Below are 255,229 nucleotides of genomic sequence, written 5' to 3' on the forward strand. Positions count from 1 at the left end.
GTTCCATCCATGACGTTGCAAATGGTAAGAGTTCCTTCCTTTTTAGAGCAGCATAGTATTCCATCGTGTAGATGTACCACAGTTTTCTAATCCATTCATCTGCTGATGGGCACTTAGGCTGTTTCCAGATCTTAGCTATGGTGAATTGTGCTGCTATGAACATAGGGGTGCATATATCCTTTCTGATTGGTGTTTCTGGTTTCTTGGGATATATTCCTAGAAGTGGGATCACAGGGTCAAATGGGAGTTCCATTTTCAGTTTTTTTGTTTTTTTTTTAAATATATTTTATTGATTTTTTACAGAGAGGAAGGGAGAGAGATAGAGAGCCAGAAACATCGATGAGAGAGAAACATCGACCAGCTGCCTCCCGCACATCTCCCACTGGGGATATGCCTGCAACCCAGGTACATGCCCCTGACCGGAATCGAACCCGGGACCCTTCAGTCCGCAGGCCAACGCTCCATCCACTGAGCCAAACCAGTTTCGGCCCATTTTCAGTTTTTTAAGGAAACTCCATACTGTCTTCCATAGTGGCTGCACCAGTCTGCATTCCCACCAGCAGTGCACAAGTGTTCCTTTTTCTCCACATCCTCTCCAGCACTTGTCGTTTGTTGATTTGTTGATGATAGCCAGTCTGACAGGTGTGAGATGGTACCTCATTGTTGTTTTGATTTGCATCTCTCAGATGATTAGTGACTTTGAGCATGTTTTCATATGTCTTTTGGCTTTCTGAATGTCCTCTTTTGAAAGGTGTCTATTTAGGTCCTTTGCCCATTTTTTTATTGGATTGTTTATCTTCCTTTTGTTAAGTTGTATGAGTTCCCTATAAATTTTGGAGATTAGGCCCTTATCAGATATGACATTGGCAAATATGTTTTCCCACACAGTGGGTTTTCTCGTTGTTTTGTTGATGGTTTCTTTTGCTGTGCAGAAGCTTTTTATTTTGATGTAGTCCCATTTGTTCATTTTCTCTTTAGTTTCAAGTGCCCTAGGAGCTGTATCAGTGAAGAAATTGCTTCGGCATATGTCTGAGATTTTGTTGCCTTTGGATTCTTCTAAAATTTTTATGGTTTCCTGTCGTACATTTAAGTCCTTTATCCATTTTGAGTTTATTTTTGTGTATGGTGTAAGTTGGTGGTCTAGTTTCATTTTCTTGCATATATCTGTCCAATTTTCCCAACACCATTTATTGAATAGACTATCTTGGCTCCATTGTATGTTCTTGCCTCCTTTGTCAAATATTAATTGAGCATATTGGTTCGGGCCGATTTCTGGGCTCTCTAGTCTATTCCATTGATCTATATGCCTATTCTTGTGCCAGTACCAGGCAGTAAAATGTCTTACACATTTTAAATGGTCTACTTTCTATACCCATGTTTTTATTAAATATATATTTAAATATATTTTTATTGATTTCAGAGAGGAAGGGAGATAGAAACATCAATCCTGAGAGAGAATTATTGATTGGCTGCCTCCTGCATGCCCCCCACTGAAGATCAAGCCCACAACCCCGGAATGTGCCCTGACTGGGAATGGAACCGCGACATCCTGGTTCATAGGTCGATGCTCAGAATTCCAGAAATCTGAGCCCAGAGTCTTAAGGACTAAAATCAAGATGTCAGCATGGCCAGTTCTTGCTGGTGGCTCTAGAGAAGACTCCTGCTTGTTTTTTCCAGCTCCTGGTCGTCACCCACACCAATCACACCAATATCTGCTTCCACGGTCACATTCCTTCTCCTCGTTTGTTGTCATATCTCACTGACTTCTTATTCATTTACTTATTTTTGGTTAATCCTCGCCATAGGATATTTTTCCTTTGATTTTTAGGGAGAGTGGAAAAGAGGGAAAGTCAGAAACATCGATGTGAGAGAAACACATCGACTGGTTGCCTCTTGCATGAGCCCCGACCAGGGCCCGGGTGGGGAGGAGCCATCAATCAAGGCACGTGCCCTTGAGGGGAATTAAACCCCAGGACCCTTTGGTCCGCAGGCTGATGCTGTAACCACTGAGCCAAACCAGCTAGGGCTCATTGCCTTCTTCTAATCAGATCTTTGTGATTGCATTTAGGATCTGCCCAGGTAACCCAGGTAACTGCCCATCTGAAGGGCCATAACCTTAGTCACACCTGCAAAACCCCTTTTGCCATGAAAGGTAACATTCATAGGTTCCAGATATTAGGACCCATGTATCTTTGGAGGCTTTGTCCAGCCCACCACACTGTCCCATATAAATGTAATATAACGTGAGCCACATACACAAGCTACGTATGTAATTTAAAATTTTTTTAGTAGCTGCATTTTTTAAAAAATATATTTTATTGATTTTTTACGGAGAGGGATAGAGAGTTAGAAACACCGATCAGCTGCCTCCTGCACACCTCCCACTGGGGATGTGCCCGCAACCAAGGTACATGCCCTTGATCGGAATCGAACCTGGGACCCTTCAGTCCGCAGGCCGACGCTCTATCCACTGAACCAAACCGGTTAGGGCTGGTAGCTACATTTTTAAAACAGTAAAGTAAGACTGGCAAAATTAATTTTAATCATATATGACATTTAACTCAATGTACACAAAATATGACATCAACATATAATCAACACAAAATTATTAATGATGTCTCTTGCTTTTGTTCAATGCTGTTTTCAAAATCTGTTATTTTTTTACATGTAAAGCGCACTGCAGTTCAGAACAGTCACATGTCAAGAGCTAAGATATTCACATGTGACTGGCGACAACAGGCCAACTACTAAACTGGGAAGTCACTGGGACAGTTATTCAGAAAAGGATGACGGCAACAATGGCTTTTCTATTTTTAAAGCCTGCGTAAAAGATTTGTACAAACTGTTCCTAACGTTTTTGTCTAATCATTAAACATTATCAGACACTCCCGAAAAAGAATAAAGTGTGAGGACTTGCCCTACAACATCAAACCTTGTTATAAAGCTACAGACTGTATAGTGTTGTGCAAGGATGAACAGATAATAGGACAGAGGAACCAGAAATAAACCCCTGCAAATATGGATACTTGATTTATGCTAAATGTACCTCTGCAGAGCAGTGGAGAAATGATAGTCCTTTTTATTATTAATTTGGCATAATAATCTCCAAATGGAATAAAATATGAATCATGACCCCCTACCCCCCAGTATCAATAAAAATCAACTCCAGGTGGATACTAATCTTAGTGAGAGAGGCAAAACAATAACACTTTTCAGAAGATAAAATATATAGAAGATCTTTGAGACTTGGTATAGGAGACTTTTTTAAAACAGAAAAAGCACTAAACATAATAACAACTACATTAAATTTAAGAACATCTTTTCATCAAAGACACAAGTGAGTGAACAGGCAAGCAATAAAGAGGGTAAGGTAATTCCCATATATTATGTGCTAACGAGTTCATATCCAGAGTAAATGAACTACAAGTCATCAATAAGGAAAAGTCTAATATAAAAATATGCAAAAGACTTGAGTAGGCATCTCACAGAGGATGTCTAAATCGTCAATGAGCCCTAACCAGCTTGGCTCAGTGGATAGAGCGTAGGCCTGTGGACTGAAGGGTTGTGGGTTTGATTCCGGTCAAGGGCATATGCCTGGGTTGCAGGCTCGATCCCCAGTAGGGGGTGTGCAGGAGGCAGCCAATCAATGATTCTCTCTCATCATTGATGTTTCTATCTCTCCCTTCCTCTCTGAAATCAATAAAAATATTAAAAAATAAATAGTCAATGAACATATAAAAAGGTGCTCACCCTCATTTATAGTCATTGGAAATGCATATTTAACCCACACTGAGATATCAACACAAATTCACCAGCGTGGCTAAGTAGATAGATAATGAGAGTTGGTGAGGATGTGGAACAAGGGGACTCAGACCCTGCTGGTGGGAGTAAAAATCAATACAACCACCTTGGCATTATCAGGTTGAAGAGATTCTATGACCAGCGATCATTTCCTAGCTGTATACCCAACAGAAAGGCATGCAACATGTGCCATTTAAAAATATATATATATTTTATTGATTTTTTACAGAGGAAGGGAGAGGGATAGAGAGTGAGAAACATCGATGAGAGAGAAACATCCATCAGCCGCCTCCTGCACACTCCTCACTGGGGATGTGCCCGCAACCAAGGTACATACATACATGCCCTTGACCAGAACTGAACCCGGGACCCTTGAGTCCGCTGGCTGACGCTCTATCCACTGAGCCAAACCGGTCAGGGCATTTTTTATATTACCATATTGAAACAGCTGAACACTGGAAAAAAACAGTATCCATAAACAGCAGGATGGATAAATTGTGGTATATTTCTGAAATGGAATTCTATATAAAAGTGAATGACCTACAGGTATACAGAATAACAGAAATACATACTTTAAAAGCCAGATACCTATGACCTGCCGGTGTGGCTCAGCTGGTTGGAGCATCGTCCTGTACGCCAACAGGTGGAGTGTTGGTTCCCAGTCGGGGCACATCCTGGGTTACAAGCTTGATCCCCTTGTCAATGGTTCTCTTTCTCCCTCTCTCTAAAATCAAATTTTTAAAAATTAAAATAAAAAAATAAAAAATGGTTGACATGGCAGATTTTGTTATATGTTTTACTACAATCTTAAAAAATCAATAATGTAATATACCAAAACCCCAATGAATTGTACTTTAAATTGGTGAATGGTATGACTATGTGAATTAAATCTCAATAAAGCTTTTTCTGGACAAAACCTAAATGTTGTTTTTAGGATTCATTGTTTTTTTTTTAAAAAAATATATATATCTTATTGATTTTTTACAGAGAGGAAGGGTGGGAGATATATAGAGTTAGAAACATCGATGAGAGAGAAACATCAATCAGCTGCCTCCTGCACACCCCCTACTGGGGATGTGCCCGCAACCCAGGTACATGCCCTTGATCGGAATCGAACCTGGGACCCTTCAGTCCGCAGGCCAACGCTCTGTCCAAACCAGCTAGGGCAGGATTCATTTTTAGGAGGTAAAACTGTAAAGAAAAAGCAAGTAAGTAATCACTATAAACATCAGGAGACCCGGATACCCGTTACTTTACAGGGTGGGAGGAGTCTGCGACCAGAATCCAGCATTTCGGGGTGCTAACAATTTCCCTTTCTTCACCTGGAGGGTTGTTGCAGGGAGTTTCATTTTATTTAATTAATTAATTTATTTATTTGCTGCAAAAAGCGTTATTGTTTCATTTGGTCCAATGCCGGGGGGAGGCTTCAGGTGGTTAACAGAATGGCGGGTCCGGGGGAGGCGCAGGGAAGCCAGGCCCGGGGGAGGCAGCGGGCCCCTCACCGGCCTCCGGGCTCCAGAGGCGCCTGGTGGTGCCGGAGGGGGGCCTTTGGGAGAGACACTCGCCCGGCCCGGCCCGGGGCGCAGGTGGCGGGGCGCAGGTGGCGGGAGGCAGGTGGCGGGGAGGCAGGTGGCGGGGAGGCAGGTGGCGGGAGGCAGGTGGCGGGAGGCAGGTGGCGGGGGGGGGGGCAGGTGGCGGGGCGCAGGTGGCGGGAGGCAGGTGGCGGGGAGGCAGGTGGCGGGGGGGGGGCAGGTGGCGGGGAGGCAGGTGGCGGGGGGGGGGCAGGTGGCGGGGCGCAGGTGGCGGGAGGCAGGTGGCGGGGAGGCAGGTGGCGGGAGGCAGGTGGCGGGGAGGCAGGTGGCGGGAGGCAGGTGGCGGGGAGGCAGGTGGCGGGAGGCAGGTGGCGGGGAGGCAGGTGGCGGGGCGCAGGTGGGGCCCGGCGTCTTGATGAGCGTCGCCTCCGCCCCCGGAAGCGGTTCTGCAGGAGCCGGAGCGGAGGGTCTGCGGGGAGCGCGGGGCCTGCGAGCCCAGAAGGGCCGGGCTCAGCTCCTCTCCGAGGCCGGGGCGGCTCGCATGGCGCCCTGAGCTGTGCCCTCTCCTCTCGGGGCGGCGTCAGCTCGTCCTGGAGGAGAAGGCGCCCCGCGCCGGCTTCACAGCTTAAGACGCCGGGCGCCCTCGTGCTTCTCCACCAACTCGAGGAGGACGCGGCCGCCTCCGGAGCCACCTCGTCCGGACAGAGGTGGGTGCGGGGCGCAGGTGCAGGCCGGCCGGGCGGTCGACGGCAGCCTCCAGCCGGTGGAACAATTCTGATGAATTTGGGGGCTCACGGTTGTTCGGTTGCAAGGGGTGAAGGTGTATGGTTCGGCAATAAGGGCTTAAGGCAGTGGTTCTCAAACTTCTGGCCCTTTAAATACAGTTCCTCGTGTGGTGACCCAACCATACAATTATTTTCGTTGCTACTTCATAACTGTCATGTTGCTACTGTGATGAATCGTCATGTAAATATCTGATATGCAGGATGGTCTTAGGCGACCCCTGTGAAAGGGTCGTTCGACCGCCAAAGGGGTCACGACCCACAGGTTGAGAACCGCTGGCTTAAGGTGTGTTGTTTGGCAATAAGGAGCAACAGGTGTGTTTTTCGGCGGTAGGAGTGAGGCTGTGTTGTTCGGCGGTAGGAGTGAGGCTGTGTTGTTCGGCGGTAGGAGTGAGGCTGTGTTGTTCGGCGGTAGGAGTGAGGGTGTGTGGTTCGGCGGTAGGCGTGAAGGTGTGCTGGCTGATGCCGAAGGTGGTGACTGGACAAGACGATGGTTGGAGGTTGGGAGAAGGGGTGTCTTTGGGTCTGTTCCGTCCAAACACTGTTGAAGCAAGAGACAGATCCAGGATCACCGCGGGCACTTGGGAGTTTCTTTTTATAATAATCCATTGAACTATTTATTCGTGTTTAGCACAATTTTTTAAAAAATTGATTTAGCGAGAGAGAAGGGAGAGGGAGAAAGAAACATCCGTGTGAGAGAGAAACATCTTTCCGCTGCCTCCCCCATGTGTCCCGACCATGGATCAAACCTGCAGCCCAGGTACAGGCCTTGACCCGAATGGAATTTACCCCTACCCCTCCGTGCACAGTGCCGACACCCCAACGGGACCACACCAGCCTGGCCATGTTTAGCACACTTTTAACATGTGTATTATTTTTCACAATGCTTTTTTATTATTTAAATATATTTTTATTGATTTCAGAGAGGAAGGGAGAGGGAGAGAGGGATAGAAACATCAATGATGCGAGAGAATCACTGATCTGCTGCCTTCTGCACACCCCCTACTGGGGAGCCTGCAACCCAGGCATGTGCCCTTGACAGGAATCCAACCTGGGACCCTTCAGTCTGCAGGCCTGCGGTCTATCCACTGAGCCAAACAGGCTAGGGTGCACAATACTTTATTTTTAATTTAAATTTCAGCAAGAACAAAGTATTGGGGAGTTGAAGGAGGATGGCTTGTTGAGTAGACAAGAAGTGTCCGCTACAAGGGAACAGAGCTTACCCATTTGAGCAGAGGGGGAAGAGAATTCCACTCGCAGACAGCAGCATGTCACAGCTGCAGATGTACAAAGAATGTGGTGAGTCTGAGTGCCCGACGGCTGAACAGGTTACTCCGACACAGTTTCACTGTGAAAGAGAGGGCTAAGGGGTTGCCTGGCTCAAGGGACCAAGCAGCCTCGTAGGCCTTTTATTGTAACAGCAGTTTGAGATAAAGTTTAGCTTTTAGATACAATCAGTAAGGTCAGTAATCTTGGGAGGACACATGTGTTTGTAGTGTCTTTTAAGCAAAGGCACCCAAAGATTAGGCATAAGGATTCCGGTAGGCAGCCGGGGTCTGCACCTACACAGACTTGTTTGGAAAGATCAAGGGATAATTAGGGGTGCTGCCTTGGACACTCCCCTAAGTCTCCCCTAAGTCAGAATTCCAATAAACAGGGCAGGCGGACCTTCCACACACTCCCCTTTCCTCAGAATGCCCTCCTTACAAACTTTCCAACCAAGGTTCATGCTTCCCAGCACCTGAGGATTGAAAGGTGACCAGCCCAGTTCTGCCAGGGCTTAGAGAACAGGTGGGAAGAGGTGTGTGTGACCAAGTCTGGGGGCTGGGCAGAGGCCAGATGGTGGACAGACAGGGAGCTATATGGGGTGTTCTAGACTTTGTCCTCAGGGAACAGTGTGACATCATGGGTGGTTTTAAAGCAGGGAAGTGACCTGATGAATTCAGTTAGCTCATTCTGCCTGGAACATGGGAATAAATTGAACACGGTCAGGAACAGAAGCCAAGAAACCAGTGAAGAAGCCGTCTTAATAATTCTGAAGGTTGGTGGGAGCTTGGACCAGGGTGGAGGCAGTGGAGAGGAATGCAGCGTCCTGTGCCATTAATGTGCTTAACAATTCTGTTCAACTCTATACGCCACTGTTTCTTTGGTATGTAGTTAAAAATACTGTAATGTTATATTGTGTGCCCTATTACATACTGTACCTTGCTATATACGGTACATGCTTATAACCTACACACTTGCACATACATTTTGTGTACAGAGTTATACACACAAAATCAGGCCTACGGTGTTTTATGAGTGGTTTAAGGGATTTCCAAAGTGATGTTGCGTACGTAACTTTTGCCTTACACACTAACTTTAGAACCTAGCTTTAGTGTAAGGAGCAACCCCATCGCTGATGGACTTGAGGTTTTTAGGAGGTTTGGTGGGTGATTGGAATAGGAGGGAAAGAAAGAGGAATTAATTAAAGAATGATATTCTCAGGTCTCCTGCCTGAACAACTGAGCAGACAGTGGTTCTATTTATTGAGATGGGACCCACCAGGGGATGGACAGTTGGAGGGTAGAGATGGTGAGCTCCTTTTTCTTGATATTGTATGAAAATTCTCAAAAATGTAGAAAAGTTGACAGATTGTACAGCTCATACACTTACCACCTAGATTCTACAACTCACTTATTGCTGTATTTTCTTCTTCACATCTTCTCATGAACCCAGAGGAGTTTGTTTCTGAGCAAGCTGAATTTGTGGTATCTAAGTGTCCTGTCTAAAAGGGTGCTGATTTAGGGCACAGAAACACGTTTAAAGAGCTAAAATCGATCAAAATAATTTTTAAAAAATTACAGTTTCAACCTCTGAACTGATCTCTTGTCTCTACCCTCTCCAGCTCATCTATTCCTATCCACCTGTTTGTCCATTTAATTCAACTTTTTTAAAAATATATTTTATTGATTTTGTACAGAGAGGAAGGGAGAGAGATAGTTAGAAACATCGATGAGAGAGAAACATTGATCAGCTGCCTTCTGCACATCTCCCACTGGGGATGTGCCCGCAACCCACATACATGCCCTTGACCGGAATCGAACCTGGGACCTTTCAGTCCGCAGGCCGACGCTCTATCCACTGAACCAAACCGGTTTCAGCTAATTCAACTTTTAAAAAAATCCGTTCACATCACTTTTCTTTAAAAATTTCTTGATGACAGGGAGAGAGGGAGGGAGGGAGAGATTGTGATTTGTCGTTCCACTTATTTCTGCACTCATCGGTTGATGCTTGTATGTGCCCTGACTGGGGATCGAACCTGCAACCTTGGTGTACGCAGATGATGCTCTACCCACTGGACTACCCCTTGAGGGTGTTTGTTCACATGACTTTTCTTTCGCAGTCCTTCGCACGTGCTCTCTGCCAGGCTGGCATGGCTTCTAGTCCTTCAAGATCTCCCAGCAAGCATGACTCAGTCTAAATTGCTGACCTCATGCCTGGCTGCTCCCCCACACCATTTAGACTGCTCAGTGGCTCCTCAAATATACCCACCACACTTCCTGCTCTATGGCCTCCTCCAAGAGGTCCCGGAAAGCCAGGCTGGGACATTGGAGTCTCCACAGAGCTGAAAATCCCTGAGCAGGGTGTTTAGTCTCTCATAGCCAGAATACTTAGCACTTTGCCTAATACAAAGCGGACATTCTGTTTTACTCCAGCTGAACTTGGTATACGTACAAGGCTTTGCAAACCTCCCTTTTCCTTCCAGCAACATCCTACTCAAGCCTGAACTCCCGCCCCCCCCAAGTCGTGTGGGACTCTGACTCGGCTATGCAGCGCCCCTGGACTTAATGAATCATGTTTTAATAGCTTATCTACACAACTGCAGTAAAGGGTAACACGCCCGCCTTGCCTGGCAACTAACGGCAATCCTATCCATGCTTCCAGGCTCTACCCAAAGCACCTCTCCATTTACTAGTCCGCAGACGCCCAGCGAGAATGACTTCCTTTAACTCAGCTCATGATGCTTACAACTGCTGAGCCCTGAGATTCTTGTTGTCGTTAATCCTCACCCAAGGATATTTTCCCCATTGCTTTTCAGAGAGTGGAAAAGAGGGAGGGAGGGGAAGAGAGAGAACATGGGGGGGGGGGGGAGGCATATCAATCGGTTGCCTCCCACAGGCGCTCCCAAGGGGCCGGGACTCGCCCTGCAACCCAGCTACATGCTCTTGACCAGGAATTGAACCCGCGACTCCGCGGTGCTCGAGCCATCGCTCCAACCACTGCGCCACACGGGCCAGGGCAGCCCTGCTATTCTTTCCTAGCTCATAGTTGCTGACCGGGTCCCCTCCTCTCCTCCCTGGGAGACTGCAAACTCCTAGAGGTTGGGGCAGTGGTCCTGCTCCTTACGGACCCGGACCCGGGCCAGCACCTGCCGCTGCGCCTAAAGCCTCATTCACTGATCACCCACCTGTCCCTTCACCCGTTGAGTTTCAGCCCCCACCCCCACCCCCACCCCCAAACCCCCTACGAGCGCCTCAGAACTCCGGCTGCGACTAAGGAGTTGGGGGGGTGGGGGGGGGGGTAGAGCTGGCCCCGCCTCCCCGTGCCCAGTCCCTGGGTCCTAGCGCCGGGCCGAGCGACGCCGGATATCCGCTCAGGCGCAGTGACGTTTTGAGAGAGCGTGATGCGTGTGTTGCCCAGGTCGCACCTAAGCGGGAAGTAGGGCGTCTGGTGAAGGGGTGGGTCCCAACGCGGATCTCGCTCGCTCATTGGCTCCCGTGCTGACGGACTGGTGAAGGAGCCACTAAGATGCTGCTTGCATCCCGTCAAAATATAAATAAGTAAATAAACAAAAGGCTGTGAGAAGGGGCGCAGCGATGTCGGCCTGAGAGCTGCCGGGGCTCAGCTTGTCCACCCACGTTTGTCTTAACCTGGCCGGGAAGTCCCATTTTCTGGGCTGTTGTCCTGACAGCGGAGTCTCCCCAGACTCGAGTCTTCATTCCGGTGTTTTCAGCTCTGGCCTCCGAGGGCTGTCCCGCCGCCCTGTGGTCCATTTTAGGTCTGGCGGCTGCAGGGGTGGGCAAACTTTCTGACTCGAGGGCCACAATGGGTTCTTAAACTGGACCGGAGGGCCGGAACAAAAGCATGGATGGAGTGTTTGTGTGAACTAATATAAATTCAAAGTAAACATCATTACATAAAAGGGTACGGTCTTTTTTTTTTTTTTTTTAGTTTTATTCATTTCAAACGGGCCGGATCCGGCCCGAGGGCCGTAGTTTGCCCAAAACTGGGCCGCTAGAGCCTCCTCCCGTAGCCTTTGGCCAGATATGCTCCCAACTGGCCACCCAGGTAGTTGCCTGGCTGGCTGCCACTTAGACTTTGCAAAAGGCAAATCTGAACACATTCTCTGCCTGAAACCGCCGTCGCCCTCCAGGGCACAGGCACCGAGATCCACTCTAAAGCATGTGGATGAGGCATTCATGACGAGCTCCTGCTTATCCGGTCACCTCTCAGAGGATCAGCACCGGAGTCAGGCCCTTTCAGCTTTGCGCTTCTGCTTGAGGTGACCCTTCTGCCTGGACGGCCCCGGCCCCTTGCACCCTCTGTTTCGCCCCTGGAGAAGCTCGACCTCACTCTGAGGCCTTCAACAGTGCACTGTCCTGCCTGCAGCCCTTCTGCCCCCTCTGGGCCCTGAGCAGACGGGCACCCTGGCTGTGCTGTGCCACACTGCTTACCGCACCTGCTAGGTACCTGGAATGTGAGTGACCTGACGGAAGGGACTGGCACAGTGGACACTGGTAGTTCAATAGGTGGATATTGAATGAATCAATATATGGACTCCACGGATCAAAAGTGAAGATTAAAAAGTGCCAGGCAGCCCAGCTGGTGTGGCCAGTGGTTGAGTGTCAACCTATGAACCAAGAGGTCATGGTTCAATTCCCAGTCAAGGCACATGCCTGGGTTGCGGATCTGATCTCCAGTGTGACATGTGCAGGAGGCAGCGGATCAGTGATTCTCTCTCATCATTGCTGTTTCTATCTCATTCTCCCTTCCCCTCCCCCTTTGAAATCAATTGTCAGGCAGGGATGTGGTATTTTGGGGGTGCACCAAGGACATGGACCACATCTTTTTCACTTCTGAATCTTGATAGCTATTTAAAAAGGTGACCATCCTTTTAAAATATGTGAATAAATTCAAGATGACAAATAGTGAAGTTAAGCCATTTATTTATGGTTCCATCACAGCCCGTGGGATGACTTCTGCTGAGGGCAGGGCAGTGGTCCTCAGGGTTCAGTCACTGAAGAAAATGCCAGCAGCCAGGCTTAGGAGGGTGTGTTTGTATGTGAGACAATGAGGACACCAAATCCCGAGGTGTTTACTGCAATGCGTAGTCAAGGAGGGCGGGGTGGGGTGGGGTTCACCCAATTTGATCCTTCAAGGCTCTGGGGTGACTCACTTTTCCTGGGGCTCAGAGGGGGGGCTGGTATTTGTTTCCTGAGTTGGGTCGTGTTTCCCCTGGCCCTTGGCATCCCCCGAGTCCCCAGCCACTAGAGCCACATTCTTCAGGTAATTAATGTTGAAGCAGTTGGTCTGTTCATCCCCAGGATTCATTCTACAGCAGAAGGCAGGGTCTCGCCAGAAGTTACGTTGGGGACCACACAGGTCACTGATGAAAGATGTTTTCTGATGTATGGGAAGAAGAAAGCAGAGATGGTGAGGGAGGGGGTTGTGAAAGGTCAGGCTTGGATACTTGGGTGCCCAAAGTCGCCCTTCCTTCAGCTTCTGCTGCTCTCTTCCTGGGTCCCAGAGAGAATGCAAGGCTGCCTTGCACAGCTAGACTTCCTGTGATGGACAGATGTGCATATCTGCAAAGGCTGGAGCTTCACAGGAATGTAGCAGTGGGGAGCAGGTCTGGTCAGGAAAGAGGACTTCTGGAACCAAGAAAAATCTCTCCCCCCTAGTCCTCATTATTTCTGTGGGCTGTTTTGAGGTCCTAAAAGTAGGGGTAGCCTCCAGGTCTGGCCATCTCCCTCCCCTCCCCTGCATTCCCTTGGAGACTGTGACTCCCTGCACCCACACTCACCTCCTCCTCGGCACAGCAGGCTTGCTCTGGAAGGGGCAGGCCACAGCAGCGGTCAGTCAGGTTTCGGATGAGCCCAGGAATCTGTTTACTATGGTGGGAAAGGGGCAGGGGTCAGGGTCTTCAGGAAACCCCAGGCAATAAAAATGGTGCTTGGAGACCATGATTTTGATCTTGCCAAGAGTGCCCCAGAGGATGTCCCAAAAGGAGATTTTGGGGAAGGGAAGAGAGTTGGGAGGAATTGTACAAGACTTACTACTTGGCGATAACTCTTTGGTTTCCACAGAGATAGTCCATGAGGTTGGGGGTGACTCGGCTGAGGTCAATGGTCAAGAGATCCCGGTCATAGTTGGGGTAGGGAGCCTTTTGGGCAAAGCATTCATCGCGCTGAGGACTAGGAGGGTACCGGCAACAGGAGTGGTGGTGGGTCTTTATAGCCAGTTCTCGCTCACAGTATCCATCAAGGGAATCCTCCCACTGTTAGCCAGAAAGAGGGAAGTCAAAAGACTGGACACTTGGCCCCTTCTCTCCTCACCCGCCACTTCCCTTGTTGCCCACGCTATAAGGAGAGGGACTCCCAACCCCAGGTGCCAAAAGAGAAGGACAAAGAACCAGAGGGCAAGGAGGCAGCTGTGGATGTGTGAGGTTGGGGAGGTGGAAGGTGGAAGCACAGGTGAGGTTCGGAGCTGGCCACGGGAGATGAGCTGGACCGGTAGATGGAGGGGGTTGGGTGAGGCCAGAGCTGGATGGATGGACGGATGGCAGACAGGTACACGTGTGGGACCACGGGTGGACGAGGCCGGGAGTGCAGGATGAAGGCTCAAGACGAACAGACTCAGGTGACGAACACAACGGATGGGCGGACATTCACAAGCAGACGGACGGGCAAACGTGTTCACAGTGGGGAGGCACGTGGAGGAACGGACCAGCAGGGTCAGAGGTCAGAGGTGGGCAGGCAGGCAGACGGGCTCTCCGGGCGGCTGGGACGCCCACTTACAGCCTTCCATGCACAGGTGTGGTTATTCCCCCGCCGGCAGCAGCGCTGGAGCTCCCCCTCCAGCCGGGTCAGAGCCTGCAGCTGCCTTTGGAGGCGGTCAGTAGGTGGGAGGTTGCGTGGCACCGAGCGGAAGCGTCTTGCGTGGCAGATGTTCTTGATATTGTCCAGTGTAGGCACCCCCGGGGGGAAAGGCAGCTCAAGGCCCATGGATATGACAGGCTGGGGGCTGGGCCCGGCCTGGAGCTGGTAGTGGGGCCGGGGAGCTTCCTCCTCGAAGCAGGAGAACCGAGTCTCCCCCTGCTGTTTGCAGCACCAGTGGGCTCGGGTCTTGACCGAAAACTCGGCCTCACAGTACTGGTTCATGGCGTTCTCCCACTAGAGAAGAAGGGCGGGTCAGCCTAGCAGCCCTCGTCCACATTCCTGTCTTCCTCCCAGGCTCCAGGAAAGGACTCTGGGCAGCGAGGTCGGAAAGCAGCAGAGACTGCCTCCGCTCTCCGACACAGGACCAAGGAGGTTTCTGCACGCCCAGGCCTCGTCCTCCAGTCCTTAAAACACACACATACTGTCTGGGGCTTCAAGGACACCCTAGGACTACCCGCCCGATCCTTACCACAAGTTTTGCACAATCCATGCGCTTTGCATAGTAGTGGCAGCGGCAGCAGCGGGAATATCCAGTCTCCAGCATATTGAGGGTCTCACCCTGGCGACTCAGGTGGGAGTAGCCAGACTGTGGCAGGTCCCAAGGGCCATACACCACGTGTTGACGAGTAGGAAGGCAGATCTGGTCTAGGTTGTCTGGAGAAGGCCGCCCAGGAGGGAAGCCATCCAGCTGTTGGCCCCAGCACCTTTGGGGTCGGCCCGGTTGGCAGTGCTGGCCTGGACCGTGCTGCGAGGTGGGAGCTGGCTTTTCTAAAGTCGGGAAAACCAAGTGGGCAGGCGGATCGCGTGGAGGGGCAGAGAAAGGCTGAATGAGTGGGGAGGATTGGAAGAACTTGGGGTTGAGGAGAAAGGATTGAGAGGATATGGGGGAGGAGAAAGAAAGGAATTTGTGGCTCTTACCTTCAGGCTGAGTAGCTGAAAGGAAAAGAGAACCGAGGCATGAAAGGTGTCACCATTACTGTCCCCCTAAGTCAGGCCTGCTCCCTGCACTGCGTCTCAAGCTCAGGCTCCCTGCACCCCTCTGCAGGGTCCTGACACTAAAGCAGGGGGACAGACTAGAGCTGTCACTCACCCTCTCCCTGCTTAGGTGGGTTGGTCCTCTCCTCCTGTGCTGGGAACGGTGGTGCGTCCACTGAGGTGGGAGAAGACGCGTAAGCAAAACTCACATTGGGAAGGCGCTCTCTAAAAGAGGGGTACCTGGCCAGTTCCTATTCATAGAGAGGGACTCAGTAGAGAAGCAAGTGAAAATAGTTTCTATTCTTATGCCAGTTGATCTCCTAACTTTATAAAATAGGTGTTATTTCCCCAATGTGACAGATGAAGAAAGTAAGGCTTGGAGAGGCGACTTACCCACGTTTACACAGCTAGTCAGTGTCAGAGCCCCCAAAGCCAGGGGCAGGCCGAAGGGTAAAGAGAAGAGGGAGTCACTTACTTTCCTTCTGTTCAATAGGGCCCTGGGGAGGGGGCAGTTCTTCCTGGACAGGGACGGCTCTCCCGGGGCCAGTGGGATCCTCTGCCTGGCTTCCCAAGAGAGAGAGGGGTCCTGAGGGGCAGGACACAAAGGACAGGGATCAGACTGATGCCAGCCAGAGGAGAGTGGGCTGGAGGCGCGGGAACGGGCCAGCACTCACCACTCCTCACAAGGAGCTGGGGAGAGAACAGCTGCTCCTCTTGGTCAAAGGAGGAAAAGGGCCGCACTGCAAAAGGGAAGTGTGTGAGGAGCCCACTCCTTCCAGCCAGGTGAGGAGACAGGGCAAGGCCTGCTCTCCCCTCCCTCCCTGAAGACGGGGGTGGGGGGGTGGGGGGGCAGGAAGCCAGACTCGATACCCAGAGGGGGAAGGGGTGGACTTACCTTCACTCTGTCCCTCAAAGTCAGGGTCATGCAGAGAGATGTCAGGGTGATCCCTGGGGCGGGCTCGTGTCAGGGGTGGGGAAGGGGGTGCTGCATAGCCAACTAGAGGCGAGAAGGGAGACAGTCAGTGCCTACAGCTCCTACTTGACCCCTAATCCCATGCCCCTCCCCCAAACTCGTACCTTCTTGAAGGTACTCTGGCCCCAACTCCCTCTGACTTGAAGGGTTGAAGCCTGGAGTGAGGAAGGGTGAGTCAGGGTGGTTTTGAGAGGCCCTTCCTGGCTCCGAGCACAGGAAAGAGGACGAAGACACCAGCAGCCCCTCCTTACTGCTCCTGCCCCATGTCCCCTAACCCAGCCCCCAAACACTCCTGGGGTGCGTCACTGGGCTCTGAGCAAGCCCGGGCTACTCTGACAGCCTCACCCCCATCAGACGCACAGCCTAGGGTCTCCCCAGCCCGGGCCTGAGAGAAGGGGACGGATGGGGCCGGGGCGGGAGGCCCTCCTCTCCTGTCAGGGTCACTCCCTCGGGACTTCGGGGCGGCCCTCCTGCAGCCGCTCTGCGGTGGTGCTCCCCTGGTCTTCAGAGGGAAAGGACCCTCCTGTTCCAGAGCCTTCTGACCAGAAGTCTAAGCTTCCTTCACCCTTAGCTACGCCCAGGTCCTCCTTAGCTTAGGTGTCGATTGAGGAGGGGGCACTGCGATGACTCGGGACTGAGGCTGAGCGCCCTCAGCCACAGGGAAAGGAACCGCCTGGCTGACCTGCACTCGCGAAGCCTAGGACCCAGGAGGGGCAGCGAGAGGGGCCTTTGCAGACAGACGAGAGCTGTGCTGCTCCCCACATCCACGCGGGGCAGGTGTGTGTGCTCGAGGGCAGCTGTGTCCAGTCCCCTGGGCACGGGCACCCTTTCAACTCTTCTCCCAACCAGGCAGGGAGGTAGTCCAGACTCTAGTCAGCAAATTGGTTTCGAGCCGCCTGGGGGCCCTCCTTCCACTGCCTAATTGGTCCCGCATACACCTCCCTCAGGCAGAGGCCTCCCTCAGCGAGTCCACCTCCCCACCCTCGCCCCAGGTGGCCTTTGACTCCAAGTTTGGGTTCCTTGGCAGCAATCACTAGGCACAGTCTCGAGCAGCAGCAGCCTCTAGCAGCCCCTCCTGTGCTCTGAGCCCTCCCTGGTTCAGGGCTTCGGTCCCAGGCCCACCTTGGGCCTGCTTGACAGCAGGAGCAATCGGAGAATCAACCTGCTGGCGATGAGCCACCTGGGATGGCTGGACTCAGGCCCAGGCCCACGCTGGCCAGGACCCCTTCCCAAGGGCTCACTCCAACCCCAACTCACCTCCTTCAGAGGCCATAGAAGTAACAGCCAAACAGGCCAAGACCAAGGCTGCTCCGAACATGGTGCCCATCCTGGGGCAAGGACTGGCCAGTGGCCACTCAGGAGGTGTCTCCTCAGGTAGATCTGGAGCAGAGGCCGGGCTGCTGGGAACCCGCTCCTCTGGTTGCTGCTCCCGCGGTCAGGCCGGCCCCTTCCTTTTATATGGTGATGTGGGCACAGCTCCCGCCCTCCTCAGCTTCCTGCGTGACTCAGGCCCAGCTGCTCCCCCTCCGGCAGCCACTCCTCCCAAACTCACCCTGAGGCATCCTGAGAGGATTGAGAAGAATGGGGGTAATGAGAGGGGAACATTTTTATGACCCCAAGATGTTTGAACATTTATTTGGTGCCTCAGTTTCTCTGTTTGCAGGTGAAGGGAACTGACAACCTGCTGAATTGGGGTTGGGGACACGGGCACTAAGGAGTTTAGAGTGGGAACAGGACACCTACCCTAGGGGCTCCCTAACCAGTGAGAGGCCTGGGCTGCCCTTTTTATTAATTTTTTTCTTTTATTGATTTGAGAGAGGGAGGGAGGTATTGTTTTGTTCCACTTGTCTATGCATTCATTGGTTGATTTTTGTTGCTGTTAATCCTCACCGGAGGACATTTTTCCATTGCTTTTTTTAGAGTGGAAGGGAGAGGGACAGAGAGAAACATCGATGTGAGAGAGAACATGGATTGGTTGCCTCCTGCATGAGCCCCGACCAGGGCCGGGGAACCTGCGACCAAGGTACGTGCCCTTGACTGGAATTGAACCCGGGAACCCTTCAGTCTCAGGGTCGACGCTCTATCCACTGAACCACACCAGCTAGGACTCATCCATTGATTCTTGTTATGTGTCCTGACCAGGGATTGAACCTGCAACCTTGGCGCATCGGGATAACACTCTAACCAACTGAGCTAACTGGCCAGAGCCTGGTTGTCCCTTAATTTGGGAAACATCCATATGGGAAACATCAATTAGTTGCCTCCTGCGTGCACCCCAACCAGGTATCGAACCTGCAACCTGGGTATGTGCCCTGACATCCAACCCACCGCCTTTCGGTGCCCAGGATGATGCTCCAACCAGCAGAGCACCTGGCCAGGTGGGGCGGTCCCTCTTCGCTCTCCCCATCGCCCTGGGACAAGAGAGGGAGGTGAAGTCAAAATCCTTTTATCCCCCATCAGGAGTCAGAGATGACCACACAACCTCAGAGCTTTAGGTTTATTATGCTGTTTCGCTCTCCTCACATGCAAGCAGCTGTGGCTTCCTCCACATCAAATCTCTTTCCAAAGAGTAGATTCAGGCCTCCACACAAGTTCTAAAGGGTCTGGGACTCCAGACTCTGTCCGTTAGGTTGGCTAATTGGTCCCTGTGTTCGGAGAGGCTGGTGGCTCCCGCAGGTCTGTCACATGACTATGCAAACGCTCAGAAAATTTCCTCGGCATTTGGGACCCGGGTGTTCTGCAGCTCCAGCAGCCGCCCCACAGCCTCTGTCAAGTCCCGTTCTCCGAGCCGACGATTGTCTCGCGTCCGAATGTTCACTGTCCTGTTGCTCTGCTCTTTCTGGCCAACCACTGCAAGCAGAGGGGGTGGGGATCTCAGGGCGGATGTAACCCACCGGGGTGCCTCCCTTTGCTATGCAGAAACAAGAGATCCAGCCCAAATCTTTAGAAAGGGCGAGGACAAAGCCCAGATGTGGAGCGGGCGGTACTTTACCGGTTCTTGCCCTCCCGCTCCCTGCGTGTGCTGAGGAGATGAGAAGCTCTTTCAGCTCAGGGGCCCAGGGGTCAGAGAGTGGGGTCAGCCAGAGCAAAACGAAGACCAGCTGACCCAGAGGAAGTGTGTGCACCTGGGTGTGTGAATACTAGAGAAAGGGGAAGTGGCAGTGGTGGAAGGCTCGGCGAGTCCACGGGGCGGTGGGCAGCTTGCTCCAAGCGCTGGCCGCACGAGTGGGTGTGCAGACCTAGAGAATCAGGTTATCTGGCTGAGGACTGTCTGCTCCGGGCTTTTATTGGAAAATGAAAAAAGGAACAGGCAGAGCTATATTCGTCTCCATAGGGCTTTCTCCTCATCCAGGAGAGCTGACTCCATCTAGGTCTAGAATAAACAAAGCTAACCAATTAAGGCCTTATTAACCCTTCCTGTCCCTTTCTCTCTGGCCCGCCCTTGGTGAATTAGCCTAACAGACAGCGATGAAGGGTCAGAGAACACTGTTCTGTGGGTAAGAGGTAGCTGTCGGGGTGAAGAAAACTGGTCCAAATGGCTCAGGCATCCTGATTCCTGGCTCCTGTCCAGCTCAGGAACTGAGCCCCAATTAAGCCAAATATGCAGATGACCGAACTTAATAAAAATGAGGACAGTGTACAGGGCGGGTGCTTGAGCTGTCACTCACCAAACTGAAAATTGTAGTTGGCGAGCTGGGCCCCGCGGACTCTCCGGCTGAGGGTCTGCCTGGAGTCAGCGTCCAGGTCTCCGACCAGCCCCGCCGCCTGCAGGCTCTGCTGTACCTGGGCAGAGGATTGGTGATAGGAACTTAATTTAATGGAAGGTTGAGGAGTAGAACAGTCTGATACCAAAGCCCCATCTGTTCCCCCTTCCTCTGCCTCAAGGCTCTCGGGGTCTCACAGACACCCCTCCTCACTGTCTCCACACGGAGGCCCTGCCCTCGCCTGCGGCTTCTGTCTGCCTCCTGCTGGAGCCCAGCCTGCAGAGTCCCTGGCCTGCCTGCTTCTGGCTACACTCTACCCAACCAGCTGCTTGACGCGGGGACAGCCCAGAGCCTTACTTCTCTCTAGAAAGCAGAGGAAAAGCGACATTTATCCCACCCCTTTTTGTGCTCTGTCGTCAGCCTTTCATGTAAGCTGATTTAACTGTCACACATCTCCACCAGGAGGGACCAGTTTGCTTCTCAGGTGTGGAATTCCCAGCACACAGGCCAGCAGCCATCTGAGCCCAGCCTTGTGGTTCCAAGTGCTTGCGCCTCTCCCACCCCAGGTGGTCTCTTCCTAGGCGTTTGCTCAGGTTCCTATTAGTCTTGCTTCAGCCCTGTCCTGGCCCCCAACTCCTCACCTCCCTGGCATAGTCCTCCTGCTCGGTCCCCACGGGGATGACCATCACCTGGAATGGGGACAGCCACAGTGGCCTGGTTGGGCGAGAAGAAGAGAACAAATGACTCATTCTGGCTCTGACCGTGAGGGTGGCTGCAGCGAGCCGACTGGAGCAGGAAACAGAAGCTGGAGCCTGGAGGGGCAGGGTCTGGGGCATGCACTGTCACGCCTGACTCAGAACAGAAGTCTGGAGTCGGGGGTCTCACCATCTCCCCCCACAGCTCTCCGCCAGCACTCCCAGCATCCTTTCCACAGAACCCAGAACTGCTCGGTGAATGAGGACTGGACGCTCCAGGGCCCCGGCTCGCCTAGAGGGAAAAAGGAAAGTGGATGGAATGGAGGAAGTAGCACAAATTGTGCAATCAAGATCACCTGCCAGTTCTTATAGACATATTCAGGCTCAGCAGGGGAGGGTGTGGAGGACTGGTTACTTTCAGGGCCAAAGGGAGAAGGGGAAGCTGTTCTCCAGTGATCCCATGGGCAGCCGCGGGAAAAGGGAACTTGTCCGGACGAGGCTCTGTACCCTTTGTACTGGAGGTCAAATCTCAGGGGCAGCTGGAAGTCAAGCTGGATTGTCCCGCACTGATGGGGGCGACCCAGGGCATCGTGGAGGTGCACGTCAATCTGAAGGAGAGAGGGGAGGCCTGCGAGAAACCAGAGCCAGTGCCACCCCCTTTCCACCTACCCATGCCCCAGGCTGCTCTGAGAGACTGTCGCCCAGCTGTGCCAGACTCTGCTTGACTCAGCGGGGACTCCGGCAGGGACTCAGTGGTGTTATATTAGGGGACACCCGCATCCACAGGACTGACCCATCCACTCCCTGGCCTCTCAATTCCTCGAGCGCCTCATCTCAGAGACCTTCACCCACACTGTGGCTACAGCCTTGTCCTGTCCTTGCCCAGAATGGCTGCACTTCTGGAACGGTCCACCCTGCTCTGATACGTCTCTTGGTTTTCTAGCTTTGACAATTACTCCTGCTAATAGCTCTTCAATGTCTAGGTTCCTTAATGCTTCTTTTTCTTCCAGTTCACAGGCCCCTCCCGCCTTTGATTCTTCCCTAGGCAGCTGTACCCACTCTCCCAGGTTCCCGACGTCATTGTTCCTCTATCACATCCACATGGCAAACTCCCCTGGTGGCACCCTCCCCTCCCACCTCCTTGGCTCTTAACAGAACGGCTCAGCGCTACCCAACATGGCGCACACCACACAGATGCAAAACGACTGACGCCATCCACGTCCCTATTTCAACCTCAGCTGGACCCTTGCTGCCGCCCCCAAGTCTGTGGCTGCTTTGACCAGCTGTGTCCTGTTCTCCTCAAGGATTGTCAAGCTTTCCCTTCTCTCTTCAGTGTTCACCTCCCTCACTGAAAACTCCTCTCCCCCATTCCCATCTCACCAAATGACTCTTTCCCCTATTTCATGGAAAATTCAGACAATATCTTGAGATGGGAAATGTTTCAAATCCTATAACCACACCTATGAACTTCCTGCACCTACCCCAGCCTTTCTGTAGGCCCCAAAGAATGGCAAAGGTTGTTCCTTTGGGGGAGGACTCTCAAAGCCACATTCAGTAGAACTTCCCTCACTGAAACCCCTTCCACAACTTCAACTCCTCCCTGACCCCAACAGGCACCCTCTCATTACAGCATTTAAACATTCTCAAGTCTCGCCCTTCATAAACATTCTGACTACTCAGGCCCTTCGTATTTCTCTTTTGCCTGTGTAACAGCCAAAGTTCTTGAAAGAGTTAGGTTCATTCATTCCCTCCCTTCCTCCACCCTCACTCTCCACTTTACCAAAAATGGGCCTGCAAAACCTAACAGCCTTGAGCTACGCCTTCGCTCTGGTCTTTCTAGAAACCCAGCTCTGCTCTTTTCTGTGCCAGACAGCGTCCTCAAGGGGCAGGCGCAGTGCAATTCAGATGACCAATCCACTGGGCCCAGCAATGTGGCTTCTCGCCTGTTCACAGCTCACTGCTCTGCTGTTTGCTCTGCCTCTTCTTGGGCTGCATGAAGCAGCAAGCTTTTACCAATGTGCTTTGCTGGCAAGTGCTTTTACCAGAGCTGCACCAAAGGTTACCGCACTTGCAGCTGAGCAGAACATTCCTGGCCCGAGCTTGTTAGAGAAGCTGCCACTACCTGTTGTATCCACTCATCTCTGTCAATCCTGGCCTGTTATGATGAGAATTTTCTTGTCTGTGACTCTCCCTGCTTCATGCTGCCACATACACAAAAAGGTTCTTCATGCAAAGGGTCACATGGCTTGCCTCTGTGGGGGTCAAGCCTCGGTAAACTAAGCACCAACCAACAGGACGTTCTGAAATTCACTGCTCGTTACAAAATACAGGGTGGGGCACAAGCGGCTCACAGTTGTTTGTAAGGAACATAAAACCCACTTTTGCCCACATGGTATACTATAGATTTCTTATTCTTCGATATTCCTCTTGAAGAAACCATATTGTTGGACCTTGTTTAATGAATTCAGGATTATTGTTGAATTCATTAATAATGAACCTGTTTGCCCACTGTTTGTGAGAAGACACATCCAGAGCACTGCCTTTATAAGCAGACTTGCACCAACAGTTGTGTATTTTAACATGTAGCTAAGTTATATATAAGTTAACATTATTAGCAGCTGGTACTTTTGCTAGGGGTTGTTAATTTCAGGTGTGAAACTGACCTCACGTCAATTTTCATAACGTATCTTAATGGAAAAATAACATTTTCCTGGCATGTTAAATCAAGCCTTTAAAAAAGTTTCCAAGAAAATTTTACTGTCCTGGGTTGTTAATGGTTAAGGGAGTTTGAATTTTGTGATAAATGTATCATTTTTTTAGATCCTGCTGTGCCTTTATCATGAAGTACATTTATTTGTCTTATAAAAATAGCTCTAGCCCTAACCGGTTTGGCTCAGTGGATACAGCGTCGGCCTGCAGACTGAAAGGTCCCAGGTTCGATTCCGGTCAAGGGCATGTACCTTGGTTTCGGGTACATCCCCAGTAGGGGGTGTGCAGGAGGCAGCTGATCTATGTTTCTCTCTCATCGATGTTTCTAACTCTATCCCTCTCCCTTCCTCTCTGTAAAAAATCAACAAAATATATTTTAAAAAAATAGCTCTAAAATTTGCTTCAACCTAATTGGTAACCTGAGTTTATATCTAGCATGAATTCATTATGGTATTATTAACATATATGAATTCAGTATGTTTTGAGGCAGTATTCTTTGCCATTCATGAATTTTTTATTTTATTTTATTTTTTATTTTATTGCTTAAAGTATTACAAAGGGTATTACATATGTGTCCATTTTTTCCCCCCCGCCCAAATGAATTTTTTATTTTAAGTTATTTTTTATTGATTTCAGAGAGGGAGAGGGAGAGATAGAAACATCAATAATGAGAATCATTGATCAGCTGCCTTCTGCACACCCCACACTGGGGATCCAGCCTGCAACCTGATATGTGCCCTGACCTAGAATCGAACCATTACCTCCTAGTTCATAGGTCTACACTCAACCACTGAGCACAATGGCCTGGCTATACAGTTTTTAAAATCTTTATTACTTGCATGATTGGAAATGTTTAAAACATTGCAAAAAATTTTATAATGTAGTGGTTTTAATAACCAATTTTTTTCTGTCTGCATGTAATTCTGATTTCTCAAATACATTCACTGGTAACAACCAACCAACCAACAAAAACTAACAGCCTTTTCACTAAACACAGCAGATAAACTTTTCAGTTCTCTCCCCTCCTCCCTGATTCTTTCACTTCTTCCAACTGGCCACGTGAGTCAGTTCCCACCCTCCCCCGGCCTTGCCTCCACTCTCCCTCCTGAAACACCTCTTTACTTGGCCAACAATCACCTTTCGCATTAGAAAGAGCCTGCAGGAAGCCCTTCCAACCCTCCTGAATAGCAAGCTCCCTTAGCACCTGCCACCCACAATCCCCACAGACAGTAAGTCCCACGGGGGTAGGGACTGCATCACTCCTCTTTATACACAAGTTAAAAAAATTCCCTTTTATCTATTAAATACTTAATAAAACAAAAAATGAAACTCTATCCAAAGTCCCCAGCTTACCTTAGGCCCATAGAAGGCACCATCTCCAGGGTGGAGGTCCCAGGGTTCTCCAAACCCTTCCAGGGCCTGTTGAAGGACCTTTAGAGGGAGTGAAACAAGAGGACCGTGAGCAACACATCCCTCCAACCCCGCAAGGAGCGCCTGCACACACGCCTCTCCTGAGGACCCTGACTCCCAACTGTCCCCCTTCCATCGGAGAGGGGTTCCCCGAGTCCCACCACCTGCTCACCTGCTCAGCCTGGTCCCAGAGGCAGGGCTCTCCCAGGAAGCCAGCCGGCCGGGTGGACAGTGCCAGGCGGAAGGAGAAGCCCAGGACAGCATAGACAGAGCGGAGGAAACCCAGGCAGCCCCGGATCTCTGCTTCCAGCTGGGGAGGAAGTCAGGGAGGGAGGGTGTGAGCTAGACAGAGCTCTGGGGTGAGGGTGGTTTGGGGCAGATAGAGGGCAAAACAGAGAGGAAAGTTGGGGATAGCACGCAGCCGACTGTAACATCTAAAGAGGGCAACTGAGGTCAGGAGTGTTGGTGGCTCATGGGGGAGGGCGGCGGTTAGAAATGCCTGATGGAGCGGGGGAGCCACCTGGTCCGGTGCACAGAAGATGTGAGCATCATCCTGCTGGAAGCACCGCAGCCGGGTCAGTCCTCCCAGGCTGCCCGAGGCCTCGGCCCTGTGAAGGGCACCAAAGTCTGCCAGTCGCAGGGGCAGCTCTCGCCAGGATCGGGGCCGGTGGGCGAACATCAGGCTGAAATTGGGGTGGGAAGGGGTCAGTGCCACAGGGAGAACTAGCTCCCGAAGACTCTCTGCCCAGTGGGCGTGCTTCCTCTCCCCGCACCATCGGCTAAGGACCCCTCCGGCCTGCCGTGGCCTGAGTCCTGCCAATCCCCATCATCACAGTCGGAGCCCTGTGTGACTCAAAGGGATTTTATTTTCTCAGTAACAACAGACATCATTTACTGTGCGCCTGTGCTGTGACAGGCGCCGAGTTGGGAAAAAAACCTCGGGCAGCAACTCCAAACCCTTGATGTTACCATAAGGACACTGAGGCTTAGAATGGTACAATGATCTTCCCAGATTCACATGGTCAGCTAGAGGCAGATTCAAGACTCCAATCAGGTGCCCAGTACTCTTCCCAGATGCTTCCTGTCACTTAATATTTAGCAGCCTGGGTGCCTGGCCTCAGCCCTGGAGGACCCAGGCCTCTGGCTCCAGCTCACCAGTGTGCAGGGCAGTTCATGGGCTTGAGGGCGAGCGTGTCTGTGGGATGGCTGGTAGAGTGGTCACTCTGGGAGCTGGTGGGCCTGTCAGAGCCTGGGGACTGCAGGGCAAACATGTCTTCCTGATAATGCTCCCAGTGTCCTGACAGTTCCCAGAGTTTCGTAGAAAACAGTATGGGTGTTTTTACTTCTGAGAAACCACGGCGGGTGTACTCGGCCTAGAAAGGAGGGGACAGACATGGAAGGTCAAAGTGACTGGGGGAGGGAAAGGGAGGGGGCAGCTGTGTGATTCTCCTGGGCCCTCAGTCATGCTGATCACAACCTACTAAACACCATATTAACTCTCTATGTTCCCCAATGTAGACCACACATTTCTAGTATCTCAATAAAAATCACCAGCACTTTACAATATTTATGTTTATGCTTCTAATCCCCCTTTTAACACTTGACTTCTTCTAGGCCCCCAGCCCCGCCCTGGTCTTCCTCCCTGGCTGGGTCCCCCTTACCCTGATGAAAGACACCAGGGCATTGTGCACCCTCGTCCCCCGGGGCAGGAAGAAGCAGCTCCCGGGACTCAGCTCATGGAAGAAGAAGAGCTCCTGTTCCTGGTCGGGAATGGCAGTGTCACCTCACGGGGAAGCAGGGGCTTTGGCACCAGAGGAAACAGGGATGGAGCCGCTCAGGCTGCTGGATCCTGAGTCTGCTCCCAGCGTCACAATCACGTTCCTTCACCTTGTCCCAACCCTTCCCATCAGGCCCCCTCTCCCCTCCCCGATCCCTGCACCTTCCCGATGCGCCGGTGGTCCCGTGACTCTGCCTCCTTCCTCCATTCTTCCCAGGCCCTCAGCTCCTCTGCTGTGGGGAAGGAAACCCCGGACACCCTCTGCAGCGTCTCGGGGGCCCCTGAGGCCTTCCATAAGGACGACGAGTTCTGCGGGGGGCACAGGGAGTCCATGGGAGGATGAGGCTGAAGCCACCCGATCTCTCTGGCAAACCTCAGTGTGAGCTTCACAGTTATGCACCACTTTCCCACCAACACCACAGGCTGGTCCTTCAGACAGCGCATGTGATGCTCATAGCCTTCAAAGTGCCCGGTTCTTGATTTCTACATACGTCCCACTCGGGCCTAACATTATCCTGAGCAATCTCACTGCTGCCTGCCAGCACCCCCGGCCTTCGTTCCTCCCCTTCTAATCAATGACTGCTCAGGAGGTTAACCTGAGGATCTGGTCAAGTGTCATCCACCCACCCCCTTACCAACCTCCCACACTCTTCCCTGTCTCTGGCCCGTGAGATCACCTGCCTCTGCTTGCCCTTTCCTTGAACAGTACTAATAAGAAACAGCCTGCACTTCATAGCACTTTTAACTTTCCCTCAAACACTTCCTCCTGCATTCGTTGGTTCTGGCTCTGGGTGTGGGTTTACTGGCAGGAATTAACCGTCTCTTTCAATAGATGGGGAAATAGGTAAGGAGATGTACCCAGGCCACACACGTCCTTAATGGCAGAGCCAGGGTTTCAGTCCGGCGCTTTTTGTTCTACCTAGCTGCCCTTCCCCTCGCCCTCTGCTCCCATTCTAATAACTCACCTTGCCCAGAAACAGTGTTTTCATAAAAGACACGCCCTTGACTTAGAGTATTCTCCCCGTGCCTGTCGAACAGTATTCCCCACCTTCTCTACCCACAGGAGCCGGCCGTGTAAGACCTTGTCCAGCCTGTCCGCGCCCTCCCACCCCGTCTCCCTCAGCGTTGATGTCCAATTATGGAAACTGAGTTGGTTCCTGTGTCCAGTATCTGCCATCAGACTCCGTTTCTAGAAGGCAGGGACTAAGTGTCTTTCTCCCTCTGGACTCCCTGCTCACTGTCAGAGCGTGGATGGGGCTGAGAGAACTATCTTCCCATCCCCCCGCTACTCCAGTGAAAACGGGAATTTCCGCCTAACCCTGTCCCCACAACTGACCGTGAGCAGCTTCAGTCCTCCAATCTGTCCAGTATGCCGAAGGTGGGGGCCCCGGCAAAGATCCACCAACATGCCACACCTGGGAGGAAGAGGGGCCATTAGTGATCTCCAAATTCCCGAGTTTTTAGTTTTCTCCCTCTCCTGGCCTTTAGCTGACGGAAAGAGGAAGTAAAGAAACGTGTTCCACAGAGAGAGCAACGGGGGATAAAAATCAAATCCCAGTCCCCTTTTTCTGGAGCAACAGATTAGCTTCTGTCTCCTTTCCCTTAGCCCCCTCTGGCCTTGTCAGTGCCGCCCCACCTCCCCATTTCTCCGTCTTGACCACTCTCACCCATAAACTGTTGCCGTCGGACCCGTCACTTTCTCCTCAATCAGGCGGAGCTTAAAAGGGTTATCCTGGAAGAAGGGATGAGTGAAGACAAGTCTTTATCCCATCACCTCTGGGACTGACGAGGGAGAGCCACCTCGTCCCGCAGGCCTCTGGTCTTCCTCCTAAAACTGTGTGTTTCCAACCCACCTTGAAGAGCTGGCGAAGCTGATCCCGGGAAGCCTCTAGCCTCCGGAAGGGCTGAGCAGCAGCTGCAAGTTTTTGGCAAATTCGCTCCAAAACAGGCAGCTCTGAGCCCCGGATAGTCCTGGGAAGATGAGAACTGGTTGGTTTGCACCCTCTAAGAAGCATCACCTGGGTAGCATACCTGTTGGCTAGGGGGTGAAATCCTGCCCTCCAGAAACATCTAGAATTATTTGCTCTAACAGGAAATCAGGTACAAATTTTATAGCTGGAGCAAATGCTCTGTGTATGAAATTAAAAGTTGAGTGCAGCCCAAACTGGCTTGGCTCAGTCAGCCTGTAGACTGAAGGGTCCCGGGTTCGATTCCCAGGCACATGCCCGAATTGCAGGTTCCATCCCCAGTAGGGGGGGCATGCAGGAGGCAGCCAATCAATGATTTTCTCTCATCATTAACATTTCTCTCCCTCTTCCTTCCTCTCTAAAATCAATAAAAATATATACTTTTTAAAAAGTTGAGTGCAGCCGAAACCGGTTTGGCTCAGTGGATAGAGCGTCGGCCTGCGGACTGAAAGGTCCCAGGTTCGATTCCAGTCAAGGGCATGTACCTGGGTTGCGGGCACATCCCCAGTAGGAGATGTGCAGAAGGCAGCTGATCGGTGTTTCTCTCTCATCGATGTTTCTGACTCTCTGTCTCTCTCCCTTCCTCTCTGTAAAAAATCAATACAATATATTAAAAAAAAAAAAAGTTGAGTGCAGGCAATCTGGATGGACAAAATTAAAGCAATAGTAATGGAGAATGAAATAAAAGTTGAAGAACTCCTAAAGGCTAGAGAAGATGTTTCAAGCATCTTAGAAGAGATGAGAAAGGACATGGACTAATGGAGAAGGTGGTACCAAAATAACATATCAGGCCCGGAGGCCCTTCCCCCAGCTTGCTCCTCCAAATTGAACATGCCCTAGACCCAGAAAAGGGCCTCAGAAACCACTCCAATAACAGGGTACAACCTTTCAGTTATAAGATGAATAAGGTCTGAGGAGCTAATGCATAGCATGGTGACTATAGTTGATAATTTTGATAATTCTGTATTGTATAGTTGAAATTTGCTATTTGCTAACAGACCTTAAGTGTTCTCACAATAAAAAAGGTGAGGTTGTGCCCTAGCTGGTTTAGCTCAGTGGAAAGAGCGTCGGCCTATGGATTGAAGAGTCCCAGGTTCGATTCTGATCAAGGGCACATGCCTGGGTTGCAGGCTTGATCTCCAGTAGGGGACGTGCAGAAGGCAGCCAATCAATGCTGTTTCCCTCATCATTGATGTTTCTATCTCTCTTTCCCTCTCCCTTCCTCTCTGAAATCAATAAAGATATATATTTAAAAAAAAAAAAAAAAGGTGAGGTTGTCCCAGCTGGTTGCTCAATGGTTAGAGCGTCAAAGGGGCTCAGGTTCGATTCCTGGTCCCAGGCATGTACCTGGATTACAGGGTTGCTCCTCATCTCCAGTGAGAATGTGTGCAGGAGGCAACCAGTCCATGTCTCTCTCACATTTATGTTTCTCTCTCTCTCCCACTCCTCATGAAAAGCGATGGAAAAAATATCCTCAGGTGAGGATTAACAAAAAACAACACAAAAAATGTGAGGTGATGGGTTAGTTAACTAGATTGTGGGAATCCTTTCACAATGTATACGAATATCAAATTATCACACTACACACTTTAAAAATACTACAATTTTGTCAATTATACCTCAAAAACACCTGGGGAAAAAGGTGAAGTCTCATAAAAGAAACCATCATTCTCCCCCTTCCTTGCACTGCTCACCGTTCCTTTCCCAGGAAGAAATCATGGTAGAAGCCACACTCTGTGCTGGGTCCTCGGCAGAGGACAGCCCCTAGGAGTTGTTCGGCCGCTGCCCCCAGGACATGGGCGCTGGAATGCCAGAACACCTGGGTTCACAGGAAAGAAGTTCATGAGTCCTAACCTCCTCCCTTACCCCCTCGCTCGGGATCCTCTCCTCCAAGAAGCTGGTGTGAAACCAGTATGGCTCTTCTAGGAATAACTGTCAATAACCCAGAGGTGGTGACCATTACATAGTGACAAGGAAAAAAAATAGAAAAGAAAGCAGAGGTCAGTAGAATCGGTGCACAGAAGAGCGTACCCCCCTACCCCACTCCTCAGGGCTGCTGGTCAGAGGAAGCCGGGCAGCTTCCTTTGCTCTCCTGTAACATCTGTAACATCTCTCAGGGCTTCAGAGTAAACTACTCTGGTAAGACTGCCTCTTAAAAGCTCCGCTCAGTCTTTGGGTCCTTTTTCTAGCCCAGGAGTCCCGTGTGATGCAACCACTGCTTTCGGATTTGGTCATTTGTAAATAAATGACATGAGAACTCAATTTTTCTGCCTCCTAATACATGAGGTCCACATTACCTAAGCTGACAGGAAGAGGACAAAATGGGGACGAGGCGTGGTTGTTATGCTCAGTTGTGGAAGCCACGTTAAAATTAAATATTTGCTACAGATCACTTATACTGGGTCTCTCACTATCCTCCTGTTTTCAACTTCTTCTCCCTTTCACTAACAGAAATGATGTCTGCTTGTGAGAGACCTAGGCTGAGTAAAAACTTTCATTGTAAGTTTCCAGCTTAGCTAGGAACAGTTAAGATAAGCCATCTGCGGTCAGTCTCCCTCCCAAGTGAAAACGGAAAAACTCAGGCAAAAGAAATGTTAGAAACACCCACTTAAATATCTCAGTGTAGCGGCCACTGTATTTGTGACGAAGAAGACACTTACTGCTTTCCCCTCTGCAGAACCAAACGTCAGAAATCTGAGGTCAGAATCTGTCTCCAAGGGCCGCTCCAGATCATAAGGCTCCCCATTCACTTGGGCGGCCACTGCGGTATTTGCCAGGGTTGAACTTCAACAAGGGGGACGGGGTGGAGATAAAGAAAATGAGGGTTACAATCCACATGGAAAAAGAGGGACTCAACTTGCCAAGGGGGACTGTGTTACCAGAGCAATAGAACCTACTGTTTCTCCTCCCTCCTCCCCAAGGACAACAGAGCAAGGACAGAGGCTCTGAAACACACACAGATAAAAAACCGAACCGGAGGTTAAAGCATCTTGATGGCGTGGAACAGCGAAAGCAGAGTTTCCTCTCTCTGCTCGGGTGCAGCGGACGCAGAGGGGAGGGCGATACTGGCAGGTAGAGACGGGGCCTGGTACCTGATCTGCTGGGCCAGCTGGTAAGGGGTTGTGTGCCATGCCACCGCCTCCACGCTCCGTCCTCCGGGGAGCGCGACCCTAATAGTCCGGGGTTCCTTCTGTGCCATGCCCGCGAACCTCTTCACCTGCGCGGCCCATAGCTCCTCAAAAAGGCCAAGCCGCTCTACCAAACAGGGCGGAGGCGCCGGCACAGCCGCCTGGAGGGAAAGACGTTAGGAGGCAACACCGTCCCATCGGTTATTCCTGGGCCTGGGGATGGTGGGAGATGCGGGCATTGAAGTGGCCGGGGTCCTAATCTCTAGTCTTTAAAGCAGTGGTTCTCAGCCTTGGCTGCACATTAGAATCACCTGGGAATCTTTGTAAAATCCTGGTTTCTGGGCCTCATCCTCCGGAAATTCTGTTTCGTTGTTACTCATGTGGTGGCCCCACCCCATAACAAAGAAACAGAATTTCCGGAGGATGAGGCCCAGAAATCAGGATTTCAAAAAGATTCCCAGGTGATTCTAATGTGCAGCCAAGGTTGAGGACCACTGATTTATAAGGATTGGATGCTCCAGGGCCCCACGTTAGGAGTCCTGGCTCCGCCGGGGGGTGACCCTGGGAAAAAGCGCTTCAAACGGCGGCCGCAGTGGCTCAGCGGTTGGGCACCGACCTAGGAACCGGGAGGTCATGGTTCAACTCCCGGTCAGGGCACATGCCCGATTGTGGGCTCCATCCCCATTGTGGGGCGTCCAGGAGGCAGCCAATCAATGATGCTCTCTCATCATTGATGTTTCTATCCCTCTTTTCTCTCCCTTCCTCTCTGAAATCAATAAAAACATATTAATTTTAAAAAAAGGCCAGAGTAGCCGGTTGGGGACTCAGGGCGGGAGTAGGGCGGGAGCAGGGCGGGTCAGGCTGGGTTGAGAACCTACAGCTTGGGCTTTGGGGAGTTCGGAACTTTGGGGTACCTCAAGCGCCGTGTGTAGCCCGCAGGCTTGTAACCCTGGGAGCCGGAGCCGCCGCCACCTCTGGTACAGCCCCATGTTCCTCCGGTGCTTACATCCTCAACCAAATGATCCCTTTCTCCTCCAGGGGATTCCTCATTGGCCCCTGGCCCGACAATACCCATGCCTATTGGTTACGACAGCTGCCACTCTAGCCTGGGACCACCCCCAGGAAACGAGAAGAGGTACGTCCACCCCACACAGCAACAGCAGCGATGTGGGTGGTTCCGGCCAATCGGAAGACTTACAAGGTTACACCGGCAATCCGACACCTGCAGTTTCAGCCCAAAGTAGCAATAAGAGGTCCTGAGGGTTTGAGGACAGGAGCAAGAAAACTCTGGAGTGAGAGTGGGAGAAAAACGGACCAGAAAGGGTAGTCAGTAACTTCCAATTAACCACGTGTGTATTTTTACATAGTCTTTACTAGCAAACAGGAAACGCTTAGGAGCATAGATTTGAAACCAAACGGACCTAGTGTAAATCCTGAATCTGCCTGCCATTCACTATGTAATTCTGGATAAATTATTTATTTTTTTAAAAAAAAATATATTTTATTGATTTTTTACAGAGAGGAAGGGAGAGAGATAGAAACATCGATGAGAGAGAAACATCGATCAGCTGCCTCCTGCACATCTCCTATTGGGGATGTGCCTGCAACCCAGGTACATGCCCTTGACCAGAATCGAACCTGGGACCTTTCAGTCCACAGACTGACGCTCTATCCACTGAGCCAAACCGGTTTCAGCATGGATAAATTATTTATTTTTCTATGCTTCAGTTTGCTCATCTATGAGATGGGAATAATAGTATTGCTCCCAATTGTTGACGTTTATTTTATGTAAATCATCTAATATAATGCATGGTATAAGGCAGGGGTCCTCAAACTACGGCCTGCGGGCCACATGCAAATACAAATATTGTATTTGTTCCCGTTTTGTATTTTTATTTCAAAATAAGATATGTGCAGTGTGCATAGGAATTTGTTCATAGTTTTTTTTTAAACTATAGTCCGGTCCTCCTCTGAGGGACAGTGAACTGGCCCCGTTTAAAAAGTTTGAGGACCCCTGGTATAAGGTAATGGGCAACAGTATGGACAAACCACTAGAATAAATTAATATAACAGCTTTAAGAGCTGGAGCAGCCCTGGCCAGTTTGGCTCACTGGATAGAGCGTCGGCCTGGGGACTGAAGGGTCCCGGGGTTCAATTCCGGTCGAGGACATGTGCCTTGGTTGCGGGCACATCCCCAGTGAGGGGGGGTGGGTGCAGGAGGCAGCTGGTCGATGCTTCTCTCTCGTCAATGTTTCTGACTCTCTGTATCTCTCCCTTCCTCTCTGTAAAAAATCAAATATATATATATATATATATATATATATATATATATGTATATATATATATATATATATATAGAATTAAAAAAAAAAAGAGCTGGAGCAGAGCATCTGCAGAGAGCACTTCTTGGAGTCCCTTCAGACTCATGGTGCTTAAGAGGGACCTAGGAGACCTCTAAATCTTATAGATGAGAAATTTACTAGTAAAGTCAGAGAAGGTAAGTGATTTAAAGTCAAACAGTTTAAGTGCTAATTCTGGATTTAATCCAAGTCCTGTGCTTTTCACCACTGGTAATAGTGTTTACCTCAGAAAGAGGTGCCTGACCCAGAGTCTTGGCTCTCTGCTTCCTACGCAAGACCTTTGCCTCTCATCCCCATTCTGGCTTTCAACTTCCTTTATCCTTTTCTCTTTCCATACTATATCTAGGATACAGGACTAGGCATATTTATTTTCTTGCACAGTAAAAACAAAATCTCAGTCAGATTTTAGTCAAGTGAGAGGGAAAGTGGACTTGGAGCCAGCTATGAGGCTCTCAGTGATTCCCTTAGTGCCCTCACCTGGGGGTGGGGGTGGTTAGAGTTGGTGCTCAAGTTTCCAGTGGTGATGGAATCAAGGACTCAGGAGGAAGAGCTGTCAGAAAAGAGCTGTTTAATCTAGGTTTCCGGAGGCCAGAGGTTCTGTCTGGGAAAGACAGCAGTTGATCTGAGTCACAGGCACCATTCTAGATCTTGGCTCCATCTTCTTACATGTTAGACACCCTGAAATACAAAAAGAAATAAGACTGTGGAAAAGGGATATCACGTGTGTGTGTGTGTGTGTGTGTGTGTGTGTCTGGGAAAAGGTAAGTGAGGATTTATAAGTGGCATTCACAAAGTGTGAAAAAGAGGCAGAATTCTTCCCATAGCTCTGCACCAAAAAGGACAGGAGTGTTACATTGCAGGTCTCAATAAATTATTGAATTAAGAATGTACCAATCATTGTATTGAGTTGAAGCTCCAAAGGGTACATATACTGACACACATTTTTTAATCATTCTACCTTGTCCTTTCTGTGTGTGGAGAATAGAGAGATGATGGAATAAGTAAGTTCCATTATTATGGCAGCTTCCTATACTCATCCCTCAAACATTTACTGGCTACTCACTACGTGCAATGCACTGAGCTGTGTGTGGGATGCTGATCAATCAACAACTACATCATCGCCTATGTAACCAGTGCTGCAATGAAGGAAGGAATTTCAAGTTATTCAATTTCTCCTTCTGTCGCAAGCAAGCCAGCAAAAGCAAGCCAGCTAAGGCCAATTCGTTCATCGCCGGTTCTGCTACCATTTCTGAACTATGCCTACTCTGTCTCAGCCTCAGGGAATTTTAACCAGTTAGCCTGCCTGGGAAGCATCCCTAAAAGTGCTCTTATTTCCATACAGAGTATCACTGAACACCTCCTATGTGCCGAGTGCTTGTCTTCACTATCTTAATTCCTAGAAAAAAACCCTGACAAGTAGTAGCTCTTCTTATGCTCCCTTTATAACATGGAAAATTACCCTCAGAGAAGTCCCAATCTCTGAATCCAAAGCCTATATACTATGCCATGCTCTGCTGCCTCTTAGACACCAGAAGAGTCGAGTCAGAATGCATCATGTTTGGTAGCACGGCTCCGCTTGCTCTCCAGGTACACTACTTGGAGCGTTTGGGGCCCAAAAGGCTTTCATATATAGGTTGGAGAGAGGAGTCCAATAAAAAGCCAAGAAAATTTTTTCTAGCAGACTAAAGATAAGGAAAAAGAAGTGTTCAAGAAATAATGCCAGATTTCACAGAAGTCTAGGGAAAAGGGAATCCTCAGTTAAGGGTATCCTAGACCCTTAATCAAGTTTTGGGAGATTCTCAGTTTTACTTCACTTTTAAAATAGACATCTTAAAGTGAGCTAAAGCGTTGAGGTGGTATTGTTGTTATAATCTTATATCTAAGAATGCTCTCCACTGAAGGTAAAGAACATTTCCCACTTATCATCAGATGAACACAAACTTCCAAATCTATCTTAGCTCTTAGAAGCAAAAATTCCCTGCATCAAAGAGACAGAAAAGATATTGGAGGTAAAAAAGATAAATTTAAGAAGATAAAATATATAAAGGTTTATATCATTGCCACCAAATGCTTTTGAGGCTCACCCAATTAGCCAAGTGTCTAAAGGTACAGCAGGTGGTATGGGGAGTTTTGGTTTATTAAAAAGCTTTTTCCCTTAGTGATAAAGATCTAGGATGGGGCCAAGCTTTTTACTGTAACATTGCTTTAAGATGCCATGAAGGGAGAAAAAGTTCAACCAATTTTGCTGAGTAAATAAAGGGGGGAAAGCTTCCTGTTAGGAGCATGGAAATAAGTTGAACTTGGCTTTGAAAACAAAGCCTTGGGTGCACCTAAATTCTCTAGTTCCCTTCCCCAAGACATCTCCTGAGTCTATAGAAGAGAAACAAGGAAACAGCCACTTCTACCCGCCGCCTCTTAAACGACCCTTCAAAGGAAAAACAGAGAAGTCTCCCAAACACAGGAACCAGTGCAGGGATGTCAACTGAGGTTCGATGCTGACGTAAAAAACAAAGATCAAAGTACTCCAAAAGAAGGTCCTAGACACATCTACAGAAGGCAATTAAGGTCCACTCCCCAGTAACCAAGATTTCAAATCCATCCTTTACTAGTCTCTGTTGCCTTTGGCAATGCCTGGCTGCCTAGGAGATATGGGGCCTGAACTGTCTTGTGTAGGTGCAAAGAATTCCTAGCCAGGGGAGGGCAAAACTCAGGCACAGGGTGCCACCCATCTCCTGTCTCTCCATGCATTTCAACTGCGTTACCCCAAGAAAAATGTAAGAGGTCTCAAGTCCTCATCTCTTTTCCACAAATTACGCAGCAAAGTAATTCTCAAAAGTAAGGGGAGCCCTTGCCCTAACTGGTTTGGCTCAGTGGGTAGAGCATCGGCCTGTGGACTGAAGGGTCCCAGGTTCGAATCGGTCAAGGGCACGTATTTCAGTTGTGGGTTTGATCCCCCAGTGGGGGCCGTGCAGGAGGCAGCCAATCAATGATGTTCCTCTCTCATTGATGTTTCTATCTATTCCTCTCTAAAAAGTCAATAAAAACATATTAAAATAAAAGGGGGGAGGGAGCCCTTGCCAGGTGCACCAAAAGATTTGGGGTTTGATTTCTGGTCAGGGCACATACCTAGGTTGTGGGTTCGATCCCTGGTCAGGGCGGGTATGGGAGGCAACCAATCTGTTTGTCTCTCACATCAATGTTTCTCTCTCTCTTTCCCTCAAATCAATAAACATCCGTTGGTGAGGCTTAAAAAACACATAAGGAAGTAATAAGAAAAATAAGGACGTTCTGGAACATTGAATTTGCTACAAACCCCAACAGATCCAGGGTGGACTGGTTTAGCCAACACCCCTTTGAGTCAAACACAAAAAGCCGGGGCCTGGATTTGTCCTCTCTGTTGGCACTGCTCACCAGCCCTTCCACCCACATCTGTATTCGCCACTTTTGACTCTGGCCACAGTGAGCACAAAGGGCAAGGAAAAAATAAAGGAACCACAGGTAACGGCAGCGTCAATTTCTACATAGATCTCAGCCTTATCCCCTTCCTCTCAAACGCATAAACATAGGAGGTTCCTCCTGTTCTCCCCCAGCAGTCAGAATTTGATGGTTTACACTGCACTTGACTTGCTCCTTTAACCTGACGCATGCAGTTTTTTCTTCTACGTGGGGGGAGAACAGGATGTTTACTGAGGAGCCCATGTCTCACTCACGCCCCTTTAGCAGCTTTGTCTAGGCAGCCGCAGTGAGTTATTACTCAGCAATTGTGAGCAGCAGCTGACCGGACTTGTCTATACAGTTACTCATAAACAAGTATGAGAAACACCCCAGTACCCTAAATCCACTCAGATGGTGTTTGTGTTACTGTATCTACATACATGGGGGAGTAACTCATCCCTCCTATACCAGACTGGCCTAAAAACAATTTTGGGGGAAGGATCCATATTCAGCATGCCCAGAAAAGCCAATGAGAAAGTCTAAAAGCTGTTGCTTCCATGAGGGTGGAGACAAGAATCAGGTGGGCAGTCAAGGTCCCAAGGGGACAAGGAAGAAAAGGGTGAGCCAGGTTCCAGCGGCAGTCAGTTCAGCGGTACACCCTACCTCTGGGTGTGCTCCCAGGCTGCTGCTATTTCTGAATTTCTGGTGACGTGTCTAGCTTCACATAAGCAAGGCTGCTATTTGGAGCCTCTATCCTGCCAGTGACCCAGGCCTGATCTAGATGCCTGCCCGTGACTCTCTCTACCCGAGAGCCCACATTCCATTCTTTAAGCCTCTGTGGGTTACGGAAAAGGGATGGGGCAAGAAAGAAGGGTTGTGTGGTTTCTGTAGGACAGATTGCTAATTAATATGCAGCAAAAAAGGGTAGATGTGGGTAGAGATGGCCTGAGGACCCGTCATCTCTCCAGATCCTAAGCTTGCTTTACAAATGCTTCTTTGCTCACAATTGTACTTGTTGGAGACAAACACAAATAATTATCCACACAGTATAGCCCAGCCACTCCCTGAACATCTTTGATCTCATCCCACCCATAATCCCTTTCCAAAACCGAATTACACAAAGGATCAAACAAAACCCACACGGCCATGAGTTTGAGATTCAGATTGCCTTCAGAGACACCAAGTGCAGAAGTCAAAGGGGACAGGTGGACAAGATCAATGTGAGAGGGGAAGAGCCAACCACACCACAAAGGAAACCATATTTTATTAAACTGGAAAACAAAAACGTAATATTGGAGACAAACAGACTTAAAAAAAGAAAGGAATGGCTGGAAGAGGAAGGTGCACATGGTCACAGGAAGGGACGAGATGGGTGGTCTGCGGTATCTGTGTGAGCCTCCGAAGTGCGCAGGCACACCAACCATCCTTTCCCCACACACTTAGACCAAAGCCAATCCAATCATATCTTCAGAGATGTATCCAGGCTTTTCTTTTTGCATTCTGTAGTTGGTTTCACCTTCAGCCCTGGACAGTCATGCAGGGTCTGTGCTGGAGAAAATGTCGATATTCCAAGGACAGGCCTTCGCCACAAAGCAGCAGTTTCAGCTCCTGGAGAAGTTTCCTACTCTTTGCACTCACCAGAGAAGCCAGAGGCCCTTGGCTGAAGCCCCAAATCTCAAAGAAAAATGTCAAACCTTGAGAACTAGTTATTTTATTAAGTGATAATACACATTTCAAAAGGATTTCAATGTTGTTGCCTCTAAAGCATGTACTTGTTTTGTTTTCCACACTGAACACGTGAGAATATCATAGAACATCTCTAATATTAACAGGCACCCCCGCCCATTCAAAAAAGGGGAGGGGAGGAAAAAGGGGGGAAAGCAGTAATTTACAGCGGCTTCAAAACAGTAACAGCTGAAGCTTAATTCTGCATGAACCAGTAATTTCAGGAAATAGTGAATATTCTGCAATTAGGAAGTCTAGCATATTCACATTATCTAGATAGGTTTGCTGTACCATATATATCACAAACATTGTATCTCTGGGATTGGAAAGGATCAAAGTCCTACTCTCTGATCATTTTACCCTCCCTGGAATCAAACCTAATTCTACTTACTCTCAACATTTGGGAGGGCAGAAGCAGGGAGAGCCTCCCTCTAAGCTCACTGAAGAGTAAACTTACAAACTACTTAAGACCTCTCATTTCTGACGCTGTATCAGAGTTTTAGGTGGTACCAGTGTATTCACAATCCCCACTGATTCTCTGTCTGTGATTTTACAGTGAGCACCAAAGACCTTAGTAACAACTTCGCATATTCTGCTTTCCTGTGAATCATGTCCTTTCCAAGACACACTATGTTATGCTTTCTTTAAAAAATATCTTGTTTATTTTTTTAAACTCAGGTTGAAATACAAAAGTCAGAGCATGGGCACGGAGTTTTAAATCACAGACACAGAAAGAATAAAACCCCTGTTTCATGTTATGAATACCAGAATTGTCTTTTGTTTCACTATATCACATATGTACATTGTCGTCTTCATTTACTGCTGTAGACAAGAGTTCCTTAAAGTGAACACCTCAAAGTCACACAAATCCTCACTTCCATCCTAAACAAGCGCTTGGAGGATTTTGTGGCTTAAAAACAAAACAGCCCACAAAAGAAAGCCAGCCCTTAAAAGTCCATCTTTAAAACTGTACATGGTCTTCCTTTCATGTATTAGCCATCATACTTTTGAGGACAATTTTTCTGTCCCAACATTCAGGAGGCCACTTTCCTGACATCCCCATATTTTCTTATAAAACCAAATGGTCAGAGAGCCTTTTCAAGTAAACACTACTTTTAGCTTAAACAAGAGCAGCAGAAAGAATTCACATTCTTTTATTCTAGAATGAAAAACATCCCCCTTAATTTCTGCAAAAAAATAAAAAAATTCTATTTCAGTTGAGTCAAATAGAACTCCCCCTCCCCACCCTCACTGCCCTACTTACACGTTTTCCTAAACAAATGTCTGAGGACTCAATGTAACTATACTGTTTCTTTGCTTTGCTACACTATATACCCCATCCCACACACAAGGTCATGGTATCATGCATTTTTGGTGTGGGAGAGCCACAGGGCAGAGAGGCTTGAGAGGGTCAAAGGAAGAAAGAACAGTTAGTTGGCCTAGGACCAGAAATGCATTAGGGAGATGAATGACTTGCAGCACCCTAACCACAGGACACATAGCGAGCCCAAATAAATAACATGGAATAACTTACAGAGAACCCCCAAACTATGACACACCTGGCTTAAGCTGCTCTTTATCTGAAAAGCAAGTTTGAGACAAAGCATCACCTTCTGTCACTACATTGTCTTATCCCCCACCTTTGAGGTTTCACTGCAGGAATCCAAAGCAATCCCACTTCCTGTAGTTCTATACTAACCTGGAAGAAAATAGGAAACTTACTAGGATTCTCTAAAACACTCATATTGTTTTACTCATCTAGCTGGAGTTTACCCGTGTGTGTACCTTAGGATAAGACACTAAATAACAAATAGTAATGCAACATTTGCTTTTCAATGTCCCTAAAATATAAAGATAGAAACACTCAAGTGCTGTGATTGTCTATCCCCCAGTACTCTCTGTAGAAACACAAATAAGAAGCCTTTCAGTTCAGGCAGAACTTTCTATGGAAATGACTAAGAGCAGAAACATCCTTTATTTCCTACTGGAGTGGGAAGTGAGGATAAGGCTTGAGCCTTGATATGTGATGGGCAGCTACTGTGGAGTGGGGTAAATTTGGATTTCTCATGTCCTCCAGTTTCCTCTGTAAAAATATGTCTAGTAATACTCACTTGTTACCAGGACCCATCTGAAGAGGTGTAATATAAGGAATGATGCTGTTGAACCTTCTTTGAAATAAATACCAAGAATGGGGTGAATACAGGAGCACGGCAAGGGGAAAGGAAAGATAAAGACAATCCCCTCTCCCTGGTAGTTAACCTTTGCTGAAATATGCCAACAAGTATCACTTACGTTAGGGAGGCACCAGGGTAAAAAATGTCTACTTCTTACATGGAAAAAAAACAGGGACAATAGTACAGTTCCACCTCTGTGACAACTGTCAACTGGAGCGACTTTCTGGCCACAGCAGGAGCGAAGCTGAGAAAGCCAAGAAAGAAAAGCAGAAAGAGCTGGGTGTCAGAGGAGCGGAACTATCTCAAAAACGGTTTCCACTCTCGTTTATGAAGGATGGGCAGGTCACATCACACTGTTAATAGTCCCCTTCTCTAACTCTCTATTGTAATTACTACGTATTTTAACCTCAAAATATATTCAGCCTGCTCTCTTCCATTCCAAAAACAAAGAGGAAAAACGTTTACTAGGACAGAAGAGCACTCCTCAGTTGCGGCCTGACAGTGCTGTGGAAAGGCTGCCTGTTGTGTGGTTGTTAAATTAAGATTTGAGGAGAAAGGTAAAGAGCTCAGCTTCCACACGCCTTTCGAAACAAACAAAGCAGAACAGCATGACAGCGCTGAGCTCTCCCGCATTTCCTCCCTTGCAACATCTCCTGGCTGTCAGCAGGGCACAGAGCCACAGGAAGGGAGCCAAGCTGGTTACAGCAGGGTAGCTGCAGAGAGAAGGGGGCAGGAACCCTTCCATTGACTACTGATAAGCCAAACCCAAAATAACATCCCAACATTGCACATTATTATCTGTTCTGGTGGAAGTTTTATTTCAAACGCAGTAATGCTCTTCAATAGATGGGGTAATAGCAGATTTGTTTTTCTTCCCGTCCCTCAAACTCCCAGCCAAAGGAAGTGGCTTTGGTTGTGTTCCTTTGCCTGCTCCCCTCCACCCCCTAAAATACAAACAACTCAGGGAAGGTAGGTAAGTGCCGTGGGAGGGAGGACTGGATGGAATAGTGAAATGTAAGCATATATGTACGACTTTTTACTTTGGAAGGGAGGCCCTTGGTCATAGAAAAATAAATCAAAGGAGGAAAAACAAACAACAATAAACCAAACTCCTACTTCCAATGCTCTCTCGGCTGTTCAAAATGCCTTTCCCTTGGTCTCCATCAGTACCTGGGAGGGAAGAATGGGCGTTTTGGTGCAAAGAACGGAGGGCCCCTAACAAAAGGTGGCCTGGGTCTCTTTAAACTGTGGAAAGGGTCTCTGCCGAGAAAAGGTTCCCTAGGCCGAAAGTCTGGCCGGGGATTCCGCAAAATCATACCACTCCGGTTGATGATGTCTCTGTGTGAGGGACCCAAGGGGAGGCCACCGCTGCTGTTGCTGCCTCCCCCACCTCCTCCATGGGCCGGGCCCAGGTGCTCCAGAGAATGGGAGGGTAGGCTCAGGCTCTCACGTACACGGCTAAGGCCAGGGCCGTTGAGGTCCCGTTGGCTGGGGCCCCCGTGGTCCCTGGGTCCTGGGAGCACCCCAAAATGATCAGCCAAGGTCCCTTGAAGGAGAGAACTATGGTCCTTGGGAAATACTGCCACTGCTCCTGCCACTCCGTGCTCTGCCAGTGGTGGGGCTGGGAAGGGTACAACCCCAGAGTGGTCAACAGGGGGAGGTGGGGGTGGAGTAGAAAAGGGGACACCACTCCCACCACTGCTGCTATGCTCCCCAGGGGCCGGAGGGGTTGGGGTGGGGAAAGGAACTCCGCCGTGCTCTCCAGGAGTGGGGGGCGGGGCAGCATGGGCCAGGGCGGCCTCCTTCGTGAAGGGGTTCGAAAGATCCACAGAGGGTAGATGAGCGGGTGCTTCTCGAGAGAAGACACCACCACGATCCTTAGGAGGGGCGGGCGGGGCAGATGACGGCCCCACTGCCTCTCTTTGGAAGGGTGTCCCATGTTCCAAGGGGGATGGGGGAAGATGATGCTCAAATGTTGAGTTGAAACTGTTGGAACGAAAGCTGCCGACACTTTCCTGAAATGGGGGTGCCCGTTCCTTGTATGGTGCTGCTTTAAAGCCAGTGAGGCCTCCGCTGCCCCCACCCCCAAGGGATGCCAACTCAGAGGCACTTGAGGGGCCATTGTCAAAAGAGCTGCCTGAGGTGCTCAGATCAAACCAACCCACCCTTGAAGCCTCACGCCCATGTCCTCTATTTCCCTTCCCAGGAACTCGAACGGACTCTACGGTCTGTATGGGCTCCCCGGACATCCTCCTGTTGGATGCATTGTGGTAACCCAAGGTTTCTATAGGGGCCCCCTTTTCTTCAGTGCTGTCAGGCAAGTCTAAGCAGGAGGAGGAGACCCGGGTTTCTATGCGGTGGTAGTGCTCTTCTTGCTGCTGCTGCTCAGTGGTGGTCAAGCTGGGCTGGGTGAGGTTTGAGAGACTGACACCTTCATTTGAAGCGCCCTTGCTGGGGGTCTGGACAAAATGCTTATCATCTGAGGGCTTTCGTGAGGCGTTTTTAAGCATATTCTTAAACTCAATCGTCGACGTGGTGGAAATGGTGGAGGCCAGGACTTTCTCCACGCCTGATGTGGGTGGATGGCCCGTGGGAGCAGCAAGGGTATTCTGCGGAGAGAAAAGGGAACGATGTGGGACTGGGTGAGGAGAGTCTGGGTACTGCTTCTGTGGCAAAGTGAGATGCCCAGTGGTAGATTGAGACAAGCTATTGTGGTTGGAGTCAGGGGTGAAAAATGAATCATTCTTACTCGGTGACGGTGACCGGTTAGACCCAGATTCATTCCCTCTTATGCTGAAGGCACCAAACAGCCCAGGGGAAGGTGAGAGAAGGTCACAGTTCTCACTAGAGTCCAGGAGGGCCCTTACAGATGGAGGGAAGGCAGACTTTACCCCAAATTCTTGGGCCCTATGGCTGTAACTGGACAGGATTGGCTGGTAGTCGGTGGTCTCAGAGAGTTTGCTGGATTTCAGGATAGACTTGGCTGGTTTCTTCTCTAGGTTCATCATGGCAGAGGGTGGAGGCCCTGAATACTCAAAATCTCGGTAATCCTCGTCTTCCTGGAAAGAAGTATCTGGATAGAACTTCTCCTGTGAAGAGTCCATCAGGGAAGATGGTCTCTCCATTCCATCAGAAGGCTGCTTATAGGATGATTCACTGACCAGGCCAAAGGGTCGAAATGTAGGTACAGAATTGGAGAGCTCCCTGGGGTAGCTTTCCTCTCGCCCGGGGGGTGGTGATCTTGTACTGCTGGGTGTTGAAGAACCAGGGCTAATGATCTTAGAAAGCAAGGACATGGTATCTACACTGCTGGATGTGGGCTTGTCCATCATCTCATCCTGGGTGGGCGTCCCACTGCGTTCATCCCGCACAGGAGTTCCATCAATGTTGTCAACTGAAGTGCTAGTAGGGCCACGCTGGAAGTCTGAGGGATGGCTTTCTGCTGGGGCACTGGACCCCAAACTGCTCAGGATTGGGATGTTTAAGTTTAAGCCACTGAAACCAGGATTACCTTTTAAGAAGTTATGGATTTTCATTTCCAGGCTTGGGGAGGTGGACTCGGACTCCAGCTTTGGCTTGGAGCTCTCTGAAGATTGGCACATGGCAACTTCAGGAGGTGGGGCAGCAGGGCTAGTATTGTGGGTGCCTGTAAACCCCAGAGAGGTGGATGGCAGCTTGAACGTAGTGCTTGGAAGCCCTGGGCTTTGCCCAATTGAGGCCTTGCTGACTGAAGTTGAAGAGACTTCAGATGTCGATGAATTAGGAGAATAGTTGAAGCTTTTGGGAATAAAGGATTGGGTACTGGAGGGTAGATTTCTTCCTTTTATGTTAGAGACTGTAGTGGTGTTGGCAGGGGAAGCTGAAGTGCTCTGGGATGCAGTTTCACTGGCTGGAGCTGGGTTCCCAGTAACGCTCTGAAGTAAAGACGACAGGCCTGTAGAAGCAGAGATTAGAGGAGTTAAAAAGAACAACTCCCTGCCTTACAATAAACAATTTAGGCCAGTTGGATATTCTCATTCATTCCAGTGGGAACCAGATGGACATTAAAATGTGAGGCCAAAGGAAATCCTGACTAAACAAGCATTTCTGCTAAATGTCACAGAAAACACTGGACTTACTTGCCAATATAAAGAGAGCAAATCACTGAGATGTTTCTAGTGCAGTCATGAAACAAGCCCAACACAGCACAATGAAAGGCCACAGGAAGGGGTAGATTTTAGTGTCAGAATCATTCACAGTTTAAACAAGACAAAGCAGGAAAAGAAAGAAAGCAAAATCATTCTTAAAATAACACTTTAAGCCAGTATTTCTTTCTTTTTCTTTTTTTGTTAATCCTCACCCGAGGATATTTTTCCAATTGATTTTTAGAGAGAGTGATTGGGAAGGGAAGAAGGAAGGGAGGGAGGGAGGGAGGGAGAGAAACAACAATGTGAGAGAGACAAATGGATTGACTGCCTCCTGCACACATTCAGACTGGGGCCTGGGGATTGAACCTGCAACCCAGGTATGTGCACTTGATCAGAATCAAACCCATGACTCTTCCGTGCTTGGGCCGGCACTCTAACCACTGAGAAACACTGACTAGGGCAAGTCAGTATTTCTTAATGTTTGATCTGTGAAACTGTTTCTCTAAATAGATATTCTTTTTTTTATATAATTTATTTTTATTGTTGACACTATTACCGATGACCCCATTTCGCCCTCCTTTGCCCACCTCCACCCAGCCCGTGCCCCTTCCCTCTGGCCATCACTATCTAAATAGATATTCTATCCTTCGTTTCCAACTTCCATAATTATCTCTAGTAAGTTAATATACTTTGTTATTCTCAAGAGAGAGATAAGATATGCAAACTGCAGAAATATATTTGAACCAGGGCACTTTAAAAAGAAGCATCTTTTGCTATCTTTTGGGGGAAACAATGCTCTAAGCCAGCAGTCGCCAACCTTTCGGACCTCATGGACCACCAGTGGTCCTCGGACCACCGGTTGGCGACCACTGCTCTAAGCTATCATTTTTGGTTGTAAAATGTAGCAATAATAAACATATAAACATACACCATAAACACTTACAAAGCTAGATCATCAAAGGCTCTGATCTTTCACAAGAAAACACACAATCACCACCTTATAGCAGGGAAAAAAAACTCAAGGAATAATTATTGTTGACAGTGGTAAGATTCAACCCTACTTAATGATACACAAAACCTTCTCAGAAGCCATGAAATAGAATTTTTTTGGGCAAAGGCTGAAGTCCATCAAAGCAAATTGCTCCTGTAGAAATTTTTTTAGAAAAACACAACAAAAAGATAACAAGTCTTATACATTAAAATCATATTTTGAAAAATGTACCCACTTTCTAGTCATAAATGAAAACTTGTATATACTCCAACCCAAGCTCATAGCTTTGTTATACACTAAAAGAGCTCCTTCATAATGATATGGTGAAAGAAAACAGTTCATGAAATACTTCAATTAATGTTTCTTCAAAAGTTTAATTTTAATCCATATTTGCTAAGAGATTTAAGGTCTGAAGAATTTTTAAATTAATCCTCACCTGAGGACATTTTCTTCATTGATTTTTTAAATTCTTTAAAAATTCTTTATTGTTGGAAGTATTACATATGTCCCCTTATTTCTCCCATTGATGCCCCTAGCCCTCCCCCCCCATTGATTTTTTAGAGAGAGTGGGAGGGAAAGGAGGGGGGGAGAGAGAGAGAGAGAGAGAGAGGGAGGGAGGGGGGGAGAGAGAGAGAGAGAGAAAGAGAGAGAGAGAGAGAAAGAGAGAGAGAGAGAGAAAGAGAGAGAGAGAGAGAGAGAGAGAGAGAGACATCAATGAGAGAGAGACACACTGATTGGTTGTTTCCCGCACATACCCTGACTGAGGCTAGGATTAGAACCTGAAAAATACCCTTGGGTGAGGATTAACAAAATACAAAACAAAGCAACCACACAAAAAACAAGAAAAAAAAAGAAAAGATACTATTCAGATTTCTGGCAATACGTGAAACAGTTTTGTGCCCCTAAATATTACTTTTCTTCAATCTTTTTTTCTTAATACTCACCTGAGGATATTTTTTCCATTGCTTTTCAGAGAGTGGAAGGAGGGAGTGGGGGAGAGAGAGAGAAATATTGATGTAAGAGAGACACATCGATTGGTTGCCTCCTGAATGTGCCCTGATCTGGGGCAGGGAACGAATGGACGACCCAATTACGTGCCCTTGACCAAAATCGAACCTGACACCCTTGGGTGTGCAATCTGATGCTCTAACCACTGAGCCCACTGGCCAGGGCACTTTTCCACTGAGCCACACCGGTTTCGGCAAAATATATCTTATTGATTTTTTTACAGAGAGGAAGGGAGAGGGATAGAGAGTTAGAAACATCAATGATAGAGAAACACTGATCAGCTACCTCCTGCACACCCCCTACTGGGTATGTGCCTGCAACCAAGGTACATGCCCTTGACCGGAATCGAACCTGGGACCCTTCAGTCCGCAGGCTGACGCTCTATCCACTGAGCCACGCCGGCCGGGCTGGCCAGGGCACTTTTCTTCCATCTTAACAAGCCATACTCTACAGCAGTGGTTCTCAACCTTCCTAATGCCACGACCCTTTAATACAGTTCCTCATGTTGTGGTGACCCCCAATTTCATTGTTACAAATTGAACATAATTAAAGAATAGTGATTAATCACAAAAACAATATGTAATTATATATGTGTTTTCTGATGGTCTTAGGCGACGCCTGTGAAAGGGTCGTTCGACCCCCAAAGGGGTCGCGACCCACAGACTGAGAACCACTGCTCTACAGCAAGCATGTCAAACTCGCAGGAGTTTGACATGCTTGCTCTACAGTCCTTTGCCCACTGAAGTCCTTCTTTTGTGTTGAAAATCTGCCAATACGGGCTATGAGTGACATAATCAGAGCAAAGTTCTAAGAGATTTTCTTTATAGTCTTTGAAGAAACACATCTATTTAAGTTGCTGGGCACAGTTGTCTTAAGGAGAATTCCACTTTCTCTAAAGAAATGAAAGGTGATGAACTGCCCTGTTATTCCACAAGTGTTTTCTGGGATTACCACTTCTCATTTTGTCAGAACACACCTAGTTCTGCTCAAATTTTGCCTGATGAGAAAGCCCACATGATCTTGTTGCAACAATTTCCGGGGCGGGGGGTGGGGGGAGACAAAAGCTATTCTTGTTCCTCTTGGTTCTCTTGCATTTGCCCATACAGCCATGCAGACTCCACATGCAATGGACTGATGGACTGCAGAAAGAAACACAGCTAAGCTGGCCTGATGCTGGACTGGGCTCAGCTCTAACATGGAAAGGAAACTTTGGACACGGGCTCTGATTTTAGCTCTGCTGAACCCCCAGCTACATTTCTATGACTGGACTGAGGAAAATGGGACCTTGAAATTCAAGGAATTAATTCCATGCAAATAAAAAAATCACTCATTCCCCCATGCGAGTCTCATAAAATTTTTTTTTTCAGGATATCATGAGAATTCCACTCCCACAATCAACAGTTGGAGATGAGGACTTCACCCCTCTGGTAAAAGAGAGCAAACCACAATGGGACAGAGACCGGGAGATTGAAGACCAGGAAAGCACAGCATCCCTCCCTGCCATTGCCATTTCCGTTTCTCAGAAAGTTGGTTTGCAGCCTCTGGACCTCAGAGGGTGAAACAGCAGGAGAAGAACCTGGCCTAGATCATGGCTGCAGAGCTAAATTACATTCCCCCATCTCCTTTGCAGTGAGACCTGGCTGTAAAACTGAATGTGAGCCACAGGATGAGGGTGCAGCTCCCCACCTGCAGGCCTGGCTCATACACCTCTCTCCCTGCACAGCTCCCCCTCCTCGGTCCTGGCTGTCTGGCTGGAATGGAGCCCATTCCCAGGGCAGCCACATACTGAAGATGGAAAAGTCACAAGGTGCAAAGAGCCTGGGTCTCTGAATCATTGCCTGGAGGGGTGGCATCAATGAGCGCGCCCAGATGGAGAACAGCTGCATCAGATGTATGTAATGTTAGCAAGATATAAACTTGTATTGTGTTAAGCCACTGAGACTGGAGAACCATCTGCTACTCTGACCAACTAACAAGAACTGTTACTGAATTTGGTATACTGCTGTAATACAAACTTGAAGTATTAAAGAAAAGAAAAGCTTTTTCTTTAAGATATATCTATCCAAGAAGCTAAAAAAAAAGCTAAAACAAGTGAGTTCAAGATTTTTACTATTAATTATAGGCTAGAAGGGAGAATCATAAACATGATGCTAATCTCTAAAACTAATTATCTCTGAAATTAGTAGTGTCAGATGTGCTATAGTATTATCATTAACTCTTTATTGCTGGTCTATGAATGGGGATACGAATTATCATTTAGTACTATTTAGTTCAGCCCTGGCTGGTATGGCTCAGTTGATTAGAACACTGTCCCTTAGACCAAAAGCTGGCGGGTTTGGTTCCCCATCAACCTGGCACATACCCAGGATGCGGGTTTGATCCTCACTCAGGGCACATGTGGAAGGCATTGATTGACATTTTTCTCTCACGTCGATGTTTCTGTCTCTTTCTCTCTCCCTTCCTCCCTCCCTCTCAACCTAGCTCTCTCTAAAAATCAATTTTAAAAATCGTATTTAGTTCAATGTAATAAAATTGTCCTATATCTTAAGACGAAGTTCACTATAATATAGTGCTTGGCTGATCCACTTACAGAACAGTTAGGAAATAAAATTAGTAGATACCTGTAATGTTCTCTATTCATATAAAGCAGAGTTCCTCAACCTCAGTACTACTGGCACTTGGGGCTGGAGAATTTTTTACTGCGGGGCTGTCCTGTGCACTGTAGAATGTTCAGCTGCTACCTGGCCTTCATGCATTAGATGCAGCAGCATCCTCACCCACCCCAGTTATGACAAACAACGCCTTTAGGCCACTGGCAAATATCCCCTGGAGCTTCCTGGTTAAGATCTAGTGATATAGAGTAAATCACTAGGAAGATACTGTTCTGGTATCTGTAATTAATGCATAATTATACTGAGATACTTGTGTTGGTAGCTGGAGGGTCTGGAAACAGAGAGCAGGTTAAGTTTATGAAAAAAATACTAGAAGCGAACAGTTTTAAGCCCAACCCAGATAATTAGCAAAGCTGAAGAGAGGTTCAAATAAGGTAGAGATTATATGTAACCAAAAACAAAAAGACTCACTACATATCTATAAATAGAGGCCTCTATAAAACAGGACATAAATGAGACAAACATATCTCATAAGATATTTGATAGCAGAATGACCTTTCTGACTGTCTTTAGCTTCAGTTAACATTAAAATATGTAAACCTCAACATATACTAACCTGTACTAAGAGCTGGGATAAATGCAGCCCCTAGGGGTGCCATGGTGTAGGTGAAAGAATACCGGACTCCAGTAAAGAAATATGGCTTTTAGTCTTGGCTCATCACTGAATAGGTAGATGTGTGACCTTAAGCAGGTCACATTACCTCACTGAGCCTTAATTTCCTTACCTGAAAAGGAGGGGATTAGACTAGATGATATTTAAAGTCTCTTTCATCTTTGATACTTTATAATACTACAAATGCCAGCTCATGGATAATAAATATAAAGAGAATAATTAATCAACTATATTATATATTTCACTAGAGGCCCAAAGCACGAAATTCGTGCAAGAGTAGGCCTTCCTTCCCCCTGCTGCTGGCACCGGCTTCCCTCCGGCACTCAGCTTCGTACAGAAGGTCATCTGGAAGGATGTCTGGCATAATTAGCATATTATGCTTTTATTATTATAGATGGCTTTGGATTCTTTTCTTTTTTCTCAGAAATGGAGTCCAGGCTTAAGCCTGAGACAAGCACTCGCAGTGCGAGTCCCTCTGGCCATCAGCTTACCTTGCAGGGTAGGAGCTGACTGGGTCTGGGTTTTGGAAAGAGCAGACAGAATGCTCTCTGGGGTGATGTCCACTTTCGAGAGGATATTGGCCAGAGGGTTGTGAGATGCTGTCGGGGCAGGTGCAGGTGTTTTCAGGCCACTGGAGAGGTTGCCAGGGCTTGTAGGCGTTCCTGGAGACGGTCTTGATGCAGGACTGACCCCTGGTGGCAGAAAGATTGACTCAAGCAAATGCAACTCAAAATGACTTTAAATCCATGATACTTTCCACTCAAAATTTTTCTGTGGCTGATTCACAAAAGGTCCATATCATGGCTTGTACCAAAAAAATAAATAAATAAATCTGAAAATTACATGAAGATTTGCTTCCATCTACTTGGAACTCCCCTAAAATAAACGAATAAGTTTTTCTCATATGTAATTCCCTTAGTTTAGAGAGCTCCAACAGAAAAAGACTAAGGAACCTATTCCTTTTTTCTCTACGAATGAAACCTACACCTCAGAGTACTGTAGGTGCCCCCAAAATATTGCTGACTGATTATAATCAGAGTTCCTGCAATTGTATAACTCAGCCACAGCATAATTTTAAGTGATTAATAAGTTTTTGCTTTTGAAATGGCCTATAAAATGAGATTATATAAGCAGCCTCCTTTATACTTTTACATTTTAAAACAATGGATTGATTTTTAACATAGGGAAAAAGTATACAAAGATAATTTTTTTTATTTTTTTTAATGATCAAAAATATGAACAGGTATTTCACACAAAAAATCATAAGCAAAGGAAAAATATTTAAACCACATCTTTAATCAAAAGGATGCAAATTAAAACAAACAACTTTTAAAGATTGAATTTAATAAAGATTAAAACAAAACGAAATAGTTTTGGAGAAGCTGAGGCACAACGGGGACTTTATATAGTACTTGGAACAAACAGTCCATTTCTGGAGATCATTGTAATTATAACATGAAAGGACTTAATCTAAGTGCTGATTTTTTGGAGAATCTATCTTTTAGAAATAATATATTTAAGTACTTATGAAGAAATGAAATAATTGGGATTTTCTTCAAAATAATCAGGATTGGGTAGGCCATGTGTTTATGTAGTTGAAGATGAGTGATGAGTATGTGGAGGTGCTCTACATACTCATTAAAATTTCAATTTAAAAAAAAAAGCCCTATATTCACATCAACCCTTATAGGAAGGGTTGTGCATAAAATTTTAGCATCATGGTTGTTCATGAAAAACAGTGAAAAACTGGAAACATACTGGATGTCTAATAATTAAAAGGCTTAAATAATAAAAAACTATATAGCTGAAATTTTAAATAGCTGGTTTCAAAACAGTATACGCAATATGCTTCAATTATTAAAAAAAAATTATTACAAATATTTAATCTCCCAAAACATTCAGATACACACACACTTGTAAGGTTATATACAAGTGATTTCCTTTGGGGTAGAGTTATATTTATTTTATTCTCTTCACTTATTTCTAATTTTTCTATAATGACCAAGTGCTGGTTTTATTTTCATATTTAAATATTATTAGGTAAATTTAAAAAATTACTTTTAATTTTAAAAATTCAACAAAAAACAGACTGATGGTTCAATTAGAACGATGACAGTCAGCCTTTTATCCTCTTTACGGGGCTTGCTTACCTGTATTTTTCATGACTGATGTTAGGCTACTGAGGATGGAACTGATCTTTGCCAGATCCACATTAGCCAGGTTTGGCAAAGCCAATGCTGGAGACGGGGACAGAAGGGAAGTATTCACAGGTTTTGGAAGAGGTGAGGTTGCTGTCATGGTCACAGGCACTGGGGCACATGAAGAGGCCTTTGAGATACTTTCTGTTGGCTTTGCAGGTACAGAAGTAGATACAGCTGACTTCTCCACAGGTTTTTCCTTCCTGTCCTCTACTGTTTAAACAAAGAGAACAAATATTATTGTATCTTATTACTATCCAGACTGTTTCCAGTATGAAACAACATGTCCTACCAGTTCCTGATTTGGGAGTGAAAAGCACTGTGCTTTATAGAAAACCACTCACTTCGTGATTTTTTTAAAAGCCCCACTCTTTATAATTTATGATCCTTCCTGACTTCAACACTCACTTAAAAGAAATTTCCCAAATTCATACTTTATCTTATTTTTAATGATTTGCATCTTCTTAGCATCTGTATATTAAATTTGTACATTTCTAGAAGCATGTTATTATTGGGTACACTTTTGTGTTCTGTCTTTCAGTAATGATATTTATGTCATAAACTGTCCTGTCTTTTTTGTTAACCTGAGAGCTTTCTAAAGAGTAGGAACTCTGTAATATACTTTACCGTATTTTTTGTGTGGCTTCCTGACATTGGCCTATTAGGGGATGCAATTAGGCACTAATTTGAAACTGCAATTTTAACTCTTGATGCTTTTAATAACAAAGACTATGCGCTGTATGGATAGCACATTAAATTCAACACAAATCAAAAACTCTCCAATTATTATAAAAGCTGGGGATGTCAGAGAAACAATTCACCAATGCAGGCTAGCTTTTTTTAAAAAGTATTTTTTGTATTGATTTTAGAGAGACAGGAAGGAAGGGGGGAGGGAGAGACGGAGAGAGGGGGAGAGAAGGAAAGAAGGAGAGAAATGTCACTATGAACATCCTCCTGGGGACTGAGCCTGCATCCCTGGCATGTGCCCTGACGGGGAATCAAACTGGCAACCTCTGGTACACGGAATGACGCTCAACCAACTGAGCCACACCGGCCAGAGCTATCCAGATTAATTTTGAAAGTGTGGTAAACAAGCTGTTGCTTTGGAATCTTGAAGGTTAAGAATGACAGAATGTAGGGAATTTCAGTGTAAGTGCTCCTCCCTCTAGAGCAGTACTGTTCAATAAAAATATAATTCAAGCTACATATATAAGTTTAAATTTTCTAGTAGCCACAATAAGAAAGGTAAAATTAATTTTAATGTCTTATTTATTTCAATATATTAATGTGTACCTTTTATACATAGAACACATCTCAAGCTTGATAAGCCACATTTCAAATGCTCAACAGTCACATGTAGCTAGTGGCTACCATATTGAATAACATAGATCCTGGGCAATGATTCTTCACCCATGTGGCTTACCAAATCCTGAACTATTGCTCGGGAGACAAGGCTTGCTACCTCGGTATTCTACCTTATAAGGATTGAACTATCTTTAATAAAACAATTTATTCATTTTTAGAGCGAGAGGAAGAGAGAGAGAGAGAGAGAGAGAGAGAGAGAGAGAGAGAGAGAGAGACCAATTTGTTGTTCCACTTATGTATGCATTCATTGATTGATTCTTGTATGTGCCTTAACTGGGGATAAAACCTGCAACCTTGGTGTACTGGGACAATGCTCTAACCAACTGAGCTTCCGAGCCAGAGGTAAACTATCTTTTAACATCTGTCTATGATAGATTTATTGGTGGGGAAATAAAACAGATAAAGAACAAGTTGTCTACTAATCACATAAGGACATACCAATAATTTTTGACCCATCATCCTCTACATCTGAGAGTTCCATGTCTTCCACATCACGATTATCTGTTGCAGGCTCAGGTGTGGCAGATTTCTCACTCTCCACAGTTGGTGACTGGGATTCCTCACCTCCCATTCCTTGAAAAGGAGACTCAGAGCCAGTCGGGGAGGGGGCATCCATACTTGGGGAAGGAACTGGTGATTCTTCTGGATCAGGAAGGGTTGATTTCAATTGATCCAGTTTTTTCTTTAAATTGTTCACTCGATTAGCAAAGGTTTTGTATGCCTAAAAGAGAAAGAATAAGTTTCAAGTGTACAATTCCATAATACATCATCTTTGTATTGCATTGTGTGCCTACCACACAAAGTCCAGTCTCCTTCAGTCACCATATATTTGACCCCCTTTGTCCTTCTTCAACCCTCCTCTCCCCCACCTCCCTTTCCCTATGGTAACTACCATACTACTGTTGTCTGATGTAACACTATTGATGTTAACCTTGATCACCTGGCTTAAATCTTATTGATCTGATTATCTTAATTTCCAATGCCTTAAAGCTGTGTGTCTTTTTCCTGTTTTTTTGTCTTGGACCATTCACTGAAAAATCATTTTGGTTGCTCATTCAAAAAACATTATTTTAAAAATGAAACGGAACAGAAAAGATTATAATAGCTTCTGCTTCTGGATATAACTGAGTAGCTTTTGTAGAGCCAGACATATACACATGCATCTTTTTATATGCATTCACATGTGTGCACATATATTTAAATGTATTGAAGAGTGCTGAGACAACCAAAACCTAAGTGACAAACCCTATGTACCAGGGGGAAACCATGAGGAGAGCTACGGTGACATTCTGCAGTTACCTTCTCTCTCGGGGTTCTGATACTAGGGAAGGAAGCAAGAATTTAAAAATGCAAGGCAAAAGGAAAAGGCAAAGGGTCACTATTAAACATAAATGGTCTGTATAGAAAAATACTGCAGATTGGAAAAGCCAACTTTTGATGAAAGAGGAAGGAAAGAACTGGCTCATCAATATGCTACTGTTTTTTCCTTCAAGATATTTGTAAAAGTCTGAAGCTGCTTAAGAGACAATTAAGAAGCCAAGAAGAAAACCTCTGAGAAGCAAAGTGGAGTTTAATGTAGTTTATTGGTGGCGAGGAGACAAGGTTTAGAATTCAGTGACCATCCCAGGCTCTCAGTGGGAAAAACCAATATCCTAGAAGCTGGAATGAACCACCAGAGAAAGACAAAGCCTTGCCCAAACTGCAATTCAGCCTTAAATCAGTTTACTTTCAGATTTGATTAATTTGATCAGCTCTCACAATATCTTCCTAGCAAAGGAAAGGGTGAATCCTCCCTAGAGGAAGAAAAATCATCTAGAGACTAAAAACACTTTCACATACAATGTCCAACATTCAATAAAAAATCAGTAGGCATGCCAAGAGAGAGTACTAAATGACCTAAAAGAAAAACAGTCACTAGAGACAAAATCACAACAGTTAAAGCCAACACTTAATTATCCAACAAAACCAACAGCTACTGTTTTATATGTTCAAGAAAATAGAGAAAATCCCCTCTCTTTCCCTTTCTGAACAATTCAGCCCAAAACCCATTAGCTGGAACTTGATGTAATAAGTGTAAGAAAGTGCAGCCAAAATGGGGTGAGAAAAATGTCTTCATGGGAGAAAGGCACTGCACGGGATGTTTGAAGCTCAAGCAAGAAAAAGAGAGAGCCCAGACAGGAGATTGGGAAAGAGACAGACATGTTGGAAGACTGGTTACACACAAGGGGATTGCTCAAATAAGTGATTATATAGAAGATAAAGGGAGCAAGGCTTTACACTGTTAAAAAAAAGCAATACAAATGTGGGAAGGAAGAAAACTAGAACAAACTTTGCATGTTGGATTGGGATTAGAAAACTCATGGTTTTCAATACATATAGACAAATCCTATATAATAAAAGGCTAATATGCAAATCGACCAAATGGTGGAATGACTGGTTGCTATGATGCGCACTGACCACCAGGAGGCAGACACTCGACATAGGAGCTGTCCCCTGGTGGTCAGTGTGCTCCTACAGGGGGAGCACTGCTCAGCCAGAAGACGGGCTCACAGCTGGCAAGCGCAGCAGTGGTGGGGGGAGCCTCTCCCGCCTCTGTGGCAGTGCTAAGGATGTCCGACTGCTTAAGCCATCATTCGGACATCCCCTGAGGGCTCCCAGAGAGGAAGGGAGCAGTAGAGAGAAATAGAAACATTAGTGATGAGACAGAATCATTCACTAGCTGCCTCCTGCATGCCTCCCACTGGGAATCAAGCCCGCAACCGGGGCATGTGCCCTTGACAGGAATCGAACCTGGACCCTCCAGTCTGCTGACTCTATCCCAGTGATGGCGAACCTATGACACGTGTGTCAGAGGTGACACGCGAACTCATTTTTTTGGTTGATTTTTCTTTGTTAAATGGCATTTAAATATATAAAATAAATATCAAAAATATAAGTCTTTGTTTTACTATGGTTGGAAATATCAAAAAATTTCAATATGTGACATGGCACCAGAGTTAAGTTAGGGTTTTTCAAAATGCTGACATGCCGAGCTCAAAAGGTTCGCCATCACTGCTCTATCCACTGAGCAAAACCAGCTAGGGCCTTCCTTATCTTTTCCTAGCTTCTGGTGGTGGCCATTAACCCTTGGCATTCCTTTGCTTGCAGCTGCATCACTACAATATCTGCTTCAGTTGTCACATAATGTTCTCCCTATGTGTCGGTATCCAAATTTCCCTCTTTTTATTAGAACGCCAGTTATACTGGAATAAGGCCCACCCTAATTACCTTATCTCAACTTGATTACATCTGCAAAGACCCTATTTCCATGTAAGGTCACATTCACATGTACTAGGGGTTAGAGCAGGGGTGGGCAAACTTTTTGACTCGAGGGCCACAATGGGTTCTTAAACTGGACCAGAGGGCCGGAACAAAAGCATGGATGGAGTGTTTGTGTGAACTAATATAAATTCAAAGTAAACATCATTACATAAAAGGGTACGGTCTTTTTTTTTTTTTTTAGTTTTATTCATTTCAAATGGGCCGGATCCGGCCCGCAGGCCGTAGTTTGCCCACGGCTGGGTTAGAGTGTCAACATATCTTTTTGGGGTACAATTCAACCCATAGCAATTAGAAAGGTAGAACTTTTCAATGGGCAAGCCTAGAAGATGTCACATTAATAAAAGATATCAAGTGGAATATTATAGGTAGTAAAATCAAACTTGTGTGCTATTTGAAATAATAAAAAGAGAAGCAAACAAATCAATTCTGTGATATTGCTTCTAAAGATGCATAATCTCAATCTGATCACAAAGAAACATCACATAAATCCAAATTGGGACATTATACAAAATATCTGACTTATAATCTTCAAACATATTTAGATTATGAAAGTAGAGGAAAAGACTGGGGAACCATTCCAGATCAAAGGAAAATAAAGAGAAATGCAATAAATACAAATTGTGATTCTAGACAAGATCATTTGCTTTAAAAACTGGTAAATTTGTATAGGGCCTTGGGGATTACATAATAATAGTGTCAATGTATCAATTAATTTCCTGATTAAATAGCTATATGTTATGCTTATGAAGAAAAATATAACTGGGAGGAAATACACATGAAAATATAGGGTATCCCCCAAAAATGTATACACACACTTTTTTATTAAAATACATTTTGGTTTCATTTAACAGCTATCAGCTGTTAAAAGTGTGTATACATTTTTGGGGGCACCCTGTATGTGAGGGATGGGGTATTAGCAATTTATTTTCAAACTAGAGGCCTGGTGCATGAATTTGTGCACAGGTGGGGTCACTTGGCCTGGCTGGCTATTGGGGCCGTCTTGCCCAGTCCTGATTGGGGCTGGCCAGCGGGAGGGGACCGCGGGCGGTTGGCCAGCCATGGGAGGTTGGCTGTGGGAGCGCACTGACCACCAGGGGGTAGCTCCTGCGTTGAGCGTCCCCTGATGGTCAGTGTGTGTCATAGTGACTGGTCGACCAGTCATATGGTTGCTTAGGCTTTTATATATATATATATATATATATATATATATATATAGAGAGAGAGAGAGAGAGAGAGAGAGAGAGAGAGAGAGAGAGAGAGAGAAGGAGGCCTGATGCACGAAATTCATGCAAGGGCCTTAGCCCTGGCCCCCACCTGCTGCGGCTTTGTCCGGAAGGAAGGCTGTCCGGAAGGATGTTAAGTCTAATTAGCATATTATGCTTTTATTACTGTATAACAGTGGTTCTCAACCTTCTGGCCCTTTAAATACAGTTCCTCATGTAGTGACCCAACCATAAAATTATTTTCGTTGCTACTTCATAACTGTAATGCTGCTACTGTTAGGAATCGTAATGTAAATATCTGATATGCAGGATGGTCTTAGGCGACCCCTGTGAAAGGGTCGTTCGACCACCAAAGGGGTCGCGACCCACAGGTTGAGAACCGCTGCTATAGAAGATGATTCAGGAAAACAAAATCTTCATGTATTTAAGGTATTTAAGTTTCAGATTGTTTCCAAAAAAAAGTAAGACCAAAAATATGAACAGCAAAAATGAAGAAAATATATAAACAAAATTTTACCAGAAAATTGAATTCTTTCTAAAAAGGAACCAAATGGCAATTCTTGAACTGAAAACTAAACCAACCAAAATTAATAGATAGGCGTAACAATAGATAAGAGTTAGCAGAAGAGATAATGAATTAGAAGACCAGTTCATAGAAAATATCCAGAAGGAAGTCCTGAGATAAAAAAAAAGGATAGAAAGTACAGAAAGGAAATAAAGAAATTTGGAACACAGCAATGAGATCTAATATATATTCATAGAGTTCCAGGAGGAAAGAAAAATGAAATGAGGAACAATTCATAAAGAGGTAACAGCCGCCGAAACCGGTTTGGCTCAGTGGATAGAGCGACGGCCTGCGGACTGGGGGGTCCCGGGTTCGATTCCGGTCAGGGGCATGTACCTTGGTTGTGGGCGCATCCCCAGTGGGGAGTGTGCAGGAGGTAGCTGGTCGATGTTTCTCTCTCATCGATGTTTCTAACTCTCTACCTCTCTCCTTTCCTCTCTGTAAAAACTCAATGAAAATATATTTAAAAAAAAAAAAAAAAAGAGGTAACAGCCAAGAGTTTCCTAAAATTTATGAAAATCATTAAGCCATTTATTAAGGGTTGAATTGTGTTCCCCCAAAATCTTCTATGTTAAAGTCCTAACTCTGTACCTCAGTATGTGGCCTTATTTGGAGAACAAAGTTTTTACAGAGGCAATCAAGTTGAAATGCAGTCATTAAGATGGGCCCTAATCCAGTGACTGATATCCTTACACAAAGGGAAAATTTGGACCCAGAGACACACATAGAGGAAAGACAACGCGAAGAAATACAGGGAGAAAATAGCCATCTGCAAGGCAAAGAGAAGCCAGAAACAGAACCTTCCCTTACAGCTCCAGAATCAACCCTGCTGACACCTTGATTTTAGATTTCTAGTGTCCAGAAGTATGGGGCAATAAGCTATTGGGTAAGCCACCCCGTCTGAAGTACTTTGTTATAGCAGTCCTAATAAACTAATATACCATTGATTTAAATAGTTCTGCAGCCCTAGCTGGTTTGGCTCAGTGGGTAGAGCATTGGCCTGTGGACTGAAAGGTCCCGGGTTCGATTCCGGCCAAGGGCACATGCCCGGGTTGTGGGCTTGATTCCCAGTAGGCAGCCAATCAATGATTCTCTCTCATCATTGATGTTTCTATCTCTTCCTCCATCTCCCTACCTCTCTTAAGTCAATAAAGAAATATATTTAAAAAATAAATAAATAAAAATAAATAGTTCTGCAAACCCAAAACCATACAAACTTGAAGACCACATCTATCATACCTAGACACAACATTATGTAACTACTAAAAAGCAGAGACAGAGAAAATAACATCTCTCTCCCTCTAACATTCTTTTATTCTCCATTCTGCTATATTGATTCTGAAATGCAAACGTGACCACATTAATAGCAAATGAAAGTCCTTTTCGGTACTTAAGTTTTTACTGCCTTAACTAAATAAATCAGGGCTTTTAACACAATTTCTGCCTCTGCCTCTATTGTTCTCTTTAATGTTGCCAAAGTCACAGAATGACATTGGTATTGTGATACCCTGTCTTCCAAAAGGAATGAACAACACTCCCCATTAAAAAGAGCTTTAGATGAAGCAGTTTAACTCTAGTGATAACTGCAAGAACAAATACCGATCCTCTCAGCCACAAACCAAATCAATCTACTTCCCAAGTCAGCTCCCTCCCCAAGATAGTCATTAAAAAAATATACTCCTTATGGAGATAGATTGCTGTAGAATATTTTATTACATGATTCTCACAGTAAATTCTGGGAAACAGAAATGTTAACCCATTTATTTTATGAATGAGGAAATGGTGGATAGGGAGGTTAAATTTCAGTTAACTAATAATTAGTTGATGTTAGAGTTTTTTGAAAAGTTCTTATGTCTAAAGCCTGGTGGGGTGATTTTTGTTCATTGGGAGGGAATTTTTTTCCCTATAGGAAATACTGAACACTGATAAAAAGTATAAAATTGTGTGTGGGGGGGGGGGGGAGGGGGAGGGAGAAGACCCATTTTATGAGTTCCCAAAAGTGATAGGTTTGGTAAAATTTTATTACAATCTATTTCCCATGATCTTTTCCTCCTTTAAAAAAAGTTCTGGCCGAAACCGGTTTGGCTCAGTGGATGGAGCGTCGGCCTGCGGACTGAAGGGTCCCAGGTTCGGTTCTGGTCAGGGGCATGTACCTGGGTTGCGGGCACATCCCCAGTGGGAGGTGTGCAGGAGGCAGCTTATGGATGTTTCTCTCTCATCGATGTTTCTAACTCTCTCCCTTCCTCTCTGTAAAAAATCTATAAAATATATTTAAAAAAAAAAAGTTCTGATAAACTACAATATAGTGAAATAAAAAAATTGATATACTTACTACCTAAAATGTTTTGAAAAGTTAATATTTTCTAATATTTATTTTAGATCTTCTTTTAAAGTTATAGAAATGTTATAAAAGTCATGTGCTTTTTCTTTATATCGTGAATTTGACTTATTTCATACTCTGCTCTTTACATCAGTGTTTCACCATAAAATTAACCCTATCATTAAAATACTAGAGGCCCGGTGCTCAGGATTCATGCACTGGTGGGGGGCATGGCCTATGGGGATTGGCCCGCTGTGGGAGCACTGCTCATCCCGGTCTGCCAAGTGGCTATGGACCTGCCCTCTGAGTGGCTGCTCCCTGGTCCGGCACCTTCCGTGGAGCCAGAGCACTCGCCTCTCCAGGGGACCCGGTTGGGGGACAATAGCACTGAGAGGTGGCGGAGTGGGCCTCAGTCCCACAGCGGCCACAAACCTGCCTCCTAGCCTTCGGAGTCAGCTCTGCGAGCCCAGCAGCAGGCGCTGTGTGGCCTGCAGGCATCTGGAGGCAGCAGCAGGGAGTGAGGAGGAGTCTGGGGCGAGGAGGCAACATTCGCAGCCCGGGTTCTTGCCTATTGGCCCAGGGTTCACAGTTCTCCTGCGTTGAGCGTCTGCCCCCTGGTGGTCAGTGTGCATCATAGCAACTGGTGGACAGGTTGCTGGGCTTTTATTATATAGGATATTATAAACTTAAAAAAAGTAAAATCTCCACCCAGTGTGGCACAGTGGTTGAGCACTGACCCATGAACCAAGAGGACCCTGGTTCAATTCCTGGTTAGGGCACATGCTCAGGTTGCAGTCGATTAATGATTCTCTCTCATCATTGATGTTTCTATCTCTCTCTCTCCCTTCCTCTCTAAAATAAATAAAAACAGTAAAAAAAAAAAAAAAATCTCACAACTGCCTCCTACTGCTTTCAGAACTTTGTTCGTAACTACCTCTCCAGTTTTTCTTATCACTTCCTCATACAAACCCAGCTACCAGAAACTGTTCTCAGGTCTACCAGTTTTGCCATGCTGTTATAGTCCCATGCTTTTGAAAATGCTCATCAGAGATTGTGAGCTTTCATTTATCTAATGACTGTAATTTCAGAGTTCAGCTCCTTTGGAAAAAATTTTCTCCATATCGTCTACCTCCAGTCCCAAATTAGATAAAAGTACCAATTCAATCTATTCTCACAGTATCCTCCTACTGTAACTTTTATCACACAAAATTGCAATGATGTGTTTTATTGTATTTTCTCCATCAGAGCAAAAGAATTCTGTGAGAACAATGTCTCTTTTCTCTGTATTACACAATACGTGGCACAGAGTAAGTGCTCAACAAATGCTTGCTTAATAGACCTCACCAAGCCATTTTTTGAATAGCCTCCAAAGCAGACTAAATGATTTTATATGATTCTATAAATAAAGGGCTAGGGATATAGGTCACTATTCAAAAATTATAAAGTATTTTTGGGTCAAATGATGAACTGACCATTCCCACTCATGTTTCTCCCTCCTGAGACTCCTATAAAACAAAAAGTAAAGGAATACAAAGGTATAAACCAACAACAAGAAATATACCTGAGAAAAAGATTTCTACAGATTTTCAGACAACAGAATGTGAATGGAAGAGTGAGAAGTGATGAGGCAGGGTGGAGAAAAATGAGTTTAGGAGTATACAGAAAGGGAGCTATACCTAGGAAAGGAGCAAATCTGTCTTGCAGAATCCCTGAGAAACTTTGATCCAGAAAATGATGAGTATAAAAGGATGGAGGAGTTAAGTAGTGGGGTTGAAAATAGGACAATTCATTAAAAGTGTGAATGCCAAACACTCATACCACCTCCTCTGCAGCCTTCACACCTGGTAGCCAAGGCACTATGTCCCAGGCAAAAAATGTGAGTTCTTCTCTACAGAGTTAAAATATCCTGGCAGAAAGACCCCAGCCTTCTCACATTTCGAGCTCCTCCTGCCCAGACTAACAGCCAGCTCCTCACCTACACAGACTTTAATGGTTAAACCCAAGAAGTAGAGAATCCCGACCTATGGATAGAAAGCCCCTTAATCAATAACTCATTCTTAACTAGGAATGGACAATGCGATACATGAATTTCGAGGAAAGCCAACATCATAAAAGAGAAAGACTAAGACAACTAGGAGGGAAAATAGAATAAAAGGCTCCACCAGGAAACAAGGCAATTCAGGGAAGAGAAAGAAGTTTTACTATCTTCATGGGCACTAGATACTGTGTCCATAAAATCAGAAAGGATTGCCATAAAAAAGGGAACACAGAACAAAAAAGAATTCTTAGAAATTTAAAATATGACTGTCAAACATAAAAATATGAAGAGGAAGCTGGAAGTTGAAATCTTCCAGAAAGCAAAACAAAAAGATCAAGGTTGAGAAAACATAGGACACATTAAATATCAACCTAGGAGATCCAACATGTGATTAATCAGTGTTCCAGAAAGAGAAAATAAAGGAAAAGGAAAGAGAGAAATTGTCCTGGAGTTGAAGAATACCAATCTTTAGACTGAAAGAGCACACCAAGTAACCCATAAAGAATGAAAACCATGTAGATACATCATTGTAAAAATTTCAGAACATCATGGACAATGTCCCTAAAAAGCTTACAGAGAAACAAGAGTCATCCCCAAAGGATCTTGCAAAGACTTCATATCAACAACACTAAAGACAATGGAGAAATGTCTTCTAAACTATGAGGGAAAATGCTCTTCAACCAGTCAAACTATCAAAGCATATGTGAAAACAGAATAAAGACATTTTTAGATATAAAGATTCAGAAATTTCTTTCTTGCAATACCCTCTTTTTAAAAAAATTTATTGAGCCCTAACCAGTTTGGCCCAGTGGGTAGAGCGTTGGCCTGCAGACTGGAGGGTTCCAGGTTTGATTCTGGTCAAGGGCATGTACCTTGGTTGCGGGCACATCCCCAGTAGGGAGTGTGCAGGAGGCAGCTGAATGATGTTTCTCTCTCATCGATGTTTCTAACTCTCTATCCCTCTCCCTTCCTCTCTGTAAAATCAATTAAAATATATTTAAATAAATAAAATAATTTTTTAAAAATAAAATAAAATAAAAATTTATTGAGGATGTGCTCCAGCAAGATGAGAAAATACCAAGAAAAGAAGACACAAATCTTCAAAATAGAGGGCTTATCTAAGAATAACAGTAAATACTAATCCTAGGATGAGATCTAGAGACCTAAAACTGGATCAGGAGAATGGAAGTTCAGGCAGAAAGGCCTCTGGGGAAAATGTAGATTCAGAATATCTGAAGCAACAGAGAAAAGGGAGGGGTGGTGGGGAGGGGAATATGAAAAGGCAAACAATGCAGGTAAAAAAGAAATTCTATAAGAAAGCCAAATATTTCTAATATATCCATAGTTAACACAGACCTTGCAGTGAACAAATGTTTACATGGATATAATGTAAGCTTTATTTATTAATTTCCATCCTTTAAAACAAGGAAGACAATTATGATTACAGAATGGAATGTAAGTATTATCTACCTTACAAAAGTATGTAAGTATAGTTCATTGAAGCTGGGAAACTGAAGAGATAGGTGAAAACTAATGGGAAAGGATAGGATGTTAATATTCTCATTTTACAAAGCAGGGAGTCTAGAGTTAGTGGTCAAAAAATAGTATAGTATAGCTGACCCTTGAACAATAGCGATCTGAACTGCACAGATCCATTTATAAGAGTCCATTGGCCCTCTGTATCCCCCAGGTTTCCCATCCACAAATTCAACCACCCGTGGATTGAGAACAGAATTTTCAATCTGCAGATGTGTTGTTCTGTCATTTTATATAAGGTACTCGAGCATCTGCAGATTTTGGTATCCGCAGCGGGTCATGGAACTATGCCCAGTGGATACTGAGAAATGACTGCCTAGTAGTAAGTTTTGGGGGAGTCAAATGTTATATGCAGTTTTTCATCCGCACAGGGAATGAGGGTCAACACCCCTAAACCCCATGTATTCAAGAGTCAACTGTACTTCCCTTTACAAAGGTAATACAAAGATTTAAAACAGTTGTATAATAATACTGGGAGAAAGCGGAAGGCTGGTAAATATAAGCTAAATCCTCATTTGTCACATCAAGTAGTTAAAAGATCTTTCTTAAATAGGATAAACCAAGAAAGAACCATATGGACATATAATTTAGAAATATGGAGGCAAATGCTAGAAAAATAGTTAAATGAGGTAAAAGGAATGGCTTTTAGGAAGTGGGACTGGTGGGTTCTATAATACTGTATGCTTTTACATATGGTGATTAAAACTTTAAAAAAATTATGTACAAAATGAACATTATCAACTCCTTTTCAGTGGATTCTTTTTTTTTTTTTTTTAATATATTTTATTGATTTTTTACAGAGAGGAAGGGAGAGAGATAGAGAGTTAGAAACATCGATGAGAGAGAAACATCGATCAGCTGCCTCCTGCACATCTCCTACTGGGGATGTGCCCGCAACCAACGTACATGCCCCTGACCGGAATCGAACCCGGGACTCCTCAGTCCGCAGGCCGACGCTCTATCCACTGAGCCAAACCGGTTTCGGCTTCAGTGGATTCTTAACGCAGTCAATTTACATGAAATTTAGTAACAGAATGTTTCCATCTAGTCTTCTACATATATTTCAGCCTAATTTTATATCCTGTAACAATAACTTGACATACTCTCTTTGAAATTCTAAGACATAAGGCATAATAATAACCAGGGTATGCATGAGCTTTAGCATCAAAAAGACCCAGGTCTAATTTAGACTCCACCACTTGCTAGCTATAATAGTATTACCTATCCAAGGTTCTAAACCTCTTCAAAAGTAACTTCTTCATCTGTGAACTGGAGATAATGTTTATCCACATTGAGTTAGGTAACACATGTAAAACAGTCACTGACATAGAGTAACCAATCAATATGATAGCTCTAATTACTACTTACATTGGCCACCACTTTTACTTCTTTGTATTGTGCTTCATAGAAAATTCCAGCATTTTCCAGTGCTTCTGTTAGTGAGGGCCCATTTTTCACCTGCTTATCTAATCCATTTACAAATTCCTCCAGCTTGGCGCTTGCCTCCTCAAATTCTTTGGAGAACTTCTTCCCACCGGTCTTATCTAAAATAACAGAGGAAGTATTCATTTCAGGATAAAAAAGAAAAAGTAAATAATTTAATTTTCTGAAGAAAACCTCCCTCCAGATTATCAGTGAACCTGTTCTTACTGCCTTAACATGTAATAGTCTCAGTCTCATAGTTTCAACTTTAAAAAGCTTCTCCAAATCACAAAACAGATTATTAAAATGATTCATGTGAATCTGCTAGAGTTAAAAGCAATAGTGCATCATGAAAGTACCAATAATCACAGTAAACAAAAGGAAGTCCAACTAAAAGAAAGTTCATTGATTTTCTTTACAAATTTGATGCCATTCTACTACTTTGGAATAATGGAATGAGGCTTGATTCTGTTCACTTAGACCAGGGGTGGAGAACCTTTTTTCTGCCAAGGGCCATATGGATATTTATAATATCATTCATGGGCCATACACAATTACCAACTAAAAAATTAGCTTGCTGTATTTGGTCAAACATTTAATGAACTCACCACTAATGCCTTAGCAGGGCCAGACCAAATGATTTCTTGGGCTGGATGTTCCTCACCCCTGACTTAGACCATTAACTTTTAATCCTCTAGAACAGTGGTTCTCAACCTTCCTAATGCCACGACCCTTTAATACAGTTCCTCATGTTGTGGTGACCCCCAACCATAAAATTATTTTCGTTGCTACTTCATAACTGTAATGTTGCTACTGTTATGAATCATAATGTAAATATCTGATATGCAGGATGTATTTTCATTGTTCACGACCCACAGGTTGAGAACCGCTGCACTAGAATGTGTAAGATACATGAAAAAACTAAGGTTCAGAAAAGTAAAGATAAAGTGACCGCTCTGTGAATCACACTAAAAACTCTTCTTTCCTATCTGAAGATGTCTAATAATTTCATATATGAAGAGTACAAACCCTCAATTATTTTTGCATCAATAATGATATTATGGCGCTAACCGGTTTGGCTCAGTGGATAGAGCGTTGGCCTGCGGACTTAAAGGTCCCAGGTTCGATTCCGGTCAAGGGCATGTACCTTGGTTGCAGGCACATCCCCAGTAGGAGGTGTGCAGGAGGCAGCTGATCGATGTTTCTCTCTCATCGATGTTTCTAACTCTCTATCCCTCGCCCTTCCTCTCTGTAAAAAATCAATAAAATATATTTTTTTTAAAAAGGAAAAAAAAATAATGATATTATGGCCCTGGCTGTTGTGCCCCATGGTTAGAGCACTGACTTGAGCACCAGAGAGTCTCGGGTTTGATTCCCAGTCTTGGACACGTAACTGGGTTGTAGATGATCCCTGGTCTGGCTGGAGTATGTGCAGGAGGCAACCAACCGATGTGTCTCTCTCACATCGATGTTTCTTTCTCTCTCTCTGCCTCCCTCTTTCCCTCCCTCCCTTTCATTCTCTCTAAAAAGCAATCAATGGGCCGAAACCGGTTTGGCTCAGTGGATAGAGCGTCGGCCTGCGGACTGAAGGGTCCCGGGTTCGATTCCGGTCGGGGGCATGTACCTGGGTTGCGGGCACATCCCCAGTGGGAGATGTGCAGGAGGCAGTTGGTCGATTTTCTCTCTCATTGATGTTTCTAACTCTCTATCTCTCTCCCTTCCTCTCTGTAAAAAATCAATAAAATATAGTAAAAAAAAAAAAAAAGCAATCAATGGAAAAAATATTCTCAGGTGAGGATTAAACACACACACACACACAAAAAACCCAATAGTGACATTACGAACTGTTACTTACACTTCTAAGTACTTCATTCCCCATGACTGTAGGAATATGGCTTTAGAAAAGGGCACAGATTTTGGCTGTCTCTCATCAGCTGTGTAACTTAGGCAAGCTATTCATCTCCTTATGAAGTCTTGAATTTCTCATATATAAAATGGAAATTTTTAATATACTTCTGGGTTGTTGTGGGAATTAAATTCAATAACATGTTAAATTTATTTATTTATTTATTCAATTAGCAATAATCGTGCCTCAGATAAACCCCATTGACTATGATACTGCCACTGTGCTAAGCTAACATGTTAAATTTAAAGGATGTTACAATAACAAAATAAAGGCCAAAATGAATATCTAGTAGCCATTTACTCATTACTTCAAAAATATTTATTAAATGCCTATTATGTCCCAAGCAAGCACTGGTCTAGGCTGGATACAGCAGTGAACAAATAAGGATAATTTTACCAGTCAGTGTGATTCAGTGGTTGAATGTTGACCTAGGAACCAGGAGGTCACGGTTTGATTCCTGGTCAGAGCACATGCCCGGGCTGCAGGCTCCATCCCCCGTAGGAGGCATGCAGAAGGCAGACCATAGATTATTCTCTCTCATCACTGATGTTTCTATCTCTCTCTCTCCCTCTCCCTTCCTCTCTCTGAAGTCAACAACAAAAAATATATATTTAAAGCACAAAGGATAGTTTCTACCATCATGAGATTTATACTATGATAAACTATTAATATTATTTATGCCCTGGCTGGTTTCTCAGTGGTTAGAGCGTCAACCCAAGCACCTAAGGGTCACGGATTCAATTCCCAGTCAAGGGCATATACCTGGGTTGGGGGTTTGCTCCCCACCCGCTATGGGGCCCATGTGGGAGGCAACCAGTCTATGTGTCTCTCTCTCACATCAATGTTTCTCTCTCTCTCTCCCCCACCCCATCCTTTCCACTCTCTGAAAAGCAATGAAAAAAAATATCCTCAGGTGAGGATTAACACACAAAAACAAAACAAAAACTATTATTTATAATTTACAATGTAAGGACAAGAGAGCAACTAACTAGAGTTTATGAGGCATTACAATGACCGTATTAAAGAGCATACTCAAACCAGTTAATCACATATTTGAAATAGACCTGCCTATATATAACCTAATATATCAAGAAAGCACCAGAAATGAAGAACATGACAGAATTTATTTCTTTCGGTTTTTAAACTTATTTTTTTCCAGCTTTCTTGAGATATAATTGACATATAAAACTGTGAGAGTTTAATGTGCACAGGTGAAGGACAGAAATTTACTTACGAAATGTATATGCATATAATCAGTACCTGGGAAACCAGAGCTGGCACAATTGCTCTCTACAATCAACTGAGGGTTCTCTTTATGGAAGAAGCCAGTCTTACTTGAAAATGACAGATCTGGGAAGAAAATCTGAGTTGTTCTTGTTAAAAAGATGCAAGTATTACCTTTTAAGCATTTGAGAGTTTCTGTGCTACACACATCCACCCGCATAGTTGACAGCTGTTTTTCCTTCAATTCTATCTGATCTTCTGAGCGCTTGTACAGCAACAGCTCTTCAATGAGGGCCTGAGACTGAACACAGAGCAGAGTCAAATTTCATTCACAAGATCACTGATTTATTTATCTTTCCCCATTAAAACCTAATAAAACCCTTCACATTGCATCATAATCAGGGATATCAATAGCAATTCTCATGTCAAAATATTCTTTTAGTCTTATACTTTAAAAGATCCTTTTCCTGCCCTGGCTGGGTGGGTGAGTTGGGTGGAGCCTTGTCCCATACACCAAAAGGTTTGTAGGTTTGATTCCCAGTCAGGGTACATACATAAGTTGCGGGTTCCATCCTGGGCCAGGACATGTACGGGAAGCAACCAATTGATGTTTCTCTCTCTTTTTCCCTTCTTCTCTCTCTAAAATCAATCTTCTCTCTCTAAAATCAATCAACACATATCCTTAGGTAAGGATTAAAAAAAAAAAAAAAAGGCCATTTTCCTTAGTTATTCAAAGCTACTTTATAGATGTAAGGTTAAGAATGAAACAAAGGTTCACTTTAAATCTTTAAATTTTAATTAGATAAACATAGCCTTATTATTCTAACTGTATACAAATTTTAATTTAGTAGAGCTTCAAAGAAAGATGAACCCCTTGTTGGGGGATTCAGTATAGAACTAAGCCTGTAACAGATTTTCTGTAAGGTTATTTTTTCCATTAGGGCAGTGGTTCCCAACCTTCCTAGTGCCGCGACCCTTTAATACAGTTCCTCATGTAGTGGTGACCCCCAACCATAAAATTATTTTCGTTGCTACTTCATAACTGTAATTTTGCTACTGTTATGAATCATAATGTAAATATCTGATATGCAGGATGTATTTTCATTGTTACAAATTGAACATAAAGCATAGTGATTGATCACATAAACAATATGTAATTATATATGTGTTTTCCGATGGTCTTAGGCGACCCTGTGAAAGGGTCATTAGATCCACAAAGGGGTCGCGACCCACAGGTTGAGAACCGCTGCATTCGGGGAAACAGATAAAACTTCAAGTAATCTGATCCCAATCTGGATTCCCTTAGAACTTAAAATATAATTGATGTACAAATTGAATAAAAATAAATCTTACTGGACTACACAGGAAGCTGTAACACAAAAAGGATAAATAATGCTTTGGCCATGTTCAACATATTCTGTAACTTACTCGAAATTCAGCAACTATCTTAGATTTGAGAGCAGCTTTTGGATTCGTGGATGCTGTTGGAATGAAACAAAACATCATTAAGAATACAGACAGAAAATATCGACTAATATTCAGAAAAATTTTAGCTCTTATAGTTAAGGGTGTACTTTTTAACATATGTCAAACATGCACATTTAAATCATAGTATCTAGAATAGTGGAATATGAAATTTAAACATTCCCAAGCATGGTCAATATAAAAACATATGACTGACCGACTTACCTCCAATAGGCCCTTTAAGTCATAAAGTCCTAGAATTATTGATTTGGAGATCCTGAGATACATGAAGTACCTTTTTTCCTAGTCTGACTGAGTGTAAGAGGATCTCAATACTTCAAAATAAGAGTGTTAAGGAGCAGGACATCCAATTAATCCTGAGCACCGGCTGAAGAAAATTATTTACAAACATCAACTCTATTCCTATGTATTTTAGCTTTGGATTTCTTTTTCTGGTGACTCAGTTCATAGTAAAAACAGGCAAAGTAAGTTCTAAGTACATTACCACTGTGGTGGAACTTTGGCTGAAATGATGACTCCTGTTGTTCCTAAGCATGCAACTTATGCCCAAAAGGAAGATAGAGGACTCCCTTAATCATGACGAATATCAAATACTTGCTGGAGCAAAACCATCCCAAGTGTCTTGATTCACCTCCCAATTCTCACTGTCTTTTACCTTGTTCCCTCCACACCTTCAGGTCTTTCTCAATATTCCTGTTTGGCCCACAGCAGCCTATTACATGCAGTATTCCACTCCCTTGATCTCATGCTGGGTAAACATGATAAACATAGCAGGAGCTCCTGTTAGAGAATGAGCTTCTGGCCTGATCTGAGGCCCATGTCTAATCTGGCAGAGTGTATCCCCAAATCTGAAGGATTTCATGGCTCCCACAGAAATGCTTCTTAATGCCTAGTCTCCTCTTCAGCTCTGTTGTTTAATGCCAGCTGCCTCTAACTTCATATGTCTTTGAACCTGAGCGTTAGCCTGGGCACTATCAAGTATTTATTTTCTTCTTTCAATCCCCCAACTACTCTTGAATCTTCACTCATTTAAACCCTCTTCCTGCATTTTCTTTGTTTAAAAGTAGTTTTTGTTTTGTTTTGTTTTTAAGAAGGAACTCCATGATGGCTTGTTTAGTGTAAGTCACTGGGAGCCTCCCAGGCCTGGAAAACACAGGTTTGCCCATAGTTTACGCGAGGTATGATGTCAAATGGTCTACATTTTCTTCTGCTCCAAAAAGAGGAGTTAATTTTATATTAGTTGAGATTTTATTCCTTACTTTGTGATTTCTTCCACTGCTTATTCGGTTGTTTGTTCAGATTTTCTTTCAGCTGCTTCTGAGTTTTGAAAGTGGTACCTGGAAAACATTTCAGTTTTTGCAATCTGGCATTATGGGAAGCTGTTCTGTCTGTCCACTTGAGTGTCAAAGTTGTAGCACGAAAAAAGGCAATCCGAGACTGTGTGTTGTTTCTTTCTTTCCTTTTCTTTCATTTTTATTTAAAAAAAATAAAATAAAACACCTACCAGATCTCTAAGAAGCTGTCAAATAAACATGATTTCTACTGTCAATGAAATGACTGATTTTCAGAATAGGACAGGAAGCTTAAAAATACCAGTTAACACATTCCAATGAAGAATTTAACAGCTTCTTAGAAGTTGCTATTTGTAAAGCAAATTTCTAGTCAATAATGGTCATGATTTAAGATATCACCAGCTTCTATTCCATGACTTAATTGCATGTATCTAATACATAGGAACTAAATAATTTTTAAAAAAATATGCATGCCACTTACTGTAAATCTAAACCAAAATAGAGACTAAAGAATGCCAATATATGCTTAATATCAAATACCTAGTAAAAACTGAAATCCGGTCCAAAAATTCTCCAAAGTAAGAGAACAGGGCAGTAATTATTAAGCACAAAAAGTGAACTTTAGTTTAAACACTTGATGTAAAGCAAATGGAATAATTAGATGACCATCATCACTTAATATGCTTGACTTTCTTTAGTCAATAAAAACAAAATCCAACCCTCCCCAAACCAATTCTACTTAAATTTTAATTCGGATTTTTATAAGTATTTAATTTTAAACAAACAAGATCAGCTCCAAAACTTTCTATTTCATTATTAAGCAACAGAACCAAATCTACAAAATATATACAATTTTAAAGTCTGAACAAGGACTCAAATTTCCTTCTAGGAGAGAAAATACACTTACTCAAAGCTTCTCTTAATGCCATAATCATTTCTTCTGGGTAAACATTTCTGTCCTCCCAGATTTTAAAGATTCGTTCTACAGATTTAGAGACAGATGGATCCCTGAGGAGAAAGAAAAAGTGAGATAGATAAAAATGTTAATATATCTCAAACTATAGACCTAAAAATAAAGTTATCAACAAAATTATTTTCCAAATGTCTTTTGATGTTTATTTTAAAACTTTTTTCTACATGTCGAGGACTAAAACCTGAAGCACTCTTATTCAGTTCTATGAATGACACAGATGAGGCTATGGACAACACACTGAACTTATCGATGGATATGAAGTTGAGAGGGCCACTCAGGGAATGCATTGACACAACTAGCCTCCCAAAAGATAGACTGACTCTAATAAGATATAATCTAATAATAAAGAATCTGGTCTAAAAAATCAATTGTATGAGTACAGAGTAAGACAAGGCTTAGCAATACTTTAAAAAACTCAGAAATTAGGCCTGGCCAGTGTGTACTGTGGTTAGAGCTTGGCCCGTAGACCAGAGAGAGGATCGCAGGTTCAATTCCCAGTCAAGGGCACGTATCTGGGTTGCAGGTTCATCCTCGGCCATGGTTGAGACTCTTGCCAAACAATCAATGTGTCTCTTCCATGTCAATCTATCTTTCTCTCACCACCCTACCCACTCTCTCTAAAAATCAATGGGAAAAATATCAAGTGAAGCTTAAAAAATAATAATAATTAAAAATTCAGAAATTAGAGTGGAGATAAACTTTATCTCTAAAAACTTGCTACTCCGTATCTCCTAAAATAATGACCATTTTATAACTTATTTTTTTATTTGTTTATAACAAATATCTTCCCTAGTGTGTCACTTGTCTTTAATTTTATGGCTTATTCTATAACACAGGAGTTTAATTTTGATGTAAATAAATTCATAAATACATTTATTTATTGTTCTTTGTGTTTTAAGAGCTTTTTAACTCCCTTTGTCATAAAATTTTTCATATTTTCTTCTAACATTTTAAAGTTTTAATACCCCAAGGTTTAAGTTTGCAGTATATAATATCTGGGTTGTTTTCCAAATTTTATTTAATACCAAGATTTAAATAAGTTTGCAGTATATATCTGGGCTGTTTCCAAATTGTCATTACCACAAATACTGTTGCTATAAAAATTCTCTTCCATCAATTTGCTGTACATATACAAAAGTTTCTCAGGGCTTTTAAAAGACTAGGGGTGGAATCCCAAGATCACAGGGTGTACATAACAAACTTTTTATTTTTTTATCTTTATTTTTTTTAAAGGTATGGGCATTTTAAATATACATATATATATTTTTAATATATTTTATTGATTTTTTTTTTTACAGAGAGGAAGGGAGAGGGATAGAGAGTTTGAAACATCGATGAGAGAGAAACATCATTCAGCTGCCTCCTGAACACCCCCTACTGGGGATGTGCCCGCAACCAAGGTACATGCCCTTGACCAGAATCAAACCTGGGACCCTTCAGTCCGCAGGCCAATGCTCTATTCACTGAGCCAAAGCGGCCAGGGCTATAACAAACTTTTCAAAAGGAGGTTGTTTTATACCCACCAACCCTCAACCCAACAGTATATGAGAGTTCCCATTGTGCCACAATCTTGCTAATTTTGGTATTGGTGAACTTTAAAATGTATATGTACCAGATATTAATTTATTGCCTCTCTGCTTCTAAGCCACCCTTCTTGTTGCTACTGGAGCCAGAATGAACCCTTGGCTCTTTGTTAGACTCTGCCAATAGAGGGCCCTAGAGTGACACTGAGAGGCTGGAATTGGCTGTAGGGATTCTTTCGGTGTTCTATTCTGCGCTTAAGTGGATCAGCAAGCATACAGGCGTCCTGGTGGGGGGTTGCTCTGCAGTTCAGTGATGAGTGCTCTCCACCTGTTTCTTAGCCAGTACAGTGGCAAGTAGCATGTGCAGGTAGCAATTCCCTCTTTCCTCAGGTTTGAGTCTCAGCTGGGAGAAGAGGGGGCTCCTCATTTACTTTTCCCTCAGGTCCAGAAGTAGTCCCACCGTACCTTAGAGCTCTTTTATTCTTTTCTAGTAGTTAGTAGCTACCTTTTACCTACTTAACAATTCTTTTTTAATCCTCACCCGAGGATGTTTTTATTGGGTTTTTTAAAAAAATTTATCTTTATTGTTTAAAGTATTATAGATGTCCCCTTTTCCCCGGGTTGTGGGCTCAATCCCCAGAAGGGGGCATGCAGGAGGCAGCCAATCAATGATTCTCTCTCATCATTGATGTTTCAATTTCTCTTTCCCGCTCCCTTCCTCTCTGAGATCAATAAAAAATATATACATTTTATTATTTTATATATACATTTTTTATTGATTTTTTACAGCGAGAAAGGGAGAAGGATGGAGAATTAAAAACATCGATGAAAGAGAAACATCAATCAGCTGCCTCCTGCACACTCCCTACTGGGTATGTGCCCGCAACCAAGGTACATGCCCTTGACTGGAATCGAACCTGGGACCCTTGAGTCCGAAGGCTGACGCTCTATCCATTGAGCCAAACCGGTTAGGGCAAAAAATATATACATTTTAAAGTAATTAATAGGTAAACAATTTCTGTTTTAATTTCTAGTATAATAAGTGCCAGGTAAACTCTTTTATTTTTTTGGCCTTTTTCTTCCTATTTTGTAATTCTTTATGATCCCATTGTTGATTGCACTGCAATATTTTCTCCCACTCTGTGGCTTGTTTTTCACTCCCTGACCTCCAAGGCAAGCTTTTAAATCCATTTTTCTTTTCTTTTTTCTTCTTCACATATAGAACTTCTCCACACACCACATTTATTTTTTCAGCTATCAAGTCACTGCATGTCGATGAGGTACCATTTTATCCCTAAAACTTTGCTGGCATAAAAATATGACAGTTAACCCATGTTCAATCTATAAAATGTTTATAGAGCATAGCACATTAAGCTTATGTGGTAATTAAACCACATAAAAATAGGACAAGACCTCCATTCTACATGTTCAGAATCAGGTGTTCACAGGCCCTATTCGGTGGCTGTACAACAGCTCCAAAAGGCAGCAGAGGCAAGTCAGTTACTTCAGAGGACACTGAACACTATGATCAGGAAGCACATCATGATGTTATCCCAATGTATGTACCACCCCACCCTTTCTCTAAGGTGGTCTCATGATTCTAGCATGCCAGTTCCGGCTAATACAAAATGAAGACAACACAACAGTTACTCTGTGGCGATAGCCTAACTCCTACTATGTATATAGTGTGATTTTGAATACAACTTGTCCTAAAAACCTGTCACAATCATCATAGTTTTTCAGGTTAGGTGTCCAATAATTGCATTTGACTATTACTTCTTTTGGCGTACAACTAGCACCAAAGCCAAGCTGGACATGCAATAACATGGATAAATACTTTGTCTATAATAAAATTGGGAGGATAAGCTGATAAGAGTTGTCACTCTTAGGAATACTGAAGCATTCTATCCTTAGTTCTCCTTGAGGTGTCCCCTGGAGAGTCAGTCAGGATCATCCATACCACTGCATGCCTGAAGTACGGTAACGGGAAACTGACATGCAACATAAACTGGACCTTCAAAAAGTACTCCATCAGGACAGACTGTGAAATTCTTCTGTTCTTCTAAATCTCTAGAAACTTCATCAAGTTTTCTTTTTTATTTATTTAATTTTTTAATCCTCACCAAGGGTATTTTTTCCATTGATTTTTTTTTTTTTAGAGAGCGTGGGAGAGGGTAAGACAAAAAGAAATATCAATGTGAGAAAAGCACATCGATTGGTTGTCTCCTGCACAAGCCCTGACCAGGGCCCAGACAGAAGAGGAGCCTGCAACTAAGGTATGTGCCCTTGACCAGAATCGAACCCGGGAGCCTTTGGTCCACAGGCCGACGCTCTGTCCACTGAGCCAAACTGGCTAGGGCTATAATGTTTTCAATGTACCTTTCATAGGACTCTGGATCAAACATACTGAATGAATATTCCAACATAGACACTAGTTTTGGAAAAACCCTAAGTCCTGGACTAGAAGTCTGGTCGCACTATTTTGGAACCTCATCGCTCTGAGTCGGAAGCATTGTGAATGTGAAGAGTGCAGCCAGGAACCCATAAAAGACTCAGTAGAAGAAGAGCAAGATCAAACCCCAGCTCTTGGCAGTGCGCCCCAGCAACACTCTATTGGTCAGGTTATCAATGAAGAGCTTCTACTCAGCCGGACTCATCATCATAGCAGCAACTAACATTTATTAGGTGTTTATTATATGCCAGTCACTGTTCTAAGCTCTTTATATGTACTATTAACTCAGTTCCCTCTTTCTGTGGGGTAGGTACTATTTATTACTGACTCCATTATACAGATAAGAAAACGGAGGCTAATTTAAATTGCCTAAAGTTATAGAGCTGGAAGGTGGCAAAACCAGGATTCAAACCCATGTACCTTGGTTCCAAGGCCTATGGCCTTAAACCATTATGTCTGGACATCAATGTGTATGTAGCCTAAAGTGAATGAAAAGTATATCAGAAACTGAGAAACTAGTTAGAAGGATGATATAATAATACAATATATTAAATAGAGATAATGGGAAATTAAAAGGCAGAGAGAAGAGGAGGAAGAAACAACAGAAGAATCAGCCCCTAGTAAGTGACTAAGAAATAAAGAGATAAGAATCTAAAATTACTAAGGGTCCATTATAAGATTAAAAAAAAAACCCACACCTATCAATTAAGTTTAGAAAGACTGTGTACTAGAGTAAAAATAATAGAGGACTAAGAGTCAGAAAAATCTCAGTTTCAGTCTTGGCTCTGTCACTAAATTGTCATTTTACTTTGGGCAATTTCTTAACTGTCCTGAGTTTCAGTGTTCTCATTTTGTAAAAAGGAAAAACAAAATCTAATCTGCTTACCTGCAAAGTTGGTTACTGTGAGTTTCAAATAACACTGTATAACTATTTCAATATATAATATACTTTCACACAAATTATAGGAGTAGGGCTTTATACAAATATAAGGTATATTATTGTTTTAGACATTTTGAGCTGAATATCATCAGGTAGCAATGAAGCAGTAATTCCCAGAAAGTAATCAAATACATAGTAAAAAATCTAGGGATACAGATATAGTAGTTATTAGTACATGGGTAACAGTTAAATCCATGAGTAGGTAAGTCTCTGAGAGAAAGTGTGTAAATACAGCAGAAAGGCAAGTCTGACAGTTTAGCAAGAAGGTGAGAAAACTGCCAAAATTCAAACTCCAAAAGGTTTCAAGACTTTCTTCACTAACTAACAACTAGCCATGAGGTCATCAGAATCTCTTAAGTTGGGTTTATTTCAGAGTACCAACCTCATCATTTCCCAAAAATCTGTCATGGTATATTTTCCCAATAAAGGTCATATATCCATCTTTATACCATCAAAGTAAAAACAAACAAACAAACAAAACACATTAAGCTCTGATGATAATAATCAGCATAAATGCACTTTTCAGTTCAACTGAAGAGAATTTAAAAGCAAAAATGACTGCCTTTTCTGAAAACCTTGGCTAGAAACAGGCATTAGGAAAGTTCTGATATAATACAAACAGACCTTCAGTTATAGGGATTCTTCTACAACCTATATAACATGTGTATAAAACTTATTGGTAAAAAAATAAAATAAAAAACTTATTGAAGTGGAAGAATAATCCCTAGTTTTCCAAGTGGTAACTCAACTCTGACATTCATAAAGACACTTTCCCTGTGCTTCAAATTGATATTTCAACTATTCTGTTCTCACAATGATGTATACATGCAGATGAATTGGCATTTTTGCCCCTTAGCTAGGATCTCTAGGATAGAAATAGCAAATAGAAATAGCATCAGGTTACCTTCATTTATGCCACCCCCCCCCCCACACACACACACACACATTCTTAGAAAGAGAGGGAGAGAGAGGAGAGAAACATCAACTGGTTGCCTCCTATAGTACCGCTAACCTGGGATCAAACCTGCACCTGGGTATGTGCCCAACTGGAACTGAACCCGCAACCTTTCAATGTATGGGACAACACTCCAACCAACTGAGTCACACCAGCTAGGGCTCACATAAATATTTTCATTACAATAATAACTAGCACATTCAGGTTCTCAACCTATGAAATTTCAAACCAGTGAGGGAAGGATAAACTGAACTATAATAAAAAGGAACTGGAATAATTAGATTATTATTTGGAAAGAAAAAGTCCCCTAACCCATCCAAAAGAACTAATTTTCCCTCTGGCCATCTTCCTTAACATACGACAGTGAGTTCACCCCATAACAACTTTTAATCAAGTGAAATCAAGTAACTCCTTAAAGGTTCTAAAAGAATAAAATAATGCCTACTACAGAGGTCTCTAATAGGTTGCCTATGGCTCAAATTTAGTCATCAGATGTGTTTTATTTGGCAAACAATATTTTTTTTAACGTGATTTAGTTTTACACATTTAAAAAATGGAAGACTTCATATAAAAATCCACATTTTGACTTAGTTTAAAGAGTAAAAAAAAGTCTTTGCAAGGTCTGGCAGTGTTTTTAACACTGGGCTCATATTTCTTTATTGCCATGGGCTAAGGCAGAATAGCTGCTGTCCCTTTTTGATGGATATTCCTCACACTCAACTCACTTCACTCATCTATGTTACCTGCCTGGAACTTAAATTTTTTAAATTGGTTACTGCTAACATATACAGTATAGGAAAGGTACTGCTTTTCTATGTTGAACTTGAATCTGGCTATTTAACTGAACTCTCTTATTAGCTGATTCTATGTAGGCCACAGGTTGGTAAACTACCAAACTTGAGCCAAATCTGGCCTGCTGCCTATTTCTGTAAATAAAGTTTTATTGGAACAAAGCCATCCCATTTATGTATTGTCTATGGCTGCTTTCATGCAAGAATGGCAAAGTTGAATACTTGGGACAGAGATCCTATGGCCTGCAAATCCTAAAAGGCTTACTACCTGACCCTTTACAGAAAAAGGTTGCCTACCCCTGATGTGGGTAATCATATGATATGCAAATAAAGACAATTCTGTCTCTTCTAAATGCATTCTTCTTATTTATTTAGAAATGAATGGGATATCCAATAAAATAGGGAATAGTATAATACAAGGCACCCATCTTGGAATGCTTTTATTATTTTATCATTAAGTCTGATATTTACTAGATATTTCTAAAGATACCCTTCACTGAGTTAAGAACATTTTCAGAGCTTAAAATTTTAATTTAAAGGACTGTACTGTATTTTGAGATTATGTCTTTCCCATCTTTTACTGTGAAATAGTAATAGAAATACGAAGTAGTTGTTTTAAAAAAATATCTTCACATTGTAAAATAAAAGCTGACAACCATGAATTAGGTCATGAAATCTTAAGTCTAGGGAAGACTAGGTTAAATTTTAAAAAGACTACAGTGACATTTACAGCAGAAACTCTAAGTGGGGATCACCTGGCACACTGCTTTTCTTACTTAAAATTACTGGGTTTATATATGTAAAGAGGCAGCACATACTAGTGGGTAAGTGGCAAAGAACATGGGCTTTGGAGTCTAGACAGGCTTGGGTGGGAATTCTACAGGACACCACCCCTCTACCCAGGGAGCTGTAAGAACTTAGGCCAGTTATTTAATCTCTCTAAGCCAGTTTCCTCCTCCTTAAAATGGAATAGTAGTAGTAGCTACTTTATAAAGTTGTTCTCAGGATTAAATGACTTAAAGCACACATAGCACTTTATAAAATATCTGGTCAATTTCAAGTGTTCAATAAATGTTAGGTGCAATTGTTATTTTATGTATTCCTGACATGTGTATAAATCTTTATCACTTAGTACAGTGGTTGGCAAACTGCGGCTCGCAAGCCACATGCGGCTCTTTGGCCCCTTGAGTGTGGCTCTTCCACAAAATACCAAGTGTGGGCGCGCATGTACAGTGCGATTGAAACTTCGTGGCCCATGCGCAGAAGTCGGTATTTTGTGGAAGAGCCACGCTCAAAGGGCCAAAGAGCCGCATGTGGCTTGCGAGCCACAGTTTGCCGACCACTGACTTAGTACATTCAGGCAGGGCCATATTTTGACCTTTTGTAATACCAAAGTAGGTATCTCAAGTTAATAATCCAAAGGAAGGAACAAGGATCATTTAGCTATGATGGGGTTAATACTAACAAATGGATCAGTAGTATATTATATTAACATATTTATACAAATATATTAAGCTAATAAATATCTAATTTGAGGAAATATTTAGCTATTTTGATTGTTCCATATGATTATTTTCCTTCCAATTGTGTGTGTGTGTGTGTCTCTTGTACCAAGCAACTTACAAATATGGATAAAACACAAGAAAAACAATTAGTACAGGGCAAAAATAAGATCAGATATGTGTTCCAGCATTTTCCAAAATATAATTTTGCTAAGAATGAAATAAATCAATATGGAGTTGGGAATAAATATCTCCATTCCCCTTTAATTACACAGATTTCGTGAAGGGAACAAAATTTCAGAAAAACTCTAAAAAAAGTAGGCAAATGTGCAAAACCCCCCACAAAAACAGAAGAAGCGGTTGGAAAGAAGTAGCCAGAGAGTATGAGCAGGAGATACATATGGCAAGGTAGGCCAGAAGAGGCAGACTGTAAATTACAAACTTTCAAAAAGGGAACAAAGAGTTTTTGAAAGAAAAAAATGCGACATTAGCAGGAAAGTTACAATGAATAACTTGGACAAAATATTCTTGGATCCTTAAGCATGTACAACAATTACAGTTCTTAGTAATGGGTAAAAATGGAATCTAAAATTCTACATTTTCTAAGCTTAGATCCCAAAGACCAGTAAGAATTTACTTACTTCACTAGAGCAGCTGCTTCAGGAAGTACATCAGCAAATGATTCACGGAATATGATTGCGTTTTTCCTTTTACAATTCTGGATGACATCATTGGCAAGGTAAAAGAGATTCAAACGGTGGGGATAGGCAGCTAGAGATGATAAAAGATATAAATAAAACAAAATCAGTCAATTTATACTTAGTTCAATTTATTCCAAATACAGTGTTCTCAAACTGCTATTGGATGGATGGATGAACAGACAAATGAACTAATATGATCAACTGACTGAACCTACTCTCTAAAAACCTTGACTGCTTCAGGTTAAGTTTTTGTTTAAGTTACTCCTTGAATAGATTTCTACTTCACTTTATAGATGCTTGCCACTAAAAAACTCATTAACTCCGGAGAAACTAAAATTAAAAAACAAAAACAAAAAAACTGCTCTCCCAAACATTTGAAAAGATAAAAAAAATTGAGTAGAAACGGCTCAACTTGTTGCAAAAATACCAGGTTTACTGGAAAGAGCGTGGGCTTTTCTAGAATCCAATCAGAATGTGACCTCAGGCAAATTCCTTATAATTGTAGATAGACTCCTTTCATCAACCAGTCTAGATCCACTCAGATACATGTAAGTCCTTCCATCTACTGGAAAAGAGGTTCTGCTGCTACTTGCATCACCAAGCAAAGGTCCGGGGAAATGAATAATTTGATCCCATAAAACACACCTGAGTCAACCTTTTTCAAAGGCCCATGATTAGGCCCAATCAACTTACTATCTGGAACCATGAGCAATGTCACCCCAAATTTCATTGTTATCCTGGACAATTTTAATATCCACATGGATGATCCATTGTATTTTCTAGTCCCCCAATTTCTTGATCTCAAATTCAGTATCCTCCCGGAACCACTCTTTTGTTCTTCACTTTCATCAGAATCTCAGTTCTTTATTTTCTCTACAGCCTCTTCCAGTATTCAAATTCTTTCTCCATCAATTCCAGAGTTTCTGATCCATTATTAAAATAACTCTTTTATCAAAACCTTCATCATCGTTCCCCCACCTGCCTCAAATTTAGCCTTTCTAGCACATGCACTCAACAAAATCTTAAATCTGGATCAATCTAATTGAATGCCTTCACTACAACTTTATTTCCGCTCTGTGTTCTGTTGAAGAAAAATCCTATCACCAGGAAGATTGAAACCATATAAATTCAATCTCCTTCAGCTGGGCCCTCAATGCTACTGTCCTTCCACATGTCTTTAATCAGCATTTTCTCTCATTTACTGTAAAAGCTATTTCAAATTTCTACTACTCTTGTCAAGTCCTCTATGTTACCACATTCCTTTCTCACTCTCAGGAAATAAGCTTACATGCTATTTCACAGAGAGAGCATAAATCATTAGATGGAAATTATGTTCTCTCGAAAAAATGTATCCACATTTAAACCAATCCAGATCAACTTATCTGAGTCAGGTAAGGTCTTCCAGAATCAGGAATCTGAAAGAGCTTTATGTACTCGCTGTCTTCACTTTAACTTCTATTAACTCCATAATTACAGAATGACAACTTCACAGGTTGTTATAAGAATTAAATAAATCAATGTATATGGACAGGCGGCTTGGTTGGTTGGAGCTTCGTTCCATACACCAAAAGGCTGAGGATCTGATCCCCAGTCAGGTGCATTCGGGAGGCAACCAATCGATATTTCTCTCTCAAATTGATGTTTCTCTCTCTCTCTCCCCTTCCTTGTTCTCTAAAATCAAAACATTTTAAAACAAATAAAACAATGTATATAAAGCATTAAGGAGTGCTTAGCACACAGAAAATGGCTACCAGCATAATCATTCACTTCCACGCCTTTAACTACTACCACCTATGTATCCATGACTCCCATATCCATACTTTTCAAGCCTGGATTTCCCTTTATCAATCAATGCTAAGTCTCAGAGGCACCCTGAACTTGATTTTTCAATATTTTACTAATATTAATCTTCCTCCTCTTCCATCTGTTACTGCTCCTGTATTTAGCCAGAATTTTAGCAATTTTTTTGACTCCTCCTCCTCCCTACCCTTCAGCCCCCATTTGTTAAATCTCCAAGTCTAGTCAATTTTGTCTCCAATAATATCAAATTTATCCCTCTTCTCCTTCTCTATCTACTATAGCTCTTTGTTGGGTTCATCACCTTTGACCTGGACTACTACTTCAATAGACTCCCAACTGGTGATCTTGCTTCTAGATTTGGGCACCCCAAATTTATTCTCTACATTGTTGCTAAATTCATCTTCTAATATGCAAAACTGTCCAGTTATTTCTGATATCAAATCTGCCAATGATTTCCAATTGCTTACTGGAAAATGCCCAAATACCTTAGACTCCATTTATGATCTGGATCTTACATTCTGTTCTAGTCTCATCTCTTCCCCTTCAAAATCAAATTTTATCTTTAATGAATTACAATTCCCAGAAATCTCTCTCTCTCTGTCTCTCAGAACTTTCCTTTTCTATGATAATCCACTCTGAATAATCTTTAGTGTTTCCACTCATCCACCGGAAAACATCCAAAATTTTAAATTTAATCCATGTCAGATTCTGACCCTCCATCTCATTTTTACTTCTGCCCAAAACAAATCATCCCCAACAACATTACTGCCACTTTCCCCCAATGTAAACCCTCCACTTTAGTCAGAGCACTAAGAAATTCAGAAGGAATGAGAAAAGTTGGTTGAGGTAATCTGGGAAGATGCCTATGGATTTTCGAGATGGCCCATCCTGAATGTTTTTCAAACCCTCTTATACCATAGTTCTTGCTTACCTGTTTAGCCTCAACTTTAGCCTCTCTCTCCCTTAAAGCTCCAGTTTGGTGAACAAAACTTTGTTCTCATCTCCAAGCCTCACCCCTTCCCTCGTCTTGACACCCATTCCAATAGGCTAATTCCTTCACTTTCTTCAAGTCTTAGCTGACATCTCACATCTTTGATGAAGCTTCCCCTAACTCCACAAGATGATGCCTTTAGTGAACTCTGAACTTACCCAGTCAAAACTTACCACACTATGCAGAGGTCCTCAAACTTTTTAAACAGGGGGCCAGTTCACTGTCCCTCAGACATTCCATACATGCGCACTGCGGGCCCGGGACAAGTCGGCTGCTAAGCAGGACAGGCAGCGGCGGCAAAAACACCCGGCGGGCCTGAGGGCCATAGTTTGAGGACCCCTGCTAGTGTATTGGTTTGCAGTCTCCATTAGAGTATAAACTCCCTGAAGGCTAGGATTCTGTCTTGTTTACTGCCATGTCCTCAACGACTAATTCAGTGTCTGATAGGTGCTCAATTAATATTAAATGTTTAATGAAGAAGTTAAATTTTCATAGGAAAGAAGGGGAAGAGCACTCCAGTGAGAACAAGTCTTGAGCAAAGGTGCTGAATAGGCCTGTGCAATGATTGTCTTTTGTTTTGGAGGAGGGAGAAATTTAGGGTAGAATTTTAAATTTATTTAACAAAAACTTATGTATCCCTTTCTGTGTGCTAGGCACTATTCTAAAGATGATACAAATTTTAGCTGATGTCCCTACAACAACCCTAGTACTATTATTAGCTCCATTTAAGAGATAGAATTAAATGAATTGTCCCTATTCACAGCTAGTAAGTGGTAAAGCAGGGATTTAAATACAGACAGTTTAGCTCCAGAATCTATATTCTTCACCATTACCTATTTCTATATTTGTCTGACCAGGAAGGTTTGGGGGGAAGAACAGTGGGAGAATCTTTGCCAGATGACAAATTCTGGTGGGACTTAAATAATGAGCTAAAAAGTTTCAGCCTTTATTCTGTGGCTAACAAGAAGCCATAAAAAGCTTTTATACAAAATTTTAAAAATACAGACTCCAACTACTACTTACCATTGCCTCCTGGTCTGAGTCATAATCATCTTTTGCTTGAATTACTGTAGTAGCCTTCTAACTGGTTTCCCTGTTTCTACCTTTGTTTGCCTCACTTCAGTCTAATCTCAACTCAGAAGAGTGATCTTGATCCTTTTAAAATAGAAATATGATCATATTACTCCACTGCTTAAATCCCTCCAATAATGGCTCCCCTCCTTACTCAGAGCAAAGATCAAAGTCCTTACAATGCCCTGTAAGTCCTAAATAATCTGACCCCACATTATGTCTCCAATCCCCTGTCCTGGGCACCATTCCAGCCATTTTGGCCACCTTGCTGCTACAAGACCTACAATACACCTGGCCTACTCCCTGCCTCCAGGTCCTTTAAGCTCCCTGCTCCCTCTGCTTGAAACATTCCTTTCCCATATAGTCTTATAGTTTACCTCTCTCATCACCTTTAAATATTTGCCCACATGTCATTTTCTCAGTGACTTCCTGTACTCCCTAACCAGGAAAACTACAACATCAAGCCAACAACACTGCTATCATCCTTCCTTGTTTTATTTTCCCACATAATACATAATTTCCCAATATACTGTAGAATTTATTTTTTTTCCTATCTCCTCCCATCCTATATAATAAAAGAGAAACATGTAAATTGACCATCCCTCCGCAATGCCCACCAGCCAATCAGCTGTGAGTATGCAAATTAATCCAACAAAGATGGTGGGTTAATTTGCATACATGGGTGCCAGGCAGAGAGCAGAACAGGAGAGCCAGTGGCTTGGGGAGACCTGGCTCCCTCAGTTGCTCCCCCAAGCTGCCAGGCAGAGAGCAGAGCAGGAGACCCAAAGGCTTGGGGGGACGTGGCTCCCTCAGTCACTCCCAGCGACCGAGGGAGCCATGCTCCCCAAGCCACCGGGCAGAGAGCAGAGCGGGAGAGCCAGCAGAGAGTGGAGTGGCTTGGGGAACTTGGCTCCCCAAGCCACCAGATGGAGAGCAGAGAGGGAGAGCTGGCGGCTTGGAGGACTTGGCAGAGTGGGAGGCCATGGGACGGAGACAGAGCAGGAAGGGAAAACCAAGAGCGCGGGGAGCACCAGGAATGCTGGGAATCGTAGTTCTGGTGGCAGATAGATCTCCTAGACCACTGGTTGGCAAACTCATTAGTCAACAGAGCCAAATATCAACAGTACAACGATTGAAATTTCTTTTGAGAGCCAAATTTTTTAAACTTAAACTATATAGGTAGGTACACTGTTATTAACTTAATTAGGGTACTCCTAAGGCTTAGGAAGAGCCACACTCACTTTTTAAATGAATAAATTAGAAGAGAAAGAAGATACAATGAAAAGAGGAAAAGGAATGAAGAATAATAAGCAGTTTTCTATTCAGTTTGGTTAATAATCCCATAGGCAGCTGAGAGAACTATCAGCAGGGCCAGGGATCGAGCCTACAACTAAGGTACGTGCCCTTGACCAGGAATCAAACCCAAGACCTTTCTGTCCAGGGGCCAAAACTCTGTCCACTGAGCAAACCCTGTCCAAAGAGCCGCATGTGGCTCGCGAGCCACAGTTTGCCAACCACAGTCCTAGACACTAGAGCAAAGTGAGCCTGGAGCAAGTTACTGTTGTGGTGGGGGGTGGAGGGAAAGCAAAGGTGAGAGACATAAGTAAAATCAGAGTGTCTAAGAAAAATTAAAGGGAAGATATCCTAAAACTTCCAGGAAATCTCCACCAATGAAGCAAAGAAAAAAAAATGCCTCTATTTTTCTGTGAGCAACAAACCAAACTGGGTTGAGAGTCTTAGACAATTCGCTCATATGATTGCAAAGACAGACAGAAACCTCTGGATTGGAGAGGGCTCCCCTGAGGACTCCCAGATTGGAGAGGTGCAGGTCGGGCTAAGGGACCCACCCCCTGTGCACGAATCTTCGTGCACCAGGCCCCTAGTGAGAATATAAGCCTCATGCAAGGGAAGGATGTTTTTGTCAGTTTTGTTTATGGTTGAATTCTCAGCATCTACACACAGCAGGCTTTCGTAACGACTTTTTAAATGAATAAATTAGAAGAGAAAGAAGATACAATGAAAAGAGGAAAAGGAATGAAGAATAATAAGTAGTTTTCTATTCAGTTTGGTTAATAATCCCAAAAGGCAGCTGAGAGAACCATCAGCGGGGCCAGGGATCGAGCCTACAACTAAGGTACGGGCCCTTGACCAGGAATCAAACCCAAGACCTTTCTGTCCAGGGGCCAAAACTCTGTCCACTGAGCAAAACTGGCCATGTTTTTTTTAAAAAGGAATTTTTAGCCCTAACTGGTTTGGCTCAGTGGATAGAGCGTCAGCCTGCAGACAAAAGGTCCCAGGTTCGATTCCGGTGAAGGGCATGTACCTTGGTTGTGGGCACATCCCCAGTAGGGGGTGTGCAGGAGGCAGCTGATCAATGTTTCTCTCTCATCGATGTTTCTAACTCTCTATCCCTCTCCCTTCCTCTCTGTAAAAAACCAATAAAATATATTTTTTTAAAAAAAGGAATTTTTAAAACTGAATTATTGGGGTGACAGTGGTTAATAAAATTACGTAGGTTTCAAGTGCACAATTCTATCATACATCATCTATATTGTTTTACTATTTTTAAAAAAAACCAATAGCTTAATATTTTGCTTGAGGGCTCAGATTTACAATTAGTTTTATCTGGGAACAGATTCATCAACATACTTGAAATGTACCTGGAACTCCCTCATGATGAGGTATTCTTGTTGAGACTTGGAAACAATGTACTAACTCAGTGGTGTGATGCCATGGTTTTGAGAACCGTCCTCAATAGCCAAGTCTTATATATTAATATGCTCCATAAAATAAAGTTCAAAGAATATCCCAATACGGAAATTAGAGATCTCAAGAGCTATAGGTTAATGGAAGTCAAATCATATTTACATTTAACTTACAAGAATTCATCCGTAAGTACTGAGCCAGAGTTTAAGAACAAAAACAATTAACAACAAAGTTAAACAAGGGTTCTGGGACAAAGGCAATTAAATTTCAAGATAAAATTGGAGGCCATAGAGAAATACTGACTAACAAAGAACTGGAAGAAATAATAAGATTATCTTAATAAAGATGAAAAGAAACAGAAGAACCAGCAAGTTTGAATATTCCTAAATCTGTGGGTGTTTCAAGCATCAAAACTTTCAACTGATTTAATTTCTGAATGATTCACTCTATGGAATTATATACTACCAGTTACAGTATATATCATACATACATTCATATACGTATATACACGAGGTTGGGAATCACGAATAAAATAACTTCAATGTATACCAAAAGAAAACCATCTAAACTAAAAATTTCAAAGTTGTCTCTTAACATTCATAAGATATCAACTCAGAAGTTCTTTAAATAATTTGCCACTCATTTGTTAAATATTGTTATATACAATTATCTAGAAATCTACTAAATACAAACATTCCCTAATTCTAAACAGAAAACTGTTCAGTGTTACCAATGATCAATAAAGAGTCAAAGAAACATAGAATCTAAATATCCACCAATAGCCCTGGCCAGTTTGGCTCAGTGGATAGAGCATCGGCCTGTGGACTCAAGGGTCCCGGGTTTGATTCTGGCTAAGGGCACATGCCTGGATTGCAGTCTCAGTCCCTAGTAGGGGGCATGCAGGAGGCAGCTGATCAATGATTCCCTCTCATCATCGATGTTTCTATCTCTCCTTTCCCTTCCTCTCTGAAATCAATAAAAATATATTTAATAAAAATAAATTTTAAAAAACCATCCACCAATAGTGGAGTTGGTTAATTAACAAAATTAATTAACCACTAATCAAATATAAAGACCATACAGAAAATAGGAAAATGGTTTACATACTGAAAGTAGAGAAAAAGTATGTCATCTTTGACCTTTGCTTCCCCTTAGTTACCACATGTAAGTCTTGTGAATCCTACCTCCATTATTACTGTATTTTTTTGAATTTAAGAAACCACTCTTTATAACATGTACCGTTTAATATATCACCAAGAATAAGTACTTCCAATTAGTTGTATGAAACCATCAACTGTAAAATGCACAGATTTCAAACATGTTAAAATGTGAAAAACAACGTACATCTCAGAATTGATGGACTACATATATATAATTCATAATTCATTCTCTCCCTTCCCACTCCTTTTGCTACCACCTTACTTCATTTTCTCATTATCACTACAACCTAATTAACTGATCTCTGCCTCTAGTTTCACCACTCTGCAATGCAGTCTCCAAACTGCTGAGAATTTATCCCACAGGTATGCTTGCCCCTATGTACAAAGACTATAAAGATATTTTTTGCAACACTATTTCCAACAAAAGTCTGGAAATATCATAAGTCCATTAATAGGGGCTTGGCTAAATAAAGTATGTTACCTCTACCCAATGAATAGTACATAAAAAAATACAAGGATATTTTATACCTCATTTAGATCTATCTCTAAGATATAAAGTGAAAAAAACAAGATACAATGGGTCTAGTATGCTATATCTGTACAAAAAATACAAATGAGCATGTACTTTATATTCATAGAGAATAACTCTGGGAAGGATTACAAGAAACTGCTACAAAAGGAAACCAAAGGATAATGAGAGACAGGGACAGTCATGATTGAAGAGTTTATTTTTTTAAAATATACTTTAATTGATTTCAGAGAGGCAGGGAGAGGGAGAGAGAGATAGAAACATCAATGATGAGAGAGAATTATCGACTGGCTGCCTCCTGCACAATCCCTACTGGGGATCGAGTCCGCAACCGGGGCATGTGCCTTTGACCGGAATCATACCCAGGACCCTTCAGTCCACAGGCTGGAACTCTATCCACTGGGCCAAACCAGCTAGGGCAGAAGAGTTTATTTTTATACTTGTACACTTTTCAGAATTTGGCTTGGGTACTTACTTATTCAAATTAATACATTAAAAATTAAAAAGAAAATACCCCTATATATGCCTCATTTTATACTGCCCTTCCTCAATATTACTAACACCTTGCACATATTTACTATACTAAATAATACCAAGTAATGATCTAAGATGTGAAGGCAAAGGAATCTTTTATTTCCATCCCATGTTAACCAACTCTATCTTCAATAAGTCTATATTTTACAGTCTTAAACAATCACGGCTCTTTTGTAACATTTACTCTTTCAAATTTCATCATATTTCACTAATAACAATGCTGGTGAAAAGAGGAATATAAAATCTATCTACACTAATAAAAGGGAAACATGCAAATTGACCATCCCTCCGCTACACCCACCAGCCAATCAGGGTGAGTATGCAAAATAACCCAACAAAGATGGCAGAGGCCACGGAACTGGAGCAAGCAGGAGGCTTGGGTTGCCCCCAGCGATGGAGGAGTGACTGGGGGCCTAGGTCGCTGGGGGCCACCCAGGCTTCCAGCCTGCCCTGGCCTCCGCTCAAGGAGGGACTGGGGGCCTTGGTCACCGGGGGGCATGGCCAGCCTGAAAACAGCCCCCAGCCCCTCAACCAGACTGGCCATGCCCCCCCGCAGCGGGGACCCTCACCCCATGGGGGTGTGGCTGGCCTGCAAACCACCACAGGCCCCTCGCCCAGACCGCCCCTTGCCCCAAGGGAACCCCCCCCACCCTGATCCAGGACACCCTTCAGGGCAAACCAGCCATGCACCAGGCCTCTATACTAATAAAAGGGTAATATGCTAATTAGACTGGGAGACCTTCCAGGAGACCTTCCGAACATTCTTCTGGACAAAGCCATGGTTGCGGGGCCGAGGTAGAGGCGGTTAGAGGCCAAGAGGGGAGGGCACCTGTGGGTGATCAGGCTGGTGTGTGTGTGGGGGGGGGCCGTTGGGGGTGATCAGGCCGGCAGGAGGGGATGGGGAGGGGGACACGGACAGTTAGGGGTGAGCAGACCAGCAGGGGAGCCAGTTGGGGGCAAGCAGGCCATCAGTAGGGGTCAGTTGGGGGTGATCAGGACTGCGGGGGGGGGGCAGTTTGGAGTGAGCAGGCCAGCAGGGGGGCAACTGGGGGTGAGCAGGCCGGTGGGGAGGGAAGGTGGAGGCAAGCAGGCCAGCAGGGGGGAGCAGTTGGGGGTGCTCAGGCTGGCAGGGGGGGCATTTGGGGGTGAGGCCGGCAGTGGGGGGCAGTTGGGGATGAGCAGGCTGGCATGCAGAGTGGTTAGGGGCAATCAGGTTAGGCAGGCAGATGAGCGGTTAGGAGCCAGCAGTCCTGGACTGCAAGAGGGATGTCTGACTGCCAGTTTAGGCCCGATCCCTGTAAACCGGCAGTAGGACATCCTTCGCGGGGTCCCAGACTGGAGAGGGTGCAGGCCGGGCTGAGGGACACCCTCCCCCCTCCCACCCCTGTGCATGGATTTCATGCACCGGGCCACTAGTACCTGATAACTATGCAGAATAACTATGCACATATCTTTAATTAACAAAATATTTTTAAAAGTTGATTATAACCACCCTAACCAGTTTGGCTCAGTGGAGAGAGCATCGGCCTGAGGATTGAAGAGTCGCAGGTTCGATTCCAGTCAAGGGCATGTACCTTGGTTGCGGACACATCCCAATAGGGAGTGTGCAGGAGGCAGCTGATTGATGTTTCTCTCTCATCAATGTTTCTAACTCTCTATCCCTCTCCCTTCCTCTCTATAAAAAAAATAAAATAAATCAATAAAATATATTTTTTAAAAAAGTTGATTATAAACAAAACTATTCATGTATAATACAAAGTCCTCTCCCTTCCTCTCTGAAATCAATTTAAAAAATAAACAAACCCAAGTCAAATCCCTAGTCCTTAATGAAAACTCTTGGAACCACTTCCATTTTTCTTTACTCTGAACTCATACTGCTCTTATATTTAATACTAGAGGCCCGGTGCACAGATTTGTGCACCAGCGGGGTCCCTCAGCCTGACCTGCAGAGATCAGACCAAAACCGGCTCTCCAACACCCCCCAGAGGGGTCCCAGATTGTGAAAGGGCACAGACCAGGCCAAGGGACCCCACCGGTGCATGATCAGGGCTGGGGAGGGACAGCGGGAGGGCTCCAGGGCATGTCCGGCCCGTCTTGTCCAGTCCCAATTGGCTAGACCCCAGCAGCAAGCTAACCTACCAGTTGGAGTGTCTACCCCATGGTGGTCAGTGCATGTCATAGTGACTGGTCAAACAGTTGAACAAATGGTTGGACACTTAGCATATTGGGCTTTTATTGTATAGAATCATGCAGTGTTTCACACATTAGCTTCTTCTTGGGTGGATTGTAAAATGTTTTACTTCTTTTCTATCTTCAACAATGCTGACTATCTATGAACTAGCTTGCTAATATGTATTTTGTTGACTGCCTGTCTGCCCTGGTCTAACTTGAGGCCAAAAAAAACAGCAGATTTTTCCTTTTCATCTTCAATAAGTATTGGCACAAGACAACTATTTATTATGTACATCAATAAAGAGAAATACCAGTGTGGTTGAGTCAAACAAATTAATTCCCAAAACATCCCATTGAGTATTAAGAACACATCATACTGATTCTTTGAATAAATTTACCTTGGTAATTATATGCTTAAATGTGTATCATAATAATCTACCTCTCCACACCTTATATTTCTCTAATAGATAGGAAGAGAGATGCTGCAAAGAGCAGAAAGGATAACTTGTAAGAAAACAATATATTGCCTGGCCAGCGTGGCTCAGTGGTTGAGCATCAACCTATGAGCCAGGAGGTCATGGTTTGATTCCTGGTGAGGGCACATGCCGGGGTTGCGGGCTCCATCCCCAGTAGGGGGGCGTGCAGGCGGCAGCTGATCAATGATTCTCTCTCATCATTAATATTTCTATCTCTCTCCCTTCCTCTCTGAAATCAATAAAAATGTATCTTTTTAAAAAACCACAATATATTAACCAAAGTATCAGTTGACATTTCAAAATCAATGCCACCACCAATAACAAAGCATATCTGAGATCAGGAGTTGTAAAATTATACATTTACAAAAGATTTAGAAGAATTGGTTTCTATAAAACTTATTTAACGTCACAATTAGTTGTCACAGTTGGATACCATGCCTTGACTTTTTTCTCAATCTATCTAGTAAGTAAAGAAAAATTTCGCCCTGGCCGGGTAGCTCAGTTGATAAGAGTGTCATCTAAATATGCCAAGGTTGCAGGTTCCATATACGGTCAGGGTACATACAAGAAAGAATCAACCAATTAATGCATAAATAAACAGAACAACAAATCAATGTTTCTCTCTGCCTTCCTCTCTCTAATATCAATCAACCAATCAATCAATAATTGAAAAAAAAGAAAAAATTCCAAGAAGCAGTATGGCCTTTGGCAGTTGTTCCCAAATTCTGGTTTTGGCCTTTAATGAAATTTCTACTGGTTTGTAGAAAAATGAAAAAAATAAGGACATAGCAGCTTATTTTTCCTAAAGTAAAATGTATCCATACTAAGGGATTTTTCCTTATCATCTTCTTTCTACTTTTCTATTAAAATACCTTTATGAAATGGTAATAACAAATTTAATGTCCTTAGCTGGCAATATAAACAATCCTATTTCAGCACCCTTAGTTTCTTATTTTCTTAAACTGATTAGCTCATACCTAGAAACTACAGTCTAATAGATCTTCTCTGACCACGACTCACTGTGAGCTACCAAAGTAAATGCATAAATACTTCATCTGCTTAGTCTTTTTTTAAAAAAATATTTTTATTAATTTTATAGAGAAAGGAAGAGGGATAGAGAAATAGAAACATCGATGATAGAGAGAGATTGATTGGCTGTCTCCTACACGCTCCCTACCTGGGATCAAGCCCACAACCAGGGCATGTGCACTGACCAGAATCGAACCCAGGACCTCTTGGTTCACGGGATGACACTTAATCCACTGAGCCACACCAGCCAGGCATAAGCATATTTTTAATGCATTACTAGTGTATGCTAAAAAAGTAAAGGAGCGCCCTGACCAGTTTGGCTCAGTGGCTAGAGCAGGGGTGGGCAAACTTTTTGACTCGAGGGCCACAATGGGTTCTTAAACTGGACCGGAGGGCCGGAACAAAAGCATGGATGGAGTGTTTGTGTGAACTAATATAAGTTCAAAGTAAACATCATTACATAAAATGGTACGGTCTTTTATTTCAATAGTTTTGTTCATTTCAAACAGGCCGGATCCGGCCCACGGGCCGTAGTTTGCCCACGGCTGGGCTAGAGCATCGGCCTGTGGACTGAAGAGTCCCAGGTTTGATTCCAGTCAAGGGCATGTACCTTGGTTGCGGGCACATCCCCAGTGGGGGGTGCGCAGGAGGCAGCTGATCGATGTTTCTAACTCTCTATCCTTTTCCCTTCCTCTCTGTAAAAAATCAATAAAATATATTAAAAAAAAAAAAGTAAAGGAGCTCTTTGAAGATGTATTCTCCTCTCCCTTTCTATCTAAAAATGAATAAAAACATTTAAAAATATGCTTATAACCTTCCATACAGAAGAATTTAAATAATTTACATTGATACTACCCCCTCAAGGAGGAGGAACATAACTTCCCACTTCTAAAGTGTGTACTATGCACAGTGACCTCTTTCCAAAGCGTCCAGTATGATGGGGGAGAGGGAGAAGTAACTTTACAGAAGAAACCTGACAAACACTGCCTTAACCAGTGATCAACATTAGCATCATGGGTGATAAGTCATGCTGGTAATTACCCTTGATATGATGCAATAAAAATGGCACTTTACTTCTTCCCAGGAACTATAACCCAATCATGAAGAAAAAAGAATCAGACAAACCCATATTAAGGGACATTCTACAAAATACCTGACCAGTACTCCTCAAAACTGTTAGTCAAAAAAGAGACATGATGACTAGGCAAAAAACTAAGGAAATCCACAAATAAAGTATGAATTCTAGTTAATAAGTACACATTAATATTAGTTCATTTGTTGTAACAAATGCACCACACTAATTAATTTAAGATGTTAATAACAAGAAAAACTAGACACAGGATATATGACAACTCTCTAATCTATGTCTGGTTCATAGTTCGATGCTCAACACTGAGCCATGCCAGCAGGGCAAGAACATTTCTTAAGTCAGTCAGACCTAGTTTCAAAGCCCAGCCCCTATTTCCAACTGCATGACCTTTTCAAAACACTTCTTTCCTTATCTACTCAATGGGATAATAATAATACCTACCTATTCCAAGGTTATTATCAAGATTACATGACATAACATGTGTAAAGTTCCTAGTATAGCGTCAGGTACATAACTGTCCATAAATATTAGCCAATATGAGGATTATATACACTATCTAAAGGGCTAATTATCTACTAAACAACTCTTCTCAGATGCCCTCTAAACACTCCAACTCCATATGTTCAAATCTGCTTTCATTATCTATCGCTTCCTCCCCAATTCTCTGTCACCCAAGACAGAACCCATAGAATCCATCTTTCAAATTTTCCTCTAACTTCATTCCCAACATACAACTGGCTGAAAAGTTCTATCAAATTCTACTTACTTCCAGTTATAAGATGAATTAGTTCTGGGGATCTAATGTACAATATAGCGACTATAGTTAAAATACGGTATTATATGCTTGAAAGTTCCTAGATCTTTAAACGTTCACTAACACAAATAAATTTATGAGGTGATAACCTTATTGTGGTTATCATTTTGCAACATATATGCATATCAAATAATCATGTTGTATCATGATTATTGAGATGTCAATCCCATCTCAATAAAGCTGGAAAAAAATAGGCATAAGGCTGTTTGGGAACCATTATACTATATACACCACACTCACTACGTATGGAATAATACAAAATACCAATAAACTCTGAAAGAAATGGGAAGCAGTCTAGCACAGTGGTAGAGAGTAGACTCTGGAGTAAAGAGTGCTTAGATTTGAAATTACTGTTCACTTGCTCTGTACCTTGAACAACTTACGTCACTAGGCCTTTAGTACTTCCCTTATTACCATTTATAATATTTCTTCATTATTTTCCCTGTCACCGGTGTAATTTTACATACATATCACTAATAGACTTATTAAGTAATAAAAATTTACCTCATGAATTGTATATTAAATGAGATCACATAAGAACTCAGTAAATGTTAACTATTTATTATTAAATCTATTAGTGATATGTTTGTGAAGTTAAATACATTAATGACTAGAAATTTAATAAAGAATATTGTTAAATAACAAAGTATTTGCAAGCAACAGAGGCTTTGAATCTATTATTTCCTTTCTTTCTCCCACTCTCACCTTCTGCCTACATTTTTTAAAAAATTAAACTTATGCTTAGCCACTCTGAAACCAGGTAGTTTCCTTTTCCTATACTATACATTTTCTGACAATTTCCTCAAAACAATCAATTAACTTCCTTGAGCCCCAGCTTATAAAACTTTTAAGTGGGGATAACTCATATCTTACAGAGCTAATGTCAGGTTTAGAGGTAATATATGTATGATATCTAGTAAATAAACTCAGTGAATACTTTCACTCCAATCAAAAAGTGATACCGCTTTTAAAGTATTACAGCATATAAAAACGCATACTATCACACTTCCCAGAACCAATTATTTTTGTTCAATTCTTTTTTTTTTTTTTTTTTTTAAATATATTTTATTGATTTTTTACAGAGAGGAAGGGAGAGAGATAGAGAGTTAGAAACATCGATGAGAGAGAAACATCGATCAGCTGCCTCCTGCACATCTCCCACTGGGGATATGCCCGCAACCCAGGCACATGCCCTTGACCGGAATCGAACCCGGGACCTTTCAGTCCGCAGGCTGACGCTCTATCCACTGAGCCAAACCGGTTTCGGCAATTCTTATCTTAGTTACTAAATGTTCAGTTTCTTATAATTTTCAGCATCCAATACAGAGTTTTACATAAGCAAGCATTCAATATTCCTAAATTCATTTTCTGAATGCTGTCTTTGGACACAGGAAGACACTATACATTTCAATAACTCAAGTAATGCTGACTGTCTCCTGGACACAAGGGATCATCATTTTAAAATATTGCTTTATGCTATAGTTTTTAAACTATCAAACAGCTCGGTATCCGTTCTGGTCTTTTAGAAATAAAATGTGGAATGTTATACCTCCTAACATTAAAAGATCTTTCCTCCTCGAACACTGCAGCTTTTACTAAAGGGTAAAAAAGAAACTCGCTCACTCACTCTCCCTCTTCTAGTGGTTACCAAAGAACCATACAGTGAAAGCAAGTGAAACTATTCACTAAAGAGTGGAGAGAGTAAGAGAGATGAGGGGAAAAATAAAGGCCACAACCAAAAAATTTAAACCCAGCAACTAAACATTTAATTTCTTTCATCAAAGAGCCTCTATTTCAATGTTTCTCTCTAAGAAACGAATAAAAAGAATGAGGTATTTTTTAAACTGTCTTTATCTTAGCCAGAAAACTTTATGTTCCAAAGCCCAGATGAAATTTTTGCCTTTTTCCAAAAGGAGGAACTAGGTTCTACTACTTTCTCTACAAGATGTGCATTTCTCCAGGTGCTCTATAATTATACAAAACAACTACTTTTTGTTTCTTTGACAAATGAGAAACTCAGTCAAGCTGGTTTGTACAATAGTGTTAAATTATTGAGCAATTTTATAGGGTCTCTGAGCTCCTTCTACACATTAAAAGGCCTCACATAATCAGATAGTTGAAATTTTAAAACAACTAACTCACATACCCTCTTTGGACTTGAATAAAATTAGTAAGCCTCACTTCCTAAGAAATTACACACATACATACCCCTTCTCTGCAGATAAAACTTTAATTTTGGGGTGACCTGTTTGAGCAAATTTTAATGTTAATATTATTCTACTGCCAATGAAATTTTCCTTTCAAGATTTCCATATCACAGGACCATGTGAAGCTTGTCAATATTGTTTCACACTTTGAGTTATGAGAATAGAATGTTTTTCTGTTACATAATTTATTTAGCCTACTATGAGCTATATAGCAAAATTATGTTCTATATGTTATTTCAGATCCACCTAGAGCAGCGGTTCTCAACCTGTGGGTCACGACCCCTTTGGGGGTTGAACGACCCTTTCACAGGGGTCGCCTAAGACCATCGGAAAACACATATATAATTACATATTGTTTCAGTGATTAATCATTATGCTTTAAGAATGTTCAATTTGTAACAATGAAATTGGGGGTCACCACAACATGAGGAACTGTATTAAAGGGTCGCGGCTTAGGAAGGTTGAGAGCCACTGACTTAGAGCCATGTATATAATACCACCCTTCTGCATTTGACAGACAAAGCAGCTCTATGAAGAACATAACAATGGCTTGTAAAATGTCACAATACAGGTAAAAAGGCTCATTTAGTATATACCATTGCAATAATTATACGGTATAACTAAGGTACTTCCATGTTTTTAAACATTGTCAGGAAACATGGAAAATATTATTTGCATCTCTATGAACCTAGGACAATGGAATGAAGAAAATGTGACCTAGGTATCCAAAGGGGAGGAAGAAGACCAATTATGCTATAATTTGCCAAGAAGCCTACACCAAGAGTAGAAATATGCAAGAGATCAAAATAGATGTATTACTTCTTTGGGGACCTGAGACAAAGTTTACCTTGAACCTCAAAAAGAACCTAAGCCCAGAACACATCAGATCAAATAAATAGAAAGAGGTATCTAAAATACTAGAATGCCCCAGAGCCTTCTCTCAACCTTTTGTCTATCTACTCTTATTATTCTATCTTATTACACTTACTTCTCTATCCACACTTAATCCCTAGTACAGTCATGGGCCACATAACAACATTTCGGTCAACAGCAGCCTGCACATACAGGTGGCCCCACAAGATTATAATAGAGCTGAAAATTTCCCATCGCCTAGTGATGTATCCATCACAACATATTCCTCATTCCTGTTTTGTGGTGATGCTGGTATAAACAAACCTCTTGCATTGCCAGTTGTATAAAAGTATAGCACATATAATTATGTATCGTACATAATACTTAAAAATGGTAAGAAACAACCTTGTTACTGTGTATGTATTTACTACTATACTATACTACACTTTTTGTCATTAGAGTGCACTCTTTCTACTTATTAAAAAAAAGTTTGCCCTGACTGGTTTGGCTCAGTGGATAGAGTGTCGGCCTGCGGACTGAAGGGTTCCAGGTTCGATTCCAGTCGAGGGCATGTACCTTGGTTGCGGGCACATCCCCAGTAGGGGGCGTGCAGGAGGCAGCTGATTGATGTTTCTCTCTCATCAATGTTTCTGACTTTCTATCTCTTTCCTTTCCTCTCTGTAAAAAATTAAAAAAAAAAAAAAGTTTGCTGTAAAACATTAGGCCTTGTTATGCCAGCAGTAGATTCACAGATCTGGTGTTTGCCACTCTCCTGATCGCATCATTCTCTTGTGCTTGATTTAATCTTGTGTTGTTTATAAATTTAGTGTAGCCTAAGAGTGCAGTGTTCAGTGTAGCGTTACTGTACAGTAGTGTACACATTCACTCAACAGTCACTCAGAGCAACTTCCAATCCTACAAGCTCCATTCATGCTAATAGGTGAACCATTTTATACCACATTTTAGTACCTTTTCTATGTTTAGATACACAAATACTTACCACTGTGTTACAGTTGCCTACAGTATTCAGTATAGTACCATGCTGTACAGGTTTGTAAGCTAGGAGCAATGGGCTCTATCATGTAGTCTAGGTGTGTATTAGGCTATATATACAATCTAGGTGTAGTGCACTCTGATGTTCGAACAATGACAACATCACCCAACAATGCATTTCTCAGAATGCATCCCTATTAAGTGGCACATGACTGGAGATCTCTTCCAGCCTGGTGGCTCTAAAGACACACTAAACTAACACCCTGTCCTGTGGTGACTGTTGCACAACTCAGGCAAAAAAAGTCATTTTTTATTACTCTCCTCTCTTACCCCATATTTAATCCATCTAGAACTCCAGTACGATCTACTATCAAAAGAGATCTAGAATTAGCCTGGCTGGCATGGCTCAGTGATGGATGGTGGACCATTCAACCTATGAACCAGGAGGTCACTGTTCGATTCCCAGATATATGCCCTGGGTTGCAGGCTCCTGGACTTGATGCTCAGTGTGGGGTGTGCAGAAGGCAGCCGATCAACGATTCTCTCTCATCATTGATGTGTCTATCTCTCTCCCCTTCTCCCTTCCTCTCTGAAATCAATAAAAAAAATTTTTTAAAAAAAGAAGAGGTCTAGAATTAAATTACTTCATAGCAATTCGACTGGCCACAACTTGGTCTAAACCATCTGACCCCAGGATTACTATTATAGCCACCTAATTGATATACGTGTTTCTGCAGCAACCAATGACCTTTTTAAAAACACAAATCAATTCACATCACTCCTCTGCTCAAATGGCTTCCCATTTCATTCAGAATAAAAGCCAAACCTCCTTAAAATACAGTGGGGCCTTGACTTACGAGTGTCCCGACTAACGAGTTTTTCGAGATAAGAGCCGTCTCGGCCGATTTTTTGCTTTGAGTTGCGAGCTAAAATTCGGGTTACGAGCCAGCTTCAGATACCCCACCGCTAGTTGGCACAGCGAACGTCACAGTGAATGCCACAACATCAGCCCAGCATCACGTGTCTCACTCATTCACTTGATTTGACATACGAGTAATTTGAGTTATGAGCTCCGTCACGGAACGAATTAAACTCGTAAGTCAAGGCCCCACTGTATCTACAAAGTTCTTTGTGATCTGCCTCTCCGTTTGCCATCACTCACCATAATTTCTGAGTTCATCTGTTAATCCTCATTTTAACTACTCCTTTCCAGCCACAAAAGCTTTCTTGCTGCTCCTTAAGCTTAGCAGGCACACTCTAACCCAGCCGTGGGCAAACTACGGCCAGCTGGGTGGATCCGGCCCGTTTGAAATGAATAAAACCATTGAAAAAAAAGACCGTACCCTTTTATGTAATGATGTTTACTTTGAATTTATATTAGTTCACACAAACACTCCATCCATGCTTTTGTTCCGGCCCTCCGGTCCAGTTTAAGAACCCATTGTGGCCCTCGAGTCAAAAAGTTTGCCCACCCCTGCACCTCAAGATCTTTGTATTTTTCTGTCCTCTTTGTCTAGGAACACTCTTTATCTCACATCCTCATATCTATATTGTTTAATACCTTACCTCCTTGCTCAAATATCTCTTCTCAGTGAGGCCTTCCCTTACCATCCAATTTAAAACGGCAAACTCCCATAACACTCTGTATCGCCCTTCCTTGCTTTATATTTTATATTCTCTACAACACTGCTAATATTCTCACCTCCTAATATATTTAATATTTTACTTATTTACTGTCTCTTCTTACAAGAGTTTAAGGGGAGACAGAAGAGTGGTGAAGGGCACAATGAAAGTAGCTTATGCATTGAGCCTCATTTTTCATGTAAGAATACAGTATGTAATACATATAACACAAAATACGTGTAATCGACTCTTTATGTAATCAGTAAGGCTTCCAGTCAACAGTAGACTCTTAGTAATTAAGTTTTGGAAGAGTCAAAAGTTATACACAGATTTCTGACTGCTCAGGGGTTGGCATCCCTAACCCGTGAGTTGTTCAAAGGTCAACTGTAAATACAAAACTACTACAAATTACCCTTAACTATTTTAGAAAGTTACTTACATTCCACTAGGCCAAGAGAACAAAAATCAGGTTTTTACAAAGCCAAAAGCATTTAATTAAACTACATATTATGCACTTCAAATGTAGTCTTCCTAGAGCAGGGGTAGGGAACCTTTTTCCCCACCAAGGGTCATTTGGATATTTATAACATCATTTGCGGGCCATACAAAATTATCAACTTAAAAATTAGCCTGCTATATTTGGTAAAACATTTATTTAACTCACCCCCAATGCCTTGGCAGGGCCAGACCAAATGATTTCCAGGGCCTTATAGGGCCCATGGGCCAGACATTCCCCACCCGTCCTAGAGCAATCATTTTTTTCCCTTCTTAAGATATTAACAATATTGATATTGACACAATATCAACAGCAGAGGCAGAAAAATTCTGGCTCTAGTATGGCTGCCTAGAAAAAATACGGTAATTGTCATTTGTAATCCCACAAGGCAGGGATGAAAACCAATTTATTCTTGCAAATGATGTAACCATACAGTTAAAGCACCAGAGCCCAAAGACAGAAAATGCTAAATACTTTCATAATTTAGTAAAAATGTTTTAAAACACAAAGAATATATTTAAGAAAAGAAGTCCTCCACTCACATGAGCACTGCTTGCTACCATTGGTATACCAAGTACATTAAAAAATAATCTTGAAAACATTTTACAAAGTTAAATGCGGTCATTGCCAACTGATATGGTAGAGTCAAATCCCAACTCCACCATTTTATTGTGTAAACTTAAGCAACTTAATTAACACTTCTGAAGAAGCCTTAGTGTCCCCATCTGTAAATCAGTGATTAAAAAATCTACTTCTTAAGAGTTGTTTTAAATGATGAGGGCGAGGCACATGGCAGATATTTAATACGAGAGGGTCTCTGATAACATATATTTGATTTTGTATGTTCTAATTTGACCTCTTCGAAAGAAAGTAACTTCAATCTGCTTTTGATAAGTATAGAAAGCAACTTCGATCTGCTATTGGTAAATATAGGTAATCCCCGTCTTGGTTCTACAACCGTTTCAGCATATATTACTTAAAGAGCCACAAAACATCTCTCCCAACAATAACTTCATATATACAAATGATTTTAAGCTTGGGCCTATGATTTTGCATCCATCTGCTCCCTAAACACAAATCAAACCACTACATAAGCAATGGCTGCAGTGGAATAAGAATAACTGAACGGTGGGTATCACTGGTGACCAGCTATGGACAGGAAGCAACAAAGGTCTAAAATTCAAGCATAGATGGATTCGGGATTAATCATCTCTTCTTAGCAGGAAGCAACAGTGACTTCTCCACACTTCCTTCTGAAAGACGTGACACCTTCTGCAAACGATCCACGCTTCCTGACAGTCTATCAGACCTCTTTTCAGCAGTAAAGCAGCAAAGTGGAAAAACTCCCCAATGAAGACAAAAAAGTCATAACCAGGGGAGTGGTGAAGGTACTACTCAAACAGCACCCCCAAAAGAAAGCGCATTTCCTGATTTCCCGTTTTGATTATTACACATGAAACCAAACTCAAATCCTTTAAAAAAAAATTTTTTGCAAGTGATTTGAAAGCATCGATAATACTGACGACAGTTGTTTCCGGCCAGTATCGAAAAAGCCCCGCAGCAAACACGGGGAAACCTCCCAGGTCAAGTCGCTTCAGCTCTAAGAGGAACTCATGTTCCTTAACATTCATCCAGGTAAGGCCCTTCTCATTACACATCACCAGTTTGGATCAGTTATAACAGAGTGATCCAGCATATCCCAGCGAAATGGGTGGGTTTGCTACCGCTTAAACCAGAGCCCGTCCATCTTCAGGAAAACCAGAAATCATTAACACGTCAAGGCCTCTCCTAAGAGACAAACGGACGCGACAATTTCCGTGGAGGCTCAGCAAAGTCCACAAAACCGCACCGGGCTCCGAGCGGACATCGTGCACAAATCCCTCTAGATCTGGGGCCAACGGCCCAAGGTCACACCAGGTCAGTGGCTAAACTATCCGAGAAACGCGAAGCCTCCTGCAATTTAGGAAAACCCTGGTCGGAATGGAGTCTGGGTTGGGGAACACTCAGGTCAAAGCTTTAGCCATGAACAGCCCCACCACCTGCAGCGGCTCCACGGGAAAACCCCACGCGAGTCACGCAATGATTTCCTTCATGTCCCCAGGCTTCCCGGCCCCTGGGCACCCCCAACACTCACATCTCCGGAGCCACTTCATCCAATGGTAGACGATAGTGGTGTGGTGTTTCTTGTTCTCTATACACCAGGACGACAGGCCTTGAATAGATTCCATGGTGTTGGTTACCGACTGGAACTTTCGATCCAACGAGGACTCCAGAGCCCCTGCCGAAGAGGCCGACGAGGAGGAGGCCTTACTGCTGCCTCCGCCGCCGCCGGCCGCCATCTTCCCGGTTTGCACAAGCGCTGCTGCTCCTCTGGCGGCGGCGGCGGCGGCGGCGGCGGGAGCGAGCAAAACAATCACTGCGAGTGCGTGGAGGCCGGAGGTGGGGAGGGAGGCCAGGGGGAGGGGATGGTGCACGCGCTGGGCTCTTCTGGCGGCGGGACGGGCGGACCAGCGGCTGGGCACGCTGGCGGCTCCTACACGCTTCAAGGAGGGGCTGTGGGTCGCGAAGGTTTATCAGAATTGCTCAAGGGGTTGTGTTTAAACCAGTCAGTAACCAAGGAAGAAGTTCGCGGAAGGCAGGTCCTTGCAAAGCCTTTCCAAACGCCTGGCCCCCCAAATCAATGGTTTTCTACTCCGGCTCTCTACGCGGAGGCCCTTCCCCACGCCTATCCCCACGCTCCTATGAGGGCGGGCGTGAATATCTGAAATGTAATACTACCCGACTGCCCCTTCGGTAGCAGAAATCTTTCTCCTTTAGATCCTCTAGTACAGAAAAGGCCCAAGGATGGCTAGTCAGGATTTTTTTTGCAACGCAATAGCCAGGGGACAGCAACAGTATCGCGCACGCGCCGCGTGGTCCCTCCCCTCTCTTCTCAACCTAGAAAGCAGAGAGGCCGTGATGGCGGGGCAAGCTGACCAATCAAGGGAGAAGCACGAGAAGCGCGCGCAGGAGCCGCAGGTCCGTAGGGCCGCGGAGGCGCGTCTATGATTTCTGCGCGTGCGCAACCCCTCGGCGTGTAGCGGGCTGGGAGGAAAAACGGGGAGGGGAGGAGGAGGGAGTTGGTCAAACTGAGAGGTTGGGGGAGGGGGCTGCCCCGCCCCGCCTCGCCTCGCCTCGCCTCGCCCTGCCTTTTCCTCCCTAGTGAGATCTCTCTAGGGGCTCCACATTTCACAAAACAGGGCCGGAAACGCCCACCACTTAGCGGCCACTGTTACTTTCTGGCGGCTGCAGCCGCCGGGCACTAACTCCTCAGGGAACTGACGCACGACAAAGTGGCTGGCAGCCATCTTGCAGTGCCTTGATGATGCGCATGCGCCAGCTCCAGCGAGCCGTTCTCTGCGCAGACTCCCAGACCAAGCGATATTTTACATTACCCTGGGACCATACCATTCATAGCCATTTGACTATATGAATTATAGGAAGTTGAAGCAGTAAATGAAAATTTCCCGGTAAAAATTTCTTTTTTTAAAAAAAAATTGATTTCAGCCCTACCCGGTTTGGCTCCGTGGATAGAGCCGTGGCCTGCAGAGCAAAGGGTCCCCTGTTCGTGGTCAAGGGCACGGAACTCAATTGCAGACCAGTTCCCCACCCGGGTCCTGGTTGGGGTGCCTACAGGAGGCAACCAGTTGACATGATAGTTCTGTCTTTCCCTCTATCTTCCCCTCTGAAAAATCACCCTCTGGTGAGGTTTTTAAAAAAAAAATTGACTTCAGAGAGGAGAGAGAGAAAAACCTCAATGATGAAAGTGAATCATGGATTGGCTACCTCCTGCACGTCCCACAACTGAGATGGAGTTGACAACCCGAGCATGTTCCCCACTAGGAATGAGCCGTGACCATTGAGCCACGTGGGCCAGGCTCCCCCTAAAATTTTCAAGACCAGTAAAGGTTAACATATCTCACCTTGGCCAGTTAAGACAATCTCACAATTGCATAATACATTATAGTTTACAGGAGCCTTAGATAGCTAGTATATTGCTTAGCACCACCTAGATTAACTGTTCTATCTCATCTGCCATGTAAATCCTCTGAGCAGATTTGGAGGCTTCTGTGTCCCACTGAACACATGCAATTATTATATTTTAATTATTTTATGTCTCCCTAGTAGAATCGTGTTTCTTGATGCAGGAAACATGTTTTGTCAAGCTCATATCTAGTATTCATTAATTCAACAAAAAGTTGTTGAACATGTGGAATGAACCATTCTAGATGTTGGAGAGTAACAGCAAGACAGACAAAAATTCCTTCCCTCTGGGGCTTAGTGTCAGGATACCGTAAGCAAATATATATCAGGGGTTAGTAAGGAAGTCTATGAAGAAGTATGAAGCAGGTTAAGAGAGGCAGAGGGCATAGAATGGGTGATCCTGTATGGGCATAGGAATGGTGGTTTGGTGAATCAGGAAGGAAGTGATACTTGCTTTTGTTAAACAAAAATTTTAACTTTCACAGTCTTTAAAAGAAAAGGTTTATTAGGCCATTGCTACAAAAAAGACTGACTCTTGGGGTGTGAGCCTAACCACCACCAACATGGCTAGGTAAGAAAAGCATGTCCAATGTCCTTGGGTTTTGCAAGCATTTTTGTTTTTAATCCTCACCTGAAGACATGCTTATTAATTTTAGAGAGAGAGGAAGGGAGAAAGAGAGAAACATCAATGTGAGAGAAACATCAACCAGTTGCCTTCCCATATGCACCCCAACCAGTCATCAAACCTGCAACCTAGGTATGTACCCTGACCAGGAATCAAATCCAAAACTTTTCAGTGTATGGGACAACACTCCAACCAACTGATCCACACTGGCCAGGTCTGCAAGCATTATGCAGTACATTAAGTAGGGGGAGTAAGATACAAATCCTTCTTAATCCACTCATCTGCTGATGGGCACTGAGGCTGTTTCCAAATCTTAGCTATGGTGAATTGTGCTGCTAAGATTTGGAAACAGCCTAAGTACCCATCAGCAGATGAGTGGATTAAAAAACTGTGGTACATCTACACAATGGAATACTGCGTTGTGGTAAAAAAGAAGGAACTCTTGTTATTTGCAACAGCATGGATGGAACTGGAAAGCATTATGCTAAGTGAAATTAGCCAGTCAGAGAAATATAAATACCACATGATCTCACTCATTTGTGGAATATAGAGAACTACATAGACCAGGGGTGGGCAAACTTTTTGACTCGAGGGCCACAATGGGTTCTTAAACTGGACCGGAGGGCCGGAACAAAAGCATGGATGGAGTGTTTGTGTGAACTAATATAAATTCAAAGTAAACATCATTACATAAAAGGGTACGGTCTTTTTTTTTTTTTTTAGTTTTATTCATTTCAAACGGCCGGATCCGGCCCGCGGGCCGTAGTTTGCCCACGGCTGACATAGACTGATGAACAGGGACAGATCCAAAGACAGAGAAATAGCGATCAGACTATCAATCCCCAGAGGGAAAGTAGGGGAGGGTGGGGGTAAGGGGAGATCAACCAAAGGATTTATATGCAGCCATATAAGCCAAACCAATGGACATGGACAACAGGGGGATGAGAACATGAGTGTGTGTGTGGGGGGAGGTCGGGGGTTAATGGAGGGATGAGGACACATTTGTAATACCTTAACCAATAAAGAAATTAAAAAACAAACAAATCCTTCTTAAATAATTTACGTTAGCTATAGACAAAGGGGATGGGAGGTGAAGCTGGGATAGGAGCAGCGGAGTCCACAAGAGTCTGTAAAACTCATGTGTAAACAAGAAGCAGAGACTCCTGGGGTTCAAAATGGGAGGGGGGAGGTAAGAAATGGGCCAAACTAGCTATTCTCTCTTTTTAGGTAATTTGGAAATAGTCACCCAGAAGTCCCAAGTACACTGAGTGCAAGCAATCTTTTGTTAGTTTTGCACTACAGATGTTAACTGCTTAACCTCTAATTGTCTCTTCCTTCCACCCTCTGGCCTGCTGTAGTTTAATTTAGGTTATCTCATAATTTTCTCCTTGTCAATCTGAATGTTGATAACAAAGCAGATATGGGGGAAGGGCAGAAAGAACAGCAAGTGCAGCCCTGACCGGTTTGGCTCAGTGGATAGAGCATCAGCCTGTGAACTCAAGGGTCCCAGATTCAATTCCGGCCAAGGGCATGTACCTTGGTTGCGGGCACATCCGCAGTGGGGAGTGTGCAGGAGGCAGCTGATCGATGTTTCTAACTTTCTATCCCTCTCCCTTCCTCTCTGTAAAAAATCAATAAGGTATATTTTTTTTAAAAAAAGAACAGCAAGTGCCGAGGCCCTAAAATAGGAATGTCTTGACATATTAGAGAAAGAACAAGGAGGCCAGAGGGGCTAAGGGGCAGAGGGCTAAGAGGTCGCTATTAAGGGCTCTGGCTTTTAACTCTGAGATGAGAACCCCTCTAAGCAGAGTTTTAAGCAGAAAAATTACATGGGAAATATTTTGAAAAGATCACATTGGGCCCTAGGCGGTTTGGCTCAGTGGATAGAGCGGCCTGTGACTGAAGGGTCTTGGGTTCGATTCCAGTCAAGGGCATGTACCTCAGTTGCAAGCTCCTCCCTGGCCTGGGCCCTGGATGGAACAAGTGAAGGAGGCAATCAATTGATGTGTCTCTCTCACATGGATGTTTCTCTGTCTCTCCCCCTCCCACTCTCCAAAAAAAATAAAAAAAAGATCACATTGGTTGCTGTTGAAAATACACTTCAGAAGAAAAAAAAGAAAGAAAATAGACTTCAGAGCCCTGGTTGGCATGGCTCAATGGTTAGAGCGTCTGCCTGTGCACCAGAGGCTCATGGGTTCAATCCCAGGTCAAGGACAAGTGCCTAGGTTGCAGGTTCGATCCCTGATCCCTGCCCTCAGTGGGGGCAAGTGGGTGAGGCAACCAATCAATGTATCTCTCTCACACTGATGTTTCTTTCTCTCTTTCCATTCCACCTTAGCCCTCCCTTCCTCTCTCTAAAAAATCAATGGAAAAAAATATCTGCCCGCCTTGGGTGAAGATTAAAAAAAACAACAAGACTTCAGAAACACTTAGTTAAGGAGGCTGTTGAAATAATCCAGACAAGGAAATGATGGAGGAGAAGCCCCAGGCCCTGGAGGGGAAACTGGGGGGCAATCATAGGCCCACTGGAGAGAAACAGAAACAGAAGAGCTTCCAGGGGAAATGCTGGAATCTAAGAACACTGCAAATGAATTTAAAGTTCATGCTAGTCAAGGGGAGAATAATGAGCTATAAATCTTGAAGATACAGGTTTGTACCCTTAGAAGATACAGGTTTGTACCCCTAGAAGTCTTAGAACATAAGCCCCAAAGGGTGGGGTGTGTATGTTGGGACAAGGACCACCACCTCTGTTACCTTCCTGGTCCCAGAAGGTGATAGGTCTTTCTACGCAGCTCAGGAAGACCCTAAGTTGAAGGGCAGCTAAAGGACCCAGACAACCAATAAAGAACTGAATGAACTTAGAGGAAATATGAACTAGAAGAATGAAGTGGCCATTTTCTCAGATGAACCAGGGGAGGAAAGAGGGAAAGGAGCAGTCATGTGAAAAATGAGTAGGAATCAGGATTTCAGGTACGGATATCTTGAGTTTGAGCTATCAGACACATAAATGGCATTGAATATGTAAGTATGAAATTCATGAGGTCTAGGTAGAAAATATAAATTTAAAAATTTTCAGTATATAGATGGATCTTTAAAACGATGAGATGGATGAAGTTGCCCAGGAAGTGAGGTTCTCTAGACAAAACTGTAGTGGAGATATATATCTCTGACCAGAAATTGAACCCACAACCTTGGCGTTATTAGGACAAGGCTTTAACCATGTCTTAATCACTATGAATAACACTGCAATAACATAGAGGTACATATATCTTTATGAATAAATGTTTTCAAACGTTTTGGGTAGATACCCAGGATTGCCGGGTCATATGGTAGCTCTCCACCCCTCCTACCTATCTTGTTTTTGTTATTAAACCTCACCCAAGTATATTTTTCTCATTGATTTTTAGAGTGGAAGGGAGGGGGAGAGACAGAGGGAGACATCAATGTGAGAGATACATTGATTGCCTCTCACATGTGCCCTGACAAGGGCCTGGGATCGAGCCTGCAACTGAGGTACGTGGCCTTGACTGGAAAACAAACTCAGGACCCTTCGGTCTGAGGGGTAATGCTGTATCCACTGAGCCAAACCAGCTAGGGCCTACCGATCTTGATGTGGCTTCTATATATCCCAAGTTGTAAGATTTCTGTTCAGCTAGATTTGGGGCGATTCTGAATGATGGTTGTTCTGTACTTTAGTTGGAATTTTGATGTGGTTGTGAGAGGTTCTGAATACCGTGTTTACTACCCTGTATCTTGACCAGAACCCCTCCTCCCCCCAGGCTTGAAGGCTTTTTTAAAAAAATATATACTTTATTGCTTTTTTAAAGAGAGGAAGGGAGAGGGATAGAGAGTTAGAAACATCGATGAGAGAAACATTGATCAGCTGCCTCCTGCACACCTCCCACTGGGGATGTGGCCGCAACCAAGGTACATGCCCTTGACTGGAATCGAACCTGGGAACTTTCAGTCCACAGGCCAACCCTCTATCCACTAAGCCAAACCGGTTAGGGCTTGAAGGCTTCTAAGGACAGGTTATTAATTGCTTGGGGGCAATGTTGTGGGCTACAAATTAAAACCTTTGATCTGGCAAAGTGAGACCACCATGGCCTTCAAGCATATCAATAAGCATACAGTGCCAGTGTACTACAGAAGCAGTAACAAGTCATGGATGACCAGCTCCTCTTCTAAGATATCTTCCTGAATTGCTATGCCAGAAAAATAGAGAAATACTATTTGGGGAATAATATACCTTTCAAGATTTTGCTTACTGTTAATAGTGCTCCCAGACATCCTTTTATTGGTGATCTTCATCTCAATAGCAACGTGGTGTTTCTCCCTCCAAACACCATCTCTTTGATCCAACCAATGAATCAAGGAGTTACAATAGCTTTTAAGGCCTACTACCTGAAGAGGACCTTTTCCCAGGCTATTGCTGCAACTGAGGAAGACCCTGAGAAGACGCTAATGCAATTCGGGAAGAATTACATCTATGACTACATCAAGGACTTGGCTTGGGCTTAGGTAACAAAGGAGTGTATGAACAGCATCCTTTAAGAGGTCACTAAAGAAGTTCATCTATGATGTGAAAGTGTTTCCCAAGGATAAGGAGGTTATAAAAATCAACGAAGTACCCTGGCCCGTTTGTTCAGGGAACAGAGCATCAGCATGCAGACCGAAGGGTCCCGGATTCGATTCTGGTCAAGTACACGTACCTTGGTTGCAGGCTCCTCCCTGGCCCGGGCCCTGGTCGGGCCTCATGCAGGAGGCAACCAATAGATGTGTTTCTATCACATCGATATTTCTGTCTTTTCCTCTCTCTCCCACTCTCTCTAAAAATCAATGGAAAAAACATCCTCAGGTGAGGATTAAAAAAACAAAACAAAAACCAACAAGGCTATGGTTGAAACAGTAAACAACTTTAACCTGGGTGTAGATGAGCATGACACTGAGGAGCTTCTAGAGATGATTCCTGAGAAACTGACTGAGTATTGAAAGTTTAAAAACATGGATCCCATCATTAAAAGGTTGATCCTTCAGGAAGTATTTCAGAAGGCATTGTTATCATAGATGATGGCTCTATGCATTATTGCCTCTGAAGACCTACCAGTGGGAAAAGGATTGTGGATTTTTTTAAATCAGTAAAGAGAGGAAATAACGCTAAATTCCCATTCCACTTTACAAATTGACACATAATATCCTCCTTCAATGTTCCCTCTGCATCCACTTCATTTCCTGCTAAAAATAGTTAGCCCTGGCCAGTGTGGCTCAGTTGGTTGAGTGTCGTACCATGCACTGAAAGGTCACCAGTTTGATTCCTGGTCAGAGCACATGTCCAGGTTGTGGGTTCAATCCCTGGTTGGGGTGCATACGAGGCAACCGATCGATGTTTCTTTCTCTCTTCCTTTCCTTTCCTCTTTCTCTAAAAATCAATAAAAACATTTTAAAATAAAAAAATTTTGAACAAAGACTTTTAATTTATATATATGTATATATATATTTTATTCATTTCAGAAAGGCAGAGATAGAAACATCAATGATGAGAGAGAATCATTGATCGGCTGCCTCCCGCACGCCCCACACTGGGGATCAAGCCCGCAACCCAGGCATGTGCCCTTGACCGGAATCAAATCCGGGACCCTTTAGTCTGCAGGCTGACGCTCTATCCACTAAACCAAACCGGCTAGGGCTAAAATAAAATATTTTTTTAAATGACTACTTAGCCAAGACCAGAAGTAACCTGTCTACCTCCTGACTCTATTGAAGGCTGAGAGATGGACACTCATTTGTTTCCCCCTCACCTACTTAACACCTCTTTTTGCTTCACTCTGCTCCAGAAAAACCGTTTTAGCACTCTTGCTCCAAGATGAGGCCAGAAAATTTCCATTAGACCTCAAAAATATATACCTATTCATCCTTTCATTCATTCATATATACATAAGCTTCAAGGACAAAATTTTCTTTTTCCACAGCAATTGCTAGGCGTCTGGAGAAAAGATCACCTGAAGACCCAAACTCCAATACCTATGAGTGTATGAAAAATATCATACAAATTTTAAAAATAACTCTTTAATCATATACACATAAGGGGAGTAAAGGGCAGCCCCAGGCTGACAGGGGAAGAGAGCAATGTGTTCTCCCTTTGTCCCAGTGTCAGCGTGGCGCCGTTCTGAGATCACACACACAGTGGGCTGGGCTGGGAAGTAGCATAAGGGAGAGGACTGAAGAGACATGGGCGAGAGGGTGGAGGCAAGGGCTGGCAGTAGTCTCAGTCAGTAGACTCCAACACCGATTCACTTAGCGCAAGGTCCCAGTAGTGTTCAGCCCCATGCTTTTTGAAATGCTCCCGAGCCATGTTCTCTGTAGGGCACTGTTTGAACTTCATGTCCCCAAAGCTCCGGTCTTTGGCTGTACCCTGAGAAAGAGACAAAATTTGTAATAACAACACTGCAATTTCTAGTTTAAATCAGATATTCTTTCATAAAACCTAAACACCTGTGTAGCAATGTGCCTAGCTGAATATGATTTGATGGTAAAAAGAAATTCTAATCTCCACCTCCTTGGATGTTGCATGAGTTTTCATGAATTTATGCATAAGGGTTTGTTGGTCTTTTTTGACTGAGTGGAAAAAGAAGAGTTCTGTGCTCTGGTGCTTGGGTGAAAGAGCAAGTCTGGAAGGACTATGGATAGTGAGATGGGATGAACTTGTCTCCCACCAGGCCTCAAAGACTAAATTTGGTCTTTTCAGGACAAAGGTGTTAGAGAACCAGAGGCCAAAAGGACTCTTTTCACAAGACTTAGTGAGACCCTGTGTACAAGAAGGCGGCTTTGGGGCCCAGTGATGAAGAATAGAGGGACAAGGGGGAGAGGGAAATGGGAGCCAGGGGGGTGATCTCCAGAGAACTGCAATAGAAAAAGACACTGGGTGGAAGCGCATTCTCACAAAAGGCACCAGTAGCAACAAGTCAGAAAGTGCTACCTCAAGAGACTTCCAGGGAGAAGACTCCAATAAGGAGGCTAGAGCAGAACTTGGCTTGTTTTTGAACCTGAGACACAATTTCTGAGGACACTCAGATAAATGGAAGAGATGAAGAGGCGGGATATTAAATATGCAGGTGGGGACTTATGAGCCAAAAACGAAGGATACATGAAAAACAATTAGTAGCAATTACCTATAAAAGAGTGGTCTTAAAGAGTCAGGGAATCAAAAGGGAACTATTTCAGTAAGTGCTTTTCTTTGTTGAAATAAAATAGAATTGATTTTATTTTTATTTATTTTTTTAAAATATATTTTATTGCTTTTTTACAGAGAGGAAGGGAGAGGGACAGACAGTTAGAAACATCGATGAGAGAGAAACATCGATCAGCTGCCTCCTGCACACCCCCTACTGGGAATGTGCCTGCAACCAAGGTACATGCACTTGACAGGAATCGAACATGGGACCCTTCAACCCGCAGGCCGATGCTCTATCCACTGAGCCAAACCGGTTAGGGCTAGAATTTATTTTAATAAGCATTCACTGCTTTTGTAGAACATTACTTTTATAATACAGAACTAGTTACTATACATGAGCACATTTAAAAAATTGCCCTAGCTGGTTTGGCTCAGTAGATAGAGTGTTGGCCTGCAGACTGAAGGGTCCCGAATTTGATTCCAGTCAAGGGCACATGCCTGGTTGAGGGCTTGATCCCCATTGTGGGGCTTGCAGGAGGCAGCCAATCGATGATTCTCTCTCATCACTGATGTTTCTATCTTTCTCTCCCTCTCCCTTCTTCTTTGAAATCAATAAAAATATATTAAAAAATAAAAATAAAAAATAGAAGGTACACATGAACTCAATACAGAAGAACAAAATGAAAACAATAATCACAAAGGTAAAAATATTTACAATGTATAAAGTGTATTTTGGAGTGGGGATAAAAGGATTATTGTACTATATCAGGACATGGATAGCTACTGAGAAAAAAACTTTTAATGTTTCCTAGAGAAATAGGATATTTTATGCTTCAAAACAGGAGAACAATGCTTACTTCACAAATTGGTCTGAATAAGCATATTCATTCATTCATTCTTCGGAACTAATACTGCTTCACTAAGATTTCAGGAATGAAAAAACTGTATAATCATAAAAAAGTTCTATTTGAAGAGTGATTTAGTTATAATGAACAAAGTACAATTACACAAATAATCTAATTAGGTTCTCAAACAAACAAAAAAATACCTGACAATAGGGAGGGAAAAATTACATTTACATAAAACAGTATTGGATGTTAAACATGCCTCACCCAGTTGCACAGCTAATAAATAGTACTGCCCAGATTCCCCAACTTCTATGACTATGAAATAGCTCAACTGAGAATTTGTGATCTTGCCACTGGTTTTCCATACTCTTTTCCAGATGGCAGATACTAACATGATCTTCAATTTAACTAAAATATAATAAGTTAGAATTTGCTACCAAACGTTTAACAATAAATTCCCCCCCCCACCCCCAAAAAATCAAGAAACACAAATTACTCAAGGGATTAGTCATTACTTAATTTTACCATTCCATCACTCCATTTGAATAGTACAAACAATCAAGAATTAAAGTTCTGCTTCAGTGTTTAATAAAGAATCACCTTGCCCTGACCGGTTTGGCTCAGTGGATAGAGCGTCAGCCTGCGGACTCAAGGGTCCCAGGTTCTATTCTGGTCAAGGGCATGTACCTTGGTTGCATGCACATCCCCAGTAGGGGGTGTGCAGGAGGCAGCTGATCGATGTTTCTCTCTCATCAATGTTTCTAACTCTCTATCCCTCTCCCTTCCTTCCCCTCTGTAAAAAAAATCAATAAAATATATTAAATAAAAAAAAGAAAAGAATCACCTACCTCCCAGACTAGTACACATTTGTTGGTTTTCTTCACAGCTTCCTCATCGGATTCCTCATCATCTGGAAAAGACAATATAGCTAAGTCTTGCTCTAAATATAGACTAGAGACCAAAAATTAGGTTCTAAACAAACAATGTTCAAATCTACCCAAATTATTTTAAATATTGTCACCCTTTACCATGAGTTGGGATCAAACGTCTTCTGTTACTCTTTACCCCAAATTAGACTGAAAGCTTTAAATAGGCAGGAAAATCAGTTAATTCAACAAACATTTATCGAGCACCTACTATGTGTCAAGAGTTGTGCCAGATACTGGGAATAAGTAGATAAATAAAACGAGCAATTAAAAATAAAAACTTGTCATGAGCACTTTGAGAGCCAGGCTTCATATGCCAACATAACAGTCCATTCTCAAGGAGGTTTTAGTCTAATGGAGGAGGAGGGCAGATATATCAAACAAAAATAGGAACACTTACGAAACAAAATATAGGTCAATTATAGTAAAAAATATACTTTGTGCCCTGCCACCGTGGCTCAGTGGTTGAGCATCGACCTATGAACCAGGTCACGGTTCAATTCCCTGTCAGGGCACATGCCCAGGTTGCAGGCTTGGTCCCCAGTAGGGGACGTGCAGGAGGCAGCAGACCCATGATTCTCTCTCATCATTGATGTTTCTCTCTCCCACTCCCTCTCTGAAACCAATAAAACTATATTTAAAAAAAAATAAACTTTGTAAGGTTAAAAAATACTTTAAGACCAAAATGTTAGGTAAAATAAAGTAAAAAAATAAGGCTCTCTGTGTATGTTAAATGCCAACCAAAGTTTTCAAAGAAAATAATGAATACTGATGGAAGAATGGTGGCCAAGAGGATTTCAAATATACGTATTTGATAAAGTTGGGCAAAAGAATGAAAAGTACATTCTCTTGAACAAAGCAGGAAGCTTTTTGGATCTGAAAATCTTTTTTGTTTTTGCCTTCAACCCCTTAAAAATTTTTTTATCAAAAAATAATACTGCCGAAATCAGTTTGGCTCAGTGGATAGAGCGTTGGACTGAAGGGTCCTGGGTTCGATTCCGGTCAAGGGCATGTGCCTGGGTTGCGGGCACATCCCCAGTGGGAGATGTGCAGGAGGCAGATGATCGATGTTTCTAACTATCTCTCTTCCTTCCTCTCTGTAAAAAATCAATAAAAAATATTTAAAAAAATAATAATAATACAGCCCTGGCTGGGTGGCTCAGTTGGTTGGAGCATTGTCCCGTATACCAAAAGGTTTCACATTTGATTCCTGGTCAGGACACATAGGGAGGCAACTGATCGTTTCTCTTTCACATCAATGTTTCTCTCTCAAATTAAACACACACACACAAACAACACAGACAAGGCCCTGGCTGGGTAGCTTAGTAGGTTAAAGCATCATTCAAGGTTACAGGTTTGATCCCCCATCAGGGCACATACAAGAATCAACCAATGAATGCATAAATAAATGGAACAACAAATTGATGTTTTTTCTCTCTCTCTCTCCCTCCACCCCTTAAAAAAAAAAAAAATTAAAAAACAGCCCTGGCCATGTGGCTCAGTCAGTTGAGCATGGTCCCACACACCAAAAGGTTGTGGGTTTGATTCCCGGTCAGGGCACATGCCTAAATGTTGGTTCAATCCCAAACAGGAGCAACCAATGGATGTTTCTCCCTCTCTCTAAAATCGATAAAAACATCCTCAAGTGAGGATTTAAAATAAAGGATAAAATAGACAATGCACACATGGCAGGGAAACTGGTAGAAAGAGGGAAAAGCCTTAATGGATAGGCAGAATAATGAACACTCATGCACATGACCATGTATGAATGTCTAGCATATTCATAGTCCAAATGGGTCTTTCTAAAATTCCTGAACATTACCCAGTGTTAGCAAGAACGTCAGGAGGGGAATTGATGAGTGGACACAATACCATCCCAACTCCCACTTAATCCCCTCTAACCCCCATTCACCATCTCCCTTTGTGTTAGATGTCTGTTCATCCCACTTTATCCGATGCAGCATAAGACGCTTAAATTTCTTCTGGGACTTTGGGCCTGGAAACAGAAAAGAATTTTGCCAAAATTGTGGAAGATGGTGGGGTAGAAAATAACCTCTGAGCTCATTCAATGCTGACATTACTGTGGTAGCTGAAGCAATCCCGGGAATCATATCTTAGGGCCTTTTACTCCAATAAACACAAAGCAGAGGCCCAGGATATTATACCCGGGTATGGTTCTAAAATAGTATCTTTTTCTCCTTTCTCCCGCCATGCTAATCACTTCAAGGCACAGGGTTGCCTGGGGACAATCTCCCTCAATTTTTTCAGACTCACCCCCTTCCACTACTACCACGTTGACATCCTTGTGCAGTACCACCACCCCTGTCAGGTACAGTTGCCCAGCATTGGCCTCAATCTTGAACTTCTTGGCTGGGTTGCTCAAATTTCGAACTCTGGAGAAGGGAAAGTTTAGTTATGGCTTCATTTTAGCATTGGTAGCTAACTGAATGGAATGGCAAATAAAAAGATGAATCCAAAATGATTTTCTGTCTAAAAACAAAGGTCTTTGAAGTAAGCAAATACTAGTATACTAATGCTTAAAAGGTAGAACTGATGAGTCTAGACATATTTCTATGTCTATACTGTCTTATACTTCTTCCAAGTCTTGCACTCCACCTTAAAACAAATAATAGGTAATCAAAATTTACTCTAGATGCTTAGAATGTAGTTACAATGCTATCCATAAAAAATTTCTAGGATATATGAAAAACTGTTAGTTGCAATTATCTACAGTGAGTGGTCCTAAGGGATAGAGAATAGGAAGAGGACTTCCCCTTAAGTGCCCTTCTGTATTGTTAGAATTTTTTTTCTAATCTGAACAAGGATTCACTACTTTTATAATAAATATATCACTTTTATAATAAAGAACTAGGTACTAAAACATTAAAAAAATAGAAGACACACAGGTACTCAACGTAAGAGAATAAAAACATTAAATCAACACAAAGGTAAAAAGTATTTACACTGTATAAAGTGCATTTTGGAGTGGGAATATCGGTAAAAGGTTACTGCAATACATCAGGATAAGGATATAGTTACTGAAGAAACTTTTAATGCTTCCTGGAGAAATAGGGTATTTTATGCTTCAAAAATCATAGATGATCTTTAGTTCACATCTTAGCCTGAACAAATATACTCACTCATTCATTCTTCAGAAATATTACTGGTCCACTAAGAAGCCTCAGACACAGAAGAGTAAGCCTTTAACCGTCACCATTGTAAAAGATTTACTAACTCCTCTTTACACTAAGGTCATTTAAGGAGTAGGGGCTGATGTTAGGTATGCTTTTAGACCACAGTGATTCTGCCTCAAGGACTTGGAAATGTTCTAAGGGAAAGGCTGCCAGTTTGAACACCTACCTATATACAGATATGTGTACCCCCTGTGAAATGTCTTCTTTAAGCTTTTTAATTTTCTTGACCTTTCTCTGTTCTGCTGTAAGTTTTCGGGCAGCGTTGGCCTCTTCATGCGCTCTGTCGTGACAGGAAGGACATCCACAAGTGAGAAAGGCATTGAAGATCAGAGGCAGGGCTGAGGGAAAGAGAGAGCAACGGAGGACTCTCCCCTCCCTTCAAATGTGGATCCCCCAGAAAAGTTTGGGAAAAATACTTGCCCTGGGTTTCCACCCAATCCCATGGCACTTACTTCTGTCTTTTTGCCATCTGAGCTCTGACATGGGCTTCTACCTTCGTGGGGTCTTGAACAGCTTCTGTTCCTAATACTCGCATCAAATTAGAAATTCTCACTGCAGTGGAGAGAGGACAGAAATCAATCTCCCATATCGCGTCTCCGGCTGGGATAACCTATCCTCTCTTCTCTACCAATTCATACTGTTTACATATTTCAGATCTGCTGAAAACTCACTTCTTCTAGGAACTCCTACCTTGAAAAGACCATACAATTAACTCAGTATTTGTGGATGTTCACACAGTTAATCTAAATAGTTGTCATGCATTAAATTTATAAAAGACAAGGAACTTAATTTTTTAAAATGTCCTTATTTTTTGCCCTAACCGGTTTGGCTCAGTGGATAGAGCGTTGGCCTGCAGACTCAAGGGTCCCAGGTTCGATTCCGGTCAAGGACATGTACCTTGGTTGCGGGCACATCACCAGTAGGGGGTGTGCAGGAGGCAGCTGATTGATGTTTCTCTCTCATCTATGTTTCTAACTCTCTATCCCTCTCCCTTCCTCTCTGTAAGAAAAAAAAAATCAATAAAATATATTTAAAAAAATAAAATAAAATGTCCTTATTTTTTATTTTTATTTTACTATTTTTATTTTTTATTATTCTTTTTAAAGAAACTTTAAAAATTTTTAATTTTTTTAGAGAGAGAGGGGAGTGAGAGAGAGGGAGAGAGTAACATCCATTTGTTGATCTACTTATTTATACGTTCTTTGGTTGATTTCTGTGTATGTCCTGACGGGGAATCGAACCAGAAACCTTGGCTTATCAGGACAACACTCTACCAACTGAGCTACCCAGCCAGGGCTATTGTTTTCTTTTTTTAATTGAATTTACTGGGGTTACAATGAGCAATAAAATTACATAGGTTTTGCCTGGCCAGTGTGGCTCAGTGCTAAAGTGTCGATCTATGAACTAGGAGGTCACAGTTCGATTCCTGGTCATATGCCCAGGTTGTGGGCTCAATCCCCAGTGCGGGGAGTGCAGGAAGCAGCCGATCAATGATTCTCTCTCATCATTTATGTTTCTGTCTCACTGTCCCTCTCTCCCTTCTTCTCTGAAATCAATAAAAAATATTTTTAAAAATTACATAGGTTTCAAGTGTACCATCCTACAATACATTATCTGCACACTGTATTGTGCACTCACCATCCCAAGTTTAGTCTCCTTCCATCAACACTTATCCCTCATTTACTCTCTTTCACCTTGGGACCTTAATTTCTTTGGTATTTTCACTCCGATAACAGCATTTAGTGAAAGATCCTATACATAACAGTGCTCACTCAAAATCTATCTGAATAAGGAAAGATGACAGAAAATTTGGAAAAGGAAGAAAAACCAATAAATGATCCTCAGGAACAGAATACAGAGAGATGCTAAAGTTCCTCTACAATTGCAGAGATCAACATGCCACCCTTTCATCCCTGCTTTTAAAAAATGTACCTTTGGGTTCTGGAGGAGGCATCAGGCCCAGCCTGACTTTCTCTTGTAGCTCCTTCTGTGCTTCCCTCCTTGTTTGCCTTCGAAGTTTCTTCTGTTCCTTCTTGGTAAGATATACTCCCAGAGTAACTGGTGTGTCATTGTCGACTGTTAATCAGAAAAATGAATGTACTAAAGCAATAAGCATATTAGAGGGACATTGGTGTTATATCAATCACATTAAAAGAATCTTTAGTTTACCCCTAGACGGTTTGCTCAGTGGATAGAGCACTGGCTCGTAGACTGAAGGGTCCCAGGTTTAATTCCAGTAAAGGGCATGTACCTCAGTTGCAGGCTCAATTCCCAATCAGTGCGCGTGCCAGAGGCAACCAATCGATGTGAGAGACACATCAATGTTTCTCTCTGTCTCTCCTCCTCCCTTCCACTCTCTCTAAAAATCAATGGGAAAATGTCCTTGAGTAAGGATTAAAACAAAAACACAAACAAACCAGAATCTTTAATTGTCTTGGTTATTTTTAGGTAGTAAGGTTTTATTTTTAGACTCTGATTAAATAAAATTCAATATTATACCTTGTATTAGAACTCAAGATCTCAATCTATTTTTCTGAAGTTACTGGAGATATTGATATTAGCAAGCAAATTTACTAATTGAGGTATTATCTCCTCTGTTCATCTCAAACCTGATAAAAACATTAAAGTGTTTTATAATCCACATAACTCTTTTTTGTTGTTAATCCTCACTTTAGGATATTTTTTCCATTGACTTTTAGAGAAAGTGGAAGGCGGGGGGGGGGACAGAGAGAGAAAAGGAAACATCAATGTGAAGGAGACACATCGATTGGTGGCCTCCCACATGTGTCCCCACTGGGGCCTGGGATCAAACCTATAATCCAGGAATGTGCCCTTGACCGGGGAATTGAATCCACAACCCTGCAGTTCACGGGCTGATGCCCTCGCCACTGAGAAAACTGGCCAGGGCTGTGCTAATAAACCTTTGCTACAATAATGATAAAGAGAGAGAAAGGCTAAAGACAAAAACTGAAGGACAGATATTTAGAGTTGGTGTACAGACTGGAGTTGGGAGTCAACACTATGGCAAAAGCCCAACTTGTAATATACATCAGTGAGGGCCTCTTGAAATTAGGCTTCAGTGCTCTAAAGCTGCACTAATACTGTAGCTACTAGCCACATGTACCATTTAAATGTAAATCAATTAAAATTGAACAAAATTAAAAATTCAATCTCTGCTATATTAGTGCAACTCAGTTTTTCAAGTGCTCAATAGTCACATGTGGACAGTGGCTACTATTCAGATAGAAACCATTGTCACATAAAGTTCTATTGGTTAGTACTTCTTTAGAGTCTTGACTGAGTAATCTATATATTACCTGGAGGGTTGAGCTGGGCTGGATGTTCAACAAGATTTGTGATTCCAAAATAATCTTCTCTCTTGGGATTTTGCTCTGTACTAAAATTGGAGGAAGAAGGGAAAACAGGATATGTGGGTAGAGATGATTCCGAGAGGGGGGAGTCTCAGAAACGCAATGAAAAAATCCACTCTCTATAATAGCACTCAAGCACTTTTTAGTATTTGCATATCTATAACATGTAATTACATTACACATCATTTTCAAGATGAGAAAACTGGGTCCCACTAAGGTTGGATGCACTCTCCACACCAGTTATTCTCGACCTTTTTTCTACTCTAACACCCTGATAGATACCACATTCTCTCATTAGTAACATTAATTAGTAACATTAATTGGTTGACAAAGAAAGGGTAGGAAAGGCTGAAATACAGTTTCCTAAAGCCATGTGTCAGGATGATGAAGCAGATATAATTAATGCTCTCCACATGTTTCTTTTTAAACATTTTTATTTTTTAAATTAAATTTATTGGGGTGACATTGGTTAATAAGATTCTATAGGTTTCAAGTGTATATCTCCATGACACACAATCTGCATACAGCATTGTGTGCCCCCCATCCAGTCAAATCACCCTGTTACTATATATTTGGCTCCCTTTACCCTTTCCCAAATGTTTCTTATATGCTTTATTTACCATTCTCTCTCCCATCAACTAAGAATCCTTGCTCTATTCTAGAACTGGATCTTTAAGAAACATAAACACCTATTAAAAGTAACAAAAAATATAAGAAACAAGTATGCTAAAAACAAATAGCAATATATAACAAAAGCAAATAATTAATAGATCTGCTCTTTCAGATTGTTTGTGCCCATTTCTCCTATATCAACCAAAAAAACAAACAAAAATAACTCATACAACATATTCTTTTTAAGTATATGAGCCTGTGTACAGTTACCTATTTCTCTTGGATTTTAAATGTTTACTTAATGCATAAGTGTCATCTCTCCCATTAAAACTCTAGTTTTATTAAAAGGAACTAACAAACTCACAGGTCAAAGCCATTGGGGATGATATAAGAATCCCACCACTCAATTTCAGGAATATCTCCTTCCTTTAACTCCTTCTTAGGAGCAATGAGAGCCAGCCTAGTTGAAGTATGGATGCCTGTTTTTCGAGCTGCTTGTGAGATCTCTGCCTGCAGCTTTTCCAGTTGAGCCTAAGGACAAGATAAACCAAGAAAGAAAGATAAAACATGGAGTGGTAGACTCCCAAATTTTAAAACACTCCCCTGTTAAACTCTTTACACTAACTGTCACTAGTTCATAATTTCTGAAAGCTTAGAAAAAAGAGCTGTCCTGCTTTATTTTATCCTTTACGTAATACATCTCACCCTCATCACTACTTTCACCCAATGTGTGCCTGCAGCAAATGTGCAGAAATTGGATGTTATGAAAACTTCATTCTGAGAAGATAAAAACAAGGCAAAAGTCATTGAATATACAGTCAATTCAACTCTCCAAGTGTGTGGATTGTCTTCAGTAAATTTTAACACCAGGATAGCTTTCCTCAATCACTCAAAGGGTTTTCTGGATTGTCTCCCTCCACTGTTATTTGGATGTGGAGAATTTTCAACTCAATTTTATTTCCACCTAAACAGAATATAATTAGGAAGACAAATCAGCTAAAAATCCAATTGCCTAAAACACAGAGAAATGAGTTGACAGTATTTTAAGACTCTATTCAATGTCCTTTGTCGCCTCCCTAACTTCTTTGGAGTTCTAGGTTATATTCTTATCCAGATACCTTTGTCCGTAACCGCTGGGCAATCTTCTCAAATTTGCCCTTGTCATGGAATTTAAAAGTGCGTCTCTGCCGCTGGGAAGGGGCAATTGAAACTCGGGGGTCAAAAAAGGTATTGGATTCCATGTCTTCTGATGGCTTTTCTTTAAGCTGTTGCTTGAATTGTTCCCTCTTCACCGCACGAATATTGGCCTTCAGAGTAGGCATTCGGTGTGTCAGCTCTATCTCCTTGCCTGTTGCATCTACAGTGCGACCTTGCTCATCGAGAATCAGTGGTGTAGGTTTAGTTTGATCTTTTAATTCAACTTTCCTGAAAAATAGCCCACACAGAAATAAATTGCATATGGAAAAATAAGGCAAACAAAAAGCAAACAGAAAATAAAACAAATCAAAACCCAACAAACACAACCAGGTTACCCAATTCTAGGGAACGTAAACCCATAAGTGAGTAATATCTTGATTGAAAACACCAAACTGGTTATTTGACTATAAAGTACAATCAATGTTGGACTTGGACTTGCAACATGCATTAGCCAATTGAATGTATGTGGAAGGAACTATGTGTGCTAGTTCTAAGCCAAGGTCTTAAAAGATATCTCACTCTCACGCACTACTGTGATCCATCACAGGAAGAACTTGGAAGCCACTGACACAGAAGATTGAGGAAATGCATAGAATAGACTTGAACCGAAACTCACAGCTTGGAGCCAAGTCCAGCAGAGCCAAAGATGACTTGCACACTTGTGAGCAAGAAAATAAATGTTTATTGTTGTAATGCACTGAGATTTCAAGGTTTCTTAGAAAGAAAAATTGACTAATATACTTTGCATGTTGACTTTCAAAAAAAAAGTACAATCAGATTAAACAAACTGACAGATTACACTGATATAAATTTGCAATCCTATCTTTCTTTACTCCTGAATTCTTGGGTCAGTAAGGGATGCCACACCAATCGTAGATGCTAAAGATGAAGTTTATCATCTTTACCCAGTTATAGAGAACACTCAGATATGGTCTCACCTAATGTGGTTTATTGGATAGAGCTGAGTTAGGAACCAGGAGACCTGATTCTATTTCTAGCTTCAATATTAGATGAATAATCTTAACCTCAGTCCTACCAATTATAGAAATATTATAAACTCTGCAACAGGGAAGACAAAAGAATAAATTCAACTGGTATTTACTGAGTTTATGTAAGAAATATGTAACTGTGAGAAATAATTTAGGTTCCTTGGAAGAAGAGGATTAATGACATTCAAAGGCATTTATTGCTTCTCAAGCTTCAGAAACAGGGTTCCATGAAATAGATACTCACGGGGGAGCAATGCCCATGGCATGAAGATTGGCCAGGCCCACCATATTGGCATTGCCAATGAGCCCTGGCTTCAGTGCCAGCTGGGCTTGGATGCGGGCTTGTAGTTCAGCTGCTTTCCTTGCCTTCTCAATGGCATCATTCATGAAAGTGGCGGCCTGGGAGGGCTGAATAGTGTTGCCAATTGGAAGTCGCTCTGGTTGAGAGGAAGAAGGAGTCTTTGGCTGTGAGATGGGTAAAAAGAAGTCAGAATTAGATGGATTAGGCAGGCAGGTAGGTAGGTGGGTGAGCGCCCATGCACACACACACACACTCACGCACACGCACACGCACACTCAGTGGTAGACTGGAGTGAAACATGCAGGCACTTCTGGACTCACATTTGAACGGATGGCAAGAAATTCTGTGTTAAAGATTCTTCTTTTCAGAGTAATCTGGGTATAATACCTGAGGTGTAGGGGGGCTGATGAAACTCAGTTGTTTTTTCCTCTCCTCGATTTGACGTGTTGCTGCCTCCATCATCTGTTTGATCTGCTCTCGGGAATAGGGGAGAGTTGGAAAGCTGTTAATGACTCCTTTTTATTTCTCCCATACAAGTTCCTAAATCCAAAGGGCTTTCAGGTCTAGAGGCTTAACATTTTTTGAATGACTACATCACATTCTGCCTGTATCATAGGCTAGAAAATTTAGTAAAGATGAATCTACATAGCTAAGCACTAAAATTTTTCAACCTATCTTCCCAAGGCAGGACTGGTATGTTAGGTAGTAACATAGCTTGATGACTAAGACTTTGGAGTCAGAGAAACCTGAGTTTGAATCTTAACTCTGCCACTTAATGCTGTGTGACCTTGGACATGGTATTTAATCCCTAAACCTCCAAGTGTCTAAAAGGGGTAAAAAGAGTAACACATACCTTACCAAAGCTATTGTGAGCATTTAAATAACATATGCAAACTCATAATAGAACTTCTATTCCTAGAATAGAAATCATCATGCCTTTTTTTTTTTTTTAAATCAGGTTATTGGTCCCTGAATTACTTGTTCGGGTAACCAGAGATGACAATACAAAGACCTGCTTCATAGTCACTGTAAACTCCTTGAGGACACAATCAAATGAACTCTTCTTAAATTTTCCAAGAGAACTGGTGTCAAGGGGCTCCAAGATAGATAGATAGATATATATATATATATATAAAATTTTATTGATTTATATTCAGAGAGAGAAGGGTGGGGCGAGGGGACTGGGGAGGGGGGAGAGAGAGAAACATTGACTTGTTGTTCCACTTATTTATGCATTCATCCGTTGCTTCTTATATGTGCCCTGACAGGAGATCAAACCTGCAACCTTGGAGTATTGGAACAACATTCTAACCAACTGAGCTACCTGGCCAGGGCATTCCAAGATATTTTTTAAATTTATTTATTTATTTATTTATTGCTTAAAGTATTACAAATGTTTCCTCGCCCCCCCCCTTTTAAATTTATTTTTAACATTTTTTGTTATTAATCCTTACCGGAGGACATTCCCCGCCACCTCCCCCCCCCCCCAATTGATTTTTAGAGAAGGTGGAAAGGAGGGGGAGAGACCGAGAGAGAGAAAAACATCAATGTGAGAGAGACATATTGATTGGTTGCCTCTGCACACACCATGACCGGGCCGGGGATTGAGCCTACAACCAAGGTACGTGCCTTTGACTGGAACTGAACTCAAGACCCTTCAGTCTTCGGCCAACACTCTAACCACTGAGAAAACTGGCTAGGGCAACTTTTTTTTAATATATTTTTTTATTGATTTCAGAGAGGAAGGTAGAGGGAGAGAGATAGAAACATTAATGATGAGAGAGAATCATTGATTGGCTGCCTCCTGCACACCCCCCACTAGGGATCAAGCCTGCAACCTGGGCTGTGCCCTTGACTGGAATTGAACCCGGAACTCTCCAAGTCTGCAGGCCAATGCTCTAGCCACTGAGCCAAACTAGCCAGGGCAACACTTTTTTTTTTTTTTTGAGTAGGTAATATATTTACATAGTTCAAAATGTAAAAAGTACAAAAGCTTATATTGTGAATTCTTCCACCTCATTCTCTACTAAAAAACATCATTATCAGTTTCATTCCTTTCAGAAATATCATATAAACAAACCTATCTACCCAATAGAATATATCCATATATATTTCCTCCCAAGAAATTTTAACTGGTATAAGAAGCAGTTACTGCTTATGAGGTATCAAAATTGTCTAACAGTGACCATTAAAAAAAACAAACCAGGTAATTCCTATTAAAAACATTAAAAGTCAACTTGAAACTATTTAAGTGGATTATACCTTCTCTGAATTGTTTTTGGAAATTCTCTTCTGCCATCAAGCTGAATTCTGATTATCTCAATAATTTTCTCAATGACCCAATGAGGTAGATACCTGGGTAAATGACATTATGTAACACACCTTGCCTGCCACATAATAGGTGCTCAGTAAATGCCTTTCATTAACCTTCAACTGAAATACTCCTGGTTAATCCAAGGAATGATGAAACATAAAACAGGAAATGAAAGTTCCCCAGTACTAAACACTAATGCACATCAAGGCCACAGTAAATCTGGATCCACATATCTCTTGCTTCTCCAACTCACAAAATGACTGTTTCCAGCTCTTTTTTTTAAAAAACCTTTACCCGAGGAGTGGGGATATTTTTTCCATTGATTTTTAGGGAGTAGAAAGGAGGGGAGAGAGAGAAACATCAACATGAGAGAGACACATCGATTGGTTGCCTCCTGCAGGAGTCCAAACTGGGGCCAGGTATTGAACCTGCAACCGAGGTACATGCCCTTGCCCAGGAACCAAACCAAGACACTGTTTCTCGGGCCAACGCTCTAACCGCTGAGCAAACCGGCCAGGGGTGTTTCCATTTCTTAATACTAACCTGGAGCTTAGTCAGCATGCCAGGGCTCTCTGAAGGAGGCCCAGGGATCACTTCTGGCTCCTCTTCTACCTCCTCAAAACGGGGTATCCGTCGCTTCTTTACTCCTGAGGATTCCTTGGAGATCTCAGAGTCATCACCAAACACTTCCTAAGGGAACCCAAGATGAAAGAAGAGTTGTATCCCTGCCCATGGGAGAAGAGAAGAATCATCCTAGTTCCTATCAACATTTTGTGGCATTTCCCAGAGTCTTCTAGACCCTCCACCAAATAAACCATCTCACCCAACTTCATCATTCACCCACTCCAGTCAAGCAACTTTCATCCCCATGTCCTTATCAACATGCCCATCTCAAGGTCTTTGCAAATGCTACTGCCCATATGTGTAATGATCTCCCTCAACTTTCCCACAACCCCTGTTCCAATTCCTGCCTAAAACTCACCTCCTCCAGGAAGTTTTCCTCATTAATAATCTCATCCCATACTGATCAAACTGTTGTTTCGCCTTCTCTTAGCACTTACGAGCTTGGTTTATACTATGTAAAATTACATTCTGCTTGCCCAGTGTTACATCTCTCATGTTAGTACTTTCTCCCAACTAGAATCTAAGCTCTTCCAGGACAGGGGCTTTCTCTTTCTTCTTCAGTACTCCCCAATAACACTGTTCTTATCAAACAATGGGAACTCATTGTTGACTAGCTTGCAAGGTGAATTTAACAGGACCAAGAATGGCCAACTGGAAGGGACAATGGGAAAAAGCAAATGTACACACCGGTGGTAGGCTTTGGGTGACATCCCCTCTTCACTAGGAGGGCTCGTGTTTTGCAAGGACATATCCTCGGCCAGGGGTGAGCGCTTCCTGGAACTCCTACAGTTCAAGAAAAAGGACTCTCCCATAATATATTGTGTGGGGTTGGGACGTGAATGGACCAAAAAGGGACCCATATCCCAGGGCTATCTAGATACCTCCTTCAAGAAACCGTTTTTATTAATCCCACCTAAGCACTTATACAGCAACATGCCCTATCATAACTAATGTTCACGCTACAGATCTGTGTACACTGTGCATCAAGCATTCCCCTTTAAAGATAAAATTCAACAAAAGTCTACAGTCAACCCTAAAATTTACATGAAATTGCTACTCATATTTTATAATTTGTGAGTATTTTGTTGTGCTCCCCTGACCCTCAACCCTTAAATAGCAAATTCCTCTAAGGCAAAGACTAGCTCTTATTCCGCTGATCACCCTCCAATGCCCTAAACACAAAGAGTGCATGAATGTTTGTTTCTCTTAGTTCCATAACCTGGCTAGGGACCAAGCAGACATTGCTTATTCCCCTTTTGTGCCTCAGGAAAAGCAATAGGATAGCCAAAGTATCAAAAGCACTTTGGAAGGTTTGATAGAAGTCACAGAAAGATTTTTTTTAAAGAGAGAGACAGAGAGCAAAGATATATAGAGATCAGCTACTTGATACTGCAAATATTCAAAGAGGCCATGACCAATCAGCAACCATAGAATAAAAAGTGAAGGAGGTAAGGGAGTAATGATGGTCCCATTAAGTACTCTACTCATGGGGCCAGATGGCTAGTAAGATGCTATGTAGAAAAATGGCAGGCTCTCCAGACAAATAATAAATAGTAACTGTTGTTAGGTATTCCATCTGTAAGTCCATTGCAGAGAAACCTCTAAAAAGGAGCAACAATAAGGTCTACACTCAGGTAGCAGTGGAATCACATTCTGAAGCAATCTATTAGGCATCAAGCAAATCGAAGCACAAAATCTTAGATCAATCAATTTTTAGGTAGTAGTAAAGGTGGGGGGAGGGGGAGAAACATAGGGAAACATGAGAACCAAAATCCCTAACTGTATATGAAAATAGGACAAATTTATCAATTGTTTCCTTGGAATATTTCAACCCATGAACTTAGGTAGTTCATTACCATAGATGGTGATAATACAAGTTAACCCCCCCTGCTTTCAGCTCTAAGTACCTCTCTTGAATATTAGGTATTCTAATAGTGGATCTCAAAGTGTGAGCCAGGTAAGCTCAGCAACTTTGTTACCATTCAAAACACTGAATCCCGAGTTCATCAGATAGTTAACTGTAACCTACCTTTAGCTCTCGTTTTCTGCTCCTGTCACTGCTAGACTTGGAATGTCTAGAGCTTCGGCCTTCCTCTACAGCCTCAAACAGTTTGTCCACAAATCGGAGAGTAGAATCATCAAGAAAAGGTTTCAGATGGTCTAAAAGGGAAAAAAAAGAGGTGGTAGGATTAAAAAGGTAAGAGTACTTTAGTCTAATACTAGGCATATAACAGACACCAACGCTGGAAATTTATCCCTGAGGGAGGAAAATCTTTTAAGTTCTTTGTAGGATTCCCATAAATCTTCTTACACTGAGTAACTTCACCCTATGAGGTAAAAATACAGTTATAATTCTTCAGAGTAGGAGGGAGCATAGCCAGAGCAATCTATTTAAGTTGAGCATCAAACTTGAGATGAAAAAAATCTCCCTAACTCTTCTCCAAATAGCAGAGATGATCATAAACAAAATCTACCTCCCTCAACTTTTTCATTAACAACTTCTATATATTTAGATGATGTATCCACCTCCCTTTAATATATTTCTTAAGTAAGTTTAACTTAGGTAACTCAGGACAGTGGTCAAGGGACGTCAGTCTGAGATTCAAAATGTCACAAAAATAAGAAATAAGAGAAAAAGCAAAATCAGTTGAGGTATCTGCATTATAATGCAAGAAAAAAAATGTAGCCTGATCCTTTTGGGAAAGTTCAAAGCAGTCTTTGGGGTCATCTCAGGGTCAGTCAGAAGATTCAGAAAGGTACATACCAGCTGCCTTCTTCTTGTCCATGCCCTTCCCCACACAGTTCAGTGCTGCTGTGACAACTGTGGGCTCCGAGAAGCCCAGTACCCTCTTCACTGTCTTCTCTATCCATGGTTTTAGCTCATCCAGCTCCCTCTTCGACAGTGCCATTCTTCAGGAAAGGGAGGCTGGCTCAGACGGAGTTCTATACAGCACCTACAAAGAAATCAGGAAAAGTCTTAGAGGATAGGAAAAGACCAAAGTGATTCCAGGCAATGGTTAGTAGATCATTATGCTTAGGCAGTTCCTCCACTTCATTTCAAGCCAAATATTTTACCTAAAACGCATACTTCATAGCAAAAAGAACTCCATCCTGTTTGATTTTTAACCCTAACTCAGTATCAGTGGGTCAATGAAATTTGTGGAATAAACCAACCAACCCTGGGAATAATCTAGTCTGAAGAATGAGTTCTAGCCCTGGCTAGTATGGCTCAGTTGGTTGGATGTCCTCCTGGCAAGGAAAGGTTGCCATTTCAATTCCCGGTCAGGGCACACGCCTGGGTTGTGGGCTCAATCCCCACTTGGGTGCATGCAGGAGGCAGCTGATAGATGTTTTCTCTCTGCTTCCCCTCTCTCAAAAAAATCCAAAAGGATAGAGTTCTAGCTTCTTTTTTGATCCTGTCATATCAACAAGGACTTGTTTTATAACATGAAAACAAGATTGAAAAAAGCCCACCCAGAGTTTATCTTTTCTACTTCTAAGCAGGCATTCCTTAGCTTAGTGGTTCTCAACCTGTGGGTCGCGACCCCTTTGGGGATTGAAATACCCTTTCATAGGAGTCGCCTAAGACCATCGGAAAACACATATATAATTACATGTTGTTTTTGTGATTAATCACTATGCTTTAATTATGTTCAATTTGTGACAATGAAATTGGGGGTCACCACAACATGAAGAACTGTATTAAAGGGTCGTGGCATTAGGAAGGTTGAGAACCACTGCCTTAGCTCAACCCAGACCTATAGATTCCCTTTCTTTTAAGGGTTGCAAGTAAGGGAGGGCTTATCCAGGTCAGTTTATCCTATATATATATATATTTTTTTTTTTCAGTTTATCCTATATTAAAGCTCATAATCCTTAAGACTATTTGGTCACATTTCTTTTTTTTTTATTGTACATCTTTATAATTTCACAAACAACTGTGACAAATCATTCGGCATCTCGGTGTTTCTATATCTGGACAACTTAGATCTTATTCATCAGCCTGCTGAACTGTTCCTTTTTCAAAAACATAGATACCATCCAAAAATTTTCTGATATCCTTGTTTTTAACTATTGTGGCTTGCTGAATCAAAGCAGCTGAATCTGATACAAGTTCAATGTCATTTCCTTTAAGAATCAACTCATCTGTCGGGGCTTGAGATTCTGAACAAGTAATGCCTGACCTCATCCGAACTCTACGGATGTATTTTTCACCCAAGAAATTTCTAATCTCAACAAGAGAACCATTCTCCTGAATAACGACGTTGATGGGGAAGTGAGTGTACACAGACCTCATCTTGTAACGGAAGCCCAGTGTAACACCCTTGACCATGCTCTGTACATGACGGCAGACGGTGCGAACGGTGGCCAGTTCCTTTCTATTCCCCCACCACTTGTCAACCCAGAGCCTCTTCTTTTTCTTTCCAAGGAGACTGAGCTCTACATTGATTTGATTGAATTCCCTCCACAGGGTGCCTCTGGGGCCCTTCACAATAACTGTACGTCCCTTCAGAGTGATGTCCACAGTCTGACTGCTGAGAATGGTCTTCATCCTTGCAGCAGATGCGGCAAAGAGCTGGTCACACTTCTTTGAACTCATATTCATCCCAGTGAGAATTCCATATCCAGATAATTTTCTCTCATGTCCTAGCGCAAGCATGTCAAACTCGCGGGCCATATGTGGTCTACAACAAATATTTCTGTGGCCCAGCCAATATAACGGTATGTAAGAAACTTTTTAATAAAAATGTCATAGCTTAATTTTTACAATATCCTGTTATACATAATAACGAACTACAATGTTCGCTAATGACTGATTACTATAATCGTGTTGCATTCACTTCCTTTACGCGCCTTACGCGCAGGCGCACCACTTCTCTCCATTAATACTAGCAGCGAATATTTGAACAGCCAACTGCCACATCATTAGTCTTGTACTGACTTGTTTGGTGTGCGCAACAGGAAATATTTTGCTTTCGGAGAACAAGAAAAATAGGTTTATTTGTGTTACGCTTATTAATTTGTGCAGTTATTCAGTGTCTGGTAAGTTAATGTTCAAGAAAAAATATTAATTTTTATTAAAATGTTCTATTATTTTATGTTAATGATTACTCATTTATTTCAGCCTTTTGTATTCAGCATGTCTCTATCGAAATAAACCTACGTTTCTATGAAAATTGAAGCTTTTGTGTTTTTGCGGCCCACATCAACTTCAACCTTATTTGGCCCATGTTAGCCTTTGAGTTTGACATGCTTGTTCTACAGGGTCTCTGTCAGTTGACTTGATAAGAGTAAATCCCTCAGCTCAGAAAGGAATACCCTCATTTGGATGTTCTAGCTCTTTGCTTTTTTCACCTTTATTCTCCTACTATTTAGCTTAGTAGAGAAAACACTATCATAAAGGACTCCCTACAACAAATCCTTGTTACTTAATGCAAGCTGGTATAATTCTTAAACATTATTCATGTTTCCATTCTGATCTCCTACCTAAATCTCAACTCAAAACTCATGAGCCTGGCCAGTGTGGCTCAGTGGATGAGCATCGACCTATGAGCCAGGTCAGGGTCCATTCCCCATCAGGGCATATGCCCTGGTTGCAGGCTCAATCCCCAGTAGGGGCGTGCAGGAGGCAGCTCATCAGTGATTCTCTCTCATCACTGATGTTTCTATCTCCCTCTCCCTTCCTTCTCTCTCTAAAAATTAAAAAACATATATTTAAAAAACAACTCATGAGCATAGAGAACATTTTATGTCCCTGACTTCCTCCATAATGCCTAGAAGTCAGTAACTGCCCTGACCTCGATTTCCAAGCTAACCTCCCAGCAGTGCAACCTATCAAGGTCTAACCTAGGAATCAATCTTTCAAGATGTCTTAAGGTATCTTTTCTCCTAAAAGATCATCTGATTAACTTCTACTTTCTTGGCAGGTTTATCCTCTTTAAGATCCGTTGTTAAACAGTTGTATTTAATTTTGGTATAACCATAAGCAGCTAGTAGATTAAAATCATGAAACTAGGAGTGAAAAAGATTGTATGCCTCAGTGACACATTACAAAACAGTTCTCTCTTCACCCCTCACGAAATAGAAGTATAACCTACCAATCCCTACATATTAAGTGTGTAAGTGTGTCCTGCTCAAAGGCAGCACATCCTGACACCAGAGTGAAGAAAAGAGCTCACCGTGGACAACACCAAGCCTCTGCTATTTAGCAGGCTTCGGGCAAGCGAGTCCCTCTAAGCCTCAGTTTACCCATCTTACAAAATGAGGACAAGGGCCATACCTACACTGCACTTAATCCGTTCAGTAAATATGTACGGTGTAACTACCAAGTGCCAAGCAATACGCTGGGTGCTGAGGATATGTACACCCGTGAACAGACCAGCGAAGAATGCTCGCCTTAAGAGAGGTATAGTCCAGCCAAGCGGAATCACAGGCGAGAGGGTGCACGCAGCGTGGAAACCCACAGCAGCGAAGGAGGTACCGCTCATCCGATGCAAGGTGCGCCCAAGCGCTAGAAACAGCTGTGTCCAAGTCCATGTAAGATGACGTGCACACGGAACAGGCAGTGGGCAAAAATCAGTCTCGCACAGTAACTAGCTTTGTCGCTGATCAAACGCTGAACAATAACCGAGTGGGGCGGGGGGGGGGGGGTGTTTGCTATGAAGAGGAAGGCGAGGAAGGCGGAATGATGTCTGAATGAGCGGGGAGCAGAACCCAGTCTTCGGAAGGACTTCCTCACGCCGGGCTCTTCTTCACCACAACCCGAGCCCCCCCGCCCCCCAGTCCTATCCTTCCCTTCCTGCTCCCTCCTCCCTCCGGCGGGTCCCTGGCCCCCCTTGTTCCACCCAAACTCCCCATTTCTGAGCTAGTCTCCCAGCCCGTCTCCTTCCCGCCCCCGCCCTTTCAACAATCTCCTTCTCAGCCGTCCTCCCACAGCGCCTGGTGCTCCTTCGGCTGCCTGCCCGCGGAGCCTGCCCGCTGCGGTCCTCCTCCGGGACGGAGCCCCGGCCCCCGGCGCCCGGGCGCTCGGGCGCTCGGACACCCGCTCTGGGCCCGGGGCCACTACTCACCTCAGAAACTTCAGCCCCTGAGACGGAGCCCGAACGTTACACCGGAACCGGAAACCCTCCGACTGCCCGACGTTCTGCCGTCGCTACCGCCACCGGGGCCTCCACGCCGCGGTCCTCCAACACGTGACGGGGGAGGGCCGGGCCCGTCACTCGCGCAGCCGCAGTAGCCACCTTCCCGGCGGCGGGGCGCACGCGCAGTGGAGCCCTGGAGGTGCAGCCTGCGAGGTGCGCGCTGGAGGTGCAGCCTGCGAGGTGCAGCCAGCGAGGTGCAGCCTGCGAGGTGCAGCCTGCGAGGTGCAGCCTGCGAGGTGCAGCCTGCGAGGTGCAGCCTGCGAGGTGCAGCCTGCTGCGGCTTCCCAGCCAACTCCGTCCCAGAGGTTACTGCCGGCTCAGTTTTGCATAAAGCAGCGTTCCTGGTGTGGAGAGTAAGTGCGCTGAAGTCATGCTAAAACTAAAAGCGAGCCCCAACGCAGCCTTTCTGGCAGAAAGTCAACCCCTGGGAACAGTCGACTTTCCTAGTCTAAACCACGTCTCCTTACCCTTTCTCCCTCGGTTAAATGAACGGTGGTACCAGAGACCAACCACCCAGAAAAAAAGGCGAGTGTAGGATTCTGGAGTTAGTAGAGCCCCCTACATTTTATTATGTCATTCACTAATTGATGGAACAAATATTTATTGACTGCCTACTAGAATGTGTCGGGAATCCTCTGAGAATCAATATTGCTTAATGATTAAGTAAGACCTGGGCTTTAAAGCTCGACTACTTAGATTTGTATTCCAGTTCTCCTGCTCACTAGTTGTGACATTAGGCAAACTACTGCCAGTGGTTCTCAACCTTCTGGCCCTTTAAATACAGTTCTTCATGTTGTGACCCAACCATAAAATTATTTTCGTTGCTACTTCATAACTGTAATGTTGCTACTGTTTTGAATCGTAATGTAAACATCTGATATGCAGGATGGTCTTAGGCGACCCCTGTGAAAGGGTCGTTCGACCGCCAAAGGGGTCGCGACCCACAGGTTGAGAACCGCTGAAGCCCTCTATTTCCTCACCTATAAAAAAATCCATTTCATTGGGCTGCTGTGAGAACATGAGTGACTAAGGACAATACACTTAAAACAGTGCTTCTCAATAAAGCTATAGGATACAGGATATACATACATGTATAATAGACATCTCTATTATAGATATTTTATATATTACTTATATCTACGATAAAGCTGTAAACAATTTACACAATGAAAACTGAATTGACTCCCCCTCCCCCAAGAAAACACACTCCAGCTCCCAATACAGTCTTCCTCGTCGCAGTTAATGGCAACTCTATTCTTACAGTTATGCAGGCCAGTAATCTTGGGAGTCATCCTGGACTCCTGTTTCATTGGCCCTTTTTTCAGAATATTTACAGAAACTCTTCTGCTTCTCAGCACCTTCACTGACATCACTTTTATGCTGGGATTATTTTAGTGGTCGCCGAACTGCTTTCTCTTGCTTCCACAAAACGTAAGGAAATTATCTGGTACTATAGTGAGCACGTTAACACGTTAAAAAGGTCATATTACTCCCCTGCTCAAACCATCCCCCCCTGGCTTTCCATATCCCCGAGTCAAATGCCCTCCAATATGTGCCCCACTCCATTACCTCTGTGATCTCATCTATTGCCACTCTTTACTCATTCAGCTTTAGAATCCTGACCCCTTGTACCTTGGACATGCAAAGAATAATGCCAAGCTCAAGGTCTTTGCATTTGTTGCTTTCTGCCTAGATTGCCTTTCATCTGATACTCAACAGTCCCAATTTTAAGGGGATACCTGTTTCCAGAGCACTAACCATAAGATCCTTAAATTGTGATCGGGACAGGCCTGCCAGAGACAATCCCGTGTCACAGGTACATAAGAACAGGGTAGGAGGTATTGCATGTATCACCTTGTAAGTGGGTGAATACCAAACCACCCCTCTTCTGAACCCAATACAGAGATAAATATATTAGGACAATCCCTACTCATTATATGAACACGAGCTATCTCCTACCTTCCCAGAGCAGGGAGTGGAAGGTCTTTCTACTTGCTCTGACAACACGAGCTGTTTAGAACTTCAGCCAGCCGGCCAGATACCCACTTTACACATGAGGCCTCTCAATGGACCAGCTGCTAAAGCCCATCATTGCCCTAAGGGACATGGGCAATGGTCAGGACTGGAGATTTAAGACAAGCAGGGTATAATTTCAGAGAAAAATTATAGCTCTTAGTCACCTCTTAGTATTTTGGAGGGAGCTCAGAAGCAACTTTTACTTCAGAGGAATACTGCGAAGTAACAGGCCTGGTCCTATCTCAAACATACCATACCATTTTGGCAACGGCCAGGCTTCCATTCTTCACCAATAGCACCTGGCAGGAGGTGACACCATGCTCAAAATCATAGGAAAATGATGTAGTAAAGACCAGAGTCAGAGATTGACAGGTGATTCAGGAGTATCAAAGCCTAACTGACTAACTTGTTAAAATGAGGTTAGACAAAGGTGACCCAGTCGAAGACTATCTGTATCTAAAATTTCTCCAACCACAGTGTGAGCTTCCAGAGGGCAAGGCCCAGATCTAAGCTATTTCTGTGCAATGCCCTGTAATATGTCTTCTTCACCATACAGCTGCCAATTGGAAGAGAGATCAAGCCTTGAATGGCAAGAACAATGGCTACAGCATATCTTCTGGCAGGCCTGCTTTATCAGTAAGTGTGGTATTTGTGAAAGGGAGAAAAGATAGTGAAAAGAAAATTGAGGCCAGAAATCTGAAGCCACACTACTACACCACAAGGGGGCAATGTGTGGACACTAGCAATCTGGAGAGGTTGGAGGCGGGGTGGCCTTGGCAATCTGCTCTGTTTAATTTTTTTTCTTTATTGATTAAGGTATTGCATATGTGTCCTTATCCACCCACTGCTCCCCCCACCCCCCTACTTTCTTTAAAAACACCATGCTGAGAGCTGCGGCTTGGTTGAGATGAGGTGGGCTAGCAGCTTCTGCCTACCCTGTTCTCCTTCAGGGGGTTGGCATCAACTCTCCTTATATCAGCAGCATGGCTGTCAGGGGAACAAGACAAGAGGAAATACACAGCAGGAGAGGAAGCAGAGTAGCTGTTCTTCCCAGGGGCCAGATCCCGCCCCTGCGACCCCACCCCCACCCCCTGCGGCTATTAAAAATCAGACCCAGGCCCTAGCTGGTTTGGCTCAGTGGATAGAGTGTCTGCCTACGGACTGAAGGGTCCTGGGTTTGATTCAGGTCAAGGGCACACGCCTGCCTGAGTTGTGGGCTCGATCCCCAATGGGGGGGGTGGGGAGGCGGAGTGCAGGAGGCAGCTGATCAATGGTTTTCTCTCATCACTGATGTTTCTCTCTCTCTTTCCTTCTCCCTTCCTCTCTGAAATCAATAAAAATTTATTTAAAAAAAATCACAGACCCTGGAGTGCCTTTTGGGGAAAGGCAGGGAAGGTGGTGGGGTCCTTCGTCTAGACCAGTGGTCAGCAAACTCATTAGTCAACAGAGCCAAATATCAACAGTACAACGATTGAATTTCTTTTGAGAGCCAAATTTTTTAAACTTAAACTATATAGGTAGGTACACTGTTATTGACTTAATTAGGGTACTCCTAAGGCTTAGGAAGAGCCGCATGTGGCTCGCAAGCCGCTGTTTGCCGACCACGGGTCTAGACTCCCATTTGAGCACTATAGGACAGTGTTCTCAAATTTTAGCAGGCATCAGAATCACCTGCAGGGCTTGTTAAACTATATTACTGGGCTCCAATCCCAATTTCCAATTCAGAAGTCTAAAGCTGGGTCCCAAAATGTACATTTCAAATAATATCTCAGCTTCTGTCAATACTGCAGATCTGAAAACGACACTTTGACGACTGCTGCTGTGGGCATTTCTGGCTCAGTGCCCTTCTATTTCTCAAAACTCCTATTTCCTTTATTACCATTCGCCTACTGCTTTATTACTTCTCCACCTTCCCTCTGTCGGCCTCCTTTAGGAAAACTACAGGAAAGAGGGAAAACAGAGGTGAAAGTTAAATTTGTCTTAAGGATCCCTTTGGGCAAGGCTTCTAGCACTCTCATCTGGTCGATGGGTATTTCAGAAGCAGAATTTATTCCAAATATATACAAGCTTCCTTTCCCTTTTTTTACCTAAAACGGGGGGCAGTATAGTAGAGTTAACAGAGGCTGGGACTTCCGGTCAAAATGGCAGCGTAGGTAAATGTACTTGTTCCTTCTACAACCGCATCAAAATTACAACATTTAGTTGTAAACTTGACTGGCCTGCGGGTAAATCTCTCTCACTGACATGCCAATAGTAATCAAGGTCACCAGCTGGATTCCCAGTCAGGGCACATGCCTGGTTGTGGACTTGATCCCCAGTAAGGGGCTTGTAGGAGGCAGCCAATCGATGATTTCTCTCTCTCCCTCTCCCTTCTTCTCTCTGAAATCAATAAAAACATATTTTTAAAAAGAAAGGAAAACAAACATCAAAAACATGAACAATAAAATGCCAATACATTTCTATCAACTGAATCTAAAAAACCAAAATAAATGAACAAGTATAACAGAAACAGACTCACAGATACAGTGAACATTTTGATGGTTGCTAGATGGAAGGGGGTTTGGGTACTGGGTGAAAAAGGTGAAGGGATTAAGTACAAATAGGTAGTCACAAAACAGTCATGGGGATGTAAAGTACAGCACAGGTAATATAGTCAATATTTTAATAACTGTTATTGGGTCAGATTATGAGATTTATTGGGATCATCTCTTAGTAAGTTATATGTCTAATCACTAGGATGTACACCTGAAATTAGTATAATAATACATGTCAACTATAATTGAAAAATTTTAAATTGATTTAAGAAAAAGAAGAAGACTATGACAGTGGCAAGGGTATGGGAAAATTGTATGGGGGTCTAGAAACAGCCACCCCAGGATGTGCCTCGGTGGTATGCAAACTACTTCGAGCTGAAGGCAATTTTAGCTTCAGGCTGAGGAGAAACCTCTGTTCCCCTTCCCCCCTTTAATTACTTAGAAGAATTTGAATTAAAGGCCTTGCCCATAAAAAGAGATTATCAGTACTAACCTTTTGACCCACTTATATGGCAGGGCACTTTTATTAACTGAAAATCTGTTCTTTTTACCATCCTGCAATATGCATCACCTCATCTCTAACTCGGTGTCTTACATACTTCAATCCCCCTTTCTGTATCTAAATCTCTCCTGTATGCAGGGTCTCTGACTCTCTCACGTATGTTGGGTCCCCATGTGCATGATATTAAATTTTATTTTCTCTTGTCAAAAAAACCCCACAAGATTAACAGATGCTTTTCTAATAAGATTTTGCTTTAAGTTTCATAAAAGTCGGGTAGGAAATGGTAGATACTGGTATATTCCACTACAATTATGAAATTTCCTTACTTCTCCTAAACTACTTTAAAAAATGTCTTACAGTAAAATAGACCTAACATAAAATACACCATTTTAACCACCTGAATGTACAGTTCAGTGGCATTCAGTACGTTCACAGTTATGTAACTATGCAACCACCATCCATCTCCAGAACTTTTTCATCTTCCCAAATTCAAACTCTTTACCCATTGAACAATAACTCCCCATTCCCCCCTCCCAACCAGCCCCTCTATTCCTAGACTACTTTTTGACTCAGTTTCTCTTTCACTTAATAGAAGAGAGGGTCCATTGCTGACTAGTGGATTATTTCAATATACACAGGCCTTCTTGTACATACGTGATTGAGTTTATTGCAAGAAACGGGTCGCAGAAAGAAAAGAGATGGAGATACAACCAGATAGGTGTTTTCCTACTGGGCCTACTATCCACAGGCCTTAGCAGCCTTGCCATGGATCTGCCCGATTCTTTCGCATCAAAAAGTTGATCTTGCGAGTCATTTCCATGTTGTAGATCCTCCGGCAGGTTTCATAGCTTTCCCTCTGTCGTCTGCGGCAAGGCTTCTCATAGTACCGGCGTCGCTTGATATCCTCGATGAGCCCATCCATGGTGAGGATTCTGTATTAAGGCAGGCAATGAAGTTAGAAGCTTGGGCTCATTATTATTCCTTTTCAATTTTACAGATGGCCAGAAGTCAACTGACCAAACAACTGATGTCTGTAAAAAATTAGGCTCCAGCCGGTGTGGCCCAGTGGTTGGGCATCGACCCATGAACCAAGAGGTCACCCGTTTGATTCCCGGTCAGGGCACATGCCTGGATTGTGGGCTCAATCCCTGGTGGGGGGAGTGCAGGAGGCAGCCGCTCAATGTTTCTCTCTCATTGATGTTTCTATCTCTCTGTCCCTCTCCCTTCTTCTCTCTCTCTAAAAAAAAATTAGGTATGAAATGGTGGCAATACAGCATTAACTGCCAACTTATAGAGACTCCAAATAGGAATTTGAGGGGAATAAAAAAGCAATTAATTACACAATCATTTACTTTTTTGTAGACCTATTTAGCAACTATTTCATTCTGCCCTTCCATTACTTATACAAATATTTCCCTTATTAGACTGAAAATCCTCAAAGATAGAAACCACATTAATCTTTAAGTGTCCATAAAACTGAGCTCAATCTGTTTTCCCCCTTCCTCCCCCCAATTCCTTGCAATGCTGCTTCTCCTGCTGGATTTAGAACATGCCTAACTCAAACTCACCTCTTTGTTTTCACTGAGCCAGGAAGACATGGGGGTTTATTCTATAACCTATCTAATCCCTATGCTCCAGAGAGCTCTGGCTCCAATCTGTAATTTGTATCTCCCTCTCAACCCATCATCAGTTGATCCTGAGGAGATCTGGAGGCACCTGCTGCTGCTGCCCTCCATTCCTGGCATTGTTTGAGTGGTTCCATTCCTGCCTTCCCTGCCCTTTCATTACATGTAAGAAGTCATAAACACAATTGGAGATAAGGAGGTTGAGACATGGCTACTGTGCCATCTTCAGTTTCTGACTCCATAGGTCTTGGATGGAGCCCAAAAATGTACATTTCTTTTCTTTTCTTTTTTTTTAATAGATTCTTTATTAATTTCAGAGAGGGAGAGATAGACAATGACGAAAGGGAATCATTGATTGGCTGCCTCCTCCATGTCCCCCTACTGGGGATCGAGCCCGAAATCCAGGCATGGGCGCTTGACCGGAATCGAACCCAGTACCCTTCAGTCCGTAGGCCAACGCTCTATCCACTGAGCCAAACCGGCTAGGGCAAGAATGTGCATTTCTAACAAGTTCCCAGATGATGTTGCTGCTGAAAGTCCAGGGAAAACCAGTGCCACAGCACAGTGTTAATGCCACTTTTAAAATATTGATCAGACAATATTATATTTAACTGTGGTTATTTGTTATTTTTTTCATCTCCCTTACTGGTTTGTGTGCTGCTTAAGGTTAGGAATTAAGCCTTTATCAGTAAATATATGACAAAAATGAATCCTCTAGGTGACTGACAAATGTCCACAGCTCAAGGGGTTGACTTTATAGTAGACACAGTTCTTGGAAATGTTGACTCAGAAAGCCTCAATAGCCGAAACCGGTTTGGCTCAGTGGATAGAGCGTCGGCCTGCGGACTGAAAGGTCCCGGGTTCGATTCCGGTCAAGGGCATGTACCTGGGTTGCGGGCACATCCCCAGTGGGAGATGTGCAGGAGGCAGCTGATCGATGGTTCTCTCTCATTGATGTTTCTAACTCTCTGTCTCTCTCCCTTCCTCTCTGTAAAAAATCAATAAAATATATTTAAAAAAAAAAAAAAAAAAAAAAAAAAAAAAAAAAAAGAAAGCCTCAATAATATTATCTTTGCTAAGATTTAGATTTTAGATAACTGAAGTTCGTAGAGGCTAATCTGCCCCAAGATCACAGAATACAGCTGGAAGTAGAATTCAGTCTTTAGTGCTGTGCTCCACAGCAGCATTCTGCTCCTCAAGCAAAAACCGCTGAGGTTCAGAAGGCAAATTACTGCAGTGCTCCTGAGCAAAGGGAAGAAGGAAGGAGGAAGAGCTGGGCCAGGCTCCTTAATTCAAGAGATGTAAGCCAAGACATGGCACACTGACATGTAAGTAACCACGGAAACACCTACGCATTTACTTCAGTTGTTTACTGCTGTTTGATGAAGGCCACTTTTTGAACTAGGCCCTAGTATATTAGAGAAAAAAATGGGAAAAAGTCCCAGAGAGAAAAAACTAGAAATGTAATATAAAAAGGATAAGGAGACTGACTGGATTTGAGGATAGACTATAAAAAGAACAGGGACCCCTGGATATGACTTCACTTTGGAAGAGGATCCTACTGGAATGACAAAGGCAGTTTAAAAGTAGGATGAAAGAGAACTGCAAAGGGAGGAGAGAGTGTAGCAGACATATTCAAGTATCCTACCGGAGTTTCAAAAGGGGTTTGGAACCGAAGTGGTCATCTTACCAAGTAAATGCCTATGTGGTGAGGCAAAAAAGTAAGACATGAAGGAAACTAACAGAAGAATATGAGAATGGGGGAGGGGAAAGAACAAAAAGATCGGTGGCCCACAACATAATTAGGAGATTGCTAATGGTTTTCCCGGGACTATTCCACCTAATTCCTGAACACAGACCAAATAAGTTCCAAGATTTTAGTTATCCTAAAAAAAGTACAGATTATCTTCAAATGGTCCTGAGTTCCTACTATAGAGGCATCTACTCAACTTATTTCTAACAAAAAGGATACAGGAAGAGCTTCGCAGAACTCATGAAGTAAACAGACAGGGTGTTACTAAAGATGTTCCTGCTTCCAAAGGTAGTTTAAGGACTAGAAGACCAACGGCCTTAGTGTAAACAGATCAGCCTTGAGTTCAGGCGCCTGGCAACATGACACTGAAGGAGAAATCAGCTGCCAGTTTTAGTGAAATTCAAGGGATTATGTAAAAGGAGCTGAGGCAGACTCACATGTCCACGTAGCTAGCCTACGTCAGGACCAATGTGTACGCAGAAGGACTCAATGGGCCAGGAAGCTTGCCTACCAGAAATAAAAGGGGTCATCCGGGCTTGTGTGCAGTGTACTTAATTTCCCTCACTTGGGGCCAGCCAATCATGCAGGGCTTCCTGGAAACCCACACTCTCTATCTCCTCATCCCAGGGCACCCATGAGGGCCCTTGGTTATGTAATGAACATTTATGGCAATCTAACTAGGCAGACACATAGGCTGTTTCCTTTGTCAGACTGCTTCTACAACACATGCTCAAGTTTTAACCACCTCCCTCTCCTCTCATTTGCTCTCCACCTATTGTTGTAATTAGACCACAGAACATGCAACTTATTTTTAAACTACCAACTATCAGAAAGCTGAGAGAGATAAGAAGCCGGGGATGTAGTAGACATATACAGAAAAGGTGCCCAGAGAGAGGACATTAGGGAAAAACAGAGAAAAAGAAGAGTGTATCAGAAAACACTGTGTCTGACAGACAGAAGACTGCGACACTCCAGCACCAGCCAGTTCATATCTGCATGCTTAAAACTCTTTGCCTAGAAAATTATTCTAAGCGCAAAATAATATAGATTAAAATATCACTTTACTTCCTGAGGCTAAAATGCAATTATGGGATACATATCTAACACTCCACGATAAAAAAAAAAAGAGAGAGAAATGCAGCTTCCTAAAATCTAAATTGATAAAATAAGTATCTTTCCCATAAATAACAAAAATCACTGCCACAATATTTGCCCCAAGCTGGCTCCTTCCAACCACATGCCCTTCTTGCACTGCTTCCCTAGATAATCCCAGCCACAAAGTTCGAATGTTCCGAATTCATAAGGAAGCCTGAAAGAGATAATCATACCTAAGGGCCCGAGTCTCAGGCTTGAATCTCTCTCCCTCTCTCTCTCTTTAACATATATATTTATTGACTTCAGAGGGGAAGGGAGAGGGAGTGAGAGACAGAAGCATCAATGATGAGAGAGAATCACTGATCGGCTGCCTCCTGCAAGCCTCACACTGGGGTTGAGCCCGCAACCTGGGCATGTGCCCCAAACCATGACCTCCTGGTCCATAGGTTGGCACTCAACCACTGAGCCATGCTTGAATCTCTTATATTATTTTTCTATCTAACCATTCCTCTTCATTCTGATTAAATTCTTTTCTTTTTAAGCAATGTGAATTGGTTTTCCCAAAACCTATTCCCACATTGGTGTTTTAATCCCTAAAGTGAAAAAAAAAAGTAATGCCATGCTTTCTTTTTTCTTTTTAAATTAGATGAGGGATTTAGCAATTTTATTTTATTTTTTAAAAATATTTTTATTGATTTCAGAGAGGAAGAGAGAGCAATAGAAACATCAATGATGAGAGAAGCATTGATCAGCTCGAGCCCACAACTTGGGCATGTGCCCTGACCAGGAATCGAACCAGTGACCTTAAGTGCATCGGACAGTGTTCAACCAAATGAACCACACTGGCCAGGGCAACAATGCCACATTTCTTAACAGGATACCTGACAGAGTGCCCAAGGTACTATCCAAAGGCAAAAGTCTCTGAATAAATTTGATATATCTACCTTGTACACCAATTTTAACTTGAGTACGTACGGGTGATGGTGTCAGCTCTAAAACAGATGTAATGGCAACAACAATAATAATAATAAATAAAACCCTAAAATTTTATTTAAGCCCTGCCAATGTGGCTTAGTTGGGCATCATCCCATGCAAGGAAAGGTTGCCAGTTCAATACCTGGTCAGGGCACATGCTCGGATTTCGTGCTTGATCCCTGGTAGAGAGCTTGTAGGAGGCAGGTGATCAATGTTCCCTTCTCACATTGATGTTTCTGTTTTTCTCTCCTCCCCCTCCCTTTCCCTTCTTCTCTCTCTAAAAATAAGTTAAAAATATATTTAAAAAAAATTTTTTTATTAAAAAAACAACAACTGCAAGGACATTCCATGTTTGCCTGTGGTGGCAGAACCCCGGCATATCGGAGATATTGCAGGTTCAGTTTCAAATCTCCGCAATAAAGCAAATATCACAATAAAAACAGGTAATCGTTTTGTTGAAGGATCTTGCCTTCGGTTTGTTAAAAACACACATATGCCCTAACCGGTTTGGCTCAGTGGATAGAGCATCGGCCTGCGGACTGAAAGGTCCCAGGTTCGATTCCGGTCAAGGGCATGTACCTTGGTTGCAGGCACATTCCCAGTAGGGGGTGTGCAGGAGGCAGCTGGTCGATGTTTCTCATCGATGCTTCTTACTCTCTATCCCTCTCCCTTCCTCTCTGTAAAAAACCAAAAAAATATTTTAAAAAAATAAAAATAAAAATAAATAAAAACACACACAAAAAACCCCCAACATCTGTAAAATGCAATGAAGCCAAGTGCAATAAAACAAGGTATGCCTGTGGTTCCTTCACTCCCTGCTGCTTAGGACACTTCAGCGGGAAGGTGTGACAAACACTAAAGTAAAGGAACTGACAGAAGGTAAAAGGAACATTTACATTCATTAAGTAAACATTTACTGAGAGCTTTCCATGTGCCAGGCACTTCGGTAAATGCAAAGGATATACTAATGAAAAAGCACATGTCTCTATCCTCAAGAAGCCTGTTGCCCTGGCTGGTGTGGCTCAGCTGGTTGGAACATCTGTCGTCCCATGCACCAAAAGGTTGTGGGTTCGATTCCTGGCCAGGGCACATACCCAGTTTTCTCTGTGTGGGGCGCATTTGGATGGCAATCAATCAATGTTCCACTCTTACATTGATGTTTCTCTGTCTCTCTCCCTTCCCCTCTCTAAAATCAATTTTAAAAAAAATAAATAAAAGAGGAAGGGAGAGAGAGAGAAATATCAATTTTTTGTTCCACTTATTTATGCATTCACTGGTTGCTTCTTGTATGTCCCTGGTCAGGGCTCATGGGAAATTTTTTTAAATGCTGCTTGTCAGATGCCACTGTCCAGAGACTCTGATTTAATCTTAGGTTGGGTCCTGGGAGCAGGAATTTTTTTTAAAGGTTCCCTGAGTTATTCTAATTGGCAGCCAGGGTTGAAAACCACGTGGTGTCACACTGACCAGTGTCCTGACTAAAAGAGGCCCTTAAAAGAAGTATGGGGCTGCTGTTTAGCAAAAAGGAGAAAGAAGTTTAGAGATATCTGAAAACAGCCTAGGAATGAGTTCTGAGATAGGGCCAGGCCAGGCCAGATGGCAAAAGGTATCCAAACAAATTAGCCTCACCTTCTGCCATTCATTTATTCTTCTCTTACCTACCACCCACCCAGGATCAAGAAGGAGCCTATATAATAAAAGCCTAATATGTAAATTGACCAATCAACAGAACAACCGGTCAGCGGGTGGTGACAGGCCAGCCAAGGTGGGTGCCAGCAGGCAGAGAGAAGGGACAGTGATAAGGGACAGAGGGGTGATCAGGGGGGCAGGGCCAGCCGCTCACTGGCCGTGCCATCCCCCAACTGGCCCGCCAGTCGCTTCCTAAGCCATCAATCAGACATCCCCTGAGGGCTCCTGGACTGCAAGAGGGTGCAGGCCCGGCTGTGCACTGGGCCTCTAGTTTTTAGATAAAAGAAAAAAACAGAAAGAGCAAAACTCGAATGCTGATTAAATTAAAAGTTATTGGCTGAATCAGGATTTTGAAAGAGGCAGATACTAATACAGCTCAATTACCCTGACTAGGAGACCCATCTAAATCTACAAAAACACATCACCCAGAGAGAAGTCAGAAAAAAAGGTGAAGTAATCTGCAAGGTTTCCTTTCTCCAAATTTAACATTTCATCTCACTAGCTAATTCACTACAGGAGTCTTAAAGACATTTATTTTGTGCTTCCAGTTAGGGGCAGAAAAAGGTCATCAGACACCACAACCCTCTCACCGACATGCCGCTCAAAGGTCTGAAATAGGAGAGGTGGGAATGAGCAGTAATAGAGAAAAATGAAATAGGGTGTCTAACCACCGGGTATGTCACTGCTCATTTTTACTCTCAATGTAAGTGACAATGCAGAGGGAACCACTTCTGCCCAAGGATATGACTGGCATGCAGACACAGAATGAGGAAATGGGGCTGACCCAACACCAAGTCCTTGAAAAGACACACAAACTACCCTCAGCCGGCAACTGTTTTTCACTTATACAGCTTCTGACAGCACCTTTGCCCCTACTTACTGTGGTCTTCTGCCATCCAGCCGATTGCACCTAGCACGCTTTGCTAAGAACGAGGTTCTCTCTCCTTTACCCTCTCAGCCCCCAAGAACCCCACTAGTATTTAAACCCAGTCAAATAAGGATTCCTAACTGGAAAATGACCACCAGAAGTCTCTCCATTTCCAGAGAAACTAGTAAACAGTCTAGTAACATAGAGCAAAGAACACTGCACTAGCAAGATGGGTTTTACACTCCTCTCCACCATTCAATAACTGTGTGGCCAAGAAATATAATTTTATCTTGCTAGACTTGTGAAATAAAGCTACCACCTTGCTAGCCTTAAGGTAGAGGGCCACCTCATATAAGCTCTTTAAGATCTCTTTCATACCATTCTTCGATAATTCAACTCAACAAACCTTTGTTTCTCCAAACTCTGCTTCACACTGGAGAGAGAAAATGATGAATGAGGCATAGCCAGAAAGTCTAAAACTTAGAACCAAGGGGAGGCTAAGGAACTATTTGCTTGAGGAGCTACAGTGGTAAGGCCTTCTGCAGTAGGGTCATTCAAATCTCTCAGTCTAGCACTTAAAACATTTCAATACAGCTCCTCCACTCCAGCCAGCTCACGTCCACCTCCATGCTTCTGCTTCTGCTGTAACCTTCCTCTAAACCTGTAACACTTTTCCTCTCTTGCTTGCTTTTCCAAGATCCCAACTCTGAATTCACCTTCTCCATTGGCTCTGTCCCACACCGTTCCCGCCCTGAGCTTTCTCTGAATCACATCCTGGGTTCCTGCCTCCTGGCAACTTTATGACTTGACTTCCCCTTTGGGCCCCTATTTGAGGCCTTGGATGGAATTCAGGTCCTGAGGGCCTGGGAAGTTTCAAGACTGTGATCACCTGGGCGGGCACTGGTTTGAGAACAAGGTATGACCGGGGGAGGGGGAAAGAACAGCCACCGCCCTTCTCAGGAGAGCTGGTCTCGGCATGGTTCTGGCCCTTTAACACTTGCCTGTTTAGGGTCCTGTATGCCCCTTCCACGTTCCCGTCCTGCACCATCACAGTCCTGGCAATGAACTTCAGGTGTTTTGCCATGACCTTGGGATGAAGTCTTCACTCCCTGGGACCTAGAGGCTGATGTTAAAACGGGGAAGAAAATATAGGTACCAGGTTAAGAAGGAGAAACACACCCGAATGCACACTCTGCCGCACGGCTTCTGCTGTGACTGGATAGGCCACGTTCAAAAGTAAGCGAGAGCGGGCACGCGCAAGTGCTCCTAGCCTGCAGGTCACCGCGCATCCTGACCAAGACCCTCGTTCTTTCTGCCAGTGCAAACCCTGCCTCGGGAAGCGAAGCGCCGGTAGCGAGGGGTCACCGCGCAGATGTCCGCGGCCGGGTCCGAGCGGGCACCCCGCGCCGCACACCCACCCCCAGGACCGCTCGCGGCTTCGGGAGGGCCGGGGTGGGCTTGTTCCGGGGCCGTTCTCGGCCTTTAGAAAGGGGACCGCCGCGCGCCAACGCGCCCTCCCGCGGCACCGCCTTCCCTCCCCCCGGCGCCCGACACCGCTCCTCACCCCGCGCCCACGGCCCCCAGCCGACGCGAGCCCCCTCGCAACCGGAAGCGGAAGTGCGTAATCCCGGCGCCGCGCAAGGAAATCCAGGCTGAAAGAAGAGGCGGGGTGGGGGGGGGGGAAACCTACGCGGAAACCATGGCAACGTTCTCTCTTGCCGGGTTGACGGTCTCTCCCGCGGTCCGCACCAGACCCCGGGCCGGACTCGGCGCCTCACAAAGCAAAATACCCGTTGCCTTACGTTCCCGTAAGCAAATCCTTCGCCTTCCGAGGAGGTCGTTGTCCTAAGGCTCCGGAGATCAGCCCGATTCCTCACCCCGTAAAACGATGAAATCTTTAATAAATGATAAAATAATAAAAACCATCTCTCTCTTTCTTTCTCTCTCTCTCAGGAAAATGGAAGAAGTGGGCGAACCTCCCTGCGCATGCATCCTGTTTTCTCGTCGCAACGAACACGGATTCTTTGGGTTCTGCTCTCCAGATGCAGAACAGCGTCACACCCCTCATCTGCCTAAAAACTGGTCTGAAAAGAAGCGAAATGAACGTGCCATGAGTTTCCTATAACATCATCTTGCCAGCCGCGTCACTAAATAAAGAACTGGGAAACGCTTGCAGGGTTTAGAATGGAAGACTTTTATGTCATTTTGCCCCCTAGTGAGACCTAGAGAAATATCTCTTTTTTCTTTCTTTCTCACTATGGAAACAGCCTTTCTTTTACTCGTATACACTTCTACATATCCATTTATGGCTATTCACATCAGTTCAGATCTAGTGGCTCTTGGAAAATAGTAGGGAAAGGCTCAAAACAAGAAAGCAAGTCCCAACGAGGTGGTTACTCCTACAATAAACACACACACACACACACACACACACACACACACACACTACACACATCCTCATCAATTATGCTAATTACTTTTAGAGTAAGCCATGTTCAAAATACCCAAATAGAGCTACACTGGGACATCATGCTTATCAACAAAGTTTTATTGAACGCCTACTCTGTGCTAAGTATTGTTGATATCATCCAGTACCTTTTGGATCACCAAAAAACAGTACATAGACAAAAGATAAATAATAAAACAAGGTAGCATATGATAAATGCAAAATAAGTTATATAGGTTACAGCATAATATGGTGAAAAAGCACTGGATTAGAAGTCAGGAAATCTGGATTCTATTCAAATTCTGATATCAGGCATATGACCTTGAACAAGTCCCTTAAACCAGTAGTCTGCAAACTACTGTCTACAGGTCAAATCCAACTCCATCAGTGTTTTTGTAAATAAACCTTTATTGGGACACAGCTGTGTTCATTTGTTTATATATTAGGTATGGCTGCTTTGGGCTACAATGGCAGAGTTGGATAGTTGCAACAGAGATGTATGGCTCACAATGCCTAAAATATTTACTATTTGGCTTTTGCTAATTCCTGACTTAAACCTCCAGTCTATTTCCTCATATGTAAAATGGAACTGATATTTGCCCTCAATCACACAAAATTTGTTGAGAATCAAATGAAATAAAATATAAAAATACCTTGAAATAAAGGGAGAAAGTAATATTTTGAGGGCCTACTATATACCAAACCCTGTACATGATCTCATTTTATGGGCCAAAGGCTGAGCCTATATACAATGTTTAATGGAGAGAGTAATTGGGAGAAAGGCTTGTTAATCACTGACAGAAGGGTAGGGTTTAGTTAACAGAACCAGAAAAGACTGAACAAAGTAATCAGCATGAATATGAGTTGAGAGGCAAAAAGACTTAGAGTTTATGGCTCAGTTGGTTGAGAATGCTGCCCCATGTCCCAAGAGATCGCCAGTTCCATTCCTGATCAGGGCATATGACCAGGTTTCAGGCATGCGCCCCAGTAGGGGGCATGCAAGGGCGTGTAGGAGGCAGCTGATTGATGTTTCCCTCTCATCAATGTTTCTCTCTCTCTCAAATCATATTTTTTAAAAAGGCTTATAGTGTTCAGGGTCAAATAAGAAAACTGGAACAGAGGGATCACACAGGAGAGCAGGGGGGAAAATAGCCTGACTAAAGGTTTTGGACTTTCATCATAAAGTCCACTGGCGAGCCATTGGAGAATTTAAACAGGGAATGACACTCAAAGCATTGTCCTAGGAAAATTTATCTGGTTATCGTGATTAGGGATTGGAGGTAAGAAAGACTATTGCTATAGCCAAAATTTACATCAGAGAGGTGGCAATGAAATGAATGGGAGGAAATGTATTTTAAGAGATATTCCAAATACAGAATAAAAAGGATTTGATGACTGAATAACACCAAGTTTTAAGCCTAGTTGTCTGGAAAAATGATGGTAGATAGATAGCACTAACAAGAAAAAGAGACTGTAAGAAGGCAGAACAGAACATCTTTAAAGGAAATACAATGTTTGTATTGGTGAGCACTAGAAAAAGCACCAGACTATAATCCAATTGCACCTAAGGTTTGTCATCTGTAAAATGAAGGGGGTTGATCAGATACAAATGGCACTTCTTGGATATAAAATGCTGAAATTTTTAAGAAGTTTTAAGTGTTAGTAATATGTAAATAGAACTCTCCAGCAGGAACTTAGACATTCATTATGTCATCTCTCAGGTCAAAGATTGTGACTGGAGATGAAGTTTTTGCAGTCTTCTAAAATTGAGGCAATAATTATAGCCATGAGGATGAGACCTTTAGTGAAAGGATGTTGTCAGAGAAGAATAAAGAGCCAATGTGTGAGCCTAGGGGAACACCCACACTCTGGAATTGGCAGAAGTGGTGCCGTTTAGAGTTATAGAAGTCGTTGCCAGATAGGTAAGAGGAGAATCAGGCTAGTGTCATGGGATCCGAGGGAGGAGAGCTTCAGCAGGCTGCATCCAGAGTGTCAAATGATACAGGGAGCATGAACGACATAGCCTTTGTAAAGGCCCCCTGGACCTAGCTATTGATTGGGTGGAAGCTACACTCTAATACTCTGATTCTGTGAGCTCATTAGTGACCTGGGAAGGTGCAGTAGAGTGTTTGTAGAAGCTAGCCTACAAGAGGTTAAGGACTGAGTGGTAGGAGGGAATCAGAAAGTATGATTAGACTACTCTGTCAAAAAGTATGGAGAAAAAAAAAACAAGACAATCAGGCTCAAGAGAGGTTTTCAAGAAGGGGGAACCTGATCAAACTTATAGGAGAGTCTGGCCAATGTGGAACAGTGGATTGAGCATTGTCCCATGTACAAAGGAGTCATAAGTTCAATCCCCAGGGGTGGGGTTGGGGGGCGTGTGGGAGGCAGCCAATCGATGTATCTCTCTCACTGATGTTTCTCTCTCTAAGATCAATAAAGAAAAACATTTTTTAAAAACTTGCAGGATAAAGAAATAATTCAATAACATATTGAAGTTACAAAAGACAAAGGTTAGAATAAGTGGTATAGCACAAGTTCCAGAAGTGAAAGGTAACCAAAAGCACAAATGGAGAGGTTTGCTTTAGAAAGGAGGTCATGTTCTCTGAAATAAAAGGAAACAATTATTCACTGAGAAAAGAGGACGTGAGACGTAGGGGAAAGATATGTAACTAGCTGTGAGGAACATACTCAATAGCCAATAAACAATAACTAAGATGACTGTGTAGTCTGATACACAGTGAAGGCTTAGAATGGGAGAGGATATGGTTTTGGTGGAAAGTGAGACATTATCAGGAAGAGTTCTATACAGAGAGTAGATATATAGGTAACTTCACAGACTTCATTTTTGCTATTTGATAACACTGGGTAGGTAGCCTTCCTTAGTCCAACATACAGAGGTGGGCAAGAGTAGGTTGATACTTGTTCATAATAATAATACAATAAACTGTTTCCCATGCTTACAATTGTAAACATACTTTTGCCCACCCTTTTACATTTAGCAACTGCAGTTTTTTTTTTTTTTAACTGCAGCTTTTTTATTAAAGATGAGGCCGTGTCTGAGGGGACTCCCCATTCTAACAACTCTAGGGCACCCCTTCTCTTCAAAACTGGCAACCACAGTGCCTGTTCTGGTTCTTATGTCCCACCTCTGGCAGCAGATTACATATCATTTATCCACAAGCATCAACAGCTCCCATCAAGGCAAAGAGCTATTGCAAAGCAGAAGAACCTGCTAATCTGGGCCAGCTGGATGATTACAAGCGGGAAAGACACAAAGGGAAAGGTACTATTCTCTGAGCCCGAATGAAAAAAAACAAAGCCAACTCTGAGCCCTGTAACTGTCCCAAGGCTGTTCTCTAGGAAGCCAGCAGCGGAGTCCCTCTTCCTTTCCCACAGGACTTTCATTGTCCCGTCCAGACTTCCCACTGGGTGGAGCTCGACTTCACAAACCTGCCCATCCCCTTTCTTTTCTGCAGCATTGAGGATAAATATTGGTATTTGAAACAGGTTTCAATTCCCCCCCAATCAGCAAACTGTTTAGGTATAAAATTTCTTTAATCAGAAAGGATTTCTCTTCCCTCAACACAAATGCACACATTAAAAGTAATACACACACACACACACACACACACACACATACATAAACACATATATATGTACAGACATATATTTATACAAATTAGAAACTACAGTCTCAAGTCTTGGATTAGGGGTTGAGAGGATGGACATCAGGAGCAACTGGAGGACGGCTTCTCATTTGTTCTAGGTGTCCCACCGTCTTCTCTCTGGCCATGGTGGGAAGGTCACGAGGGGACCGGGGACAGCTCCAGTCTGACTGCAGAGTTACTGGCAAACTGTGGCAGCGAGGTCTCTCTCCAGACAGTTTCTTAGGATGACCAGAGATGGCAGGAGACGCTGTAGTCGGTGGGACTGGACTGGTCGGGGCAGAGTGGGTGACAGGCTGCTCTCCATGCTGAAGGAAAAAGATGACACCAATGCTGGTTCCAGTGCCTAAAGGACCCTGGCTAAAGGAGACAGTGCTTGGAGTACTGAGAGGGGGGTTGCAAATTGGAGTGGTGTGGATCCAAGTGAGGTTCATAGCTGGCCATTGAGGGAGATGCCAAGGCTGCTTTGGTTTTAATACCAGATGTCCTAGCTGTGTCTGTTCCATCTTTTCCAAGGAAGGTGCAGGAGAGGAGGCAGCTGGGTAACTGTGGTGGCTTAGAAAATGCTAGGGAAAGGGAGAAAAGAAAAGAAATTATGAGAAAACTTTCAGATGAACTCTACCTGGTTACTTAAACCTTTGCTTTCCTTGGGAACAATTTGCAAAGCAAACATACCTTGTTTTATGCAACAGATAATTTCCTGCCAGGTCATAAGTAAAAGTTTTAGTAACCAAATTATATTTTCATTTACTCAACCAATACTTGAGGGCCCACTATGTACCACACACTATATTAGGCACTAGATATTCAGACATATACCAAATAAAACAGTTCTATGGGTTATTACTTATAATTCATTTTTAATTTCTTTTCATTGGAATCATTTCCCATTTCTGTATTTTAAATTCTAATTTCCTTTGTTGAGTGCCTTAAGAAGTATAAATTAATATGCAGGCAAGATCCTGCTTATTTTTAAGATTTTATTTTTAAATTACAGTTTACATTCAACATTATTTTGTATTAGTTTTAGGTGTATTACGTTACACAGTTACACAGTCATTGCAATACTATTGGCTATATTTCCTATGCTGTACTTTACATGCCCGAGACTATTTAGGTCCATCCATACTATTGCAAATGGTAAGATTTCATTGTTTTCCTCCCAATTATTTTTAATAATTTTTAAAATTTAATTGATTTTTTAGAGAGAGGAAGGGAACAAGAGAGAGAGGGAACATCTTTGCTGTCCCACTTACTTATGCATTCATTGGTGGATTCTTGTATGTGCCCTGACCAGGGATCAAACCTGCAACCTTGGCATATTGGGACGATGCTCTAACCATCTGAGCTACCCGGTGGCTTATTTTAAAATTGATTATTCTCACAGTGATAACTGTGGTTGATTGAAAACAAGGACTGTCTATTATCTACAGGAAACTTTCTCCTCCCTATCATTCGAGTGCCCCTAAATACCCTATTATTTGAAGGCCCAGAAAATAGTTCACTTCCACACTAGGTCTAAAGCTCTAACAATCCCCCATGAATGCTCCAGGGCTGCCCTCCTCTCTCCCAGTCCAGTAAGCCCATGCTTCCAGAGGGTCTGGTATGACCATACTTGGGTAGGAATAAAAAGGAGAAGGAAAGCATCTTAGGGGCAGCAGAGAAAAAAAGATTTGCAGAGAGAAAGGATTTGGGTTCAGGGAGTGAGACACCTTCCGACCTGAATCATCTGGCCAGGTAAAAGCCTTCTATATCTATGCAAAAAGCAGATAAGCTGCCATCTGAGGGGTAGGATTAAACCTCACGGAGTCCTTTGCAGTGACAGAACAAAAATAACATCTAGGAATCAAGACAATAAAGGAGGTTTCATTTTCCCCGTCCCTGAAAAGGAACTTGTCGAAAAGATAAAAAGACTCAGAAAGAAATGGAAGAGGAAGCCCATTTCTAATTGTACACTTCATTTCCTTGGTTAATTTCCCACTTCTTCCTCAGGTTTATAGATTCTTACCTTGGTCAGCTGATGCCTGCTACTGCGCAATGATGACGTCTGGGCAGCTATGTGAGGAAACCACGTCTTTAGCATTCCTTCTACCTGTAGCAGAGTTCTCAGATAACGCTCCCTGTGAAAAAGAAATTAAAAAAACAACAACACACAATTAAATGTGAAAGAAGCAACATGACAGGGCTGAAAACCTCCCTTTTAAGGACGTACTGAGGAAAGAGCCAGAAGAACTTACCCCATCTGTGGCTTCTGCAAAACCCCTATGATACGCTGGATCCTGTCCATTGCCACACTCTGCTGGAAACTGCTCAATCCTGGGTTCAGGGAGTGAGAAAGAGATCAAGGATTGGAACGCAAGAATTTAGTCAGGTAAAGAAAGGAAGGACAGCAGGGGGTTAAAATGGATTCACCCACAGAAATTAAGTCCCCGAAAAAAAAAAAAAAGGAATAATCAAGACCCAAACTAAGACTTACAAGAAATACACATTGAAAACAGATTTTCAAAGAGAGAGGAGAGAGGAAACAGGAGAGATGTGAACCGAGCTCGGATGAATGCAACTAACCTCTTTCAAAGCGACCCATCTTCAGCCCATTCAGGAGGTCTGTGAGAGGACGTATGAATCCCTGGAGCTCTTTACACTGTAGAAAAACGGGAGGAAGGCTATGAGCATGGCTCACACCAGCACTGATTCTTCTTCCACCTCCAAATCCGGGAGCCAATACTATCCTCACAGGGTCCTCACCAGTAGCAGGGTGCTAAGACACCCCAGTAGTATCTGCTTCCCCCCAGCTTTCTCTTACCTTCTGAGCAAAGAGCAGGTCTCCTTCTGTGGTTGTACCACGGATGTTTAGACTGGTCTCCAATGCACGGCGATCTCTTGATCTTTTGACCCCAGACCCTGCCATAGGAGAAGCCAAGCCCCGCTGTTCCGAGTGAGATGCTGTACGTTGGTTCCTAGAAACCTTGGGTCGTTGCCTGCAGCGGATAGGACCGGGGCTGGGCCGAGAGCCTCCCCTCTGCCCAACAATGTCCGGCCTGGGGCCACGGGCCCCCTTCTCCTCCCCCTCACTATCCGAGGGGAAGCCAAAGTCACTGTTCACTGGGGAGGTGGAAAAAGAGGAAGGGGGAGAGGAGGAAGAATAGGAGGAAACGCTAGATGGAGAATCCATAGGTTCAGAAGCAGGGGCTGGAGAGCAGCTCCTGGAGTACCCAAAGATCGGACCTGCAACTGAAGAGCAAAGCAAAGGAGTTGGAAACCAGAATCCGAGAATCAGGAAACGGACTGGGCGGCTGGGGTGTACGGTGCGGGACAATCCTCTCTCCCCTCTGCCTCGCCAATGTTACCTGTCTCAGGGCCATCGTAAAAAGCCATCTCCCCAGCCTCCATTAAGAACCCGAACTGCCGCTCTGGCCTCGGCAGAGCAGCTCTTAGCCCGACGGACTTCTGTTCTCTCTTCCCCCATTTCAAGAGCAAATACCTGGCTTAACACCTTCCCCGGCCCGGCCCATGGTTCGCCTGATGAGTTCCGAGCCTGATTCCGCAGCGAGCCTCTCCACCGGAGGTCACGCCACCCGGGAGCGCCACCCGGGAGCGTTAAAGCTCCGGCACCGGAACCCACCTAGTGACTCTGCAGGAACCCCTCCCATAGAGACATTCCTTCCCCCCCTCCCCCCTCCGCCCCCCTGCCTCTTCCTCGTCTTTCTCATCAGGTTTCCTGCTCCGGACCCTCTCGGGTCCCTCTGCCACGTGATACGATCCCTCCCAATACCAAGAGGTCCCTACACCTACTCTCTCCCGGGCCGATCCTCCCGCGCAGCTCCCCGTCCTCCCGGTCTCCTCACCTGTGTCGGCCGGCTCAGCCCGGACTGTCTTCAGCTCCTCGCACACTCCGGGTCGCGGCTACCCACCTCCGCCTCGCTCCCAGGGGGTCCCGCCCCTTGCCCCTCCCAGACACGTGCAGTTCCGCACGTGCCTTCCCCCCTGCGTACACAGACCTCGTCCCCTCATTGGTCTGCTCGCCGGTGGCACGTGACCACAGTTACTGACAGTCTCACCCCATTGGCTACAGCACACAGGGGCTCGGCCAATAGAGAGGCGGTCAGGTGACGATTGGCTGGAAGGGCAGCATTCCGTGCCCCGCCCCTACATGCGGCTCGGGGAGAGGACCCGGTGATGAGAAGAGGAGGAGGATGGAAAAAGACTGGAAAAGAAGGGAGGGGAGGAAAAGGGCGGAAGCCGTGGCCTTAAATAGGATGGTGGTGCGCCGGAAACGCGTGGCCCGGGTGTGCTGAATGGTTGCGTGACCTGAGGCGCACGCCTCGAGATGTAGGACTCCCGGCTCCTCGGGATCCGGCCCCTCTGCCCCCGCTTTGAGCGCCTCCGCTCACGGGTGAAGCACGTGGAGCCAACAGCGACTGGCATCTGCAATGTGTGTCTTAATGGATGCATGCCGCCGTGTAGCCGCTCCCCCTGTCGGCTGCCCAGCCCTCGTTACTCCGCCGTCTGTCTCGCCGTCCCCTCCTCTTTCTCCTACAAGTTGTGTGCCTCTTGCCCTGCTGGGTGGGGAGGGTGGGGACTGCCGCCGAGAACACCGCGTTCTCTCTCGGGCTCCCGCTGGGGCGGCTCCTCCCTTACATAACCCGCCGTGCACGTTACTCGCTCAGATGCCAGCCCGCCACGACTCCAGAGGTCAAAGCCGAATTCGATTGTTCCTGGCCTTTCTACCCGGGCTCCTCCGGCTCCGCGCCCTGAATTCTGATTCCTAGCACTGGAACGTGGTGGGGGGAGGTCCCCGATCCTCCAGGTGAGGTGTTTGTCTGGCTTCAGTTTCTCCATTTGTCCCCTGGAGAAATTCGAAAGGCTTTGAAGGAGGTCCGGAGTTCGCTGCCCCTTGCAGTATTGAAACGGTACGGTGGAGAGAGAGAGGGGAGACTCAAGGACTGTAAGCGGATTGAAGCTGTAACATAGGAGAGACCGCAAGGGGGCAGCACAGTCTTGATTAGGGTCTCGAGGACAGAGAAAAAAAATGTCCCTGCCTGCCCTAATTACTAATCGGAAAAGGCACATTGTTGGGGGGGTGGGAGGAATGGAGGAGGGTGTGAAATTTTTATCTATTCTAAGTAGTATTTTATATTTTACATATGTTTAACAATAGGCTTATTTTATAAAAGGAAAACAAGGGTTCTAAATAAACGAATTTCAACTATCCCCAAACACAGTTTTAACACTATAAATAATCAAATAAAGCAATAGAATCAGAGGGAGTCATAGACTATGAATAAACCTGTTGTCTGAGGGTGCTTTTCTCCTTTCTTCCCAAAACTTCAGGTTTATTCAGAGTCCTAATACTATTGTCACCTCCCTTTTTAAAAAACATTTTATTTTTAATATATTTTTTAAAAACTATGTTTTCAGAGAGGAAGGGAGAGGGAGAGAGATAGAAACATCAATGATGAGAGAGAACCATTGATCAGCTGCCTCCTGCACATCCCCTACTGGGGATCGAGCCCACAACCCTGGCATGTGCCCCGACCAGGAATCCAACCCTGACCTCCTGGTTCATGGGTCCATGCTCGACCACTGAGCAACACCTGCTGGGCCACCTAACTCCCTTTCTAGTCTACCCTTCCCACCCCCATATCCTGGTGCTTCCTTTATGTTGTAGCCTTAGACCCTCATGAAGGAGTAGAGAGTAATCAGATTATTTCATTTATTTATTTTCTTTTCCAACTTCCTCTTCCCAAATCCCCATCCAAAGAGTCATAACAGCATTCTCATCCTAAAAAAAGCAAAAAAAAAAGGAAAACAATACCAACCAGGTTCAGGGAACTCAGGAAACCCCTCCATGCCCCACCTCTATGAAAACGCCCCAGATTTCATGTTCTGAGCTATATTTCTCCATGACATCTCCTGGAAGATGTGTCCCCTCCCTTTTCCACCCTTTCCTTCTGCTAAATCTCTTCATGCCCCTTATTTATTTATTTATTTATTTATTTATTTATTTATCCCCCCCCCTTGCCCCCTCCCCCCTTCCCTCCCCCACCGCCCCATAGTTATTTAGAATCCCAACTTAAATCCCTTCCTTATAACACAGGTTTCTATTCCCTCCTCCTTTCCCACACCACCTCTCCCCTACATTAGGGAACTGCCACCCCTTCTGTCTCTGAACTTTGCCTCTTGACTCTGCCAGGTTATAGGGCCGCTCCCATTTTGCCCTCTGGCTCTTGCCATGCCTTAAACTACCATCACGCTGGAACCACCTTTAATAACTCAAGGCAGACTGGGAACCAGGAGAGGTTTCTTCTCCATTCCACCTGCTTCTGCTCTAGGGGGCCCTGAAATCCTTCCAGTTCAAAAAAATTAATTATTCTTATTACAAAAGTCTTGGCCCCGACATCTCCTAAGGTTTTTCTAGATGTGATCCCTCTTCTTTTATGCATTTGAAAATTGACCAGGCTGGAAACACTAGCCGGAGATAGTGGTAAAAATTGCTTCACAGACTTTATCAAGGCCAGTGGCTGCACTCTCACCTTCTACATGAAATACATCCACTCCTGAAGGAGGGCCCAGGACAGGAGAAGGGAAACAGGACTCTGCAGACTGGATACAGCGTGGTTCCCATCTGGACTCTGCTAAAATAGAGATGTCATGCCACAGTAGGCCAGTGTCATCCCTCCTACTACCCCCTCACCATCTGGAAAGATAGCCATCTCTTTCTACCAACTTACGTCTTCCCTTCCTCTGAGCATACCTTCCATCCCAGCACCATAAAGAATTCTTTCCTCTGTGCCTTTCACCCATTCCTGACCATACCAGGGAGGTTCAACTCAATTCAATATGTATTTTTATTTATGTGCTGGTCCCTGTGCTACATGCTGTAGGAGGGATAGAAATATGGTTAAGACATGGCTCCTACTCAAGGAGTTTATAACCTAAAGGAAGCCTACTATATACTTTAAAATGTTTCCCTGTCCTTGTCAATTAGAACTTTCCATTCCTCCCATCTGTGTTCAACTGTATTCAGGCTGTACTTCGGTCCTGTTGCTTCTCTTTATTTCATTGCCAAATATCACAAATGGTTGGTCTATGCCAGCCGTGGGCAAACTACGGCCCGCGGGCCGGCCGTTTGAAATGAATAAAACTAAAAGCCGAAACCGGTCTGGCTCAGTGGATAGAGCGTCGGCCTGCGGACTGTAAAGGTCCCCGGTTCGAATCCGGTCGAGGGCATGTACCTGGGTTGCAGGCACATTCCCAGTAGGGGGTATGCAGGAGGCAGCTGATAGATGTTTCTCTCTCATCGATGTTTCTAACTCTCTATCTCTCTCCCTTCCTCTCTGTAAAAAATCAATAAAAATATATTTAAAAAAAAACAAGACCGTACCCTTTTATGTAATGATGTTTACTTTGAATTTATATTCACACAAACACTCCATCCATGCTTTTGTTCCAGCCCTCCGGTCCAGTTTAAGAACCCATTGTGGCCCTCGAGTCAAAAAGTTTGCCCACCCCTGGTCTATGCTCTTCCTTACAATGTACTACCTCTCCAATTGCACAAAGTCTAGCTTTTGCTCCAACCACTCACTTAAAACTGCTTTTTGGGGGTTATGAATAATCTCCTTCTCCTTGGCCTCTTGGTAGCTTTTCATTGATTATATTAAACTTTCTCTTCTAGACTCTATAATACAAACTTAGCTACCTGCATTTCCTTGGTTTGATTCCTCTTTCACCTTCTACAGGCACAGGCATTGGCCTTTTGGTCGCCTGTGTGTACAGCTCTACTGAGCTCACTACTTTCGTAACTGTGACTTTGCACTTAGAGCTGCAGTCCTGGCCTAATTCCTCTACCTTTTTTTTTTTTTTTTAATCTTCTTTTCTTTTAATTCCACTACCTTTACGATAGCCTCATAGGGCTGACCACATGAGTTCAGCTTGGCCAATACCAAATTTATAACCACTTCTAAAACCCTCTGACCTCCCACTTCCCATTTTGGTCAACCATTTCCCTGGATATCCATGTTTAAAATATGTTATTTTAACTCTCTACTCATTTAGTGTTCATATGAAATTATCACTGAAACATGGTATTTTTTCCCCAAAGTATTTCTTTTTCTTTTCTCCATTCAAAATGCCACTGCCTTCCCTAGTCCAAGCTTTTAATGGATTGTTTTGGGGATGATAGAAATCTCATGAATCTCTCTTCACTCCATTGCATCCTGTGTACAACTAGACAACTAGTTTTTCTAAAATGCTGCTTTTAATGTGTCTTTACCACCCTGAAGAACTTCCTAGGCTCCCTATTTCTTATAAGTTCAAACTTTTTTTATTTTAAAAAATAAAGCCTGACATTTCAGATTCATATTATTTTGTCCTATCTTACCATTTGTGAAATTATCAAACAAATATTAAGAGTCTTGTAAATTGCCGAAACCGGTTTGGCTCAGTGGATAGAGCGTCGGCCTGCGGACTGGAGGGTCCCGGGTTTGATTCTGGTCAAGGGCATGTACCTGGGTTGCGGGCATATCCCCAGTGGGAGATGTGCAGGAGGCAGCTGATCGATGTTTCTCTCTCATCGATGTTTCTAACTCTCTATCTCTCTCCCTCCCTCTCTGTAAAAAATCAATAAAAATATATTTAAAAAAAAAGAGTCTTGTAAATTTTATTTTTTCTTAATTTCCCACTGCTCATTTCCATATACCCTCTCGTTCAATCATAGCTCCTCTACAAAACATGTCATGCTTGTTCTATCCCCATAGTTAATGCAGCTCTTCCATTCTTCTAATAGCTATTCTTCCTAATTGCTTTCATCCTTTTATAATGTACCACCAATCAAAAGCTCACCTATTCTTCAGTGTATCTCAGCATAATCACCTTCTAAAAGTCTTCAACTCCTGTACTGATCTCTGCCCTTCCACTGCCTAAAGCACTTGTCTACATCATATGCTCTCAAACTTGTATGTAACTTAACATTGTTATAAATTTTCTCATTTTGTTCTAAATATTTTATACGTGTAAACTTGGGTATCATAAATACTTTGAGGACAATAACAACACCGTGGATTTATTGTTCATCATTGGCAGCATCCTTAGCTGCTTTAGGCATAGGTTACATAAACATAGGTTACATACATTACACATCCAACTGAAATATAACTGCACCAAATATTCCCAGGGTTCTGTATACAGGGTTAGTATTAAATCTCAGTAAAAGAAATGATGGCGAAGCTGAGATGAACACCTGCATTGCAATACTAGTTATTTGTTTTCCCCATCCACCAAAGCCTGATATTCCATTCCTTCCTCTGTTCCATGTCACCAGCCCTGGGACCTATCCAGGGTAAGGGATGTCTCATGTCCCTCCCATCTTATCCCCAATTAACTCACTGGTTTCATTGTCACTGGTTCCATTGTCACTGGTTTCATTGTCACTGGTTCCATTGGCACTGGTTCCATTGGCACTGGTTCCACTGTCACTGGTTCCATTGTCACTGGTTCCACTGTCACTGGTTCCATTGTCACTGGTTCCATTGGCACTGGTTCCATTGGCACTGGTTCCATTGTCACTGGTTCCACTGTCACTGATTTCACTGTTACAGGCCTCTGATGGTCTACACGTTCTGTTTCATGAATAACGGTTGTCTCCTCTGCTTCCGTTACCTCCTTATCCAGCCTGTTCTATCCTCAGTAGGATTAGGAAACTAAGAGTTATCAATCATCACCTCCATCCAACATCCTCATTGATTCTCTAGAATTCATCTCTCCTTCACTTCTCCTGTCCCCAGCCCCATCCTGCTCACCCTCCAAGAGTTAAGCGCAGGGATCCTCTTTACCTTGCATTTGCATGGATTGTGTACCCATCCCATTCACCAATTCCCTGGACTCAAGGGCTACTCCTTCCTTTTAGTGTCTTAACCTACTGGGTTCTGGCTTCTCTTCCCCAGCTATGATAACACATTTGTTTTGTATCCACTCCCCAGTTTTACTTCTACTAACTCATTTTCATTTCTGTTAATAATTTTCATTTCAACATTGTTCAGTTTCTTTTTAACTGTTATCTCTCCTGATCCTCTTAGATGTCACTTACCAGTCTGTCCTCTAACTCAAACATGGAGTAATCAACAGTGAAATTTGCACCAAAATAATCTGGATCTGGAGAGGAGAAAACAATCAGTAGTAACAAAAGAGAACAGTAGTACTACCTCTAGTAATGAAAAGCTGAAGAAATTGCTCAGAACACTTCAACTTGTTCAAGTTGTAAAATTTACTGGTATAATCTAATTCTAATAAACTTGAATGTGAGAAATGTCTGTGAATGTGTTTATATTTTCTTTCTTTATTTTTTTAGAGTGAGAGAGAGACATTGATGTGAGAGAGAAATATCCATCGGTTGTCTCCTGTATGTGTCCCAGTTGGTGATCAAACCCATAACTCGGGTATGTATCCTGATCAGGAAATGAACCCACCACCTTTCAGTGTATGGGTCGATGCTCTAACCAATTGAGCCACAAGAGCATTTATATTTTCAATCTAACACCTAAAATAATTTACAAATTTGAAAAATTTCAAATTGTTCAACCAGTTCCAAAGAACTGGAAATTGCTATCTTGAGAAACAACATCACGAGCCTCGATAGTCTGCTCATAGCAAAATTTCTCTGACCCCGTTGCTCTATTGCAAAGGGAAAGACTTTGTCTCAGAACTAAGTATCCCCTAAACCTCCCTCCATCCTGCTAAGGGTCAGAGCCTTATAAATACTCACCATAAGTGGGGGTGACTGTGTAATTATAGATTACTTGATAATAATAATCCTCTTCCAGTCCTTCTTCATCCTCATATATTTGCCCTAAGGGGACAAGGACTAGAGGTCAAGGGGCATCTGGGACTTCTTAGCAACAGAAGGACACTTGAAGTTTATCTCAGCTCTATCACTTTCCTTTCGACCTCACCTCCAAGGGTAAGACTATCTCCCTGTCTCTGTACCTCTCAACCCTTCTCAGTCTTCTGGGCTTCATATCAGGATGAGGCTTGTTCCTCTGTGCCCTTCCAATCAGGAAATCCCAGAACAGAAAACAGATCCCTTCACATACTGTAAACCAAAAACAAAAACTAAACCTAAAAAAAGGCAGGAGGGAGAGAGAGAGAGAGAGAGAGAGAGAGAGAGAGAGAGAGAGAGAGACACAGAGAGACAGAGAGAGACAGAGAGACAGAGAGAGACCAGAAATTAAGAACTCCAAATCTACAATTCAGTATGCTCCAGGCTGTACTGTGTTTATGAGAGTTATTCTCTTATCAGTGTCTCTCACAAATAATGAACATACACGCCCGTTCGGCTTTGGATTTTTATTTTAGTTCTAGTTTTCATTGCTGTCAGGATAACTTTGAACAAGCCACTTAACATCCGTTTTCTTAAAATGAGTCAGCTGGACTAAATAACCCATCTGCATTCATTTTCCTTCCCCAGACTGAAAATATGTAGCTTTGACATGATGGGATCAAGAGCTCGAGGCCTCCTGCTAAAACACTTCCCTATGCCCCTTGAAGTCCTTAACCACAAGCAGTGACACAAGAATCTGGAGGAAAAGGAAACAAGAGCACCTGGCAGACGGGGAACAAAGGAGGGAAGGACCCAAGCTGCTTTTCAGACCCTGTCCCTGAAGGCACCCAGTTCTTCACTCCCCTAAGGGTCACCTCCATTTCCATTTCTTTACTAATACAAGTCCCCCCACCCACCCCCCTCCAACATTCTTGGAAAGAAGACAGACTGGCTCCCCTCACTAGTTGCAAACTTCCCCACCTTCAGAGTCCACGGCTCTCCTCTCCGTCCAGACCCTCTCATCTTGTTCATCTCTGTGGTGATGGAGAGCTGAGTTCACTCTTGTTAGGACCTCCACGCTCTGGGGCTTCATCCTCATCAGCTGTCTCCTCTCTGACAGGACTCTGCTCCCCTCCCCCTTTCCTGGCTGTATTTCCCAGACTCCCCTCCACCCCCGACACTGGCCCGTAGCACAGATGGGAGAGTGTTTATCACTCCCCCATTGAATTGCACCTCTCAACCGCTCCTCATTTTTTCCCCCCTCCCACTCCATTTACAGTAGAAGACCTGGCCCCAAAGTTCAGGGAGAGACGTGAACTTACCCAGGATGAGTGGCACAGCAAGGATGGCTACAAGGAGGACATCCATTCTGGATGCTGCACTATGACTGTGAAAGTTAAAAAGGAAATTACAGCGTTTCCCACCAAACTTACCCCGCCTCCGGCCCTCCTCCAGAGCGGGGAGGGAGCTGCAGCAACTCTTCGCTCAGGGGTGGAATTCCCCTCCTACTCGCTGACGGACTAGATCCTCAGTCACTATTGGTCTTGTCCTCAGTCAGAGCTGCCCCTGTGAAGAAAAGTGAAGTGGGCTTCGATGGGAGCATGCTCATTGAGCTCCCCCAGCCCTAGATTAGGTCCATTTAGGGTTCCTGCCGCCACTAACGAAAAGTACAACAACAAAACAACCCCCACTCCCACTACTAAGAAGCTTCTCTTAGCACGCCCTCTCCCTTCCTCCCCTTCCCTCTCTCTCAGTCCTCACAAAAAGCTCCCCTCCCCTCTCACTGTCCCTAAGTTACCATCACCATCCAGAGTCGCCCTTCTCTCTGAGGCTGTATCACAGTCTCTTTCTTCACAGTTGACATGTTCTGAGAAGGGATGAGCATTTTCTAGCTGAAAAGAGTCCCTCTTTTCTGCCTGCCTTGGACTGTGAAGTACGGGAGCAATAGCAACATCATTGTCTGACTCTCAAAGCACCTGCTGCATTGCTTTTGATCAAAATCTCTCAGCCAAGGCCAGCTATTTCCTCTCTGGTAAGTACTGACCTCACCTCACCTCTTTCTTAACTTGCTGAATTCAGGATGGAAGGGAGAAAGCAGATAGTCTCTTTTGCATAGGGCCACACCTCTTCCACTTTCAGTCACTTGGTGTATTCTTTTCATTCCAGCCTTACAGGAGTACAGCTTATATTATCCTTTTCTCTACTTTTGTATTTTCCATTTTTATTGAATTCTATTCAGAAACATTTAGTAACATACAGGCTAGGCACAAAGTGCTAGGCCGAGTCTGATAGGCAATTCAGGTTCACAGGCAAAAGAATAAGAAGGAAAAAAAATACAGTGTGTGGCCCTAACCGGTTTGGCTCAGGGGGTAGAGCATCGGCCTGCGGACTGAAGGGTCCCAGGATTGATTCCGGTCAAGGGCATGTACCTTGGTTACAGGCTCAATCCCCAGTACGGAGTGTGCAGGAGGCAGCTGATCAATGTTTCTCTCTCATCGATGTTTCTAACTCTCTATCCCTCTCTCTTCCTCTCTGTAAAAAATCAATAAAATACATTAAAAAAATACAGTGTGTGTGTGTGTACGCGTGCTTTTTTAAGGGCGTTAATACATGTTTTTCAATATCTACTATGAGCCAGGCACTTGCAAGTCTCTGTGGAACCACACATGAACAAGATAGATTTGGCACCTGCTCTCCTCTCCTAGGAGATGCTGTGGTACCGGTTCAAAGGAGATAGAGGAAGAGTTGTCTTATCCCCACATCTTGTTGGAAGAGCTCCTGCTTTTAAGGCTAACCTGACTTGGCCTGGTAGACTCAGATGCAAGACACACTAGAATTCTGAGCACTGGCCAGGGTGCCCCCTCCCTCTCAGCCTTATTGGGAGAGGATTTGCTTGATGACTTTCCATGTAAATCCATACAATCTATTCCTTCCGCTCCTTTCCAGAATTTCCTGAAAAAAAGAAAAATGTAAAAACACTTATGTGGATATATATGCATTAAAACATAAATCACTTCCAGGAAGGAAAGGAAGCCTGGTTCTCCTTGAACAACCTCCTGGTACTTTTGCCTCCACATCCTCACTAAGGACTAACCCCACCCATCCGAAGGAGGGTCTAACACCCTCCTCTCTTACTCTTTCTTTCGCTCTAATGGGTAACCCCCGCCCCGTCCCCCAGCCTGAGAAAAACACACCACCAAGGTTCATTTCAGGAAAAAGAGGAAATATGACATCAAAGGAACTGAGTGACTGGGATGGGGGGGTGGGGGTGGGGAGGAAATAACTTTCCTTCAACCCCTTCGCTCTAATTGCTTTTTACAATTTTAACTGTGAATCCCTTCTGACCTCCTCAATATTGCTCTCCAAGCTCCCTTTCCTTCTCTCTATTTCTCTTGTCATTAACGATGAAGGCTTCACTGGCGATATACTACACGGTATTGCGTGTTTCCTATACTGGCCTGTTGGAAGAGCTCCTGCTTTTAAGTCTAACCTTCATCCTTAGGCAGTAGCTCTAGCCCATTTCCTCTCATTCAAGTCAGAACAATACCCGTGCCTATCTCCTCGCAACCTCTATCCTGTGCTTTCTTCGTATTTGTCCCTGAGGTTCCTACAGGATCTTCCCCCCTCTGCAGCTCTTCAAGTCGAGGTAGGATTGCTACCAGCCTTTCCCACAAAATAACTAAAGGAAATCGCAGCCACGGCACAATCGAACTCTTCAACCCATGCCCCGCCCAGGCCCAGTCTCGGCCAATTCCCTTTGTGGCCTGAGCCACGCCCAGCACCGAAGTGGAGGGTTTAAAAGGGCGGGAGGACTACAACTCCCAGCAGGCCCTGCATCCCGCCCCCGCCGCGCCCCCTCCGATTTTCCATTGGCCGGGGGGCGGGGCGGGGAGTAGATGGGAGGTGGCCAAGGGGCTGCGGCAGGGGTTTGTCCCCTCCTCGGCTTCCGTAGAGGAAGTCGCGCGGACTTGTATTTGGGGTTTCGGTGCCCCCCCCTTCCCCTTCCCCGGGGCCCGGGGGTGACATTGCACCGCGCCCCTTACGGGGTCGCGTCGCCACCCCACGCGGACTCTCTGGCGGGCGTGCTCCTCCCATTTGCCTCTCTTGGCCAGGCCTCCACCCCGCCCCCAGCTGACCAGCAATGGGGGCCGCAGTGTTTTTCGGGTGCACTTTTGTCGCTTTCGGCCCGGCCTTTGCGCTCTTCTTGATCACTGTGGCTGGGGACCCCCTTCGTGTCATCATCCTGGTCGCAGGGTGAGTAGGGGTCGGGGAGACTCGGGAGGGCGCCCAGGAGAGAGATCGGGAAGGGGCTGGAGGAAGTGGGGTTACCCCGGGAGCCGGAGTTGGGGGAGGCAAGTCGGAGGTGAAGATCGGGAAGGGCTGAGTCGGGGGTTTGGGCGATTGCCCCTTCCCGCAGCTGGTTTCCGCCTTCCCGGGATCGCACAGATTCCTTCTACACTTCTTCCGGCGACGTCAGAGGCGGCCGCGGCCAGGGCTCGGGAGGAGCTGTGGGACTTCGGGCGGCCCTAAGCGAGGGTCCAGACATGGATACCTCGCCCTACTGTGCGCATACACTCCCACTCTCATTGATCTGAAGGCTCTCGAGTCCATTTCTACCCCATCCCCTGGGTCCGGGACCCTGAGACTCCCTTGGTGGAGACACCTATCTTATCTGTTCCCTGTCTCCCTGACCATCCGGAAGTCTAACTTCCACTTTTCACGTTGCAGCTTTGGTTGGTTCCCCTCCTTGATTTCTCGGGCTGCCTCTCCCCTTTGCCTGTCTAATGGCCCCCGTTTTTCCTCAGGGCGTTTTTCTGGCTGGTCTCTCTGCTCCTGGCCTCTGTGGTCTGGTTCATCTTGGTCCATGTGACCGACCCGTCAGATGCCCGCCTCCAGTATGGCCTCCTGATTTTTGGTGCTGCGGTCTCTGTCCTTCTACAGGAGATGTTCCGCTTTGCCTACTACAAGCTGCTTAAGTAAGAAGATGGATGGTCTGGAGGGGAGAAGGGCAAAGGATTGCACCCTGAAAAGTGGGGCAGCCCCCGGGTGGTGGTTTGGAAGGAGAGGCACAAGGGAGGATATTAGCGGGAAAGGAGCCTCTCGCCTTCCCTCATGTTTTCCCCGCCCCACCCCAGGAAGGCAGATGAGGGGTTAGCATCGCTGAGTGAGGACGGAAGATCACCCATCTCCATCCGCCAGATGGCCTATGGTGAGCCAAGGGAGATGGGCTGGAGGAGGGCAGTGGACACCTTCCTCTCTCTGGGAAGTCTCTAAGCGCCCACATGTTCTAAGTGGCTACGTGTTTCCTTCATGTCTGACTTCCAAGGAGAGGTGGTCTGGAGGGAGAGTAGGTGTGGGGGCTTGTGCCTGGAAACGGGGCGGGATCACTGGTAAGCAGGCTCTACTGATTTCTGACATTGATGAGCCCCTCCCTCCCCCCAGTTTCTGGTCTTTCTTTCGGTATCATCAGTGGTGTCTTCTCTGTTATCAATATTTTGGCCGATGCACTTGGGCCAGGTGTGGTTGGGATCCATGGAGATTCACCCTATTACTTCTTGACATCAGGTAAGTCCCACTTTTTCTCTTGACTTCATGCCCCACCCATCCTGGCCCTGACCTCATGTATTGGCCCTCCCGGGGAGACTTCGGGCGGCTCAGTATCTCAGGAGGCTGGGAGAAGGTGAAGGATGTATCCCCTCCCCCTCTCGCTCCCTGCAGCTTTCCTGACAGCAGCCATCATCCTGCTTCATACCTTCTGGGGAGTTGTGTTCTTTGACGCCTGTGAGAGGCGACGGTACTGGACTTTGGGCCTGGTGGTTGGGAGTCACCTACTGACATCAGGACTGGTGAGTCAGGGACAGGGGCCTAAGTCAGAGAAAAATTGAATGGTGGGTTGTATGGAGGGGAACCGTATCTTCACTTCTGAACATTTAAAAACTTATCTTGGGAGAAGGCAGAAAGGTGAGTCTTCAGAGGTCCCTCACTTCAGCATCAATGAAATAACCTTCCCTGGGTGCTCTGGGGAGGAGTTTGCATGGATGGGTCAAGCTGTAATGCAGATGGCCTGAGGTGAGCAGGAGCGGAGGAAGCTGAAAATCAGAAGTCTCTTTAACCACAAGATGTTGGTGCTGAAGGGAAGGCCTGGGGGACTTGAGTGAGATGTCTGGGCGAGGTTTGGGTCAAAGGCACAAAGAGTACATGGGGATTAGGCAGAGGAAGAATCTAACCTTTTTTCTACTCTTACTCCCATCCCCAGACATTCCTGAACCCATGGTACGAGGCCAGCCTGCTGCCCATCTATGCAGTCACGGTTTCCATGGGGCTCTGGGCCTTTATTACAGCTGGAGGGTCCCTCCGAAGTATCCAGCGCAGCCTCTCGTGTAAGGACTGACTACCTGGACCGATCACCTGACACATCCCACCTGTCTGCCCACTGCCCATGACTGAGCCCAGCCCCAGCCCCGGCCCACCGTTCACCACTCTCTGCCTCCTCCTCGTCGGTCTGTCCCACCACCTTCAGGGTTTTTCTTTGTCCATTGGTGACCTTTAGGCTTTACCAGGAGCAGCCTGGGGTCAGCCAGTCAGTGACTGGTGGGTTTGAGCCTGCACTTATCCCCACCATCTGGGGACCCCTTTGTTACCCAGGACTTTCCATGTGTCAGTTCTCTGCTTCCACCCTGCCCAAGACTCACCTCCCTTCCCCTCTGCAGGCCGACGGCAGGAGGACAGTCAGGTGATGGTGTATTCTGCCCTGCGCATCCCACCCGAGGATTGAGGGAACCTTGGGGGGGGAACCCCTGTGCCTGGGGTGCTCCCCTGATCTCCTCGCTCTGTATTTCTCCATCTCCAGTTCTGGACAGTGCAGGTGGCCGAGAAAAGGGGCCTAGCTTAGCCATCACCATGAAGGTGAAATTATTGGCGGCGCAAGGTTAGATGAGCTCTGAGTTTCCCAGTATCCCCGCCCCAGACTGGACTTCTTGGTCTTTTTCTCAGGTCTGAGGGGAACCATTTTTGGCGTGATAAAGACCCAAAACTGCCTTTTTCTTTCCTCTTTTTTTTTTTTTTTGAGAAGGAAAAGGGAGGAGGTATGTTGGACTTCTCCTAACCTCCTCAAATTGCTCCTTCTAGCTGGGCTCCTATCTGTCCCCTATTCTCCATGGTCCCATGGGGGATAGGAAAGGAAATGCATGTTTGGGAACTGGTATTACTGGAACTAATGTTTTAACCTCCTTGACCACCAGCATCCCTCCTCTCCCCAAGGTGAAGTGGAGGGTGCTGTGGTGAGCTGGCCCACTCTGGAGCTACAGTGCCACTGGAGGAGCCAGCCTACCATGACATCGTAGGGAAGGAGGGAAGATTTTTTTCTAGTTTTTAATTGGGACTGTATGGGGGTGGGGTGGGGAGGTTTTCTATAAACTGTATCATTTTCTGCTGAGGATGGCGTGTCCCATCCTTTTAATCAAGGTGACTGTGATTTTTGACTAATAAAAAGGACTTTATAATTGTGGGGGAACGTGCCTTTGAAGGAAGGGGTAACATTAGTTGAGATTCCTGTCCTCTCACGTCTCTGGTGCAACTCTCTTCCTAATTTGGCACCTGCGATCCCCTCCTGACCTAGGTTTGGTGCAAGGGCAGAAATATGGGCTGGTGGTTTAACATGTCAGAAACTTTGGGTTAAGCATTTTCTAGGGTCTCTCCGAGGATCGGGGTAAAAGAAGTTACTCACACATGCTTCTTTTTCCCTATCCTTTGCCTACCTCTGCCACCTGAGGGATTAAGGAACTCTCCCACACTCAAGAGTCCCAACGGTAAAGCCAGAGGTGGGTCAGAAACCTTAATTTTCAAATATATTGAGCAAAAATATAACCCCCACAACAGCAACCCTTTTTCCTGAGGGGATATCCTGCCCGTATCTAGGGAAAGAGCCATAAAGGAGAGGGGGTGGGGGAATTTGGGTCACATTCCCAACTTCCCCTACAACCAAACACAGTGTGCCCTCTGCATTATCAATGTAGGGGTCTCCTCATCTCCTATATGTTTTGAGAGACTGAAGTTCTTTCTCGACTGAGAGCCAGTCCATGACTGTCTGGAGGAAGGAGGGGTTTGTATTTCTGGCCAGTCCCCGTCTCCCATTCTAGACGCTCCCTGACAGGTATGACCTAGGAGTCCATGATGTTCGAGATGGAGTCTATTCCATGGCTTGTGCTGAGGTGAATCCCACACTCTTCTCGTCTTCCAACTTCTTCTTCCTGGAACAGGGAATGGACATGACCGGTGTACTAGGAGAGACAGCCAAGTGGACTAGGAGAGTGCTTTTCAGTAGGAAAGGAGGGACTAGAGGAATGGGAAGTAGGGCCTCACTGGATTTTCTTAGCGATGACATAAACAACCACCACAAGGCAGAGGCTGCCAACCAAGATTCCCACTCCTATGCTCAGCATTTCACCTGGGAGAGAGAAAGATGGGGGGTGTCAGCCTAAGACTGACATAGATATTGAGCTCTTCCCTTCTCGTTGAGGAGTCCCCCTCCCCAGTAACTGGGCAGGGTGCCTTACCTGTGGTATACGGGGATTGGTCTGTAAGGAAAGGAAACTTGGGTCAGTGGGGCGTCAGAGCCCCGCCCCAGCTTGCCCCTGTAACTTGGGGAGGTCACCTGGCCACTGAGGGTTGGGGCCTGGTTCCCAGTCCAAGTGAGTCTGGAAACCCTTACCCTCTTAGCCTTCTTTTCCTTCCAGGGGCCCCCTAGTTCCTGCCATGGAGAACCCCAGTTTCCCCCCGCCTTTTCCGAGCTTTGTACAGTCACCTTGGTTGAAAGAAGCAAGGACTTTTCGCTGATTGAGAGGTTGTGGGACTCGGTAGGTCTGTTCCAGGACCTGAGCGGGCTCCCTCTCTCTAGAGAGTAGTGTCTCCTGAAGCTTTTCCAGCTAGAAGAGTGGGGTTCGAGGAGAGTGTCACTTAGGTGTGGGAAAGGGTCTGGGGTTACAGCTGTGGCTTTGCTGCCTCACCTCCCCACCACTCACCTGTCCCGCTGAAATCTGGACCTTCTGACTGAAGACTGTCCAGACCACACTCTGGTAGCAGGGGGGTGTGGTGAGCGAGCCATTGTAGCGGAAAAACTGTGTCAGCTCTGGGGGGAGCAGCTCTCTCACGCTGAAGGGAGGCACTGAGGTCTTCTGACCTGGGGGAGAAGGGACTGGGATCACCCTCCGGCTGCACCCTAGCTCTGGTTTCCCTAGATAGGGCGCCCGGAAGCAGAATCCCTGCTGCTGCCTCACTCCCTCATCTCTGGCCTCTTAGTATTCATTTATTTATTTATTTTGCTGGGGAGAGTGGGGGAGCAGGGGAGGGAGGGATTTCCCTGACGTCTAATCTCACTTTGTCCTAAAATAGATTTTTAGGGCTCACCTTTATACCTGATTTCATGCAAGCGACTCAGAATGTGTTCATAAGCTGGATTCTCATTCTCACCCACCTGGAAACGGAGAGAGTTTGGCATGAGTCCACGTTTGGAGTAAGACATTCATTAGAAAATAAATGGTCAGAGTGGTTGCTCACTTGCCTTGGGAGGGAGACCAACAACAGACATGGGCAGAATAGGACTGAGAGGTGCAGAGGGAGTGAAGAGAGACCTAGAAGGCAGTGGGGGCCACTAACCTCAATGAGGATGCCCAAGACAGCCAGGCCCTGAGGGCTCTTCATAGCCTCACCCACGCTGTTGTAGGAATCAGAATCGTAATGCACGATGTGGAGCTGAGGGGGGAGGGAATCAGATCATTTCATCTTTTCTCCACTCCCCACTCCCAAAGGCTCTGACCTCAGCCGCCACCACCCCCACTTCCAGCCCCAGATCTGCCCACAGGTCGGCGTTATCCTCCACCTGTGACTCTGCCAGTTTCCAGGCCCTCCTTTCCCGGGTGCCGACCCTGCCTGTCACCACGTGCTAGTCCAAGCCTCGCTCTCTGGTACCTCTGCAGCCGAGGCTTTGCTGTTGATCTGGTGCTCTGACCCCATCTTGGATCCTCTCTCACCCCAGTGCAGGTGGAGCTGGACAGCTACATATTTCCGGGGAAGTCCCTCCAGATACAGGGTAGGGGGCAGAGAGAGTTGCACTGTGAGGGAAAGAGAGCGAGAGCTCGGGTTGGTAGAGGAGTGTGGACACATCCCCACCCCTGGGTTGCCACCAGTTCTTGGGAGACTTGGCCAGCCTTCTCAGACTTCCTTCACCAATAGCACCCAGTTCTTCCCATGGGCCACTGCTTTTCTAGCACATCTTTCTCACTGAAGATCAAGTCGATGGTGTTAGACTAATCCACCCAGAGAGCTTGATCATAGACATTCAGTTCCCACTTTTGCTCCAGGAGCCTCATCCCCATTCTCACATCTCCACCTTTCTAGAAGCAGCTTTGGGATTCAGAAGTTGGGAGAACGCTTCTCCCCTGACTGTAAGGTCAGAGCCAGCGCGGTCCCTTGCTTAGAGCCTGGGCTCGTTACCTGTGTGGCCATTATTGTGCAGCTCCAGAGGCTCGGTGCCAGGCTGGTCATATCCGTGGTGCTGCAGAGCGTACAAGTCCGAGTCAAAAGTCACACTGTTTGTCTCGATATTGATGGGGGACTGGGCATTGCCTCCACACTCAGGGAAAGAGGCCGGCCAGTGGTCTTGACCATGTGGGCCTGGTGGAAGTTACCACAGATATTTGTCCTGCCCTCCAGCCATCACCCCACCAAGTTACACATCTGTGTAGAGGCAGAAATGCGTGTCCTCCCACCCCAGGTGAAGACCCCGGTGTGTTCAGCTGGGTGAGGTGGGAGCCCCTGCTGGACCCGATGCTTCTGTTTCTTCCTCCTCCCCCGGGGCAGGGCTGACCCCCAGCTTTCCTGATAGATGGGGGTCGTGGGTTTTACTTACCTGTAGTTTGAGGACAAGAAAGCTCACTGAGAGAAAGAGGGGCTGGATAAAACCCCTCAGGGAGGGGAGTAGAAACAGGAAAACAGGACATAAAAGGGTCCCCGAGAGGCAGGGTCTCTATAGGGCTTTTCCTCACTTGCTTTTTGCTCTCACCCTGGACCTTGCATCGACTCTGGACTTGTTATTAATCAGAAGTTCAAAGGAATTGAATTCCACCTCCACCAGGATCACAAACAATCCTGCCATTCTGTGCCTCACCCCTGACCTCAAGTTCTGTCCCAGTTCCAGGTGCAGGTTGGGGGTAGAATCGATTAGGATAGAGAGGTAGGAGGTGAGTTGGCAGCTAAGCTCACGGTTCATTTTCCCTATCCAATATTCTTTCCACTCCAACTCCCCCATCCCACAAACGGAGGACGTAACTGGCTTTTCTGCCGAGTCAGGGGGTGTGGGATTTGATGATTCGAACAAGGTCTAGGAGTCACATATCCAAAACCTAGGACCTGGGGTGATGGGGAAGGAAAGGAGCTAGGGCGAAAAGCTAAAGCAAAGCCGTACGACATAAATCTTCCTGCCAGGTGGAGAGGTCCCCGTGTGAGAGGAGAAATCAGTGTAGGTAGTAGGCCTTGGATTCAGCTCACCCTCATATGTCCAGTGTTCATCTGCAAGGCAGAGTAATATGAGTTACAGCCTGGGGCAGGGCCCTCTGGGGCATCTGTACCCTCCACCTCCCTCTCTGCTCGCTCCTCCTCCTCTCTCCTCCTCCTCCCTCCGCTCCAGTACTTCCCATAGGAAGGCCTGAAACTGGACACCTCAGTGGAAAGGTCGGAAAGGTCAGGTGCCTATTTAAAATCACCAGCCAGGCTGTGCCTGTGCTTGCTGCTGCGTAAAGGGGGAGGAGAAATGAAAAGAGATAAAGCCCGGAGACTAAAATTAACCTGGATCCAAATGAGCAGTCCACCCAACCCTCACTTTTCCCCAGCCTGTGCCAAGCCAGTCTCACACTGAGAAGATCGGGGTGAGATGAGTGGGCAGGGGGTTTGGAGGAAAGAGATGAACAGGGAGGGAGAGAAGTTCAGAGGAGGGGACAGTGTTACTGAGGGGAGAAGGGCATTGCTCAAATCAAAGCACTGAGCGGGCAGTGAACATTTAGCTTCCTGCTCTGGTTCCAGTCACTCTAAAGGAAACGTCCCCCATCACCAGGAGCCTCTGGTCCCCAGATTCCCAGATGGCTAGGGAAGGCGGGAGTCAGGCCAGGGTCCACTCTACACGGAGGGTGGTGGGTGGGCACAGGCAGCCAGGCTGGCAGGGACAGGATGAAAGTGGAGCATTGTGTGTGGGAAAGAGAGCTGCCAGCTGGGTCACATGCCAGGCTCGCGTGCAGGCCCGTCTGGGGCTGACAGGCAGGGGGTCTGCTGGCCCAGCCCTCACCGCACCCAGAGCCAAATTGCTTCCAGGGGGAAAGCGAGCCCTCCCTGCAAGTTCCGTCTGCATTATTCAAATGGCTAGAAACTTTGGAGAAAAATCCTAACTTCCTTTCTCTCTCTTATTCCCTTAAATTCCTCAGACTTCTAAGATATCCTTGATCTCAGTCTTGGGTCCTCCCGCTAGCCCATCCCTTGGTTCAGACAGCAGTGAAAAGCCGCCCACTGGAGGCTAGAGCAGCCTCCGTTCACCGGTTCAGCGGGACGTCCTAACAACTCGAAACCCTGGCTCTGGGCAGGGGCCGCCTGGCCCTTCCCCTCCACCGAGTCCTCACACACTCATTTTACATCGCTTCCTGAGGACTTCCCCCATTTTTTTCTCTTTCCTCGGAGGCAATGAGCTGCTCTGCATTTGGCTCCCCCACCATCCTCTCTGTGCCACCGTGCTCTCCAGACAACCCTCTTCACCGCGTTCTTCCAACGACCCAATCACACACCTGCTGGGTGCTGGGTACTGCGGGAGGCACAGGAGACACAAAAATGAGGGTGGGGTCCTGGGGACGCCCCCCCGAAGCACCTCAGCCTGTTCTCCCAAGAGTCCCTCCTCATGTCCCTGGGGCTCCTGAAAGGCCTTTGGAAACTGTAAAGGGCCCAGCTGTGTTGACTATCATTGCTACTCCCTTCTAGGGAAAAACTGGGAAATTAGTCGTTCCACAGACTCAAAGGGACCCTTGGCCATGAGGTTCATGGTCTGGTATCAGGGTCTGAGTTAGGCCGGTGGTTAGGCTATACCCTTCCCTGACATCAGTTTTTTATTTTCTCATTCCAAGGCTCTTTGACTCCCTAATTGGGGGAGTTAGTAGCTGAGACAGGCCAGGAGGGCTGCCTGGGACGAGGGCAGTGGGGGCAAGAGCTCTGGAGAGGATCTGTAGCCAGCACAGAGGTTCCAGAGTGTGCTTACACATCCTGCCCGCCCCCCCCTCCCCCCCCCCCCGCCCCCAGCCCCCCTCCTCACTAACAGCAGGGCTGGGAAGGCAGAGGGGAAAGAAGGAAAGTGATCTTCTCCCCACTCCCCTGTTGTGCCCCCCAATCACTGAGACTATTTTTCTAGCCCCTAGGCTTCCTTAACCACCCTCCTCCCGCTAAGCTTGCGTAAGGACATCAGCAGACGCCGACATTCAGATGTACCTACCCCCGAGAGCAGCCAGGATCCAAATCACCTGTAGCAGGAGCGTGAAGAACATGATGGTATCCTCAGAAGGAGCACAAGGTACTGCGAGTGTGGAGACTGGAGGACCAGATTAGAGAGAGGGGGGGAGGGAGAGAGAGAGAGGAGAGAGAGAGAGAGAGAGAGAGTCCTGAAGTTGAATGTATTTATCTCTTCTCTTTTTCTCTTGCTGTCTCTGCGTCTCTGTGGGCTTCCAGGTGGTTGGTTCTCAGTCGGCTACCGTTGGTTTCGAGGTTCCCCAGGACAAATCTCGCTGCCCTCTCTCTGGGCCCTCTCTCTTTTATCTCCCTCTGCAGTCTTCACTCTACTTGCTGGCCAGCGACTTCACAATTGCCTTCTGCTTTTAAGGTGGCTCTGGATGGGTATAGGTGGGGAGCTGGGCTGCCTGGGTTGCTGGCCAACAGCTCCTTAAATAGCCGATTAGGCATGCAGGTTGGCCCTGCTCAGAGCTGGAGCACGCTGAGTGCACCCCGGGTTCCACTGGAGACCTGGCCCTGGCTCAGGACCCCAGCTGGGTGAGCTCTTCCTCCTCTTTCCACACAGACACTGTTCAGAAGGGTGTCCCCTGGAGGGGGAGGGGCAGGGAAGGAGGGCTTCGGGGTCCGAGCCAGCCCACGCAGGGGGACACTGGGTTCTCATTCCCCGGCTGGCTGCTCTGAGGAGCAGCTCCCTGGGTGGCGTGGGGCAGATGGTGGGAGGACCCGTTCCCAATCTCCTGAAGAATTTGAACGGCGCTGGAATAGGAAGAGGCCAGAGTTAGGAGACAGGTGACCAGGAGGAGTTGGGAGACTCAGGGTAGGAAGTCAAGGACTAAAACCTGAGTTGTGGGAAATAAAGAGGAGCAGTGAGGCCAAGAGAACTTGTCTGGAGTGCCTGTCACCACCCCCTTCCCACGGTGAGGCCCGGGTCCACGTGCCTGTGTGGCCTGGGTGGGGGGTGGGGGTTTTGTTTGTTGTATAAAGCCCATTTGTATGCCCAGCGGGGGAGGGGCTGTCGCAGCACCATGGGGAGACAGCGGCTCCAACTGCCAGACCCAGGCACCTCCCTCCCCAGGGAGTCCAGATCTAGGGCAGGCTTTTGTCACTGAAATGGACACTGACCCCTGGCAGGGAGGCCAGGGCAGGAGGAGAGATGGGGAGACCTTAGACACAATCACTGCCATCACCAAAAAAGGCGGGCTCCGGAGAAAGAGAGGGGAGGGAGCACAGGGAGACCATGTGACCCGGCGGGAAGAGGGGCCCAGGGTCTTCCCTCCCAACAAAGGGCTGAGCAGGACACGTGGGGCCCAGTGAGACCTGCCACCGGGAGCTGGGCGCGGGGCCGTGTCGGGAATGTGGGCTGCTGCTCGCTCCCCAGGGGACTGGAAATCCCGATCGGAATGTACACCCGAAGTCCTTCATCAGAGAATGGGAAACCCAGATACTTTCAGACCAGACGCTGCGATCTCTCTCCTCCATACCCTTCATCAGTCACCAGCCGGGAGGATGCTCCCATCTGAGCTCCCTCTGCCCTCCCTCCTCGCTCCTGCTAAGTAGCAATAAATAGCCAAAGCAAAGCGAGCGGAAGCTGAATAAGGGAGCAGGATAAACGCCCCACAGAATAAAGCCTGTGCAGGGTCACCAGCACCTGCGGAGGCAGGAGCCCCTGGCCCCCGCCTTTCTGTGGTTGATCTGCAAAGCCAAGCCATTTTGCAGATATCACTTCCTTTTTAATTCTCTCATCACCCTCCATATGATTTTTTCCCTTACAGGAAAGTTGTCATTGTTAATCCTCAACCAAGGATATATTTTTCTATTGATTTTTTTTTTAGAGGAAGTGGAAGGGAGGGAGGGAGGGGGAAAGAGAAACATCGATGAGAGAGAGACATATGATTGGTTGCCTCCCACTGCTCCCCAAAACCGGTCTGGGTTTGAACCTGCAACCCTGGTACATGCCCTTGACACGGAGTCGAATCCTCGACTCCCCCTGCCCCCGTGCGTGGGCTGCTGCTCTATCCATTGAGCAACACCAGCCAAGGCACTTACAGTTAAGTTTTTGTTTTGAGGTTCCCATAAAGTCCTCACACATCTCATCTAAGAAGAATGGATGGTCAAGTGTAAATTAGACTTCCTGGGGATGAGGATAGTTATCACAGAGGAACAAGAAGGGGAAAAATAGCAAAGAAAAAGCAGAGCCCTGGCTGGGGTTGGCCTGTGCACCGAAGGGTCTCGGATTCCGTTCCCAGTCAAGGGCAAATACTTGGGTTGCAGGTTCACTCTCTGCTCTCTGATCGGGCGTGTGTGGGAGGCAACCAGTACATGCCTCTCTCTCACATTGATGTTTCTCTCTTTCTCCTTCTCCTCCCTCCCCGCCTTCCACTCTCTCTGAAAAGCAATGGAAAAAATATTCTCTGGAGAGGATTAACAAAAAGAAAAGAAAAGAAAGAAAAGAAAGCAGAGCCGTCTTTTGCTTGGCACTAACGACAGGGCCTGCTCAGAATGACCTGAGTTCCTGGGGAGCGTCTGGGGCTGTGATTCCACCTCCCGAGGCAGGGAGTGTGTCTCGCCAGGCGCCACCTCCTGGTTGTTTATGAACTTTTTTTAAAACTCTGTTAGAATTTGAATTTAAAATGTTTTGTGAGTGATTCCTTCTGGGAAGTGTTTCACTGCGGTGGGCTCTGGGATTTTGTCTACACAATTGAACACTGTTTCCCAAAGATGTCTGAGCCCCAACTCAGCATTTTCTCACTTCCGAGTGAGCAGCTCAGCTAGGCCCTCGTGCTTCCCCAAAGGACAAAGGGCCTGGTTTCTAGGCGAGAGAAGCACCGTCTCCAGAGACTTGCCTTTATTTTGATCTTTGGCTCCCATGTGGATATTTCCGACGTCACCAGGCTGCTTTGGGATAGATGTCAAGAGGAGCCATATATGTTTAAGAAACAAAGCCTCCCCATCCCCACCCCCACATCCTCACTCTCACCCCCTTAGTTGCTACTCAAACTCTGGCACCTTTGTTTTAATTCCACTTTCCAGCCCTTGCCTTACACTGGGTTTGGCTGAAACCCTACAAAACCAAGGCACTCCGCTGCCTTCTGGCGCCATCTCCTGACCTTTCGAAGGTAGTGAAATGTGAACAGGTCAGAATCCAAAGCGTCCAAGTGTGGCGAGTTTTTGGTTTGTTTTTCCTTCAAAGGCCCTTTTTAACAAAAGGATATTTAAACTTACTAAATATCCCAAATAGTCTAAAACACCTCACAGGAAGCCACTAGGTTCTCTGAGTTTGTATGACGAGTCCAGTGGGGCCTTGACTTACGAGTGTCCCGACTAACGAGTTTTTTGAGATACCAGCTGTCTCTCGGCCGATTTTTTGCATTAAGTTGATAGAGTAATTTGAGTTAACGAGCTCCTTAACGAACTCGGTCTCGAACGAATTAAACTCGTAAGTCAAGGCCCCACTGTATATGAGAGTTCAGAGGAAGGGAGGCAGATCAAAAGGAACTTCCTCAAGCAGTACAGGTGGTAACTAATCGCTGAGGGCAGAGAATCAATGAGGAGACAGAATTCGACAGCATCTGATTTCCTACAAGTGCAAGCAGCTGTGTTTCGTGAAGTAATACAGACCCAGAAGTAGTCTAACTTGGTAGATACTCACATTTATTATCACACCCTTGTCTTCTAACACATTGGTACTGAAGCCCTTTAGGTGAACACAAAAGTTTCCAAGAATTAAAGTAATTTGGGGAAGGGGTGGATCATTTTCTTAGTTTTCCAGTTCACATGCAGGGCAGATACACTATAAGAATCTTGTAGAAAGAGGACAGGTAAGAATTTGTGGTCTGAAATGTTGTAACTTTAATTAAAAAGGAGTACTTTTGTGTCATGCATTGATTCCATGCCCAGAATACTGCCTGGTACATAAATATTTGCTGATTGAATGAATGAATCTAGTCATTGGGACATTTATTTACCCTTTTTTTTTTTTTTTACCTTTGGTTTTTCGCAGAATTTTAGGCCAGAAGGATCCTCGGGCGTCATTCCAACTCCCTTATTTACCTTGTAAAGACTGAGTTTTGAGGGATTTAGGGATTTTCCTGTGGTTTGTCATACAGTTGCTAAGCTGAACCAGAGCAAGGATATAGGTACCACTGAACTTCCTCCTCCTGTACCACTGCTTCTCAAACGACAGTGTGCACCGGAATCGTCTGGAAAGCTTATTAAAGTAAAAATTTCTGGGCCTCCCCCTTTCACAGTTTCTGATTCCATAGTTTGGGGTATGCCCAGAAATTTGCATTTCTGACAGGTTTCAGTGTGATGCTGAGGCTCCTGGTCTGAGGCACCACACAAGAACGAATGCCCCACACCAGCGGGAGAAGCAGAGGTGGCAGGGGATCTGCCACTCTTTGTAGGGGTTCCAGCCATCTCGAATTGTTCTTTGCAGTCACTTTTGTAGAGTTTAGCAACAATACCTTCGTTAGTTATAAACATCTATGGAATACTTCTAGGCGCTAGGCATCATGCCAGACCTTAGAAATAAAAAAAATTAATCAGATGTAATCCCTGCCCTTAAGAACTTCTTAGGGGATGCAGATACCTTACCCAATTACTGGAATACAATGGTGACAAGTTCTAATTAGCGGTAGAGCAAAGTGTTTATGGGAACCAAGGCAGATGGACAATTAGCAGTGAGATTTTCTTGACCTCATGTCAACAATCTTTCCACAGGAAGGGAGCATAACTAGGTCCTATAGTCACATGTAAGAACATAAAAATTGCTACTCAAGGAAGGCAGACTCCTGCTTCATTGTCTCTGAGGGTGACACCAAATGATAGGTTATATCAAGGCCGGATTCTCTTAATATAGCTGATAAACTGCTCCCTTTGCAAGGAGGAAGGACAAAGGATATCATGGTGCCCTAGAATTGTGATTATTTGTCCCATCTGCTTTGGTGGCCACCTCATTCTGCCTATCTTCTCTCCTTTCTTTTTCTTCTCTACCATTCATCTAACTCAAATGATGATTGTGTACCAACCCAAGCAAAATACATTAACACTTTCTTTCGATTGATTGAAGATTCTGTTAAAGAGAATTTTTTCTTTATTTTCCTTTATGTCTGAATTGCTATAGGAATAGAAATAAGAGGGTAATACACCAAAATCTTGTGACGATGGGTATTAGTGGTTTAAATCATCCCCTAAATAAGAAGTCTATTCTCAGATCAAAATGTGACAAATGATTTGGATTTCTTTGAAACCTTATAATGAACTAGCTTGCTGTGTTTTCATTGACATTTTGCTCTCAAAATATCTATACATTTTTCAAAAGGATATGGGTCTTGAAGGGTAAAGTCACTTGGCTGAGGTTACATAGAAATATTAATAGGACAAAGAATCAGGCTCTGACTGACCCCTCACTCAAAAGGTGTTAAAATAATTAAAAAAAAATCTTTAAAGAAAATAGAGGGAAGCCCTAGCCGGTTTGGCTCAGTGGATGGAGCATTGGCCTGTGGACCAAAGGGTCCCAGGTTCCGTTACCGTCAAGGGCAGGTCAGGTACCTTGGTTGCAGGCTCCTTCCCCATCCAGGACCCTGGTCTGGGCTCCTGCAGGAGGCAACCAATCGATGTGTTTCTCTCACATTGATGTTTCTCTCTGTCTTTCCCTTTCTCTTCTACTCTCCCTAAAAATCAACGGAAAAATATCCTCAGGTGAGGATTAACAAAAAAGTAAATAAAAATAAATAAATAAAAGGAAGTAGAGGGTAATTCTGGCTCAGTTAAATCCCTGTAGTAGCTAAGGAGGCATTGCTCTGAGGAGGAAGTACAAATACAAAAACCAATAAACCTTGTTTTAAAGCTTCAAGTAATTTCTAAGGCAACACCTGCAAAAGTGAAATGCAAAATTTTTTAAAGGTTACATTGGCTTTATTCAATGATTCATAAATCACTTATTAATGCGCTCACAGACCCTGCATTCTCCCCATTGTTCTACCATTCATCTTGCATTTTATTTCGTATATCACATGTATTTTATTTAAGTAACCCTCTCACAAGTTGGTTATAAATCCATGCACTTTGGGAAGGATTGGCCCTTTTTTTTTTTTTTAAATATATTTTATTGATTTTTCACAGAGAGGAAGGGAGAAAGATAGAGAGTTAGAAACATCGATGAGAGAGAAACATCGATCAGCTGCCTCCTGCACATCTCCGACTGGGGATATGCCCGCAACCCAGGCACATGCCCTTGACCGGAATCGAACCTGGGACCCTTCAGTCCGCAGGCCAACGCTCTATCCACTGAGCCAAACTGGTTTCGGCGGATTGGCCCTTTTGCTCCTTTTTTAAAACAATAATAAAGAAACAGTTCCTTGGAGTTGGCACCGGACGGTAGAGAACATCTGATATTGGAAATGGTTTGTCACTTTTCCTTCATTATTATTTTAAATTATAGAAGTGATAGCTGATTAGGGAAAATAGAAGATTCAAAAAAATAACATCACTCAAAATTCTCACAACTAGAGATAACCACTGTTAGTATTCTGCTACCTTACAAACATTTTTTTCTATGAAGCTACATCCGACTGCATATATTTTGTGTGTATAAATATTGTTTTTATAAAAATAGGACCATACTATATACATAATTGGTCTATAACCTTTCTAACATTATTTTGTGAACATGCTCCTATGTCAAAATATAAATCCCTGTCATCAATTTAAGCTGCATAGTATGATATAGAAGTAACTGATGTATTGAACCAATCCTTTGCCTTCAGACTCTTAGGGTTCCCACCCCCAGTTTTTACCTATAACTAACAATATTTCAATCACAATATTCTTGTTCACGTACATTTACACATCCGTCCAATTGTTTTTTAAAGTGGAATTGCAAGAGGGTATATAGTTAAAAAAAAACACCCCACCTTTTTACTGGGAAAAAATGTTCAGATTCATTCCTTTTTTAAAAATAAAGTTTGTGGAGGTATAAATTACATACAGTAAAATCCACCCTTTTTAGTGTACAGTTCTATGAATTTTGACAAATGCATACAATTGTGTGACACCATCATAATCAAGTTGTAGAGCAGTTCATCACCCCTGACACCCTCCCTGCCATAATTCCTTGGTGTCCCTTCATAGTCAGCTTCTCTTCCCACACTCATCCTTTGGTCACTACTGATCTGTTTTCTGACCCTATAATTTTGCCCTTTCCAGAAAGTCTATGTATTATAATGTACAGTATGTGGTCCTTTTTGTTATTGTTAATTCTCACCTGAGGATATTTTTTAAAGTATTTATTTTTTTAATTAAAAAATTTTTAAAAATATTTTTATTGATTCCGGAGAAGACGAGAGAGACAGAAACATCCATGATGAGAGAGAATCTATTGACCAGCTACCTCCTGCAAGCCCCACACTGGGAATCAAGTCGGCAACCCGGGCATGCGCCCTGACCGGAAATGGAACCGTGACTGCCCGATTCCTGGTTCATAGGCCGACACTCAACCCCCAAGCCATGCTGGCCAGGCTATTTTTATTGATTTTTAGAGAGAGAGGAAGGAAGGGCGAGATAGAAACACCGGCAATCTTTGTGGTGGGGCAGGATCTCAGGGAATTATCAGGGTGACGCCAGCAGAATTTGTCAGGCGCAATCATGGTGGAAGTTAAAATACCATTTATTAATATGGTATTTTAAAATCAATATATATATATATATATATATATTTTAATATATTTTATTGATTTTCCACAGAGAGGAAGGGAGAGAGACAGAGAGTCAGAAACATCGATGAGAGAGAAACATCGACCAGCCGCCTCCTGCACATCCCCCACCGGGGATGTGCCCGCAACCCAGGTACATGCCCTTGACCGGAATCGAACCTGGGACCTTTCAGTCCGCAGGCCGACGCTCTATCCACTGAGCCAAACCGGTTTCGGCAAAATCAATATATTTTTATTGATTTCAGAGAGGCAGGGAGCGGGAGATAGAAACATCAATGATGAGAGAAACTCATTGATCGCAGCCTCCTGTACGCTCCCCACTGGGGATCCAGCCCCCAACCCAGGCATGTGCCCTTGACCCGAATTGAACCCGAGGACCCTTCAGTCCGCCCGCTGATGATCTATCCACTGAGCAAAACCGGCTAGGGCTAAAATACCATTTTTATCCCGCCTCTGGTTCTGCACCAGAAGCCTGACCCAGCAGGGCAGTGCCAGGAAGGCATGCTTTTTATGTGATGTGCGTGCATGTTGCTGTGCACCTTGCCTACAAAGCAGGAGCTGTGCTTTCAAATCGCCAAGAACCAGTGCGTGCTGTGTGGTGAATACCCAATCTCGCATCTTGGGCACGGAAAACGGATGCTTTCCTTCTCCCTTTAACACTAAGGACATAAAGAAGAAAACAAATCAAAACACCCAAACAAACCCAGCAAGCATCAGAATCGCCGGAGAGCCTAGAGAAAGCGCGCCAATCACACAAAGAAAAGTAGGGGGGCTAGTGGGATTCAAAATAATTTCCCAGGACGAACACCCTCCTGGACCTATCGGAGTTAACTGCGCGCTTGGTTGTAGCTAATAGACACGGCTTGGCTGGTTCGGGCCCGCCCCCGAGGCTGATAGACATTTGTGCTGTCCAATGGAAGAGTGCGATGTTGAAGCATTAACCAATGCACTCGGGAGGTGGGTGGAGTGTGGGCCAGGGGGTTGGCGGTGTCGTGTCATGGAGGCTCAGTCTCTCAGCAGCCATTGAAGGGGAAGGAACTGCGGGTGTGTGTATGTGTGTGCGCGCGTGTGTGCATGTGAGTGCGCGCGCGAGTGTGTGGACAAGGAGGTGCTGGCAGCCGAGTTAGAGTCCCAACTCCTTGGACTCCATTGGCCAGTCTCTTTCTCCCCCACACCTATCTGCTGGTGGTGGGCGTTTATATTTGCGTTTCTTTTCATTCATTTCCAAATCTTTTACAATTTGAGGGTTGGGGGCAGTGGGGAAGGCAGGACCGGGTAACGGAGGAGAGGAGGAGCAGAGAGCAGGAGGAGGACATGGAGATGAAGACGAGGATTAACCAGGAGTTGAGGAACCGAGCCCCGGAGGAGGTGAGATGACTCAGCCCCCTCCCCTTCCCCACCAGCCAGTGTTCGGAGGATCGGGTTTCGGGGGGGCCCGGGTGGGTGCGCGGGGAGGGGTCATGAATTAACCCCAACCCCAGGAAATATTCAATTTGAAGTTTAAATCATTAATATATCTTTTACTTAAAATGGCGAAGGGTGTAAGTTTCTAGGGGCGTTTTTGTGTGTGCCTGGGGGCTTAGTCCCCTTCTTCTTTACGGCGCCCTGGCCGCGTGGGGGCGGGAAGCAGGGTGTCGCGGGCCGCTCGGCTCCCCGAGTTGCTCCTCCGGGGACAGGCGGCGTGGGCGCGACCCCGAGTCCCACTCGCCCCTCCGCAGCCATCGTCGCCCGAGAAGTTAGTCCAACTTTTCCTCGGTGCTGCCCTCTTTTTGGGGGGAGGGGCGGCCCGGCCCGGAGGCCCCCGGGCGCCCGCCGACGTCGCGCCCGCGCAGGGCGACCGAGGTCGGCGACCCCCGCCGGCGGCGCCCACTCCCCGGGGAAGCGCGCGCCGACCGCGCGGGCGGAATGTGGGTCAGCGGCCGGCGCTCCGGCCGCGGGGAAGTTTGGGGGACTCGTCGCTGTAATCGGCGGTGGGCGGGGACCCGAGGAGCAGCCTCCTTCCCCGCGGCGTTCGGCTCGTCTCGTCGTGGCGGCCGCGACTCCGAATTTGATCCCCGGAGACGGTTTCACCAAACTCAACGCTTGGGTCGTAGGGGTTTTGTGCCTTAAAGATGGGTTCGGCGGAACGAAATGAGGCGCGCTCGCCGCTGTCGCCTTAAAGGGACGGGGTTGGGAGGGGCCACGCGAGGCGGGGTTGCGGTCAACTTTTGGGGGGTCGGGCGGGAGGCGTTTCCGCCTCCTTCCCGAGGGTGCCTCTCCGGCGTTACCGAGCCCATCCCGCCCCGGGCGGAGGCGGCACTGGGAGGCGACCCCGTTTTTCCGGGGGGAGTCCCCGCCCCGTGTGGGGTTTCCGTCGGCCGGAGAGGCAGGTCGCCAGAGTGGGGCCGGTGCCAGAGGGAACCTCGCGCTTCTGGTCCCGGAGGCGGGCGTCGAGAGCCGTAACTGCAAGAGCTGAGTTTGTGCCGGAGTCGGACCGAAGGGATGTCATCTCAGCGGTGGCCGCGGGGCTGTGCACCGGCGTGAAGACGGGCAGGGCTGTCCGGCGGCGGCGAGCACTTGTAAAAGTTTGTTTCCCGGAATTGGCAGGTGGCGGGAGGAGGAAGCGGCCGCTATTATCAGAGATAACTGGACGTTTTCCAGCACCGACTCTTTGGGGGCTGCAGGAAAAAAACAAACTTAAAAAGCTGCATCCCAGAAGCACACGTTAGGAATGCGCCTTTACGGCCAGGGATGGGCCAGTGGACTTCTACCCCCTCCATCCTTTTACCTACCCATCGCGGCCACCCCTCCCCCACGCTCCTACCTAGGGCCATGGAAGTAATTTCCTTTCCAGTTTTGGCGAGTGCCCGGATGTTGCTTTTTGCAGCCTCTCCTTCCTCCCCTATGGTGTAATAACGGTCGTGCGTTTGCATAGCTCTTCCCAATTTACAAAGCACCGTTCCCCTTTGCTACTCACTCGACTCCTCCAGACACGCTGGGGGGTGGACTGTGTTAGCGGCGTCCCGGGGCCATGCCGTTATTCGGGTGGAGGAACCGTGTTCGGACACCAAACCTAGCAGTCCTCTCCGCTCTGCGGCGCTACCACGTTTTGTCTGACCCCAGGCAGGTCATTCTCACCCTCTGGGGCTCGGCTTCCTCCTCTCTAAACAGATCATGATGCCTTCTTCTCTACTCAGCGAAGTCATTATGGCGAAGACACTTTCAAGGAGAGAAGGTGGCACCCCTTGTTGCTAATTTGAGCGCTCAGAACACTTGGAACGTTTGGGAACGGAGAGGCAGGGTCTTCTGCCTCCCCCTTAAGATTAAGTCCGGGCAGGCCCACAGCAGAAAGTTTTGTTCTACAGCTCTGGCCTAATAGAGGATCTAGCCACCACCTGCCCCCTCCCAGGCATGGGGAGCAAGTCACAAAAATGCTGCCAAGATGGCAGGGAGAAATAAACATTCTGTCAACGATGTATCATTCTGGGTGGTATTGTTTGGCCTTGATATTAGAACAAATAACATCCAAAAGCTGGGTTGTCTCAGGAGGAGTTTTCTAACATTTCTTCATGGAGGGTAACATGGTATTTTTGAGTTTTGGTGGCATTTATCAACCAAAGATAAGGGGGATTAAATTGAAAAAAAAAGTGAAAAAATAATTTCCTTGCTTCTCTCTACTGTTTTCAGGCAGCTCACTTGCATCCTTTCCCAGGAGCCTAGGTGTCCCCTCCCTGCATAAATATATGCCCTGATGTTGAGAGTTCTCGTCAGAGTTGGAAACAAGTTTCACATGGGAACTTTCTTCAAAGGTTTTTTTTTTTTAGTTCATCAGTGATTTGAAGCAGGCATTAAACTTCTTAGTCCAGGTTTAAATGTAAAGGGTTAACTTACAGTGATGACTGGTTGACTGTATTTCAGTATTTTTGGAGAATGAAAAAAGGGATTGGTGGTTTTAATATTCACTTTTCCAGAGTGTCTGGACCCCAGGTCTTTTGCTAAACAGACTGCAAACTGAAGAATCATTCTTGTTCTCTTACAGATGACACAGTTAGTCATTGATAATTGCCGTTGTGTCAATGGGGAAATTGAGGGCCTGAATGATACTTTTAAAAAACTAGAGTTTCTGAGTATGATTAATGTGGAACTAAGTTCACTGGCCCGGCTTCCCAACTTAAATAAACTTCGAAAGGTAAGTTGACATTAGGCATCAAAGCATTATGATTTGAATGCCAAGAGCTATTCTGTGTTTGTTTTTTTACCAAATGTAATAACTATTCTGCCTTACTTATTTTATTTTATTTTTACTATTCTGCCTTTTAACTAAAAGGTTCTAAGTTTCTAGAGGTAAGCAAAAGGGCTATGTAGAATTTTGGAATCAGCTGTAATAATTGCTTTTATAAATTTATTTTATATATATTGATTTCAGAAAAGAAGGGAGAAGAGGGAGAGAATGATAGAAACATCAATGATGAGAGAGAATCATTGATCGTCTGCCTCCTGCACACCCTACAATGGGGGTCAAGTCTGCAACCCAGGCATGTGCTCTGACGGGGAATTGAACCGTGACCTCCTGGTTCATAGGTTGACACTCAACCACTGAGCCATGCCAGCTGGGGCTTGCTTTTAGAAATTTATATTTAATAATGAGTTGCTTTATGGTATGAATTTCAACTTAACATTTTCAGCTTAAAGTTTTCCTCTGAAACATAAAATCCAACTGTTAAACAATTGGAACCAAACCTACATTAGGAGACATTATACCGACAGTCCCCGGCTTATAGTGGTTTGACTTACAACGTTTTGACTTAATGATGGTGTGAAAGCAATATGCATTAAGTAGAAACTGCACCACCAGTTTTGAATTTTGATCTGTTGCTGGGCTAGCAATATGGGGTATGTTACTCTCTCGTGATGCTGGGCAGTGGCAATGAGCCACAGCTCCCAGTCAGACACGAGATCATGAGGGTAAACAACTGATATCCTACAGTGTATATGTTAATTGTATTAGCTGATTTTGCCCAACTATAGGCTAATCAATGTAAGTATTCTGAGCATGTGATAGGCTAGGCATAAGCTATGATATTGCTAGGTTAGGTGTATTGGATGCATTTTTTAAAAATCCTGCCGAAACCGGTTTGGCTCAGTGGATAGAGCGTCGGCCTGCGGACTGAAGGGTCCCGGGTTCGATTCTGGTCAAGGGCATGTACCTTGGTTGCGGGCATATCCCCAGTGGGAGATGTGCAGGAGGCAGCTGATCGATGTTTCTCTCTCATCGATGTTTCTAACTCTCTATCTCTCTCCCTTCCTCTCTGTAAAAAATCAATAAAAAAAAAAAGATAAAAAAAAAATAAAAATCCTTATGTGAGGATATTTTCCCATTGATTTTTAGAGAGAATGGAGGGAGGGAGGGGAAAGAGAGAGGAGGGGAGAGAGAGAAACATCTATGTGACGGAGACACATCAATTGGTTGCCTGCCGCATGTGCCCTGACCTGGGTTGGGGATTGAGCTGCAACCAAGGTGTGTGCCCTTGACTGGGAATCGAACCTGTGACCCTTTGGGCTGTAGGCTGATGCTCTAACCACTGAACAACCCGACTGGGGCATTAAATGCATTTTTGACTTGCAATATTTTTGACTTACAATGGTGGGTTTATCTGGATATAACCCATCATAAATCAAGCATCCATCCATATAGGAGTTCTAACATACTCTTTGGTGGTTGTAGGTGGAATTTGGAAATTAATTACTTGTGACAGTCTTGAAGCCAGAGAGAATGACAAATGCTTTCTGTCAAATTGATATATTTTTAAAATCTTTGATCTGTCCTAAGTCTTCACCATTCTTTGTTTTCTCCCCATGTTGAATATATAGTTGGAACTTAGTAACAATAGAATTTCTGGAGGGTTGGAAGTCCTGGCAGAGAAATGTCCTAATCTTACCCACCTCAATCTGAGTGGAAACAAAATAAAAGATCTCAGTGCACTAGAAGCTCTGGTAAGTGGAAAGGTTTGTCTCTGGGCTTGCTTTTTTGGTTGAATTTTCTGAGATTTGCATATATAGGGTATCCAAAAAAAAAAGTATACACACACTTTGAATAATTATAAAGGCAGTGTTTATTAAAACACATTTCATTTTCAAAATTGAGCTATCAGCTGTTAAAGTGTATATACATCTTTTTGGGGATACCATATATATGACACATATGCATATTATATATATAAAATATATATATTAGCAGGAACAGAAAAATATTGCTCATTTATTTAGTAGACAAATATTTTTCTTTTATTCATCAGTAGAATACAAAAATATAAATAAGGCCGGTTTGGCTTGGTGGATAGAGTGCCAGCCTGCAGACTGAAGTGTCACGGATTCGATTCCAGTCAAGAGCACATGCCTGGGTTGTGGGCTTGATCCCCAGTAGGGGGTGTGCAGGAGGCAGCCAATCAATGATTCTCATCATTGATGTTCCTATCTCTCTCTCCCTCTCTCTTCCTCTCTGAAATCAATAAAAATATATATAAAAAAAGAATATAAATAAGAAGGTTAAAAGGCATACAATGAATACCATGCTGGAAGGAAAAAAGTAAAAGAAGATAGGAAGGTACAATAAAGTTTAATCAGTCACTCTCAAATGAGACACCAATATTAGAAAACTATTGAAAACATTGAAAAATTTCAGATGGTTTTTAATTACTAAAAAATAGATATATTCATAGTACTTTGAATAACAATTTTCATTGATATTACCTATCAGAATAAAAGTGAAAATTCATATATATCAGAAAATTTTATCTGCTTATTGTGAAAAATACTGATAAATATTTATACAAATATTTAAATATCAGGAGAGGTTATCCTATTGATTTCTATTTCATTCTTGTGAAACTTCTGAATTTCTTATATATTATTATCTAGATCAGCGATTTTCAACCTTTTTCATCTCATGGCACACATAAAATAATTACTAAAGTTCTGCTACACACCAAAAAATATATGTTTTGCTGATCTGACCAAAAAAAAAGATAGCATTTTGAATGATTTACAGAAAAAAAATAATTACCTACCCTTTTTGCTCCAAAGTGACTTTTTAAAAAATCAAGTGCCTATACAGAATTTCTGGTATCAAGAATTAACCAATCAGATACAACCTTATGTGATGTGACCAACAAGATGCAACTCTATTATATGACATACGTATTTATGGTTCAAGACAGGGCATTCACACCAGATGGCTAGTGTTGTGTTGTTATTTATTTATTTTAAACCTCACCTGAGGATATTTTTCCATTGATTTTTAGAGAGAGTTGAAGAGAGAGAGAAAGACAGAGAGAAACATCAATGTGAGAGAAACACATCAATTGGTTGCCTCCTGAACAAGCCCTGACCAGGGCCCAGGCTGGGGAGGAGCCTGCAACCAAGGTATGTGCCCTTGACCAGAATCAAACCCGGGACCCTTTGGTCCACAGGCTGACACTCTTTCCACTGAGCAAAACTGGCTAGGGCGTGTTGTCATTTTTTATTTGACAATCTAAGGGGAAAAGAGTTGAGTGCCCCTGACTAGTCAGGTATTGCATGTTTTAAAAATTCTTGCAGCACACTGGTTGAAAATCACTGGTCGATGGTTAAGGCTTTCTTTTCCTTTTAAGTAAAACATTAAGATAACTTTTTAAACCCATGAGAAATTTATTTTATCAACTTTAAGAGTTGAATATCTGGTCTGAAAATTTCTAGTATTTTCTTAAATTCTATTCCTTTTCCTTTCTTCTTGCCTTTTTTTTTTGTTATTTCATTATTTGCTCATTTGTTTCCTAGTATGATGAAAGGAAAAGAAGATAAAGTAAAAATTGTTGCTCTGATTTTTAAAAAGTTTGTGAAGAGGTTGAAATTGTTGGAAGTAAGTTTGTGGATTTAAACAAAACATGTTATTATTGTTGCCTATTTGTGCGTGGATCCGCTCAACAAATATATTGAGTGCCTTTTATAAGTAAGGCACTAAGCCAGGTGCTGGAGACACAGCAGTTGAACACAACCAAGTTTCTACTTCTGTGGAGTTAGCATGCCAGCGCTTCGTTAAGAGAATTGGCTGTGTTTGATATAATAACCCTTCATTATAAAATTCTAAAGATTCAAAACTCATCCTCTGATTTCAAGTACATGTTTTCTGGTTCATGAATTAAAAGAAAATAACAAGATATTTTACATCTTGATTGTAAGTTTTAACTTCTTATTTTTCCAGCAAAATCTTAAAAATTTAAAAAGTCTTGACTTGTTTAACTGTGAGATCACAACCCTAGAAGATTATAGAGAGAGTATTTTTGAACTGCTGCAGCAAATCACCTACTTAGATGGATTTGATCAGGAGGATAACGAAGCACCAGACTCGGGAGCTGAGGATGATGAGGGTAATCATTCATAATACTCATAAATATGCCACAATTATAGCCTGTACTCTAACCATGCAAATTAGATTGGGCATGGATATTTAGGTCTAGGAAAAAAAAAGATGTTAATAAGACAAGAAACATTTAGAAACCTATAGCTCTAGTCCTATATTCTTTGAGATTTCTGATAGCTTTGGGGGCATTTAATGATTATTATATCAGGCTCCATGAAATTTTATATATCTGTATAAGCCACCCAGTAAAAGTGGCAACTTTTATTTATTTATTTATTTATTTGTTAATGTTAAGGTTTTTTTGCAACTTTTAAAATAGTACTTAAAAAAAATTCCATTCAAGGCTAAGCACCTGTCCGACCGGTAGCAATGATGCGCAATGACCACCAGGGGGCAGATGCTCAACGCAGGAGCTACTGAGCTGTGGTGACTTGGCAGTGGCGTTTCTCAGGTGACCCACCCTGGAACCAGAGAGGAGGGAGCTCAATTCTGGGGTGTGTCACCTGAGAACTGCCCTCTCACACTCTGGGACCTCTCAGGGGATGTCAGAGAGCCAGTTTCTGCCCAATCCCTGCAGGCCAGGCTGAGGGACCCCACCCTGCTGGACACTTAATCAATTTCCTTTCAATGTGCACAAATCTAATTATCTATAATGGCCACTAAGTAGAAACAACCCATGTTCATCAATTGATAAATAGAAAAACAAAATACAAAAAAAATTATATATATCCTATCTAATAATAGACAAACATGGTAATTAACCGTACCTCCAACACGCTCCCCATTGGCTAATCAGGGCAATATGCAAATTAACTGCCAACCAAGATGGCGGCTGGCAGCCAGGCAGCTGAAACGAATAGGAGGCTTGCTTGCTCCAGCAATGGAGGAAGCCAAGGTTCCCCGCCTGCCGCTGCCGGCCTCTGAGCTGCACTCTAAGAAACAATGTTGCAATTATAGAAGCTAAACAAACCCCAGAAACCTGCTTTCAGCCAGCCGGGCCTCAAGCTGGAGTTGCAACAGTGTTTCAGTTATGGAAGCCAAACAAACCCAGATACCTGCTTTCAGCAACCGAGGTCTCAGAGCTGGAGCTGAACCTCAGAGCTAAAGCTGGCTCTCAGTTCCAGTGACAGCCATAGAAGGTAAATAAATCCCAGAATAAAAAAGAAAAAAGAAAAAAAGGAGAGGTTGGGAGCTTCAGTCGCCCGCCAGCTTGAAAATGGCCCTCAGCCCCTCACCCAGACTGGCCAGGCACCCCAGTGGGGACCCCCACCCTGAAGGGGGTGTGACCAGCTGCAAACAGCCATCATCCCCTCATCCAGGCTGGCCAGGCACCCAAGCGGGACCCCCACCCTGATCCGGGACACCCTTCAGGGCAAACCAGCTGGCCCCCACCCATGCACCAGGCCTCTATCCTATATAGTAAAAGGGTAATATGCAAACTGACCCTAACAGCAGAAGGACTGGGAATGACTGGTCACTATGATACACACTGACCACCAGGGGGCAGACGCTCAATGCAGGAGCTGCCCTCTGGTGGTCAGGATGCTCTCACATGGGAGGAGCTCTGCTCAGCCACAGCCAGGCTGATGGCTGCCAGTACAGCGGTGGTGGTGGGAGCCTCTCCTGCCTCCTCAGCAGCGCTAAGGATGTCTGACTGCAGTTTAGGCCTGCTCCCTGCTGGCAAGTGGACATCCCCCGAGGGCTGCCGGGCTGCCAGAAGGATGTCTGATTGCCATCTTAGGCCCAATCCCCCAGGGAGCAGGCCTAAGCCAGCAGGTGGTCATCCCCTGAGGGGTCCCAGACTGAGAGAGGGCACAGGCCGGGCTGAGGGACCTCCCCTCCCCACCAAGTGCACAAATTTTTGTGCACCGGGCCTCTAGTATACATGTATATGTATGTATGAATAATATTCAGCCATAAAAATGAATGAAGTACTGATACCAGAGTGAACCCTGAAAACCTTCTACTAAGTTAAAGAAGCTGGATACAAAGGACTACATATTGTATAACTATTTATATTGAAATGTCCAGAGTAGGCAAATTCACAGAGCTACAAAGTAGATTATTGGTTGCCAGGGCTAGGGGAGGGGAGAATGGTGAGTGCCAATGGATTTGGGGTTACTTTGGGGTTGATGGAAATGTTCTAGAATTAGATAGTGAATATATATTTTTGGGAAAATGGGTGACTAACAGATAAGATGGACAAAAAGCTGTTATTAGTAATGGTACACTTTGTTACTATTATTTGAAAAGAATTGGTGGATAAACAATGTTATAAAGTGATGGAATGATGGACAAGCAGGTTTTGAAGTGTCCACAAAGTAAAATAAACTTTAGTACATGTAATATTGTGATAAAAAGCTATATGTTGGAAATTTTCAATATTTAGAAACCCTATTTTTCAAGTAGTAAATATGGGTGTTATAAAGAGGACATTTTAAGAAATAAAATCACCCTGAGATACCTCCTATCCATTTGCTTAAAAGTTTGAAGTGATTGGGGCAAGGGTTAAAAGAATCAATATATTATCAAGAAACATTTGCCCAGCCATTTGCCTATCTCTGAAAATATTTTTAAAGATGGAGATGAAGATGATGAAGAGGAAGATGAAGCAGGTCCACCTGAAGGGTATGAGGAAGAAGAGGAGGAAGAAGAGGATGAGGAGGAAGATGAAGCAGGCTCAGAATTGGGAGAGGGAGAAGAGGAAGTGGGCCTCTCATACTTAATGAGAGAAGAAATTCAGGTGAACAGACCCTTCTTACCTGCACTGAAAATTAGTTTTTTAGGCATAGAGCTACATACTATAAAAAGTAAGGTGTGTAGAAGTCTGAGTTATTTCTAACTTGTGGGGGTGCATGTGTCTGCTTGCCTGTCATTTTTCTCCCCCACTCCCCTCAATTCATATTATGTCCAGATAATCATAAACATCTGTTGATTTTACCTCCTAGATACCTTTCAAATCCATTCTGCACTCAGCAGCATGGTGTGATGGAAACATTTTACAACTGTTTCTGAGTCTCAGTTTCTGCTTTTATAAAACTTAGCGATTATACCAATCTCGTAGGATTGTTTTAAGGGTTTAACAAAATAATACCTATGAAGTATCTAGCTAGCACATTGTAGGCACTCACGAAAACTTTTCTTTACCCTAATTATTAATTGCTTATGCTTTTTTTTTAAACCTCTACCCAAGGACATGCTTGGGGAGAGGAAAGACGAGGGGGTGAGAGAGAGACATTGATGGGCCGCTCTCCATTCCCTCCTGACCAAGGACCAAACCCCCAACTCAGGTATTCCACCCAACAGAATCAGACTGGCAACCTTTTGGTGCATGGGATGATGCCCAACCAACCAAGTCACTGGAGCCGGTTTCTTGCTGTGCTTTTGTTGTAGCTTTCTAAATGCTCTCTCTGAATACAGCATCACCACTACGGTGTAGCCTTTGCAGTGCTTGCCTGTGTATTCTGAATGCAAATACTAGCCTGCTTGAAACCCTTTAATATTTCCCTGTTGTCACCAAGACACACAGGGCCCTTCATTATCTAGCACCTGCTTCCTTCTCTGGCTTTATCTCCCTCAATACCAAAATAAATTGTCACACGAAGCTATTTCTTGCCTTTCTGTCTGTATATATAATGTGAGTATTCTATTAATGACTTTGTACCCATGTCTTCTGATGAATTTTCTTTTTTTGAGATAAACATAAATAGAGTAAAGCATGTAAAGTACACTGATTTTATGTACAAGCCCATGACATTTTTTTTAATTCTCACCTAAGGATATGTTTTTTCAATACTGATTTTTATAGAAAGTGGAAGGGGGAGAGAGAGAGAGAGACAGAAGCATAGATGTGAGAGAGAAACATCTACTGATTGCCTCTCTTACATGCCCCGGATCCCTGCAACCTAGGTATGTGCCCTGACTGGGAATTGAACCAACGGCCTTTCGTATATGGGACAATGCTCCAGTCCACCGAGCCACACCAGCCAGGGCAAATCCACAGGATTTTACAAATGTTTATACTTGTGTAACCACCACACAAATCATGTCTCGTGAACTGTTATCTTTAAAAACTCTATTCTGGCCCAGCCTGTTTGACTCAGTGGTTGAGCATCAAAAGATTGTGATTCAATTCCCCTTCAGGGCACATGCCCGGATTGCGGGCTCCATCCTTACACTGGGTGTGCAGGAGGTAGCCAATCGATGATGGTTCTCTCTCATCGATGTTTCTACCTCTCTATCCCTCTCCTTTCCTCTCTCTCTAAAAAAATCAATGGAAGTATTTTTTGTAAAAGGCTCTACTTTATAAAAAAACACCACACAAACTCTCAGCTCTGGAGTTGCCTCATTGAAGCTTTTTATAATTTTTAATAGACAGTCACTCCTTTCTCTGTTACCTTTGAACCTTGATTAGGCTTCTATTATTACCTGTAGTCACTTTTGTAAAAACTTGTTTATTTGGCAACTTTCTGCTAGATGGCGAGATCTTTAAGGGGAGGGAGTTTCTCCTATTGTTAATTTATTGAGTTTCATTTTCATAATTTATAATTTAAAACAAGTTTTTATTATTAAAAATAATATCTTAGACTAGAAATTGTTAGTATTCTCATTTGTCTTCCTAATGACTTACATTGGTTAGATAGATGATATCACTGATTAATGGTAATTTTTCTCTGATACTCTTTTAAATATAAAACTAGTATGAGGAGAAATAGGACTCAAACTTGTTTGGGCCCTTAGTGAGTTAGGAGCTATAGCATCATGAAGAATAGAACTTTTAAGTATCTTATGTATTTATAGAGAAAGGCAACCTGTTTAATTTGAATCAGTATACAACTTGAGTATTTTTCCCCTAAGTTTTAATTTATTTAGTAAAATAATGAACTCATGTCATTTTGTATTTGGCTTTTTATTTTCTCTGTCAATCATTCTTTTTAAGTCTAGATAGTATTAAGTAATTTAAAAATGATCTTTAGTTAACTGCAAATGTTTATGTGTATCATTCCATTGAACAGTGGGAAATATTAACTAAAACTGAATGGTCACGTATAGAACAAACATCTGTAAGATAACATGAAGTCAATGGTAGTACCCAGGTAGCAGGGACTAGAAGTGTTCAATTATGAGATAATTTGGGTGTTTAAAATGAGGTCTTGATTTTAGAAACTAAGAGCCAGTGGAAGGCAGTGTCAGAGACTACTGAGATTTAAAGAGAAAGTAGAAGGAAATAGAAACGGTATTTGATTAGGTATTATTTGTTTGAGTCTTTTTTTAAAAAAATTCTCACCTTAGGATATCTTTTTTACTGATTTTAGAGAAAGAGGAAGGGAGAAATATAGAAAGAAACATCAATGTGAGATAGAAACATCTGTCAGTTGCCTCCCATATGTGCCTCAAATGGGGATTGAACCCAAAACCTAGGATGTGACCTGACTGGGAATCAAACTGAAACCTTTTGGTATACAGGATGATGTCCCAACTAACTGAGCCACCTGGCCAGGGCAGTTTGACTCTTATTTCTATTTCAGCTGCTCTTCAAAAGTAAGGAATTAATATGTATAAAGAAGGACTTTATGTAGGACTTATAATAGGCATTGTAATCATATTTTCTTTAAAACAAGTTCCAGAGAAGTAATTAGCTTTTTAAACTTGGGCATTTCTAAATTATCGAGAGATAAATGTGATTAGTATCTTGTGTTTTTAAAATTATAAGTATCAAACTGGAAAATATGTGTCATGGCTCATTTATTCTTAAACTGAATATTTGAATTTCAAGGATGAAGAAGATGATGATGACTATATTGAAGGGGAAGAAGAAGATGATGATGAAGAAGAAGAAGAAGAAGAGGGTGAGTTATATTAGCCATAAAAATATTCTAAAATTAGAGGGGGAGGGTCAATATGGCAGCATAGGTAAACACAGTATTTGCCTCCTCCCACAACCACATCAAAATTACAACTAAACCACAGAACAGCCATCATTCAGAACCACCTGAAATCTTGGAAGAACAGAAGCCCTACAACTAGAGAATTAAAGAAGCCACATTGAAACTGGTATGAGGGGCAGAGGTGTGGAACGGGCTGGTCCAACACCCATGTGTGATGGTTAAAAATCAGAAGGTATATCTTGGCTGCAGAGTTCGCCCTGTGAGGAGCAAGGCTATCCCAACCCCACATCAGACTCTTCAACTCAGGGTTCCAGTGCCAAGAAGAGAAGTCCCTGTAACTTCAGGTTCTAAAAACCAGTGGGGATTGTGGCTGAGTGGTGCAGAGGCTGCTGGAGTCCCAGGCAGTTCCTCTTAAAGGGCCCGCACACAGACTTACTCAGACTCACTCCCTCTGAGCTCCAGCACTGGGGCAGCAACTTGAAAGGATCCAGTAAGGGGTGTGCAGGAGGCAGCTGATCAGTGATTCTCTCTCATCATTGATATTTCTCTCTCTCTCTCCCTCTCCCTTCCTCTCTGAAATCAATAAATGTATATATTTTAAAAAGAACTAAATGAAATGGAAGCAAGAAAACTACCAGATACAGAGTTCAAAACAATGGTTTTAAGGATGCTCAAGGGACTTAATGAGAACTTCAAGGACATACAAAAGGAACAGTCAGAAATGAAGGATACACTAAGTGAAATGAAGAATAATTTATAAGGAATCAACAGTAGAGGATGCCAAGAATCAAATCAGCGATTTGGAATATGAGCAAGCAAAAAACACCCAATCAGAAGAGCAAAAAGAAAAAAAAATCCAAAAATATAAAGATAGTGTAAGGGGCCTCTGGGACAACTTCAAGCGTACCAACATTCGTATCATAGGGGTGCCAGAAGGAGAAGAGAGGGAGCAAGAAATTGAAAACCTGTTTGAAAAAATGAAGAAAACTTCCCCTACCTGGTGAAAGAAATAGACTTACAAGTTCAGGAAGTGCAGAGAGTCCCAAACAGGATGAACCCAAAGAGGCACACACCAAGACACTTCATAATTAAAATACCAGAGGTTAAAGACAAAGAGAATCTTAAAAACAGAAAAAGAAAAGCAGTTAGTTACCTACAAGGAGCGTCCAAACAACTGTCAGCCAATTTCTCAACAGAAACTTTGCAGGCCAGAAGTTAGTGGCAAGAAATATTCAAAGTGATAAAGAACAAGGACCTACAACCAAGACTACCTAGCAAAGCTATCATTTAGAATTGAAGGTCAGATAAAGAACTTCACAGACAAGAAAAAGGTATAGGAGTTCATCATGACCAAACCAGTATTACATGATATATTGACAGGTCTTCTTTAAAAAGAGGAAGAAGATAAAAAATGTGAACAATAAAATGGCAACAAATACATATCTATCAAAAATTGAATCTAAAAAATGAAAATAAATGAACAAGGAATCTAATGAATAAAACAGACCCAGAGGGATGGAAGCATAGAACAGACAGATGGATGTCAGAAGGAAGAGGGGAGGGGATGGTGGGAAGAGGTTAACGAAAGAACTTATATGCATATATGCATTACCCATGGACACAAACAATAGGGTGGTAAAGGCCTGGGGTGGGGCAGGATCCAGGTGGAGGAGGGCAGTGTGTGTGTGTTGGGGCAGGGGGAGGTAGGGGGAGACATCTATAATACTCAATGATAAAGAGTAAAAAAAAGAAGAAAAAGATATCCTAAAATTAAAGTTACAGCTATTCATGGACTTTAAAGATTGACTCTACAGTTCAAAATTACTACTGATCTCTTTGATTTTGGCAACATATCATAGAATTCCCTTGAAAGGTATAAAACCTCTTTTTTCTCAGGGTATTCATTAATTCCAATCAAAAAACAGCTTATAACATTTATTTTAAAAGTAGGAATAAAGAGCCCTAGCTGGTTTGGCTCAGCAGATAGAGCGTCGGCCTGCGGACTCAAGGGTCCCGGGTTCGATTCCGGTCAAGGGCATGTACCTGGGTTCGGGCACATCCCCAGTAGGGGGTGTGCAAGAGGCAGCTGAATCGATGTTTCTCTCTCATCGATGTTTCTAACTCGCTATCCCTCTCCCTTCCTTTCTGTAAAAAAAAAAATCAATAAAATATATTAAAAAAAAAGTAGGAATAAAGAGATAATGGATTTCTTTTTAAAAAATATATTTTTGTTGATTTCAGAGAGGACGGGGGAAAGGGAGAAATAGAAACATTCATGATGAGAAAAAAATCATTGGTCGGCTGCCTCCTGCACCCTGCCCACTGGGGTTTGAGCCCAAAACCTGGGCATGTGCCCTGACTGGGAATCAAACCATGACCTCCTGGTTCATAGGTTGACGCTCAACCACTGAGTCACACTGGCCAGGCAAGATAATGGATCTCTGAGTTCAGTTTATTAATTTTTTCAGGATCTTATATTTTGGAGAGGATGAAGGCTTCTCTAGAAAGGAAGAACAGTTGAACTCGATAATACCCTTTTTAAATTTGTTCTCTGGTACTCTACCTAGGCCTTTCAAAATAAATTTTAAAATTCACTAATAAGTCCATTATATCAAGTCCTTAATTTCTTTTTTTTTTCCCAAATATATTTTATTGATTTTTTACAGAGAGGAAGGGAGAGGGAGAGTTAGAAACATCCATGAGAGAGAAACATCGATCAGCTGCCTCCTGCTCACCCCCTACTGGGGATGTGCCCGCAACCAAGGTTCATGCCCTTGACCAGGATCGAACCTGGGACCCTTCAGTCCACAGGCCCATGCTCTAGCCACTGAGCCAAACTGGTCAGGGCAAGCCCTTAATTTCTTGACCTGTACTTCACGATTTGGCCACAAGGGTGCATAGCAAGCTTCCATTATTTATGGATTTCTAAGTCTATTAAGTTCTTTCAACTGAAGTTGAAAAATTCACAGAGGACACTTAACCTATCATTTTTTACGCCATTAACTTTTCACTAAGATAGATCCAAACTTTGTAATTTAACAAATATTTATTTGCTAAAATTAAATATTTTATACTTTTCCTTTCACTCTTCTTTCAGAAGAAGGTCTTCGAGGGGAAAAGCGGAAACGAGATGCTGAAGATGATGGAGAGGAAGAAGATGACTAGATCATTCTAAAACCAGTTTCCCTAAATTCCTGGGTGTGCAATAGAGTGGTCACATCTTGTTTCTTTATGTATAATAGTTATCCCTACATAAGATAATGTGTAACTTTTTATAGGAAAAGTGTGGTTTTACTATTTTTGCCTTATCATTCCAAATAAGATTTACTAGTCTGTTAATGATCATATGTAGAGAAAAATTTTCATTGACCTCCTTGTGAAATTCCCTAGCAGTTTATTTAGAATCTTAATTTTTCTAATACAAGTTTACTTCTTAGTCATTTTAGCCCATAATTAAAACATGATGGCTTTTGCACAGGCATAGTATGGTGCATTTCATTCATAAGGTTTTAAAGTTATTTATCAATTAACAGAAATCACAGTCAGCTGGAGTATGAAATAAAAATAGTCTTTTGAATGATAAGTTGGTTATTTTTTTAGAGGTGACCCAGAGATCTTCATTTTGAAGGCAATGCCTTTTTTGGCTAAGGGATTTTGGGTGCTCTTTTGTCACATGAGTAACTTGGAAAGTAGGAGCAGAATAGTAAAGGTTCTATTCAACAACATAGTTCCTGGCTTTTGGGGAGGCTTCTGAAACCTTTAAGCCAGGTGGCTAATAAGATTTTATTTTTGAAGGAAAAATTGCTTATAGTAAGTTCAGAGACATGCAGAGGAGCCCTCTGTTCTCAAGCTGAATGAAGATCATGACATGCTAAGGGTTGGTTTTTGTTTTATTTTTAAGTGTGCATTTTTCATTTTCTTTCAACAATTCCTTTACGACCACCTTCCTTTCTTGTTTCACTCTCCTCCCTCTCCTCAAAAAAAAAAAGGGGGGGGGAACTTATGAATACCCAGGAAAACCTATATTCTTATACCTCAATTACCTTTTCAGACCTGTCTCAGTTTTCAAAAAGCTAAGTGAAACAAACTGAGTATTTTCTGAGATACGAATATTATTATCTATGCAGTTTTATGCAACAGACTCTGCTTACTGGAAATCCTTCTTGGTTGACAAGATAAACAGACTGTAGAAGGATGAAGAAGGAAAAGCAGATGGGCTTTTGGAAGCAGCAATAGTGTTCCTCAAAAGTCAGAATAATTTGCCTGTTGGTAATTAATGAGACATTCAAATCAAATTATAAGTTAGCTTCCCAAATGACTTAGCTACCACTCTGCAAGCATTTCTAATTTTTTCTGAGTAGAACCTTTAATTATTCTCTCTATAGTTTTAAAGCATTATCAGATTTAGCATTTGATTGGAATATATTAGACAATGGAAAAATATTTGAAACTAAATCCATATTAAAATTAAGATTTGTTTTCAAGTGGATGTCCATTAAAAATAGAAAAATATTTGGGAAAAGTGCGAATGTGTTTTCTTATATGGCTACTGATTATAATATGAGTAGATAAGTTCATCTCCCTTTTTGTTATGGAGGCTCCATGTTCAAGGCAATTGCTTTTTTAATCTTGGCTCTCTAAATTTTTCCCCCTTTGGTTTTGAATATTTGTAAGTTTTTTTGTTAGTGTCAGCAAATTAACTGAAGTTACACTTTCATACTGGGACACATTTAAATTACTGAGTATAGTACTGCTTTAGTTTAAACTAAAAAAGTGGCACAAAATGACTGAACTAAAACTCTTGAGATAAGTTTAGTGGGGGGATTCGAATATCCAAATAGCTAACATTTTATTCCTTTTTAACAACTGAAATCCCTTGTTTTAGTCCCTAAGAATTCTCATCACATTGTTTGCCAGATTATAAAATACTTATTTTTAAAATTAAATTTATATACTGGCTTTCTTATCAATCATTTTATTGTGCAATCAATATTACTGTTCTTTGGTTTGTAAACAACACTTATGAGCCTCCACATAACTTTTAAGACTCATTCAGCTTTGTGGGTGATATTTTCATGCAAATAAGGGTGGGTTTTATATTTTGTAGACGTTTTCAGTCCTGTTTTAATGCTTCTTTGTATGGCAGCGTGTGTATAGTGTGTTAAACTCCTCAAAACTCAAAAATCTTTGAAGTTAATACTTTTGTGCAACTGTTTTGAATAAAGCCATGACAGTGTTAAAACAAACAAACAAAAATGCAGTTCTTCTGAGTATTCCTTTATTGTTTCTGACTGTTCCCTGTTTTTTCTGAGACTGCTGTAATTTAAAGTTTTTGAAACTGAATTGCTTCAAATAAATTGAAGATTTGTTGTTAATGATTAGTTTCAGCGTATGATATTCACTTTTGAACACCGCCATTGGGAGCATTGAAGATCTTTTTAAAAAACTGAGCAACAGCTTGGAAGTTAAATCATTTAAACACTTGGGTGTGATATGAGGCATTACAATTTAATAATTAACTCATGATCTGCCTTCTTAATTTTTTTTTTCCAAGAAGCAGAAAAAAATTCTGAATTTTCTTAATTTTTCTTTTGGAGTTGCAAATTGATCCAGTACTTTTTGTATTTTGATTTGAAGTAATAACTTTATTACCTACAGTTGAAGTAATTATTACTTGTAGTTAACTAAAGTTGTTATAAACCTGTTGTACATCAGTAGTTTTGTAAAATGGGTCCAAACTCTTCATTTATACTGTATGTTTATCTTTAGGACCCCTCGATAATCTAAATACAAACACATAATACTTGCATGTTTACCTTGAGCAAATCAAACCTGAACCAAACAATTTTCTTTTCCTGCTCTCTTGGTTTTCTTGTGATAAGTAGTTTTTAAAATGTTTCATTTTAGGCAACTCTGGAATGTATCTTATCAAATCAAGGTACAAGTATAATATTAGGTAATGTTTTCATAATTGTCTTAAAGTTTAATATTGAAAAGGTATATTAATTATGCAACTGTTTCCTGAAGAGTTGGAAAATATTGAAGCTTATTTTAACTACAGGAATTGTTTATTGAAATTAGTAGGGCATTTTTGTGTGTGTTACATCTCTAAAACATTAAAAGCCTTTCCCCTCTTGGTTAAAGGAAATAGCAGAACTACTAAAAGTTTTCGGTGGGGGTATTAGATAATGAAGCAGTGCTGAGAGATTGTAATTCAAAACAAAACACTTTTATTGCTTATTCCTTGTTCTATATTTTAAAGAGAGGCTTTTCAAGGACATTTATTTTCCCAACTGCTGAAAATGTCTCAGTTCTTCCTAGGACTGGGTGCAATCATATTCTGCAGCTGTTGCTTAATAGCATTCTGCTGCATTCCTTATTCATGTATTAATCAGCCAAAGATTTGAGAGCCTGGCTTGGGTATTTGCCCCCAGGTAGCTACTTGTGTTACTAGTCTATTGGACAACCCTAACTTGAAGGAGAACAGGTTATACCACAAAATGGAAATTACAAAATGAGTTACTCTCCAAGAGAATCTTTAAAAATGATTATGTACTAGTAAAATATTTTTATTTCATACAAATCTAACCACTTTTTTTGGGTGATAAGACCCTGAAGCAGGTTTTACCCTATAATCAATTCTGATTAAGAGGAAGTGAAGCAAGTTTGACGTTTTAAATTTTGTGAATGTTTACTCATTTACATTTTTGTTAAGGCATCATTTGGACCTGGTCACTTATGCAATGGACACATCCATATTACTGGTCAATACTGGACACGAGCCACTAAATACTAGTAGGCACACAACACTGGTGAAAACAACCTATTTTAGCTCTTCAAGAAGTTACTTTCAGCCCTAGCCGGTTTGGCTCAGTGGATAGAGCATCAGCCTGAGGACTGAAGGGTCCCAAGTTCGATTCAGGTCAAGGGCACATGCTCAGATTGCCGGTTCCATCCCCAGTAGGGGGCATGCAGGAGGCAGCAGATGAATGATTCTCTTTCATCAATGTTTCTATCTCTCCCTCTCTCTTCCTCTCTGAAATCAAAAAATATATTTAAAAAAGAGAAAGAACAACAAAAAAGAAGTTACTTTGACACTGTAAATGCTTCCCTACACCTCTGATTATCCTATTAAATACTCAGACTGCACCATCTTGTAGGAGGCCATGCATGATCTATGCCCTCCACTTTATTATTTTTGTTGTTGTTAATCCTCACCGGAGGATATTTTTCCATTGATTTTTAGGAAAAGTGGAAGAGAAAGGGAAAGACAGAAACATCAACGTGAGATGTGAGAGAAACACATCAACTGGTTGCCTCCTGCAGGAGCCCTGACCAGGGCCCAGGCTGGGGGGGAACCTGCAACCAAGGTACGTGCCCTTGGCGGGAGAACCGGGACTCTCTGGTCTGCAGGCCCAGCTCCATCCGCTGAGCCAAACAGGCTGGGGCTGTGGCCTGCACTTTAGCTGTGACTTTCCTCGAATAGTCCACAGTCCTAGAGTTAACTCATAAAGGCCCTCCTAGGTTTCTCCACTTGGAGGCATTTTCTCCTGGAGTCCTGTCCTTTCGGCACGGAGACGCCAACAGTCTCAGTGGAACTCAGTGTTATTTATACAGACGCGGTAGCTGTGGCTGACTGAGGAATGCTGGGATTGGCGGAAGCGGTAAGTGTAATGGAAGGAACTGCAGTGGCAGCAGCTAAACTTAACCAGTGGCAGCTGCACCTGAGGAAACTGGCGCCTGCCAGGGAGGCCGCAATTACCACCGCAGTGCAACCCCCGCAGGGAAACATCCACTGTTAGCCGTGCACACACTCCCCTCTGGTTTTCTGAGAACATTCTGAGTTAAGCATGAACTCCTACCTGCCATGTTGAGGATTTATATTTGTAGGAAATAAGGGAAATCTTTCTGAATAGGATTCCAGGTCAGGGGCTTATTTATTTTGTACCAAGCTATCTACGGTATAATGGGATATGTGGAGCTAAATTTCCTTTTTTTTTTTTTTAAATTTAAAAACTGTATTTTTATTGATTTTAGAGAGGAAGGGAGAGGGATAGAAAGAAACATCAATGATGAGAGAGAATCATGGATCAGCTGCCTCCTGCACGCCCCCTACAGGGAATCAAGCCCGCAACCCCCTGCATGTGCCCTTGGCGGGAATCGAACCCGGGACCCTTCAGTCTGCAGGTCGCGGCTCTACCCACTGAGCCAAACCGGCTGGGGCACTACAGATTCTTGACAGGAGGCTTGAATAAACAGATGGGGAGAGTTTATTTAAGTGCTCAAATGCTTTTAGATGCTTAAATTGGAATAATGTGCTCTTCTGGAATGCGTGTTGAGGTAAATTATGTGTCCTACTACTATGGGACACTTGCCTCTCTAAATTTTTGCCTTAATTTCCCCAAGCCCTCAACCCTTGAGATATGAAGCAGTCCCCCCCCCCCCCTTTTTAAGGGTACTATTTTTACAACAGGGTGCCCTACAGATTCTGGACTCTCAAGCAGTAGGAACTGGATTTGATCGCCTTGCGGGGAGAGCCACAGAACTTCAAATTGGAACAGTGGCACTTTAGCTATGGAGGAAAAGACAGAAAAAGCACCACTTTAGCTTGGGCCCCTCATTAAAAAAAAAAAAATTGTGACCTTGGACACATTTTCAGCTTCTCAGACTGTTTACTCACTCCGCCATCTTGACCGGAAGTCCCCTCAGGTGCCCTAATTTCACTCAGTGGGAAAAAGGGAAAAAAGTCTGCCAAACCAGAATCCTGGCTTCAAGAGCAGAGACGAGAAGCAGGGAGACTAAGAAGTGGTCAGGCCTGCGGACAAACCCAGGCGGACCGAACTGCTCTGCACCGACGCTCTCCGAACCGCCGCGGCTCGGGCCGGAAAAGCGGCAGCGCCGGTCACGTGCTCCCCCGGGATCCGCGAGTGCGGCGCGCGCCCGCCACGCTCCCTCCGCGAGTTGCGCATGCGCACCGAGGGTAGCCGTCTCCCCCGGACGTCAGGCGCCTGAGGTCGGCGGAAGGTGTCGGTGTCTTCCCTCCGCTTCCCTCTTCCTCTTTCCAGCTACTGCACATTCAGACTCGCCTGTCAGGGCCTTGGAACCTTCCTTTTCTTCATGCAGCCGTCGCTTATGATTTAGTTTCTGTTTTATTTTTAATTCCAAATATTGAATTATTCTTATTTCCACATTCATGAATACCATTCAGTTTAGCGACTGTGAGCGGCAGTGTGCACGTACCTTTTCAAGGGCAGGGGGAAAGGTCATTGGCTTGAGGCCACTTTGCTTCCCAACCTCTTGTTCGGGTTTTGGTTCCGGATGGCACTTGGGTGCCCTTTGCGTCTGGTCCGAAGCCTGCTCTTCCTTGTCGGTTCTATTCCCTGTCGTAAAGCCAGAATGACTGGATCGGTCTGAGTCTCAATCATTAGGCAAGTCGGTATCCAAGGACGAATCTGTTATGGGAAATACATAGAGCAACCAAGCGAGAGGGAGACCATTGGAGAATGACATGCAGCCCACATGTAAAATGATCAAGAACTTGAACGTGTAGGATCTTTTTCTTCGCTGGAAGGAAAGAATGGTTTCATGGTAGGAATTTTGTAGAGGAGGTCAGCTTGAAGACAGGATTTTTTAAAAAATATATTTTATTGATTTTTTACAGAGAGGAAGGGAGAGAGAGAGTTAGAAACATCGATGAGAGAGAAACATCGATCAGCTGCCTCCTGCACATCTCCCACTGGGGATGTGCCCGCAACCCAGGTACATGCCCTTGACCGGAATCGAACCTGGGACCTTTCAGTCCGCAGGCCGACGCTCTATCCACTGAGCCAAACCGGTTTCGGCCAGACTTAGGATTTTTCTCTTCTTTTCGTTAGGGTAACTGAATTGTAGTTTGGTAGAAGTGCCTCACATTATTGAAGCAGAACTGTCATCAAATTACACTTTTTACTGAAATCAGTAAGTCACCTTTTAGAGAATATTTGCTTCAGTTTGTCTTGTGCACCAGAAAGGTTTCTTTGGAGCTATGGAAGGTGGAGAAGACAACTAAATTCTTGTTTTTAAACAATTTTTAGAAAAATATTAAAGTATGGGTTGATGATTCTATTGAATTAGCAACTGTAAATATTTAACTTCAGTAAAACTAATGTTAATAGTTTCTCAGGCATTTTCAATGTCTTTTACAAAACAGCCACAAAATTGGGTAAAACCAAGGCCATTTACTTCATTTAAAATGAGAAATGAGAACATATCTGTATTTTGAGAAGCCAAGATTTTCTGTTGGATAACATCATTTTTCAGAAAAGGATTTTCCTTTGAACAGAGTAAACATGACCCTACCCTGATCCACAGTAAGGTATACTTTTTTCTTCTTCTTCTTCTTATGTTGAGGAATTGTGTCTCAGTGCTATTTTGATGCTGCCACAATATTAAAAAACTAATTACTAGCAGGAGAAGTTGATAGTGAGTTTGTTTTTTACAACCCTTGGGACATAGAAGCTACCTGCTGAGGAAGTGGTTATTGCCATCTGGTGTATGTGGTGAGGCCAAAGCATTATACTGATCTTATGATAAACATCCTTTTTTTGTATAATCTGTTTTCCCTTTAACCACTCTGCTGTGTCAGCCTTGAGGTTGCTGTTGGAGTTCAGGGACAAATAAGAGGATATATAATGTAGGCCACTGTATAGTGATGAAATATCAATTCCGCAATCTGTTCCTGAGGCTCTGTCCTCCATAAAATACAGTGTGCTGTATGGTTATGAGCTTTCACTTAATAAGATTAGTTATTTTTCATTATTTTTAGTTCACACAACTGAAAATTACTTTCTTATAGGTTTTTCTGTGTTCAGTCTTTACAAGTTGTTTGTAATGAGCAGATGAAGAAGGAAACAATGGAGAGGTTATGTACAAATCCTTTTTACAGTAAGGAGACCTATAGCTACTGGTCAAAGCCATAAATGGTGGAAGAGCATCCATTTAATAGACTTCCTAATATTTTTGCTCAAGGCACCCAAGTGCTAGGAAAACAAAGATGAATAATACTCAATTCAATACTCAATATAATAGTTTAAAGGGAGGTTGTATATTTACATTGACTGCAGTATTGTTCAATATACTAGATCAGTGATCTCCAATAGAAATATAATACTATCCATAAATATGAGCTACAGAAGTAATTTAAAAATTTCCAGTAGCCATACTGAGACAAGTAAAAAGAAACAGGTAAAATCAATTTCAATGCTATATTTTATTTAAACCAGTATATCCAAAATGTTTATAATTTCAACATGTAATCAATATAACATTATTACTGAGATATTTTCCATTTGCTTTTTCATACAAAGTCTTCAAAATCTGGGGTGGATATACAGCACATCTCAATTCAGATTAGCCACATTTCCAGTACTTATGTGGTCTAGAATATCTCTTGATGAGAAAAAGGTAAATAGGAGGGCAAGTTACTAATCAGAAGGCTCTCTGGTGAGCATAGAATCAGAATACCGGATGCTAAATGGTCTTGAAGGATATTTTATTGGCCACACAAAAATGATGACCCTACCCTGATCCACAATAGGATATACCTTTTAAAAAAATGTTCTTATTGATTTTTTTTTTCCTGGAAAGATAGGAACGGGGTGGGGTTGGGGTGAGATAGAAACATCCATTGGCTGCCTCTTTCATGTGTCATGTTCACTATATATCTCTTGCCATGCTAGAGTAGCTCCTCATTGTAGTGTATTAGCCTCCAGGTTTTAATCCTGGGATATATTATTTGCTTAAAGGCACTGAGAATTGTGCTCTGACAGCGAATTGAACCTGTGACCTTTCAGTGCACAGGACCACACTAAACCAACTGAGCTATACTGGCCAGGGCTAGGTTTTAGTATATGTTGTATTTAGCATGTCTTGTCTCAGAGGTACTAGACTAATACTACCAAATTTTTCTTTTGATTCTGTGTAAACCACTGTTTTCTACTAGCGTACTTGGATCTCTTGATATAGGTGGTATCTTCTGAGCTTCTTCATGGGAAAGGTAGTCTTCTCTTTGTAATAAGTATTTGCTTAATCACATTCCTCATAAAACTTCAGTTTGTTTGTTTCTATCTATATGAGTTCATAGTTCTCTATTTTAGTCAATGAGTTAGTATATCCTTATTTAGGTGTTCAAACTGTTCTCAGATTTTCTCATTGGAATTGCTTCAAACTAAGCTCCTGTGTTTTCAACATGCCCCTATCTTTCTTTCAGCACTTCCGTACATTCTGGAACAACAAGATGTCCCTGCTTATCTTGTCCTTTCCTGCGCCAGCCCTGGAAGCAGCCATTTCTCCAAGAAGCCCTTGAGAATGGGTGCTAGGTGTGCTATTGGAGTGTTGCTCCTCCCAGACCTTCTCAATGAACGGAGAATACAGGGTGGGGCAAAAGTAGGTTTATAGTTGTTCGTATGGAAAAAGACATGCAGGTTATGATTATTACAGTAGCTTTATTAACTCTGTGGTTCATGTACTCACAACTGTAAACCTATTTTTGCCCCCTACCCTGTATGTGTGTGTGTATACACATTTTCATAGACAGATATACAAACAATATACACATATATTTGTTCATATTGGAAATCTGGGATGGGTCTTAGGCTACTAAAATCAAGGTGTCTTCAGGGCTGTGTTTTTTCTGGAGGCTCTAGTGGAGAATTCATTCCTTGCCTTTTCAGCTGCTAGAAGCCGACTAGTTTTTTTTTTAAACTATAGTCCGGCCCTCCAACGGTCTGAGGGACAGTGAACTGGCCCCCCGTTTAAAAAGTTTGAGGACCCCTGTGCTAGACACTGCCCACATTCCTGACCTTATATCCCCAAGTAAGGTAACATTTTCACAGGGTCTGGGGATCGGACACGGACTTCCGGGGCAGGGTGGGGCGAGTAATCTGCCTACAGTTCCTTTAAATCAAAACCTAAAGAAACATTTTCCTTTGCTGAGGAGTTTAAAGTGCTATGAAATTAGCAATGCATACATAAACTAATTTCTGGAATAATCTGCTTTTTAAAAGAATATTTTTTTTATTGATTTCAGAGAGGAAGGGAGAGGGAGAGAGAGAGAGAAACATCAATGATGAGAGAGAATCATTGATCGGCTGCCTCCTGCAGGCCCCACACTAGGGATTGAGCCCCGCAACCTGGGCATGTGCCCTTGACTGGAATCGAACCCGGGACCCTTCAGTTCGCAAGCTGACACTCTATCCACTGAGCCAAACCAGCTAGAGTTCTTTTTTTTTTTTTTAGTAAGTGAGTTATTATTAGTAAAGGAAGTTGTCACCCAGCCAAAACAGCAGCAAATGAAGAGTGAATAAGGAAACTCCCTGTTGTCACAGCAACACAAGACTTCCACCATATGTGACACAGGAGGCATTTCAAGTTGTGACCCGCAGCCCAGAATTATCAAATACTTTCCCATTCAATCTAATACATCCAGGTTCCTGCCAAAAAGGAATACAGTAAGAACATGGAAACTTGTTCACCGGAAGGAACCCCCCAAAGAAGAGTAAGGGAGGGAATGTAGAAATTAAGAAGTTGTGTAAAACTCTCTTTAAATTGTAATTAACTACATTTTCAGATCTTCACAGTAATACAAAACACAGTCGCTTGCAGAACTGGTTCAGATTACTTAAATACCAAATACATGTTTAGTCCTCTCTGTGAGTGTTTGGAAGTTACTTGTGTTTATGTGAAATGAAGCTATTAATACTTCTCTACATTGGTAACTGCACACTAGGAAGTCCAAGACAAGCACAAATCAAGGAATGGAGTTTTCCCACAGCTGCAGTGTGAGAAGACTACAAGCCGTTGATGCCATACACATGAATGGGTTTCTTTGCTCTAGGAAACCCAAACGGAGTAAGGGATGGAGTTGTGCACAAAGGCTTCTGGAGGGAGGGAGGATGACACTCTGCAGTTCGTTTTTGGCTCCGTCTCCCGCATCTCATTCTTCTCCTGCGCTGCCCGGTGTCCATACACTGAGGTTGTCTCTAAGAACTGCATGATGGGGGTGCTGTCTTTGCGTGAGTCACTCAGCGTGTGGAGATCTGCAACGGCCTCATCAAAAGCCGTTTTCGCCAGTGCGCAGGCAAGCTTGGAAGTATTGAGGAGCTCATAGTGAAATATAGAAAAGTTATGAGCCAGCCCCAGACGAATCGGGTGTGTGCGCTGCAACTCTTTCTTGCTTATATCAAAAGCCTCTTGGTAAGCTCCTTGGATGTTATCTATCGTGTGTTTTCGATCATCACCACGAGCAACTTCAGCAAGGTACCGGAAGTGATCGCCCTTCATTTTCAGGTAGAAGACCTTACTCTCCGGATTCGATGCGCGGGCTATTAAATGCTTATCCAGCAATTCCAGGGCCGTGGTGCAGATGCCCCGCAGCTCGGACTCCACTTCCTCCCGGTTAGTCCTTGATCACTTGCAGCTTCTTATCGGAGGCGTCGGTCTTCTGCTCGATGCTGGAGATGACCCTCCAGGCGGACCTGCGGCTCCCGGCCACGTGCCCCTAGGCCACCCAGAGCAGGCTGTGCTCCTCCTCGGACAGCTCGGCGCCCTGCTCCGTCGCGGCCTTCATGCAGGTGGCCATGTCCTCGTAGCGCTGGGCCTGCTCGGCCAGCTTCGCCTTCTGGATCAGCTCCGGCTTCGACATGGGGACAGGGAGGAGAGCGAGGGCGATCACCGACCGGGATTGGAGGCGTGCGGGGGTCTGCAGCAAGGCGGGCGGCGCGGTCACAGGATGCACCTGCCACCGGGCGCCCGCTGCCCGCTTTGTCTGTCCCTGCACGCACCCCCCACTTGACTTCTCCTGTCCGGGCCACACCACGCCCCCTTGAATTTCCCTCCTGGGTCCATGCTCCCTGCGGAGGCCTCATTTCTTTCTTTAGTGAAATCAGGTAAGTCAGTGAGAAATGTGATGAAGGGAGGAAGTTACATTCAGTGCCAGCCCAAACGACTTTAGCCGGTTTGGCTCAGTGGATAGAGCATCGGACTGAAGGGACCCTGGTTCGATTCCAGTTAAGGTCACATGCCCGGGTTGCAGGCTCAATCCCCAGTAGGGGGGCGTGCAGGAGGCAGCTGACCAATGATTGTCTCTCATCATTGATGTTTCTCTCTCTCTTTCCCATCCTCTCTGAAATCAATAAAGAAATATATTAAAAAAATTTTTTTTAAACATCTAGTCCTCAGTGATTTGTAGGTTTTAAAATTGATAGAATCAGGATTTATAAGCATAATGTGTTTACATGAGTAATAATCATTCGAAGCAGATGTGCATAAACCCTCCTAATATAACTTTCTGAAGTTCAGATTTGAAACTTAGCATCTTATCCAATGTTTATACAATACAGATTCTTGGTTGCCCATATTGTTCATGCTGACCCTCTAAGTTGTGCTAGAATATAGTACAAACATTCATACTCCCCCCACGTCCCCCAATTCCTAACATATTACCTACATTCTGCTAGAAGGGCAAGCTTTGTTTTTTAAGCACTTTGAAAGGAAGTGAACAGATCTAAGAAGTAAAACTGGAACAGAAAGTTAAAGGTGTAAAGAATTTCCCACTAGCCAGGACTTTGGGGAGGATAGGGAGCTGAAAGTCATAATTTTCTATGTTTTGTTCATGCAGAAATGAAATTCTCCTTTATCTCACTCAAAGGAATTGGTCTAGAGAAGAAGAGTTTTTGGCTTATAATTATTAGGACTAATGTAAATGTTCTGGACAACCTTTAGGCTAATGCAGCGGTTCTCAGCCAGGGGCGATTTTGCTCCCCAGGGGCCATTTGGTAATATCTGGAGACTTCTCGTTCGCCACAGAGGGCTGGGGGTGCTACTGCCCCCTGTGGCTGGGGGTGCTACTGCCCCTAGTCGGGTAGAGGGCAGGGATGCTGCTGAACACCCAGCAATGACAGCCCCCACAAAAAAGACTTTCTGGCCCGAAATGTGAATAGTGTGAAATGGAAAAATCTTGGGTTAATAGAATGTTATTTAATTTTTGATAGGCTTACTGTGGCATGATGTCAGATAATGTTTAAAATTTTTATTAAAAAAGTATAAGCACTAGAGGGCAGTCCCTGTCCAACAGATGAAACTGATGTTGCTTTACTTGGGAGGTCTTAGAAGTCAAAAAGGAGCTTGCGTTTTAGGTAAGTGACTGTAGGAGACCCTTAAGAAACTATGTAAGTAATTCTAGATCAAAAGACCGTTTTAATGACTACTGTTTCTGAAGTCAGTAAAAGCAGATTTGTTTTTTTCTTCTTTTTATAGTGATGCCTCGTGAACGTTTGCCAGAGAAAGAGGAGAATTCACGCTAGGTTTTTACACGGAGAAACACTAGCGTCATTGCCATTAGCGTCATTTGCTCTGTGAAGCAGGTGATGGAACGTCGCTATTCCTGGGGCGTGTGGGTCATTGTAATGCTGGAGGCTGTGTCTGGAACAGGGGAACTTAGGTCAGACAGGCCATTAGACGTCACATTCTGATTCAGCTCTTTGATTCCCTGATAGTAACCAGTTTGTTGTACAAAGGTATTTATATTAGCTAACGATGCAAGAACGCAGTACAATTTTCTGTTTTTCTCCTAAGGATCAATCCAGTTTTTTAAATGAAAAAAAAAAAATTTTTTTTTTTTTTTTGTATGAGAGATCCAGGAGATAACCCTCCTGGCTATTTTAATAAAAATTGAGCCCTATTCCCCAAAACAGGATAAACCATTTGCTAAACTCACATTAACCCTACACAACCCTCTTCATTTATTATTAAATATTTAAGGTGTACAACATGGTATAAAGAATGAACATCCATGAACCTGCCATTCAGCTAAAAAAAAAAATCCAGTGGAAACCCTCTGTGCCCCCTTGTCTCCTTGCCTCCCGCCCCGCCATCATGCTGGGGAAATGCGTTTGATGTCTAATGTTCCTGCATATTTCTTCATACTTGTATTACATGTGTTAAGTATATGTAGCAACATATAACTGTTGTATGTCCATGTTGCTGCAAGTAGCTCCAGTTATGCCAACATTTATTTACCTCCCCCCTGTTATAGATATTTAGATTGTTTTCAATTGTTAATACAAATCACGATGTTATGTAGGTTCTCATATATAGCTGTTTTCGTGCATGTGTAAAAGTTCCCTGCAGCAGGAATCAGCAAACTATGCTGATTCAAATGCTTACCACCTGTTTTTGTATGACCTTAGAGCTAAGAATGGTTTTTACATTGTTGAATGGTTTTTCTTTTTGTTGTTGTTTTTTTGTTTTTTTTATATATTTTATTGATTTTTTTACAGAGAGGAAGGGAGAGAGATAGAGAGTTAGAAACATCGATGAGAGAGAAACATCGATCAGTTGCCTCCTGCACATCTCCTACTGGGGATATGCCCGCAACCCAGGTACATGCCCTTGACCGGAATCGAACCTGGGACCTTTCAGTCCACAGGCCGACGCTCTATCCACTGAGCCAAACCGGTTTCGGCTGTTGAATGGTTTTTAAAAATCAAAAGAAGACTAATATTTTGTGACATGTGAAAATTACATGAAAATTAAAGTTAAAGATAAAACTTTATTGAAATAGTCACACTTGTCCTAGCCTGTTTGGCTCAATGGATAGAGCGTTGGCTTGTGGACCAAAGCATCCCAGGTTTGATTCTGATCAGGGCCACGAACCTTGGTTGCAGGCTCCTCCCCAGCCTGGGCCCTGGTCGGGGCTTGTGCAGGAGGCAACCAATCGATGTGTCATCAATGTTTCTCTCAGTCTTCCCCTCTCTCTTCCACTTTCCCTAAAAATCAATGGAAAAATATCCTCGGGCAAGGATTAACAAACAAACAGAAATGGTCACACTCATTTTAAAAAGATATTGTCTACTAGAGGCCTGGTGCATGAAAATTTGTGCACTTGGGCTTGGGGGGGGGGGTTCCCTCAGCCTTGCCTGTGCCCTCTTGCAGTCCAGGAGCCCTCAGGGGATGTCCAACTGATGGCTTAGGCCCGCTCAAATAATTTTTAAAAAGCACAAAACCCTATAACTTGTTAGATCTATATTGTATATTGTCTTAAACTTTTAAACAAATGTGAAAAGATTTCTTTGAATCCTACTCTTTCATTTGGTTTAAATAATGAGCTTAACTATATCTTTGTTGTAGCTTCTTTGTCCCTAACTCAGGGTGGGTACCACTTGGTGTAGTGGTACAGAATACCAATGAAGTTTATCTTTCTTTTGAGAAGGTGCTGGGAATGGGAAAGACTAGGGAAAATAATGAGCTGGTATAATTTTTAAACTTACTTTTTTTTTTAAAGATTTTTTAAAATATATTTTATTGATTTTTTTACAGAGAGGAAGGGTGGGGGTGGGGGGGGGGGACAGAGAACCAGAAACATCGATGAGAGAGAAACATCGATCAGCCGCCTCCTGCACACCCCCCACTGGGGACATGCCCGCAACCAAGGCACACACCCCCGACCAGAATCAAACCTGGGACCCCTCAGTCCACAGGCCGACGCTCTATCCACTGAGCCAAACCAGTCAGGGCTAAACTTACTTTTAAGGTCTCTTTAAAAAATCCAAGAATAAGTCATCTAAAAAACAACAACAAGCTAGACTGACTTTATTGGTCACTAACTTTACTGCCCTCTACTGGAATGTAAACTCCAGGAAGACAGCAGTTTTGTCTATACTTGTCGATGTTCAAGGAATACTCGTTAGTTGAATAAACAAATACATAGAAGACAGTCCATCTGGATGAAACCTCAACATTTATTGAACCACAGCACTTGGATATTTAGAATATTTCATTTGATACTAAACAATACTATATTTGGAATTAGGCAAGATACTCCCTGTTTTCATCTAGGAATTTTATACAGTACAGACATAGTTTGTGATGCTGCTGTCCGTGGTCAATAATAATGATAATGAAAATAGGTAATACTGGTGAGCAAGGGGTGGGCACAGTTCTAAGTGCATTTCATGTATACACTCATTTATTCATGTAATAGTTCAATGAGATAGGTAATATTATTATCATATCTCCATTTTCACCAATGAGGAAACTAAATACAGAAAGCTTAAGAAACTTGCTTAAGGTCATAAAGCCAGTAACCTGCAGAGCAGAGTTTTGAAGCTGAACAGTTGGAATTTTATTATATAAGCCTGGGAGGAGGGATCGTTGAAGTCCTGTAGTTCCCAGTCCTTTAAGTCAAGCTGTGTAATGGAAAGATAACATGAGCTGCTTTTTAAATTTAAAAAATTTCTAGTAGCCACGTCTTAAAATTACTGAGATGTTTGACATTATTTTATGGTACTAAATCTATAGAATGTGGTGTGTATTGTACACTTTTAGCACATCTGAATTTGCTGGTGGCACATTTCAAGTGCTCAGGAGCCATGTGTGGCTACATGGGCCACTGTAGATATTTAGAGTAAGCCACTTAGCCCTTAGAAGAGGGAATCTAAACCTTGAAGGTACATAAACTGCCCAAGTCATGCAATCAGCTGGGTGATTCACTGGTCCAGGTAAAAATTCTTATAATCTTGGAGGCAGTGGGAGTGGTGCCAGTAAATGGTAAATGAGTTTCTAGAACTCGGAAAGATAGACTGGGACCGGGGCAGACCCTTCGAAATACAGGAGTAACATGTAGTCCCCTAAAACCAGGTCCATCTATGCTGTCGCAAAGAGTAAGATTTCCTTCTGTGTTTTGTTTTGTTTTGTTAATCCTCACCTGAGGATATTTTTTCTATTGTTTTTCAGGGAGGGAGGGAGGAGAGATGATAGAAATAGAGATAGAGAGAGAGGTAAAGAGAGAGAGAGAGAGAGAGAGAGACAGACAGACAGACATTGATGTGAGAGACACATTGACTGATTGCTGTTGCAGGAGCCCCAGGGGCAGGGAGGGAACCTGCAACGTTGGTACTTGCCCTTGACTGGGAATGCATGGGCTCTAACCACTGGACACACCGGCCAGGGTGGATTTCCTTCTATTTTTTATGGCCAAGTAGTATTTCATTGTGTAAATGTACCATAGCTTCTTCTTCTTCTCCTTATCATTATTATTATTAACTTTATTATGCTGTCAGTGAGTGTGGGCTCAAGTGGCATAAACTACTTATATTAATCACTTATTTTACAGAAAATAAAGCCACAAAGATAAATTTTCTGTAACATTTACTTACCAATGTGTAGTAAAAGCGTGCGTTTGGAAAAAAAAATGCTTTTGGGAATATTTACTGCTTTGGATTATCTGCTCCAACTATTTTCCTAAAGTAGTGCCAATAGAGTTGACTGTATATAAGATTTTTTAAAAATTACAGGGGATTGTCAAGGGCGGGGGAAAAAAAAGGACACATATGTAATACCCTTTGTAATACTTTAAGCAATAAAACAATTAAAAAAATTATTGAGGTGAAATTCACATATGAAAAGATGTTTACATTCAAATTTTGGAAAGCTATATAGTTTGATTTGGAAATGATGGATGGGCCCTGCACCCTTATTTTTTGTACCCCCAAACCTGAGGAGTGCCTTGCTGTTAATTCCCAGTGCTCAGGGACTGACTTTTTTGTGTTTTTTTAAATTAATGCTGGTTTCTATGGGCTGCAAACTTTTCTCCAGTAGCTGAACGCAGAGATTTCTGGGCGCTTTTAAATTTCTTCTTTCTTCGTCATTTTAAAAGAGCCTACTTGCTTCCTCCGTTGGCCACTATGTGTACTGAGGAACAGACCAGAACATGCCAGGCAAGACGACTGCACATGAGGTTGTTCTTTGTAAAGAACTTGACGGACAAAGGGCACAGGGTTCACTGTTCTCGCCAGCTGAGAGTTTAACTTCCAGAAAGCGCCACTTTAGGGGAACAAGCGAAGTAGTGTGGTGGGCCTGAAAGGCGTCATTGACACGGAACCCGGAGGCTCTTGTGCCACATTGTCTGGTATGCAAGGCCCTTCGGAAACCAGCCCGCAAGATTCCCACACCCCCAACGCCCCCCAAAGCTTAAAAAGATAGTTTTCTTTTTCCTTGGTTATACGGTTTCCTAAGTGGCATTCCTGAAAAGGTGTTTGTTTTTGTTTCTCCTTTGCCTTTGGGTGTCAGTCAGTGAGTTACCCAATCATTCGGCGTACCGGGTGGGAACGCTGGGGCTTGGGCAGTAGGGCGGAAGCAGTGTCCCCCCCGCCAAGATTAGGGGTTCAGCACTAGTGTTTGTTTTCTGAACTGGAAGCTCAGTGCTGCAGCAAAAGGGAGGAGTGGGGTGGACGAAATAAGGCAAATCGGAAGCTGATGATTTCAATCATTACTGATAGTTTCTCCGTTTTCTTTTTTTTTAATTTTTTAAAATATATTTTATTGATTTCTTTTACAGAGAGGAAGGGAGAGGGATAGAGAGCCAGAAACATCGATGAGAGAGAAACATCGATCAGCCGCCTCCTGCACACTCCCCACTGGGGATGTGCCCGCAACCAAGGTACATGCCCTTGACCGGAATCGAACCCGGGACCCTTCAGTCCGCAGGCCGACGCTCTATCCACTGAGCCAAACCGGCCAGGCTTCTCCATTTTCTTGAAATTGATCTGGAGAGATTTCAGTTTATGCTGAGGAATAACTTTCTAGTGGAACAAGATATTGAAAGTTACTAGATGTGTAGCCGGGAAGTGGACTCATTTGTAGACTTCGAGAGAGCTCTTCAGGGAAGACGCCATCATCTGTGGCCTGTTGGTTTGGTCTGGAAGGTCAGGGGCCCGGCAACCTCTTTATCAGCGGTTTTCATTTAAGTAGCAATAGAGCTCCCCTATGTGTCTAGCCTTGAGAGAGGGTGTGGCTGGTGCTCCCAAAACTTTGAGGAGCTCAGAGTCAGAGACCCACAGGCTGCGGAAGGTCCTTAGACGTCAGCACTCTGCCCTTATTCTGCCAGGCGCACGGAGGCCCAGAAAGGTGACTTGCTCAGGGTGACACCGAGAGTGGCAGACTCTCGAGTGCAGGCCAGACCTCTTTTCTCCCAGGGTCGTATTTTTCCATTCGACTGTTGTCGAAAGTGCCTTGTAACTGTTAGAGAACAAATCCAGGCAATACATGATGAAGGGTAAGCTGAGTGATCAATTGCCATTTCATGTGGGAAGAGTTCATTGTTAACTGGAGTTATCTGGAACTGGGACAGATTTTGAAGAATGGGTATGGTGTGAACATTATAAAAGAACCAGAAAAACCCAGTCTCTGTTCTGTGTTGTGGGGGAACATACATGAACAAACTCATGGTCTTCTGTCCAAGTGTGAAGCCTTTACATGTGCTCTCTGTTGGACCATGTGCACCCAGGAAGTCCTCTTGGTGAATATCAAAATAAAAGCCAGGCAGGGGTTGGGAGGTTGGGGGGTTGAAAGGGAAGTGGAGTCCAAGTGATTCACGGCGTTCTGAGTAGGCTTTGAAAGGGCATCACACATGTGAGGATGAGTCTACATTTAGAGCTTTGAGTCTATGACAGGAGGGGCCCTTGTGGAGGTCTTGATGTAAAGAACCCGAGCCTCCCCATGCCTCTTGGCTGCTAGGCTTGGGTTCTTGGCCTTAATATTGGATCTCTTCTCACCCTCTATGCCAGTGGTTCTCAACCTTCCTAATGCCACGACCCTTTAATACAGTGCCTCATGTTGTGGTGACCCCCAACCATAAAATTATTTTCGTTGCTACTTTTTTCATAACTGTAATTTTGCTACTGTTATGAATTGTCATGTAAATATCTGACATGCAGGATGTATTTAGGCGACCCCTGTGAAAGGGTCATTCGACCCCCAAAGGGGTTGTGACCCACAGGTTGAGAACTGCTGCTATGCTTTTACATTTCCTGTCCCTTTTTAGAGGCTTGATGAAAGCAAAAGTAACGATCTTAACCATCTGCCACTTGAATAGGAGATTTATTACTTTCAACAGAAAGGGTGCTTGTTCCAACAGGAGAAGGGTATGCATCATCGAGGAAAGCCTGTGGCAGAGCATATACTCTGGTCACAGCCCTATAGCCAAGTTTGGGAGTGGGGTCCCTAAAGAGCAAGCAGCAAGTGAGAGTTAGACGCCAGAGAGAGCACTGGGAACAGGAAATTCAGTGCTTAGCTGGAGTTTGGAGCAGAGGGCCAGGTGCTGAGGTACCTAGTAAGGAGAGGGAGAAAAGGGACGATGAGGCTAAAGAACCCAGAGGGCTCTGTAAACCATGTTAAAGGAAGCAGACATCAACTCAAGAGCAACGGGGAGCATGCCTATCAAATTTAAGTTTTAGATCACTCTGATTGCAGTGTGGGCATGGATTCTGGGAGAGGGAGGATGAGAAACAGTGGAGTCGGTGAGACTCATTATAGGACTGTGGCAGTAGCTGAAGAGGAAAGGTAGATGGCCTGAACCTGCAGAGGCAGGACCGTGAATCACAATTTTGGCGCTCAGGGTAAACCACTCAAAATTGAATGCTGTAATTCAAGATGTGGCTTGCAAACAGGTGTGAACTGGCGATGTGCCCTCCAATAGCTTCCAATTTAACTAAATATTCCTGATAACCAGGTGTAATTCTTCCTTCCTTTCTCTCTCTCTCTCTCTTTTCTTTCTTTCTTTCTTTCTTTCTTTCTTTCTTTCTTTCTTTCTTTTCCTTCCTTCCTTCCTTCCTTCCTTTCTTTTCTTCTTCTTCTTCTTCTTCTTCTTCTTCTTCTTCTTCTTCTTCTTCTTCTTCTGTAAATCCTCATGGGAGGATATTTTTCCATTGATTTTTATTTACTTTTATTTTATATTAAAATATTTTTATTGATTTCAGAGAGGAAGAGAGAGGGAGAGGGAGAGAGAGAGAGAGAGAGAGAGAGAGAAACATCAACGATGAGAGAATCATTGATCGGCTGCCTCCTGCATGCCTTACACTGGGGATCAAGCCTGCAACCCAGGCATGTGCCCTGGCCAGGAATTGAATCTTGACCTCCTGGTTCATAAGTGGAAGCTCAACCACTGAGCTGCTCCATTGATTTTAGAGAGAGTGGAAAGGAGAGAGGGAGGGGAGAGCGAGAGGGATAGGGAGAGAGAGAGAGAAAGAGAGAGAGAGAACAATCATAGATTGGCTGCCTCCTGCACGCACCCAACCTGGGATCTAGCCCACAACCTGGGCATGTGCCCTGATGGGGAATTGAACCAGTGACCTTTCAGTGCATGGGACAACGCTCAACCAACTGAGCCACACTGGCCAGGGCAAGGAAAACTTTTGAGAGAAAAAGATTTTAAGGTTGTTTTTTAATTGAAAGAGTAATACTTGTCATGATAAAATTCAAACAGCACTAAAGATATATAATGAAAAGTATGTCTCATTAGCCAGATTCAAACACTTCTAATATTTCCTGTGTGTTCTTCTAGAAATTTTTTGTAAATTTAAGTTTAAATTTAATTATTTTACTAAAATAAGTGTTAACATATTTAATACTTTTATTTTTATAAATGGGAACACACTGTATGCCCTGCTCTTCCCTTTCACTTAACATTATATTTTGGCAGTCTTGCTACACCTACTTTATTCTTTTTAATGATAGCTTAATAGTCCATTAAATGAATGTGTTATAATAATTTATTTAAATTAGTTTCCAAACTGATGGACATTGGGGCTGTTTCCAATTTCTGGTACTTGAATTAGATTTTTAAATAAGAGAAGAAACATAAATTAATTAAGAAAGAATTCTCGGTGATAAAAAAAAAAAGGTTTATACATAAACAGGGACCCCTGGTGATCAAGGAACTACTTACTCTTGACTTGCCTAAGTCTTAGGGTGACCGTATTTATGAGGGTGGAAATGGGAGAGTAATGGGTGTTTCTGCAGACCTTTAAGTCTGTGTAGAATTGGGATGTGACTTAAGAATGGGGTATTTCTAACAGGGATGGACTGAAGCTGGCCATAACACCTTCTTCACCAATTAAAGATATTTCTGGGGAGGATGCTCCACAGCTGTGAACACTGGCGATGCTCCCTGCCATAGAAATGCCTTCTTGCCCATCCACGGTTGTCACTCCATTGTGTCCTCGATCGACTTGCTGTCTTATGCCGTATTCAGAGACATGGGGTATTTGTAAAAGCCAGAATATAATAGGTTCAATGGCTTGAATAGGAAGTTGTGCCAGGGAGGAATGAGAAATGGGCCGTTTGTGTAAGGCTCCCACCCACTAGTTCCTCCTTTTCCTTAAAACACACTTTGTCCTCCCCCATGGATGTTGAAAGAGTGTTTCAAATGCAGGCATTTGCCAGTTGCATGATCTCGGGACAGTCTCCACATGCCCAAGTTTCAGTTCCCCCATCAGTAAAACAGGCATACTGACTCCTGGTTGGTGGAAGTGTGGGGAAGATTTAATAAACCAATGCCTGTGAAAGGGCCTGTGTTTCATTTTGCTTCTTCCCCAGGCCTTGCTGGAATGGAGTTTGTAAGGCAATATGGGATCCAGCCCAAGGCAGTGAGGCATATTCTGTTCTCTCTTGGATGTGCCTGCCAGTGTCAGCCTCCCATAGCCTCAGCCTGTGTGCTTGATTGGAACCAGTCCTGAGAGTTCATCCCTTTAGGAAAATCTTACCAAGTTTCTTTACATTTGTCCAGGACCTGATGGCTCACAAAGAGACCTTAGCAACAACGAGCGAATGTGAGCCTCCCAGCAAACCATCTTGGGTAAGAAAAGCATGTTTCATTCCCATGTAACAGATGGCATAACTGAGGCTCAGAGTGATCGATATGCAGAGACTCAGAGAAGGCCTATAGATAATACCTAGCAGAGGGCAGGAATAGACCCCTCTAGACCACTGCAGGACTGATGAGCTGAGAGGTTGCTCCCCTGACCTCAATCTGTGTAGGCCTGGAAGTCTTGAGTCTGTTTCCCCAATCATATTTCACGTTCTAATAAAATGCATGTCGCTTTAAATCAGTGGTTCTCAACCTTCTGGCCCTTTAAATACAGTTCCTCATGTTGTGACCCAACCATAAAATTATTTTCGTTGATACTTCATAAATGTAATGTTGCTACTGTTATGAATCATAATGTAAATATCTGATATACAGGGTGGTCTTAGGTGACCCCTGTGAAAGGGTCGTTTGACCGCCAAAGGGGTCGCAACCCACAGGTTGAGAACCGCTGCTTTAAATGTATATATCTTTTTATTGGTTTCAGAGAGGAAGGGAGAGGGAGAGAGAGGTAGAAACATCAATGATAAGAGAATCATTGAATGGCTGCCTCCTGCACGCCCCCTACTGAGGATTGAACCCGCACGCAACCCAGCATGTGCCCTCGACCGGAATCAAACCCGGGACCCTTCAGTCCGCAGGCCAGCACTCTATTCATTGAGCCAAACCAGCTAGGGCTCAATGCCTTTTTAAACTTCCATACTATTATTATGCATTTGTTATGATTTTATTGTGCTGTGTAATTCTCTGTTTTGAAAATTCAACTTAGATAACCTTGTGTAGACATTCATTAGGAAATGTTTATTGAGTACCCTTATAAACTGCTCACCATCTAGTTGGGAGAAAGGCAAGTGAACAAATGTTTACAAAGACAAATATTCAATTTTTTGTTCAAATTTGCAAATTTGGATACTTAATGATGACATGATGACACCTTTTACTCAAAAGTTAGTAAATCATGATGACGCTTGTAAAAAAATGGGAGAAAGAAGCCACACATACATGTGTGTAACTCCCGCCCCCCACATCAGTAAATCATTGCATTTTACATTCCTATGAATAACTGAGATTTCCTTGGCATGTTAATCTGTAGGAAATTATAGGCTACAGTGTTGGAGTAGATCATCAGAAAATGTCAAGTAGGCTACAGTGTTATATTACTTTGATGTCACTGCTGGGCATTGCTTTGGTCTTTTCCTTATTAACAGATAGTCACTAGATCGTATTTCAACATGATGTTAAAAAAAGAAGAGAATTTGTAATCATTTCCTTTGTAAACAGCACATTTCTTGTTTGATAATAAGAATTTTGCTTCCTTCTGTCCTCTTGCTTTTTTGAGGCCATAATTGGTTGTTGGTCTACTCAACCTTCTCCATTCCACAGGGTGATCTGTGACCTGAAGCAGCCTGGAAAACTTTGAGAACAAAGATTAAACAGTGTGCCAAGGGCACTAGATTTGGAACTTAAAGAAAGAATAAAACTCCCCTGTATAGTGAAGAATTAACTTTACCCAAAGAGAGATTTGGCCGTTGCCCTCAGCTGCTGGAAGGTGATCTCTAGGCCCCGAAAATGTCCTATCTGACAAGAGTATCTTTGTTTGCCTGGTGGGGTCTGGCCATTGGACAGTGTAACAATGTGACGTATGATAGGGAACATGCCATATCAGTTCCGACCTCCACTGGAACTGGAGGCCATCTGGGACCTGAACTTGGGTCTGGTGTCTGAAGTGAGGACAGCCTTGTGGAGGACTGTGCCCTTGGCCTAACTCTGGCAGTTGGTGTCAGACATCACGGCATTTCTCAAAACCCGAATTTGGATTAAGATCTTGGCACTTTCTAGCTTGGTTACTTCTCTCTGCTTCAATTTTTTATCCTTAATTTGGGGGTCATTGTTCAGATAAAAAGACAAACAAATAATGTGTGTAGAAACTATTAATAGCAAATAAGAATATGCTATTTAAAAACTGTAACGGGCCATCAAAATATATTAATATTATTACGACAGAACTAATTGGTAGGCGGAGGTGTGAGTAGGTTAGGTAATCATATTTAATCACTCATTACACAAAAATTATCGAGTTTGTATTATGGACTGAGTGCTGAGGAGATAATAGCGAACAAGTCAAGACCCGGCCCCTGTGGGGCTGATATTTTACTTAGGGAGAGAGAGAATAAAAAGGCAACCGAGTCCAGTAATTAGGCTGGTAATTGTTGTGAGGAAACCGAATAGAGTGATGTGGTCGGAAGCAAACCCATGGAAGGGGAGCTCCTTAAGACAGAGTGATCAGTAAAGAGCTCGCAGAGGAGCTGACATTTGAGTAAATGTTTTAAGGAAGAGAATTAGAGTGTATTTTAGGCAGCAAGGCACAGGCCCTGAGGTGGGAGAGGTTGGTGTGTTTGAAGAACAGGAAGGAGGTGTCTGTGGCTGCATCAGCACAACAGAAGGTGCGTGGGTCAGACGATGAAGGGCCTTATTTACTAGGGAAAGGAGTTTGGCGTTTTATTTCAAGAGGGACGTGAAACTTGGACGGTTTTCAGTAGGCAAGTGACATGAGGTGCTGTAAGAAGACATCCCAGTGCTGCGTGGGGAAGAGAAGGTGGGAGAGAGGTCAACAGGAGACTGCAGACGATTCCCATGGGGGCCTGGCAGAGGAGAGACCAAGAAATGGTCAGGTTCCAGATATACTTTCAAGGTAGAGCCCAAGAGACTTGCCGATGGGTTAGATATTGGCGCTGGGGAGGGCGAGAGGAAGAAAGGTGTGTCAGTTGGGTCCTCTGGGAAGCAGGTGTTGCGGAGTCAGGCGTGTGAGAGGTGTAAGAGGGGGTAACGCCTGTGAAAGGAAAGGGGAGAGGAAGCAGGAATGGGCAGGGAGAGCCTCAGCTTGAAATGCAGATACCATCTTGGGCAAACCATTGGGAAACTCCAGAGCAAAGGAGTCTCATGAGAAGAGTTCCTATTGGGCAGAAATAGCCAGGCCCTCGTGACCCCTCACTCTGCTCTCAGTCATTGGCTGAGAAACGGAGACAGTCCTGAAGGTGCTAACAGCTGGAGGCTGACAGCTCCCTGCAGTTCTTGCAGCTGATGAGCAAGTTCTTTCTTGAAGACAGACCAAGTGGGGCAGCTCCCTGACTACTATAGCCACCCCTGTACCTATAGCAGATCCACCATGTGGATCCACTTCTCCGTACACGTGTGAGGGGTAGCTCCTCCAGGATTCCAGTGCTCGCTCTCTGTAGGGACTTAGAGAGGTCCAGAAATTACCACAGGCTGTGCTGTGCTTGGTCTTGGCTGCACCTGGTAACCATTATCTGCTCCATTACCTGCTCTAAATTCCACTCTCCCCTCTGCTAGAGATGATTCCACTGTCATCTCTGCTGGTCCTAATGGCTTACCTGGTGGTGTGACCCAAACCCTTATTCTTTTTTCTTTTTTTTTCCCCCTGCAAAAAGCGTTATTGTTTCATTTGGTCCAATGCATGGGAGAGGCTTCAGGTGGTTAACAGAATGGCGGGTCCGGGGGAGGCGCAGGGAAGCCAGGCCCCGGGGGAGGCAGCGGGCCCCTCACCGGCCTCCGGGCTCCAGAGGCGCCTGGCGGTGCCGGAGGGGGGCCTTTGGGAGAGACACTCGCCCGGCCCAGCCCGGGGCGCAGGTGGCGGGGAGGCAGGTGGCGGGGAGGCAGGTGGCGGGAGGCAGGTGGCGGGGAGGCAGGTGGCGGGGCGCAGGTGGCGGGAGGCAGGTGGCGGGGAGGCAGGTGGCGGGGCGCAGGTGGCGGGGCGCAGGTGGCGGGAGGCAGGTGGCGGGGAGGCAGGTGGCGGGAGGCAGGTGGCGGGGCGCAGGTGGCGGGGCGCAGGTGGCGGGGAGGCAGGTGGCGGGGAGGCAGGTGGCGGGGAGGCAGGTGGCAGGGAGGCAGGTGGCGGGGAGGCAGGTGGCGGGGAGGCAGGTGGCGGGGCGCAGGTGGCGGGGAGGCAGGTGGCGGGGAGGCAGGTGGCGGGGAGGCAGGTGGCGGGAGGCAGGTGGCGGGGAGGCAGGTGGCGGGGCGCAGGTGGCGGGGAGGCAGGTGGCGGGGAGGCAGGTGGCGGGGAGGCAGGTGGCGGGGAGGCAGGTGGCGGGGAGGCAGGTGGCGGGGAGGCAGGTGGCGGGAGGCAGGTGGCGGGGAGGCAGGTGGCGGGGAGGCAGGTGGCGGGGAGGCAGGTGGCGGGGAGGCAGGTGGCGGGGAGGCAGGTGGCGGGGAGGCAGGTGGGGCCCGGCGTCTTGATGAGCGTCGCCTCCGCCCCCGGAAGCGGTTCTGCAGGAGCCGGAGCGGAGAGTCTGCGGGGAGCGCGGGGCCTGCGGGCCCAGAAGGGCCGGGCTCAGCTCCTCTCCGAGGCCGGGGCGGCTCGCATGGCGCCCTGAGCTGTGCCCACTCCTCTCGGGGCGGCGTCAGCTCGTCCTGGAGGAGAAGGCGCCCCGCGCTGGCTTCACAGCTTAAGACGCCGGGCGCCCTCGTGCTTCTCCACCAACTCGAGGAAGACGCGGCCGCGCCCTCCGGAGCCACCTCGTCCGGACAGAGGTGGGTGCGGGGCGCAGGTGCAGGCCGGCCGGGCGGTCGAAGGTCGACGGCAGCCTCCAGCCGGTGGAACAATTCTGATGAATTTGGGGGCTCATGGTTGTTCGGCAATAGGAGTGAAGGTAGAAAAAAACAGTGTGCTGGCTGGTCTCGGAGGTAGTTCTGAAGGTGATTCTGAAGGTGGTTCTGACTGGAAAGACAAGGATGGTCGGAGGCTGGAAGAAGGGGCATCCCTGGGTCTGTTCCGTCCAACACTGTTGAAACAAGAGACAGACCCGGGACCACCCAGGCACCGTCCAAACCCTTACTCTTGAGGAGGTCTGACCCCTGAGAACCCCACCCATTCCAGGCTGGGGCGCGCTTGCCATTCACGTCACAATTGGGCAACAGAGTGCCAAGAGGTGGCCAAATGAATGACCCGAGTTCCACGCATATCCCTGCCCTATTGTGTCGCAATTCTACCTCCTTTTGCTGACCAGGCTCAGTGTCCCTGCCGCAGGCCCTGCTCACAGTGGAAAGCTTGCATGTCACGCTGTCTGTGGGCTGGAGCAGTGTCCTAGGTGTGGCACACGGTGTCTCCGGAACAGAGAGGCCCAGCAGACATGGTGTCTACTTCTTTGTGGATGCAGCAACTTGTCTTTTCTTTAAGGGGATGTCCTAGCACACCCCTGGCCACTGGACCCAAAAATTTTACTGAAGGAGCAGCTCCCCGAATCTTCATAGAGTTTTATCCCACCTTCTTGAGTGCATGTGTCTTACCAAGGCTTCCAGGTGCCGGTCACCTCTTGCTCTTTCTCCCCAATCAGTATAATGTCGTCGATGCAATGGGTCACAGTGATGTTCTGTGTGATGTCCAGATGGTCTAAATCAGTGGTCGCCAACCTTCCGGACCTCACGGACCAGCAGTGGTCCGAGGACCAGTGGTTGGCGACCGCTGGTCTGAATCTTTTCTGAATGTATCATGACATAGATTGGGAGAGTTATTGGAGCCTGGGGAAAAGCTAAATGCTGTTGTTCCGTTCACGTGAATGCTGTTTCTAGAGCCTCTTTTCTGACTGGAGTAAAGAAGAATTCATTGGCCACATGTCGTGTACAGTACTTGAAGTCATATCTATATGTTCTAGCAATGAGATCACCTCTCACTGAGCTGACAATAACCAGCAATCCTTCTCCAGGATCCATCTGTTTTCTGCAGGGGCCACACTGGTGAATTAAACAGATGAATGATAGAGTCCACTATCCCTGCATCCTTGAGATCTTTAAGGGTGGCGTTGATTTCTGTCTTCCCTCCAAAATAGGATATCATCTTTTTATTTACCATCTTGTCTGGGAGTTAGGGGAGTGGAGAGAGAGGCACAATTTCATAGGCATCGAAATGACCTTCCCTACTTGCTAGCTCTTACCACATAAACCAATGACCCAATGTGGGGCCTTTCCTAACTACAAAATATATTATACATCCCAGTTACACATTCAGGGGCTGGGGCAGTGACTACCAGGTGGGGCCGTGGACCCAGTGGATCTACTTTAAGAGGGATTACAGCCAAGACTCCATTTTGACCTGGCTTATATCTTATATCCCATCCTAGTGGGGGTCCACAGTGACATTTCAGGTCTCTGAACTCAGTGTCATTTCAGATCCAGTGTCCTACTGGCTGTTCCTCTCCCCTAGTTTACAGTCACCAAGTAAATGGCTGTGAGTCCCCGTGGGAGAAAGACTGGTGGAATTAATACAGTATATCCTTGGTGAGGTAGTGCAGGGTCCTTCCTTCGGGGACTCAGCCACGGTTTTATTCAATATATTTTAGATCTGAAAACAATCTCAGGTCTAGAACTGGGCAAGGGATCATGAGTTTTTAAAAAGTGTTAAAATATTTTATTTTTAACTGGTAAAAAACACACAAAATTGATCACCTATAACCATTTTTAAATGTGCAGTTCAGTAGTGTTAAGTATATTCACAATGTTGTGCATCCCAGCTTCAGAAATTTTTATGAATTTCACTATAAATATATCATATAAGTGGAAATATACAGTATTTGTCTTTTTGTGACTGGCCCACTTCCCCTAACATAATGTCTACAAGGTTCATTCATCTGTAGTATATAACAGGATCTCCTACCTTTTTAAGGCTGAATAATATTTCATTGTATATGTTCCATATTTTGTTTATACATTCATCCTTTATTGGGGACTGGAGTTCTTCCACTTCTGATCCATTGTGGATAATGCTGCTATGAACATGGGTGTGCAAGTATCTCTTCAAGATCCTGCTTTCAGTTCTCTTCGAAATATGCCAGGAGTGGGATTACTGCATCATGTGATAATTCTGCTTTTATAAGGAGCTGCCATATTGTTTTTTAAAGTGGCTGCACCATTTTACATTCCCACGAACAGTAGGATTCCAATTTCTCCACATCAAGGAATATAATCAAGTGCTCAGCCTCCTACTCATCCAGTCTTGCATTCTTTTGATTATATATCAAACTACGCTCTCATGTGCTGCCCATTTATTTTATTCCTCGGGACATTGTGTTCTATTAACCAGCTCAGATCTCTGTGGGTCAAGCTCCCTTGGCTGGCCCTTCAACCAGGCTGGTCATTAAGATAATTCGACTCTTAGCTCCTATTATGCTGCCTTCTCTCAGTTGATGGTGATGAGTGCTCTGAACAATTCTAGCTCTGTGATTACCTCTCCTGCCTTCATCCCTGGCTTGAAGAGGTGAGCCACCTCTGAACTTAGTGATATTGTTATTGATTTCCGAGAGAAAGGGAGAGGGGGGAGAGAGAGAGAAATATCAGTGATGAGAGAGAGAATCATTGATTGGCTGCCACCTGCACAGCCCCACTGGGGATCAAGCCTACAACCTGGGCATATGCCCTGACTGGGTTTCGAACTGTGACCTCCTGGTTCGTAGGTAGATGCTCAGCCACTGAGCCACTCCAGTCTGGCACCCCTGTCACTTTTTAGGGAGGAGCCTTTGCATTGTCTTTCCTGGGGGCAGGTGTTGCTAGCTCTTAATGGGGAAGGGGGGCCATTTTTGTATGGAAAACCAAAATCATCAGGGACACCCACAATCCAAGGTTGCCAGATGTCCTATGCCATGCATTAGGGTTCCAGTCTAGGTTTTCTCAACCAATGCCCCGACCTTGGCATAACAGATCTCCCTTGGCTGAAGGTCCCAGCTACCTGCCTCAGGTGACAGTCTTTGAAGCTCTGCAACTGTATTAATTTCTGAGTTGGATCTTCATCATGTACTGCTTTCCTACTGCAGGAGCTAAGGACCTCTTTGTAAGCTCCCAAGTAAGCCTCTGGCTTTCACACTCAGTTTCAATTGTTTGGTAAATTGTTTGGTAACTGCTTTTCCTTCTCTCTCTGGAAAATGCCAGTGCAGTTTAGCAGCAATCAGCCAACTCCATTGTCCTTGAATGAGTTGTTCCCCTGTACTTTCCAAATGCCCGAATAATTCACTGGCCAGGGTGGGCCTCTCCATCAGCTCATTCTCCTAAGTTACCACCTGGTGAAAAGTTTTTTGGCTGGGGACCATTTCTATCTCTCTATTATTTTTCCTTCTGAGTTTGTAAATTGAATGGTTCCTTCTTTAGTTCCTTTCTCTTGCAGTACCTTATCCTTTACAGCTAAGAAAAACTTATTGGTACTTTCAACATTCCGCCTGGAAATCTCCTTGACCACCTCCAACAAGTTCATTAGATACTTTTTCTATTCTCCAAGTACCACAGGTAATGGTTTCATTCCCCCACTACGTAATACAGTGACTCTTTCTCCAACAATTTCCTCCCTGCTCGTCCAGCCTCAACTAATAGTCTCCTTGCTCCTTGGTGGTCCCAATGCCAATGTCATGTGCTTTATGGCAATATCCCATTTCCATGTACCAATGATGGTTTCTTCATGTCTCACAATTCTGTGGATTTATTGGATGGCTGGTCGTCTTGTCTGTTGTGCTGCATTCAACTTGTGTTTGCCTGGAGGCTTGGATGTTGGGGTAGTTCCATGTGGTTTCAGGGTCTCTTTCCCCACGTTGACTCACATCCTCACGGATGTCAGTTCAGGCTCTGACATGCAGCTGGATTTTAAGCTGGTCAGCGAGGAAACTGCAAGGCCTCTTAGGGCCTCAGCTCCAGAACTTCCACAATGGCCTGTTCTATTGGTCAAAGCAAGTCCAGTTTCCAACGGTGGTTGGAGAAATAACAATGCCTTTCAAGTGGGAGGAGCAGTAAACTCACATTGGAAAAGAGCATGCAGGGAGGTTGATTCATTGGGGACCATGATTTAAGGGTCCACCTTACTGTGTTAAGTTGAAGATGCTTGCTAAATACCCAGGTAGAGATGTCAAATAGACACTTGGCTCTGACTTGATCCCAGAGTGGGGTTCAGGCCAAGGAAGTAAGTTTGGGAGTCATCAACATATAGGCCTAATGCTTATGTGGATCTTCCTGCCCTCCAGGTTCCCGATTCCTACCTAAGTCTGGGCTGTGGATGAGGCCGAGTGCTTGCAGCCTCTGCAGCCAGAGCTGGGTGGAGGCTGGGGGAAGAAGAACGTCATGTTCTTGCGGTGGCTCCACTTCCCCATTTGGGCATAGAGCATTCCACTAGCCCTCTCCCCTGCCTCCCATCTCCATACAGCCACAGACTGAGGGATGAGATGGGGACAACTGGCCTGCACGCGGAAGACGTAGGACGGGAAACCATTCTCTGCCTTATTTCACCACCTAACAAAGAAACCCAGAAAAATGGACTCCGAGGCACATGGCCCTATTTCACTTTCTTTTCATTGTGTTTCATTTGCTGCTGGGTAGGACAGCTTTGCAAAAGCAACCAGATTCCCATTGCTACCAGTTCCAACCATTTCCTCTCACTACGAGACAGTTATTTGAGCACCACCCCAAAGTGTCTGACAGTACTTTGTTACCCAAACCCTAGTTTACAGTTTTCTGTATTTCTTGGGAGGAAGGGGTCATTTGCTGTCATGGTTTTAATATCTGGAAGAAGGAAAAACAAGAATGAAGTTTAATCTAGTATTTCTGAAAGAAAGGTGATTTCAGAACTCTTCCAAACCAGCAGGAAAGACAGGGGAGATAGTCCCAACTTGTCCAAAGAAAGAAGCAAAGAGGAGGAAGGATTAGGAGTTGGAGACTGATGCAGATCAAGAGTTCTAGTCTTTATGAAAATGGAAAGTGTCTATGTCCCTCATTTTTGTAGCTGCACCAACCTTTACCCTCCTAATGGCCCAGGAAGAGCTGGGAGTCTGTATTCCCCAAGAGTTCCCCAACCTTAACACAGCTCTCCCACAGTTATTAATTCTCCAAGATCCTATTTTTAAACTGGTCCTGCTAATTTTTGCATTCTCTCCGTGCAGGCAAGGAAACCCAGGGTTGGGCTGGGGTTGGGGTTCGGCATGCACAGGAGTTTCTGGCTCCATCTCTCCGTCCCTGGTTGAGCTGGGTTGCACTAATTGACCTCGAGGGTCTCCGCTGTGCTAAGTTGGGTGTTTGTTAGATCTCGTTAAGCTGGTAATTAGTGCAGAGAATCTAGGTCAGAGGGAACTGGTTGGAGTGATGGTCTCAAGGGGCAAAAATACAGGCAGGGAATAGCAAACAGGTTCCACATTCTGTGGGTGGGGTGAGCCAGGGACAGGGAAGGGTGGGACTGGTGTCATGCACTCAGACAAATAGACACATGCAGAAAGGCATTCAAATGTGTGTGTGTGTGTGTGTGTGTGTGTGTGTGTGTGGTGTGTTCCCTCCCGTATTTACTCGGGTTGCTTTCCAATCTCTCCATATATGGTGTGGCTCTAGACCGAGCTGGGGATTGGCTGCTGTTGTTGGGAGACCGGGAGGTAGGAAGAAAGCAGAGAAAGAAATGAACCAGGCAAAGGAAGGGGGTGAGAGGAGGGAGGCAGCTGGAGCCGAGACCTGAGGATGCAGAGTGGGGCTGGGTCTGCTTGCCTGTGAGGTTTAGAAAAAGGAGAGGGTCTTTGGGACTGGATTTTTTTTGTGGGGGAGAATGAGGCAAAATTTACTGCTGGAGAGGGGCTGGAGAGGGGTCAGAGCTCTAGGCTTAGCACAGCTTGGCTCCTGAAGGCTGGAGCAGGAGTTAGAGAAACTCGTTGGGCCTCCCCTGCTTTTCTTTTCACCCTAAACAACCCATAACAATGCTGTGGAAATAGGGAAATCGCATGCAAATTGACTCATCAGTTTTCCAGAGCAACACCTCAGGCAGTCTTCCTGATGGAGCAAGGCCTGGACTGTTCCCCAGACCTGTATCTGTTCCCCCAACCACCTCCTTAACAATTTAAAGAGGAAGAACAAGAAAAGTCGAGGAAATGCCACTGCAATCTGAAATGGCATGTAGTTCTTTCCCTGTCTCTACCTCTCACTCCTCTTGAACTCTGTGTCCTGGATTTCCTCATCGCCCCATCCTAGGGCCCCCCAAAAGGTTTTCCCTTTTCCAGTTCAACTGTGTAAGAATAGAATGTAACAAAGTTGTTGGGAGGAAGCGGGGGGGGGGGGGGGGAGAGAAAGAATAAATATTCATCCTGAAAAATGTCTACTGGCAACTGTATAGTAAGCAAGTTGCCCACATCCCCCCCGCCCCCATCTACCCATTTACCCCAGAATATGGTGACAGGAGGAAGTAAGGAAACCACTGCAGGTAAAGACATTGGAGTGAGGAAGCAGAGGTGCTGGGTGTGTGTGTGTGTGTGAGGGGGGCTGGGGGGGAGGCGGGGCTAGAGTGACAGCATTATCATCCCAGTCAGAGTGCCCCTGCTCACTCCTTGTTAACAGAAATCATGGCAGCACCACCATCCGGGTACACCTGAAGCTATTTTTCTGGCGGGAAGCTTGGCTTTGTGCTCAGCCCTGAAATTCTTTCTGCCTCTGGCCTTCAGCACAGTTCCTGGCACTCTCGCCTTGAAGAAGGGGGGGCTCTGGGCAGAGCCTGTGGACTGGATCCGTTCCCGGACTAGAACAAAGTGACAGTGATTAACCCCTGCCCTAGGCCGCATTCCAGTCTACTCCCGCCACCTGAGCTGCCTCTTCTAGCCACTGAGTCACGCTGATAGCAGCAGCTGCGGCAGCCACAGCTGCCCCTCACCGAGCGCCAGAGGCCATCTATCAACAGCCAGGCATTGCCCACAGGTTGTCTTTACCCATCCAACAGCACCTCTCCGTTTGCAGATGAGAACACTGACTCTCAGAAAGCTTGCGCCCTGCCCAGAGCCTCATAACTAAAGTCAGAATTTGAACCCACATCTGTTTGGCTCCAAAATTGGGCTCATTTTGCCACCCTGTGACCTGGTTCTGGTGCCTGAAGACCCCAGGAGGTCAGTGCCCAGCTCTTGGTGGCCCGGGGTCCCCAGTCTTTCTTTCTTTCTTTTTTTTTTTTAATTCTTTATTAGTTAAGGTATTACAAATGTGTCCTCATCCCCCCATTAAATCTCCATCCCAGTCTTTCTTTTCTGCTTCCCCTCACCTGTCATTCTTCTTTCCAGTGTCTCCTCCATCCTCTAGCTCCCTTGGGAGCCACAGATAATTGACATGTTGAGCTATACATGCCATTCTTGCTTGCGTCTTTTTCTTCATTATGTGGGAGCGACAAAGGAGGAAAGAGGGAAAATAAAATTCATACAAAGATGGAGACTTATGTAAAGAAAGTATCTTTTTCGTTGTTGTTAATCCTCACCTGAGGGTATTTTTTCCATTGATTTTTAGAGTGTGGAAGGGAGGGAGGGACAGAGAAACATCAACGTGGGACACAGCGATTGGTTGCCTCCTGCACCCACGCCAACTGGCGCTGGGGATTGAACCTGCAACCCAGGTACATGCCCTTGACCGAGAATTGAACTTGCAACCCTTTGGTGGCAGATGCTCTAACCACTGAACATGCCAGTCAGGGCAAAAGTATTTTAACCTAGACGTCCAATGTTTGTGACAAGGGCCTGCTGTCCATGCTTAGAGTTTAGGAGAGTGACGCCTGCTTGGAGGACAAAGTCTGGAGACCCAGATTCCCTCACCTGCTGCTCCAGGAGACTCTAGGATGACTTGTAGGTGGCACTCTGGTGCACTCCTCCCCACTGTAGGCGTACGTTCCCAGGGAAGAGACTAATGTAGAAAACTACAGGCCAGAGCCAGGGAAATCATGACTCTGAGTGGCAGGGACTAAAAGCAGAACTCTCTTCCTAGAGATAGTTTAACTTGGAGAGACTCCCCATCTTGCTTACACGGGTTGTGGGAGTGATAATGTCTGAGCAGAATGGGAATCGAAGGGTCTGTGTTTCATCCACAGGTTTTACCTTCTTTCCCTCCTACCTTATCTTCCTGAATGTAGTCGCTCTGGGGCAGCCTCATAGCCAGGACCTACCAGCCATTGTCCCCATTTTCGCCCCCTTCTCCCCTCTCTCCCCTAGTGAAGCTCTCGATCTTGGCTCTAGTGAGATCTAGGGAAGCAGACCAAGTGCCTTTCAACCCCTCATTTACTCGGTCCATGAGGCTCTGTCCTTCCTTCTTTCCAAAAATCGCTCATATCTCGCCTTCACAATCCTCCTCTGGACCTAAACTCAATACTAAACCTGATCCGAGAAACTTCAGAGGAAAGAAGCTAACAAAATGAAACGAGTTGTGGACCTGCCATAGGCCAGCATGCGAGGGGACTAGCTGGGAGGTGTGAGCACTGAGATGTTTTTCTAAAGTCGGGGCTTGATGAGTGTGGGGCGGAGGTTTAAGGAAGGAGGGGGAGGCTACAGGAAACCTAGAGTGGCCGTGGCCGAAAGAGGAACCTGGGCACAAGTTCGGTTTTCCCCTTCATCCAACCTAGCTTGCATCACAAATCAGTTTCATTCTTAGTTTGGCTCTTCGATTGAGGTCAGCTGGCCCTGGTTCCTCTGTGCTAGGACCCTCTAGTCCAGTGGTTCTCAACCTTCTGGCCCTTAAAATACAGTTCCTCATGTGGTGACCCAACCATAAAATTATTTTCGTTGCTACTTCATAACTGTCATGTTGCTACTGTTATGAATCGTCATGTAAATATCTGATATGCAGGATGGTCTTAGGCGACCCCTGTGAAAGGGTCGTTCGACCGCCAAGGGGGTCACGACCCACAGGTTGAGAACCGCTGCTCTAGTCACATGACCAAACCCATCCCAGCACCCACTGTATCTCTGAATCGGTGTTGGGAAGGGTTGTGGGAGAGGCAGGCGGGCAGCTCAATCTCAGTCGGGGCTCTCGCTGGGCGTGAGAAGCCAGTGTCCGACAGGGAGGATTTTAATCCCCCGATCCTCTTGGGCCTGGGATAAGTTTCACTTCTCTGTGCGTGGACCGGTGGCTCTGGCTTCCACATCCCTGGAGCTAGGGCTGGGCAGCTAAAATTTCACCCTCAGATTGAAAACTTGCAACCCGCCCTCCAACGTAAAGCCTATACGTGACCTTGGGAGCATATTCCCCCAGTCTCAGAGGGGTGGCGTGTGTGAAAGGGTCAGACTGCGCCTTTGCTACCCTCTCTCTGGGCAAAGCTTCCTAATGCTGCCCCAGGGGTCACCCCCTCCTCAAACCTGAGAGGGGGTACGGAAGGGGAGGGGTTGGGAAGGGAGGGTTGCAGGAGGGCCGGGCATCAGCAAGAGCAACAAGTTTGATTGTGTTTTTGTTTCCTTTTTTTAACTGAGGTAAATAAAAAAGCTTTCTCCTGCAACACTTGGAGATCGGAGTCTGTGCCCCCACCCTCCCAAGTTCCAGACCCTGTCCCCTTCCTTCACATGAGGCTCTTCCGGTACTGGCTGTGCGGGGCAGTCTGTCTGAGGTGGGCGTCGGGGGTCTGCAGGTCCATCTGTCTGTAGAGGTCCCTCAGCTCCCTGACCTCCTGCAGCACCCGCTTGGCCTGGCTCCAGTTCGAAGACGCCTCTCCCAGCAGCCGCTCCGTCTTCAGCAGCAGCTGCTCGGACTCAGAATCGGGAGGAGACCGAGGCGGGTCCTTGGCCTTTCGCTTCCCGTCTCCCAGTCCCTGAACCTCGGCCAGCAGCTCCTGAGTCTTCTCCAGTTTCCTTGCTACCAGGTCCTGGATCCGGGACAGCTGCCCCGGGTGTGGGGGGGCGAGGGGTGGGGGCCCCTCGGCCCGCAGCTGGAGGGTGCAGGCTGGGGCCGCGTCCCGCTGAGACAGGATCTCCTCCAAGGAGGCACAGCGGCCTTTCTCTGTGGGGGTCAACTTCTTCGGTGCCTGGGGGGTGTAGGTGGCCCCCTTGCCTGGCTTTTCCCAAGGTCGAGGGGGGCCGCTGGCCCGGTCGGAGGAGGGCGGGATCCGGTCTGAGTCCGCTCTCCGCCGGCTGCCTGCGAGCTGGGCCACCGACTTGTCCAGGTCGACCCGAAAGCTCTCAGCACAAGAGGTCGGTTCCTCAGGGGAGGGGTCTTCCTCCTGGATCAGGTCCAAGGTCAGCATCCCGTCCGAGGTAGAGGTGGAAGCCTGGAGAGGGAGAGGCGGGGAGGGAGGGGTAAGCCATCGTCGGTGGGCATGCCAGGAGCGGGCATGCCAGGAGCGGCTGCCCGAGAGATGCAAGCTGTGCTCGCTCTTCTCCGCAGCAGCTTCCCTGATGAGAAGCCCTCCCTCCTGGCTGAGCCCTCTGGCTGCGGCTACTTATTCCTTTGACGCTGAGCTGGACTTCGTCCTCTTACTTTTCTGTGATGAAAAGTGGTTTCTTATGCTTGTTTCCCACATTCCCCACTGTGCCAGGAGCTTCCTGCAAAGTGTCGTCTTCCTCTGCATCGTGGACTCCAGGCAGCGCGTTGGGTTTGACGCTCACAGGTCGCCCCACACAGCACAGGACCTGCCTCCTGGGAGCCACACCCCAGCCCCTCTGCTACCGGGAACTCAGAACCCCTTGCCTTCCACCCAAACGTGTTCTCCTGTTTCTGGAATACTCTAATTGAGAAAAAAGTGCTAAGGGTATTCAGTGCCTCAGTTGCGTGGATGCAAACGTGGTTTCCCACACAGCAGCCCCTCACGGCAGGCGATTACTGCCCCACTTTACAGGGGGAGACACGCAGCTTCCGGGAACCAGAGAGTGAGCTGATTTGCAAAGCAGGGTTCCCACCCGGGTCTGCCTGACTCAAGAGCCTCTGTTCCTCCTACCTGACTGCCCCTCCTCCTGGACGCAGAGAGAAGCGCCACTTTGTATGTTTCTGGGGGGGGGGGGGGGTTGTTACTGTGATCCTCCTCTGAGTCTGCGGAACCTAATGCTGTTACCTGTCAGGACAGCTGGCCACCATATAAGATAGTAACTTATACTGCCTTTGTCACTTTCCCCCAAAGGATGATGAATTTATTGAGGACAAGGACTTAGAACTCATAGTAGGTACTGAACAAATATTTTGAACTGGAGGAGTCAGGCAGGGGGGTGGGGTAGAGGGACTGCCCAGCCTTTGACCTTGGTATCACAAATGCCTCCGGTGGGATCTCTGAGATACGGTCCTAGCTAAGATGGACTGACGCGGAACTGGCCCTTGGGCAATCTGTACTTTCTACGTCTGACATACCACGGCCATGAGGTGTCCCCGAGTCGGTGGGCGGCGGGAGTGTTGGATTTTTGCCCTGTCTCGAGTGGGGTGGGCGAGATAGCTGTCCTCTTCAACCGTGACCTGAAGAGAAGCACTGTGAGGCTATGACTGCTCTTCAGAGAATCTGTCCCAACCCCACACCCCCTGAGGCCTAAACATGCCTGGGCTTGGAAATAGACCTACCCATGAACTGCTTCCGAGCAGATCTAAGGGCAAGGTTTACTGGATAGGAAGGGGCTCCTCAAGCCAGCCTAAGGCTGGCCCCGGCCTCACAGAGCGGGGGAGGGGGAATTAGCTAAAAGACTTAGAGCAGGGGTCCTCAAACTACAGCCCGCGGGCCACATGCAAATACAAATATTGTATTTGTTCCCGTTTTGTTTTTTTACTTCAAAATAAGATATGTGCAGTGTGCATAGGAATTTTTTCATAGTTTTTTTTTAAACTATAGTCCGGCCATCCAACGGTCTGAGGGACAGTGAACTGTCCCCCCGTTTAAAAAGTTTGAGGACCCCTGACTTAGAGGGTACAAAGAGAAAAAGGGTCTTCGAAAGGGAGCTGGTGAGGGAGCAAGTAAACGGGGGTCGCCATAACCTTCCTTCTTTTGTGAGCCCCAGCAGCTCCCCCTGCTAGCGCCCCTCTCCCCACAATGAGCCCCTGACCTCATCCAAGATGCGGTTCTTGGCCCGGGTGATCGCAGCGTTGAGGGCATTGATCCATGATTCCTTCTCTTCTGGACTCACTGCCAGGAAGATCAGGTTGGGTGCCTGTGAGGGAAGATTCTTGTTTCAGCGAGGGTTTTAGAGGTGGTGTCTCACCTTGACAGTGAAGAAAGAAGAAATTATAGTCTCATTCTCTGAGACCCAGCTCCTGGAAGGAGAGAGAGTCTGCTTCAGAGTCATCCATAACTTCAAGAAACCAGCCTCTACCCCTGCAAAATGCCACAGTTTGCAAGCTGTTTTTAGAAAGGACCAAAGATGAGCTGAGAAGGGTCTTGGATATTAATGTGGAAATAATTCGAGGAGGTTTGCTTAAGGACAGTGCTAAAACAAAGGTTTTTAACTGTTTGAAGAAACAGAATGTGATAGGAATGGCTTCCCTCAGCCATGGAGACATTAGATTCAGAAATTCAACCACGTATCAGGATACAGGGAAAAGTGATTTTCTCCCAAGCGACGTGCGTGTGTGCCCGCATACGTGCGTATGCAAGGGAGAGGAGGGGGGCAGAGAGAGAAAGAAATGACCTTTGTCTGAAGGCTGGCTTGCCTGGAGGCAAGGAATGGCCATAATATTCTCAGGTTAAATAATAAAAGCTGGCAGGAGAGCAGTAATCCAGGGCCTCTGAGCCAGGAGGCTGCGGGAGAGATCCTGGAGGGGACAGGTGTTCTCCCCCCCTGCCAGGCCCTGACCTCATCCAAGATGCGATTCTTGGCCCTGGGCGATAGCAGAGTTGAGGGCAGGGTTGTAATGCGTCAAAGGTGTGGAAACCCTGACCTGGTCAGTGTTCCTGTGGCCGTGGCGCAGGAAGAACGTACCGTGTTCCCGGGCTGTTTGGAGTGGGCAAGAGTGAACTTGCTATGATTCTTCTTGCTCCTGCTCTTGGATTTCCGGAGCTCTTCACACTTCTCATAGTCACTCAGGTCGAACACCTCCTGGATATTTTTCTCATCTTTCACCTAAGGGGAGGGTTGGAGGCGAGGTGAGGAAGATAAAATGACTTAGTCTCTTCCCCCCGCTTGTGAGATCAGCCTTGGGGACAGAGGAAGCCTGAGGGAGGGATGACAGGACAGGAAAGGCCTATCCCACAAAGGCCAACGGTGGGGGACAGCGCTGGGGCAGCCACGTCCTGACTCCTCAGTGGGTTTCTGCTCAAACTCCTCCTCCCGACAGTCCTCTGCCAAGCACCCCAGTAGGTCGCCCTTGTCCACGACTCCCACGTTGTCCTTCCTTCGAAGGACAGGCTTACACAGCTACCAGGTTCATCCTGTCATCCCCACGGAAGCACGGCCCGGAGAGCCCTGGACTGTCTAGCGGGAGGAGGTGAAGGCAGGGCCTATGTCAGAGGGTGTCTGGAGGCCACGAAGGGCTGCCCCTGGCCTCCCCATCTCAGGTTTATGTTGTCCTGTTGTCGCTTTCTTTACCCTACGTGGCTCACTCCCCAACATATGCTATTATAGAGTCATCTACCTCCTTCATTTCAGGAATTGCATTCAGTGTGTTCAGGTAAGCTGAAAAATACACCTGTGGCTCCCAACCCTCCTTCCTCCCCTCACCTATTGTGCCGGCCCAACCTAGCTCTTCAGGCTTGAGACGCCGTTCCAATCCGCCACCTCTCTCCAGGCAGAGCTGCACGTACACTCTCCCTGGAGGACTGAATTCCAGACTTGGAAAAACGTATTCTGCCAGCTCTTCCCAGGATTGCAGTTTGACAGCCCAAGCCCCCGTCCTGCCAGGAAGTTCTTCCTTGTGTCTAAACGTAGCCCTTCCTGTGTGCAGTATCCATCTTGCACCCTGGTTCGACCCTTTGCAGATCTATCCAGCAGTTGGCTCTTAAGTCTCTTGCAAAACGTCTGACCAGAGACCACAATTCTATCGACATCCTGCAACCCCAACCAGCATTTTCCGAGTTCCACAAAGCAAATTCCATTAGCATTTCTTCCTTTTTAACCCTCTCGGGGTTTGTTCCTCCTGCCCCCTGAGGTGTTTCCCACAGCCCTGGGAGTCAGAAGCTGTGACTCAGGGGTTGTTTGGGCTTGTGAGAGGAGAGGAGACGTCGTTGCAGGCCCAGATGAAGCAACCTGTGATCAGAACCCATTCGCCCTCTGCTGCTGGAGTCTGGGGTCAGCAGACCCTGGCAATGAGCTGGTCCCGGTTTTCTGGGAAGAGAGACCAGCACTTGTCTTGTTAAAACTAAACAAACAGATACAAGTAGCTGCATCTCTTCCTTGGAAGACATCCGCTCTCCTTGACTGGAACTATTTCACAAGAGTGTCCGCTTGTCAAGCTCTGAAACAGGAATTGTGTGTGTGTGGCAGTGACTTCCTCTATCCTCTTGGTTCTCAACAGCCTTGAAGCAGAGAAGTGGTTCTCTCTTCTATCCCCCAGCCCATCTCTGGTCTTGCACCTGCCCATCCTTCTGACTTGCCGCTGGACGCAGGGGGCTGACGTCGGTCATGAGAGCCGATCACACAGCCCGTCAGGTGAACGGCTGCTCGGACATCCACTCTGTTTCTGCAGGGCTTGGCTCCTCCTGGGCTCTCCCTTTTCTAGGGCGTCCTGGCTTTGAGCTGGGAAGGGGTCAGAGGCCTTGAAGGATTATGGGTAGATGTACACAAGATGCTGGCAAGGAGCATCCAAGAACAATTCCCAGAAACATGGGCAGGGAGGCGGGATAAAGCATCGCTCCTTTTCTCCCCTCCTTCCTCAGAGCTGAGGCTATCAGCAAAGGCCAGAAATCTTGGAGAGGAAAGTGCTGGGTGTGTGTATGTAGCCAGGGGAAGAGAGTTACTTGTTCTGTTTTCCTTAGGGGAAGGAAGGGAAGGGAAGGGAAGGGAGGAGGCGAGGGAAAGGAAGGGAAGGGAGGGGGTATTCTGGCTCAGACACCGCTGATAAGGAGCTCTGGAGGGCAGGAGACACATTGACAGAGATGAGCGCTTGGTAGGGTGGGGAGAGGTAGGGGATGGCTGACAGAAGCATTAGGACAAGTATATTCCAGGCCCCGGGAAGATGGACAGCTCCAAGACCCTTGTTCTCCACTGTACTGTTTCTCCCCCCTCTAATTCCCAAAGTCTCATTGATAATTACCCATCTTCCAAACGTAACCCTTCCTTCCCCCCGATTCTTTGTCCTTGGCCCACAGAAAGGGATTTTCCCATGCTCGCCAAAAAAGATGCCCTGAACGGAATTCCCTCCACTACGAGGTCTCTCTCAGGTCTAGTCTCTGCTCCTGTACAGCAGCCCCATGACCACAAGGTGCCCTTTGACTGAAAATGAAAGGGAAAAAATTAACAACAAATAATAGAAGGATTTCTTTGACGGAAACAGCTGTGGGAGTCTCTGCCTTTATGAGGGGAAGAACCAAAAAAGACTGTTGCAAATTCTAGGGGAGGGAGGGAGGAATTTTCTTACATTAACGCATAACTTACAAACATTCTACTTGGCATTTCTTTTTAAAAATCTTGAATCTACTTGTTCTGGAGCTTTTGGGAACCTCTGACAGGTTCACCTTTAATCTAGCCCATCGCAGCATGGAAACTGGCTCCAAAGAAGAGTAATAGCAATCGGCTTGCTCTCCCTTTTCCTAGCCCTTCTCAGGAGGGGCAGTTGGCCCCATGACCAGTCAGATGCTCCTGACTCACAGGACACCGCACACCCTAGGCTGAGGTCATTCCATCCTTTCCCATCACTGTACCCCTTCCTCCCAAAACAAGGCTCAGCCATGTTCTTTCACCCCCAGACTTTGTTCTCTGGACAAATACAAACAAGAAAAACATCTTGTTCCTTCTGCCCTTTCACTGTCCTCCGGTTCTCTGACGTGTGGGAAGCCCTCCCTGATGGCTCACTACAGTTTCCTGCCATTATGAAGTTCGGGGGCGACAGGAGATACACTTTGACACTTGCTTTTTTTTTTTTTAAACTGGAAAACCTGCTAAATTGTGCAATAATGTTCTGTAGGATTGGAGTTGGGCGGAGGGGACCCTTAAAAATAAATCCTCTTGCCTGGCGGGTGTGGGTCAGTGGTTGTGGGCATCCACCTATGAACCAGGAAGTCACGGTTCGATTCCCAGTCAGGGCACAACCTGGGTTATGGGCTTGATCCCCAGTGTGGCGTGCAGGAGGCAGCCGATCAATGATTCTCTCGTCACTAATGCTTCTCTCTCTCCCTCTCCCTTTCTGAAATCAATAAAAATATTTTTTTTTTAAATATATTTTATTGATTTTTTACAGAGAGAAAGGGAGAGAGATAGAGAGTTAGAAACATCGATGAGAGAGAAACATCAATCAGCTGCCTCCTGCACATCTCCCACTGGGGATGCGCCCGCAACCCAGGTACATGCCCCCGACCAGAATCGAACCCAGGACCTCTCAGTCCGCAGGCCGACGCTCTATCCACTGAGCCAAACCGGTTTCGGCAATAAAAATATTTTTAAAAAAATCCTCTTGTCAAAGTCTTCTCGCACCTCACTCTCTCAGCAAGTTCTCAGCTGGCTGTAAGCAGCAGGGTTAGCCACCCGAAGAGGGGGTGCCCTTGGCCCCGCACCCCTTCTTTCTTCCCTAGCTGTCTCAGTGGATGTTCGGTTCAGATGAGTCTCTCTTCGGGACCGTGTGTGGCTGTTTCAATACCATAAAAGGACTTATTTACCTAAACATAGTCGACTGCAGAAAGCAGAAGAGGTTAGAACTCAGGGAGGACTTCCCAGTTGGCCCTGATGAGGGAACACGAAATCGGGGGAGGAAGGGCCATCCTAGCCGGGGAGCCCAGGACAGTCTCCCAGGCTGTGCCGACACAGCCGCGAAGGCAGGGACGGGGGTGCCTCAAACCTGCGGAAGGCAATTTTAGTTTCTCAACATGACTTCGTGTTATTAACCCCAAGAACGAGAGATAAAAGGGAGAAGAGTCTGGATTCACTGGTCTTGGCTCAGGTGCTCACTCCGTGTGGGCTGCGGTTTGCATTTTAGCGGTCGGACTGAAGACATAGATACGGGAGTTCATAGCGAGAGTGGTCTCCCTTCTGATACAAATGGGGGGGGGGGGGCTGGGAGAGGGTGAAGAATGAGCTCCTTGCTTCTTTTTTTACATGTATTTATTTTTTTTAGTGGACTTGGGGGGGGGGGGGACAGCGAGGTATGGTTCATTGACTTCAACAGAAATAACGGTCTGCCACTCGCAGATGCTCCTCCACCTCCATCGCCTAAGACTGACCCTGGGCTGCGTGTGTGTGTGTGTGTGTGTGTGTGTGTGTGTGTGTGTGCACGATTCCCCGCAGCTGTGCTGCTCTGACCTGCGTATGTTCCTGCGAGAGACAGGAAAGGGGGGGGGTGCAGCGGGGCTGGATGGGGGGACAGGAAGGGGCGGCGGATATGCCGCTGTGCGCAGAGCGTCTGTTTCAGCAGCGACAGCAAAGAGAAGCACCCCCACTTCAGCCAGAGACCAGGGTAGGGCCGGGGACCCGGGGACACGTAGAACTCCTGGGACATCTCGGGGTATCACCGCAGTCAGAGAGACATTTATTCGCCCAGAAAACTCATGAAATGAGATGCATCTCAACTTCTAACTCTGGTCTCCTCGCTAAATCCAGGGTGACCTTTCCCAGAAGAGAGCAGTGGTGGGGAGCGCTGAACTTGCTTTTGGAGCGAAGTGGGGGGCTCGGTAAGGGAAATGAGCGGCAGATAAGGTCCCCCCGCCCCCCGAGAGACAGGGTGGGGAAGATGAGGAGACAGGGAGTCGGGGCTAAGGGCACCTACCTCCTTGTCGGAGATGTAGAGCTGGTCCCCTCTCAGCACCACGTAGCGGTTTTTCCAAATCTCCCTGAAAATGCCTTTCCCGCAGAATTTCCGGACCCAGCCGACCTTCTCGGGCGGTGCAGACGGATGGTTTCCCTCCTGAGGCCCCTGCCCCGGGGCAGGAGAGGAAGGGCAGTTAGGTGATCACAGCTCTTTCCACTCGGAGCCCCGAGACCCTGCTTTCGGGGGGCCGCCCCGCGGAGGCCGGAGTCCCGGACCCGCGTCCGCTCCCCGCTTCCTTGGAGGTGCTCACTCCGGGGGACTCTCCTCCCCCGTCTCCCACATGAACCGCGAGCGGCGGGAGAGGGGCCTGGGCCGGGGCCTCCGAGCGCGCGGGTCCCGCCCCCTCCCCCAGCCGGTCCTGGCGGCGCCGGGTTAGCGGCGTTTATTTTATTTCTCATTGTCTCCCCGCCGCGCAGAGCCCGTGCACCCTGCAGCCGGCCCCAGGGGACGCGGGCTGGGGTGGGGCGCATCGCCAAGTGACACCCCCACCCGAGTAAACAAAAGCCCCCTCCCCCGGGAGCAGCGGGCGCGGGGTGCTGGGAACGGGGGCGCGCGGGGCTCACGCCGAGCGCGCGGCCGCTCGCGGCCCCCACGGGCCGGGGTCCCCCGAGCTCCGAGGCGGGCGCGGGGCCGGCGGGCGCACTCACCCTCTTGGAGGAATTGTTCTTCTTCATCATTCCGGGGTGCGGGCCCGGGGCTGGGACCTGGGGCCTCTTCCCGGGGAGGGTGGCGGAGATGCCCCCGGCGCCGCCGCCGCTCCGCCCTCCCTCCCCCTGGCGGACTCGCCTCCTTTGTAGCTCCGGTTACACTCGGGGCCGGCCTCCCCGCTCGCTCGCACACACGCGCACGCCTGCTCCCCGCCCCTCGGCGCCCTCCATCCCGCCGCCCACGCGGCCCGGGCCCCCGAGCTCCCGCCCGGCCCCGCCGCTCCCCCGGCTCCCCTGGCCCCGCGCGCGGTGGTCGGCCCGGCCCGCGCCCCGCGGTGCCATCCAGCGATCCAGCGGCCGCTGACGTTGCGAGTTCAAAATAAAAGGCGAATCGCGGAGCCCGAGCTGGTGCGCTCCCCCGCCTCCCTTTGTTTCTGACTCACTGAGGGGGGTGAAGACAGACCCGAACCCGCCGGGGACCGGGGACCGGACTCGGACGGAATGAAGGGAGAGCGAGAGGTGGGGCCGGGAAAGACAGACCCGCGGACGTGTCGTGGGAGACGGGGAGGCGGACGGAGCGGGGAATGGAGACCGAGAGGCGTGTGGAGACGGGGATCACCCAGACCTAGACCGTCTCCCTCCCAACCCCCAAACAAAAACAAGCGCTCCAGCCGGGAGGGCGCGTCACCTGCCGCCGGCTCCGCACATCACACTCCCCGGGGGGTGGAGAGGCCCGGGCAGGTCGGAGGACGGGGAAAAGTTTTATGCTCCATATCCGTGTGCAGGGGCCCGCTGTGGGAGAGTTAATAGCAATCTATACTTCTTCCAGTTTACAAAGCTTCAGGCCTGACGTGAGCCTGGTATTCAGGAGAATAACCCTAAGTCTGTTACGATCTCCAGTGCACACAGGGAAGTGAGAGTCAGAATGGCTGAACGATTTGCAGACACACACTGTTAAGTGCCAGGAGGAATATAATGGTCTCTCACGCGTAATCCTGCGTCCGATGGCTTTCACTACACCCGGGGCTCTCTTCCTGCTGCACCCACCTGGAAAAGTCCCATCCGGTCCCCAGGATGCCCTGTCTGGGACTCCCTCCTTCATCAGATTTGCCTCAGAGCCCACAGACCAACTTCTTAGTAACTTCATGGTTTTCCCAGCACATGGTTAATGGGACGAGGGAGCCAGGAAACCTAGGTTTGGGTACTGGTTTCATCGCTGCTCTGTGGCCTTTGGGCAAGCAGGTGAATTTCTTTAGGCCTCAGTCCCTCCACATATTAAATAGTGAGGGATGAAATGTCATTTCCATCCACCAGGAAAGTCAGGACAATGTAAGAGATGACCTGTGAAAGTCCTTTGAACATATAAAGATTGCCCTCTAGGCTACTCATTGAATAACAATAAGCTAACCAACACATTGCCTGGCATATGGCAGGCACACAATAACCACAAAAATGACTACCAATTCCTGGCACAGAGGAGGTGGGGGGCGGGGGGGGGGGTGGGGGGGAGAAGAACCCTTTACCCAGACAGGTCTCACGATAAAAGTGTTGGCTGCCACATTTGTGGTTTGAGAAGTGGCTAGGTCTTGGCTTTTTCTGGTATCTGTCAAATGAAGGAAGGGGCTTCTCTCTTTTCCCAATACTCCCTTATCCTCTAGTCCAATAATATCCCCCTTAACTGCTTTTCATTTACCGTACTAATGAATTCCTCTATATTAGACTGATATAGAAATTTATCCTTTCAAAGTGCTCTTATATGTTATTTCTTTAAATATTTAGTGCTACCTTGTGAGGCATATGGAACAAATAAGGACATGCAAATCAATTGACTTGCCCAAGTTTACACAGCAAGTTACTGGCTAAATGGGTTAAAATCCAGTCTGTGTAGGTTTTGTGTACACACACACACACACACACACACACACACACACCTCCTTCCTTCCCACCATCCTCTCCCCCTTCCCATCATCTCTTTCCCACCTTCTATTTTACAAAGTGATTTTAAAAGAACGGGAAAATCCAGGAGATCATCATAAATGAAGAAGTAACATACCCCAGTGATCTGGTGAGAAAATGAACCTGCATGATCTTTGGAGGGCTTGGATATAAGGGGTTTGGATTTAGAGTTTGAATAGATTCTGGTTTATGGGGGGAACGTAATTCATGACTTGCCCTATCTTCTTATTTGCCCTCATTTTAGTCAACTAATATTTGAGTGCCTCCTATCTGTGAGGCCCGCAGGTCCTGGGATGCTGCATAAGACAGGAGGGGGAGCTTTGTGGAATATGAGCCAGCGAGGGACGGCCAAAATATCAACACCCTCCCGAGTCATTTTCAGATTCCAGAGCAGATGCATGTGGGCTGGAGAGCCTTCCCTGCCTATCTGCTCCTTAAGATGTTACATAAATCTGCCCTCTCTCTCTCTCTCTCTCTCTCTCTCTCTCTCTCTCTCTCTCTCTCTCTCTCTCATTAACCTGCATTGCTGCCTCATTATTCTGCCCCTACCTTCCCTTACTCTGTGTCCCTTTGTCCTGTTACTCCTCCCTCTTTCCATACGCCATACCCTTCTCTGGACCGTTCTTCAAGCTGACTTCTCTCTCACCAGGTAAACCTCATGGCACCTGAGTTGGGATCTATGAATTGCGACTGTTTCCAAAGACCAATTCTTAAGAGAGAAATCTCAGAGAAAGAATCTATGGGTTCCTTTACGCATATCCATAGCTCCGTCTCCTCAGTGAGCTCAGCACTACCGCACACACAGACCACAAAAATAACTCAAGCCAGTTTCTCTTCAGTGGAGAGAAGATACTGGGAGGACTTGCGATGGTTACCTCCCTAACTGCAACACCATGAATAAGACACAACTGCCAGTGGCTTTATTCTTCCACTGACTATTGTGTAAGTAACTCCACATGAGGGAGGGGGAAGGGAGCTGTCCGAGATAAGGACTTGTGAATTGCTGCCCGCAAGTGCACTGGACAGGAACTATTATCAAAGCATTTGTTTAGATAAAACAAGTACCTTGGCTTTTGTAGGATACTAGTAAATGGGACACAGGGGTTTTGACTATGGAAGAGAGCTCATTAAAAGCATATAGGACCTTACTGGGCCAGTGTGGCTCAGTGGTTGAGCGTCAACCTATGAACCAGGAGATGACGGTTTGATTCCCAATTCCCCATCAGAGCACATGCCTCGGTTGCTGCCTCAATCCAGTAGGGGGTGGAGAGGAGGCAACCGACCAATGATTCTCTCTCATCATTGATGTTTCTATCTCCCTTCCTCTCTGAAATCAATAAAAAATATATTTTAAAAAGCATGAAGAATTTTTTAAAAGTATCTAAATAAACTGCAACAACAACAAAACAATTTAGATCTTAGCTCTTAGCTATAATATGGATTTTTTTTAAAAGCCTAAGGCTTCACAGGAGTGTAAGGTAAAGAAACTGCTAATTGGTGCAGTGGGAGGGTTGTCAACCATTTTGTATGGTGGTTTTGTACCCCCAATTTTGAGAATCTATTGTATTTACTATTAATTTCATTCAGTGTTTAGATGCTCTAAGTGCTTTAAATGTATTAGCTCATCTAATCCTTACAATCCTATGAGGAAGGTACTTTATTTATTTACTTACTTTTATTTTTTTAAATACATTTTATTGATTTTTAAAAAAATATATTTTATTGGCTGAAACCGGTTTGGCTCAGTGGATAGAGTGTTGGTCTGTGGACTGAAGGGTCCCAGGTTCGATTCCGGTCAAGGGCATGTACCTGGGTTGTGGGCACATCCCCAGTAGGAGATGTGCAGGAGGCAGCTGATCAATGTTTCTAGCTCTCTATCTCTCTTCCTTCCTCTCTGTAAGAAGTCAATAAAGTATATTTAAAAAAATATATATATATATATATTTTATTGATTTTTTACAGAGAGGAAGGGAGAGAGATAGAGAGCTAGAAACATCGATGAGAGAGAAACATCGATCAGCTGCCTCCTGCACATCCCCCATCGGGGAAGTGCCCGCAACCCAGGCACATGCCCTTGACTGGAATCGAACCTGGGACCCTTCAGTCCGCAGGCCGATGCTCTATCCACTGAGCCAAACCAGTTTCGGCTATTTTATTGATTTTTACAGAGAGGAAGGGAGAGAGATAGAAAGCTAGAAACATCGATGAGAGAGAAACATCAATCAGCTGGCTCCAGCACACCCCCTACCAGAATCGAACCTGGGACCCCTCAGTCCGCAGGCCGACGCTCCATCCACTGAGCCAAACTGGCCAGGGCAGGAAGGTACATTATTACCCCTGTTTTATATATAAGGAAACTGAGCCACAGACTAAATGACATTCCCAAAGCCACATAACTGTGAATCAGAGTTGAGTGCTGGCTATCTATCTGATGCTTGGGGATGTTTATCAAATAAAGGAAAGGAAAAAAATATA

At 44.6% G+C, this 255,229-nt stretch overlaps 12 protein-coding genes and 1 pseudogene across 41 annotated transcripts; 2 read left to right on the forward strand and 11 right to left on the reverse strand.

Annotated features, from left to right (window-relative positions):
• Positions 1 to 12,307: 12,307 nt before the first annotated feature.
• ECM1 (extracellular matrix protein 1) lies at positions 12,308 to 17,754 on the reverse strand. Of its 2 annotated transcripts, XM_081112175.1 has the most exons (12): positions 17,522 to 17,697; positions 16,369 to 16,419; positions 16,187 to 16,288; positions 15,966 to 16,031; positions 15,767 to 15,877; positions 15,407 to 15,466; positions 15,235 to 15,249; positions 14,786 to 15,084; positions 14,176 to 14,550; positions 13,435 to 13,655; positions 13,182 to 13,269; positions 12,308 to 12,781 (listed from the first exon to the last, which is right to left on the reverse strand). In XM_081112175.1, exons 1-12 carry the CDS (start codon positions 17,589 to 17,591, stop codon positions 12,551 to 12,553), a joined length of 1,689 nt encoding a protein of 562 aa, XP_080968301.1. In that variant the 5' UTR covers positions 17,592 to 17,697; the 3' UTR covers positions 12,308 to 12,550. The 2 variants fall into 2 exon arrangements, with proteins under 2 accessions (XP_080968301.1, XP_080968300.1); XM_081112174.1 differs by lacking the exon at positions 15,407 to 15,466 and having other exon boundaries at positions 14,786 to 15,249; positions 17,522 to 17,754.
• Positions 17,755 to 18,747: 993 nt separating this feature from the next.
• On the reverse strand, positions 18,748 to 32,687 carry TARS2 (threonyl-tRNA synthetase 2, mitochondrial). Of its 5 annotated transcripts, none has more exons than XM_081112736.1 (18): positions 32,569 to 32,679; positions 31,619 to 31,815; positions 31,187 to 31,310; positions 30,221 to 30,345; positions 28,413 to 28,530; positions 28,227 to 28,291; positions 27,896 to 27,974; positions 26,722 to 26,868; positions 26,444 to 26,542; positions 25,938 to 26,155; positions 25,303 to 25,390; positions 24,955 to 25,092; positions 24,726 to 24,803; positions 21,171 to 21,271; positions 20,854 to 20,955; positions 20,610 to 20,682; positions 19,933 to 20,047; positions 18,748 to 19,114 (listed from the first exon to the last, which is right to left on the reverse strand). In XM_081112736.1, the coding sequence occupies exons 1-18, from the start codon at positions 32,641 to 32,643 to the stop codon at positions 18,966 to 18,968; spliced, it is 2,091 nt and encodes a 696-aa protein (XP_080968862.1). In that variant the 5' UTR covers positions 32,644 to 32,679; the 3' UTR covers positions 18,748 to 18,965. The 5 variants fall into 5 exon arrangements, with proteins under 5 accessions (XP_080968862.1, XP_080968861.1, XP_080968865.1 ...); XM_081112735.1 differs by having other exon boundaries at positions 25,303 to 25,465; XM_081112739.1 differs by lacking the exon at positions 28,413 to 28,530 and having other exon boundaries at positions 25,303 to 25,465; positions 32,569 to 32,687.
• Positions 32,688 to 39,827: 7,140 nt separating this feature from the next.
• RPRD2 (regulation of nuclear pre-mRNA domain containing 2) lies at positions 39,828 to 105,966 on the reverse strand. 4 transcript variants are annotated; one of them, XM_081112732.1, is made up of 12 exons: positions 105,169 to 105,966; positions 82,432 to 82,561; positions 73,562 to 73,662; positions 72,622 to 72,699; positions 71,306 to 71,358; positions 70,052 to 70,178; positions 66,694 to 66,869; positions 54,761 to 55,043; positions 52,910 to 53,170; positions 51,251 to 51,451; positions 44,098 to 45,282; positions 42,146 to 43,957 (listed from the first exon to the last, which is right to left on the reverse strand). In XM_081112732.1, exons 1-12 carry the CDS (start codon positions 105,371 to 105,373, stop codon positions 43,869 to 43,871), a joined length of 2,889 nt encoding a protein of 962 aa, XP_080968858.1. In that variant the 5' UTR covers positions 105,374 to 105,966; the 3' UTR covers positions 42,146 to 43,868. The 4 variants fall into 4 exon arrangements, with proteins under 4 accessions (XP_080968856.1, XP_080968857.1, XP_080968858.1 ...); XM_081112730.1 differs by having other exon boundaries at positions 39,828 to 45,282; XM_081112733.1 differs by lacking the exon at positions 72,622 to 72,699.
• Positions 105,967 to 113,732: 7,766 nt separating this feature from the next.
• Positions 113,733 to 136,424, reverse strand: PRPF3 (pre-mRNA processing factor 3). The gene is made up of 16 exons (XM_081112453.1): positions 136,300 to 136,424; positions 131,994 to 132,183; positions 131,259 to 131,389; positions 129,149 to 129,295; positions 126,679 to 126,762; positions 126,235 to 126,455; positions 124,923 to 125,229; positions 124,169 to 124,335; positions 123,139 to 123,218; positions 121,754 to 121,897; positions 120,274 to 120,373; positions 119,988 to 120,101; positions 118,902 to 119,020; positions 118,540 to 118,623; positions 116,550 to 116,611; positions 113,733 to 114,094 (listed from the first exon to the last, which is right to left on the reverse strand). The coding sequence occupies exons 2-16, from the start codon at positions 132,136 to 132,138 to the stop codon at positions 113,948 to 113,950; spliced, it is 2,052 nt and encodes a 683-aa protein (XP_080968579.1). The 5' UTR covers positions 132,139 to 132,183; positions 136,300 to 136,424; the 3' UTR covers positions 113,733 to 113,947.
• On the reverse strand, positions 133,221 to 133,907 carry LOC308534126 (large ribosomal subunit protein uL6-like; the record flags this gene model as incomplete). Its single annotated transcript, XM_081112454.1, has 1 exon — positions 133,221 to 133,907. One exon carries the CDS (start codon positions 133,905 to 133,907, stop codon positions 133,221 to 133,223), a length of 687 nt encoding a protein of 228 aa, XP_080968580.1.
• Positions 136,425 to 140,825: 4,401 nt separating the features above from the next.
• MRPS21 (mitochondrial ribosomal protein S21) lies at positions 140,826 to 151,313 on the reverse strand. Of its 3 annotated transcripts, none has more exons than XM_081113045.1 (3): positions 151,228 to 151,313; positions 150,427 to 150,548; positions 140,826 to 142,355 (listed from the first exon to the last, which is right to left on the reverse strand). In XM_081113045.1, the coding sequence occupies exons 2-3, from the start codon at positions 150,507 to 150,509 to the stop codon at positions 142,175 to 142,177; spliced, it is 264 nt and encodes an 87-aa protein (XP_080969171.1). In that variant the 5' UTR covers positions 150,510 to 150,548; positions 151,228 to 151,313; the 3' UTR covers positions 140,826 to 142,174. The 3 variants fall into 3 exon arrangements, with proteins under 3 accessions (XP_080969171.1, XP_080969170.1, XP_080969169.1); XM_081113044.1 differs by having other exon boundaries at positions 151,116 to 151,252; XM_081113043.1 differs by lacking the exon at positions 151,228 to 151,313 and adding an exon at positions 150,990 to 151,056.
• A 4,100-nt stretch (positions 151,314 to 155,413) lies between these two features.
• Positions 155,414 to 160,067, reverse strand: CIART (circadian associated repressor of transcription). 5 transcript variants are annotated; one of them, XM_081113121.1, is made up of 7 exons: positions 159,385 to 159,487; positions 158,343 to 158,770; positions 158,105 to 158,180; positions 157,777 to 157,855; positions 157,548 to 157,659; positions 156,019 to 156,105; positions 155,414 to 155,847 (listed from the first exon to the last, which is right to left on the reverse strand). In XM_081113121.1, exons 2-7 carry the CDS (start codon positions 158,709 to 158,711, stop codon positions 155,581 to 155,583), a joined length of 990 nt encoding a protein of 329 aa, XP_080969247.1. In that variant the 5' UTR covers positions 158,712 to 158,770; positions 159,385 to 159,487; the 3' UTR covers positions 155,414 to 155,580. The 5 variants fall into 5 exon arrangements, with proteins under 5 accessions (XP_080969247.1, XP_080969245.1, XP_080969246.1 ...); XM_081113119.1 differs by lacking the exon at positions 159,385 to 159,487 and adding an exon at positions 158,887 to 158,996; XM_081113120.1 differs by having other exon boundaries at positions 155,414 to 156,105; positions 159,385 to 160,067.
• Positions 160,068 to 160,690: 623 nt separating this feature from the next.
• On the reverse strand, positions 160,691 to 167,787 carry LOC308534127 (uncharacterized protein C1orf54). Of its 3 annotated transcripts, none has more exons than XM_081112455.1 (6): positions 167,334 to 167,787; positions 166,299 to 166,382; positions 165,624 to 165,688; positions 164,924 to 165,214; positions 162,073 to 162,174; positions 160,691 to 161,321 (listed from the first exon to the last, which is right to left on the reverse strand). In XM_081112455.1, the coding sequence occupies exons 1-5, from the start codon at positions 167,623 to 167,625 to the stop codon at positions 162,076 to 162,078; spliced, it is 831 nt and encodes a 276-aa protein (XP_080968581.1). In that variant the 5' UTR covers positions 167,626 to 167,787; the 3' UTR covers positions 160,691 to 161,321; positions 162,073 to 162,075. The 3 variants fall into 3 exon arrangements, with proteins under 3 accessions (XP_080968581.1, XP_080968583.1, XP_080968582.1); XM_081112457.1 differs by having other exon boundaries at positions 167,675 to 167,749; XM_081112456.1 differs by having other exon boundaries at positions 161,269 to 161,321; positions 162,073 to 162,171; positions 167,675 to 167,738.
• A 2,501-nt stretch (positions 167,788 to 170,288) lies between these two features.
• APH1A (aph-1 homolog A, gamma-secretase subunit) lies at positions 170,289 to 183,821 on the forward strand. Of its 2 annotated transcripts, XM_081112461.1 has the most exons (10): positions 170,289 to 170,606; positions 171,158 to 171,328; positions 171,488 to 171,561; positions 171,795 to 171,917; positions 172,071 to 172,198; positions 172,609 to 172,732; positions 173,063 to 174,172; positions 179,791 to 179,949; positions 182,279 to 183,075; positions 183,332 to 183,821. In XM_081112461.1, exons 1-7 carry the CDS (start codon positions 170,494 to 170,496, stop codon positions 173,125 to 173,127), a joined length of 798 nt encoding a protein of 265 aa, XP_080968587.1. In that variant the 5' UTR covers positions 170,289 to 170,493; the 3' UTR covers positions 173,128 to 174,172; positions 179,791 to 179,949; positions 182,279 to 183,075; positions 183,332 to 183,821. The 2 variants fall into 2 exon arrangements, with proteins under 2 accessions (XP_080968587.1, XP_080968586.1); XM_081112460.1 differs by having other exon boundaries at positions 182,279 to 183,821.
• CA14 (carbonic anhydrase 14) lies at positions 173,730 to 180,734 on the reverse strand. 2 transcript variants are annotated; one of them, XM_081112458.1, is made up of 11 exons: positions 179,872 to 180,424; positions 177,897 to 177,917; positions 176,844 to 177,023; positions 176,319 to 176,461; positions 176,007 to 176,102; positions 175,758 to 175,824; positions 175,373 to 175,530; positions 175,156 to 175,276; positions 174,908 to 174,928; positions 174,714 to 174,798; positions 173,730 to 174,601 (listed from the first exon to the last, which is right to left on the reverse strand). In XM_081112458.1, the coding sequence occupies exons 1-11, from the start codon at positions 179,921 to 179,923 to the stop codon at positions 174,541 to 174,543; spliced, it is 1,005 nt and encodes a 334-aa protein (XP_080968584.1). In that variant the 5' UTR covers positions 179,924 to 180,424; the 3' UTR covers positions 173,730 to 174,540. The 2 variants fall into 2 exon arrangements, with proteins under 2 accessions (XP_080968584.1, XP_080968585.1); XM_081112459.1 differs by having other exon boundaries at positions 173,832 to 174,601; positions 176,844 to 176,904; positions 177,814 to 177,917; positions 179,872 to 180,734.
• Positions 183,822 to 188,560: 4,739 nt separating the features above from the next.
• On the forward strand, positions 188,561 to 207,237 carry ANP32E (acidic nuclear phosphoprotein 32 family member E). 5 transcript variants are annotated; one of them, XM_081112463.1, is made up of 7 exons: positions 188,561 to 188,965; positions 191,616 to 191,765; positions 193,448 to 193,570; positions 195,816 to 195,981; positions 198,554 to 198,717; positions 201,751 to 201,823; positions 204,960 to 207,237. In XM_081112463.1, exons 1-7 carry the CDS (start codon positions 188,912 to 188,914, stop codon positions 205,025 to 205,027), a joined length of 798 nt encoding a protein of 265 aa, XP_080968589.1. In that variant the 5' UTR covers positions 188,561 to 188,911; the 3' UTR covers positions 205,028 to 207,237. The 5 variants fall into 5 exon arrangements, with proteins under 5 accessions (XP_080968589.1, XP_080968590.1, XP_080968588.1 ...); XM_081112464.1 differs by having other exon boundaries at positions 188,581 to 188,965; positions 204,963 to 207,094; XM_081112462.1 differs by lacking the exon at positions 204,960 to 207,237 and adding an exon at positions 202,468 to 203,602 and having other exon boundaries at positions 188,581 to 188,965.
• Positions 207,238 to 215,834: 8,597 nt separating this feature from the next.
• Positions 215,835 to 216,542, reverse strand: LOC308533724 (14-3-3 protein theta-like; annotated as a pseudogene). Its single transcript has one exon. The product of its transcript is annotated as a 14-3-3 protein theta-like (transcript).
• A 22,951-nt stretch (positions 216,543 to 239,493) lies between these two features.
• On the reverse strand, positions 239,494 to 251,039 carry PLEKHO1 (pleckstrin homology domain containing O1). 7 transcript variants are annotated; one of them, XM_081111851.1, is made up of 6 exons: positions 250,799 to 251,039; positions 250,110 to 250,256; positions 245,180 to 245,320; positions 244,307 to 244,411; positions 243,627 to 243,728; positions 239,494 to 242,556 (listed from the first exon to the last, which is right to left on the reverse strand). In XM_081111851.1, the coding sequence occupies exons 1-6, from the start codon at positions 250,826 to 250,828 to the stop codon at positions 241,852 to 241,854; spliced, it is 1,230 nt and encodes a 409-aa protein (XP_080967977.1). In that variant the 5' UTR covers positions 250,829 to 251,039; the 3' UTR covers positions 239,494 to 241,851. The 7 variants fall into 7 exon arrangements, with proteins under 7 accessions (XP_080967977.1, XP_080967978.1, XP_080967981.1 ...); XM_081111852.1 differs by having other exon boundaries at positions 250,110 to 250,247; positions 250,799 to 250,999; XM_081111855.1 differs by lacking the exons at positions 250,110 to 250,256; positions 250,799 to 251,039 and adding an exon at positions 245,918 to 247,069.
• Between the last annotated feature and the right edge of the window lie 4,190 nt (positions 251,040 to 255,229).

The sequence above is a fragment of the Myotis nattereri genome (genome assembly GCF_964212035.1).
Source record: "Myotis nattereri genome assembly, chromosome: 18".
NCBI classification, from domain to species: Eukaryota; Metazoa; Chordata; class Mammalia; order Chiroptera; family Vespertilionidae; genus Myotis; species Myotis nattereri.

Coding starts and splice junctions, on each gene's coding strand:
- TARS2 (XM_081112735.1), bottom strand. CDS start 32,643: ATGGGGCTGTACCAGAGGTGGCGGCGGCTCCGGCTCCCAGGGTTACAA. Junction 31,311..31,618: donor CAGCTGGCCCAGCAGATCAG/GTACCAGGCCCC, acceptor CCCTTGTTGAAG/TTCAACCCTGGCAAATACCG. Junction 19,115..19,932: donor CAACTACAATTTTCAGTTTG/GTGAGTGACAGC, acceptor CTCTGCTTGCAG/TGGTTGGCCAGAAAGAGCAG.
- ECM1 (XM_081112174.1), bottom strand. CDS start 17,591: ATGGGCACCATGTTCGGAGCAGCCTTGGTCTTGGCCTGTTTGGCTGTT. Junction 16,032..16,186: donor CTTTGAGGGACAGAGTGAAG/GTAAGTCCACCC, acceptor TCCCTTTTGCAG/TGCGGCCCTTTTCCTCCTTT. Junction 14,551..14,785: donor TGGATTGTGCAAAACTTGTG/GTAAGGATCGGG, acceptor CTTCTTCTCTAG/TGGGAGAACGCCATGAACCA.
- ANP32E (XM_081112462.1), top strand. CDS start 188,912: ATGGAGATGAAGACGAGGATTAACCAGGAGTTGAGGAACCGAGCCCCG. Junction 191,766..193,447: donor ACTTAAATAAACTTCGAAAG/GTAAGTTGACAT, acceptor TTGAATATATAG/TTGGAACTTAGTAACAATAG. Junction 195,982..198,553: donor GGGAGCTGAGGATGATGAGG/GTAATCATTCAT, acceptor ATATTTTTAAAG/ATGGAGATGAAGATGATGAA.
- MRPS21 (XM_081113045.1), bottom strand. CDS start 150,509: ATGGCAAAACACCTGAAGTTCATTGCCAGGACTGTGATGGTGCAGGAC. Junction 142,356..150,426: donor GCATACAGGACCCTAAACAG/GCAAGTGTTAAA, acceptor GCCTTAATACAG/AATCCTCACCATGGATGGGC.
- CA14 (XM_081112458.1), bottom strand. CDS start 179,923: ATGTTCTTCACGCTCCTGCTACAGGTGATTTGGATCCTGGCTGCTCTC. Junction 175,825..176,006: donor TCTTGGGCATCCTCATTGAG/GTTAGTGGCCCC, acceptor CTCCGTTTCCAG/GTGGGTGAGAATGAGAATCC. Junction 174,602..174,713: donor GTCATCGCTAAGAAAATCCA/GTGAGGCCCTAC, acceptor TCCCTGTTCCAG/GAAGAAGAAGTTGGAAGACG.
- RPRD2 (XM_081112730.1), bottom strand. CDS start 105,373: ATGGCGGCCGGCGGCGGCGGAGGCAGCAGTAAGGCCTCCTCCTCGTCG. Junction 73,663..82,431: donor GAAGCAGCTGCTCTAGTGAA/GTAAGTAAATTC, acceptor CTTTCTCCTCAG/GGATCCATCTGTCTCTAAAT. Junction 70,179..71,305: donor AGATAGTTGCTGAATTTCGA/GTAAGTTACAGA, acceptor CTCTGTGTTCAG/TCTCAGGCCCTCATTGAAGA.
- CIART (XM_081113117.1), bottom strand. CDS start 158,929: ATGGAGGCTGGGGAGATGGCTTTTTACGATGGCCCTGAGACAG. Junction 157,856..158,104: donor GATGGGTCGCTTTGAAAGAG/GTTAGTTGCATT, acceptor CCCTGAACCCAG/GATTGAGCAGTTTCCAGCAG. Junction 157,660..157,776: donor TTGCAGAAGCCACAGATGGG/GTAAGTTCTTCT, acceptor TCTTTTTCACAG/GGAGCGTTATCTGAGAACTC.
- PRPF3 (XM_081112453.1), bottom strand. CDS start 132,138: ATGGCACTGTCGAAGAGGGAGCTGGATGAGCTAAAACCATGGATAGAG. Junction 121,898..123,138: donor AGCCCAGCTCAACCCTCCAG/GTAATATATAGA, acceptor TCTGATTAACAG/TCGACAATGACACACCAGTT. Junction 118,624..118,901: donor CGTGGTAGTAGTGGAAGGGG/GTGAGTCTGAAA, acceptor TTCTGTTTCCAG/GCCCAAAGTCCCAGAAGAAA.
- PLEKHO1 (XM_081111851.1), bottom strand. CDS start 250,828: ATGATGAAGAAGAACAATTCCTCCAAGAGG. Junction 245,321..250,109: donor TCTACATCTCCGACAAGGAG/GTAGGTGCCCTT, acceptor CCCTCCCCTTAG/GTGAAAGATGAGAAAAATAT. Junction 243,729..244,306: donor AGAACCGCATCTTGGATGAG/GTCAGGGGCTCA, acceptor GCTTCTCTTCAG/GTCACGGTTGAAGAGGACAG.
- APH1A (XM_081112460.1), top strand. CDS start 170,494: ATGGGGGCCGCAGTGTTTTTCGGGTGCACTTTTGTCGCTTTCGGCCCG. Junction 170,607..171,157: donor GTCATCATCCTGGTCGCAGG/GTGAGTAGGGGT, acceptor GTTTTTCCTCAG/GGCGTTTTTCTGGCTGGTCT. Junction 171,329..171,487: donor GCCTACTACAAGCTGCTTAA/GTAAGAAGATGG, acceptor GCCCCACCCCAG/GAAGGCAGATGAGGGGTTAG.
- LOC308534127 (XM_081112455.1), bottom strand. CDS start 167,625: ATGGAGTGGGAGGGGGGAAAAAATGAGGAGCGGTTGAGAGGTGCAATT. Junction 165,689..166,298: donor CACAGTCACCCCCACTTATG/GTGAGTATTTAT, acceptor TCTCCTCTCCAG/ATCCAGATTATTTTGGTGCA. Junction 162,175..164,923: donor AACCAGTGACAATGAAACCA/GTGAGTTAATTG, acceptor TCTCTATTTTAG/CAGAGTCCAGATGGGAACCA.